Source organism: Bos indicus x Bos taurus, chromosome 22, assembly GCF_003369695.1.
Source record: "Bos indicus x Bos taurus breed Angus x Brahman F1 hybrid chromosome 22, Bos_hybrid_MaternalHap_v2.0, whole genome shotgun sequence".
Taxonomy (NCBI): Eukaryota; Metazoa; Chordata; class Mammalia; order Artiodactyla; family Bovidae; genus Bos; species Bos indicus x Bos taurus.
Genome location: NC_040097.1, coordinates 58611380 through 58899737, shown reverse-complemented (window position 1 = coordinate 58899737; position 288358 = coordinate 58611380). Strand labels below are relative to the sequence as shown.

At 44.1% G+C, this 288358-nt stretch overlaps 1 protein-coding gene across 2 annotated transcripts; it reads right to left on the bottom strand.

Annotated features, from left to right (window-relative positions):
• Positions 1-221627: 221627 nt before the first annotated feature.
• Positions 221628-228132, bottom strand: EOMES (eomesodermin). 2 transcript variants are annotated; one of them, XM_027523340.1, is made up of 6 exons: positions 226874-228132; positions 225734-225888; positions 224968-225089; positions 224385-224543; positions 224235-224296; positions 221628-223476 (listed from the first exon to the last, which is right to left on the bottom strand). In XM_027523340.1, exons 1-6 carry the CDS (start codon positions 227740-227742, stop codon positions 222738-222740), a joined length of 2106 nt encoding a protein of 701 aa, XP_027379141.1. In that variant the 5' UTR covers positions 227743-228132; the 3' UTR covers positions 221628-222737. The 2 variants fall into 2 exon arrangements, with proteins under 2 accessions (XP_027379141.1, XP_027379142.1); XM_027523341.1 differs by having other exon boundaries at positions 221628-223419.
• Positions 228133-288358: the final 60226 nt, after the last annotated feature.

Genomic DNA, 288358 nt, shown 5'->3' with positions numbered 1-288358 from the left:
TCTCCAGCTCTAGTTTGTCTCTCTGCCACCTCCCCCCCAGACCCCGATGTGGTGTCCGCAGAGATGACCCCTCTGCCTCCACTCTGGGCCACTGTACCAAGAGCATCCTGTCATCACTGTGACCTGGATTTCAGAGGACTGAGGTCACTGTTGCTCCTCATGCCTGACTCCTGACTAAACCTTCACTGCTGCTGCTGCTGCTAAGTCGATTCAGTCCTGTCCGACTCTGTGCAACCCCAGAGAGGGCCTCCTACCAGGCTCCTCTGTCCCTGGGATTCTCCAGGCAAGAACACTAGAGTGGGTTGCCATTTCCTTCTTCAATGCATGAAAGTGAAGTCACTCAGTCGTGTCCGACTCTTAGAGACCTCATGGACTGCAGCCTACCAGGCTCCTCTGTCCATGGGATTTTCCAGGCAAGAGTACAGGAGTGGGGTGCCATTGCCTTCTCCTCTAAACCTTCACACTTACCTTCAAAAAGATGTGTCTGTGGGTGTGGGAAGCAAATGAATTGCCCATAGACCCAATTTGATCTGTCATCTGTGTTTTTGTAAATAAAGTTTTATCAAAACTTAGTCATGGTCATTCATCTATGTATATATGTATTCATCTAAGTATGGTTAGGGCTTCCCTGGTAGCTCAGCTGGTAAAGAATCCGCCTGCAATGTGGGAGACCTGGGTTTGACCCCTGGGTTGAAAAGATCCCCTGGAGGAGGGTATAGCAACCCACTCCAGTATTCTTGCCTGGAGAATCCCATGGACAGAGGAGCCTGGCTACAGTCCATGGGATCACAAAGAGTCAGACATGACTGAGCGGCCAACAGCACAGCACATGTATGGTTAATTAAAAGATGCTTGCTCCTTGGAAGGAAAGCTATGAAAAACCTAGATAGCATATCAAAAAGCAGAGATATCACTTTGCTGACAAAAGGCCATATAGTCAAAGCTTTTTCCAGGTTTTTCCAGTAGTCACGTATGGATGTAAGTGTTGGACCTTGGATAAAGAAGGCTGAGTGCCAAAGAATGGATGCTTTTGAATTGTGGTGCTGGAGAAGATTCTTAAGAGTCCCTTGAACTGCAAGGAGATAAACCGGTCAATTGTAAAAGAAATCAACCCTGAATATTCCTTGGAAGGACTGATGCTGAAACTAAAGCTTCAATACTTTGACCACCTGATGCAAAGAGCCAATTTGTTTGAAGATACCCTGAGGCTGGAAAAGATTGAAGGCAGGAGAAGGGGGTGACAGAGGATGAGATGGTTGGATGGCATCACCAGCTCAATGGACATGAGTTTGAGCAAACTCCAGGAGAAAGCAAAGGACAGGGCAGCCTGGCGCGCTGCTGTCGATAGGATTGCAAAGAGTCGGACATTACTTAATGACTGCTGCTACTGCTAAGTCGCTTCAGTCATGTCCGACTCCGTGCGACCCCATAGACGGCAGCCCACCAGGCTCCCCCGTCCCTGGGATTCTCCAGGCAAGAACACTGGAGTGGGTTGCCATTTCCTTCTCCAGTGCATGAAAGTGAAAAGTGAAAGTGAAGTCGCTTAGTTGTGTCTGACTCTTAGCGACCCCATGGACTGCAGCCCACCAGGCTCCTCCGTCCATGGGATTTTCCAGGCAAGAGTACTGGAGTGGGGTGCCATTGCCTTCTCCGGACTTAATGACTAAGCAGCAACAAATGGTCTGCGGTGATTTTAGCATTACAACCATAGACCTGAGTGGCTGTGACAGAAATCATCTGACTCACAAAACCTTAAATATCTACTGTCTATCCCATTAGAAAGAAAGTTTGCCTACACCCTGCCTGGATGCATGGGGCCAGATCATAGTAATTATTGTAATAAAATTCACATGTGGTTTTTACTGCTCACCAAGTAGTCTTCTAAGATCTTTGCATGTGTTAATTCATTTAGTCCTCACAATCCTATGAGGAAAATAAAACACAAAGAGGTTAAGATAACACAGCTAATGAGAGTGAGTCTAGATAAGACACATATTATAAAATACGTAGATTATCAGTGGGCTCCAAAAATGATGAACAACATCATAATTTGGAAGCTCTAATAGAACACCAAACAAAACAATCGAAGAAGCAGGTTATTTCTTATAACCTGCTTCATTTTGATCCACTGCAGATTTCTTTTGTGTGTGGAATTAGATGAAAAAGTAATGTTTAAGAAAAATTTTTTACGTTATCCAAAAAAGCTTTCTTAAAAAATTATTTATTCCAGACTTTCTATATTAAAGTATAATTTATACTTCAAGATAGTCATCTTGAGATACTCTTCATTTACTAAAAGTAATTCAAAATATTTTTGAAACTTACTTTGGAAATTATCTTTGGAACTAATTTACTCCCATAAGAAACCCAGTGTTTTTCATTTATGTTACATTTATGTTTCATTTATGTTACATTTAATTTTAGTCCCAAGTGGTATTATTGATATTATTGAGTTTTATGGCCCACTTTCTTCAGCAGATAGGACCCCAGGGACTTGTGACTTCTTTAGAGAAGTAAATCCACCCCAAAGCAATTCTAAGGATGAAAATTTTCCATGGCCTTATCTGAAGAGCTCATTGCTGTCCTCCAGAAGCTGGCTTAGTAAGTGCTCAAAAAATATTTGTTCACCAAATGGTGACTTTCTCAAAAAGAAAGTTCCAAAAATGTTACAGTAAATTACAACTATTGGAAAATCCATCAAGGTGATTGCTTTGAAGAAACATGCATTTGGCTAACCAAGTTCCTTGATTCAGCTATTCCATGAGTAATCACTGAGAGCCAGAGATAGCTACATACTCTGTGGGGCCCAGTGCAAAATGAAACTGCAGGGTCCCTTGTTCAAAAAGCAGGTAAGAAAATGTGTGCTTTTTCTCTTCTGGGTCTCCTTCTCAGCCTGTCACTTGCTTTTTCTTGCTGCTCAGCCTTGTGCTCCTTTGGGCACATGGGTACTTGGACACGTGGGTACTTCCAGGGAGAGTGCAGATCCTCACGGACACTGCAGACTCCCTTCCGGGCTCCACCTGTGGACACAAGAACCTGCGCAATCCCTCCCTGCTCCTGCACCAAAGCGGGGCCCTGGAGGGGAGTGGGTGAGAGAGGGAGGCAGTGGGCACAGGCTGGAGGCGGAGGAGGCTCCCAGGGACAAGGTGGGAGCCTTGGCTCCACACCCCTGGTGCACACTCCATCATGCCATTGGACTTCACTCACAAAACGTAAAGCCAAAGACAAATGATTAAGAATTTCAAGATAGCACTGACCATTGGACTTCACTCACAAAACGCAAAGACAAAGACAAATGATTAAGAATTTCAAGAGAGCACTGACCAGCATTAAACCCCCAGTGCTCAGCTCTTTCAAGTGCTCATCAAGCTGGCCCTGGAGAGAACCCCCTGTTTGCTTGGCTACTAGAATACCATGTGAGCAAGACAAAGACAACGCTTGTCTGCAAGCCTGTGAGTCTAACGGGAGGGCAGATACCAAAAGAGGAAGTTATCCTGCAGCACTGAATAGCATTCGTGTGAACATAGGCACAGCCTGGCAGCCTGGCTTCCTCGTTCCGGTGTCGAGGAAGGCGTTCCCAGCACAGAGTCTGCCAAGCAAGACCAAACCTAGAGGACGAATAAAACCAGAGGAAGAGTGTGGTCAGAGGAAACAGCCCTAGAAGAACTGGGGCTGAGAGCATGTGACATCCCAGGACCCACAGAGGCCAGCTGGAGCCGGAACACACATTTCAGAGAGGGCAGTGGGGAGTGGCAGCCTTCTCCAGTATGCTGGTGGTGGTGGTTTAGTCGCTAAGTTGTATCCAACTCTTGCAAACCCATGGACAGTAGCCTGGAATTTCCAGGCAAGAATACTGGAGTGGGTTGCCATTTCCTTCTTCACTCCATTACAATAGGGAATTCCAACATTTTCTGAGGGCAGTGGAAGCCATTTAGAGGAATTTGAGAGACAGAGAATGACTTGATCTGACCTGTGTGTATAAAGTCATTCCAGTTGCAGTGCGAAGGAAAAAAGAAGTTCCAAAGGGTGGGAAGTTTGTCAGAGAGAGCAGTCAGGGTCAAAGGAGAGAGAGTGGAGGGTGATTTGGGGAGGCATGGGGGCCCTGCATGGGATAAGGAAGAACTTGGGCACCGAAGATTGAAGCCAGTAGAATTCACTTCAGCTTTCATCCGGTAGGTGTGGAGCAGAAGTATCAAAACCGAGCAGGCTGAAGCTCCCATGGGGGTGCTTCCTTGAGAGGCCTGGACCACATTAGCTGTAGGCTCCGGCCCCGAGTTGATCTGAAATTGTGACACATCTCTGAGACCTGAGAACTCTTCCGGAGCCTGTTAACAGCACCCGGTTCAACACCCTTGCTTACAAAAGAACTGATTCGGTGAAGCAAATCTAAAACCCCAGGGGAATGTTATCTCAGCAGTTTCATAAGTGGAGCACAGGTGAGAATGAAGACACATTTCATTCCATGTAAAAAGCCTGGGGTGTGTGCTGACGTTTAATCTTTAGGCTTGTGCCCATAGAAGAGTATCAGGGGGTAAATGTTAGGGAGAGAGCACCCTAGCACTTCAGTTTGCCCAACAACTTTCTGAGCACACTGTCTATTGTGTTTTAGGAATCCCTACTTGCTAGTCAGGAGTCCCCAGCAGCTTGTCATAAATGTGATGGATAAATTCGAAAGTAATTTGCCATCTGAATCTGACCTGCCCAGTGTTGTGGAGGGTGCTGTAAGGGAGCAGAGCTGGTTCAAGGAGCTTGCTGAATGTGCAGAATTGTGGATACTTGTATGCAGTTAAAGACCAGGAAGCACATGGACTTCTCTGCTGGTCCAGTGGGTAAGAATCTGCCTGCCAATGCAGGGGACATGGGTTCGATCCCTGGTCCAGGAAGATTCCGCATGCTACAGGACAACTAAACCCATACACCACAACCACCAAGCCCGCATGCTCTGGAGCTTGTGCTGTGCCATGAGAAAAGCCACCACACTGAGAAGCCCGCGCGCCGCAACAGAAGAGTAGCCCCCCGCTTGCTGCAACTAGAGAGAGCTTGTGCAGCAATAAAGACCTGTGCAGCCAAGATAAATAAATAAGGTCAGTAAGCCAAGTTCGTAATGCTCCCCTGCTCTTAATGCTCTCCTGCTCTTAATGATCTCCATTCTGATCGTAAGAAGGTTATCATTTGAGTTGGGAAAGCTATTGGAAACCACTGAGGGCAGAAATTTTAAAAATTGCCAAGTAACATGGCATGAAATATAAGGGGAATAAGATTTATTGAGAGCAGGGCTGTCACCACTAATGTTCTCACAGGATATCAGACCACCGTTTCACTCATAATCAATTGCTTTCACCCATTCTGTGTTGAATATCAGTAAGTTCCATGAAGACTAGGAACATGGCCCACCCATTTCTGCCTCCCTCTCAGCACTCTACACATTGTCCATAAAGTCCATAAAGATGGGTTAAAGAAGTGAACGAATGAAACAACTTCCCCTTTGGTACTGTGCCTCAGGCTGGTTTTTAACAGATCAAATCTTTAGGCAGATTTTCTTAGTGAAGATGTAAGAAACCATGGCAGGCCAGGATGCTGTTCACTCTTTACTCTCGTCCTGGAAGCCGGGCACTGCCCTTCAACTGTGCGTGGGAGGAGAGGGAAAGCTGGCCCTGACCGCACAGCAGCATTCTGAGTCAAGGACATCAGACCCGCCCTTCGGGAAGTGAGCCAATTAAATGTGATTTCCTCCGTTATGAGGCTAATCAACAAAATTCAGTTAAAGAATCAAAGCACTTTAGAGTCTTATTTTCCCTAAAGTGGTACAGATAACCAATATCCTGTCATAAAAATAAATGAGGACCAGGGGAAACTTTTTCTCATTCTTCCCCAGTGCATTGTCTCATCTTTCATGCCTTCTGTGAAGGGCATGGACGTCAGCAGAACTGCTTTTCTTTACCCTTTTGTTGGGTGGTAATGCCAGCTGGGGCTTTGTGAGTGGCAAGTAATACATCTGGCACAGGGCCAAGCTAACTGCCACCTGAGAACTTTCCACTCTGACACTATTCTCCTGCTCAGGAGTCTTATGGTCCACATGGACAACTGGAGGAAACTGCCCGTGTGAGCTCGTGTTTAAAAAAAAACAAAAAACAACTTTATTTTATATAGGACTATCATTGATTTGGGGGCTTCCCTGATAGCTCAGCTGGTAAGGAATCTGCCTGCAATGCAGGAGACCTGGGTTCAATCTCTGGGTTGGGAAGATCCCCTAGAGAAGGGAAAGATTACCCACTCCAGTATTCTGGGCTGGAGAATTCCATGGACCGTATAGTTCAGGGGGTCACGAAGAGTCAGACACGACTGAGCGACTTTCACTTATCGTTGATTTAGGGGTTTCCCAGGTGGCACGGCTGTAAAGAATACTCCTGCCAAAAGAGATGTGGGTTCGATCCCTGAACTAGGAAGATGCCCTGGAGAAGGAAATAGCTACCCACTCCTGTATTCTTACCTGGAGAATCCCATGGACGGAGGAGCCTGACAGGTTATAGTCCATAGGGTCACAAAGAGTCAGACACGACCGAGCAACCAAGCACTCTCAATAGCTGATTTAAAGTGTTGTGTTTGTTTCAGGTGTACAGTAAACTGATTCAGGTAAACATACACATGTATCTATACTTTTTCAAGTTCTTTTCTCATATAGGTTATTACAGAGGGTTGAGAAGAGTTCCTTGTGCTATACAGTAGGTTCTTATTGGTTATCTATTTTAAACATAGCAGTGTGTAATCCCCACCTGACCTGCCTCTTGAGAAACCTATATGCAGGTCAGGAAGCAACAGTTAGAACTGGACATGGAACAGACTGGTTCCAAATAGGAAAAGGAGTTCGTCAAGGCTGTATATTGTCACCCTGCATATTTAACTTATATACAGAGTACATCATGAGAAATGCTGGGCTGGAAGAAGCACAAGCTGGAATCAAGATTGCCGGGAGAAATATCAATAACCTCAGATATGCAGATGACACCACCTTTATGGCAGAAAGTAAAGAGGAACTAAAAAGCCTCTTGATGAAAGCGAAAGTGGAGAGTGAAAAAGTTAGCTTAAAGCTCAACATTCAGAAAATGAAGATTGTGGCATCTGGTCCCATCACTTCATGGGAAATACATGGGGAAACAGTGGAAACAGTGTCAGACTTTGTGTTTTTGAGCTCCAAAATCACTGCAGATGGTGATTGCAGCCATGAAATTAAAAGATGCTTATTCCTTGGAAGGAAAGTTATGACCAACCTAGACAGCATATTCAAAAGCAGAGCTATTATTTTGCCAACAAAGGTCCATCTAGTCAAGGCTATGGTTTTTCCAGTGGTCATGTATGGATGTGAGAGTTGGACTGTGAAGAAAGCTGAGCGCCGAAGAATTGATGCTTTTGAACTGTGGTGTTGGAGAAGACTCTTGAGAGTCCCTGGGACTGCAAGGAGATCCAACCAGTCCATTCTAAAGGAGATCAGTCCTAGGTATTCAATGGAAGGACTGATGCTAAAGCTGAAACTCCAGTACTTTGGCCACCTCATGAGAAGAGTTGACTCATTGGAAAAGACCCTGATGCTGGGAGGGATTGGGGGCAGAAGGAGAAGGGGACGACAGAGGATGAGATGGCTGGGTGGCATCACTGATTCAACATGAGTTTGAGTGAACTTTGGGAGTTGGTGATGGACAGGGAGGGCTGGCATGCTGCGATTCATGGGGTCAGAAAGAGTCAGACACGACTAAGCGACTGAACTGAACTGAATCACAGAGATGCTGCCATTTCAGAACCCAAGTTTACACAGGTGTCAATTCCAGGTCCCCACCACTTGTGGTTGAAGGCCATGTGTCCTGTCCGACTGTGGCCAATGAGCTGTTTCAGTCAGTGTCAAGGTCCACTGTCCCTGGGCCATCGTGGCACTGACTTTCATGAGCAGCAATCTAGTGTGAACTCCTCTTCATTGCTGGCACCCACGGAAATCTGTTTCTTTTGTGCTTGCCCTTGAATTTGAACTTTTCAAAAAATATTTTACTGTACGATTTAAAGTGGGCTTCCCTTGTGGCTCAGCTGGGAAAGAATTTGCCTGCAATGCAGGAGACCTGGGTTCGATCCCTGGGTTGGGAAGATGCCCTGGAGAAGGGAAATCCACTATTCTGGCCCAGAGAATTCCATGAACTGTATAGTCCATGGGGTCACAAAGAGTTAGATACAAGTTAAAGCAAGAGGGGACAGTCCACATTAATTCATCATACTATATACTGAAATTCAAACTAGAATTAATATGTTAAAGGTAATATAGTTCAACAAACAATTACAGAGGGCCAGACAGCTTCACTGACGAACTCTACCAAACACTGAAAGAAAAACTAAAGCCAATCCTCCTTCATTTTTTCCAAAAAATAGAAGAGGAAGCAATACTTCCAAACTCATTTCTCAAGGCCAGCATTACTCTGATCTCAAAACCACTATATTACAAGAAAAAAATTAAAACCAATATCCTGCATGGACATAGATCCACAAATCCTTAGCAAAATATTATCAAACTGAATTCAACAATACATTAAAAGGATCATATGACAGAAGCAGAAGATATTAAGAAGAGGTGGGAAGAATACACAGAAGAACTGTACAAAAAAGATCTTCACGACCCAGATGATCATGATGGTGTGATGACTCACACTCACCTAGAGCCTGACATCCTGGAATGTGAAGTCAAGTGGGCCTTAGAAAGCATCACTACAAACAACGCTAGTGGAGGTGATGGAATTCCAGCTGAGCTATTTCAAATCCTAAAAGATGATGCTGGGAAAGTGCTGCACTCAATATGCCAGCAAATTTGGAAAACTCAGCAGTGGCCACAGGACTGGAAAAGGTCAGTTTTCATTCCAGTCCCAAAGAAAGGCAATGCCAAAGAATGCTCAAACTACCACACAATTGCACTCATCTCACACGCTAGTAAAGTAATGCTCAAAATTCTCCAAGCCAGGCTTCAGCAATACATGAACCGTGAACTTCCAGATGTTCAAGCTGCAGAGGAACCAGAGATCAAATTGCCAACATCCACTGGATCATCGTAAAACCAAGAGAGTTCCAGAAAAAACATCTATTTCTGCTTTATTGACCTTGCCAAAGCCTTTGACTGTGTGGATCACAATAAACTGTGGAAAATTCTGAAGGAGATGGGAATACCAGACCACCTGACCTGCCTCTTGAGAAACCTGTATGCAGGTCAGGAAGCAACAGTTCGAACTGGACATGGAACAACAGACTGGTTCTAAACAGGAAAAGGAGTACATCAAGGCTATATATTGTCACCCTGCTTATTTACCTTATATGCAGAGTACATCATGAGAAATGCTGGGCTGACTATGGAGAACAGTGTGGAGATTCCTTAAAAAACTGGAAATAGAACTTCCTTATGATCCAGAAATCCCACTGCTGGGCATACACACCAAGGAAACTAGAATTGAAAGAGACACGTGTACCCCAATGTTCATCGCAGCACTGTTTATAATAGCCAGGACATGGAAGCAACCTAGATGTCCATCAGCAGACGAATGGATAAGAAAGCTGTGGTACATATACACAATGGAGTATTACTCAGCCATTAAAAAGAATTCATTTGAATCAGTTCTAATGAGGTGGATGAAACTGGAGCCTATTATACAGAGTGAAGTAAGCCAGAAAGAAAAACACCAATACCGTATACTAGCGTATATATATGGAATTTAGAAAGATGGTAATGATAACCCTGTATGTGAGACAGCAAAAGAGACATAGATGTATAGAGCAGTCTTTTGGACTCTGTGGGAGAGGGAGAGGGTGGGATGATTTGGGAGAATGGCATTGAAACATGTATAATATTATATAAGCAACGAATCGCCAGTCCAGGTTCGATGAAGGATATAGGATGCTTGGGGCTGGTGCACTGGGATGACCCAGAGGGATGGTACGGGGAGGAGGGTGGGAGGGGGGTTCAGGATGGGGAACACATGTACACCCGTGGTGGATTCATGTTGATGTATGGCAAAACCAATACAATATTGTAAATTAATTAGCCTCCAATTAAAATAAATAAATTTAAATTAAAAAAAAAAATAAATGCTGGGCTGGAGGAAACACAAGCTGGAATCAAGATTGCTGGGAGAAATATCAATAACCTCAGATATGCATATGACACCACCCTTATGGCAGAAAGGGAAGAAGAACTAAAGAGCCTCTTGATGAAAGTGAAAGAGGAGAGTGAAAAAGTTGGCTTAAAGCTCAACATTCAGAAAACTAAGATCATGGCATCTAGCCGCATCACTTCATGGGAAATAGATGGGGAAACAGTCGCTGACTTTACTTTGAGGGGCTCTAAAATCATTGCAGATGGTGATTGCAGCCGTGAAATTAAAAGATGCTTACTCCTTGGAAGGAAAGTTATGACCAATCTAGACAGCATATTCAAAAGCAGACATTTTTCCAGTAGTCATGTATGGATATGAGAGTTGGACTATAAAGGAAGCTGAGCACTGAAGAATTGATGCTTTTGCACTGTGGTGTTGGAGAAGACTCTTGAGAGTCCCTTGAACTGCAAGGAGATCCAACCAGTCCATCCTAAAGCAGATCAGTCCTGGGTGTTCATTGAAAGGACTGATGTTGAAGTTGAAACTCCAATACTTTGGCCACCTGATGTGAAGAGCTGACTCATTTGAAAAGACCCTGATGCTGGGAAAGACTGACGGCAGGAGAAGGGGACGACAGAGGATGAGATGGTTGGATGGCATCACTGACTCAATGGACATTGGTTTGTGTGGACTCTGGGAATTGGTGATGGACACGGAGGCCTGGCATGCTGCGGTTCATGGTGTCACAAAGAGTCCGACACGACTGAGCGACTGAACTGAACTGAACTGAGTGTGTAATCCCGATATCCCAATTTATTCCTCCCCACCACTTTTTCCCTTTAGTGGCCATAATGAACTCCCCTGTATACCAGTGGTCCCCAACCTTTTTGGTACCAGGGATCGATTTTGTGAAAGACAATTTTTCCACAGAAAGGAGCAGGATGGTTTGGGGATGATTTAAGTGGATTACATTTATCGTACACTTTATTTCTATTGTTATTATATCAGCTCCACCTCAGCTCATCTGGCATTAAATCCCAGAGGCTGGGGACCCCTGAGCTACGGGATGTTTCCTATGGCAGAAGTGCCTTCTCTGTCTGCTGTCAGCTCTCTGCACAACTTGTGCCCAGCCCATGCCTGAATGTTTAATTTCAGAAGGGTTTCCTCCTGTGTTTTGGCACACAGCCAGCTCTCTCCCCCCTGGCCATGACTTGGCATGTTATCAAGAATGGAAACCGACTTTGATATCATAGCAAGAAAAGTACGTTCAGACCATCCATGTAGCAGAGGCCGCCTTGACAGGTCCTTGCAGGCACCCCTCAGGCTTGATTGTCAGGCTTCAAACTGTCAATTTCTGCCTCTCTGTCCCCCGAGGCCATTTCCGTAAGCCCCGGGAGACAGCTCCCCAGGCACAAAGCAGGCCTGAAGTTGAGAGAACAATAGCCCTGGTGACTGGTACCCCAGCTTCCTCGCCTCTCTGTCAAGATAATGCTCAAATGTATGCTGTGTTTCACAGTGGGGTTAAGCCCCTGCCCACTCTGATGGATTGCATTCTCCACTCCTATATTGTCCCCTGTTACCATCCAACGTTTCTGGGCACTGCAGGAAACCACTAGCCCTTGAGTCTTTGTCTCGGGTCCATTTCTGCGGAAACCTTAACCAGGATGATCAGCAGGCTCCTCCCCAAATTCTTACAACAAGTTTCAAAGCCAAAGGGACATCACTTAAAAATCACCCATAGGGGGACTTCCCTGTGGTCCAGGGGTTGAGAATCCACCTTCCAATGCAGGGGACAGGGGTTCAATTCCGGTCAGGAAACTAAGATCCCACATGCCTCGGGGCAACTAAGCCCGAGCACCATAACAAAGAGCTGCTGCTGCTAAGTCGCTTCAGTCGTGTCCGACTCTGTGTGCCCCCATGGACTGCAGCCCACCAGGCTCCTCCGTCCATGGGATTTTCCAGGCAAGAATACTGGAGTGGGGTGCCATTGCCTTATCCTAACAAAGAGTAGACCCAACGAAACAAATAAATGAACATTTTAAAAAATCATTCAGAGGATGATTAAAAGTTGACAATTCATAGATAAGCCAAGACTCAATTTGCTAAATTTCCTTTACCTAGAGTGTCAATATTCATCAAATGTGCTTCTTCACACTCTGAAAGTATTCTTATGACTGAATGACCTCTGCTAGGGAATAGTTTAACAGAATGTATTTCCAATCATTTTAATGAGCTTTGAAGGTTGACACAAGCCTCTGCACCATGATTCACAGGTGTTTTCCGAGACTCTCATTCCGGTGTACCCAGTAACCTTGGCCGTTTTAGCATCTGTCTTCCACGGGAACGTGCTGTGTTCTGAAATCATGGTCAGTGGCTGGTACGTGTAAATTTTATTTGGAGGTTTATTTACTTTCCACTATTCTTTGTTTTTCTCCCAAATACTGATTTATTATTTTCCTTCTCTTCCCTGTTCTCCCACATTTCTCCCTCTGCTTATTTCTATCTTGTCATTGCTCTTTTTATGACAAGATGATACAGTCCTGCATAACATTCTGACAGAGGATGCTGTGTACCCAACACATCCCTCTGGGGTCAAGGAACTCAGTCCTCTAGCTGAGGGGAGTTGGCTGCTCATGGTTCACAACTCAGTTGCTCTTCTGAAATTGTCCCCGGCTGAAGGAAGCTACCTTGCCCAAGAGTATGATTCTCTCTGGGGACAGCATGATCCAAAAAGACCCAGACCCTCTGTCTCAGCCTGGAACAACTCCAAAGGACCATCCAAGTTCCCAAGGCCTGAGTGGGATCTACTGAGGCTTCTTTTGCGATTGCATCATGATTTACCTTCTCCCTTTGTTATCCTGCTTTCCTTGAAAGTGAAAGTCACTCAGTCGTGTCTGACTCTTTGCAACCCCATGAACTGTAGCCCGCCAGGCTCCTCTGTCCATGGAATTCTCCAGGCAACAATGCTGGAGGGATGGGGTGGGGAGTGCAGTGAGAAGGTGCTACAGAATGGAGGGGACTAATGTACTCCTGTGGCCGATTCATATTGATGTATTGCAAACACCATCACTATCCTGTAGAGCAATTATCCTCCAAGTAAAATAAATAAATTTAAAAATAATAATAAATACTTTTTTGGTAGAAAAAAGGGAATACTAGACTGGGTAGCCAGTATTCTCTTCTCCAATGGATCTTCCCAACCCAGGGATCACACCCAGGTCTCCCACGATGTAGGCAGATTCTTTACCATCTGGGCCACCAGGATTCTATAGTAGGTATAGATTAGTATATAGTTTATTACTATATACTATTAATATATCATTATACTGTTTCCTTGGGCTTCCCAAGTGGTTCAATGGGTCAAGAAGCTGCCTGCCAATGCTGGAGATATAAGAGATGCGAGTTTGATCCCTGGGTTGGGAAGATCCCCTGGAGGAGGGCATGGCAACCCACTGCAGTATTCTTGCCTGGAGAATCCCGTGGGCAGAGGAGCCTGGTGGGTCCTCACAGGGTCGAAAAAAGTAGGACACGACTGAAGCAACTTAGCACACACACACATACATTTCTTTACTATTTCCAGTACTATTCCTGACAGCACCCTCAAATTTATTAAACTTAATGACGATCTCAGAATTTGTCATGGGGCTCCTTGGTGAGGATTCCCATCAGGCTCCTCTGTCCATGGGGATTCTCCAGGCAAGTATACTGGAGTGAGTTGCCATGCTTATCTCATAACTCAGTGCTATAAAGATTGTGTATTTTTAATTGAAGATAGTGTTTTAATAAAAGTTTTCACCTTTTAATGAACATCCAGGTAAATAAAACAATTTAAAATAATTTATTTCTTTAAGTTCAAAAATTATCAGGTCAATTTAATCAAGCAGGCACCCTAGATCAGTTTCTTTACCTGAACCCTCCCTAACACTGCCCATTACCATATTTCATAAAATCGAAATCCTCAAGCATCGAGGCTAAAAGGCTTTAAGAATTAGATGGCTCACAGTATCTAACTGGCTGTTCATGCTACACTTACATCTATGTTTTTGACAGTTGAACAGGTGGACGGAATGTAAACTATGTGCGTTTTGTTGAATGAGAATTTAAAACCATGTGTGTGTGTGCTCAGTCGCGAGGTCACGTGTCCACCTCTTTGTGACCCCGTGGACTGCAGCCTGCCAGGCTCCTCTGTCCATGGGATTCTCGGGCAGGAATACTGGAGTGGGTTGCCATTTCCTCCCCTAGGGGATTTCTCTGACCCAGGGATCTAAACCACATCTCTTGCATTGGCAGGTGGATTCTTTACCACTGGGCCACGTGGGAACATACTTGAAAATATTTCCCCGTCCTCTCTAACGACTGGCTGTGTCTTCTCACCGTCACTGCAGGAAATGAGGCGCCTGCAGGCTCCCAGGGCCTCCCCTAAATCACTGCACAGCCTCTCCGCACTACCCCCCAGCACTCTCATTTTCATCCTTGGAGAACTGATTAAAGTCTTTCCTGGTGATGTTTTCCAAACTCAGGCTTATTTGGTGTATGTTTAGGGGGTGGAAGTGGAGGTGACGGGGTTTATAGAGGTTTTTCCAGTGGTCATGTATGGATGTGAGAGTTGGACTGTGAAGAAAGCTGAGCACCAAAGAATTGATGCTTTTGAACTGCAGTGTTGGAGAAGACTCTTGAGAGTCCCTTGGACTGCAAGGAGATCCAACCAGTCCATTCTGAAGGAGATCAGCCCTGGGATTTCTTTGGAAGGAATGATGCTAAAGCTGAAACTCCAGTACTTTGGCCACCTCATGCGAAGAGTTGACTCATTGGAAAAGACTCTGATGCTGGAAGGGATTGGGGGCAGGAGGAGAAGGGGACGACAGAGGATGAGATGGCTGGATGGCATCACTGAGTCGATGGACATGAGTCTGAGTGAACTCCGGGAGTTGGTGATGGACAGGGAGGCCTGGCGTGCTGCGATTCATGGGGTCGCAAAGAGTCGGACACGACTGAGCGACTGAACTGAACTGATCACTACCAACAAACTAATCAATTAAGCCATGAAAATAGAAAGTGAGCTAACGATAGACTAAAGATGAGAAACAGGAAGAAAGGTGAAAGGGTTCTGTTACTGAAGTGTTTCCTGTGAGTTTCATGAAGGCACACCTGTTGGTACTGCTTGCTTTAATTCGCAGCTACTGAAATGTCTTATTAGCCTGGGTCAGGCCATGGTGTCGCAAAGAGTCAGAAATGACAGTGACTGAGCATGCATGCCAGCAGCTGTAATAAATTGACCTGAAAATATAAAATATTCAAGCCTAATACGAGTTTATATCTTGCTCAGGTAAGTTGTTTGTGGGTGATGGGCAGCTCTCCTGCCCTTCAGGCCCCTTTTGTTGTGTCCTGAAAGTCATGTACTCCCATGTAGCTCATTTGCATCAGCTCCAAGTCAGTAAAGGGAGTAACAGAGTGAGGAGGAGATTGAGCTATTAATATTTTTTAAAGGCTTGGCTCAAGACTTCGCTGGTGGTTTACTGGTTAAGAATCTACCTGTTAGTGTAGGGGACATGGGTTCGATCACTGCTCAGGGAAGACCCCACATGCCACAGGGCAGCTAAGCAGCTACTGAAGCCCATGCTCTAGAACCTGTGCTCTGCAGCAAGAGACGCCACCATAATAAGAAGCCTGTGTGTGTGTGTGTGTGTGTGTGTGTGTGTGTGTGTGTGTGTGCTCAGTCCTGTCCGACTCTTTGTGACCTCTTGGACTGTAGCCCACCAGCCTCCTCTGTCCATGGAATTTCCCAGGCAAGAATACTGGAGTGGCTTGCCATTTCCTCCTCCAGGGGATCTTCGTGAACTAAGGATCCAACCCAAGACTCCTTCGTCCCCTGCATTGGCAGGCAGATTCTTTATCTTTGCGTCACCTGAGACTCCAAGAAGCCTGTGCGCTGCAACCAAGAATAGCCCCCACTTGCTGCAACTAGAAAAAAACCCTGAGCACAGCAAGGATGACCCAGCACAGTAATGAACAAATAAATAGAAAAAATTTTAAAGGCTCAGCTCAGAAACCGCACAGGTCACTTCTGCACATGCTCTTTTGGTTGGAATTCAGTCTCACAGCCTCAGCTGATCACAAGGGCGCCTGGGAAAAGTGGTCCAACTTCCAACGTGAGCAGGAAGAAGGGGGAACTTCTTCCTGCTTCTTTCTGCAGTAAGAACAGACAACAGACCCAGGACTAGACACAGAGCCTTTGTGAGGCTGAAGGAAGACAAGCGAATATGTACCTTTTCAAACCATGCTGAGGAAGCTTAAAGGGGCCAGTCAACAAACATCCACATTCTTCAGCCCTCCTTAGAGTTCCTGAAACTTAGTATTTTAAAATAATTCTAATTTTTCACTAATAGTTGCACCAAAACACCAAAATGATCCCCACAGTAGAGCACTCTGTCTCTCCCAGACAAGACAGATGGCCTCTTAGGAACCCACCGGAGAGTTAAGTCTGGCTTTTCCCTCTCCCTCCCTCTAATGCAATGATCACATTGTTTGGGATGGCTTCTGAGATCACTATCTGCATGCCTCACCACCCTCACCACTACTCTGGGCACTCGAATTTCAATCTCCAAGTCCTGTGAAACTTAACCAGTCCGTTTTCTGAATGTTTTGTCAACCAATGGATAAACTCTTTTCATAAAACAATAAGTTAAGGGGAAAAAAAATCATTTCTCTTGACCTATTGGCACAAGAAAACAGTGACTCTTTTATTGCAACTTTGGAGTCAGAGATGAGAATTTTATTTGAAGATGACAACTTGGCAGTTAATGGTTTTCTTTTTGTACTTACTCGCTCTTCCAGATGAACAACACAGAATAATTGGCCATTCTGAAGATGGGTTCACACCAGGAGAGCTTGCCACCCATACTGTGTTGTTTTTAGTTCAAAAAGGACGTTGCTGAGGGTAGATGTGATCAGGTTTATGAGTCAAACAAAACTATCTGTGTGGGAGGCTTCTGCTTTGTAGCCTAAATAGTTAACTCAGGCGTGTCAACACATAAAACAACTGAATAATAATTAAGAACTGTCGGTGAGCACCACCACACTAGATATTCTCAGTGTTTACCAGTAGCATCTGCTCGTATTTACAAATCACTTTACAATGCTCATAAAAGTATCTTACCTCAATGATTTATTTGTAACAAGTCTTACAGCAAGTGTAGATAATGGGTTTTTTTTTTTTAATTGCTGGTTACATCCCCTAAGGCAAAACCAGCCTCGTAATTAATTTAGGCTTGTTTTTCCTTAACGAAACATCAAGCATCAAAATCACTTCCTTTTTTCACCTAAGCAAAGATGGCCAAAAAGCACACGTCTTACAACAATACTTTAAAATATGCTTTGTTTCCACATGTGGCCAGTTAGGAGAAAAGGAAACAGATATGAAGAGAATAAAGAAGAGGTGGGAGCAATAGAGACAGACAGATGAGCAGATACAAAAAGAGAAAGAAAAGCATGAATGACAAGGGAGGGGTTTTGAGAAGTAAAAAGCAGGGGGAGAACGAGGAAGGAAAACGGAGGAAAAGGAATAGCAGAATTCTTTCTTGAGCAGAATGGGGGACATTTGAACACAGTGAAGAACAGAACCCAGCTTCAGAGAAGGGAACTGGGGGAGAGGTTTTTCTCCTACTACAGCCATTATGATCAGAGCAATGCTAAGATCGAATGATCAAGTCCAAGGTTGGTCCAGCGAGGAGTGGAGGTTTCTTTCGCTTTCTGTGAGTTCTACAAAATCCATGTCTCTCCAGTCACTGAAACGATTCTTTCTTTATGCATTTCATAGATACTTAGATTCTTTTTTTAAAATTGAGATGAAATTTGCACACTATCAAATTCACTTTTTTAAAACTTTTATTTTATATTGGAGAAAAGCCAATTAAAAATGTTGTGATCGTTTCAGGTGGACAGCAAAGGAACTCAGCCATATACATACGTATCCATTCTCCCCCAAACTCCCCTCCAATTCAGGCTGCCACATAACAATCAAATTCATTTTTTAAAAGTGCATTTTTGAGGACTTCCTGGCAGTCCAGTGGTTAAGACTCTGTGCTCCCAATGCAGGGGGCTGTGGGTTCAATACCTGGTCTGGGAACTAATATCCCACATACCGCACAGGACAGCCAAAAACAAACAAAAAAGCATATATTGCAAGGTTTTTGGTAAATTCACAAGCCTGTACATTCATGACCACTACTTAATTCAAGAATATTTTCATCATCCCTAAAAGAAACTGCATGAAAATTAACAGTAAGTCCTTCTTCCCTCCTTGTACCAACCTCTGGCAACCAACAATCTCCTTTATGTCTATATTTATTGGCATATTCTGGAAATTTCATATCATGGGAATCACACAACATGTGGCCTTTTGTGTGTGCCTTCTTTTATCAATACTTAGCATGTTTTTAAGGTTCATCCAGGTTGTAACATGTAAAGTACTTCCTTCCTTTTAATAGTTGAATAATATTTCATTGTATGGATATATTGCCTTTTCTTATCAGTTGATGGATATTTGAACTGTTTTTACCTCTTAGCTATTGTGAATAACGTTGCTTTGAACATTCCTGTATATGTTTCCAATTTTCTTGACTATATGCCTACAATGAAATTGACAAGTGCTTTGATAACACTATGTTTAACCTTTTGAAGAATTGCCAGCGTTTTTACCAGAACAAAAATCACCATTTTAGAGATGCCATACAACCCAGCAATCCCACTGCTGGGCATACACAACGAGGAAACCAGAATTGAAAGAGACACGTGTACCCCAATGTTCATCACAGCACTGTTTACAATAGCCAGGACATGGAAGCAACCTAGATGTCCATCAGCAGACGAATGGATAAGAAAGCTGTGGTACATATACACAATGGAATAGTACTCAGCTATTAAAAAGAATGCATTTGAATCAATTGTAATGAGGTGGATGAAACTGGAGCCTATTATACAGAGTGAAGTAAGTCAGAAAGAAAAACACCAATACAGTATATTAATGCATATATATGGAATTTAGAAAGATGGTAATGATGACCCAATATGTGAGACAGCAAAAGAGACACAGATGTAAAGAACAGACTTTCGGACTCTGTGGGAGAAGGCGAGGGTGGGATTATTTGAGAGAATAGCACTGAAACATGTATATTACCATATGTGAAACAGATCACCAGTCCAGGTTCGATGTGTGAGACAGGGTGCTCAGGGCTGGTGCACTGGGATGACCCTGAGGGATGGGATGGGGAGGGAGGTGGGAGGGGGGTTCAGGATAGGGAACACATGTACACCCATGGCTGATTCATGTCAATGTATGGCAAAACCACCACAATATTGTAAAATAATCAGCCTCCAATTAAAAAAAAATCACCATTTTATTCACACCAGAAATCTGAGTGCTCCAAAATCTCTACAACCCTAACAACACTTGTTATTGTCTAACTTTTTGATCAAAGCCATCCTAGTGGGTGAGAAATTGTTCTCATAGTGATTTTGCAAATTTGGAAAACTCAGCAGGGGCCACAGGACTGGAAAAGATCAGCTTTCATTCCAATCCCAAAGAAAGGCAATGCCAAAGAATGCTCAAACTACCGCACAATTGCACTTATCTCAAACGCTAGTAAAGTAGTGCTCAAAATTCTCCAAGCCAGGCTTCAGCAATATGTGAACCGTGAACTTCCTGATGTTCAAGCTGGTTTTAGAAAAGGCAGAGGAACCAGAGATCAAATTGCCAACATCCGCTGGATCATGGAAAAAGCAAGAGAGTTCAGAAAAATATCTATTTCTGCTTTATTGACTATGCCAAAGCCTTTGACTCTGTGGGTCACAATAAACTGTGGAAAATTCTGAAAGAGATGGGAATACCAGACCACCTGATCTGCCTCTTGAGAAATTTGTATGCAGGTCAGGAAGCAACAGTTAGAACTGGACTTGGAACAACAGACTGGTTCCAAATAGGAAAAGGAGTACGTCAAGGCTGTATATTGTCACCCTGTTTATTTAACTTATATGCAGAGTACATGATGAGAAACGCTGGACTGGAAGAAACACAACCTGGAATCAAGATTGCCAGGAGAAATATCAATAACCTCAGATATGCAGATGACACCACCCTTGTGGCAGAAAGTGAAGAGGAACTCAAAAGCCTCTTGATGAAAGTGAAAGTGGAGAGTGAAAAAGTTGGCTTAAAGCTCAACATTCAGAAAATGAAGATCATGGCATCCGGTCCCACCACTTCATGGGAAATAGATGGGGAAACAGTGGAAACAGTGTCAGACTTTATTTTTCTGGGCTCCAAAATCACTACAGATGATGACTGCAGCCATGAAATTAAAAGACGCTTACTCTTAGAAAGGAAAGTTATGACCAACCTAGATAGCATATTCAAAAGCAGAGACATTACTTTGCCAACAAGGGTTCGTGTAGTCAAGGCTATGGTTTTTCCTGTGGTCATGTATGGAGGTGAGAGTTGGACTGTGAAGAAGGCTGAGCGCCGAAGAATTGATGTTTTTGAACTGTGGTGTTGGAGAAGACTCTTGAGAATCCCTTGGACTGCAAGGAGATCCAACCAGTCCATTGTGAAGAAGATCAGCCCTGGGATTTCTTTGGAAGGAATGATGCTAAAGCTGAAACTCCAGTACTTTGGCCACTTCATGCGAAGAGTTGACTCACTGAAAAAGACTCTGATGCTGGGAGGGATTGGGGGCAGGAGGAGAAGGGGATGACAGAGGATGAGATTGCTGGATGGCATCACTGAGTCGATGGACGTGAGTCTGGGTGAACTCCGGGAGTTGGTGATGGACAGGGAGGCCTGGCTTGCTGCGATTCATGAGGTCGCAAAGAGTCGGACACGACTGAGCGACTGATCTGATCTGATCTGATCTGAATGACTAATGATGGGGAGCGTCCTTTCATGTACCTAACGGTCACTTGTTTGGAGAATTATCTAATCAGAACCATTGCCTATGTTTTAAGCAATCTAAATATCCATCAACAGAGTAATGGATAAAGAAGATGGGATACATATATACAAAGGAATATTACTCAGCCATTAAAAACAAGGAAATAATGCCATTTGCAGCAACATGGATGGGCCTAGAGATTGTCATACTGAGTGCAATAAGTCAGACAGAGCAGAATTATGGTGTGACATCCCTTAAATGTGGAATCTAAAAATAGATGATATAAGTGACCTTATTTACAAAGTAGAAACAGATTCACAGACTTAGAGAATGAACTATGGTTGCCAGGGGGAAGGATGGGGGGATGGGATAGGTAGGGAGTTTGGGATGGACATGTATAGACCTGTTTTTAAAGTGGATAATCAACAAGGACCTACTGTGTAGCACATGGAACTCTGCTCAACATTATGTGGCAGCCTGGATGGAGGGGACTTTGGGGCAGAATGGATTCATGTGTACGTATGGCTGAGTCCATAGGATGTTTACCTGAAACTACCACAACATTGTTAATTGGCTATATGCCAATACAAAATAAAAGTTTTTTGAAAAAAACAAACCTTTGCCCATGTTTTAACTGGGTTGCATTTTATTACGGAGTTATAAACATGCTTCACGTATTCTGGATACAGACCCTTATCAGATACAGGATTTGTGAATATTTTCTCCCATTCTCTGGGGTTAATTTTTCTGCTGTCTTGATGTATAAGCATTTAAAATTTTTATAATCTCCAATTTTTGTTTTCTTTGACAGATTTATGCTTTAGATGTCATATCTAAGAAACCATTGCCTAGGGACTTCCTTGGTGGTCCAGTGGTTAAGAATCTGCCTCTGAATACAGGGGACACAAGTTTGATCCCTGGTCAGGGAACTAAGATCCCATACGCTGTGGGGCTACTGAGCCCACGGGCTGCAATTACTGAGCCCACGGGCCACAGCGAGCGAGCCCACACGCTCTGGACTGTGCGTGCTGCAGCAGGAGAGGCCTGTGTGCTGCTACTAGAGAGAAGCCTCGGCACACCGCAGCTAAGGCCCAGCACAGCCAGACGAGTGATACGGAAAGAAAGGAACCGTGGTCAGTGCAGGGTCATGAGGGTTCATACCTCTGCTGACTCTAAGAGTTTCATAGATTCAACGATTACATGTTTAGGTCTTTGACCCACTTTTTTGAGTTAAATTCTGTATCTGTTATGAGGTGAGTGATCAACTTCATTGTTTTGCATGTGAATACCAGTTGACCCGGCTCCATTTCTTGGACTACTCTTTCCCCACTGATTTTTCTTGGCGCCCTAGAGATGTGTCCATTTCATTTAGTTATCTTACTTGTTGGCAATACAGTTTACAATAACGCTTGAGAGTCCTTTTTATTTCTGTTAGGTTGTTAATAGTATCACCTCTTTCACTGAGTCTTCTTCCTTTATCAACCTAGGAAAATGTTGTCCATTTTGTTGCTGCTTTCGAAGGACCAAAGTTTGGGTGTTTTTATTTTCTTTATTCTTCTATTCCCTATTTCATTTATTTCTGCTATAATCTTTATTATATAAATTAATATATTACATTAATAATATAAATTAATTGATATAAATTAATAATTAACATAAATTAATACAATACATTAATATTTATTATATAAATTAATATAATCTTTATTATATAATATATAATAATTAATATGTTGTAAAATATATTTTAATTTAATTATATATATTATATATATTATGCTATAATATTAATATGATATATTATATATAATATAATATAACATATATATTATAATATATATTATAATATCATATTAATATGATATATTATGTTAATATATTACATTATAATATACTATATACTATATATATATATAATATATATAATTATACATAAAAATATATAATTATATATAATATTATTTATATACAATATAATATATATTATATTGTATATAAATATCATATTTAATATAAACATATATCAAATATTGTATAATTTTATATATTATATATATTATATATCATATATATTATAATCATATATTATATATATGATTAATATAATCATATATTATATTATATATATGATATTATATTTACATACATAAATATATATTATATTCATATATTATGTATATAATTTTAAATGTATATAATTTATATAATTATATATATAAAATATTATTTATATGTATTATATATATATTATATGATACATGAATATAATATAATTTATATATTAAATATAATATATATTATATATTATATATTATAATCATATATTATATTATATAAGATATATATAATCATATTAGAAATAAATATATCATATTATAATAATAAATTATTATATATAATATTATATATTATAATATAGTTTCATATATATAATAATATATAATACATATATATGTGTGTATGTGTGTGTGTGTATGTGTATATATATAAGGCAATGGCAACCCACTCCAGTACTCTTGCCTGGAAAATCCCATGGACGGAGGGGCCTGGTGGGCTGCAGTCCATGGGGTCGCTAGGAGTCCGACACGACTGAGTGACTTCACTTTCACTTTCATGCGTTGGAGAAGGAAATGGCAACCCACTCCAGTGTTCTTGCCTGGAGAATCCCAGGGACGGGGGAGCCTGGTGGGCTGCCGTCTATGGGGTTGCACAGAGTCGCACACGACTGAAGCGACTTAGCAGCATATAATACATATTATATATATAATATATATAATTATATATAATTTATGTATATAATATATTTATATAATTTATGTATGTAATATATATAACATATTATATAATATAATAATATAATATAATATATAATGTATATATAACATATATTACACAATTATATATTATATAAGTATATAATATAATTATATTATAATAATATAATATGATTGATATATAATTATATATATCATATTATATACTTATATAATATATAATATTATATGTATTATATATTATATATAAATAATAAAATCTTTAATATATAATCTTCCTTCTGCTTGCTTTGGGTAAAGTTTGTTCTTTTTTCCCCTGGTTTCTTGATTTGAGAGCTTTTAATTTTCTATACAGACATTTAGAACTGTAGACTAAGCATCGCTTTTGTTGCATCCCATACCTTATGCTGCATGTTGTGCTTTAGTTTTCACTCATCTAAAAGTATTCCTAAGGTCATGTGACTTCTTTTTTGACCCATTATTTGTTTATGAGTATGTCATATAATTTCCAGTATTTGTTAATTTCCCCGTTTCCTCTGTTATTGATTTCTAATTTTAATTTATTACGATCAGAAAACATACTTTGTATGACTTCAATCATTCCAAATTTTTTAAGACTTCTTTTACACCTTAATATATAGTCCATTCTGAAGAATACTCCATGTTTACTTGAGAAGAATTTGTCTTTAGCATTTCCTGGGTGCTATAGATGTTGGTTATGTCAAGTTGGTTTGTAGTGTTATTCAAATCTTTTTTCCTTGATAATCTTCTGTCCAGTTGTTCTATTCATTGTTTGAGTAGTGATGTGTCCAATTATTACTCTCAAAGTTTCTATTTCTCCCTTAAATTCTGAATTTGGGGTTTTTTTGGTTCATGAACTTGGGGCACTGGTGTCAGGTACCTAAGTATATAGTTGTTGTATCTCCCAGAACAATCTGCCTGCCAATGCAAGAGATGCACGAGATGCAGGCTTGATTCCTGGGTCAGGAAGATCTTCTGGAGGAGGAAAGGGCAACCCACTCCAGTACTCTTGCCTGGAAAATCCCATGGACAGAGGAGCCTGGCAGGCTACAGGCCATGGTGTTGCACAGAATCAGACAGGACTGAAATGACTTAGCATGCACAACCTTCACATCACGTGAGGTATGGGTGCACTGACCACTTCATCACTACAAAATGACCTTTTTTCTTTGTCTAGTGAAAATTTTATGTTAAAGTCCATTTGTCTGATATTAATATAGTCACTCCAACTCTCTTTTGGTTGTTTGAATAGTATATCTTCTTCTATCATTTTACTTTTAACCTATTTGTCTTGAATCTAAAGTGTGTTGCTTATAGACAGCATATATTTGAACCATTAAAAAAAATCCTATAAATCTTTGCCTATTAATTGGAGTGTTTAATCACTGACATTTAATGTAATTACTGATAAAGTAGAATTTATATTTACTATTTACATTTTCTGGAGAAGGAAATGGCAACACACTCCAGTATTCTTGCCTGGAGAATCCCATGAACAGAGGAGCCTGGCGGGTACAGTCCATGGGGTTGCAAGAGTCGGACATGACTTAACTAAAACAGAAACACATTTACATTTTACTATTTGTTTTCTGTATGTCTTGTGTCTTTTTAAAATCTGTCATCTTTTTCCATTACTGCCTTTTTTGTGTGTTAAAGTCCAGTTCTCCACTATTAGTAATGCTAATTTTGAACATTTGACAACTAAGAAGTATCAGTCACTCTGAGGTTAAATCTCCCCTGAGATACAGACTGTTCTTCATTATTTCAATAAAACCAAATCATGAGAAAGATTTCAAGACATGGTTGAGGATTTAGTCACCCCTTGCTAGAAAAAGTCAGTATATTATCAAAGACAATATAAAATATTTTGAAAAGTTTTATTTTGTGTCTTAACTCCTTTCATTATTCATTTACACACCAGATGTGAAGTGCCAGCTTTATGCTAGGCAGTAGTGGAAGCACTGGGAAAAAACAGCAAATAAAATAGGCAAAGTCTTTATGAATCTTGAGTTCTAGTGGGAGAGACAGTCAATGACTAGATAAACAAGTACGTTCTAAAATACACAGTGAGATAAGAACTAGGAAGAAAATAGGGTGGGGGTTTCCCAGTCAGTCCAATTGTTGAGACCTCACCCTCTAATGCAGGAGGTGCAGGTTCGATCCCTAGTCAGGGAACTAAGATCCCCCATGCTTCGTGGACAAAAAAACAAAGCATAAAACAAAAGTATTATTGTAATGAGTTCAATAAAGATTTTAAAAATGGCCCACATAAAAAAAATGTTTAAAAAGCAAATAAAATACACAGCAACATAAGATCTAGGAAGAAAATAGGGTAGGGGAAAGATGCCGAGAGGTATGGTGCAGGGGATATTTTAGTTTGGAGGATTCTGAGAAGTGCTCCCTGAGAAAGTGACTTTTGGGCAAGCACCTCAAGGAAGAGACGGTTCAAGTTGCCGTGGTCTGTTGGGATAGTGTTTGAGGTACAGAAAACAGCTGCCAATAACCTCAGCCAGAAGTGAGCTTGGCATGGTTGAGGATCAGCAAAGGTTCCCATGTGGCTAAAGAGAAACAATGAGGGCAAACCTGGTGAAAAATGCGGCAAGTTAGGCGGTCAGTGTTCACGTGTCATGAGCTCATAGGCCTTCTGGTAAGCCAGCAGAGGGTCACGAGCAAAAGAATGGTGTTAGTTTTCATTTTTTAAAGGATCATTCTGGCTACTGTATGCAGAATAAACTGTCGGAGGGTATGAGTGAAGTCAGAAGAACAACAAGGTGGACCCTCCTTAAGGTGATTTCTAATAAACCATGCTCCAGTAAGCCACAGATTCAGGCAGAACCTATGACTTACTTCTAATGGACAGAACATGGCACAGGTGGTAGGATTCACTGTCACAGTTATATGACATTACATGAGACTTCATCTTGGAAGACTGAGATATGAGATCCTGTCATGGTTCTGTTGGAGTGGGCCATGTGTCAGAGACCTCTAGGACCCATGGGCAGTCCCCAGACTCAGAGCTGGGCCCTCTATTCTATAACAAAAAACATTGAATTTTGCCAGTAATTTGAGTTAAGTAGGAGGTGGATTCTTCCTTAGTCGAACCTCCAGATGAGAATGCAGCCTGCCAACATCTTGATTACAGAATGTCAGATGCTGAGCAGAGTTTGTTAAGATATTTCCAGGCTCCTTCTAGACCTGGGAGACTGTGGGATAAGACATGTGCAGGGTTTGTGATAATTGGTCACCCAGCAACAGAAAAACAACACAACCAATTCAGATGCTTTAGTCATAGTCCAGGCAAGAGATGAGAGCTAGTAGTCATGGAGATGGGGAGAAGTGGTCTGACGTGGGATGTTTTGAACACAGAGATTCTGCCAATAACATTTGCCAGTCGCTTGGATGTGGCATATGGAGAAGAGAGGAGTCCAAGATGACTCCAAGAACGGCTCCATAAATGCAAATATCCAGCTTACAAGGATCAGTTGATTTCTATGTTGCCCATCTTGTAAGTAAATCCTGCTCAAACCCTGTTGGGGTGCTGTAGCACCTCTTCCAGGAACGTATTTGACCCTTTTCTAAGGCAGGCTAGTTCTGCTCACACTTCACGTTTCAACTGAAATGTGTCCCTTCCGTGAAAGTGCCATCATGTATGATAGTGGCTTAAGTTTTTGCTCCCGTCTTAGCCAGTTTCTGCTGCTATAACAGAATCCCATGGAACAGGTGGCTTACCAACAACAGAAATCTATTTCTCACTGTCTAGAGCTGGGAACTCCAAGGTCAAGACATTGACAGATTCAATGTCTGGTCTACAGATAGCTGTTTTCTTGCGGTGTCCTCTCATAGCAGGAGGGGCAAAAGAACTCCATGAGGTCTCTTTTATGAGGGCGCTAGTCCCGTTCACGAGGACACCATTCTCATGACCTAATCACCTCCCAAACACTTCACCCCCAAAACATACCAGACTGGAGATTCGATCTCTACATATGAATTCTGGGGACACAAACATTCAGTCTGCAGCAGTCCCCTGGTGCATTTCTCAAAAACCTCTTACAGCATTTGTCTCATGAACTGTGACTCACGTCTGTGCCTCTGTCTCCTACGCAAGGCAGATGGTTTTCATCTTTATATTCCAAAAGCCTAGAACAGAGTCTGGGACATCTAGAAGATATTCAAAAGTTTGATGAATGAATAACTACAACTATTCAACTCTGTTTTACCTGATTCTGTCCTCCCATATCAACATCGTTCATCTCACTATATGATCAACTAAAACAGGAAAAATGTGTACTCATATATTATCTGTATATATGAGTGTGTGTAATAAATAGACCGTACAGTAATCATTTGACAGTGTTAACTCCATAAATAATGTTATTACTCATATTATAAGTGCTGTGTATGTAGGCATGTGCTTGTTTACATGTGTTTTGTGTGTGTAAGAGAGACAGTCAGACAAAGGATTTTATAAGCTTAAAAAACACGTTTAATCCAATTTGGATTGAAGAGCCAGCATTTACCTTCTCAATCTATTGTTTCCTAGACTTGTAAAAGGATAAAAGTGACATTTTTGAAAGGACTTTTGAGGCTGATTATTGGACCACTCAAGAATGTGCAAAAAGAATAAGATAGATTGGGTCTCTTTTTAAAAGGAAAGGAATGTTCCAATATAAAAATATGGTATTTGTGGGCTATGGTTTGTTCAAACACACCGGGCTAACTTTCCAGGCTTCAGTCCAGTTCTGTGATGCATTCAAAAGCCCTGTGCCTACTCATAAAAATGTCTCAGATCAAAGACTTTGACTATTGTTTAAGGTCTTTAACTGTTCTGAGCACAGCAATGTTGCCCATTTTACTTGGGGATCAGAGGTTCAATACTGAACCTGATAGACCAATGCCCATAGTTTCTCTAATTCCAGAAAACAGATACACAAACACACACGCACACACACACCGTTACACCTAAGAGGGCAAGTAACCCGAGAGGATCACAGGAGCGCCTCCGAGTCAGCTCACCATGGGCCTTAAAGTGTTCATTTTCCTACTCTTACCATTCTGAGACACCCAAACTCTCCAATAAGTCACAAATGTGTGATTGCTGTAGTGTGAGAAACTTCTTGGCAACAAGACTTATGGTCTGGAGCATGATGGAGTTTCTGACTCTCCAGACAAAATAGTGTTTAACACTGAAGCATATTCAGAAGTTGAAATACAGTGTTGTAGAGGTGAAACTGATACAGTGTTATAAACCAGAGTTATCTCAACTTTTAAAAACTGATGCCCAACGCAGCACATTACTTTAGTTAGAGTAATTTGCAGATTGCGACCAAAGTGGAAATACCAGACTCAGAAGAAAGCCAGGCCTGAACACAGCGGGAGGGACTTTCTAGAGACAAAATCCAGAAACAGAACAAAGCTAGGCTGCTCAAAACGTTACTTAATCTTAACTTAGTTCTCAGATAAGGATGGAATATCGATTGATACTGACATACATTTACCAGTTTGAGTTGAAGCTGTACGAGAGACGCCATCAGACGGTCAGTCTCAAAACTTGGTCTACGTCATCTTTGCCGTTGTTTACTCACCAAGTCGTGTCTGACTCTTTGTGACCCCACGGACTGTAGTCTGCCGGGCTCCTCTTGTCTCCGGGACTTCCCAGGCAAGAATGCTGGGGTGGGTTGCCGTTTTCTTCTCCAGGGCATCTTTCCAGCCTAGGGATCAAACGTGTATCTTCTGCAGTGCAGGCAGATTCTTTACCACTGAGACACCAGGGAAGCACCTATATTACCTTATAAACATTCAAACAACTGTTATTGCTAAAAATGGATAAAAACTGGAATCTATTTTTGGAAAGCACATTTAGAATATTCACGAAGCCCCTCTTAGCTCTATCAGTGACTACTAGGAGAGTACACCTTTCAGAGGCATGCAGAATGCCATTTAAAATAAACAAGCTTCTGAGGACTTCCCTCGTGGTCCCATGACTAAGGTTTTGTGCTCTCAATGCAGAGGGCCTGGGTTTCATCCCTGGTCAGGGAACTAGATCCCATGTGCCACAACTAAGAGTTTGCATGCCGCAACTAAATATTCGGCATGCGACTTTAAGAAAAAGAAAACAATGATCTCGTATGCCACAATGAAGCTCCCATGTGCCGCAACTGAGACCCAGCACAGCCAAATAAATAAATAAAATAGATGTTTAAAAAACAGTGCTAGACCTTTCTATATTTTTTACTCACTTCGTTCCCATCGGTTAGCGCAATACCTGGCACATAGTCCTTGCTAAATAAACAATTGCTGAATAAATAAATGAAAATGTAATCATAAAATGAAGTAAAATGTGCATTCTTATGAAATAGGGGGAAAAAATCAATACATAAAGAACTATTTGTCAGTGGTTACAAAACCATATTTCAGAGCCAGAAAATATGCATGACTTTTCTTTTGGAGAAATTCATATAATTTCCAGATGAAGATTCGTAAAAAATCCAGCTATGTAAATTAGCAACCCAGCATGATTCAAACAAGTGAATTATGCTAAAATCTGCACAGGTATTTCTGTGATTTTCCTACACAGGAAGAGGATATTTAGAAAATTGTTTTTATGTTGATCTTCTAGACAGGAAATGAAACATAATGACCCTAATACTTTGTTTGCATTTAATAACTATCAAATTTAAAATTTTTATGATTTTTAAATTCCCCAGCAAACCAATTTTCTGATTTCACCTTTTTAAAATGATGCTACACTTTGACAGGAATTTACTCATATATTCTTTTGGCTAGTTAACCTAGCTTCCATTTTACTTAGGGAAACTCTTTAGAGATACAGAGTTTTATATTTTCAGAGTAAAATGAAGTCTTATTGGGTTGGTCAAAAAGTTCATTCGAGTTTTCCATAAGAAGTTATGGGAAATCCCAAATGAACTTATTGAAGTTTAGAAGTAATTATTATAGAAGTACTGGGTGGCAATACTTCTATATTACTTCATTAATTCTGCTTTGTTTTATTCTCATCTTGCTACTCCATATTTTGTTCCACTGTCACTGAAATATGACCAACTTTATTTTCTCTCACATGTTAAGTTTAATATAGACGGAATGGGGTGATGGAAAGAGCAATGGTTTTGAACTTAGAAGATCTAGGTTTGATTCTTGCACAATCTTATTGCACAATGATATTCTTGATATCATGCCTTTGTTTTCTCATCTGTAAAACGGGGATTGGATTATCTTCTTATCAAGACATGGTGAAAAATCTAATATGTACAGTATACATATATAATATATATTCTCACTAATATGTAGTGAGAATCTAATGACTTCCATATAAAACTAGTGGATTGGACACATTCCTCTTAAAATCTGACTATAGCATCAATAAAAGTAAAATCATAAGGCATAAGTCCACAATGATAAAGCAGAAAAGGACATTTAAAAACAGAATTTGGAGACAAGAGGCAATCAGATTTGCAGATTCGAGGTAGCTGAATCTTAAGCCCACAGTGGAGAAAGCTTGGTTAAGACTCATCAGAACGTCCTGGAATTGACAAAAGCTTCTGAAAGTGGAGGGTGAAGAGAACCCTGGCACAGGAGAGTGGTCGGAAGGTGTGTGAAAGCAGTCCTGTCCCTGTACCCGCTCCCGTGCCATGCACGTGGGCAGGCTGCCCATCCCCCGCCCTCACAGAGGGCTGCAAGTTTATTTTCTGGAGAGGGTAAAATGCAGGGTCTCTTTATCTGAATATTAGGCACAGTTCAGCAGATAGGGTCCATGATTAAAAAAAAAAAAGATTAAGTGAAGGCATTAACAGTATTCTAAGAGGTTCTTCACTCACCTGTTCAACTCTCTACCCCAGGAATGTTGACAATCCACCTCTGGACACTCTGGACAGGAGACTGAAAGGGCCTGTTTCAGAGAAATCTGATCAACTTGACAGAAAATACCCAAATATATCTGACCCCAGGGATCCTCTAACCCAGAGCCCAGGCTGGTTATCACACACATTCAGGGGTTCCATCAGCTTTAGAGTCTCCCATTATTATACATAAATAGAAAAATTAATACCAATATTATCAACATTCAAGGATCCTTAATATGAAGAGTACATAAAACACCACCACATGGTGGGAAAAGCCTCTCAGAGGAGGCATAGCTGCACAGGAAGGAGTAAACTTCAAATTAATACTATTAATATCCTTAGACATACAGGAACATACTGTATCCATGAAACATAAGTGAAATGCTATTTAGGGGATAAAGCAAACAGAATAAAAAGAGGCTTTGAAAAAATAATAACATTATAGCGGAAACTAAAACCTCAGTAGAAGAACTGAAAGATAAAATTAAGGAAAACTGCCAGAAATTAGAACTAAAATACAGAGAAGGAAGATAGAAAATAAAAAACATATTAAAGACAGGATACCTCATGAACACCCAACAATTAATTAATTAGAGTATCATAAAGTGAGAACATGGAAAAAAGAGCAGAAGAAATTGTCAAAGAATAATTCAAAAATATATCCTAGAGCTAAAGGACACTAACTTCCAGACTGAGAGATCCTGATAAAAGCCAAGACAATAAAAGAGAACAAACTTCATGCCAAGGCATACTGTTATGAAAATTCATAATAATGAGAAGAAAAAGAAGACACTAAAATCCACCAGAATGTAAAAATAAGTAGTATACAAAGGGATTCATTTTCAGAATGTCTGTGGATTTTTCAATAGAACCCTGCTGCTGCTAAGTCACTTCAGTCATGTCCAACTCTGTGCGACCCCACAGACGGCAGCCCACCAGGCTCCCCTGTCCCTGGGATTCTCCAGGCAAGAACACTGGAGTGGGTTGCCACTTTCTTCTCCAATGCAGGAAAGTGAAAAGTGAAAGTGAAGTCGCTCAGTCATGTCTGACTCTTAGAAACCCCATGGATTGCAGCCCACCAGGTTCCTCCGTCCATGGGATTTTCCAGGCAAGAGTACTGGAGTGGGTTGCCATTGCCTTCTCCATAAATAGAACCCTAGAACTTAGAAAATAATGAACAAATGTCTTCAAAATTCTGAAAGATAATTATTTCCAATCAAGAATTCTATATCTAGGCAAACTATGAATCAACTGTAAAGCTAGAATGTGCAAATCCTCAAATGATTTTCCTCCTATATTACTTTCCTAGGGAAACTAGTGGAGGCCATACTGCAGTAAAATAAGACAGTAGACCAAGAAATAGGAGTAGATGAGTTTTAAGAAACCAGAGCCCCCACCCAGGAGAGAGAAAGGTAATCCCCAAGAGGCTGATGAAGGAAGTCCTCAGTCACCACCTCTCAAGTCTAGTGCTCAGCAAGTCCAGATGGAAGCAACATCAAGAGGGCACCACCAGGAATCATCCTAAAAAGAAGGGTGACGTTGGGGAGTTCCTTGGTGGTCCAGCAGTTAAGAATCCATTGTCCAATGCAGGGGATGAGGGTTCAACCCCTAGTCAGGGAACTAAGATCCCACATGCTGCAGCACAACTACGCTTTCTCACTGCAACCAGAGAGAAGCCCTCAGGCTGCAATGAAAGACCCAGACCCCACGTGCCACAACTAAGACCCAAGACTGCCAAAAATAAACAATTTTTTAAATTGTTTTTAAAAAAAGGTGACATTGAATTTGATGGATTAACTGATACAATTGAACATAGTCATAAATGTATTCTTCTGGAAGAGAGTTTGAAGATAAATTAATGTGTTACACAGAAAACTAAGACAATAAAAAAAAGTGAGATAATGATTAAATCCAGAGAAAGCAAGAAGTTATTCAACCACGAAAATCTCGTCAGTATATGACATGGCTCAGCTGTGGGTAATATTGCATACTTAACTGAGTGTTGATCAAATTTACCAAAGTCTACGTCAAAATTCTCCAAGCCAGGCTTCAGCAATATGTGAACCGTGAACTTCCTGACGTTCAAGCTGGTTTTAGAAAAGGCAGAGGAACCAGAGATCAAGTTGCCAACATCTGCTGGATCATGGAAAAAGCAAGAGGGTTGCAGAAAAACATCTATTTCTGCTTTATTGACTATGCCAAAGCCTTTGACTATGTGGATCACAATAAACTGGAAAATTCTGAAAGAGATGGGAATAGCAGACCACCTTATCTGCCTCTTGAGAAATTTGTATGCAGGTCAGGAAGCAACAGTTAGAACTGGACATGGAACAACAGACTGGTTCCAAATAGGAAAAGGAGTACGTCAAGGCTGTATATTGTCACCCTGCTTATTTAACTTATATGCAGAGCACATCATGAGAAACGCTGGACTGGAAGAAACACAAGCTGGAATCAAGATTGCCAGGAGAAATATCAATAACCTCAGATATGCAGATGACACCACCCTTATGGCAGAAAGTGAAGAGGAACTCAAAAGCCTCTTGATGAAAGTGAAAGTGGAGAGTGAAAAAGTTGGCTTAAAGCTCAACATTCAGAAAATGAAGATCATGGCATCTGGTCCCATCACTTCATGGGAAATAGATGGGGAAACAGTGGAAACAGTGTCAGACTTTATATTTCTGGGCTCCAAAATCACTACAGATGGTGACTGCAGCCATGAAATTAAAAGACGCTTACTCCTTGGAAGGAAAGTTATGACCAACCTAGATAGCATATTCAAAAGCAGAGACATTACTTTGCCAACAAAGGTTCATCTAGTCAAGGCTATGGTTTTTCCTGTGGTCATGTATGGATGTGAGAGTTGGACTGTGAAGAAGGCTGAGTGCTGAAGAATTGATGCTTTTGAACTGTGGTGTTGGAGAAGACTCTTGAGAGTCCCTTGGACTGCAAGGAGATCCAACCAGTCCATTCTGAAGATCAGCCCTGGGATTTCTTTGGAAGGAATGATGCTAAAGCTGAAACTCCAGTACTTTGGCCACCTCATGCGAAGAGTTGACTCATTGGAAAAGACTCTGATGCTGGGAGGGATTGGGGGCAGGAGGAGAAGGGGACGACAGAGGATGAGATGGCTGGATGGCATCACTGAGTCGATGGACGTGAGTCTGGGTGAACTCCGGGAGTTGGTGATGGACAGGGAGGCCTGGCGTGCTTCGATTCATGGGGTCGCAAAGAGTCGGACACGACTGAGCGACTGATCTGATCTGATCTGATCTGATGTCTTAATTTGGAGGCTAGAGAGGAAGTATTTGTGATTGTTGTAGAGGCAGAGTGAGAGAATTAACTCCTCATCTTTCGTATTAAAAAATAAACAGATTAGAACTGGAAGCGGAAAATCAAATAACAGCAGGGTAAGCCTGTTACCTGAACATATAGTGGAAAATATTAGAACAGCTGAAACATAATTGCCTTTGAGGGGGTGAGGACTGGAGAAGGGATAAAAAAGAAGGATTGCTGTTTTCATAGGAAAGTTTACTTAACTTTTAAAACAATGTTCACATACAACTTGCCTAAAAATTAAAACACAAAGAGACTTCCTTAGTGGTCCAGTGGTTAAGAATCCGTCTTGCAATGCAGGGGTTGTGAGTTCAATCTCTGGTCAGGGAACTAAGACCCCTCATGCTGAGGGGCAGCTAAGCCCTCATGCCACGACTACTGAGCTTACAAGCCACAGTGAAGATTCTACGTGCTGCAACTAAGACCTGATGCGATGAAGTTAATTAATTAATATAAATGAATAAATAAAAACCAAAAAATTAAAACATCAAAAAAAGATGATTGAAAAACATACTGTGCTCAAAATCACTTATCAGAGTACCTGGTTTGTAGTAAACAGCTGATAGATATGTTAGCTTTTAAATAAGATAGAAAAGTTAGGTGTTTGCTGTAGTCCTTTCACACAGGAAGAAGGAAGTGATCCAGAAAATAGAATCTAGGAGCACATTGTCCAAGAATGTATGACAAAATCACATCTTTTGAAGTTATGTGGACTTTACTGGGTAGTAACTTAGGCACAGGAAGGGAACAATTTGTTATTTGTCCAGCAAGTCTGTTGAACACAAGTCAATAAAGCAATTTGAGCAAAGACCTTACTTACATGCCATTCACTTGGCCCAGAGGCAGATATGAAACAGGTTAGAATCCTGAAACAAGTTACTGAGATAGACCTGTGAAATGGATCAGGGGCTCACTTAGAGTTCATCTGGAGCTGCTCCCAACCTTGACTGTATACTAGATTCATCTGGGAAGCTTTGAAAAATCCTGATGCCCACCACATCCTAGACCAATTAAATCAGAATCTTCTCCCAAGTCCCTCAAGCGATTCCAGTGTGCCGTGAGGTAAAGAACCACAGCCCTAAGGGGTGAGTTCATGAGACTGGGCTTGCAGTTGCCATTCCCAAATTTCATCAGAGCCCAGGAGAGGTGGAGACATGCACACCCAATGAGGAGAGAAGGTGGGTATCCCCACCCCCCATGTCAAATGCAAATGGCACTTCTAGGCCAACCCACCTCCTTTGGTACAGCTGTATGAACATGTCTCCTGGGTAATCCTAGGGCATCTTCCATTCTTCTCATTCTCACTCATGAGGATAGGAGTTCTGCTTAATCAAAACCTGAGACAATGATGGGCAGTGTGCTTGAAGGCAGAGACCAGGTTCCACCCCTTCCCCTTTTAGTCCTAGTATCTGGGGAAGTAGATCATTTTTCTGTTTCTAGGCCACTAGCCTTCACGGGATGAACCCGCCCCAGTATTCTTGCCTGGAGAATCCCATGGACAGAGGAGCCTGGTGGGCTGCAGTCCAAAGAGTCGCACGACTGAAGCAACTTGGTGCACACATAGGCAGCTTTCACGAAGGAGGCTCAGGCGCTCTGCCTCCCTCCTTTCAACGTCTGTGCATATGGGGCTGGGGTCTCTCATGAAAATCCAGTGCGTGGGGGATAGACCAGTGTCAAGGTCAGTTCCAGCTGTCATAACAAACATACCACAGCCTGGTGGCACAAACAGCAGAAATGCACTTGTTCATAGATCTAGAAGCTGGAAGTCTCAGGTGAAGGTGCCAATACACTTGGGTTCTGGTGAGCGCGCTTTTCTTAGCTTCAAAAGGCCACCTTCCTGCTGTGTCCTCACAAGACGTTTTGTGTGCAAGTAGGGAATGAGGAAGGGGGACAAGAGGCAGGGACAGAGGTACAGAGAGGCACAGAGCAGGGAAGGGGAGAGAGGTCTGCTTGGTGTCCTCCTATAAGCGCTCTAATCTCATCATGAAGGCCACTCTCTTATAACCTCACATACACCTAATTTCTTCCAAAGACCTCACCATCACATTGCGAATTAGGGCTTTATTTTGTCTATTTTTCAGTTTTATTTATTTGTTCAGTTTTTACTTTTGGCTGCTTTGGGTCTTCACTGCTGTGCCTGAGCTTTCTCTAGTTGTGGGGAGTTGGGGCTCCTCCTTGCTGCAGCGGGCAGGCTCAGTCGGTGTGGCTTACGGCCCCTAGAGCACAGGCTCAGTGGGCACCCGGGCTCAGTTGCCCCAAGGCATGTGGAGACTTCCTAGACCAGAGATCAAGCCCATGTGCCCACCAACAGGCAGATTCTTACCCACTGGACCACCAGACAAGTCCTAAGTTAGGGCTTTAACACAGGAATTAGGGGGTGGGGGATTCCAGCATTAACTCTTGCCTCCAGCAGGGTCTTCCAGAGGACGGCAGGCTTTGGGTCATCTCTCCATGACTGGAGGACGTCTGTTTCCTATCCAGTCACTGCTATTTGGCCTGCCCTCCCTCAGCTCAGTGCCCCAGAGAGAATGAACGGGAGAATGTGAGTTCTAAATCTTCTTCTAGAAACACTCAAATACAGTTTGTAGGGAAACTCCATACTGGCCCTCCACTACCCTGATGGCCTGAAAAAGCAACTGAAATTTTCCATTCTCCTCCCAATCAATCAGTGTGTCTGCATTTCACGTAGAAAGCAAGATGCTAGGCTAAGCACTGTATGGAGCTAAGAAGGAAGACACTCTCCTAGCTCACAAAGCAGGAGTGAAATTCAAAATATTTCACAATGGGAGCGGTGGACAATGACGACAGCTGACCTTGAACAACGTGGGGGGAGGGGCCCTAACCTTCACAACAGTCAAAAATCCATTTATAAACTTACAATCGCCTTCCAATTGTATCCTCAGATTGATGTCCTCTGATTGAACCAATGACAGACCAGGTAGTCCCATGGTATTTAATGGTGAAAAAAATTCGAGTGTAAGTGGACCAGTGCAGTGTTGTTCAAAGACCAACTGTATTTTCAAACCAACATAGGACTACTGCCCTGTTTTAGCAACATGAACAGTAATACCAGTGCACTTCAGCTAATATTAGCCTTGCCCCAAAGAGCTGAAGAGCGCTCTGCCAGGTGTGCCCTTGGATTCGGGAATCCAACGGAGAACACAAACGGTATGTCAGGAAACCACTGGCTGAGTGGTCTTGCAGTAAGAGGTCCTGATAAGGAATATGGTGCTGCTGCCAAAAACTAACCAGCAGAATGTGGGAGGGGTCAAAAGAGGGAGGAGATGCTAGCCCATAATATGTCCTACCAATCTCCCAGAATCCTTCATGCTGGAATCCATCTTGGCTCAGAGATGCCGGCACCACCAAGAAGGATGCTGAGTCAGAGTAAATATGGGCCAAGCAAAATGACTGACCAGAGACAACCTCGAAACTAACCCCATCACCACGAAACCTGAGACCGTGAGCAGTTCTCCCTTTACTCTGTTGCTTGCTGCCCAATAAAGCCTCTTGCTTTGCCAGCACGTGTGTCTCCTTCGACAGTTCATTTCTGAGTGTTAGACAAGAGCCCGTTCTCTGGCCCTGGAAAGGGTCCCCCTTCCTACAACAGATACAGAAGCAAATCGAAGCTGGGGCCCCCACCACACACCCCTTCCTGTACTGTATGTGGATTCCTCCTCCTGGGGAGGCCTAGCCACAGAGGAGTTAGGGTCCAGAGTTAATTGTAAGCCTGAACTATCCTTCCCTCAGACAGGCCTTGGCTTTGGAAACAGAAGTGAGAAGAAAAAGAGGTTCTTTGGTTCAGCTGGAGTCAGGGAGGGTAACAGAGTGAAGAAGAGGCTGTTAATTCAAGTTGCCTCAAATTACATTTGTCCACACATGCATGGAAAATTCTGCTGAAAAATAAATGAGGGTAATTTTTCTTTAGGGGTCCTCTTTCATCTCAGGGTTTCAAAGCACTTTGCCACAAAAACTCCCCGTCTTTGCTCATTTTTACATCTAAATATGTAAAAGCCCCAAGAGCTAAAGTTGAGTAAAACCCTTTGAACTTCTGAAAAGTACTAAAGAGAAACGACTATTTTGTTATTATAAGATCCAAGTGGCCAACCAAGGACCACACAGCCAGAAAACTCTCCTTCTGATGAAAGGCCACACCTCTGATCAGAGGATGAGCCTGCTAATTAAAACCACAATTAAAACCAGCAGGGAGGGTGTGACTCAACACCCTTACCCAGAAGCAGAAACACTCATGACTGACTCACACAGGACACATCAGGTTTTCTCCAACAGGCATTTGGAAAAAAGGAAAGAAATACGAGTCCCAGTCGCCCTCCATCTCCTGACCCAGTAAACTCCGTGTCAGTCAGTGACACATTCCTGACTCCCTCCCACCTCAGCAGGAAGAGCCAGTTTGGCCTTCAGGAGATGGGAATGGGAAGCGCTGTTTGCATATGCATTTTTAGGCAAAGGAAAATCTCAGAATCTCCCCATTTCCAGCCTGTGAGTCAGGAGTGGGTGTTTGTATTCTGGGTTCTGGGTTTGAGTCACTACCTTCCTGCTGTTGGTCTTCTCAGTCCAGAGGTAATGACTAAAAAGAGATGAATACAAATGTCTGTGAATGCTTAAAAAGCACGTGGTTGGGGAGAGAGAAAATAGGAGCTTGGGATGAACACACACAGTACTATGTATAAGACAGATAACCAACAAGGATCTAGTGTATAGCACGAGGAACTCTACTCGTTATTCTGTGATAGCCTATCTGAGAAAAGAATCTGAAAAAGATTACATATACATGCATAACTGAATCACTTTGCTGTATACCTGAAACCAACACTCACTGTAAATCAAATACAGTCCAATACAATCAAACGAAACGTAAGAGCGCCTGACAGTTCAGTTGGCAGTTGCAGCAGCAGTTGTTTTCTCTGGAAACAAGTATACAGCATTTATAAATAACAGTGAGAAAGAGGAAGCAGGAGGAAGGAGGGGAAATAAGTCTATAGAGGATGTGATTGCGGAAGTAGAGTCTAGTCCAGGTATAAAAATAGACAACCGCCTGTTTGTCAGTGTGGCCAGTGTGGCCGGGCGCCCTGCGTGCTGCTCCTCGCTGGCCTGGCAATGTGGTGTGGGTGAGGGGGCTGCCAAGGCCACCCGACAGTTCTGGCACCTGAAAGACCACCTTGGCTTTGAAAGCACATCTTCCGGACGCCCCTCCAGCTGTGCTGTGCTTGGCACCATTGATTCCTGTAAAGCACTTCAAGACCACCCAGCATTCTACCAGGTCCCAATGTTACACAGAGACCAGTACCAAACCATACCAGCTTGAAAAACAGTGACCTGACCGTTTGGGCTCCTCCAACAGCTACTTTCTATTTTGGGGATGTGCTGTGTGTGTGTGTGTGTGTGTGTGTGTGCGCGCGCACACACGTGCTCAGTTGTGTCCAACTCTTTGCATCCCCACCAGGCTCCTGTCCGTGGGATTTCCCAGGCAAGAATACTGGAGCAGGTTGCCATTTCCTACTCCAAAGGATCTTCCCTACCCAGGGATTGAAACCCCAGTCTTCTGCATCTCCTGCACTGCGACAGGATTTTTTACCACTGAGCCACTCCCTAAACATGGCATCGACTAACAAATCAAGCCACTTAAAACGGCTGAAAAAAAGAAGGTGATCACCAAACAAACAGGTTTTGATCTGTGGACAGCTGAACTGCGTTTGACCCAGGAAGAAAGCAGAGAGTGCAAGGAAAAAGAGCTTCAACTTTTCAATTGCTTTGAATGTGGAAGTCAAAGCTGGACCTTTTGTATGCAGCAGGAGGCTGGATACTATGTTTCGTTTCTTGTATATATAACTAAAAGATTTCTCGAGGCCCACACACTGTCACTATGTTAAGGACTTTTACAAAGCTCAGAAAAACAGAGCCCCTGCCCTAACATTTCAAATGTTAGTCAAGCTACACAAATCCTTGGCTGGAAAGATAATAAAAGCTAACTCTGATGTCACTCCATGATGAGTCATAAAAGAAGGAAGAAGTATTATGATTCAAAACATTTTCATTTGGGGAAGAAAAATTATAATGCATATCACCACCAAATGGAAAACAAAAATTAAAAACTTGGAGCCGTTTTCCTGGGACCTTGACATTTTTAAATAAGAAGTTTCATTGCTTGCAGAATACTTTTTACATTAAGGTTTTATGTTTTAAAGATAACTGAGGATATTGCAGAGCTTCCTGAACACTCATTTGCTATAGGCTCATATACACCAGAAAGATGTATACACTGAGGCTTATTCCAAAATAAAACAAACCCAAATCAACTAACACATACTTCTGATTGTGAGTTTTTGCTTAACTAACATGCCATTCTCTCAAAACAGCGAAGAGCTGGAATCTGACTGTGGCAGATGGAACTGTTTTACTTTTTCAAAATAATTCTGCTCTTCATCTGCTCAGTCTTGGGGTCCATTTCTTGGAAAAGTGACTGATAAGATACTCTCATATCTTATGACAATCCATCAATTGGCTTCTATGCTAAAACTGAGTTGGCATAACCAGGGAGTGGATCATGTATTTTCTTTTCTATTTCACATTTATTTTTTCCAGTTTTACTGAGATATGACTGACATATGTTGTTTTCGTTTAGTCACTCAGTCATGCCTGACTCTTCTGCGGACCCATGGATTGTAGCCCACCAGGCTTCTCTGTCCATGGGATTTCCCAGGCAAGAATAGTGGAGTGGGTTGCCATTTCTTTCTCCAGGGGGCCTTCCTGACCCAGGGAATCGAACCCAAGTCTCCTGCATTGGTAGGCAGGTTCTTTACCATTGAGCCACCAGGGAAGCCCCTAATGGACACATGGCATTGAATAAGTTTAAAGTGTTTAGCATAATGATTTGGTTTACATACATCATGAAATGATAACCACAGTAAATTTAGTGAAGATCCATCATCTCAAACAGATACAAAATCCTGTGATGAGAACTCTTGGGATTTACTTCCTTGACAACTTTTATATTTAACATCCAGCAGTAATAATTATATTAATCATGTTGTACATCACATCCCTAGAACTTATCTATCCTACAAGTGGAAGTTTGTACCTTGTGACCACCTTCATCCGATCCCCTTCCCTCATCCTCATCCATGGTAACCACAGATCTGATCCATTTTCCAGGATCACGTCTTTTCTGTTACCCTGACTCTTTAGCCATGGATTAGTGATATAGGGTTAGACACTGGGCCCAAGACAGGCCAGCTGGAGTGCTGCTTCGGAGTGTTCACACTGGAGTGTGGCAAAGAACCCCATGTTCTCTTGTCTGAGAGCATGGGGTTTCAAATTTGGAGGTGTAAAATCCCATGGACGGAGGAGCCTGGTAGGCTGCAGGCCATGGGGTCGCTAGAGTCGGACACGACTGAAGTGATGCAGCAGCAGCAGCAGCATTCCTTACCCCACAGAGAAAAAAATGAGCTCACAGCAAGAGAGGTACAACAGAGAAAGTACTGGTTACATTTGAATTTTTAGTTCCGTTTGTCTCTAAGATCATTCAGTTGCCTTTAATGCATAAGATATCCCAGAATCCTTTTTAAAAAGTATCGCTGCTGCTAAGTCACTTCAGTCATGTCCGACTCCGTGCAACCCCATAGACGGCAGCCCACTAGGCTCCTCTGTCCCTGGGATTTTCCAGGCAAGAATACTGGAATGGGTTGCCATTTCCTTCTCCAGTGCATGAAAGTGAAAAGTGAAAGTGAAGTCGCTTAGTCGTGCCTGACTCTTAGCGACCCCACGGACTGCAGTCTACCAGGCTCCTCCGTCCATGGGATTCTCCAGGCAAGAGTACTGGAGGGGGGTGCCATTGTCTTCTCCAAAAAGTATCACTGCCACCCCCTATTTTTGCCTAACCTACTTAAATTTCTAATACACCAAAAAAAAAAAAAAAAAAAAAGAGTCCTACAGTAAACATGGATCCAGTTGATTGTGAAAAGAAATCAATGAAGCTTGCCAATTTTTTTCTCAAAGAAAATTTGATCCAAGGGACTACAGAGAGATGTTTATTTACACTGTTAAGAATCTTTCTACAAATGTCTAATAGCAGACATGAAGCATGTACCATCTTTACAAGGCTATAGACCAGGGGATGTATATCCGAGCTTCTAGGAGTTTATAGTCTTGTCTGAGATACAAGTAGCTTTGTTTCCATGGAAACTAAAGTTTCTTCTTTTCTTTATATTCCCTGCCCCCTATCAGAACAGGAGCCACACAAGGCAGGACATCGGTTTTGTTCATTAATGTGTCGAAGCACCTGCAACCATGCTTCATATACAGTGGGCACTGAACAAAAATGTACTAAATGAATGAACTAACCTTTGTCTGTGTCCCAATCCTGTTTGGTGTGTTAGTTCCTCAAGGGAGCCAGAATTAGGGATGGAGGGAACAATGAAATCAAAAGAACAGAAGATGGACAGGAAGGTACTTGGGACACAAAGAAGCTTAAAGAGAAGCACTTTTTAAATGTAACAATTTGGAAGTACTTCTGTTGTAGCAAGTGATCAACAGATGAAGCAAATACATTTCTCTCCATTCCACTTCAATTCAATTTTACTTACTGCTGGTTATGCTATTAAACATTCTTTCCTTCCTTCAGTCATAGGATCCTTTCAGTTTTAGCTAAGCAAACAGCAGCCCAACCAAAAACCACGTTTTCCAGCCTCCCTTGCATCTAAGTAAGACCATGTGCTTGTTTTGACCCATAGAATGTTAGTGGAAATGACGTGTTTCACTTCTAAATCATGCCTTCAAATGGTATGTGTGTACTCACTTTTAGCCCCTGTTTTCTTCCCATTTACTGTGATGAACTCTTCTTCCCATTTACTGTGTAGACTCTTGCCTGGCAAATTCCATGGATGGAGGAGCCTGGTAGGCTGTGGTGGGCTGCCGTCTATGGGGTCGTACAGAGTTGGACAGGACCGAAGTGACTTAGCAGCAGCAGCAGCCGTAGCAGCCTGCTGCTGCTGCTGCTGCTAAGTCGTGTCAGTCGTGTCCGACTCTGTGCGACCCCGTAGACGGCAGCCCAACAGGCTCCCCCGTCCCTGGGAGTCTCCAGGCAAGAACACTGGAGTGGGTTGCCATTTCCTTCTCCAATGCATGAAAGTGAAAGTGAAGTCGCTCAGTCGTGTCCGACTCTTATCGATCCCATGGACTACAGCCCACCAGGCTCCTCCATCCATGGGGTTTTCCAGGCGAGAGTATTGGAGTGGGGTGTCATCGCCTTCTCCATGCCGTAGCAGCACTGTGATGCAAAATTGATGGCAGAACCTGGACTAGCCATCTTAGACTGTCATATGGAAGCTGCAGGCTGAGGATGACAGAACAGGAACACAGAAGGAGTTAAGGTTTGTGATACCAAGCAGCTGCCATACTAACTCTGGGCAGCTCACATTTGGACAGTTAACATGAAGGAAAAATAATTGTCTACTTTATTTCAGACACAGTTACATTTGGGTCTTTGTTATCATCTGTGTTAGTCACTCAGTTGTGTCCAACTCTTTGTAACCCCATAGACTATAGTCCACCAGGCTCCTCTGTCCATAGGATTCTCCAGGCAAGAATACTGGAATGGGTTGCCATGCCCTCCTCTAGGGGATCTTCCCAACCTAGGGATCAAACCCAGATCTCCCGCATTGCAGGCAGATTCTTTACCAACTGAGCCACTAAGGAAGACCTTTGTTATTATAGCAGAAGCTATGTAGTAACTAATACATTGACACAATCAAAAGTAATCTGCCCTGGAACTTTTCCTATCTTCCATAGGCTTTCATCACACCTAGGTCCTTCAGGTTCTTGACAAATTTCTCCTATGCACTGGATCCTTATTTTCATTCATGCATGCAGCCTATGTGAGGAATCCCTGGTTCTCATTCCTGTTGTAGATTCCTGAGGATTGCTAGGCTTCAAAATATAGTTGGAGTGACCAGAACAGGTTGCTTGAGTCCCGTAAACCTGTTGCCCAGTCATTCTCAGGATCAACAGCGTGGAGTGTGGCATGAACTTGTCCTCTTTAGTCTCTGCAGCAGGATGACACAGACTTGTGGAAAGAGGCCTTGTCTTCCAGATTTCCAAATGGCACCCAGTCAGTGCTTAGTACAGGGTGGAACAATTACTAAGTGCTTCACAAATACCCTAAAACTTCTATAACTATCTTCACAGTTTATCTGGGACTTCCTACTACAGATCCTAGTTATTATTATTATTACCATTTATTTATTTATCTGTTTGACCCCCACTCCAGTACTCTTGCCTGGAAAATCCCATGGACGGAGGAGCCTGGTAGGTTGCAGTCCATGGGGTCGCTAGGAGTCGGACATGACTGAGTGACTTCACTTTCACTTTTCACTTTCATGCACGGGAGAAGGAAATGGCAACCCACTCCAGTGTTCTTGCCTGGAGAATCCCAGGGACGGGGGAGCCGTCCTGGGGTCGGCTCTGGGGTCGCACAGAGTCGGACACGACTGAAGCGACTTCGAATAGCGTAGCATTTGACTGTACCAGGTCTTAGTTGTGGCATGCAGGGTATTTAGGCGCAGCGTGTGGGATCTAGTTCCCTGACAAGGGATAGAACCCGAGCCCCCTGCGTTGGGAGAGCGGAGGTTTAGTCATTGGACCACCAGGGAGTATCGCTAGTTATTATTTTGGTGATATCCCTGGTGGCTCAGACAGTAAGGAATCTGTCTGCAATGCAGAAGACCTGGGTTTGATCCCTGGGTCAAGAAGATCCTCTGGAGGAGGAAATGGCCACCCACTCCAGTATTCTTGCCTGGAGAATTCCATGGACAGAGCACCTAGAGGGCTACAGTGCACAGGGTTGCAAAGAGTCAGACATGACTGAGCGACTAACACATAGTCCATCATAATCATAATCATCATAATCATAGGTCAATATTAATATGCCGAGACACCCAATAGGACAAGGTGGTCCATGCTAAGTGACAGATGAGTGTCAGAAGGCAGGGCATCAAGGAAAGTCGTGGGAGGGAGAGGATCTAGCTCAGCAGGATCTGGCCCCTAGTCTAGAGGTCTTCATGCCAGACAGCAAATTCTCACAGAAAGGAAAGAGGCATGAGAGAATATTCTGTGGGGCTAAAAACCCTATCCCAAATTCCTAAACTGAAACTTGCCACCAAGGGAATGCAAGACAAGTTGAAGGACAAGACATTATACTCAGTGTTTGGGGCAGCAGGCAAGCTTGTTACTGGCACAACACGGTAGATTGAACTGGCCCTAGAACTTAAACCTCATCAGAGAGGGAGGCTGAAGCTGCACTGATCTTTTGACTGGTTCATGCCCAGAACTCTGAAGCATGGGGAGCACCTATAAGCAGATAAATCCAGGTAGTAAGCAAGTTAAGATCCCTTTGGGATGGAAAGCTGGATATGGCTTCATAGAAGAGGAGACTTAATTCAGATCCTAAGTTAAGGATAAACATTAGAAACGGAGAGCGTTCTGGAGCCTTAAGGTGTGCAGGGAAGATGGGCAGCATGAACTGTAGTGTAGAGCAGGGGTCTGCAATCCCCCGGCCATGGGCTGGTACTGGTCTGTGGTCTGTTAGAAAGCAGGCTGCACAGCGGGAGGTGAGCAGTGGGTGAGTGAGTGAGGGAGGCTCCATCTGTTTTCACAGCCACTCCCCATTACCTCCTGAGCTCCGCCTCCTGTCAGATGAGCCGCAGCATTAGATTCTCATAGGAACTGGAAACTCTATGGTGAACTGCGCATGCGAAGGATTAGGTTGCTCACTCCTTATGGGAATCATCCTGAAACCACACCTGCTCCCTGTTGGTGTAAAAATTGTCTTCCACCAAACTGTTCCCTGGTGCCAAAAAGATTGGGAACTGCTGCTCTAGGGTCAGGAAAAATGTGCTGTGCTCAGTCAGAACTGCCAGTTCAAGCAGGAAGTCTAATGGACATATTTAGTTAGCTGTTGGACTGCCTTTGATTTCAGGAACTGCTTGTTCACCGCTCTTGTCAATCTCAGGGTCCTACCTTCCCCCAAGGGAATAGATGTGGGACTCAGTCTCTCGAATCAGGACATGTGGAACATCTCTGGAGCAGAGTCCTTTGGGGGAGATTAATAAGGACACAAGAAGAGAAGGGATTATTTTTTCTGTGATTACTAGTTATGAAGACGGTGTAAATTGAGCTCTGCCATGGGCATCTCTGCCATTAAAGAGAAGAAGGTTACCTAAGAATTAAGCCACCTGGGAAGGATGACGAGCCAGGAGGGAAGAAAGGAGATCCTAAGGACAGAGTCTAGTCTGACTCTCAGAGCCAACTGAGCCTGGAGCAAACCCGCTGTGCCACCTTGGACTCTCCAGTTACAGGAATCAATCAATTGCTCTTGGGTTCCTGCTATGTTGGGCTTCTGTCCCTTGCAATTGAAAGAGATCTGACTAATGTGGGAATAAGAGAGGATAAGCTTAGAATGCCGATACAGCTGTGTTATAGAGGCCCTAACTGCTAGACTGGAGAAGGCAATGGCACCCCACTCCAGTACTCTTGCCTGGAAAATCCCATGGACAGAGGAGCCTGGTGGGCTGCAGTCCATGGGATCGCTAAGAGTCGGACACGACTGAAGCGACCTAGCAGCAAAAGCAGCAGCAACTGCTAGACTTCTTTTGGAAGATGACAGGATGAGTCATTAACATTGGGAAGTTGTTACACGGTTGCTCCGTACAAACAGCCGGCCCAGGGGTGGCTTCCAGCCTCATCACCTCCTGGCCACAGATCCCATGCAAATCCCAAGCCACCGTGTGTCCCCCATCTGCAGAGTGGGGGTGACTCCGCGTATCCTGCTGGGTGGCTGCAAGGAAGAGGTTCAATAACAGTCAGTGTGCCTGATACAAGGTCTGGCACATGACCAGCATGACAGCTCCTCAGAATGACAGGGGCGGCAGTCATGGTGACAAAAGAGGATGGAGGAGGAGGAGGCAGAGGAAAAGGAGGAGGGGGGAGGGCGCTTCCTGGACCAGGTGGGTGGGGCCGGAAGTGAGTCAGAAGGACGGGCGTGGAGCCGCTGGCCATCATCAGCGGGACCCGTTGCCTTGCAAAGGGAAGAGAGGAAAGGCGAGCCGGTTATGATCCAAGGTACAAATATCCGGCGAATTAACTGATTCTGGAACTTTTCCTTCTTTTGCACCCACACCACCAAAAATGGAAAACCCAGCAACAGTGGAAAACACCAGGTCCAGGGCCTCGAGGATGCTCCTGACCAAGCACCAGCTTCAGGCTTCATAGCATCTTGTGCCATAGGGAAATTTAGGCCCTCTGTCCAGAAAGTCAGGAAAACAGTGTGCCTTTGCTTTTGCTGTTGGTTTCTGCTATTTAATGTCACGTGACCTCCGGCACTGGGACACTCATAGGACCCTCCAGGTGCCCGGTGCTGGTCCTTCCCACACTCAGGTCTCATGCAGGAGCTGAGGCTGCAGCTGCCACTGGGCAGGGATGAGGGAACCAGCAGATGAGAAGGTCCCTGGAGGCTTCTGTCAGGTCCCTGGAGGCTGGGAGGTGGTGGTGTGGAACTTTGAGTGTCCATTTAGCCTCCGAGACCCTGGCACAACTTTTAAATTTTTCATTTATTTATTATATTTATTTTTGGCTGTGCTGGGTCTTTGTAGGTAGTTCTAGTGGTAAAGAACCCGCCTGCCAATGCAGGAGACATGATATGGATGGGGGTCTGGGTGGGAAAGATCCCCTGGAGGTGAGCATGGCAACCTACTCCAGTATTCTCACCTGGAGAATCCCATGGATGGAGGAGCTTGGGAGGCTGCAGTCTATAAGGTCGCAAAGAGTTGGCCACAACTGAAGGGACTTAGCATGCACGCATGCACGAGTCTTCATTGCTGCATGAGCTTATCTCTAGTTGTGGCGAGTGGGGACTACTCTCTACTTGCAGTGCGTAGGCTTCTCATTGCCATGGCTTCTCTTGTTGTGGAACATGGACTCTAGGGCCTGAGGGCGTCAGCAGGTGGGGCTCCCGAGCTCAAGAGCACAAGCTCAGTAGTTGTAGCACACAGGCTTAGTTGCTCTGTGGCGTGTGGGGTCTTCTGAGATCAGGGAGGGAACCTGCATCTCCTGCACTGGCAGGTGGCTTACCACTGAGCCACCAGGGAAGCCCCTGGCACATTTTTTAATGTCTGTTGAACTTCAGTTAGATACTGTAAATACAAAATAAAGTGTTGAAAATTTCCAAATGGGGACCACAGAGTATTAAACTCCAAGCATGCGGTCCCCTTCTGTGATGCTTAATTTTATGCATCAAGTTGACCAGGTGATGTCAAATAAAAGTTGTCCATTTATTTAATCAAACAGTATTCTGTGAATTTCTGTAAGGGTGTTTTTGAAGGAAGCTGACAATTAAAACAACAGAACGAGTAGAGCAGATTTCTTTCCTTAATATGGACGGGCCTCACTCAGTGAGATGAGTGAAATGGAAAGGCTGATCCTCTTCTGAGTAAGAGAGTTTTTCCTGCCTTCAGACTCAAACCGAAACCGTAGCTCTGTGTGGGTCTTGCTCCTGCTGGTTCCTGGCCTGGAACTACATGATGGGCTCTTACAATTCTCAGGCCTTTGGACTCAGACAGAATCAGCCCACTGGGTCTCCAGCTTTCTGGTTCACCCAAAAGATCTTCAGATTTGCCAGCCTCCATTATCACATGAACTGATTTCTTATAATAAATTCTCTCTCTCTCTCTCTGTGCATTCTGTGGAGTCTTTCTCTGGTAAACCCTGCTTAATACACTTTGTGAGTGCACGCCTTGTACTACACTGGGAGTATCCATGGAGATATTTTTTTCCACTTCCCACCTCCCTCTCTCTCTCTCTCTCTCTCACACACACACACACACAGGAGAAAGTGGGGGGTGGGGAGAGAGAGAAGCTAGTAGGAAGAAGAAATTAACTTTTTTATTGGAATATAATTGCTTTACAATGTACTGTTAGTTTCTGGTGTGCATTGAAGTGATCAGGTATACATATACATGTATCCCCTCCTTCCTGAACCTCCCTCAACACCCTTCCCATCCCTCCTCTCTAGGTCACCACAGAACACTGAGCTGAGCTCCCTGGGCTATATGGCAGCTTCCCACTTGCTGTCTGTTTTCCACATAGTAGTGTTTACATGTCAGTCCAACCTCCCAATTTGTCCCACCCTCCTCTTCCCCCTCTGCGTCCACAAGTTGATTGTCTGCATCTGTGTCAGTATTCCTGCCCTGCAAATAGGTACATAATGAGCTATCAGTAATGTCTTTCCTGTCATTATAAAGCAAAAATATATTTTTTGCTGTATAGCAATGAAAGTATAGACCCCATAAGACAGCTTACAAATTTCCAGGGTCCCAAGATCACTTATTAAAATCTATCGATCTAGAAAAATATCACTTTCATTTGCCAAAGGGTGAGACTTTAGAAATAATAAGTGAACCCTGGTCCATCCTTAGTATAGTTAGTTCATCTCTTTACCCTGTTCATGATCAGTGGTTCATTTTGTCCTGTGGGGCCACCAGGACTTACCCAAAATCTGGGGGCCTGATGTCAGAATTCAGAAATATCTTGGATTTTAAAAAATAATACAGTGCAAGTATTGTAATTATTTACATTCCTGGCAGACTGCAGGATAGCACTCTGTATAAAATGCACTGACATTTCTTCTGTAAAGCATGTGGCCAAAGATGCTAAATAGCCTCATGTCAGTCCAGGTGAGGTTCTGTTTTCAAGTGAGTTCAGGTGAGGTCAGATTTTACTGCCAGATGAGCTATAAAAACTCAGTTTGTGGAGCTTTCTGGGGTGAGCAGCCTTGCAGTTGCTGTTTCCATGGTTGGTCTCCCAGCCACTCACGCTCACACTCCTGAGTGAACACAGGAGAACCAGCGAGCGGGGAGAGCTTGCCTGGAGGAGCATCTGGTGCCTGGAGGAGAAGCCACGGAAGGCTCAGGGTTGGACCCTGCCATTGCCTTCCACACCCTTTGGCCCAGGGAGCTGAGAGTTACGTGATCCTAGAAAATGAATCAGACCCTGAAGTCCCCAGAAGCTCTCCCGGACTTGTCTCTTCACACACCACAGCACGCCCACGGAAAGTCCCTCTAAGGCGTCCTGATGGGGCTGCAAGCCCTCGGGGCCCTGAACTGGGAAAGGCAACCGCCTCTTTCAGGCACATTGGTGTCTGTCGACTGAGAGGCTAGTTGTACTCACATGTAGGAAGACAGCTTCAGGAGACCTGTGGCCACCGCACGATCCTTATTCCTGGTCTTCTTTAGAGGATGTCGTTTTTAAGCACTTCAAAGTGGTGGGCGCTTCTCTGGAGGTCCAGCGGTTAAGACTTCGCCTTCCAATGCAGGGGATGTGGGTTCACACTCTGGCCAGGGAGCTGAGATTCCACATGCCTTGGGGCTGAAAAACCAAAACATAAAACAGAAGCAGTACTGTGACAAATTCAATAACGACTTTAAAAATAGTCCAGATCACACACACACAAAAAGTCTAACAACAAAAAAAGTTGTAGAGAAGGGTTTTGCCCCTAGGGACCCTTCTGCGAGGCAGGGCCTTCTCAGCCATCTTAAAATCTTACCTACCCTGGAAGGTCCGGGACTGATGTCACTGAATCTATAAAAACCAGGAACAAAGACTTTCTTACCAGGGTTCTCCAGCTGGAAAGGAACTCCCTCACATCCTTTCAGTTCTTCCTGAATTTTTTCTGTACCTCTTACATATGTTGGTTTCTTTTTATCTTGTCAAATTATACCATAACCCTAAATAAGGCTGTTCTTTCTGGAAGGCACTCATTTTTATATCTGCAATTCTCCTAGGTTAAAATCTTAAATGGAAATAAGTAATTATATTCTTAATAAATAAATAATTTTAGAATTAACAAGAGATCCTGGTGGCTCAGACAGTAAAGAATCTGCCTGCAATGCAGGAGATCCGGGTTCGATGCCTGGGCTGGGACAGGCTCCTGGAGAAGGGCATGGCAACCCATTCCAGAATTCTCGCCTGGAGAATTCCATGGACAGAGGAGCCTGATGGGCTACAGTCTATGGGGTCACGAAGAATAGGACACAACTGAGCAACTAACACTTTCACTTTCACTTTCTTTCTTTATGGCATTTTAGGTTAAAATGCCTAGTGATCTGGTAATTTTTGTATTTTCTAGTAGATGCTTAACAAATATATTAAATTGTGTAACCAATTGTGTATTAAAGGTTTTCCCCTTCTTTATTACCTAAATCTTGTTATGACATAGTTTGTGTTATAAATATTTGTGCCCTTAACTTGATTTGTTTCCTTATTAATTCACTGAGAAAATAAATTCTATTTTAAAAAGGATCACTGATAAGTTATTGATGAAACTGAATGAGAAAAGCGTATTGTGCTTATTAAAAAAAGGAAATCAGATTACTCATTACTTACTCAACAGCAGGAGCTACTGATTGTGCAATACTGAAAGTAAAATTTAAAATTGGGAGACTCCAAATCAAGTCAGCAATTTAGACTGTCAGCAGAATGTGTAAAGAATTAGAATTTAGCAGTTTTAAAGGGTCACAGCTGTTCCTAGGAATTTAATCAACCATGGTGTTCAGAATAATAAAGTATGTAAGGGAATGCATGTTATATTGGTCCACATTAAGCCAGAACATTGAAATGAGAAATGCCCATGGTTTAAAGAAAGAGAAGCAATTTATTCATCACCAGCAACATGATTATTCACTATATAACAGTCAGGTAGTCAGTAGTCTAAGACTTCTCTTTGTTGAAATTAGTGCATTTACTTCTTAAACATACAGAAAGAGGCATTTCATTAGCAAGTAAGATGCCAAGTTAAATTTTAATTTCAGATAGCAACTTCTTAGTGTAAATGTGTTGCAAACATTTCACATTGTTACGATTGGCATGTTAGCTCCGATTCCTGTCACCTTTTAAGGTCACCCTTCATTTATTCATTCACTGGTTTAAAGGCTGAGTTTCTGAGGGCTAGTCAGGACTGTGCTGTGTGTGGCCCCGACAACACAGTGATGGGCAAATCTTTCCCTGTAGTCCCTACAGTTTAATAGACTGATCTAGACAAAGCAAGCCCACTCCAGTGTTCTTGCCTGGAGAATCCCAGGGACAGGGGAGCCTGGTGGGCTTCTGTCTATGGGGTCACACAGAGTCGGACGTGACTGAAGCAACTTAGCAGCAGCAGCAGCAGCAACAGCAGACAAAGCAATCCCCGTACAGTGCGATAAATGCCACTATTCACAGTGTGTTTATTCACAGAGGGACCCAGCCTTGGTTCAGAAAAAGACTCCCAGAAGAAGTGATGTCTAGATTAGGCCAAAAGCAGAAATGTTGGGGAAGTGGAAGGAGGTTCTCATCGGGGGCACCGCTTTGAGGGAGAGGTGTCAGTGGTGCTTGAGAACCTGGAAGCTCCACTTTCTGGTGTGGTGAGACTGCAAACCAGAGGAGCGCTGTGCATGGTGAGAAACACGACCCGGGAGGCATGCCACGTCCAGGTCACCAGGAGCCCGCGCAAGCCTCCTGAACAGCCCACGCACCAAAGCAGCATAGTCACATTCATAAGTTAGGGAGCTCTCTCTGGCAGTGAGGACAGTGTTCTTGTGGGAATGGAGGGGTGCAGGGGAAGGAGATGGATTCGAGGACTGTTCAGGAGGTCACTCCACAGAGGCTTGTGGTTGGTGGATGCACAATCCCTGCCATGCTTTGATGGTGCACATCACCCGGCAAGGCCTTGAGGCCTGAGTTTTGCGGGGTAGTTCTGTTTCAGCCCATGCTATCATGCCAGCTCCACTAGAAAGAAATGAACACCTCGTTAGGCAAGAGGAGACGAGAACGGTGTAATTTCTTACATGAACACATTTGGCACAGTGCACATGATTTACATAGTGTGACTTTAATTGTTCTGGACTTACTGGAGAATCAGCCCAGAAATGAACACTTTGCCAGATGTGTGGACAGAAATGACCATGGACTTCTTTTTACTAGCTGCTTAAGAAGGTTGCCAATTATGGAAACCATCTATATGAACAACACTTATCAGTAGAGGAGTGGGTTTCGCTTTCAAGGAGATGAACTAGTGCCAATCAAAATGAAAGAAGTAATTCAAATAGGAAGCCGGAAAGAAAGGATATGCAAAGGAATTGAGACCACTGATATGCATGAGTAAATGGGAAGGGGAAGAAGCGAATGTTATCAGATAAAAAAAACAAACACAGTCACACCTACCTTTTACAGAAAGCCAGCTGTGTGCTAGGAACTATTTTAGTACAGTATGCACCTTATCTGGAGAAGGCGATGGCACTCCACTCCAGTACTCTTGCCTGGAAAATCCCATGGACGGAGGAGCCTGGTAGGCTGCAGTCCATGGGGTCGCTAAGAGTCGGACACGACTGAGCGACTTCACTTTCACTTTTCACTTTCATGCATTGGAGAAGGAAATGGCAACCCACTCCAGTGTTTTTACCTGGAGAATCCCAAGGACGGGGAAGCCTGGTGGGCTGCCGTCTATGGGGTTGCACAGAGTCGGACACGACTGAAGCAACTTAGCAGCAGCAGCAGCAGCAGCAGCATGCACCTTATCTCATTTAATTCTCACACATGTACTAAGGAATTAATCACTATTTGCACTGTTTGGGCAAAAGTGATTGTGGTTTTGAACCATGTATTTTAAATCATTATAACCAGGCTTAAATACATCTTTATTAATCAAAATAGGAACCATTACAATCGGCACACTTCTGCCAACAAGAAATATCTCTGTTCCCGTAGTATAAAAATCTGTGCTTTCAAATTCACTGAACTCTTGGAAAGAATTTTCTGCATCCTGCTGGTTGTGGAGGCATTTTCCTTGCAAAAGTTGTCAAGATGCTAGAAGAAGCTGGTAGTCGGATGCTTGGAGTAGAAAGGTCAGGTGAATATGGTGGATGAGGCAAAACTTCATAGTCCGTATTCATTCAACTTTTGAAGCATGACATGTGATCGGGTGTTGTCATGGAGAAGAGTTGGGCCCTTCTGTTGACCAATGCCAGCTGCAGGCGTTGAAGTTTTTGGTGTATCTCAACAATTTGCAGAGCATACTTAGATGTAACAGTTTCATGAGGATTCAGAAAGCTATAGTGTATCAGATGCGAAGCAGACCACCAAACAGTGACCATGACCTTTTCTGGGGACAAGTCTGGCTTTGGGAAGTGCCTTGGAGCTTCTCAGTCCAGTCACTGAGCTGATCATTGTTGGTTGTCATATAAAATCCACTTTTTTGTTGCACATCACAATCCAACCAATAAATGGTTCATTGTTATTGCATAGAATAAGAGAAAATGACATTTCAAGGTGACAATTCTTTTGATTTGTGGTCAGCTCATGAGGCACCCACTTACTGAACTTTCTAACCTTTTCAATTTGCTTCAAAGGCTGAAGGACCACAGAATGGTCGACATTGATTTCTTTGGCAACTTCATGTGTAGTTTTAATAGGATCAGCTTCAATGAAGCTCTCAATTGGCCATTGTCAACTTCTGATGGCTTGCCACTGAGCTCCTCATCTTCAAGGCTCTCCTCTCCTTTGAAAAACTTCTTGAACCACCACTGCACTGTACATCTGTTAGCAGTTCCTGAGCCAGATGTGTTGCTGATGTTGTGAGTTGTCTCCCTGGCTTTCCAACTCATTTTGAACTCAAATAAGAAAATCACTTGAATTTGCTTTTTGTCTAACATCATTTCCCTAGTCTAAAATATATATAAAATACACAGCAAGTAATAAGTCATTAGCAAAAAAACACAAAGTGAGAAATGAGCATTTATATGATGTATAACAACCACATTTATTTAAGAATGTATTCCAATAGCAAATAGCAAATTTCAACAATGCCAAAACAGCAATTACTTTTCACCAACCTAAATACTTTCCAGATGAGGAAAATTGTGGCTCAGTATGTTTAAGCAAGGGCTTCCCAGGTGGCTCAGTGGATGAAGAACCTGCCTGCAATGCGGGAGATGCCAAAAGATATGGGTTCGATCCCTGCATGGGGAAGATATCCTGGAGGAGGAAATGGCAGCCTACTCCACTATTCCTGCCTGAAGAATCCCATGGACAGAGGTGCCTAGACGGCTACAGTTCATAGGGTCATAAAAGTAGGACAAAACTGAAGTGAGGTAGCACACATACCCATCTACTGGGGCTTCCCTAGTGGCTCAGATGGTAAAGAATCTTCCTGTAATGCAGGAGACCTGGGGTTCAATCCTTGGGTCAGGAAGATTCCCCTGAAGAAAGGAATGGCTACCCACTCCAGTATTCTTGCCTGGAGAATTCTATGGACAGAGGAGCCTGCAGTGCTACATTCCATTGGGTCACAAAGAGTCGGACATGACTGAGGACTAATACTTTTACACTTCATATCCACCTACTACTTCCTAGTTCTACTGATTTAGAAGACAGCTGATTTAGCCAAAAAATTAATTATTGATGATTGATTTATGAATATTTAGACAACAGCAACATTGATTTGGAGCCAGTGTTGGGAGCTATGTTCACCAAGATGGGGTCATGTCAGGCTAATGCTATGTTCAGCTTATTTCAATGTGATCCTCCTGAACTAGGATATTAGGGGGATGCCAGAGAGATAATCCTGATTTCATAAAGCTTCTTAGGAAAACAACTTATGATATCACTGTGAACCAGTGTGAGAATGGTAAACTGAATGCTAGTTCAATTGAACAGAAGTGTAGCTACTTAATGTCATTCTAAAAGGATCATTGTTGATTTGGGTATATATAGTGATTATAGGACATCAGACTTAGACTTGTATTTTTCAATATATTTTTGATGACTTGGAGAATGTGATCTATCTTCTCTTTTAAATATTTAATTAATTAATTAGGCTGTAGTGGGTCTTAGTTGTGGCATGTGGGATCTAGTTTCCTGACCAGGGATCCAACCCTGTACTGGGAGCATGAAGGGTTAGCCACCGGACCATGAGGGAAGTCCCTATAATCTATCTTCTAATCTTCAGCTTTATCATAAAATAACCACTGGAAATCTTCATGTGGATGTCCAAAGCAACTCAACCTAAAAATGTCCAAGACCTCATTCTCCTCTCTCTCAGATTGCCTCTCTCTACTTCTCCCCAGCTCAGTCACAGACTGCAGCATTAAATTCTTATCTGCAAGTGCCTGACCTCAATTTGAACTAGCTTAGGCAACAAAGAGGAAGTATCATTTCAGGGAATCTAAGGAAGGTTTTATAATCAAATTGTAGGAGAAGCAGAGATGCAAATGGGCCCCAGGAAAAACTGGAACCAGAGTCTCAAACATTATCAGGACTTTCTTCTCTGCTTTTCCTTGCTGTTGGTTTCATTTTCTCTTGCTTCAGACAGACTATGGTACTATTGTATGGTTTCCCTGGTAGCTCAGCTGGTGAAGAATCTGCCTGCAATGCAGGAGACCATGGTTCACTTCCTGGGTCTAGAAGATGCCCTGGAGAAGGGATAGGCTGCCCACTCCAGTATTCTTGGGCTTCTCTGGTGGCTCAGATGGTAAAGAATCTGCCTGCAATGCAGGAGACCTGGGTTTGATCCCTGGGTTGGGAAGATCCCCTGGAGAAGGGCATGGCAACCCACTCCAGTATTCTTATCTGGAGAATCCCATGGACAGAGGAGCCTAGCAGGGTACCATCCACGAGGCTGGAGTCAGACATGACCGAGTGACTAAGTACAGCACAGACTATTGTACACGGTGGAAAACACGGCTGCCATCTCTTATCTTGAAACTTTGTCTCAGTTTAAACTGCTATAATAAAAGTACCACAGACTGGGTGGCTTAAATAACAAACAAGGAAAAGTATCTCACAGATCTGGAAGCTGGGATGTCTACAATCAAGACTCTGTCAGACCTGGTAGCTGGTAGACAGCCAGCTTCTCACTATGTCTTCACATGGAGGGGAGAGGTCATCTCGTGTTACTACTTGTGAGGGCATGAATCTCATTTGTGATGGCTCCATCCTCACCCCAAAAAACCATGGAATTGAGGATTAGGCTTCAGCATATGAATTTGGGGGATCACAAACATTCAGCTCATAGCAACTTTCTATCTATAAAAAGGGACCAAGTGAAGCTTGCTTTGGTTCCAAATTCAACATCTGGACAAGGAAGTTCTGATTGGCTTGGGTCAGCTATACTCCTCTGGATCCATTACCTGCTGCTAAGGGTTATAGGGGTTCTATGATGGTACAGGTGAGGTCTTTCTGGGCCAATCAGTTAAGTCTATGGGAGCAAAATTGTGGGAAAAACAATGGCATCTGCCTCAAAGTAAATTGTTAAGCAGTTTGGGGGGAAAAGAAAGTGTTATTTATTGTTTTCAGTAAAAACACAGAATGCTAGGTAAACAAAGTCATAGGTGTCCACTGTGATCATCCACCCACTCATGTCAGTGGGGCTCATCCTGGCTCAGAGCTCCCTCAGTCACAAAATCCCCAAATGTATCAAATTGGCCTCCTCCCTTTTTTTCCAAATATATTATACTTTTATAATACAGATTCTCCCCATTTTTTTGCCTAAAAAATTAGTGGTAGTTTTAGCTGGTGGCACTGACTTCTGTCTTCATCCTCCATCACGAATGAACTTTCTAAAACACAAATCCGGTCATCCTTGCAAGGTTCTCCATTACCCATAGAATAAATTTCCAAATCTAACATATACGTAAAGGGTACCCCCTAACAAAGCTTGAGGCCATGTCTCCAGGCTCGTCTCCACTGACTCCTAATTTACTCACATTCCAGGGTTTCAACCTGCTTCTTTTGGAAATACATCAAGCTGCCTAACCCAGCAAATAGAAGGAGCATTTGCATCACTGCAGAGCTTTAGAAGTTAGCAAGAAAATTCTGAAGACCTCCTTCTTCAGCTGTCGATGCGAACCTGATTTTGTGCAAAACCTAAGGTTAATAGATGGAGAGAGGCTCGTTTACCCTTCTTTTCTTTTTACAGCTGAGATACTGAGTCCAGACAGAGTAGTCGCTTTGTTCATGTGCTGATGAGCAGGAGCTCAGTCTTTGGATTCCCATTCCAATGCCCCGAATCCAGGAAGAAGTGGTCAGCAAGGGAGGAAGGGAATATACCCACAGGGGGAAAAGATCCAGAAAAGGAGCAGGATGTGCCTTCATTTTCCAGAATCATCCCTCACCCCCAAATTTGAGTGAACAAGAAAAGCTTAAGAAGGCTGGGGAGGAGATGGGCTTGGGATTCACATGGGAGGGGGAGGCAGAAGGAAATAAAAAACGAGCAGAGGCTGGTTTAAGCAATCACCTCCTCTGAGTGGGTGGGTCCACAGGAATAAAGAGCCCACATGGTTTTCATAACCAGACTTTGCCTCCTGCCTTTCCTCTGGCGGTAGCAGGGACTGTCAATAGGCAAGAGCTGTGTTCCATCAGGGATCTGCCTCCCAGGCCTCTACGGGGCCTCAAATGTTCTTCACTGAGCTTGGAACCAAACCTCATACCCCAAACTTCACACCAAGAAGCCTGCTCACCACTTGCAGGTCTAGCCAGTACTCAGAAAGGTGGTAGAATTTATAAGATAAATAATTCTCAACCTTGGAAGTCTCTTTTGGTCTTTTCCATCTTTTTATTTTTTTGTAACATCTTTGTTGAATTTGTTACAGTGTTGCTTCTTTGGTTTATGTTCTGGTTTTTTGTCCTCCAATCATGTGGGTTCTTAGCATCCCCAACCAGGGACCGAACCCACACCCCCTGTATTGGAAGGTGATATCTTAACCACTAGACCTCCAAGGAAGTCTCCATCATTTACTTTAAAATGCAAACCACATTGGAATATGATTTCTAGATTGTATAGATACAGAAAAGAATTGTTAACATTTGTGAGAAATAAAAAAAGTACCAAACGACGTGTTGGTCAAGAAGAACACTTAGAATACATTGACTCTGATGAAATTGATATAGTCACTCAGTCATGTCCAACTCTTTGTGACTGCGTGAACTGTAGCCCACCAGGCTCCTCTCTTCCTGGAATTCTCCAGATAAGAATACTGGAGTGGGTATGCCATTCCCTTCTCCAAGGGATCTTCCCAACCCAGGGATCAAATCAAGGTCTCCTCATTGCAAGCATATTATTTACCATCTGAGCCACCAGGGGAGCCCCTTGTCTAGAATTAATTCTCCTCTCTTTCTTTCTGGTTGCCTTCCCCAACCAAAAGTTGAATTATTAAGAGATCCAAATGTTGTGGTTACTTATAAATACTGAAATACTCACAAAAATTTTACCCCATAATAGCAAAGCAGAAGAGTAACTCCAGGAGTCCTGAAGTGAATCACTGGCCTTCCACAGATCCCCCAAACTCCTTTTCCAACACTTGAGTTAATACCAGTATCATGAGATCCCAGACTGTGCTCTTCTTTTTCTTAGTTCGGAAAGAATGACTAATCCCTGTATACTATTCTTAGACTATGTTATTTGGCCAATTTAGAAAGAACGGACTAATACTAATAATATCCAGTGTTTACAACAGGTTCACAGTTTACAGAGTCTTTTTCCATTTAATTCTCACAGCAGTTCCCAGATGAAGTGACTTGTCCTGGCTCATCTGTAATGAAATGGCAGAGCTGGGATATAAACACAGGTCTTCTGAATCCAGGCTTCAGTTTTAACTGGGCACCAGAGGGGCCAGGTTGTGGCAGCCGCTGAAACCAAGAGCCTTCAGGTTTTAGTAAAGTTTTTTCTTGTGCTTGTTACAGCAGTATAGCTGGTGGGGCTGGGGATTCTGCTCCATATAGTCATGCAGGGATTCATGTTCATTTCACCTGTGCATCATCATCCTCTGCATGTGGCTTGAAAAGTCCCCAGAGGATGGGAAAGATGGTAGATCACCCAGGAGGGGGTTTTATGGTCCAGGCCTGCTGGCGTGGCACAGCCCTTCCACCCGGGTTCTGTCCCCCAGACTCTCATCTCAGCAAGGGAGGCCAAGATATAATTCAGCTGTTTTCCCAGAGTCACAAGCTTTGGGAAAGAGAGCTTTGTCTTTTATATCAATATTTCAGATTATCAAGGCTCCATGAAGTCCCTTCCCTTGGGGAGATATTTATTTCTCTTCACTTCCAGTATATTTTCCCCTCTTTAAAACTCTCAGAATTTCTGTCTATCTCTCTTTCCAGTCCTTTCCTGAAGGCTGTTTTGAGATCTATTCTATTCTTTTCTTTCACTTTGCACCCATATATTTGTCTTTGACCTCATGAATCATAACTCTTTAAAGACAAATATGTGATGAAATTGAAATGTGACAGAGGATGCCGGACCTGGATGCCTGTTTTAGAGTTTAGGCATCGTTCTGCAGGCACAAATGTGAGCCATGAGAACTTTCTGAGGTTGGATGAATAAAATAATAATGATGATGATGATGATGAGAGTTCGTGCATGTTAAGTTGCTTCAGTCGTGTCCAACTCTTTGTGACCCTATGGACTGTAGTCTGCTAGACTCCTCTGTCCATGGGAGTGGGTTGCCAGTCACTTCTCCAGAGGATATTCCTGACCCAGGGATCGAACCCCTGTCTCTTATGTCTGCTGCATTGGCAGGCAGGTTCTTTACTACTAGTGCCTCCTGGTACTGGTAATAATTGCTGTCATTGTTGTTCAGCCACTCGGTTTTGTCTGACTCTGCTACCCCATGGACTGCAGCACACCAGGATTCCCTGTTCTTCACTATCTCTTGTAGTTTGTTCAAGTTCATGTCCATTGAGTCGATGATGCCATCCAACCATCTCCTCCTCTGTCGCCCACTTCTCCTGCCCTCAATCTTTCTCAGCATCAGGGTCTTTTCCAATGAGTCATCTCTTCCCATCAGATGGCCAAAGTGTTGGAGCTTCAGCTTCAGCATCAGTCCTTCCAATGAATATTCAAGATTGATTTCCTTTAGGATTGACTGGTTGGATCTCCTTGCAGTCTAAGGGACTCTCAAGAATCTTCTCCAACACCACAGTTTAAAAGCATCAATTCTTCAGTGCTCAGCCTTCCTTATGGTCCAACTCTCATATCCATACATGATTACTAGAAAAACCATGGCTTTGACTAGACAGAACTTTGTCGGCAAAGTAATGTCTCTGGTTTTTAATACGCAGTCTAGGTTTATCATAGCTTTTCTTCCAAGGAGCAAATGTCTTTTAATTTCATGGCTTTTAATTTCACTGTCCACAGTGATTTTGGAATCCAAGAAAATAAAGCCTGTCACTGTTTCCATTGTTTCTGCATCTGTTTGCCATGATGTGATGGGACCACATGCCATGATCTTAGTTTTGTGAATGTTGAGTTTTAAGCCAGCTTTTTCACTCACCTTTTTTACCTTAATCAAAAGACTCTTTAGTTCCTCTTTGCTTTCTGCCATTAGGGTTGTCATCTGCATATCTGAGGTTATTGATACTAATAATAACTGATGTTTTTAGTGGTGATAATAACTGATGCTTATTAAGCACTTTTTATGTGCTAAACTTTGCACAAAGCATCTTTCATAAATCATTTTATTTAATCCTAATCATAACCTATGAAAAGGATACCGTTACTACTCCCCAAGGCTTGTGTGTATATGTGTGTGAAGTAGCTCCAGTCCTGTTCAGCTCTTTGTGACCCCATGTACTGTAGCTCGCCAGGCCCTTCTATGCATGGGATTTTCTAGGCAATAATACTGGAATGGGTTGCCATGCCCTTCTCCAGGGGATCTTTCTGACCTGCTTCTCCCTGTGGCTCCTGCATTGCAGACAGATTCTTTACCACTGAGCCACTAGGAAACCCCCCCAAGACATAGAAATGTTAATAAACTTGCTCAAGTTACACAGATTTTGAATCCCCAAGTTCCACACTTTTTGCCACCCGAGCAGGGTTTGGACAATAACTCTGGAGGAAGTGTGGAGACTGACTAATGGCTAAAGATGTGAGAAGTAGAGCTGCTCTTAGTTGATTTTGTTAGCTTTTACCAAAAAAAAAAAAAAAAAAAAAATGGGAAAGAGTTTTCCATCTCTGCAAAAATTTGTTTCAGTTTATTCATTCAGGATAACTGAGTACAGCAGAAACTGATCTGAAAGTTGGGGACCAGACAGTGAAACAGGCTTCCCTGTCCTCGTGGAAACTGCAAGTTTGTTTGGGAGACAGAAATTAACAAAAGAGTCATGTATATATCATTGTAAACTGCCACGTGCTCTGAAAGAAAAGCACAGGATGTGAAGAAGTCATATTCCATGAAAATGATCTAGTTTGGCAGACACGGATCCTACTCCAGAAAATAGCCCCTCACAGACTTAGAAAATAAACTTATGGTTACCATAGGGGAAAGGTGGGGAAGGGACAAATTTAGAATTTGAGACTGATACACGCTACTGTAAATATAAAATAGATTAAAAACAAGAACCTACTGTATAGCATGGGAACCATATTCAGTATCAAATCTTCCCTGGTGGCTCGGACAGTAAACAATCTGCCTGCAATTTGCAAAACCTGGCGTTAGTCCCTGGGCGGGGAAGATTCCTCCCCTGGAGAAGGGAATGGCAACCTTACTCCAGCATCCTTGCTGGAGATCCCATGGACAGAGGAGCCTGTTGGGCAACAGCCCTTGGAGTCGCAAAGAGTCGGACACATCTGAGTGACGAATAATAACCTATAATGGAAAAGGATCTGAAAAAGAATATGTATGAATATGTGTAACTGAATCACTTTGCTTTACACCTGAAACATTGTAAATCAACTATAATTCAATTTAAAAAACTGAAATTAAATGAGAAAGTAGTCCCTCTACAGAAAAGCTGAGTAGCTAATGAAAACTGGGCAACGAGTGGAAGCCTTTTGAAACTTAGCAAGTCTGTGACTCAGCTCCAGTTCCTGCCCTGCCCTTGAATCTCCCGACTTGGTTAATGGGAACAGCACCTCCTGAGTTGTCGCCGGACAAACACTGCAGTCATCCTGACACATCCCTGTTTCTCATTACTCAGGTGGATTTCTCGGAAAGCACTGTGGCCCTCACCCTTACACCGTTCAGTGTCCCATCACTGCTCACCAGCGCCCCTGCTCCCAGCCACCATCCCCTTGGGGGCTACTGAGTGGCCTCCCTCCATCTAATCCTCCTCCCACAGTTTTTCCTCAACAGGGCCCTTGTCAGTCACATCGTGTCACCTCTCCATGCTCAGAACCTTCCCCTAGCTCCTTATCTCATTCAGAGGAAGAGCTAAGACCTCCCAATGATCCACAAGACTCTTTAAGACCCAAGGCCCTCCCCCAACATCTCTGGTCACCTTCTGCACCTCTCCTGCAGGTATTCTCTGCCTCTTTTATTTTCCTCCAGCCCCACTGGCCTTAAACCTCCCAGACTCACCACAGGGCCTTTGCACTTCCAGTTTCATCTGCTTAGAAATCCTCACCCCACTCACACCCCAGCTGGACCCCTGTTCTCCTTTCCTGCACCACAGTGACCCTTGCCTTCTCACACACTGTGCCCTCTTGTCAGTTCTCGTGTCTCATCCATACCCGTATCCATCACCTCTAGAAGGTAATAACTATTGTGCTTACTCATTGTTGCGATGCTTTAGCATCGAAAACAGTGTCTGCCACATGTTAGAAATGCACGAAAAGTGAAGTGAAAAAGAAAAGTCGTGTCCGACTCTTTGCGACCCCATGGACTGTCCACCAAGCTCCTCCATCCATGGAATTTTCTAGGCAAGAGTACTGGAGTGGGTTGCCATTTCCTTCTCGAAGCAGGTGTTAAATTAATTAAAGATGCCGAGGGCTTGTTCTGCAAGCTTGCCACTGCTCTATGTTCATATATGCTTTTAACTGAGATCTCCTGAAGGTAGTTCCTGCCCCTTTATGAGGATTCTGGGAAGGCTGTGGTCTTCTCTGAACCTTGACATCCAAAACAATGTGGGTCAGTGGAGTCTAACTGGGGCAAGGAGGGGTGAAGGGGGTGGTTGTTGTCACAGGCTTTTATGCATACCTCTGGATTGTTTCAGTACAATGGGAGAAAATGTTTAGGTTTATTTTTCCAATACAAATGAACACAACATTTAGAGACTAAAACCTAGGATGCATGCCTTCTTAAGAAGTGGATGGAGGAGTCGCCCCATGAAGGCGGGTGATGGGGCCCCTTCTGTCCTTGCCTCTGTTACCATTTCCCTGCAAGACAAACCCAAACACATCTCGAACCAGAGGAGAAATTGATTCTGAGGGCTTTTGCTGCTAATATAAAGACCAAATTCCTCACCACAGTGTCGAATGCCCTTCACAATTCAACCACAACCAAGTGGTCCAAGTTCAAGTCTCTTTCCTTCCTGGCCCCGTCTTTCAGAATCACTTTCTTCTCCTTAAAGAAGCTCAAGCCTTCCCAGTGTTTTGTTTTTGCATTTGCTGATTCCCTTTTCCCTCTTCTAATGCTGCCCTAGCTTTGCCTCTCCCCCACCACAGATGTAATTCATTGTTTTTACTTTTGTTCTCATGTAGAATCTTATTTTATCACATCCAGCTTTTTTCTTTACTTTTAAAAAATTGTAATATGTATACATAAGCATGTATTCATGTCATAAGATGTCACAGTACATAGAGTGGCAGATATGAATCCCTTCACTCATATTTTGATCCAGAAGTTGGTTGATGGTGGATACAACTGGAGATGATCATACTAAGTGAAGTCAGAAAGACAGACAAACACTATGTGCTATCACTTACATGGGGAATCTAAGATGTAACACAGATGAACTTATCGATGAAACAGAAACAGGATCACAGGCATGGAGAACAGGTTTGTGATTGTTGGAGCAGAGGGGAGGGGTGGAGTGGGAGTCTGTGGATAGTAGATGCAGACTATTACATAGAGAATGGATGGACAACAAGGCCCCACTGTGTACACAAGAAACTATAAGCAATATAAACCATGCTGCTGCTGCTTCTAAGTCGCTTCAGTCGTGTCGGACTCTGTGCGACCCCATAGACGGCAGCCCACCAGGCTCCCCCGTCTCTGGGATTCCCCAGGCAAGAACACTGGAGTGGGTTGCCATTTCCTTCTCCAATGCATGAAAGTGAAAAGTGAAAGTGAAGTCGCTCAGTCGTGTCCAACCCTCAGCGACCCCATGGACTGCAGCCTACCAGGCTCCTCCGTCCATGGGATTTTCCAGGCAAGAGTACTGGAGTGGGGTGCCATTACCTTCTCCAATATAAACCATAGTGGAAGATAATTTGAAAAAGAATGTATGTGTATATAACCTGAGCCACTTTGATGTTCAGCAAAAATTAGCATAATATTGTAAATCAACCATACTTCAAAATAATAAGAATAATAAAACAAAAAATACAAAAAAAGAAGTTGGTTGAGCAGGAGAAGTAGATAGCCAGCTGTTCATTATATCGCTCTGTACCTTCTTGTATCAAAACTATTTCATGAAGGTGACACTCTGCTATTGATCCTCTTTGCCAGAAAAAAACCTGTTAACAGCTTATTATATATTTACTTTTCTAGACCTTCCTGGAGAAGGAAATGGCAACCCACTCCAATGTTCTTGCCTGGAGAATCCCAGGGACAGAGCAGCCTGGTGGGCTGCTGTCTGTGGGGTCGCACAGTCGGACACGACTGAAGCAACGCAGCAGCAGACCTTCCTTGTACTGCTTCCAATCATGTAAATACACACATACACACATGCAATTATTTTTGTTCAAATGGACTCATACTATACTTATTTTTCCATAATTACAACAAAACAAATGTAGACTTTGTTTCTCAGGACAGTTTTAGGTTTAGAGTAAACTGGGCAGATGGTGGAGAGGGTTCCCACCAACTCCCCTCCACACAATTTCCCCTTGCTATGCACATCTGGGTTCCTTTCTCTGTGTGCTACATTTGTTATACTAGTGAGTCAATATGGATGCACAATTATTAACTAAAGTCCACAGTTAACCTTAGGTTCACTCTGCCGTATGGTTCTGGCTCTGTGCATCTGCCAGATACACAATGTCATGTGTCCACCATGACAGTGTCACAGAGGACACAGCCACCTCCCTGAACCTCCTGTGCTCCACCCTTTCACCCACCCCACCTCAACTCCTGGCAACCACTGGTCTTTTTTTTTTTTTTTTAGTATATATATATTGTATTGAAGTATAGTTGATTGACAATGCTTCAGGTGCACGGCAGAGTGATTCAGTTATACATATACACATATATTATTTTTGAAATTATTTTCCATTATAGATTATTACAAGATAAGGACTATAGTTCCCGGTGCTATATATTAAACCTCTGTTGCTTATTGCATATATGATTTTAATTAGAAATCTAGCATTCTATGTATACTAAATCAAGCAAGTGGAATCAAAATGTCATTAATTTTTTAGTTAGGCAAAAACTCATACGTTTTTTTAAAATATGTATATTATACATGTTATTTAAGTATACATCTATATAAAAGCTTTTCTACTATGCTTGATAAAGTCTTGAGAAAGAACATAAAAAAAAAAGGAGATGGAGAAATTGGAAAACATAAACTAAATGAAATGGGAGCACTGAATATGAAATAGAGAAAGTGAAAGAAACTTGATAAAAGTAAAAGATCATCATTTAGTCTCGTTGTTTTTAAACATGGAGGCTCATTAGAAAAATATCTGGAGCTCTGGCGGGGAAAAAAGCAATACTGGAGCATTTGTATTTTTCAAAAAATTTGAAGATAATTCTGATATGCATCTGGATTTTTAAAAGTGATCACAGGTTTTTCTATTAAATCATAGTTTTGATGATACAGACTTCTATTATTTTTCTGTTGACTAACCATGATACAATGATATTAAGTAATAGTTACATAATCACAGTAGTAAAATGTTTATCAGTTTTCACAATCAACATACAGACCAAAAAGAAAAAAAAAAAGAAGACAGTTGCAAGCCATAATGGGAACATGATTAACTTGACAGAATAAAATAATTATATACGATTTGGGGAATCAAGCAGAGTGATGTGGTCAGTGGAAGTGCACACACGCTTGTGTTTTCATCTGCCCAGCTAGTCTCTCTGTCTTTTGATTGGTGCATTTGATCCTGTTACCATTTTCTTAATTGTTTTTGGTTTATTTTTTTGTAGGTATTTTTCTTCTCTTGTGTTTCCTGCCTAGAGAAGTTCCTTTAGCATTTGTTGTAAAGGTGGTTTGGTGGTACTGAATTCTCTTAACTTTTGCTTGTCAGGAAAATTTTTGATTTCTCCATCAAATCTGAATGAGAGTCTTGCTGGGTAGAGTATGCTGGGTTGTAGTTTCTTCTCGTTCATCACCTAAACTGTATCATGCCATTCCCTTCTGACTTGGGGAGTTTCTGTTGAGAAATCAGTTGATAGCCTGATGGGAGTTCCCTTGTGTGTCATTTGTCTTTTTCACTTTGTTGTTTTTAATATTTTATTTTTGTCTTTAATTTTTGTCAGTTTGATTACTATGTGTCTCAGTGTGGGCGTCCTTGGGTTTATCCTAACTGGGCCTCTCTGTGCTTCCTGAACTTGGTTGACTATTTCCTTTCCCATGTTAAGGAAGTTTTCAGCTATAATCTCTTCAAATACTTTCTCAGGTCCTTGCTCTCTCTCTTTCTCCTGCAGCACCTATAATGGGGACATGGATGTGCTTAATGTCGTCCCAGAACTCTCTTAGGCTGTCTTCACTTCTTTTCATTCTTTTTTCTATATTCTGTTCCATGGCAGTGGTTTCCATCATTCTATCTTCCAGGTCGTTTATCCATTCTTCTGCCTTAGTTATTCTGCTATGGATTCCTTCTAGTGTATTATTCATCTCTGTTTGTTTGTTCTTAGTTCTTCTAGGTCTTTGGTAAACATTTCTTGCATCTTCTCCATTGTCTTCCTGAGATCCTGAATCATCTTTACTATCATTATTCTAATTCTTTTTCTGGAAGGTTGCCAATCTCCACTTCATTTAGCTGTTTTTCTGGGGTTTTATTTTGTCCCTCCCTCTGGCACATAGCTTTCTGCCTTTTCATCCTGATTAGCTTTCTGTGATGTGGTTTCTGTTTTAGCTACTGTGGAACTGTGGTTCTTCTGGCTTCTTCAGTCTGCCCTCTGATGGAGGAAGATAAGAGACTTGTGTAAGCTTCCAGATGGGAGGGGCTGGGGATGGGAGAAATTAGGTCTTGCTCTGGGGGCAGGACATTGCTCAGTAAAGCTTTAATCCAATTATCTGCTGATGGATGGGACTGCACTCCCTCCCAGGTAGTTGTTTGGCCTGAGGGGACCCCGCCCTGCGGTCTATAGGCTCTATGGTGGGGTTAATGGTGACCTCCAAGAAGGCTTACCCCAAGGGGTACCTTCCAGGACTGCTGCCGCCAGTGTGCGCATCCCTGTGGGGGCCCCTGTGGACCCCGTCTCTATAGGACACCCTCCAACACTAGCAGGTAGCTTTGCTTCAGTCTCCTGTGGAGTCACTGCCCCTTTCCTCTGGCTCTTGGTGTGCACAAGATTTTGACTGTGCCCTCCAAGGCTGGAGTCCCTGTTTTCCCCAGTCCTGTGGAAGTCCTGTAATGCAATCCTGGTGACCTTCAGGGCTGGATTCCCCAGGGATTCCCAGTCCCTTTTCAGATCCCCAGGCTGGGAAGCCTGACGTGGGATTCAGAACCTTCACAACAGTGGGAGAACTTCTTCAGTATTATTTTTCTCCAGATTTTGAGTCATCTTCTGCACCGGTATGGGATTTGATTTTATCCTAATTGCACCCCTCCTACTGTCTCACTGCGGCTTCTTCTTTTTCTTTGGACGTGGAGTATCTTTTAGCTGTCAGTGGTTGTTCAACAGCTGGTTGCAATTTTGGTGCTCTCAAAGGAGGAAATGAGCACATGTCATTCTACTCAGACATCTTGGACGGGAAGCCTACTGGTCTTTTTACTGTCTTTGTACTTCTACCTTTTTCAGAATGTCATATTGTTGGAACCACACAGTCCGTATCCTTTTCAGCCTGACATCTTTCACTTAGCAGCACAAAAGCTTAAGCCTCCTCTGTGTCTTTTCATGGCTATAATTAATTAAAAAAAAAAAAACTGACAGCAAAGTTTTCCCATGTCTTGACGTATAGATCTACCTTTAACTCTTTTAACAGCTACACGAGTCCTTTATAGAATGACTGTACACATCTCTTTATCCATTTTCTTCCTGGATGGACACTTAAGTTTTTTCCAGGTTTCTAATTGTCTATGTACATCTCTTTGTCACACACTAAACTTTGTACTCCTTACCCATAAAACATGGTGTCAATAAACAGCCTTGCTTCTGTCCACAAAGAACAATACACAAGACAAGGGTGGTGGTAACTTAAAGCAAGAAGAGGGAAGGATCCCACATCCCAGGTTTATTGGCAGATACAGATGTGCCCTCAGAATACACAGGTGACAAAAATATGACGTGACAAAGGGTAATGGCAGACTCATTCACATTGCTCACACTTCTGTGGCCAGACCTTAAAGAAGGGTCAGTTTTTAAAAACCAAGTAGCGTGTGCCTCCAAATACATGTCAAAAAAGAAGCATGTCTGTGTTTCAGGTTTGCTTTTGCTCAGTAATACTATCAAGCAAGAGTTTGTTTCTAAGTGAACCGTTGAACTGTGTGAGCATTTTTGTTTGTTTCAAATAAAATATATTTGTATTATTTGTCATTCATGCAATCCATCCATGCCACACTAGCCTCTGTATCAAGAAGTCCAATAGAAATATACCTGTTCTGTTCTTTAAAAAAGGAGAAGGGTCTGGAAGTGATGGCAGAGGAGTGGGAGTAGAGGCTGGGCGGCCAACACAGACTTAAATCCCTCACAGGAGATGGACTTGAAATTGATGGTGGGGGTGGGGGTCACAAGGATGGGGAGATGTGCTCCTTCTGTATCTGAAATAAAGAAGAAGCCTTGGCCTGCTAGTCCTAAGCAGTCCAGGGCCTGGACACCTCCCCACCTGCCTGGCTTCAGTGTGTGAAGACTGAGTTACTGGTAAACAGAGCTTCCTAAGAACTCTGATGGCCATGCATGGGATGACTCCCACGCAGGCCCTGGCCAAAAAAGGCAAGGAGGCCCGGCCTCTAGGAGCTCTTGTTCCAAAAATATTCTTTGCTTGAGGAAACCAAGGAGATGCCAAGGACTCCCAGGCTGATTGCCTGGCTGCTGCTGGGGCTGCATCTCGGAGAGTGTCTTAGCCCCTCGGGTGCAGAACGTGTCCCGGTGCAGCCACCTTCCCATCCCCACCGGCTGTCCTCATCCTCAGGAGCTGCATCACAGCCACCTTAGTTCCTCCTGGAGCCCCTCCTAGCCAGAGACACCCCAAGAGTAGTCACTAAACATGAACCAGCAGTGTTGGAAGCTCCCTCTCTTAATCTGGGCTCCTGCAGTGCAGAACCTGAAAGAAAGCTTCCAGATAAAGTTTGGGAAGTGACCCCAGTGACCCCCAGAGGGGAAGGGGCATTGAGATAGGGAAGATAAGGTGTGCGATTATCAAGTCATCTCTGTGGGTAACTGCAGCCCAGGCTCCCAGGAAAGCTCTGGGAAAAAGTGCAGACTGGTCTTGGGAATCGTCCTGCCCCAGGGCAGAGATATTTATTCCCTAGCTCCTGAGAGCCACTGGTTGAGGGCTGCTCCTAGGGTCTAATAATAATTCCCAGCCCTTCAAGCCAGCCATACACGGGATGACAGCGTGACCTTCATCGGTTCCAGAAAATTCCCTCAGGCTCTGAGAGGTGGAGGCTGGAAGGTGGGAGTCAGTCAGAGTTTAAGACTTTTTTTCTTCTTCAGCTAAGGCAGCAAAAGAGATGATTTATTGTACACATTACATTCAGCCACAACTGAGAACAGAGCTAGTCCATAGTATCACAGGTCCAGGGCAAAAGACCAAAAGGGACAGCTTTGAGGCGAGCAAGGTGGGTCTCTCAAAGGTGGTCAAGGCGGTCAGAGTGGCCATAGATGTTCCAGCTCCACTGAGAAGTTCTAGATAATAGGCATGCAGTCCACGATTTGTCCCAGCCTCTGGCTCCCCTTGTTTCCGCTTCTGTGACTTCCACGGGTGTACAAGTTTACTGGGACATCTGCCTCATCTTTCTTCTTTTGTGCTTCAGCACAAAGAAGCTTCAGCTTTTTCCTCCACTTCACTCTCAAGGTGCAGAGGTTTCTCAAAAGATAGTGCTAAGGCCGAGAGCAAGGCTTTTTTTTAAGCTTTTTTTCCTAATGTGAACCATTTAAAAAGTCTTTATTGAATTTGCTATAGCATTGTTTCTGTTTTGTTACAGTGTTTTTAGCCACAAGGCCATGTGGGATCTCAGCTCCCTCATCAGGAATCAAATCTGTACCCCTGCATCAGAAGGCAAAGTCTTAACCATGGGACTGCCAGGGAAGTCCCTGAGCATAAGACTTAACCTAGCAAAGTCTGAGGGCTGAGGCTGAGGGGAACATTTGCTAGGATGCCCTCCAGGGAAAATATTCACGAGAGACCTGGATTCTCTCTGTGGGCTGTGACAATCCGTGTCCCCATGCTGCCCGCACACTGAAGTGATGGGAAAATTAGTACATTCCAGCACAAGCGACTTCACTGTTGGCAAACCTAGGAGTTAGAAGTGCTTCCCCAGGATGCATCCCCCTAAATCTCATCTCTAAATTCTGCTGGGCTACTGGTGAAGCCCCACGAGTGACTTGGAACACCTACTGCCCGTTCCCTGTATCAGCCCCTCAATTATCCAGAAAGAGTTACAATAACCCCTGTGCACAGCCAGGATTCCCTCTCTTTTGTTCTCGTTCAGTTGCCCATGCCATGTAGGACCACCCAAGACAGATGGGTCATAGCAGACAGATTTGACAAAACATGATCCACTGGAGAAGGGAATGGAAAACCACTCCAGTATACTTGCCGTGACAACATCATGAGCAGTGTAAAAGGACAAAAAGGTATGACCCCAAAAGATGCATTCCCTGGGTCTGAAGGTGTCCAGTATGCTACTGAGGAAGCATGGAGGAGAATTACCAATAGCCCCAGAAAGAATGAAGCGGCTGGGTGAAAGCGGAAACGACACAGTTATAGAAGTATCTGAGGCTGAAAGTAACATCTGATGCTGCAAAGAACAGTATTGCATAAGAACCTGGGATGGTGGGCCATGAATCAAGGTAATTGGACGTGGTCAAGCAGGAGATGGTAAGAATAAACATCAACATCTTAGGAATCAGTGAGCTAAATGGATGCGAATGGGTGAATTTAATTTAGATGACGATTATATCTACTACTGTGGACAAGAATCCTGGAGAAGAAATGCAGTAGACCTCATGATCAACAAAAGAGTACGAAATACAGTATTTGGGTGCAATCTCAAAAATGACAGAATGCAGTTAGTTTCCAAGGCAAGCACGGCTCATAGCTTCATTGAGTTATGCAAGCCCCTTTGCCATGACAAGGGAATGATCTGTGAAGGGGTCCCTCTCTTTTAATCATCTCCAATTCTTTCATCCTCTTCCTTTCATGATGTGGCTTTGAGTCCCCAGCCATCCCTCACACTGTCACTTAAGTAAAATTAAAGAAAAAAAGGAACACAAATTATCTACTAAGGACTGCGTGCAAAGTTACTTTTACCTGTGGCACCCTGTCCACAACTACCGAAGCATCCTAGAGTCCACACTCCACAGGAGGAGAAGCAGCTACAGTGAGAAGCCAGAGTCCTACAGGTAGAGAAAAGACTGAGCTGCAGCAAATTCCAGCACAGCCCCAAATAAAGACATCAGTTCAGTTCAGTTCAGTCGCCCAGTCGTGTCCAACTCTGCGACCCCATGGACTACAGCATGCCTGGCCTCCCTGTCCATCACCAGGGAGTCCATCACATGAGTTTACTCAAACTCATGTCCATTGAGCCAGTCAAATTAATGAAATTAGAAAAAAAAATGTTGTAACCACATTTAAGAGATAAGTGAGGGTTCCCAAAGGGAGGTGGGTGAGAAGGGGTGCAGTGACCAGCCTCCTGCTCGGTCTGGCACAGTTCAGCTAGAAAGCCACACTCAGAAGTCCCCACAACATAATGCAAGCTGTGTAGGTAATTGTACTTTCTCCAAGAGGCAGATGAGGGGCTTGGGCTGCCATCGCCTCCACCCCAGACTGTTTATGAGCCTCTTACTTCCAATCACTTGTAGTACTTTCCTGAGAGTAAACTACTGGGGAGAAGATGGGTTTTTCCCTCTGGCATCATCTCACTGATGCCTTCAGAGCTGATGCTCCTTTCCTGCAGTTGCTCAGCTTTCCTGCCCGTGTTCAGGGTACCCTATGTACCTCTCTCTGCTCCCTGTGGGGACAGTGACATCCTCTTTATGCCACAGAAGGAGAACTGAGATTCTGGGAAGTGAAGGAGTGTGCTCAAGTCTCCACAAGTGTGGACGGAGCCTGAGACCACCTGGCTCTCAGCTATTCCCATTCTGTTTCCTCTGCCTGGTATCTGTTCCCCTTCTTCTGTTAATGGTTGTTGTTCTTCAGTCACTCAGTAGTGCCTGACTCTCTGCCACCCCAGACTGGAGCATGCCAGGCTTCCTTGTCCTTCACTATCTCCTGGAGTTTGCTCAAACTCATGCCCATGGAGTCAGTGATGCCATCCAACCATCTCATCCTGTCATCTGCTTCTCCTCCTACGCTCAATGTTTCCCAGCATTAAGTTCTTTTTCAATGGATCAGCTTTTCATATCAGATGGCCAAAGTATTGGAGATTTAGCTTCAGCACCAATCCTTCCAATGAATATGAGTGTTGATTTCATTTAGGATGGACTGGTTGGATCTCCTTGCAGTCCAAGGGACTCTCAAAAGTCTTCTTCAACACCACAGTTCAAAAGCATCATTCTTCGGTGCTCAGCCTTCTTTATGGTTCAACTCTCACATCTGTACATGACCACTGGAAAAACCATGGCTTTGACTAGATGGTCCTTTGTCAGCAAAGTGATGTCTCTGCTTTTTAATATGCTGTCTAGGTTTGTCACAGCTTTTCTTTCAAGGAGCAAGTGTCTTTTAATTTCATGGCTGCAGTCCCTGTCCGCAGTGATTTTGGAGCCCAAGAAAATAAAGTCTGGCACTGTTTCCATTGTTTCCCCATCTATTTGCCATGATGTTATGGGATCAGATGCCATGATCTTCATTTTTTGAATGTTGAGTTTTAAGTCAGTTTCTCCACTCTCCTCTTTCACTTTCATCAAGAAGCTCTTTAGTTCCTCTTTGCTTTCTGCCATTAGGGTGGTATCATCTGCATATCTGAGGTTATTGATATTTCTGGTAATGGTATCACATTTTTTGGAAGCCATTCCTCTGCCTTCAATCTTTGTTATTCTGGGGAAGATATCTCTACCCCCTTTTCTAAGGAGCTCACTTGACTCGGGCTCAACTAGCCACTATATGTTCTGCCCCTTGGCCGTTGTTGGTTCGAAGATGGACACAAGTCAGGCCCCCATTTCAATGAGATGAAAAAAAAGCAAGAAGCCCCTCTTTTCACTGGGACTAGTAGTTGTAAGTGTGGTGTGAGCTTGAGACCACCAGGAGCCACTGTGAAGATCCTGCCAAAGAGGACAACAGGCATAGAGGAGAGAAGAGGAGCCACAAGATACCACCCAAGCCCCTGGATCCAGCTGAGCCTGATGTCTATTCTCTCTGCACTTTTCAGTTACAGGAACAATATGTTAATCTCAGTGCCTCCACCACCTTCATTCTCTCTCTCTGTCCTTCCCACTCTTCTTGCCTTCTTCCTTTCTAGTGAGTTTATGTTGGAATTTATTATTTGCCATAGAATGAGCAAAAGAATCCTAACCAATGTGGACTCTTCTCCCAAGTTCTTCCCATGATACTATATAGGCTACATTTTGCCATACACACACACACGCACAATCATTTTTGTAGAGCACTTTGTAAAGAGCCTTCACACTCATTTGCTCTGACAACCTTCTGAGAGAAGACAGATAAGTATCACATCTCTACAGACATTTTTATAAATAAGGAAACTGAAACTCAGAGAGGCCAGGTGACTTATCTGAGATCACACAGCCAGCCAGTGAGTGGCGGACCTGACGGGTCATAGGCCCGTGTGCTTTCCACTGTGTCTTGCTGTAGTCCTGGGTTCTTGACCTGTCTTGGCTATCAGCAAGCAGAGTGATCTTCCAAATAAGTTCACCTCTCTGGGCCTCAAATTCCCATCTGTTGTAATATGAGGGGTCTGACAACTGTGACTTCTAAGGGCCTCCCCAAACTCGCGTCCTCGTGGCCTGTGATTTTGCTTTGTAAATATGCCTGAAACTGGTGCACCGTTCAGTCACTCAGTGGCGTCCGACTCTTTGCGACCCCATAGACTGTAACCCACAGGCTCCTCTGTCCATGGGATTTCCCAGGCAAGAATACTGAAGTGGGTTGCCATTTCCTTCTCCAAGAGATCTTCCCAGACCAAGGATCAAACTGTGTTGGCTCTAAATAAACAACCCTACTGGGAGAACGTCCCATCGATCAGAGACTCAGCACACAGCTGTCTAATAACACTGAGGTTTCCCATGGTTCTGTTCTGAGATGGAGCAAACACTAGTAATCACTTGAGTAATAAAATAATTGTGTACAAGCCCTGTATCCCATCTGCTCTTTTCCTGCTTAGAAAAAGTGCTATGTGCTAGAATCTTTTTGCCTTTCAGCCCTCAAATGAAATTAAATAAAACAGGCTTTGCACGGCCCTGAGTCACAGTAGCTTTGTCCTGGGAAGTGGAGGTGGGGGAGCTAAGAAGCCTGCCCACCCCTGCCAAGGCTCCTTTTTTTTTTTCTTTTAGTTGAATTTTTATTGGAGTCTAACAGCTTTACAAGGCTGTGTTGGTTTCTACTGTACAACGAAGTGAATCAGCTATATGTATACATATATGCCCCGCTCTTGTGCCTCCCTCATGACCCCCCTGCCCGTCCCACCCCTCTAGGTCATCACAAAGCACAGAGCAGAGCTCCCGGTGCTGTACAGCAGCTTCCCAGCAGAGAGCTGTTGTGCACATGGTGTGTGTTGATGTCAACGCTACTCTCGCAGTTTGTCCGGCCCTCCCCTCCACCCCCACCCCCATCCACATGTCTCTTCTCTATGTCTGCATCTCTATTCCTGCCTTGGAAATAAGTTCATCTGTACCATTTTTCTAGATTCCACACATATGTGATAATATATGATATTTGTTTTTCTCCTGCCAGATCTTAAGTGTGAATTAAGGCTCTGATAGAGCTCCCAGGCCATCCATGTGCACTCCCTGATGGGCCTGGGGGCTCGCAAGACCTCAGATTTGAGAAGCAGTGTGGCCACACACTGATGGATTGATGAAAATCTTAAATCCACTCAGAGTGCCCATCTGATGTGGGCCCCTCCAAGGCCTTCATTTGCTTTGCAGATTCTCTGAATCACTCTTGGACTTTTCTTCTTCCTGGAGGCAGTTTTTTTTAAAAAGATTTCTACAAGGAATGGAGTCCCAATGGCTGTTTGCTTTGCTCTGCCTTGCTGAACCTCAACACAGTCCTTCCCAATGACCCTCAAGGACGATCAAAGGGCCCTGCCTGCTCCCATGCGGGTCTTTCCTCTCAACCCTGTTCACAGGCTCTTTATCAGAAAGAGACATTTTGTCCTGACAAGTCAGCCCTGCTCTCTGGAAAGTTAATATTACACAGCCACGTGATTACCCTTTCGCGTCCCAGATGTCGTTCCTGAATTCAGAATTAGTTTTCACCAGTTGGGACCTTGAACCTTTTTTGGGGTGGGAGGGTGGGTTGAGTTCAGAGGGGTAAAGAGGCAGAAAAGCAGCAACAAAACCTCAATTCATTGTTGATAATAAGCTGGGCCATGGTCCTTTGTGTGAAGGAAGAAAGACCCTTGGTGTAATTCGTACTTTCTGAGGAGTCAGGGGTTTTCAGATTGACCTACTATTGATGCTTCAGAATCTTGATGACAGCTCTAAATCTGGAGCGAGATGCACATTTTAATACATCTAGAACAAAGAGCTTTTTAAGATAGATCCCCTGCTGCACAAGCTAAGAAAAGTCACCAAGAGTTCATAAGCTGTAGCTATAAAACCCTGGGGGTATAAGAAGGATGCCTGGGTCCCGGTGTCCATCTGCAGAAGCCATGCCCTACATCTTAAGCTCAGATCCTCTGATTAGAAGCAGGGCCATCTAACATGGGTATGGGATGCTTCATTCTTGGACCCATGAAGTGGTAAAGACCAAGAGTACTCATGGACCAGCTGGGTCCAAAGCAACTGTCCAATTTAACTCATTCCATTTCAGGTAATCACAATACCGGCTTGCTAGTCCCACATCTGATGAGGCATAGACCCACATTGTTTAGGTTTCACCAGATAACTCCTTGGCCTAATCCAACCCTATCAATCCCCTAAGGACCAGATCAGACCCCTTTGTCACCACTTCTATGACAACATTCACAGCGATTTCTGTCTGGCCACAGCATGTGGTTTTAAGCTGTACTCCTACTTCCTTTGCAAGCAGAATCCAATCCAAAGTCCCGAATCTCCAGCCTTGCTCTTGGTCTACACCAGGGTCCCTAACCCCTGGGCTGCACAGCAGGATGTGAGCAGTGGGCAAGTGCACAAAGCTTCATCTGTATTTACAGCCGCTCCCCGTTGCTCGCATTACCACCTGAGCTCTGCCTCCTCTCAGATCAGCAGGGGCATTAGATTCTCATAGGAGCTCAAATTCTACTGTGAACTGTGCATGCATGGACTCTGGGTTGCAAGCTCCTTATGAGAGTCATCCCAACACTATTCCCCACCTCAGCCCCCCACCCTATGTGTGGAAAAATTGTCTTCCAGGAAACTGGTCGCTGGTGCCAAAAAGGTTCAGGCCTGGTCTACACTTTGATGCTTTCTGCCTCTCCTGTCTCTTCTTCTTCCTCCTGACTTGCTTCTGATCTCAGGGACTCTGGTTCTTGTGTCTTGCCTCTGTATCCAGCCCCTGGGACCCACGATCAATTTGTCTTCCCTGGAAACGAACATGGCCCTGGGTTGCCTTATTTGGCCTGAGAATCACTTGGCTGATGTGAGATCTGGGGGTGTTCATGACTCATTTCACGGTCCAGGGCCTACCTCTGTGCTGACTTCTATGGTCAGCTAGCTTTCTATAAGGAATGGTCTTTTGCCTTATGATGAAACGTCTTCTCTAGGAATCTGCTGGTGTTGAGCACAGTAATGGACCTGCCCAGGCCTACACTCAGTTGGCTGTGGGTCGGGTCATCTGAGTTCTAATTCCAGCTTGCTCCTCAGTTACCTACTACATGAACTCAGGCAAGTAGTGAGCCTTTTTGAGACTCGGGCTCCTCATCCTCAGTTAAACGGGAATAATAACAACAGTGCTGACTTCACAGGATTACATGCGTGGTAGGGTGGAACTTCGAGACATTAGCTAGATTTTTTGCATGAGTACAAACTCTTTTATCTGGTCCTAGGATGGTGTGTGTGTGTGTGTAAATGGTGAAGAATCCTCAGAGAGCCGTGGGGACTTGTGCTTCATCACATCACCAGACACTCAGCAGAGTACTCAACAAATATAAGCATAAAAAGAATAGAGGGGAACTTCCCTGAGGGCCCAGTGGATTTTCCAGTCTAGGTTCATTGGTCAGTCTTCTGGCCTTTGCCAGAAGGGAGAGGACTTCACTCCTGGTGAAGCTCTTTACTAAAATGGTGCTGACTTTCCTCTTAGGCCCCCAGTCCTTCCTTCACAACTGTCTTTCCTGATGTCAGAAGGCGTCTCTCCCTCCCTGAACCCTGCCCGGGGCCTGGCTCGTGTTTCCTAAAGGGCCCAGAGATGGCTCCACCGTGCAGCCATCTCCCCTGATGGGTCATCTGAGCTGAAGGGAGGTGCCGTGTCTCACGCTGTCTGTCACACCAGCTCCATTATCTGAGTCCTTAGTAGAGGAAGTTGTGGAGGTGGATGGGTCCTGGCTGACTCCAACACAAACACAGCCTGATGTACCCATGGAAGAGCTGTACCTACAAGGATCCAGTTGCAGGTTGCTGCTCTGCATGAAGTGGGAGGGATGTTCCAAGAGGAAGTTTAGTGCATGAAGCTGGAGAGGGGAGCCTAGGGTAGCTACTTAAGCTGGGCCAGGGGATTCATCTGGGCTCTGGGTAGGGAAGGAGCTGTTGCGGTGGCAGGAGTGGGTTCTTCAGGGGGTTTGTGGCTCACGGGGTGTTAGCAGTACTGCTTAGGGGCTGGGAGATGATGTGGCTTGGGGTCGGGCTCCTCTCCATCTCTGCATGACTGCTGCATGCTTCTTAGTAAGCAGGACCACCGCTGTTTCGCCCTCTGCAGGGTTTTGGCTGTGGCAGAACTGGTGGACAGCACTTTCACCCAGGGCTGGGCTTTTCACCAAAAGCCTCGTTCTAAAATGTAAACTGCAGTCTATTTGAATATGATCAGGCCGACAGATCAGGAGACAGTGTCCACTGGAAAGACAGCTTGTTCATCACAGGCCCCAGGAGCAGGGCCACTGTGCGTCACTGAGGCCACAGCAGGAAGCAAGGGGGGAGGTGGCAGGGGGCGGAGGTGGGGAAGGGAACGTGAGGACACTAGGCTTCCCGGGGAAGGAACGGCAGAGGCAGGTGAGCAGACAGTTGAAATAGTTGTAGGTAGTCCTGGGGCCCCGGGCTGTCTCCAGTTGTCTGGCACCTGCCTGGGCACTTAGCGCAGAGGGACCATGGGGCTGAGTGTGATAGTCCCCTACGGGGGGTGGGCATGGCCTCTGGAGAGGCTTGTTTGCACACTTGTCCTGGTGGGTAAAGCCTGTACTGTCTCTAGGAACTGGCTGGGTGGGGCTGTCCCCTCGGGTGTCAGGGCGTCAGAGCCACAGGTTAACACAAGTCTCAACAATCGTGGTCCCACTGAGGGGCCATGTTAGCTGGCCAGGGTGGCTATAACAGAACAGCACAGACTGGGCAGCTTAAACAACAGAAACTTACTGTCTCCTAATTCTGGAGGCCACAAGTCCACGAGCAAGGGTAGTCAGCAGGGTTGAAGTCAACTCTGAGGCCTCCCTCCTCGGCTTGCAGACAGCCGCCTTCTCACCACGTCCGCAGAGGTCTCTTCTCTGTGCACGTGTGTCCCTGGTGTCCCTTCATGTATTGAAACTTCCTCTTCTTCTAAGGACAGCAGTCAGGTTGGATTGGGGCTCTCATTTTAAATGAATCATCTCTTTAAAGGCCCTGGGACTTCCCTGGTGGTCCAGTGGCTAAGACTCCACATTCCCAGTGCAGGGCCCTGGGGTTGATCCCTAGTCAGGGATCTAGATCCCGAATGCCTCAACTAAGACCCAGTTCAGTCCAATAAATAAATAAGTAAAATTTTAAAAGCCTTATCTCCAAATACAGTCATATTCTGATGTACCGGGTTTAGGGGTTCAATAGATGAATTTGAAGGTTTCAGTATTTCAGCCCATGAGACATTGCTGGAGTAGCTGTGGAACTCCTGGAGCTGAGAGCATCAGAAGACCACCATGAGCACACACCAGAGGATCTGATCCTCAGGTGATGCGGGGTGAGGGGGCAAGGACCCGGGTGATTCAGGTAAGATGTTAGTAGGACTGTACTTATAAGCTTTATTCTCTGTGTGTGTGCTCAGTAGCTCAGTTGTGTCTGACTCTTTGTGACCCCATGGACTGTAGTCCACCAGGCTCCTCTGTCCATGGAAGTCTTCCAGCAAGAACACTGGACTGGGTTGCCGTGCCCTCCTCCAGGGGATCTTCCCAACCCAGGGATCAAACTCATGTCTCCTGTGTCTCCTGCATTGCAGGCAGATGCTTTACCGCTGACTCACCAGGGAAGCCCGTATTATGAGCTCTGGGGCCTCGACAAATTCAAAGTACAGAGTTAGCAGTTCCTGGGAAAGATTGGAAATAAATATTGAATATTCTTTTTAGTATGGAATCTGGATTCCATCAATATAAAAAACCAAGGCCCACAACACTAGGGGGTCAAGTTCCCTTTAAAAGCACAGAGATCATATTTATTTGTGTTAAGAGTTGTAGTTGTTGTTGTTCAGCTGCTCAGTCATGTCCAGCTCTTTATGATCCCAGGGAATGCAACAGGCCAGGCTTCCCTGTCCTTCACTATGTCCCTGAGTTTGCTCAAACTCATGTCTATCGAGTCAGGGATGCCATCCAACCATCTTGTCCTCTGTTAATGGCCTGAAAATACTAAGCCTGGGTCCTTTCTCTGACCCCAAAGTTCACTCTTATCTTACAGTGAAAACTGTGTCAAAGATGTGAGTGCCTGGAAAAAACCACAAGGTGTTCGGTTTTGAAAAGTCCACTGGACAACAAACTGCTTGTTTGTTTCGTTCTCCCACTCCCTTCTCAGGAGTGTCTGGCACAGCGTCCTGACTCCCTCCTCTGATACACGTGCATGCACACTCACTTTCTGACTCACACACACACACACACAAGCTTTCTGTCACACTCTCAGTATCCACTCTTCCAGCCAGATACCTTGCCTCACAGAGGACCATGGAGGATTCTTCAGAAATCATTCTTTGTGCCATTCTGCTTGGAGTAGTGGCTGCAAACAGCAGGCAGAAGCTGGACCACCAGCCTCTTTTCTTCTCTCCATGCACCCTTCTTCCCACAGCAAGTATGAGTGTTTTATCACTAGTAGACTCTCCCCATCTTCACAAAAAGAAAGAAAGAAAAGAGCACAGCTCATGCCAGAAGTTCTTAAGGAGGCAGGAATCCAGATTTGTCAATAACCATGGTGTTTCCAGTGGTTACCAGGCGAGTCAGAACTAAACAAGCTGCGGACTCTGCGGAGGCAGATTTAGACAACATGCTCTGAAAAAGCTCTGTATCAATCGGGGCTGTTGGTCCAGGTGACAGAAACCAGTCCTAGATAACTTGAGCAAAAAGAAAACTTCCTTGAAAGGTATCAGGAGGTGGCATCACAGGAGCCCCTACTGGCAGCAGGGGTTTGGGCGGCAGGCGGGGAAATCTTGGAAAATGAGTGGGAACTGAAGGGCTTCAGAAGTTGTCACAGGAGGGGTTGATGGCTTCTCATTCTCTGGCTGAATGCCAGCCCATGGTTGGACACAACCACAAAAAGTGGACACCCACAATCTCTGTTGAAACTCTGCCAGTGAAGCCTGGCATCACCAGCCTTCTGCACAATACTCAGTGGATCCAAAGGGACCAGTTGATCCACTGCTGAAATCTTGCTTGAGTCCTCACTGCTAGAAACAAGGGAAGTTGTTTTGGGAGGTTGAGGGAAGCTGTGTCCCATAATGGGGCTTCCCAGGCAGTGTTAGTCAACCACGGTTGACTGGTGGTGAACCCATCAGTCTTTGGCAGGTGAATCAGTCTTCGGCAGGCAAAGAACCTGCCTGCCAGTGCAGGAGACACAAGAGATGGGGATACAATCCCTGGGTCGGGAAGATCCCCTGGAGGAGGAGATAGTAACCCATTCCATTATTCTTGCCTGGAGAATCCCATGGACAGAGGAGCCTGACAAAGAGTCCGACACGACTGATGTGACTTAGCACCCATGCACGCAAGTGAAAGTGAAGTCACTCAGTCTCTCAGTCGTGTCCAACTCTTTGCGACCCCATGGACGGTAGCCTACCAGGCTCCTCTATCCATGGGATTTTCCAGGCAGTATACTGGAGTGGGCTGCCATTTCCTTCTCCAGGGGATCTTCCCAAACCAGGAATTGAACCTGGGTCTCCTGCACTGCAGACAGACGCTTTACCGTCTGAGCCACCAGGGTGTCCCATAATAACCAGTATATGGGTAGATTCTTCCAAAAGAAGGAAGACTGAATGTAGGAAGGTTTTACAAAAATCAGTAAATGTCCACCAGAGTTCCTTTTTAAACAATTCTGTCTATGTATCTCTCTGTTTCTAGCTGCACTGGGTCTACACCGCTGCACCCGGGCTTTCTCTAGTTAGCTGCCGCGAGCGGGGGCTATTCTCTAGTTGCAGCGCACGGGCTTCTCATCGCGGCGGTTTCTCTTGCAGAGCACAGGCTCTAGAGTGTGGGCTCCGTAATTGCGGCACACCAGCTTAGTGATTCCAAGGCCTGTGGGATCTTCCAGGACCAGGGATTGAACCCCACGTTCCCTGCATTGGTGGGCAGATTCTTAACCACTGGTCCCCCAGGAAAGTCCCTCACGACAGCTGTGATCGTAACCATGGACACTTGAAAGTTGTGTCATTCATAAGAACAACGGACCTGGAATTTTGCATGTGCCCCAGCCTGTGGTTGCTAAGCTTAGATGCCCCCTCAAATCTGTACCCTTCCTTTCTTAGTATGAACTTCTCAAAGAGCAGTACCTTCTGGTCTGGGAACTGCTGCCAGTCATTCCCAGCTCTCTGCACTGAGGTGCCCCACGTGGCCAGGGTCTAGTCGGTGCCATGTGCGAGGAAATGTGCCACTTCCACACTGAGCTTATAACATTTTTCCCTTTAGTGACTGTGCATACCATGTCCCTCTCTGGCTGTCTGGAATGAAAATGATATCCAAAGTGACTTTGGAAGCTATCTTATTACACATAGCAGAGCCTCTGACATTTGACCCCTAAACCTGCACAATGATTTTACAAGATCAAGAAATGATATTTGTTAGGGCATTTGGGTCATTATACATGGATAGATCCATTTGTTACCAAGGCATTTATTTAGCTTGTTTCTCTGTTTATTCTGAGACATAGAGTAAACACAGCCTTTAGAATGAGACCGCTGCTGCTGCCGCCGCTGATGCTAAGTCGCTTCAGTTGTGTCCGACTCTGTGCGACCCCGTAGACAGCAGCCCACCAGGTGCCCCTGTCCCTGGGATTCTCCAGGCAAGAACACTGGAGTGGGTTGCCATTTCCTTCTCCATAGAATGAGACAGGCTTGAGTTCAAACACACACTCCACTATATTTTTCCTGGGAGCCATTTCTTAGTCTCTGTTTTATAAAAATGAGATTAATAATATCTATCACTAAATGTAAACAGAAGGATTAAATGAAATGATAAAAGCAAAACACTTAGTAAGTAGCATATCAGTTCAGTTCAGTTCAGTCGCTCTGTCATGCCCAACTCTTTGCAACCCCATGAATCACTGCACGCCAGGCCTCCCTGTCCATCACCAACTCCCGGAGTTCACTCAAACCCATGTCCATCAAGTTGATGATGCCATCCAACCATCTCATCCTCTGTCGTACCCTTCTCCTCCTGCCCCCAATCCCTCCCAGAATCAGAATCTTTTCCAATGAGTCAACTCTTCTCATGAGGTGGCCAAAGTATTGGAGTTTCAGCTTTAGCATCAGTCCTTCCAATGAACACCCAGGACTGATCTCCTTTAGGATAGACTGGTTGGATCTCCTTGCAGTCCAAGGGACTCTCAAGAGTCTTCTCCAACACCACAGTTCAAAAGCATCAATTCTTTGGCGTTCAGCTTTCTTCACAGTCCAACTCTTACATCCATACATGACCACTGGAAAAACCATAGCCTTGACTAGATGGACCTTTGTTGGCAAAGTAATATCTCTGCTTTTGAATATGCTATCTGGGTTGGTCATAACTTTCCTTCCAAGGAATAAGCATCTTTTAATTTCATGGCTGCAATCTCCATCTGCAGTGACTTTGGAGCCCAAAAACACAAAGTCTGACACTGTTTCCACTGTTTCCCCATCTATTTCCCATGAAGTGATGGGACCGGATGCCATGATCTTCGTTTTCTGAATGTTGAGCTTTAAGCCAACTTTTTCACTCTCCTCTTTCACTTTCATCAAGAGGCTTTTTAATTCCTCTTCACTTTCTGCCATAAGGGTGGTGTCATCTGCATATCTGAGGTTATTGATATTTCTCCCAGCAATCTTGATTCCAGCTTGTGCTTCTTCCAGCCCAGCGTTTCTCATGATGTACTCTGCATATAAGTAGGTACTTAATCAGTGGAAGACTGTGGGCAGAGTATGGTGTATAGGTGGGAAGTGGTGTAAACCGGAAATTAGGAGGCTGCTCCCCGTGCAGTCTTGGGGAAATCCCTCCACTCCTCTGAACCTTTGTGTGTATGCATGCTAAGTTGATTAGTCACGTCCGACTCTTTGTGACCCTAAGGACTGGACTGTAGCCCGCCAGGCTCCTCTGTCCATGGGATTCTCCAGGCAAGAATACTGGAGTGGGTAGATCCTCCTCCAGGAACTTCGTGACACATGGATGGAACCTGCATCTCTTATGACTCCTCATCAGCAAGCAGATTCATAACCACTTACATCACCTGGCAAGCCCTCTGAACCCTTGTTTATTTATTTTAAAAAAAAATGGCATAGGATGGTACCTGGGGTTTCCACACTCATTCCTGTGGAAACTCTCTGCTCTGCAGAATTCCTCAGGACCCCATCTGGGAGGGGCTGGATAGAGTCCAGAAGACTCTGATCCCTGCCTTAGGTCCAGTTTGGTTTGTCTGACATACTAGACTTCCAGAGGAGAGTTTGCTTGAAGAAAGAGCATCATTGGTCTTGTAAACACACTAAATATCACTGTATCCAAGGACTTAAATACTTTCCTACTCAAATGTTTTTGTTGTTGTTGAGTTGCTAAGTTATGTCTGACTCTTTGTGACCCCAAGGACTACAGCCTGCCAGGCTCCTCTGTCCTCCACTATCTTCCTGAATTTGCTCAAATTCATGTCCATTGAATCAGTAATGATATCTATCCATCTCACCCATCTCGTCTCCCCCTTCTCCTTTTGCCTTCCATCTTTCTCAGCATCATAGTCTTTTCCAGTGAAATGGGTCTTTGAATCAGGTAGCCAAAGTATTGAAGCTTCAGCAACAGTCCTTTCAATGAATACTTTCACCAGAAGACACACCCACAACTGAGTGCCATTTCTGCTTCAGCTCTTCGTTCTTTCTGAAAGCTAATCGCTTTTGTGAGGGTCTGGGGGGTTGTGGCTTAGTCTGCAAGTCATCTTGGGAGGGGAATTGACTTTCCTCTCCTCCCTGACTATTTTGTGAAAATCCAAGGGTGACCTGCTATATCCAAGACTGCCCAGGCGTGAAGACACTCAGGTGGGGCAGACTCATGGCTACAAATAAGAACTAAAAATGCAGCTCACAGGTACTGTCCCTGGGGCTGGGACTTTGGGAAGGGCAGGTACACACTGTTCTAGTTAGAAAATGTTTAAATCAAATGCAACACTGGGCATGCCCTTTCTGACCATGAGCTGGGTGGGGATGAGGAAGCAGGCAGGTTCCTGGGCTCTCAGAGCAGCTACGAGAAGAAACCAGCTGGCTTCTCAGGGTCTCAGCCTGCCAGCATCACTGTCTATCACAGACATGTCTGGCCCTAGAACACTCAGGTGTCACAGAAAGGGAGCATGGCCAAAGGCTGTGTGATGAGTTTTTATTTATTCAGTGCACAGACGTTTATGCCAAATGTGCTGGACATTCTGTTAGAGATAGAGACTTGTTCCGGTGTTATTTATTCTAGTCTAAGGAAACAGCAGGAATTAATAAGCAAATAATTATCAAGTCAGGTGGTATGTGTGTTAGTCACTCAGTCATGTCTAACCCTTTGCAACTCCATGGACTGTAGCCCCCCAGGCTCCTCTGTCCACAGAGGAGTTTCTCCAGGCAGGAACACTGGAGTGGGTTGCCATGCCCTTCTGCAGGCAGATTCTTTACCATCTGAGTCACCAGAGAAGCCCAGCTTGGATGGTAAGAATTGCTAAATAAATGGGACAGAGATACAAAGGGTACTATTTTATAGATTCTTCTGGAAAGCTTTGATGAGAGGCTGGCATTAGAGCAGAAACATGAAGAAAGTTGGGGAGGAGGAGCCTCTCACTCTCGGGGCAGAGTGGTCCAAGCAGAGGGGAGAGTGATTGCGGATTCCTGAAGGTTGAGCAGTGAGGGGCACAGAGCAGCTGTAAGCCAGATCCGGCCTCTGTACCCCAGCGCTGAATCAGATCTTGGAGGCAGAGTTTTGGGTGAAGTAGAGAAGAATAACGTTCTTCCTCTGCCAGCTGAAGGGGATGCAGCAGGTGGTGTGTCGTCACCTCAGGTTAATGCCCTCAAAACTGCCTGTTCCCACCTGGAGGGGTGGTGAGGAGACTTATAGGAATGGTTCAAAGAGGGTGTGGTCAGATGGTGGACATTCTTCTGATTGGCTGGGAGTGAGGTGAGTCAGCTTCATTCACCTTCTGGTTCCATCAGGTCTGGGGTCTACTTGTTTGTGGGCGGCATGTAATTACCTTCTCCCACCTGGAAGGGGTTTCCATATCTGCAAAACAGCTCAGGTATTGCTGTGTGTATCCCCTGAGGGGAAGCCAGGCCCCGCCCCAAGGCTGCACCACTTTTCCTCATTTGTCTCCTCGTCCCTTCCCTTCCCTGATTAGCAACTGCTTGAATCTGCTCCTCGGAGCTCAAGGAAGGTCTTGGAGGCTGAATGATGCCTATTTCCTGTACTCCAGAAATGGGGAACATGGAAAGGCTTTTGTGACCGGGAAGCCTACAGGGTCCTGCTCGGGATCAGTTGGGGTGCAGTGAACAAGGATGAGGGTGGAGGGGAAGCAGCAGGGATTGCATTGTCTAGAGGTTAATGGACTACTCTAAGTAATCCAAAATTTATTCTGAAGCCATTAAAAATTATGGGCCAGTGTGATTGTACTCTTAGCTGGGTTCCTGTGTTGATATGTTAAGTGTCAAGGGGCAAAGAGAGGTTGAGAGTGATGGGCTGGAAAGCTGACATAATCATGTCGGCAGGATACGGTGGTGGATTAGACTGAGGCAGCGGTGCGGGCAGGCTGGCTGATGTTGGGTGTCTGCTGAAGGCAGAGCCAACCTGCTCACCAGAGGATCAGCACGTCACGGACACCTCTGCGTTTACTCCTCACTCTTCCCCTAGCCTACCCCTCCCCTCTACCCAGGAGAGAAGATTTCCTCTTAAGTGAAGAGGGGGAAGAAAGCACCGAGACGGAAAACACAAGCAGATGTCGGACAACAAAAAGAAGATAAAAAGGCAGCAGAAGAATTAAAACAGTAGAGGAAAGAAATGAACACCAACAAGAGAAAAAGAGCAAGAAAGAGAAAGAAATGCTCTCCATCCTTCCAGCGTTCTCATCTCTTTCCATCTCTGTTTTGTTTGTTTGTTTGTTTGTTTTCCAGTTTATTTTCGGCCACGCTGTGCAGCATTCAGGATCTTGGTTCCACAACCAGGGATCAAACCCTTGCCCCCTGCATTAATCTTAGAATCTTAGAATCTTGGCCCCTGGGCCACTAAGGAAGTTTCTTTCCTTCTCTGTTGATAACATAAAGGCAAGATATGTTGATTCCTTCTGTAGCAAAAGCCCTCTTGGGAAATCCTGATAAGTGTTCTGCTAGCAATGACCATGTGTACAATGCCAGGTTGAAGCAGGAGAAATAAATCTTATGTCAAGAAAAATAAAAGCCAGTGCTAAGGGTGAACTGCCTGCTCAGAGATCTAAATTCAAGCAATCATCACTTCTGATAAAGCCCAGGTCTCCCTGGACGGTAACACATGCGGGCCTAGAATCTTATTTTTTCTGCCATCTCCCAGAAGAGAAATTCACCTTGTCTCCTAGGTCTCCTTCAACAACTGCAGAGCTGGTTTTATGAAGTGGTATTTCCTAAAGCCACAGGACACTTAGGGGTAGCCAGAAGCCATTGTTTTCACAAGAGGGAAAAAAAAAAAAAAAAGCTACAGGAAGTCTCAACTTCCACCAGAGGATATAATCATAGGCTCTGCCGAGAGTCTGAGAACCCCTGGCTGCTGCAGCTCTTTGATAGGTCACTGTCGGAAACTCTGGTCATAAATCGTGTTGAAAGATCACAGGAGCCACATCCACCTTGGAGAACTGCAAGTGTTCAAGTGTTTAATGTAGTCTTAAAATGCCGTAAGAACCTTCCTCTAATTTAATCTTCAGTCTTCAGCTGTTAACACAGATGCATTAGGTTGGTAAATGGCAAGAGGAAGAAATAAAGAAATGCTTTTACACAGAGACCAGGGACACTTTCATTTCCCTGAAAGACGGGTTTAATCAGCAGTTTCCAGGAGGAAGGCAGCAGTCTGTGTGTATGAAATTTTGCCAAAAGGAATTAAGTTGAAAAAGATGACTCTTCTTTCAGAACTGGCAAAGTTCTCACCGGGATTTTTTTGTATAATGAATCCAGTTTTCTATTGTGAACATGCAACTATATATAAAAATTTATTTAAGAAATGGAAAAAAAACCCCAAAAAACAGGGCAAATCCAACACTGCCAAGCTTCAGTTGCTCTCAGAATACTTTTTGCACTCTTTGTTCTTTATTCCTTCCGTGCCCTTCCTCTTTTCTACTCCACCAAACCCCATACTAACAGAGAATGCCTCTGATGAGGCTTTAAGTTTATATTATAGCTTAAGCTTGAGCCGTAAAAGATAATCATTGCAATGCATATGGTTCCTGTGCAGGCCTGTACTCACCTTCCACCGAAACTCAATCTTAACTACAGTTCTTTACAGCCTGGAATGTTGCATTAAGCTGTCCTGTTTTCACTCTTGAGAAGGACAGGATATTAATGGCTCATGGTCTAAGAAAAGATTTTACCTGAGCAGAGGTGGGCTTTTGAAGGAAGACTAAGTCAAGTCAGCCGTTTCTGACTCTTTGGACTCTATGGACTTTAGCCTGCCCGGCTTCTCTGTCCAAGGGACTCTCCAGGCAAGAACACTGGAGTGGGTTGCCACTTCCTTCTCTAGGAGATCTTCCCGACCCAGGGGCTGAATCCACATCTCTCACGTCTCCTGAACTGACAGGTGGGCTCTTTACCACCAGTGCCACCTGGCATGCATGAGGCCTCCTTCACGATTCCAATCAAGGTTCTGTCTCTTTCTCTCTCTCTGTCTCACATGCACACACACAAACACAGACACACACACAGTGTCTAGAGAAAGCCTTTGGGCTCTATCAGTAACTTTGACTCTGGAGACTGAGCAACTATCATTTGAGCAAGGATCCCCCTTAGGAGATGAAGAACAATGTGTGACTGACTGCCTCTTACAGAGTGTTCCAGTAACTTCTTATTTTATCTCCTCCTGGAGTAGAATCTGGCCAAGTCCCTTAGACATAAGGACAAAGCCCTGCAGCTGTGAACTTTGAATCATGACTTTCCAGACAGCCCACTCAGATCTCAGAACCTCACTGTGACTGCCTGGTGAAGTAAGGAAACCCATAAATCATTGCCCAGTGATGTCAGAAGAAAGGGCTTCTGGGTGGAATGTCAGCCCTGGAAGAAAAGAGCCATTTACACCCTCTTTAATTACACTACAAATTACATTGCATTTAATTACATTAATTCATGTAATGAGTGACACTGGGCTCTCTGAGGTTTTGCAATTTTTAAAAATCACATTCTTCCTCATTCTTGTCCAAACGCCTGAGCTGTTTTTCTTCTCTGAGGCATCCCTCAGAGATAAGAACACGTAAGGAACCCCCAGGAGAAGCATAAATCTCAAATAATAAAAAGATGGCACAAATGAAAATGAATATACCACCTCTGTGAGATTATTTTGATAGGATAATCATTTAAATGTGGTTCTTTCACAGTTTAGAAACAATAGTGTGAGGGAAACTCTTGTTTATTCTTGCTCCCCCTGCTACAGCAGGGGCCCCAGTAAATCTTGCCTGAATAAATAAATAAATCAAAATAATAGTGAGGACAAGTCTCTTCACTGGAAAGCTAGGCCATTTCCCCCTCCAGGGGATCTTCCTGACCTAGGGATCAAACCCATGTCTCCTGCATCTCCTGCAGTGGCAGGCAAATTCTTTACCACTGAGCCACCTGGGAAGCCTAGCTTACTTGGGAAGCAGTTACTAAGTATTATCTGATTCTCTTGCTAATAATTGTAACAATGCTGAAAAAATGTGGTTTCCATTTTTCTTTAGCAGAAATATTTGCTATTCACTCAGATTTCAAAGATGTATTGATCACGTGCTTAGTGAAATGTTAGACAAAAGCTAATATGTCTAATTAATAATCTAAAGTTCTCCAGCAAAAAGTATAGCTATATGTTACTGATGTATAATACATAATATGGGGGCTTCTCTGGTGACTCAGTGGTAAAGAATCCACCTGCAATGCAGGAGATGTGGATTCGACCTCTGGGTTGGGAAGATGCCCTGGAGAAGGAAATGAAAACCCTCTCCAGTATTCTTGCCTGGAGAATCCCATGGACACAGGAGCCTGACGGGCTATAGTCCATGGGGTTGCAGACAGTCAGACATGACTTAGCAACTAAACAAAAACAGTAATAGTAATACATAACATACTATATATTTTATTATATATTTAAATATAAATATGAAATATATATACATAAGTCTCTTACGTATGAATGAGTTCCATTCTGAGAGCATGTTCATCAGTTCAGTTCAGTTCAGTTCAGTCGCTCAGTTGTGTCTGACTCTTTGTGACCCCATGAATTGCAGCACGCCAGGCCTCCCTGTCCATCACCAACTCCCAAAGTTCACTCAGACTCACGTCCATCGAGTCGGTGATGCCATCCAGCCATCTCATTCTCTGTCATCCCCTTTTCCCCCTGCCCCCAATCCCTCCCAGCATCAGAGTCTTTTCCAGTGAGTCAACTCTTCGCATGAGGTGGCCAAAGTACTGGAGTTTCAGCTTTAGCATCATTCCTTTCAAAGAAATCCCAGGGCTGATCTCCTTCAGAATGGACTGGTTGCATCTCCCTGCAGTCCAAGGGACTCTCAAGAGTCTTCTCCAACACCACAGTTCAAAAGCACGTTCATAAGTACAGTTTATTCAGAAGTCCAACAAATTTAGTCTGGGTATCCAACTAACACAATTGGCCATATAGTACTGTACTGTAATAAGTTTATAATCCTTTTCACACAAATAATACATGAAAAAGAAACAAACACAAAATAAAGAAAATGTTTTTAATCTTACAGTGCAGTGCCTAGAACAGGATGGCGGTACCACCTACATCACTGCTGTCCTAGTATACTCTCTACAGTACCGTACAGTGAAGCCCTCGAAAGCACAACCACTCGTAGAGGACACACACATGTGACAGTGCACGCCAGACACATGCACGAATTGGATGTGATTGGACATGTGAACGAACATTCTCATCTTTGAAAGTTTGAAACTTGAAGCTTCCTATATTTATATGTGTATACACATACTGTCGATGTAGGACACGTAAGAGATGCAGGCTCAATCCCTGGGTCAGGAAGATCCCCTGAAATAGGAAATGGCACCCCACTCCGGTATCCTTGCCAGGAGAACCCCATGGGCAGAGGAGCCTGGCAGACTACAGTCTGCGGGGGTCACAAAGAATCTGACACGACTGAGCATCTGAGCGCATAGTATGTATAAACGGTTTGGCCTGACCAAATGAAAAGCCTAGAACAGCCACTTCTTTTAAGCCACAAAAGCTACTTGGGGAAAATATAGACATTTCTACCGATTCAAGAGTTTCCACAGTACTCTGGTCGCTATGGCTCACTGGCTAACCCAGCGCTCTTTCTCACTCCTCCTCGTCTGAGGTATAACATGTGCTTTCTCATAACCCAGCGCTCTTTCTCACTCCTCCTCGTCTGAGGTATAACATGTGCTTTCTCATAACCCAGCGCTCTTTCTCACTCCTCCTCGTCTGAGGTATAACATTTGCTTTCTCCGCTTGCCTTTGCTGTTGGAGAGGCAGCTGGTCATGTTCTGGCCAAAAACCTATGATAAAACATAGGAAAGCTTTTGTTTTTCCAATAGAAAGGGGCAGAGAAGATAAGCATGATCCCTGTGTTTTCTTCTTTGAATGTGGATTTGATGCTTTGAAATACAGCCACCACCCTGCCCCTGTACGATTAACACAGCATGAAAGGCAACACACTGAAGATGATGGAGCATGAAAAGAACAAAGAAAGATGCAGGTCCTAGATGTTATCCAACCACTTTATCATGCTTCCTTTCAAAAGTCCCTGCAAAACAAGTGAACCTTATTTTTTTAAGCCTCCATGATCTTCCTGGTTGTTTTGCGGTTGCTGTTATTGTGTTACCTGCCATAGAAACATTCCTAATTGATATGAAGGCTACACACCCTAGACATACACTAAAACATACTATAATTCAAGATCCTCAAGGTGGATACACAGTCAGGGCGGCATAGAAAGGGAGGGATTTAGAGGAAAGGAAAAAGTCAACCATTGTCAGACTTGTCTGGTATGAGAGGAACTCAAAAGTGCCTGAGGGAACCTCACAGAACTTTGATCTGAAGTTCTTTTAAGAGTAAAATAAAATTGGAAAAAAAAACAGTATTGCACTGGGCCAGTGGGAACGATATGAGAAAGTAGCCAAGGGATTTAAAAGCAGAGCTAAAACCCAGCCAGATTAGCTCACTGTTAAGAAGGAGGAAGTTAAAGAAAGCAGAAACGAGGGAAGAGGAGAGAGAAAGAGGTTGGGTTTGTCCCTCCACAGGCCCCAAAAGAGAAGCCTGTAACTAGACAGACAGCTGGACCCAGGTCTCTGCCTGAGCACTGACCTCAGTACCAGACCTCCCTTTGTTTCACATGCAGAAAGCTCTGGAGACAGCCTTTAAGCACGGGTGATGGACACACCCGTAAACACCCCAACTTGCTCACCTGTCTGGGCTCATGCCCTCCTGCAGGTGCCCCGTGTCCTGAGCACGCCTCGCTGATCCTGTGCTTGGAGCTGCCCTCTTGATCAGCCTCCTGTTCTTTATCAAATCTCCCCCTCTCACCACACACTCCCTTATTTTTTCTTCCCAGGAATTCTTCCCAATAAAGTGCTTTAACATAAATCTTGGTCTCTGGGTCTGCTTCTAAAACTCTTTTTCTCTGGGTTATAAATAAAACTGCTCACCCAAAGCCAGCAGAGCAGAAAGGCAAAAGAAGTTAAGCAGACAATGAATCAAAAAGAAAATGAGGTCTGCCAAAAGCCAAAACTATGAACCATGATTCTCTGGGCTGCCCATTTCTGGGCTGATTATTGTTCAAGTAAAGCAGCAGTACTTTCCACAAAATAAATTTGATATCCTGCTAAACGTCAAGCCATCTGTCACCTTGACTACCAAATCTAATATTGCATATAGTTAGTTAAGGATCAGCACAGAAGGGAGAGCAAAGTTATTCCTACAGCACAACTGAAAAGTGTTTTCAAGAAGGGACTGGCCTCTTCCTTTTATGGGGACAAAGAGAGAAAACAACAGCTCTCCATCCATGAATTTTCCTATCTCAGGTCGGTGACTAGCCTCAAGGTTGCATTAAAAAGAAGTTTGTTATCTTTCATGTCAAGGATCTAGTCTCTGATGACCTCAGGCTCCATAGTGGTAGCAACAAGAAAACCAGGCCAGGGCTCAGATGACCTATGGTGCCTGCATCATAATGACTGATCCTTGCTTGCTGCATGTGGGTAATTTCAGCAAATACCAGATCCGTCACCATGGAGCCAACTTGCTTACATCCAACAACCAAAGGATCAGTCTCTGAGGCTCTGAGAAGACTGGATTTAGAGTAAAGACTGAAGCTGCTTCTTTTTTTTTTTTTTCATTTTCATTTTTAATTAAAGAATTGGAGAACCACCAGGGCAAGAGAGAAAGGACGCATTATGTACAACATGGATATTGATGTGCCTACTGGGGTCATTCTTAAATCAACTACTCCAGAAAGAAAATATTCCGCTTTCTTGACAAAAATTAACAACTTGCAGAAAAATTTAACCCCAAAGTGAACAATAACACTTTTAGTAACTCAAAGTGCTAGCTGATCAAATAAGTATCACTTGACATCAACATTCAACAGACCTCCCCCAAATTCAATGCTATTCCCATTACTAAAATAAGAACAAAATTTATGATTACAATTTTAAAAAGACAAGTGGCATGGTTTAATAGAAGAGAAATGAACTGTGGACCTTTCTGTAAGGTTTTATCAAATGTACTTTTAGCCCAAATGATGACAGCTTGCAATTAGTCCACAAGATGAATTAATTTAAGAAATAGACCACATTAGCTGAGATAAGGCAATGAGAGCAAGGTCAAATGTTAACTTTCTATGGCTATAATAGGTCACTTAACTTTTAACTTTTTAAATTGAATTCTAAATTACATTCAGTAAAATGCATAGATCTTAAGCTTGCAGTTTGACAAGTTTTGACAAATGCATGTATCCACATGCCATCATCAGCATCATGATAAGAACGTTCTCTGCCCAGCGATTTCCTCAAGCTCCTTTTCAGTCAAGCTCTTGCCTCTCAGGGTCAATTCCTCTCTATCACAAATTCTAGTCTTCTTATAAATGGTCTCAACCAACATATACTCCTGTGTTTGTCTTCTTTTTCTCAGTGTAATGTTGTTGAGATTCATCTGCATTGCTGGGTGTAACATTAATCCGCTCATATTTATGGCTCAATAGTAATAATCAATTGTACAGTTCATCTGTTCACTTGTAAAAGGACACTGGGTTGTTCCTAGTACTTAGTTATTATGAATAAGGCTCCTATGAACATGCTTATATTGATTTTTTGTGGAAATGCTTTTATTTCTTTGGGGTAATATCTAGAAGAAGAATTTTGCACCATAGGATACGTGTAGTCTTAACTTTATAAGAAACTTCTAGCATATTTCTCAAATTTTTATACCATCTTTCCACTGCCCCATGCAGTACAGGATAATTCCCATTATCCCACATCCTTGCCAACACTTAGTAACGTCAATCTTTTTAAATTTAGCTATAGAATGGATCACTATACATAGAAATAGTTTTGAAAGGACAAAATGGACTCAGATCTTAACTGTTGTTCATTCTTTGTGGTGCAGAGTGTTCCTACCACCTTTGTGGTTTACTCTGATATCACCTCATTTGCACTGATAATTTCACCTCTTATTGCTGCAAGTGCCATGGAATGGACTGTTCCAAAGTAGACGAAATAAATTATTTTTTGAAACTTCCTATTGTTTTGTGTTATTTCCACCTCTTTATTCCCTTTTCTCACTGAAATACAAGCAGCATCAGATTGCTTTAATGAACATGGATTCTCATGTTCTCCCTTTTCAGTGGGAGAAATGTTTTAATGGGAGAAGTTAATTTTCTAGTGGTATAGTTAGATCATCATAAATGTCTATCCCATTCATTCCTCAAGAATTATAGTGAGAGAGGTTTTCAAGAACCTATTTTTATTGAGATAGAAATTGCTGTTGCTCAGTCAGTCATGTCTGACTCTTTGCCACCCCATGGACTGCAGCACACCAGGCTTCCCTGTCCTTCACTATCTCCTGGAGCCAGCTCAAACTCATGTCCATTGAGTCTGTGATGCCATCCAACCATCTCATCCTCTGTCGTCCCCTTCTCCTCCTGTCTTCAATCTTTCCCAGCGTCAGGGCCTTTTCATAGCGGCATGTGGGATCTTTCGTTGCAGCCTATGGGATCTAGTTCCTTCTACAGGGAGCGAACCCAGGCCCCCTGCATTGAGAGCACAGAGTCCTAGCCACTGGGCCACCTGGGAAGTCCCTCCCAGCATAGTACTTACGCAATCATAATTTTCTCAAACTCAGGCCACATTGATGGGGTCACATTAGATAGACGTTGTCTCAACATAGATCCTTGAAGCTTAGTGTTCTGTGATAACCTAGATGAGAAAAGAATCTGAAAAAGAATGAATACGTGTATGTGTATGGCTGAATCACTGCGCTGTACACCTAAAACTAACACAACATTGTAAACCAACTATGCATCAATAAAAAATTTTAGAAAATGAAAACAAAAAATAAATCCCAGGATTTTAGCTTTTTATCAGCTAGCCGTTTGGATACGGTCAAAGCGTAGGGTCACCAGGAGCTTGGTGTTGTGAAGGATCCACTCTTTTATTAAAGTGTGGGGAGAGTCAGTGTATCACACACCCAGATGGACACCCAAGTGTGAATTCTAGTTCCATCCCTACAAATTGGGTGGTCTTGAAACGTTGTTTAACCTCTTTATTTCTTAATCTACTCACATACAAAATAGTATTAATAGTCTCATCTACATTCTAGAGATTATGAGGGATAAAAGAGTTAATATGTAGTGATATGTTCAGAAGGGTGTTGGGCACATTTTAGAAGCTACATAAATGCACTATAATTATTCATTTGACAGGTATTTGTTAGGTGATTTGATGTTCTTGGACAATTTTAAATGCTGAAAGTATAGAAGTGAATAAAAGATGATTTTAGGGTCGCATTCGGCTACAGAGACTAAAAGCGCAGCAGTTGGTAAGTGAGATCTGCCATGGGTGGGTAAGTGCATGTGTTACCAGTGTCCAGTGGGGGTGTCAAATGGCAGGACACGTGCCAGAGACTGGCTACCTTCACGGAGGCAGCTCTTTTTGGTAAAATCACATCGCTGATGTAAGCCATGCCTAACCTCATATTAAGCCCGAGGTGGTACACTTGAGGCCCAGACATGTGTTGCGTGGGTTCTGGACGGCTTTGCACGGAGCTTGCACTCCCAGGTTACACAGCCAGCAGCTCCCCATCACACATGTTGCTGCCTGCCTAGAGACATTTTGGTTTGTGGTCCCTGTATGAAGCAAATAGGGCCTTGCCTGACAATTGGCACAGAGCAGAGGATCAATAAAGATTTCCTAAATGAAACGAATGCATACATGAACAAACATTCCTATACCTCTTTACGTTTAACTACCTAATCATTCTCCCTTTCAGTAGCCTGGAAACTTGTGTTAGTTTCTAGAATGAACTTGATCCAGGGAAAAGAAAGGCTAGCAGAGAGCTGCATAGGCAGAGAGTAAGTCTTAAATAAATGTTTGTTGAAATAAATTGAGTCCTTCTTATAACCAAGGAAACATTTTTCAGAAAATAGGTTCATAATGATCTATTAGACAATACTTAGCAAGAATAATTAGCTATGGGCAGACTTAGGTTTTTGCTTTAACTCTATCACTACCAGCTGTGTAAATATGTGATGTGATGATGATGTGATAGTCGCTCAGTTGTGTCTGACTCTTTGCGACCCATGGGCTGTAGTCTGCTAGGTTCCTCTGTCCATGGGATTTCCCAGGCAGGAACACTGGAGTGGGTTGCCATTTTCTACTCCTGGGGATCTTCCTGACCCAAGGATTGAACCCAAGTCTCCCTCGTTGCAGGCATATTCTCTGCTGTCTGAGCCATTAGGGAAGCCCCTGATGTAAATATAGTTCAGTTAACTGATGTCTCAGTTTTCTTTTTAGTAAGATGAACATCATAATGCTTGCCACAGAGGATGTTATATAGCAGCAGTCCCCAACCTTTTTGGTACCAGGAACCAGTATTGTGGAAGACAATTTTTCCATGGGATGCAGGGTTGGGATGGTTTTCAGATGATTCAAGCACATTTCATTTAGGGTTCATACTGTGAGACTCCAATGCTGCCGCTGATCTGACAGGAGGCGGACTTCAGGCAGAAATGTGAGCGATGGGGAGCAGCTGTAAATGCAGATGAAGCTTTGCTCACTCCATCATCTGCCTCTTCCTCCTGCTGTGTGGCCCCGTTCCTAACAGACCATAGATCCGTACCAGTCTGTGGCCCAGGGGTTGGGGACCCCTGATGTAGGGCATGAGCGAGCAAGTGTATGTAAAGAACAAGGGGCGCTCGATCCACATGAGCTCCTTTTTTCTGCATTCACTGTATCTGTCACACACCAGAACAGTGAAAGAGCGTCAGAGCGGACATTCTTTGTTGTCTCTCTCCCATCAGGCGGCAGCTGTGTCCTCTGGTGCAGAAGTCGTGACACCACCTCTAGGTCCAGGTTTTGTTGGTTTAACCCCATTACGTCTTTCTTGCTACAGTGACCGGTTCTTGGTCCAGATGGCCATCAAAACGTGGCATTGCCTCACTGCATGAGATGATTCAGGAATGGACATGTGCCAACACTACGGATGATACACAAGAAAAAAATTTCTGGGAACTCGTATCAGGGAAATACATTTCCTGGTTTTCATGGAAGAGTTACCAAAAACTGCTTCTATCCCTGAAAATGAAAGAGGAAGCACAAAATGCAACCAACACACCAGGGCAGAATGGAAATAAACTGAGACCCTGAAGCCACTGCTATGCCGGAGAAAAACCAGCCCCAGAGCCTGTATTACCTCCGGACTCTTTGCTTAAGTGAACCTTGAAATCACATGCATTGTTTAAGGCACTTTGATCTCAAACCTAATAATGTCGGTGATCTAATGGAGGAACAAATATGGAAACCAAGGTCGCATTTCGTTCCGGGAGCAGGTCCTGGGCCAGTCTATAAGGCCAGTCAAATGCCTCTGGCATCATCCAAGCATCCCTCGCCTTTTTGCTGGTTTCTATGGAAACCCCTCTTCCTTTCCCAACTCGATCACCTCCAGTTCTGCTCTCATCTTCTAACCCTGTTTCTTCCTCTCCTCGCTCTTATTTAAAGCAAAGAACAAAATGCACCTTCTCAACATATTCTCAGTTGGTACATAAAGGGCCTCCTGATCCACACTAAGGCATTGGTGATGCTTGTGTCTCCATGGAACAGAGCTACACATTCCAATGATCCTGATGATGGTGGGGCTGCTGACGCTGCCCACAGGAAATTAACGGGCCATGCTGTTCTTGAAGCCCCTCAAATCACACTGTGGGGGCAGCTACCGTTCTCACCTCTGTTGTTTATCTAACAGCTCAGCTCCCTGTTCTTAGCCCAGGCCTGCTTTCAGGCAGCATTTGAAGCGAGGCCATGGCATCTCCACCCTATTGAGACCCTGGGGACTATAAACACAGGAAGTCCCCTGCGCAGTACGATCCTCCAAGCTGCAAACTTTCAAAGATGCAGATGTGTGTTTCATCAGCATGAGTGAAATTGCAGCCTGTCTTCCTTCTCCTGTTGCTGACGACCCTTCAGCTCTGGCGTCTCCTGCCTCCTCTCCCTCCTTCGGTCACTAACTCTGCTTGCCGGCTCTCTCTAGGCCAGCCCGTGTGCCAGCTGCTGCACTGTCCCACTGTACTTTTCAAGGCACTGGACTGTAAGATGTGTAATGTTTTTTATTTGTTTTTTTTTTTTTTTTTATGTATTAGTTGTATGAAAGGTTTTATAAACCTATTACAGCACAGAACTATATAGCTGCTTGTGTTAGCTGGGTACCTAAGCTAACTCTGTTGAACTTACAAAGAAATTGGACTTAACAACTAATCTCAAAAATATACAAGCAACTCCTACAGCTCAACTCCAGAAAAATAAATGACCCAATCAAAAAATGGGCCAAAGAACTAAATAGACATTTCTTCAAAGAAGACATACAGATGGCTAACAAACACATGAAAAGATGCTCAACATCACTCATTATCAGAGAAATGCAAATCAAAACCACTATGAGGTACCATTTCACGCCAGTCAGAATTGCTGTGATCCAAAAGTCTACAAGTAATAAATGCTGGAGAGGGTGTGGAGAAAAGAGAACCCTCTTACACTGTTGGTGGGAATGCAAACTAGTACAGCCACTATGGAGAACAGTGTGGAGATTCCTTAAAAAACTGGAAATAGAACTGCCTTATGATCCAGCAATCCCACTGCTGGACATACACACTGAGGAAACCAGAAGGGAAAGAGACACGTGTACCCCAATGTTCATCACAGCACTGTTTATAATAGCCAGGACATGGAAGCAACCTAGATGTCCATCAGCAGATGAATGGGTAAGAAAGCTGTGGTACATATACACAATGGAGTATTACTCAGCCATTAAAAAGAATACATTTGAATCAGTTCTAATGAGGTGGATGAAACTGGAGCCTATTATACAGAGTGAAGTAAGCCAGAAAGAAAAACACCAACACAGTATACTAATGCATATATATGGAATGTAGAAAGATGGTAACGATAACCCTGTATATGAGACAGCAAAAGAGACACAGATGTATAGAACAGTCTTATGGACTCTGTTGGAGAGGGAGAGGGTGGGAAGATTTGGGAGAATGGCATTGAAACATGTATAATATCATGTATGAAACGAGTTGCCAGTCCAGGTTCGATGCACGATACTGGATGCTTGGGGCTGGTGCACTGGGACGACCCAGAGGGATGGTATGGGGAGGGAGGAGGGAGGAGGGTTCAGGATGGGGAACACATGTATACCCGTGGCAGATCCATTTCGATATTTGGCAAAACTAACACAATATTGTAAAGTTTAAAAATTAAATTAAATTAAAAAAAAAAAAGAAATTGGACTTACAAATGCGCTCTCCAAATGGAATTCATTACTTTGTAGGGGACTTACTGTAGCAGAATAGATGCAGCTAGAGATAACCATACTAAGTGAAGTTAGACAGAGAAAGACAAATACCATGTGATATCACCTATCAGATCAGATCAGTCACTCAGTCGTGTCCGACTCTTTGTGACCCCATGAATCGCAGCACGCCAGGCCTCCCTCTCCATCACCAACTCCCGGAGTTCACTCAGACTCATGTCCATCGAGTCAGTGATGCCATCCAGCCATCTCATCCTCTGTCATCCCCTTCTCCTCTTGCCCCCAATCCCTCCCAGCATCAGAGTCTTTTCCAATGAGTCAACTCTTCACATGAGGTGGCCAAAGTACTGGAGTTTCAGCTTTAGCATCATTCCTTCCAAAGAAATCCCAGGGCTGATCTCCTTCAGAATGGACTGGTTGGATCTCCTTGCAGTCCAAGGGACTCTCAAGAGTCTTCTCCAACACCACAGTTCAAAAGCCTCAATTCTTCGGTGCTCAGCCTTCTTGACAGTCCAGCTCTCACACCCATACATGACCACAGGAAAAACCATAGCCTTAACTAGACGGACCTTTGTTGGCAAAGTAACATCTCTGCTTTTGAACATGCTCTCTAGGTTGGACATAACCTTCCTTCCAAGGAGTAAGCACCTTTGGAATCTAAAACATGGCACAAATGGACTTGTCTACCAGACAGAAACAGACCCACAGACAGAACAGACTTGCGTCATCTGATCTCGGAAGCTAAGCAGGGTTGGGCCTGGTTAGTACTTGGATCAGAGAACAGACTTGTGGGTGCCAAGGGTGGGGGTTAGGTGAGGAGTGGACTGGGAGTTTGAAGTTAGTAGATGTAAGCTTTTGGTGGTGCTAGTGGTAAAAAAAAAACCCACCTGCCAAAGCAGGAGACATAAGAGATGTGGGTTCAGTCCCTGGGTTGGGATGATCCCCTGGAGGAGGAAATGGCAACCCACTCCAGTATTCTTGCCTGGAGAATCCCATGGACAGAGGAGCCTGGCGGGCTAAGGTCCATAAGGTCACAAAGAATCGGATACAACTGAAGCAACTTATCACACACACACACATATAGAATAGATAAACAGCAAGATCCTACTATGCAGCACAGGGCACTATATTCAATATGCTAAGATAAAGCATAATGGAAAAGAATATTTAGAAAAGGATGTACAGAGCTGGCGTCCTGGGTATGCTGAGATGAACACTGGCAACTGTGCCCCTCACTCCTTCCTTGTGAGGTGAAGGGCTCAATCCATTAGATGAGACAGCTGTTAGTTTTAACTCCCTGACCCTCTGAAATGTCCCTCATCCTCACATCTTGAGCTCCATGGGACTTACCCCAAGTTTCCTTCTCCTTTGTTTGCTTGGAAAGTCCAATTCCTTGGACGTCAATTATTAAAATTTTACTTTACAGGATTGGGTTTCCTTGGTGGCTTAGACGGTAGAGCCTACAATGTCTGGCTACAATGCGGGAGACCCAGGTTCAATCCCTGGGTCAGGAAGGTCTCCTGGAGAAGGAAATGGCACTCCACTCCAGTACTCTTGCCTGGAAAATCTCATGGACAGAGAAGCCTGGTAGGTTACAGTCCATGGGGTCTCAAAGAGTCAGACACAACTGAGCAATTTCACTTTACAGGATTAGATTCTTGTCCTATTAGAAATGTGCAAAATTTGACACATAATTCAAGTCCCTGGAGCCTACTACCATCTAGGAATATGGAGCACCTTGTGAAAAGCCCAGATCTTGGGATATTTAGGACCTGGTCATATCCATTCCTGCAGACTAGGCACTCTGCATCCTAGACTGCATCCTTCTCAGATCTACCCACTCATTTTGGTTAGATTTCCAAACCCCACAGAACAAACCCCGAAGGTCCTAACTTCCCACATCAGTTAGGTACCCACAGACAGGGTGCATCGTGCCTTCTTCAGCATCTCACAGAACCATCTTAGAGCAGCAATCCTGTCTCGCCTTTTGTGTTGTGTGCCTTACAGAGGCCATGGGACTGAGACCACATGGCTTCAAGTCTATGTGATGGCTCTATCTGCTTGGTCAAGAAACCTTCCTCAGAGTTAGCGCAGCTGCTCTTCCTACACTTCCAGCCTGACTTGTACCTTGATTATCCTCCCCAGGCCTTTATAACTGCAGAGGATGAGCAGCCAGCAAGGACTGTGGTATATCTCCACCCCACAGTGGCGGCCATGGAACCAGCTGCCGGAGGCTGTACCATCGAGTCGATCATGGAAAACCCAGACCTGGGCAGATGGAAGGAAGTGCCATCACATGACTAAGCTCCTGGTCTGAGGAGAGAACATACAGATGAAGTCATGGTGTATCCAAACGAGGAAGCAGTGCTTTTTTTTTATTTCCCATGCTTCATAATTCTAAAGCCACACAAAAACTTAGGTCATCCAAGGGGAACGAGGCTCACAGGCAAGGAAACCAGCTTTATCTGTGTGCCCTAAGCAGTCAGATTGCTTTCTCTGTACACTTTACTGCTTCAGGCAGGAGAAGAAGAGTGTCTACTTAGCTCTCATTAACAATGACCTGTACCTTCAGATGAGTCAAGCATGGCTCCACGTCACTACAGGCTTCTGTGATGTCAACAGAGCATCTCACACCTCCTAAAGTGTTCTGGTATGTAACATAGTCAAGCAAACAAGCAAACAAACAACAGAACTCCCCCCTTCCTTCCTTCCTACTTCCCACACTTCCTCCCATCCTTAGCCAAGACACATGAGGCAGCACTGCAAGACCTAGGGCAAGTCTACCAAAATTACGTTCAAGTATGCAAGGGGTTTGGAGTTCCTACTCTACAGAGACAGGTCCTGTACACACATGAGGATGAACTAAATAGACATCTGCCTGTAAGAAGCTTGAAGTTTAAGGAGGACACAAACAGAGAGATCGCATGTGACTGCGTATGAAGGAGAACAGTAAGAGCATGCGCATGAAGATGCTGGCACTCAAGAGGGCGGGTCCTTGCTCTTCATCTTTATGTATTCGGCTGTGTCCGGTCTTAGTTGCCTCACATGGGATCTTTTGCTGCAATGCACAGACTCTAGTCGTGGTGCCCATGGGCTCAATAGGTGCAGTGTGCAAGGTTAGTTGCCATGAGGCAGGTGGGATCTTACTTCCCCAAGCAGGGATTGACTCCACATCTACTGCATTGCAAGGTGGATTCTTAAACCCTGGATGACCAGGGAAGTCCTTCCAAGAAGGCAGATATTCATGCAGGCATTAGAGCCTGAAGGAAAAGGGACCTTTGACCAAAGAGGTACAAAGCAGAATCAGATCCCAGAGTTTTGAATATCATGGATAATTTCAGGTAGTCATGTCCAACTCTTTGTGACCCCATGGACTATAGCCCACCAGGCTCCTCGTCCATGGAATTCTCCAGGTAAGAATACTGGAGTGGTTTGCTATGTTCCCCTCCAGGGGATCTTCCTGACCCAGGGATCGAACCTGTATCTCCTGCATTGCAGGCAGTTTCTTTACCATCTAAGCCACCAGAGAAGCCCAATAGACTTATGGGGTCAATTCAAACCATCCTTTGAACAGTCAGTCATTGAATTTGACCATTTGTGGGTGGTGGCGAGTACTGAGTGGGCATTAGCTTCAAACCTGAGAGGATAATTTTCCTCATATTTCATAAGCAAGAAGCTGCATAGTTTTAAAGGGAATCCTGAAGTTCTTCAGATGCCTTCAGAAGCCTTGCTTGGCTTCTTGGAAGCATGGTCATTTTGTCAGCCTATTTTGTAAAGCCCAACTCTCTAGACTTTACGGGAAAAGACGATGTCAAAAAGACAAGATTATGGTAGCGTTGACGGAGGAAATTTGTTTGCTGTACTTGGTCTAAACTTCAGAAAAACACAACATCAGATATCTGTAGCTGTGGATACAAATATTTCAATCAGGTTGTTAAAACTTCTTGACTAGAATGATCGTGTTTTTAAAAAATGAAGAAGTCTTGGGACTACCCTAGCGGTCCAGTTGTTAAGAATCTGTGTGCCACTGCAGAAGACATGGGCTTGATCCCTGGTCTGAGAAGATTACACGTGCTGAGGAGCAACTGAGTCCAGGGGCCACAGCTGCTGAAGCCTGTGAGCTCTGGAGCCCGTGCCCCACCACAGGAGAAACCACCGCAGTGAGGAGCCGGTGGACTAGAATTAGAGCATAGGCCCTAGTTGCTGAAACTAGAGTAAGCCCAGGCAGAAACAAAGACCCAGCACAGCCAAAAATAAATACATCAACGAACTAAAAAGAGAAAACACTCTCTTCATTAGGTCCTAGGAAACCTGGATGCTTTCTCCATTACCAGTTCTCTCTGATATATCAATTACATGTGTGCATGCTCAATCGCTCAGTCATCTGCCACTCTTCACAACACCGTGGACTATAGTCCACCAGGCTCCTCTGCCGGGATTCTCCAGGCAAGAATACTGGAGTGGGTTGCCATTTCCTTCTCCAGAGGATATTCCTGACCCAGGGATCAGTCAAGATCAAACTCATGTCTCCTGTGTCTCTTGCATTGGCAGGCGGATTCTTTACTACTGAGTGGACTGGGAAGCCCAGGACATCAAAATGGGTCACTCTAAATCTCCTTACTTCTCTTTACCCATTATTTTATGCATCATGAGGTTGAAACAAAGTCACTAAAGGGAAGCCCTGACAGTGGGCAGGCACATCACAGACAGCCTCCCTTCTGCTTCCCTCTGGTGTCTTCTCAGAGCTAATATCTGCAAGAAAGTAAGGCTCAAGCTACAGCTTTGAAGGCAGTGGGGACCACCCAGGCATAAAAACGCAGCCCTTGGACCAAAACTTAAGAACTGGAATTGATGTGGACATCTCAGAGATGATAGTAGGTGAGAGTTTTGGAAGATACGCAAAATATAAGGAACCAAAAGCTGTCAATCCCAGACGTATCAGCAAAGCAGAAACCAAGGAGGGAGTTGGTCAGAGCGGCTGGTGGGGTGAGCCCCTCCCTGGTTACTGTCCTTAGAGCCGTGGTCCTCTACTAGGAGCAGTTTCGCCTCCCAGAGGACAAGGGGCGTAGAAAGAAATGTTTTTGTTTGTCCCAACTTGTCAGCACTGGGCGCTGCTACTAGCATCTGCTGAGTGGGCCCTACAACTCACAGGATCTCTTCCTAAGGAAGCGGCATCTGACCTGAGATGTCACTAACGGCAGAGGTAAGAAACTGCTCCAGAGCATCACTGCTTGTTCACGTTTGTGGCTGTCACTCTATAAAAAGCGATCAGTCACATGTAAAAAGTAATACACATTTAATAAGGAATGCTTCATCAATATATTAAATACTGTTTTATCATCATCCCATCAATTCACAGTCTATTTTTTCAGCCCTGGCACCAGAGGCTGAGAAGTCACATGCCAAATGAAGCTGGGTGGCTGTGTAAGTCCAAGTACTGTGTGAAGTCAGTACTTCCTCTAATCGCTTAAACCAACAGGAAATACTTTGCTATTATTTTTATAGAAAAAATACAATTGGGGCTAAACTCTTTTCAGAATACTGGAGTGGGTAGCCTTTCCTGTCTCCAGGGGATCTTCCCAACCTGGGGATCGAACCCAGGTCTCCTGCATTGCAGGAGGATTCTTTACCAGCTGAGCCACAGGGGAAACCCAAGAATACTGGAGTGGGGAGCCTATCCCTTCTCCAGCGGATCTTCCTGACCCAGGAATGGAACCAGGGTTTCCTGCATTGCAGGCAGATTCTCTACCCACTGAGCTGTCAAGAAAGCCCAAACTCTTTCCAGGGAAGAATAATTTAACATATTGAAGAGAAAGCAACATATTTTGAAATGTTGAAATAAAATGAAACTTGTTTCAGATGAATAAGCAGGGTCTTGAGAGCCTGCATCCTGTGCCCGCTGCGGGGCCGAGAGGGCCACGTCACCAGCAGTGAGACCCCGAGTGCCACTGAGAGCAGACTGCAGGTTCTGTTCTGTGCACCAATGAATTCAATATACACAAAACAGGAATGAGCCATGTTTTTCTCTGCTGTACTAGGCTCACATGAAAGACCTAAGACAGCTAGTATCTACATACTCTTAAACAATATAGTTTTAACCTTATTACTATAAAAATAATAAAAAGCTTCCCAGTATTATACAACAGAATGTAGTTGTAACATACACATATTTTAACCACTAACATGGATCGATAAAGCATCTGCCTACAATGCGGGAGACCCGGGTTCGATCCCTGGGTCAGGAATATCCCCTGGAGAAGGAAATGGCACCCCACTCCAGTACTCTTGTCTGGAAAATCCCATGGACTGAGGAGCCTGGTAGGCTGCAGTCCATGGTGTTGCAAAGAGTCAGACACAACTGAGCGACTTCACTCACTTCATTTCAACATGGATTTGAAGTCACAAAATAAAAACTAGAAGTTGTGATTTCATGTCCAAATTGTTTTGCCTGTTTATTCTGTAGTAGGAAGCTACAATTTCCAGTTTGTTTATTTTTGTTTTGTTTTAGAAAATGATAACCTATTTTAAAGACTCTACACATATGCAGGCCCCCACACACACACAAAGTTAAAAAGAGCAGTTATAATCCTTCATGAAATGTAATTTTGATTGAAGAAGTTTATTTTCTTGTAATACAAACTAAACTGTCAGTGTATACTGATAATAGTAAAGTAATAAATGAAAACTTTTTGCTTCCGAGGTTATGCTGTGGTAAAGAACTCGCCTGTCAGTACAGGAAATGCAGGAGATGTGAGTTCAATCCCAGGCTTAGGAAGGTCCCCTGGAGTAGGAAATGACAACCCACTCTAGTATTCCTACTTGGAGAATTCCATGGACAGAGGAGCCTGGTGGGCTATAGCCTGTGGGGTCTCAAAGAGTCAGACACGACTCATCACACATAGACACATACACACAAAAAAATAAAAACTTGTAGAAAAAAGAGCAGATGACAGGTCTTCGTAGCTGACAGTGATGACAAGAGGCCTGTTTCCATTGTGATGAGGCATGATTGGGAGAATCAGGATGACAAGGGACCTCCTCCACAGATGGATATTTAGTTCACCCTCAGGTGTCTGCAGCACAAACTACCCGCAGACATCATGTCTGGAAAGGGTAGCTGGTGCAGTTAGGAGAGTTGGCTGGACAACTCAAATAAAGATTTGAATCTTTATTTTCCACTTACTAGCTTACTTACTAGTTATGAGACTAGAGCAAAGTATTTAACCTTCTGTGCTTCATCTATCAAATGGATTTTCTGTTGTAAGACTTTTCTGTAAAGACAGAAATGGTATGAACCTACCAGAAGTAGAAGATGTTAAGAAGAGGTAGTAAGAATAAACAGGAGAACTATACAAAAAAGACCTCAATGACCCAGATAATCATGATGGTGTGATTACTCACCTAGAAACAGACATCGTGGAGTGCTAAGTCAAGTTGGCCTTAGAAAGCATCACTATGAACAAAGTTAGTGGCAGTGATGGAATTCCAGCTGAACTATTTCAAATCCTAAAAGATGATGCTGGGAAAGTGCTGCACTCAATATGCCAGCAAATTTGGAAAACTCAGCAGTGGCCACAGGACTGGAAAAGTCAGTTTTCATTCCAATCCCAAAGAAAGGCAATGCCAAAGAATGTTCAAACTACCACACAACTGCACTCATCTTACATGCTAGCAAAGTAATGCTCAAAATTCTCCAAGCCAGGCTTCAACAACAGTATGTGAACTGATAATTTCCAGATGTTCAAGCTAGATTTAGAAAAAGCAGAGGAACCAGCGATCAAATTGGCAACATCTGTTGGATCATAGAAAAAGCAAGAGAGTTTCAGAAAAACATCTACTTCTGCTTTATTGACTATGCCAAAGCCTTTGACTGTGTGGATCATAGCAAACTGTGAAAAATTCTTCAAGAGATGGGAATATCAGACCACCTGACCTGTCTGCTGAGAAATCTGTGTGCAGGTCAAGAAGCAACAGTTAGAACCAGACATGGAACAACAGACTGGTTCCAAATTGGGAAAGGAGCACATGAAGGCTGTATATTGTCACCCTGCTTATTTAACTTCTATGCAGAGTATATCATGAGAAACGCTGGGCTGGAAGAAGCACAAGGAAGAAGCACAAGCTGGAATCAAGATTGCCGGGAGAAATATCAATAAGCTAAAATATATGCAGATGACACCACCCTTTCACAAAAAGCAAAGAGGCACCAAAGAGCCTCTTGATGAAAGTGAAAGAGGAGAGTGAAAAAGCTGGCTTACAACTCAGCATTCAAAAATATAAGATCATGGCATCCAGTCCCATCACTTCATGGCAAAGAGATGAGGAAACAAAGGAAACAGTGACAGACTTCATTTTCTTGGGCTTCAAAATCACTGCAAACAGTGACTGCAACCATGAAATGAAAAGAGCTTATTCCTTGGAAGAAAAGCTATGACCAACCTAGACAGCATATTAAAAAGCAGAGACATTACTTTGCTGACAAAGGTTCACTAGTCAAAGCTATGGTTTTTCCAGTAGTCACGTACGGATGTGAGAGCCGGACCATAAGGAAAACTGAGTGCTGAAGAATTGATGCTTTTGAACTGTGGTGTTGGAAAAGATTCTTGAGAGTCCCTTGGGCTGCAAGGAGATCAAACCAGTCAATCCTAAAGGAAATCAGTCCTGAACATTCATTGGAAGGACTGATGCTGAAGCTGAAGTTCCAATACTTTGGCTACCCAATGCAAAGAATTGACTCATTAGGAAAGACTGTAATGCTAGGAAAGATTGAAGGCAGGAGAGGGGATGACAGAGGATGAGATGGTTGGATGGCATCACTGCTCAATGGACATGAGTTTGAGCAAGGTCCGGGAGTTGGTGATGGACAGGGAACCCTGGAGTGCTGCAGTTCATGGGGTCACAAAGAGTCGGATGTGACTGAGCAACTGAACTGAAGACTTTGCAGGAAACACTGTTAGTGTCCAGCCCAACCTCTCAGCATCTGTTTCACATCATCTATGCACCCTTCTTTGGCTTCTCAGTACTTTTATTTCCCTGCTCATCAGCACCTACAAATCCCCACAGGGCTCCTCCATCTGCGGAGGCTGCTCACCTGTGGGGATGGAGGGCCAGAAGCACAGGGGTGTTACTTTGTCCTGGTCCTCAGCCAATGACTGTCAGGGCTTTGGACAGGAAAGAAAGTTTAGCCAGCAAGTCCTGAGGCATGATTTAGGCTCTAGAACTGCCCTGTGGGAAGCTACCCTCTGGGGCAGTTTTCCTGAAATTGCATAGATTTTACTTTTTTGTCCTGCTTCCCCTACTCCTTCAAGTGTTAAGGAGCCCTGCCTTTAATAAACTATTTGCACTGGATTCTCGCCTCAGGGAACTGAAATGAGTTCAGATCAGATCAGATCAGTCATTCAGTTGTGTCCGACTCTTTGCGACCCCATGAATCACAGCACGCCAGGCCTCCCTGTCCATCACCAACTCCCGGAGTTCACTCAGACTCACGTCCATCGAGTCAGTGATGCCATCCAGCCATCTCATCCTCTGTCGTCCCCTTCTCCTCCTGCACCCAATCCCTCCCAGCATCAGAGTCTTTTCCAGTGAGTCAGCTCTTCGCATGAGGTGGCCAAAGTACTGGAGTTTCAGCTTTAGCATCATTCCTGCACATAAATTGCTTAGAACAAGGCTGGTGAAAAATAGGAACCTAATAAATGTTTACAGCTATTCCACTTAAAGATTATTTTTATTAAATGCTTACTTCATGTCAAATAAATTGTCACTAATACTCATCTTGCTGTGGTTGTTGTTCAGTCATGTTCACCTCTTTTGCGACCCCATAGCCTTTAGCCCGCCAGGCTCCTCTGTCCATGAAATTTCCCAAGCAAGAACACTGGAGTGGGTTACCAGGCCCTCCTCCAGGGGATCTTCCCAACCCAGGGATTGAACCTGTGCCTCCTGCATTGGCAGGCAGATTCTTTACCACTGAAGGTGAAAGAGGAGAATGAACAAGCTGGTTTCAAACTCAACATTCAAAAAACTAATATCATGGATCTGGTCCCATCACTTCCATGGCAAATAGATGGGGAAAAAAATGCAAACAGTGGCAGACTTTATTTTCTTGGGCTCCAAAATCACTGCGGACTGTGACTGCAGCCATGCAATTAAGAGACGGTCGCTCCTCGGAGGAAAAACTGCGGCAACCTAATTCAGTTCAGTTCATTTCAGTCGCTCAGTCATGTCTGACTCTTTGCAACCCCATGGACTGCAGCACACCAGGCTTCCCTGTCCTTCACCAACTCCTGGAGCTTGCTCAAACTCAGGTGCATAGAGTCAGTGATGCTATCCAACCATCTCATCCTCTGTTTTTCCCTTCTCCTCCTGCCTTCAGTCTTTCACAGCATCAGGGTCTTTTCAAATGAGTCAGTTCTTCACATCAGGTGGCCAAAGTATTGGAGCTTCAGCTTCAGCATCAGTCCTTCCAATGAATATTCAGGACTGATTTCCTTTAGGATTGACCAGTTTGATCTCCTTAGAGCCCAAGGGACTCTCAAGAGTCTTCTCCAACACCACAGTTCAAAAGCATCAGTCCTTCAGTGCTCAGCTTTCTTTATGGTCCAGCTCTCACATTCGTACATGACTACTGGAAAAACCATAGCTTTGACTAGATGGACCTTGGTTGGCAAAGTAATGCCTCTGCTTAATATGCCTCTGCTTAAAATATCTGTTCAATATGCTGTCTAGTTCATCATAGCTTTTCTTCCAAGGAGAGAGTATTAAAAAGAGTCGGACACAACTTAATAATGGAACAATGACAACAAAGACTTGGGTGATGCTTAGCATTTTTTAGTAATTTTAGTGGCAAGGTATTTTAAAAAAATGTTTAAGTCTTTATTGAATTTGTTACAATATTTCTTCTGTTTATTGGGGTTTTTTTTTGGGGGGGGGTGCGGGAGGCATGCAGGGTCTTAGTTCCCAAATTAGGGATGGAACTAACACCCTCTGTCTGCATGGGAAGGCAAAGTCTTAACTACTGGACCACCAGAAAAGTCCTAATAATGTACTTTTTTAAGGGATGTGCATTGTTTTATTAGGCACTGTGCTATTTAACAGTTAACAGACTATAATGTGGTGTGAACTGTGCACCATGAATCCAAAAAAAAAAAAATGTGTGACTTGCTTTATCGCAGTATTCACTTTAGTGTAGTGGTCTGGAAACAAGCCTGCAGTGTCTCTGAAACTTGTCTGTACTAATGCTTCCACACTCTTTATTTTACTGTTATGGTATTATTTACTAATAATAGCAATCACTACTATTTATAACGTCCCAGGGCTGTGCTCAATAGCATGTATCTCATCTTCCATCCCTCCAAACAACACTAATATGGGTGTGCTGTATCACTGCTCTGGCTGCAGGGAGGGGGCACAGGCCCATCAGAAGGGCTCCATGCCTCTTCTGGTGTGATCAGGGGAGCTTACGAGTGCTATGGTTCGTGTGGAAAACATCGCAGGAGCACCATATGTATTGAAGCCAGATAGACGTCACTTCTGCCAGATAGTTTTAGGCAGTAACAACCTTTCTGCCTGCTGTGGATGGGCTGTCTCCCCTGGGTACCCAGAGACAGGATGATTAGTGTATCCGCTCAGCATGGGCAATGCTTCTCACTGGGATGGAAGCTGGAGGCTCCGAGGAAGTAAGCACTCACACAGTTTCCAGGGGGCAGCAGTAGACAATGCTTGTGTTGGCTGGTGGGCACTGGAGGACTCTGGGTCTCTGTGTGGACCACCTGGATCTGGTTCCTGCACCCCAGGACCCACTGGTCTAGCATCTAAACCTGAGCAATGGTGAAATCTACCCACATGAAGTCTACTTTCAGAGCGTGGTTTTGAGGAAGGAATGAGATATGAGACATATCTCATTTTGTACTCTGCTCAGCATAGAATAAATATTTGATATGTATACATAGCTTCACCGTTGTTGTTGATGATAGTGATAATAGTAGTAGTAATGACAATGATCACGCAGGTACTGGTATTTTATTGTGAGTAACTCATTCTTCACAACTAGAGTCCGATCTAGTCTGTGGACATGAGTATGATGAAGAAGTTGGGGTTAAGACTTGCTCTGACAAATCATATCTTTCTTCCTCCATGCCCTGACCCCTCCCCAACACAGGATACATATACTTCAATTACATTTTACAAATGTGGAAACTGAGGCTCAGAGAGGTTAAGGAACTTGTCCAGGTGGATACCTCTAGTAACATCATCTCCATCCTTTTTATTCTCATACATGTTCTTGAGAGGGAAGGAAAGATGAGAGGATGACAGCTGGGAATGGCAGCGAGTGGGCACATGGGTACCATTGGTCCTGAGCATCACGGCTGGAATATAAGATTTCTGGGAACGTGAGGTGTCATCACTCAAGTGACTCACCGACAGTGATGACGTCATGTCACTGCTGGCTGAGAAACAAAAAATCCAATAAACCAGGAAAGACAGTGAGGTTAAGATTAGTGTGACTGATCAGTCTCTGGAACCAAGTTGTTTGCTTAGCTCTAAATAAACCCAGCTTGAAAAAGCTACAACCAGATACAATTCTCTTGACAGCTATAGGAATGTGGAGTTAGGATCTAGGGCAACTATGTGAAAAATGCCCCCTGGGGCTGGAAGCTCAGTCTGGATGTTAAACTTCTGTCATCCTCCAAGGATCTGGCTCAATTCCAGCATGATCTCTGGAGCAGAGGAGCAGAGCCTGGCCCCAAGGCTTATTCCTAATTCTGTCATTTCACTAAGCTGTTTGCATTGCTTTCCTCCGTGGACTAGCCAAAGACTACTTTTCTTGTCCCTAAGACCAGGTTGATGAGGGTCAGTCTTCACATCCCTACCGTGTACAGGAGGAGAGGCAGGAGGAGCTGTGGAGCACAGCTTCCTCAAGAGTTATCAGGATGCAGAAGTTCACAGCCTGGACTCCTGGACTCCTGGTATGAACCCAGTCCCACTGCCTCTCAGCTGTGTGACACGAGACATGTCAGTCTCTTTAAGCCCCAGCCTTCCCTGATGTCACGTTGGAATAATAAGAGCATCCATCTCTCAGGGTGGCTGGCAGGATTCAGTGAGCAAAGGTCAGTGCCCGGCAGGTCTTAAGGTAGGGTTGACATTGGCAGTCCTCATATGTCCACATAGCTTCTTGATAAGATATTTAACTGGAATGGGGAGGGCATGGACTCATCAGAATGCTTGCTGTTTCAATCAGAAATATTCTGATTGGTTGACACTGATGCTGTTTCTGTGGTTAAAGATTTTGTATTTCACTCCTGGTACTAATCATTCAATAAAAGTTAACTCTGACTGTTACTCTTGCTGTTCTCACAAGAAAGGGAATTAGGTTCCAGCAGGGCAGGGTGTCCTGCATGATGTGTACCCATATATTGTATGTCCTGTCCTGAGTTCCCCATCCCTACCTCCTCCTTGTTGCCAGGAACAAAGAGCTTCACCATAGCAAACAGCATCTGGGGTCATCCCTCAATGGAGGAACTGTTCAGTGTCTCCCCTACAGTGAAGCAGATGAGAAGAGCCCTCGCTCTCACAGCTGAATGCTTCCAAGCTACAGAACATCATTACTAAAAGATAATTGTGTATCTTTCTCAGGGAGAAAGACTTTTTCCTACCCTGTTCATGCTCAGTGGAAAATGAAGAGATCAAGAAGAGAGAAGACAGAACAAGCATGTGAGGAGGAAAAGATGAAAGTGATGGATGCTCTTGCTTATTCAAACTAGAGGAGAAATAATAAACAGTGCACCTTGTATCGGAGAGAAGGCAATGGCACCCCACTCCAGTGCTCTTGCCTGGAAAATCCCACGGATGGGGGAGCCTGGCAGGCTGCAGTCCATGAGGTCGCTAAGAGTCGGACACGACTGAGCGACTTCACTTTCATGGAGAAGGAAATGGCAACCCACTCCAGTGTTCTTGCCTGGAGAATCCCAGGGACGGGGGAGCCTGGTGGGCTGCCGTCTATGGGGTCGCACAGAGTCGGACACGACTGAAGCGATGCAGCAGCAGCAGCCACCTTGTATTCAAACAATGAATTCATTCATTAAAGTCTTACAATTGACTGGCATAAGGGATAAAACTATTCCCTTCATTATTTGTACCAAAAAATGTTCTTTCCGAATTACATATATCTTTTGATTCTCCTTCAAATGGTTACACGGGTAATCTGCTTTATTGGAGTATTGATACAGTTGCTTTTGGTACTATATCATACTTGAACATGAGTTCTCTAAAGAACTCCAAAAGTACACACGAGCATGGATGACACAAAATGGGTTTAAAGTGCATTTGATGTATATGAAATCATCTTTTCCTTAAAGATACCAAAAACGTCACTTTTGGGTACTTTCTCCATGTTGTTGGCAGTGGCAGAGATACAGATACTCATTTCACATAGAAGGGCAGAGAATCAGAGAATTAAAATAAGCTAGTTGTAGTGGGATTTTTGAATTCCCAAAGTCAGATATTTATATTCAGGCTGGATAGTTTATCCTCATATTTGAATTTCTTTTTCATTTGCCCTGGAATTGAGCTACAAATCATGATTAATAGTGTATGAATATAAAGCTATTTATCGTAACAAATAAAGAGGGTAAACCAAGTTCCAAGGCAGACTTAAACTGTGGTAGACAGATCCCAGTGTCATGTCCTGCATAATTTTCTCCCCTTTTGAGAGAAAAATGAAATGAATGAAATGAAACAATGCAAGATCAGAAAGAGAATTCAAGGAAACAATTCAATTTACCACTTCTTCAAAAAGAACAAAATATCTAGGAATAAATCTATGTAAGGAAGTAAAAGACCTGTATTCAGAAAGCTATCAGACACTGATGAAAGAAATTAAAGATGATTCAAACAGATGGAAAAACACATCAAATTGTTGATTGGAAGAATTAATGTAAAATGACCATACTACCAAAGGCAACCTACAGATTCGATGTAATCCCTATAAAAATACCAGTGACATTTTTCAGAGAACTGGAACAAATAATGTTGAAATTTGTATGGAAACACAGAAGACCCTGAAGAGCCAAAACAGTCTTGAGAAAGAAAAACAGAACTGGAAGAGTCATGCTCCTTGACTTCAAACTATACTAAAAAGCTACAATCATCAAAACAGTATGATACTGGCACAAAAGAAGATGTGTAGATCAATGGAACCGGAGAAGGCAATGGCACCCCACTCCAGTACTCTTGCCTGGAAAACCCCATGGATGGAGGAGCCTGGGAGGCTGCAGTCCATGGGATCACTGAGGGTTGGACATGACTGAGCGACTTCACTTTCACTTTTCACTTTCATGCATTGGAGAAGGAAATGGCAACCCAGTCCAGTCTTCTTGCCTGGAGAATCCCAGGGACAGAGGAGCCTGGTGGGCTGCCATATATGGGGTCGCACAGAGTCAGACATGACTGAAGTGACTTAGCAGCAGATCAATGGAACAGAATAAGGAGCCCACAAATAAAGTCATGCCCTTATGGTCAGTTAATCTTTGACAAAGGAGGCAAGAATATGCAGTGGAGAAAAGTCTCTTCAATATGTGATACCAGGGAAATTGGAGCACTACATGTAAAAGAATGAAATTAGAACATTTTCTCATAACAAAAATAAACAAATGGGACCTAGTTAGAGTTAAAAGCCTTTGAATAGCAAAGGAAATCATGAACAAAACAAAAAGACAACCTACTGAGTGACAGAAAATATTTGCAAATAATATAATCATTAAGGGGTTAATATCCAAAATATATAAACAGCTCACAAAAATCAATAGCAAAACCCCAAATAACCTAAATGAAAAATGGTCAGAAGATCTGAATAGGTATTTTTCTTAAGAAGACATACAGATGGCCAACAGGCACATAAAAAGATGCTCAATAGTGTTAATCATCATAGAAAGGCAAATTAAAACCACAATAGATATCACTTAATACCTGCCAGAATTCCTATCATCAGAAAGACTATAAAAAAAAAATGCTGGTGAGGATGTGGGAAAGAGGGAATCCCAGTACACTGGTGGTGGGAATGTAAATTGGTGCAGTCACTGAAGAAAACAGTATGGAGTTCCCTCAAAAACTAAAAACAGAACTACCTTGTGACCCAGCATTTCCACTCCTGGATATACATCCAAAAGAGATAAAAACATTAATTCAAAAAGATACACCCACCCGTCTTCATCAGATCAGATCAGATCAGTCACTCAGTCGTGTCCGACTCTTTGCGACCCCATGAATCGAAGCACGCCAGGCCTCCCTGTCCATCACCAACTCCCGGAGTTCACTCAGACTCACGTCCATCGAGTCAGTGATGCCATCCAGCCATCTCATCCTCTGTCGTCCCCTTCTCTTCTTGCCCCCAATCCCTCCCAGCATCAGAGTCTTTTCCAATGAGTCAACTCTTTGCAGGAGGTGGCCAAAGTACTGGAGTTTCAGCTTTAGCATCATTCCTTCCAAAGAAATCCCAGGGCTGATCTTCTTCACAATGGACTGGATGGATCTCCTTGCAGTCCAAGGGACGACTCTCAAGAGTCTTCTCCAACACCACAGTTCAAAAGCATCAATTCTTTGGTGCTCAGCCTTCTTCACAATCCAACTCTCACATCCATACATGACCACAGGAAAAACCATAGCCTTGACTAGACGGACCTTTGTTGGCAAAGTAATGTCTCTGCTTTTCAATATGCTACCTAGGTTGGTCATAACTTTCCTTCCAAGGAGTAAGCGTCTTTTAATTTCATGGCTGCAGTCACCATCTGTAGTGATTTTGGAGCCCAGAAAAATAAAGTCTGACACTGTTTCCACTGTTTCCCCATCTATTTCCCATGAAGTGGTGGGACCGGATGCCGTGATCTTCGTTTTCTGAATGTTGAGCTTTAAGCCAACTTTTTCACCAGTCTTCATAGCAGCTTTATTTACAATAGCCAAGATATGGAAGCAACCTAAGTGTCCATCAACTGATGAATAGATAAAGAAGATGTGGTACATACATACAATGGAATGAAATTTTCCAACTGGAGCGACATGGACAGACTTGGAGGGCATTATGCTTAGTGAAATAAGTATGGAGAAAGACAAATATTGTGTAAAGTCACTTATTTGTGGAAAATAAAAACTAAAGCAAACCAGTGAATATTTTTAAAAAGAAACAGACTCACAGACATAGAGAACAAATAAGTGCTTACCACTGGGGATAGGAAAAGGGGAAGGGGGAAGACAGTGCAGGGCATTAAGAGGTCCAACTACTATGCATAAAATAAATAAGTTATAAGGATATATTGTACAGCACAGGAAATATGGCCAATATGTAATAATACCTATAAATGGAGTATAACCTTATTGTGAATCACTGTTATACATCTGAAACTTATATAATATTATGCATCAACTATACATAATTGTATAAATGTAAATAAAAGCCTCAACCTCCCCCAAAAGAAGATGATGCAGCATGGGATATGGTAGTGGTGGAGCCACCAGAACCCTCAAAACCCTTGAAACTACAGACGGAAGCTCCTTCGAAGGCAAAGCCCTACAGTGAGAAGAAAGTGCCAGATGAGAATCCAAATCGAGCAGGACAACGATGAGGGGACGAAGGCAAAACAAGGACCAGATGCTACGGGGAAAGGAAGCAGTTCAGACACGAGCGGCCTCGGAAGGCTTGAGGACACAGAGGGATACACAGACATGCAGACACATGCTTCTTATCACTTTGCGAAAACAACAGACGAGCACTAGAGCCCTGTAACTAGAACAGCTATCCTGGCCATCTTCCTTTTTTAAACAGAAAGAAAACTTTATTCTACTTAAAAGGTCACAAAAGAAAATCATGGTAGAATCTTTTACAGAGTTATTAAAGATAAAAAAGAATAAGGAGCAGACTAATGTCCTTAAGGACAAAGAAATCATGCCAGAAAAACATGCCTACAAAACAAATGAAAACTCATATTTACAAGTGAGCTAAAATAAAAGAAGAAAACAACAGAACTATGAAAGAAGAGCATAAATTGGAATTGAAAAAACTCATAAAGTGAAAGTCGCTCAGTCGTGTCCGACTCTTTGTGACCCCATGGACTATACAGTCCGTGGAATTCTCCAGGCCAGAATACTGGAGTGGGTAGCTTTTCCGTTCTCCAGGGGATCTTCCCAACCCAGGGATCGAACCCAGGTCTCCCGCATTGTGGGCAGATTCTTTATCAGCTGAGCCACCAGGGAACTCATATGAGTAATTAGAGAAAAAGGCTATTTAAAAATAAAGGAGACGTGACAGGAATTAAAAATAAAGGTGACATGACAGGAACTTCCCTGGCAGACCAGTGATTAAGACTCCATACTTCCAACTACAGGGGGCATGGGTTTGACCTCTGTCAGGGAACCAAGATTCCATAAGCCATGCAGTCTGGTCAAAAAGTAAATAAATAAAAAACAAACAAATAAAGGTGGCATGACATAGGAAAGAATTAGAAATTTTAAAAGTATTCAATAAATAAAGACTAAACTAAAAGTAGCACAGAATAGACAGAATGAATAATATCTTGAGTGAAGTCACTCAGTTGTGTCTGACTCTGCAACCCCAGGGACTGCAGCCTACCCAGGCTTCTCCGTCCTTGGGATTTTCCAGGCAAGAACACTGGAGTGGGTTGCCATTTCTTCCCGACCCAGGGATTGAACCTGGGTCTCCCGCATTGTAGGCAGACGCTTTACCGTCTGAGCCACCAGGGAAGTCCGAACATCTTAAGAGAAAGAAATGAAAAGGAGATGAAAACAAAGTAAACAAAAATGAAGGAAGAGACTTCCGCCTCTGGCTTTGATGGAGCATCTTGAACTGCGCTGACCCTTCCACGAGGAATACTCGTAAAACTGGGTTGAGCACATGAGGGGATGTCTCCAGGCGTCAGACAACAAGCCGTGCGTGACTGAGAGTCTTGAGGATGAGAAAGGCTCGGGAAGTAGCCCTGTCTTTGCCCAGCTCAGCTCCAGAAACATCTTGACCCGGGGAACAGCCACACAGAGCTGGAGAAGGATGGGCTGACCCCACTGCACTGAGGTGGCAGAGGTCATACTAGGGGTCATCTAAAGAGGTGAGATTATATGCTGGATATCAACAAACAAGTGTACTAGATTTCAAAAGACTGAAATTTTATAGAGTGTATCTTCTGTCAACAACAGAATTAAACTAGGTATCAGTAACAAGAGTTCTAGAAAATGAGATTTCTAAATAATTTTGTATCCAAAAAATTGACAAAGGAATATTAGAAAATATTTTCAATAGAATGATAATTGAAAAACATTAAGTCAAAATCTGTAGGGTGCAGTTAAAGCAATGTTTAGAGGAATAATGTAAACCTTTAAATGCCAATATTAAAAAGAAAATTTTAAAGCAATTATCTGAATTTTCATCTTAAAAAGTTAAGAAAAATATATAGAAAAATAAATTATATATTCACTAAATATATAGAAAGACAAAAAAATGAAGTTACTCTGTATCAATTTACTACACTGGATTTTTCTTATTTTTTCTCACCAATGTTTAGTAGTTTTCAGTACAAAGGTTTTGTACAAAGAACAGAAATCAATGAGATAGAAATAAAGAAAAGTCATAAAATCTAAAAGTTGGTTATTTGAACAGATTAATACAACTGATAAACCCCTAGTGAGAAAAAGAAACCAAAAATTATCAATATTAAGAATGAAGGGGGGAATTATCTTTATATATCCTACAAACATCAACAAGATGAGAAAATATTAATAAAAACCTTATGCCAAGAAATTTAATAACAATGAAAATAGACAAGATTCTTGAAAAGTTTAACTTATCAAAACTGAACAAGAAGAAAAAAGAAAATTTAAATAGCACTATATGTTAAGTCAATTGAATATAAAATTTTAAAGTCTTTACACAAAGAATCTCTGAGACCAAATGACTCCATGAGTAAATTCTATCAAACACTGAAGGAAGAATTAATATCAACATACACAAACTCTTTTAGAAGGTAGAGGAGAAGTATCCCATCTTTAGACAAGTATCAGTTCAGTTGCTCAGTCGTGTCTAACTCTTTGTGACCCCATGGACTGCAGCACGCCAGGCTCCCCTGTCCGTCACCAACTCTCGGAACTTGCTCAAACTCATGTCCATTGAGTTGGTGATGCCATCCAACCATCTCATCCTCTGTCATCCCCTTCTCCTCCTGCCCTCAATCTTTCCCAGTATCAGGGTCTTTGCTAATGAGTCAGTTCTTTGCATCAGGTGGCCAAGTAGACGACTATAACTCGTATCAAAATCTGACAAAGATATTATTAAAAATTCTTGACACACTAATGAATACATATGTAAAAATCATCAAAAAATAGCAAGTCAAATCCAGCAATATTTAAAAATGACAATATATCCCATCACCAAGTAGGATTTATTCCAAGAATTCAAGGTTGAGTTGGCACAAAAATATCTGAAAAATCATATCTATTTATGATAAAATTGGAAATTAGAGACAACTTCCTAAATCCAATAAACAGTACATTTAAAAGTCTAAAATATTCCTGCAATGCAGGAGACCCAGGTTTGATCCCTAGGCTGAGAAGATCCCCTGGAGAAGGAAATGGCAATCCACTCCAGTATTCTTGCCTGGAGAATTCTGTTGACAGAGGACCCTAGCAGTCTATAGCCCATGGGGTTGCAAAGAGTTGGACACAACTGAGCAACTAACACACACACACACACACACAAGTCTATAGCTAAAAGTCTATAGCCATGTATTTAATGATGAAACAGTAAACGTTTTTCCTTTAAGACTGGAAATGAGGCAAGGTTGTTCATTCTTACCATTTCCAGCTGACATAGAATAGGAAGTTCTAGCCAGAAAAATAAGGCAAGAAATTTTAAAAATTAGAGATATGGGCTTGAAACAGAAAAGGTAAAAAGGTCTATTCATAAGCAACATAACTACATAGAAAATCCTAAGCAAGTTATTAAAGAAAAACTAGAAGTATTAAGTGACTTTATCAAGGCTTTAGGGTAAAAGGTCAATTGAATATCCTTTCAGGATAAAAGGTCAATATGCAAGAAACCAAAAGTTGGAAAATAAATTTTTAAATATATTATTTACAATATGTGTAATAGCATCAAATCATAAATTACTTAGGGATAAATTTCTTTAAAGACATGCAAAATATTTACATTGAAAACTACTAAACATTGTTGAAAATAATAAGAAAGATTTAAATAAATTGAGATGGGTACCCTATTTGTGAATTGGAAGGCTCAGCATTGCTAGGAAGACCAGTGTCCCCAAACTGTTTTACAGAATCAGTGCAATCTCAATTGGAAACCAGCAGTTTTTGTTTGTAAAGGTAATAGCAAGCTTATTCTAAAGTTTATATGAAAATACAAAGGATGTAAAATAGCCAAAACAATTTTGGGAGAAAACAAAGTTGGATGGTGGGGATTTCGTGATGTATCAGCTGGGCTAGGCTGAACGACATTTCCCAGAATCCCTGTCTTTGTGTGTCTCAGGGTCTGGAGACCCTTTTTTTGGTCTGTGAGATGGGGGCGGGGTGAAAATAAATGGGCAGGCTTGTGGGAAGGTGGGCTTAACTGACACACCCAGTCCTTCTGCTACTGATGTGTGTGGTTGGCATGGCAACAGCCAGGCCTGCGCCTTCTCCTGGGTTCTCAAGCAGTGTCTCTGTGTCCTGGGCCAGGTGTTGGTTTCAGTCTATGACACAGGACACACATTTCACATATTGCCTGAGACTGTAGGCAATAAGGACTGGCCCAGGGCTTTGCCTCACACTCATGGGTTCTAGATTTTCTGGCTCTCCACTTCTTTACCTCTGCCTTGCCTCCCTGAGTATCTGCTGCACAGACTCCAAGCCCCAGTACTTGACACCAAGACAGCAGTCTTGCAGGGACTGTTCAGCCAAGTCCACAATCACACACTATCAAATCCTGATGATAAATCTCCTATGAGCTACGTATAACCTTCAAGTGATTCTATCTCTATGGTTGAACCCTAATTCAGAGAATTTAGACCAAATGATTTCAACACTTACTGTAAGGGACTCTCCTGGTGGTCCAGTGTTTAAGACTGCGCTCCCAATGCAGAGGGCCCAGGTTTCACCCCTGCTCAGGGAACTAGTGCCCATGTGCTGCAAGTGAAGATCCTGCAATGCCGCAACTAAGGCCCAGCTAAGCCAAGTGAACAAATATTTAAAAACAAGATTTACTGTAAAAGCTCAGTTATCAAGACAGTGTAAGGATATGTAAAGACAGATAGATCAATGAAACAAAACAGAGTCCAGATATAGACCCCAAAATCTATGGTCAGTTGATTTTTGATAAAGGGATCAATACAATTCAATAGTAGGAAAGATAGTCTAACAAATGCTTCTGGAACATGAGCATCTAAAAGGAAAAATAAAGACCTTTCACTCTACATAACATCATACACACAAATTTCTTCAAAATGCATCATACATCAAAACATGAGTAATATTATACAGCTTCTAGAAAAAAACATAGCATAAAAGTCTTTTGACTGTGGGAGAGGAAAACTTTTTTTGATAGGACATATGCACTATGCATAAAGAAAAGTAATGAAATTAAATTCATTGAAATTAAAACTTTCTGTTCTTTGAAAGTATCACTAAGAAAACTAAAAATAGTATCACTAAAAAAAAAAATAAAAAAGTAAAGCCATAGGCTGAGAGAAAACATTCACAGTACATATATCTAACAAAGAATTTGAATCTAGAATGTACAAAGAACTTTTCCAAATCAATGAGACAAATAATCCAATTAAAAAATGGTCCAGTCAAAAAAAATGTAATTGAAGAAAAAGATTGCTTTTTTCCCAAGTGTTTGTTGTCAGTCTTTGATTTTAACATCATCAGCTTTAGCTAGGGAATCATGTGATCTGATGATTCACACAAAATAACTTTTTTTCTACTCCTTGTCATGCCCAATGCAGTGCTGGCACATTATTGAATAAATTAACAAATTATTTAATCAATCAAAAAGAAAAGGTTCAAAACCTTAAAAAGACAGTTTACACAGACACAAAAACATATTTTTTATATAAAACAAAGATATAAAACATAAAACATATATAAAACACAAAAAGAGACATAAAAACATGTTTTTATATAAAACAAACATACGAAACATAAAACATATATAAAACAAAAACAAATAGCACATGCTAAGTGTTCATAAAATAAATGCAAATTAAAACCACTGTGAAGTTTCACTTCATGCTGCGTATAATAGGTAAAATGAAAAGCTCTGATAGTATCAACTGTGGGCAGGGATAGGGAGCAGCTGGAATGTTCCTACACTTTTGTTGAGAATGTTAAGCAGCTATTTTGGAAACATTTTGACAGTTTCTTATAAACTTTATACACTTACCAAATGATCCAGAAATTCTATTTGTAGGCGTGTATTTATTGATTTGTTTTTTATTAAATATAGTTGATTTACAGAGTTGTGTTAGATTCTGATATACAGCCAAGCGATTCAGTTACACGTTTGTATTCTTTTTCATATTTTTTCCGTTACAGTTTATTACAGGATATTGAATATAGTTCCCTGTGCTATACAGTAGTGCCTTGTTGTTCATCGATTCTATATGTAATAGTTTGCATCTGCTAATCCCAAACTCCCAGACCATCTCTCCCTCCAACCTTGCCAAACACAAGTCTGTTCTCTATGTCTGTGAGTCTGTTTCTGTTTCATGGATATGTTCATCTGTGTTATATACATTTTAGATTCCACATACACATGATAATACATGGTATTTGTCTTTCTCTGTCTGGCTTCCTTCACGTTGTATGACAGTCCTCTAGGTCCATTCATGAGGTTGCAAATGGCATTTATTAAAGATATATGAAAGTGTATGCTCAATAAAAGATTTGTATGTAGACATTTATAGCTTTATTCATAATAGCTCCAAATTGGAAGCAAATCAAACATATCTATAAGAAGATGAATAAGTAATTACAATATACCTATACACTGGAGCAGGGGATTCAGGTGGCTCAGTGGTAAAAAATCCACCTGGTGATGCAGGAGATGCAGGAGACATGGGTTTGATTCCTACGTCAGGAAGACCCCCTCGAGAAGGAAATGGCAACCTACTCCAGTATTCTTGCTGGGAAACCCCATGGACAGAAGGGCCTGGTGGGCTATAGTCCATGGGGTCCCCAAGAGTCAGATCGAATCAGCGACAGAGCATGCATACAATGGGGCAGTACTCAGCCATAAAAATGAATGACTTGCTGACATACACAGCATCATGGATGAATCCCAAAAGTATCCTGAACAAAAGAAGTCAGACTCAAAAGAGTACATATTGTATGACTGCATTTATATGAGCTTATGTAGGAGTCAAAACCAACATAGAGTGGAGAAAGGGGGATGGGTGATGGCCTGAGGGAAGCGGGGGAGGGGATTCACCAGCTGCCTAAGGTCATTTCCCAGAGTGATGGAAATTTTCTATATCTGGATTGAAATGCTGCTTGCATAGGTGTAAACTTTGTCAAAAGTCTTCACCTCTATACTTAAAACGTGTGAATTTTATTATATATAAATTATATCTCATAAAGTTGATTTAAAATAAATTTATATTTCTTACATCTGTTTCACTGAAAAGACCAAAACACCAATCCATTGCCAATGGGGAGCCCTAGCACCCAGATCATGGCACCTCAGAGAAATGGCTCATCTAGTCAGAAACATTGTATATTTTCACATAGGAAATGATCCTACTGCATTTTGTCATGCCATAATGCAAGATAGCTCTGAAGACTACCAGGGTTATGTTAAAAAGACAGATGTCATACTAAAGAGGCTCCCTGTGGTCAAAGATGGAGCAAATTAAGCACCAATAAGGAATTAAAACCCTGATTATCTTTAAATACACAAGTTCATAATACTTAAAAATACTTAAAAATCATTGAATCAACTCACTGAATTCCTTTGAAGATGCTGGAGAACTACTTCATTATTTTTTAAACTGGCAAATAAAGAACCAAACGTTTATCTTGACTTAACTGGGCAACAAAACAAAAACAAAAAAAAAATCCCCAACCCCCCAAAAATAGTTGACATGGGAAGTTTCTCTTTACAGAAAAAACTGCAGCTAATAAATACAGAATGAGTGATAGAGGGGCTTCCATGCTGATCCAGTGTTTAAGAATCCATCTTGCAATGCAGGGCACCTGGTCTGATCCCTAATCAGGAAATTAAGATCCCACGTGCGGTGGAGCGACTAAACCCGAGCTACCGCCAACTACTGACCTGTGCGCTCTGGAGCCCACCGGCCACAGCTAGAAAGCCCGGGCGTGGCAACAAAGATCCCTCGTGATGCAAGGGAGATCCTATGTACTGCAACTAGGACCTGACACGGCCAAAAACAAACAGATCAAAAAAATAATAAATATATATTTTTTAAAGAGTGATGAAATACTACCACTTGATTTACTGGATCTAGGCGATGATCATTCAGGGTTGATTATATCACAAGAAGGGAGAGGGCACACATTGCTTACCTCCTAGGAGAAATACACAGCACCACCAATGGTGTGATTTTGCCTCCCAAAATAATAATTGACCAATTGTGGGTAAATCTGATCAAGCCTCCTGAACTGACTACACCTTTATGGGAATACAAGTCATAGAGAAATGCACTAACGATACCAAAGGGATGCAGTCAGCAAAATTCAGACAATGGGAATCTTCAAATCGGACAACTCAAGTGACTGCAACAAAAAAATTGCAAGAAGAAAAAATAAAAGAGAAATGATAAACGAAATCTATAGGCTAAAAGAAGACAAATACAAATCAAGCAGTCACAGTATATGAACATTATTTTGATCCAAAATGAAGTAAATAAAATGTAAAAGCTATGTAAAACAAAATTTGAAGCACTTGGTATTTGATTATATTAAGAAATTAGTGTGACTCTTTTGTCTCTGGAAATGGTGTTGTGTTAGAGTTTTTTTTAAGATATTAACAGATGAAGTCTGGAATTTGCCTCCAGTAATCATGGTAGGGGGGACTGGGTGTGAAATAAGACTTCATGTGGTATATTTATCATTGTTGAGTTGAAGTTGAGTTAATTGAAGTTGGGTTAATTATATACATTTGGTTCATTATACCAGCATCTCTACTTTTTTGTATATATTAATATTTAAGAATGTCCACCATAAAAAGTAGAAAATAATCATCTATTTGGGAATGAAAGACAGACACATCTGAAACAATGAACGTGTGTGTGCGTTCTCAGTTGCTTCAGTCGTGTCCAACTCTTTGAGACCCTATGGACTGTGGCCCACCAGGCTCCTCTGTCCATGGGACTTTCCAGGCAAAAATACTGAAGTGGGTTCCCATGCCCTTCTCCAGGGGGATCTTCCCAGTCCAGGGATTGAACCTGCATCTCCTGCGTCTCCACATTAGCTGACAGAGTCTTCACCACTGAGCCACCTGGGAAGCCTTAAAATACATCTGAACAAATGAACAACTCATGCCAAATAGTTGGTTGTCAGGACATGCATTTAGACTTTAATAGAGAGCAAAATTTCATCCCTTAAATTATATTTCAGAAAAGGAGTGAGTGGCCTTTTCTGAAATGTAATTCAGAATTATAGCCCTTATAAGTCTCTCTCATGGGACTCTGGCTCAGTGATTTTGAGCAACAAAGCATTAAAGGGAAACAATATGTTTACCTGAAACCACTTCAATCATTACTAGCTTGAGATTTATAGATATCAAATGATAACCTGTTTTTAAAAGGATGCAGAGATACAACAAAATACAGTAATTATTTCTGAAGGCTAAGACCTCTCAGTTGCAAATATTGCCTATCACTATAAAGAAGCTAGTTTAAAACAAGATCATTTTTAAAAAGCAACTCAGTGATTACACTGGGGAATTCACAAATGTAAGCAAGCAGTCTCCTGTCATGTGAATAGCTGCTTGTAGCTTGGAATCAATTTTCTAGCAAGAGCCCCATAAAGAATTTCAAGAAGAACTTATTTGGAAGTGAAGAGTTCAACTGGAGGGAAGGATGATGTCATCTGGACACTGCAATTGGTGACTCAAAATGTACCCTAATGATGACTAAGAACTTAGGTTGTGATGAGAATCTAAATAAAACTGTCTCATGAAATGTGAGATAAAACCAAAAAGTATTTCTAAATCAATATGTGATTTTATATAAAAAAACTATTTAAAAAATCTATGTGTGCTTAAATGAATAGATTAAACATGTTAAGCAGGTGTTTGACTGTTTCATCTACATCACTCTCTTTCTTCCAGTGGGGGCAGTTTCTCATGGGAAAAGTGAGTAATTGCTTCCCATCTGGGGTTTTCTGTGTTCCTGCATGCATAGTACTGATAAGTGATATGTGCTGTAGGTTAGAATATAGATCCTCAGGGGCAGTTGCAGTCGGGGAAGGCCTCCTGATAGAAGGTGGGGCTACAATGAGTAGGTTCTGTATTAACAGGGTGGAGAGCTTTCCACATCTCGGGGCGCGGGACGGGGTCGGGGGAGAGATGAATAAAGACGCATTAATAAAACTTGACCTGGAGCCTCTTGCCCACATAATAGTGGTAGAGGGCCACCATGGCTAGTATTGAGGACCCAAGCAGAGGAAACTCAGGAATGGGCTGTCCTTGCAGACAGAGGCCAGGCTGTGGAAGACCTTGGCAGTAAGCCAGAAGGCTTGGGATAAACTCCAAGGCCCACTCTTTTCTTCTTTTTTAACTGGAGTAAAATTTCTTTACAATGTTGTACTACTTTCCGCTGTATAACAACATGAATCAGCTATATGTATACACATGTCCCCTCCCTCTTGAGCCTCCCTCCCGCACCCTGGTCCCACCCCTCTGGGTCATCACAGAGCACCGAGCTGAGCTCCCAGTGCTGTACAGCAGCTTCCCACTAGCTATCTGTTTTACACATGGTGACGTATATATTAATATGTCAACGCTACTCTGTCAAGCCATCCCACCCTCTCCTTCCCCTGCTATGTAAGGCCCACTCTTCTTATCACAGTCAGGGTGGCATCGTGACTTACATGGGTCCTCAGGCTTTGGCCTTCATGGGTCCCTTTCTTCATAAAAATATTAAACATTGTATTTTATGACTACATCAGCATAAAGAAGAATATAACCCAGGTTGCAATTATTATTATACTCAAATTATTATAGTCATTTTTTTCTTACTATTTTAAAATAAAGTGAAACTACAAAATTTTCCTGGGCCCCTAAAATGTGTCATGGGCCTTAGGCACTGTGTCTGCTGTGCCTTGTGGATAAACTGGCCCTGATTACTGTTGGATAATTTGTGTTTCATGTAAGTACTGGAGATTTTAGTGTTAAGGAGCTGTTACAGCCATCATATGTATGTAGACAAAACCATTTTCCGTATACAGGGAGATAGGTCTCATCTGGATCACAGAATCCTTCCACATGGACAAAACCGTCTGAAAAAGGATGAAATGCTTTGTGTCTGCCATTTGATGGGGCCATGAAATACAAACCCAGCTGGAAGGCAGAATTTAGTGGAAGAGTAGAGTATCTCTGAAACGCTAATATCTGGGTCTAGTTGTTGGGGAAACTGTTTCCAGAACACTAGAAATGAGATGTGTGCATGTTTGCTAAGTCGCTTCAGTAGTGTCCAACTCTTTGAGAACTTATGGATTGTAGCCCAATCAGGCTCCTCTCTCCATGGGATTCTCCAGGCAAGAATACTGAAGTGGGTTCCCATGCCCTCCTCCGGAGAATCTTCCTGACGCAGGGGGCGTACCTGCATCTCCTGTGGCTCCTGCATTGCAGGCAGATTCTCTACTGCTGAGCCACTGGGGAAGCTCACAGAAATGAGATGGGGTTCATCATAATTGAAGTCAGAATTGGAAAATTAGATCATATTCTGGGAAGATTTTACAGGCTTTGGGGTTGGTGTGTATGTCTTACTCTGATAGAGTCCTTGACTCTGATGACCATAATATTCTTTAGAATCTTTACCACTACTTCCTTCTTGTGCTGAGTAGAACTAAGAAAAAAGGACTTTGGGCCAGTCTTAGAGGAAGGTTTTAAAGTGGCAGGAGAGACTTCCCAGGTGGCTCAATGGTAAAGAATCCACCTACCAATGCAAGAGACACAGGAGATGCAAGTTCGATCCCCACGTGGGGAACATCCCGGGGAGTAGGAAATGGCATCCCACTCCAGTATTCTTGCCTGGAAAATCCCATGGCTACAGTCCATGGGGTGGCAAAGGGTCGGGCACCACTGAGCACACCCACACACATGGCATTGACAGCAGAGATCACAGCAAGACCAAGACTGTACAGAGAATGGGGTTTAGGTGACAATTGCCAGATTTACTTCCAGGGTTTTTTTCAGAAGGGTCAACTAATCAAGACTCAGCTGTTCAAGGGCCCTGAGTGTCTTTCCCTCAAAGGAAAATTGACTGATCCCTTACTGAAACAACTGAGTTATCTGCTGGTGGATGCTGGAAGGGCTGGAAGGGGGAAAGACTGACTTGTGGGGCCAATGCTGAGGTTACTATTGAGACGGGGGAGGAAGGAGGCAGGAAATCAGAGGCTAACATCTCCTTATTCAAACTGCAGTCCCTGAACCAAAAGATTGGCACCATAGTGTATATTTTAATGAAATCTCCCAGAGATTAGTCAATATTGTGTAAACCACTCGGCGCTAGTGGTTAGAGACTGAGGAAGACAGGGTAGGTATGAAGATGACAACTAGTAGGCCTTGGTATCTTGATATTTTTGGAGAAACAGGTGACTCAAATATAACTCTGAGATTACAGATCTGGGAAGTTAAAGAAGACAAGTATTGTTCCAAACTCATTTACCTACAGACAACTGATAGTCCAAGAATCATCATGTCTATTAATTAAAGCAGTAAGTCCACTGACATATCACAAGTTTTGTTCTGTTTCCAACCTTGATAAAGTATTATTTTTTATGCATTTGAGGATGATCAGATTGCCTTCTTCTGCCCAATAAATCAAATAGGCTGTACTTACTCATATTCACGTTCCTTTTCATTATTCAATCAAGGTTTTCTTCCTATGCATTTTTTTCTTTTTTTCTATGCATTTTTATGTAGCCGTGGACATTGCTAATTATTAAGCTAGCAAGCAAGGAGCCAGCTTTCTCAGTGTGCAACCTATCCAGTTATAATTAGATAGCAGGAGGGTTGTACCTGTGCTCCGACACAGCCCCTAGGATGGTACTTAGTTTCAGTTCAGTTCAGTTCAGTTCAGTCGCTCAGTCGTGTCCGACTCTTTTTGACCCCATGAATTGCAGCATGCCAGGCCTCCCTATCCATCACCAACTCCCGGAGTTCACTCAAACTCACGTCCATCAAGTCGGTGATGCCATCCAACCATCTCATCCTCTGTCGTCCCCTTCTCCTCCTGCACCCAATCCCTCCCAGCATCAGGGTCTTTTCCAATGAGTCAGCTCTTCACATGAGGTGGCCAAAGTATTGGAGTTTCAGCTTCAGCGTCAGTCCTTCCAATGAACACTCAGGACTGATCTCCTTTAGAATGGACTGGTTGGATCTCCTTGCAGTCCAAGGGACTCTCAAGAGTCTTCTCCAACACCACAGTTCAAAAGCATCAATTCTTCGGCCCTCAGCTTTCTTCACAGTCCAACTCTCACATCCATACATGACCACTGGAAAAACCGTAGCCTTGACCAGATGGACCTTTGTTGGCAAAGTAATGTCTCTGCTTTTTAATATGCTATCTAGGTTGGTCATAACTTTCCTTCCAAGGAGTAAGCGCCTTTTAATTTCCTGGCTGCAATCATCATCTGCAGTGATTTGCAGCCCCAAAAAATAAAGTCTGACACTGTTTCCACTGTTTCCCCATCTATTTCCCATGAAGTGATAGGACCAGAGGCCATGATCTTAGTTTTCTGAATGTTGAGCTTTAAGCCAACTTTTTCACTCTCCGCTTTCACTTTCATCAAGAGGCTTTTTAGTTGCTCTTCACTTTCTGCCATAAGGGTCGTGTCATCTTGTTTAGGAGACCAGTAAGAATGGTCTGGAATCCAGAGCTATAAAAGGAATAGAACAGCCTCTGTGGGTGCCTCATATATCACCCAGGAACACTGCACTGAGTGACTCCGGGTCCTTTGTTAAATGAAAGAGTTGAGAATGAGAAAGACTGCTGCCTTTCCATTAGTAAGTGGAAACAGCACCCTTTCGGGGCTCATGTGTCAGGCCTGTGTCCAATGGCTGACAGTTTCAATGACTCATCCATGTTCTGGCTACTCGATACTGAGGTAGGAGATAGATGGGGGCCTGCCCTGAGCAGCTGGGATTTGTCAAGTGGAGTATATCGAAGCTTTGTTTTCTCCGACCCACCAAAGACCAAGTGAGTGGCAGGAGCTGAGCTCTGAGAAGGAGCAAACAGATAAAACAACCACATCTATCACTTCTGAGGTCAAGGAAACCTCCCCAACTCCACGTGTGCAAGAAGGCTCCTTGGGGGTCAAAAAGGGAGGGAGTGTTACCCCGTACTAGGGAGTAATGTCACACTCCCATTAGTCTTGGCACTGGAATCTGTCTTGGCAAAAAGATGTGCACGCATATCAGGAGGGCGCTAAGACAGGTCACGTGTGGGAAAGAAGCAAGAGGAAAACAAAGACCTGGAAGAACTGCCCTATGTGCGTGGTTTAAATCACGTCTTGTTGAGAATGCCTGCACTCCTTCCTGGGTGTGTATTTCTGTCTTGCTTCAGTCTTAAATAAATAAATAAGCTGTTTCTCTGTGTGCTTTCCCACATGTTGCGCTGAATCTGGAATAATAAACTTGGCACCTGTTTTTGCCTCCTTAAAACATTCTTGTTACAACAGGGGCAACAGCCAGGGCCCCTTTGCCCACTCTGCCTCTGGTGCAGTAGCTGCTAGGATTCCTGGTTCAGTTCTTGGGCAGGTCATCAAGACCACTCACTGTTGTCTCGCCCAAAACAATACTAGCTGGGAGGATATTTTCAAACATCCCTAGAACTGAGCACCTCTTTCCATTCCCACCCCACTGTGTTCCCTCATTGTGCAGAAACTAGCGTGCTCGCACTTTCTCTCCCGTGTGCCGGTGAAAACGGCACCACTGACCCGTCTCAACCTCTCCTCATCACCTGCTGATGCTAAGTCGCTTCAGTCGTGTCCGACTCTGTGCGACCCCAGAGACGGCAGCCCGCCAGGCTCCCCCGTCCCTGGGATTCTTCAGGCAAGAACACTGGAGTGGGTTGCCATTTCCTTCTCCAATGCATGAAAGTGAAAAGTGAAAGGGAAGTCGCTCAGTCGTGTCCGACTCTGGCGACCCCATGGAGTGCAGCCCGCCAGGCTCCTCCGTCCATGGGATTTTCCAGGCAAGAGTACTGGAGTGGGGTGCCATTGCCTTCTCATCACCTTGCTACTTCCAAATCAGAATTTCTCATTCATACCAAGAAGAACAATGTTCTCTGAATCTTTTTCTCTCTGGACCAATGGAGAGAATGCAGTTCTTTTCTGTCTGCTAAAGCTAGAGGATGATGAAAGGTGGACATGTTGTTCTTCATAATGTGTGGCTTATTCTCAAGGAAAAACAGTAACTCAAGTGAATATCAGTGCTTGAGATGCTGAGTGGCTCCAGCCAGTCTCTCCTGTAGCTATTTCGGAGTGAGCTCAGGGGCCCGCTGCTTCCTTTATAACACCAGGAACCTCTCTGCTTCTCAGATGCTATCATTTCCCATCACAGGCTCCAAACTGGTAGCCCAAAGACTAGATCTGACCCATAAACATGTTTAGCTTGGACTACAGTGTTTCTACAAAAACTGAGCCAAAGTTTAAAAATAGGGACACTTCACATTTCTTGAATGATAAAAATCAGCTGAAACTGGCCAGTGACCACCCCACACCCAGGGTGCCACAGTTTCCATCATTGCCTGCCATATCCCTGAGGACAAGGCTGAACATTTGTGAGATAGTAGAAAAAAATAGAGATTATTCTCTGCCCCCAATTCCTGGCACAGAGCCCCTAAAACTCTTGCAATTTCCTAACTGATAAGAACATTAGAAGTATTTTTTCCAATATTTGGTCTTTGACCTTGTCTCTGACACAGGGCTCCTAAACCCCCTGGGTTTTCCTGGGTGACAGCAATATCTCTTGTTCCAGTGAGGTGACTCTGGGTGGGCTCCTGGATGGGGGCAAGTCACCAGGAAAGACCTTATTCAATGCCTGGTTTCATTTACTGATACTTGTACTTGCTATGTTATTTTTCTTGAAGTAGATAAATATTTATCTGGGCCCATGCCTTTATTAAGAGTGAGATAGCAGAGACTTCTCTGGTGGTCCAGTGGCTAAGACTCCTTGCTCCCAATGCAGGGGCCCAGGGTTCTAGATCACTGGTCAGGGAACTAGATCCCACATGCCATGGCTAAAAGATCCCACATGTTTCAACTAAGACTGCACACAGTCAAATAAACTTTTTTTAAAAAAGAGTGGGAAAGCAAAAGATAAACTGAGAATTATATTTCAAGGAAAACAGGAATGCACAAACTTCTTTTCAAACTTGAGGAATATTCTTGTATCTTCAGTACGCAAACACTATGCATGTGTTGAAACATAACCAAAAACCCTGGTGACTGTCTGGGCTCTTGGGTCAATTGAATGAGTGACCTTCTTCATCTCCCAGATTTAGACTAGCAACCAAGTTGCCAGTGACAAAAACTAAAATGAGTTTGCAAAACCACCTTGACATAGTGCATAAGATATGTCAACAAAAATGTGTCTTGAACTGGAGGAGCCAGCTGTGTTCAGTGGTGGTGGGCAGGGAAAGCGTCATGATATCACTGTGTCTGCCTTTCTGGGGGAAAACCTGACTTCAGCTCAGACTTCAATCAGGAAATAATTCTTCATGTCAAAAGCAGCAGAATAAAGGTATCTCCCACCCTCCCCCACACCCATAGCATATATGGTGACTGAAAGAGATTGCTGACTTCGATAGTCTGTTTGCTCTGGTATAACAATGTACCACAGGCTTTGTTTATTTATGTCTCATGTTACTGGAGCTGGAAGTCTGAGGTCAGGTTGCCAGCAAGGCCTGGTCCTGGCAAGAGCGCTCTCAGGGTTGCAGATGACAACTTCTCATTGTATCTTCACTTGGTGGAGAGCAGAGAGGAGAAGCAAGCTCCTCAGGACTCCTATAAGGACACTAATCCCATTAGTGAGGGCTCCAGCCTCATGACCTCAGCTGCATGCATGCTGAGTCGCTTCAATCATGTCCGACTCTGGGCAACCCTATGGACTGAAGACCCCCCAGTCTCCTCTGTCCATGGGATTCTTCAGCCAAGAATACTGGAGTGGGTTGCCATGCCCTCTTCCAGGGGATCTTCTGGACCCAGGAATTGAACTCGCGTCTCCTGTGTCTCCTGCATTGGCAGGCAGATTCTTTACCACTAACACCACCTGGGAATCCTCTTGACCTCAGCTAGTTCTAATCATGTTTCAAATGCCCCACCTCTTAATATATTATATGGGGAGGGTTTTAGCATATGAAGTTGGGAGGAGCTCAGACCTGCAGTCCATAACGTTGACCCTTGCCTGCCCAGGGTAGAGAGAAAAGTAGTTGCACCTTGAAAATGGAGGACAAATCTACCTGAAATGTGTTTAACAGCAGCTCAAAGTTTTAAAGCACATCTGTAGGTTCCCACCTGTGAAGAAAGCAAGTGACAAAGAATAACATGTGGACTTCAAGTGTATCAGCAGCTCTGGAAGTTGCAATATTGCAGGGGGAGACAATCAGCAGGACCTCACAGAGGAAAATTCCAGACCATAGCAGAACAGGGCAATTCCCTTGTCTGAGATACCTTGTCCATTCCCACCCTTCAACAACAGTTCTTGAGCAGAAGGAATCAGAAATTGCTAGACTGTCCATGATGGGGTGCCAAGTGCAGCAGAGACTGTTTCTATATGTATTAGTCCAGAAGGGAGTGGGTGCAGGGCGGTGCGGATGGCCAGCATTTTTACTTTCCAGGAAGAGCCCCCAAGGGCAAAGGAAAGTGGGAGGTGTCTGCTGTTCTGCATCCCCACACCTTCCAGAGCTGTTTTCAGAGGGAGAGGCAGGAAAGGTTCACAGCAACAGAGGAAACTGCTGTTGTGACAGCCCTGATGCCCCTTTGAGGTTCCACACTTTGAGCATCTTTCTTAGACTGAGATGGATCTACTGCCAGATGCTGTAGGAAAGAACCTTTAAGAAGAGGCCAATGAGCAGAGAGGGAGAGGCTGGGGAGCTGCGTTCACAGTGGGGAGAGGAAGGGAGGGCTGCCATCGCCTGGAACAGAGCTAAGGCCGACCTCACCCCCACATCCTCCCCCCACACACACACACGCGCGGGGCAGAGAAACACCAGTGGGACATGAGGGATGTACACACAGGTTAATTAAAAGTGTTTATGGGGAAAGGTAGATACATGTACAACTGAATCACCTTGCGGGACACCCGAAACTAAAACAGCACTGTTCATCAACTGTATGTGCACGTGTGCTGAGTGGTTTCAGTCGTGTCCGACTCCTTTCAACCCTCTGGACTGTAGCCCGCCAGGCTCCTCTGTCCATGGGACTCTCCAGGCAAGAACACTGGAGTGGGTTGCCTTTCCCTCCTCCAGAGTATCTTCCCAACCCAGGGAATGAACCTGCGTCTCTTATGCCTCCTGCATTGGCAGGTGGGTTCTTTACCACTAGCGCCACCTGAGAAGCCCCAAGTATGCTCCAATATCAAATAAAAATTGAAAAAATAATAATTAATTTTAAGAAAAGAAACTATAGCCAAAAAAAGGAAAGAGCTGTAACCTCCGATCCATCCAGAGTTGGGGCACTGCCAACCCAGGCATCATTTCACCAGTAAGGGTCACAGTGAAATAATGGGCAAGTGTCCCCAGCCTGTGGGGGGTCAGATTTGAGAGCACACCACACTTAAAGTGACCATGGTTTGAGACAGAGGTGGTTATTTTCAGCTCTCTCTCCCCTTTTGGCTTAAGGAGGCCCCTGATGCTCCTAGTCAGTGCACCAAGTGATGAGTTTTGAGTTGGTCTTGGGCAGAGATACTGTGTTTTTTGCTAATAAGAGTAAGTAACTGGGCCCGCAGAGCTGCATGGTCCAAGTAAACCATGATGGCTAAATGCGTATGGTTTTCACTCCATCACACAGATTCAGTCTTTCTTTACAAAGCCCCTGGCTGTTTTCCGTGACTTTGAGTTGAAGGAAAAGCAAGACCTGGACAGTTGCAGACAAGACTCTGGCACTCGGCGGGGGTGAATCAGGTAATTGGCCCTGTCTCACAGTTTCTGCCTTGGTGAGTCTGTTTCTGTCAGGATTACAGTGTGGTCCGCTTGCTCGTGTGTATGAGATGGGGCTAAGAGGGCTGAGGGTGAATGGCACTGGAAGGAAATCTGTTGGTTGTCCATAAGGGAAGTGGTCACTTGGCTGGGAGAGGGTGTCTTGCAGCGGGCACATCTCTTTGTCCTTGAGGCTAGGCTTGGGCAGGGAGCATGTGCCCATCTCCTGGGTGGCAGTAGCCCTGGAGATGGACCACAGGGCACAGAAGCAAGTGCAGGAGAGGGGGTGACTCCTTACTACCCCCTGCTTCACACTGTGGGGAGCCTTGGGCTTGGGAAGCATGCCCAGTGCTCAGGTGAACCTCAGAAGATTCCAGAGTGTTCCAAGTATGACTTTCAAGTGAGTACACACTGGCACAGCTTGAAATAGCAGATAATAAGCATTAATCTCCCTAATAAATTCATTAGTCAGCCACCTGGTCTTTAAAGGGGTTTGTACACTCAGATCATAAATTAAACCCTGGTTAGACATTAACCTTTTCCAGCGTGGCTCAACAAATCTCCTAGGAGCTCTAATGGGATCAAAAGTTTCTTCAGTCTTCCATAAGGTCCTGCTTTCCTTTGCCTAATTAACCAGATATGAAACTTCATAGTATACTTTATGATAAAGTTTTTTTTTTTAAATAAAGGTAAGTGAAAGTGGAGAGTGAAAAAGTTGGCTTAAAGCTCAACATTCAGAAAACGAAGATCATGGCATCTGGTCCCATCACTTCATGGCAAATAGATGGGGAAACAGTGGAAACAGTGTCAGACTTTATTTTTTGGGCTCCAAAATCACTGCAGATGGTGATTGCAGCCATGAAATTAAAAGATGCTTACTCCTTGGAAGGAAAGTTATGACCAACCTAGATAGCATATTCAAAAGCAGAGACATTACTTTGCCAACAAAGGTCCATCTAGTCAAGGCTATGGTTTTTCCTGTGGTCATGTATGGATGTGAGAGTTGGACTGTGAAGAAGGCTGAGGGCCGAAGAATTGATGCTTTTGAACTGTGGTGTTGGAGAAGACTCTTGAGAGTCCCTTGGACTGCAAGGAGATCCATCCAGTCCATTCTGAAGGAGATCAGCCCTGGGATTTCTTTGAAAGGAATGATGCTAAAGCTGAAACTCCAGTACTTTGGCCACCTCATGCAAAAAGTTGACTCATTGGAAAAGACTCTGATCCTGGGAGGGATTGAGGGCAGGAGGAGAAGGGGATGACAGAGGATGAGATGGCTGGATGGCATCACTGACTTGATGGACGTGAGTCTGAGTGAACTCCGGGAGTTGGTGATGGACAGAGGGGCCTGGCGTGCTGCGATTCATGGGGTCGCAAAGAGTCAGACATGACTGAGCGACTGAACTGAACTGAACTGAATGTCTACATCTAACTTCTAGGGTTTGGGGACTCCTTGATGGCTCAGATGGTAAACAATCTGCCTGCAACACAAGAAGGAGACCCAGGTTTGACCCATGGGTTGGGAAGAGCCCCCAGAGAAGGGAATGGCTACCCACTCTAGTAATCTTGCCAAGAATCCCATGGACAGAGGAGTCTGGCAGGCTACAGACCATGGGGTCGTAAAGAGTCAGACACGACTGAGCGACTAAGCACGCGTGCTCTAGGGGCATATTTACTGCAAAGAGTGAAATGCACACAGTCACCCGGGATCCTGTGTGCCTGGGCACAGTCTTCCACAGTGCATCTTTGTAGGGAGATGGGAAGAACTCCATCACACGGTGCTGAAGGTTGGGGTGAGCTCCCCTCCTGCCCAGGGCAGTGGCCCCTTGGTCCCAAAGGCCAACCCTCTGTACAGATGTCTGTCTCTCTGGTTGATTTGGGGTGTAGTGCTGTGTCTCCCTATTGGGCTTTTTAAAGTGTAATTGTGCATTACCCAGCTGAGGCTCTGCATTCTCCGTGCACAGAGCACCGTGGATGAGCAAAGTGCAGAAGTACAGTGGACTGCTGGCGAAGGGCTTTCTAGACCCTTCCAGTGACTCCTCTCCTCAGCTCTTAGTCTCGTCCTCCCCTGCCTGTGCCGCCCTCCATCTGAGAAAACCCCCACCCTGTCCTGCTCCCGCACGCTCTCTGCTTTCATCCGAATCACCGCCTATCTCTGCTGTTCTGCCTCATCTCAACCCCTAATCTCTGCCCCTCCCAATACTACCTTCAATCTCTGCTCTTTACGAAGACCTCTCCAGACACTCCCCTGTGCTTTCTCGTTTTCTGTCTACTTCTCTTGTCACTCAGCCGTCAGAGGTACAGGGTCTCCAGATAATAGATGTGGACTTTGAAATATTTCAGAATTTATGTCTTCTGGGGTGCTGACATCCACCACCGATTATCAAATGAGAGCCGTGGTGGCATGCTGAGTCCTGTGACTGGTATGACTCTAGATTCTGGGGATACAGAGGTGAACGAACCAGAAAGCATCCTCGCCTCCTCTAGCTGACTTCTGGGTCATATTGGTTTGTTTAAACCAATTAACCAGCCTGTTTAGGTTTAGGTTAAACCTAATAGGTTAAAACCTATTAAATAACAATCAGATCAGATCAGATCAATCACTCAGTCCTGTCCGACTCTTTGCGACCCCATGAATCGCAGCACGCCAGGCCTCCCTGTCCATCACCAACTCCCGGAGTTCACTCAGACTCACGTCCATCGAGTTGGTGATGCCATCCATCCAAATAGGTTAAATTAAATAACCAGACTAATAGGTTTAAACAGTCTATTGGTTTGTTTAATCATTGATCATTGCCAAATCTTGGGCATTTTTTATTACAGCTCCTTGAGAGGAACACAGTGAGACTTTCATTTACAAACATACATGAAAAAAATGACGGTAGGGAGATTTTTTCAATGTGTTTTCACGTATGCATGAAGAGGACACATGTCCTGGTATTCTACTGAAAATGGCTTCCCAGGTAGCTCAGTGGTAAGGAATCCGCCTGCCAATGCTGGAGATGCAGGTTTGGTTCCTGGGTGGGAAAGTTCCCATGGGGAAGGAAATGGCAACCCACTCCAGTATTCTTGACTGAAGAATCCCATGAACAAAGTAGCCTGGCAGGCTACAGTCCATGGGGTCGCAAAGAGTTGGACACGACTTAGCAACTAAACAACAACACAACAACTGAGAATGTAATTGTCAACAAAAGAAAGATGGGCAGTTTGCTGGCTGTCCAATGGTTGAGGCTTCGCCTTCCAATGCAGGGGTTGCAGGTTAGATCTCTGCACAGGGAGCTAAGAGTCCACATGCCTCCGGGCCAAAAAACCAAAAAATATAAAACAGAAGCAATATTGTATCAAATGCAATAAAGACTTTTTAAAAAATGGTCCACGTTTTTTTTAATCTTAAAAAATTAGAGAAATTTTTTTTAAAAAGGAAGGTGAACAAGTGTTTAGATAGTTCATAGATATCCTGCTGATGGATTTTCCCTTCCAAAGAATCTGTAATACAAGTGAAAATCCCTTTCATCTGGAAAACTATCTTCTTTTACACAGATAAATACATTTATCTATATTCATAACCTAGAGACTAAGCACAGCACAGCACATACCCTTCTTATCATTTTTCAAAAATTTCATATGCATCTATTTTTCCATATTTTGCATACAAAAACATAAGTGTTTAAAGGCAGAGGACACAAGAGGGTACGGAGGTATTTTCAGTTCTTTGGTCTGCTAGTTGTGTGAACTCAGAGGTGTAGTCAAACATTTAAGGATTTGTGTCGCCAGGCCCCGACCAGTCGGAACAAGCATAGTCTTATCAGCATGTATCAGCTGAATACAAGCCTCCCAGTGACCTCAGGATACTGTCTTCTCTCAACTAAAGGGGAACAGATTCGTTTGTATGTTCACATTAGTATGTTCACACAAATATGCCTGTGTGCATGCTAAGACATTTCAGTTGTGTCTGACTCTTTGCGACCCCCTGGACTGTAGTCTGCCAGGCTCCTCTGTCCATGGGATTCTTCAGGCAAGAATAGTGGAGTGGGTTGCCATACCCTCCTCCAGGGGGTCTTCCCCACCCAGGGATCGAACCCGCAGGAGGGTTCTTTACCACTAGCGCCACCTGGGAAGCCCAGACAAATATGACCTCAAGGTATTTTGTTCTGCTTTTGGCCAGCCCACTATTTTTGAAGATCATAAAGAGTGTGGGTTTCCCAGTTTGCCACAGGCCCCAGCGCTCTCTACTGTGTTTTCACAACTGCGTTGAACACATTTGTATAACCAGCCATCGTTATACTGTGTGGCTGTTATTCTGTGTGGTTATACTGTGTGGCTGCCCGGCCTACAGCGGCCTCTGAGTTTGCAGTCGCTGAACTGGAGGCTTTGCTGGGTCCCTTTTCAGTGCTTGTTCTTCCTCACCGCCCTCTGAGTGTTTGCTGTTTCTCCAGGACTCAGTCACCACCATAGGCGGTAGGGCTGAGTGCCTGTCTGCCTTGAAGATGTCTCTGAGGCACCTCTCCCTCTCCTCTCCATGATCTGGGTCATAGGTTCTGTTTAACTTTATTAGAGGGGAGATGAGCGTGTCAGAGACAGATACTTTAACTGATTGAAGTGCAAAACGTAGACCAAAAGGGAATAGTGCTAGTGTTCATCACTCGGTCGTGTCTGACTCTTTGCAACCCCAGGGGCTGTACCTCATCATGGGATTCGCCAGGCAAGAGTACAGGAGTGGGTAGCCATTGTCTTCTCCAGGGGATCTTCCCAACCCAGGGATCAAACCTGGACTGCTGGCAGATTCTTTACTGTCCGAGCCAGCTGGGAAGCCCAAACGAAAAAGGAATATGGACACAAAACCCTTACCCTCTCCTTATGTATCCAGAGCAGCGTAACCTGCCTGTGGACAGTGAGACCCAGCTGTCCCTCACTGTCTGTACAGTGCCACTCAGAGACAGGCTGGCACCCCAGACCTTTGCTGCAGTGCTTGCACCTGGACAAACGTCTCCTCAGGCCACAAAATGCAAAGACACGAGAAAGGACTGAAAATAACTGCACGCGTGTACAGTTGGGTCAAACTATGGACAAGATACAGAAAGACCCAAACCACCAAATGCCACTTCTGAAGACCAGGGAGAAAAACCAGGGGGCCATGAGCAAACGCAGGTACTCTGCATGTCGCCTGCACTCAACGGCACTAAAGCGGTGGGCAGACCAATAAGCCACCCCTCCATCCCCACCCCTGGATCCACCGTTCCCCTCACCCCATGCCCCATGTAAGGAATCAGCCCACCTCCCCTTGGGGAGTGAGCAAGGGAACCTGTCTCTTGTTACCACTCCCCTTTGCTGCGGCAGGGGCCCCTATAAAGCCTTGCCTGAATTTCTTGTCTATCCTCTAATCAATTTCTATTTAAATATACATATTTATTTACTTTATTTCTGGCTGTACTGGGTCTTTGTTGCTGTACCTGGGCTTTCTCTAGGTGGAGAGTGGGGGCCACTCCTCACTGTGGGGACGGGCTTCTCACTATGGTGGCCTCTCACATTGCGAGCATGGGCTCTAGAACACAAGCTTAATAGGTTCATGGGCTTAGTTGGTATATGGTATATGGAATCTTTTCCGGCACCAGGGATCGAACCCATGTCCCCTGCATTGGCAGGCAGATTCTCAGCCACTGGACCATGAGGGAAGTCCTCTAATCTATTTCTATTGATCAAGAATGCTGGTCAGTAAACTTTAGGACAGAGAGCAGAACTCAACTGCAAGGTCATAATGAATTACTGGTCTGGTTTGGCCCACTTCTCAGGGTACAGTTTCCAAGGCTGAAGATGAAAAGAAAAGAAGGAAACGGTCCAGATTCCTATCACTTAGGACCATATTATCATGGTCTGAGGCACCGCCTTGGGGCAGCACAAGGTCACTCTCAAATCTTAAAAAAATTGTTTCTCAAAAAGTATTCCATGGACTACCTGTAATGGCAGAATGAAACACTGGTTCCTACCCTAGCTCTGTGGGCTTCTCAGGTGGCGCTGTGGTAAAGAATCCACCTGCCAATGCAGGAGACACAGGAGACGCAGCTTCTATCCCTGGGTCGGGAAGATCCCCTGGAGGAGGAAATGGCAATTCATTCCTACTTTCTTGCCTGGAAAGTTTCATGGACAGAAGAGCCTGGCAGGCTACAGTCCGTGGGGTTGCAAAGTGTCAGACACACCTGAGAGCCTGAGCACACACCTCCTAGCTCTGCACCAGGTCCCCGTGACCCACTTCAGAGTCTGCCTGCAGCTACGATCCACGGTTCTCTGTGTTTATCTCTCCACTAGTCTGCCTTGGGGCTTTCCTGGCTTCAAAGGAACAGCTAAATGGCAGCAAATTCATACCCAGCAAGTCCACTCTTTAACAATAAAGAAGAGGCGTAGGAGTAAACACCCAGTCTCACCTGTCTTCCATAGGGCAATTCTAAGACATGTTCTTCAAGGTTCCTTAGAGGGTCCCCAGTGGAACTGAGCCCTGGTTGCCTTGCGTGAAGGCATACTTCCCCACTTCATGTGCTTTCTCTCTTGTTTGTGCTCCTCCATCACTCTAATGAAGTCGTTTACATGTTCATTTTTAGTGTCTACTTTTGGGGAACTCAGATTAGGAGCCTCACCTCAGAGGAGCACCAGTAGTCATGGTGGGTAAGACACTCTGGGGTCACCTGCCTGGGTGCATGCACATTCAGGCCCCACCAGTAACTAGTGAAGTAGTTATTAACCGTTCTGAGCATCAGTTTCCTCGCTGGCAGAAGGGGATTAATGATCGTGGCTACCTCACATTAACTCAGATTAACTGAGTCCACACAAGGAAAGTGCTCATAATAGTGTCTGGCCCATAGTGAACGGATAATAAATACTTGCTATTATTATTATCTAATAAATTAGTTTCCTGGGTGGGGCTCAGAAATGTGCTTTGTAAATAAGCTTACCTAGTGATTCTCATGCACAGTGAAATTTGAAAACCATTGAACTAGAGACACACCCCAGGCATTTCTGTTCACAGAGAAAAGATTTGGAGAAACCTAGTCTACCCCACACAGTAAGCAGCCAAAGGACATCCTTTACATGGAAATCCTTCAAGTAAAATAAAAAGCTGTGCCACCATTCAGAACACTAGAGAAGACAGTGGCAGGAGGGTCCACCATTCAGGACACTAGAGACGACAGTGGCAGGAGGGTCCACCTTGGGGTTCATCCGTGGGGCTGAATTCATCTGCTTTTCATCCCTTGGTTTTAGTTGCATTCGCATTCCCACATTAGGCAAAATGAGTTCTAAAACACATTAGTTCTTTTAACCCAGTGGTTCCCAAAGTCTGGTCAGACCAGTAGCATCAGCATCACCTGGGAGTTTATTAGAAATGCAACTCTCACACTGCAGTACTGTCCACAATAGCCAAGACATGAAAACAACATACATTTCCAACAGGGAATGGATGAAGCTGTGGTACATATATATTGGGTGGGCCAAAAAGTAAATTTGGGGGTTTCTGTAAGATGGTATAGAAAACTCCAAATAAATTTTTTGGCCAACTCAGCACACTGAACTATTACTCAGCCATATAAATATGCAGTAACGCCATTTGCAGCAACACAGATGAACCTAGAGGTGATCCTATTAAGTGAAGTAAGTCAGACAAAGACAAAAATATGATATTGCTTATATGTGGCATCTTAAAAAAATGATAGAAAACAGAAACAGACTCAGATCTCAAAATCAAGATTATGTCTACCAAAGAGGAAATGTGGGAGGAATGATAAATTAGGAGACTGGGATTAACATATACACCTGCTGTATATGAAATAGGTAACTAACAGGACCTACTATATAACACAGAGAAGTCTACTCAATATTCTGTAATAATCTATAAGGGAAAAGAACCTGAAAAAGAATGGATGTATGTATATGTATGGCCAGTTGACTTTGCTGTACACCTGAAATTAAAACAACATTGTAAATATACTATACTCCAATAAAAACGTGAAAGAAAGAAAGGCAATTCTCTGGTCCCTCCCAGACCTCCTAAAGTTTAGCTCTGGGGTGGACCTGGTATTCTGTGCTATGTCAGCCCTCCAGGTGATGGTGATGTAGGCTAAAACTGGAGGACCACTATTCTATATTAAGGAAATTAAACCTCTCTTCTTTCATTGCCAATGAGATACATGAGTCAGGATTTCTCCAGATGTGTTTATTTCAATCAGATACCAGCAAATATGGTTTTTAAAAAAATTAAATCTCAACCCTGCTTAGTAATGATCATGACTAATGGAGCCCAAAGGTAAGGCATCTAAGGGTAATACTTGTACTTGCAGGAACACTCCAGAGTTTTGCAACAGTAGGGATCTTAGAAAAATATAATTGCTTATTCATAATAAGTCCTATTTCTTAGATCCAGCTGGGCAAGGCATCTTACACGTAGATGATTTTCTGGTATTTAGGCCCTTCTGGTCCAGAAAAAAATACAGAACAACAAAGAAATAGAAGAAATGGACAACATCGGAGACTCTGTGTTAACATTCAAGAGAAAAATTAGCTTAAATTATGAAGCAGAAGAAAGAATGAAATGGATGCTTGCTTTAAAAAAAATTCCCCTTCCTAAATGCTCCCTGGGAGTAACAGTTATAGTCAATTTCACCAATTTTTTATCTATCTTTGACTTTTTGGCCCATTTTCTGACTCATGACTAAAAGAATTTGAGAAAGAGGAGAACTGAGTTTTTCAGTTATTTCTGGGACATTTTAGAAGATCCCTACTACTACTGTTACATAACATTTATCAAATACAAAAATGGTTTCTGTGTATTTTCTTACTTTTCTTCCTCACATCATCTTTGTCATATATTATTCCCATTCTACAGATGAAGAAACGGAGGCACTGGAAAGTTAAATGACTCGTCTGAGGTTACAGATGATAAGGGAGATTCAAACCCAGGCAATCTGATTATATTGCTGCTAAATGTTAAACCACAAGACAGCTATGATTAACAGACTATTTTTTGAATAAGTAGAAATAATTAGAACACTAGTTTTATAAAATACTAGGATAAATTTTTAATTTTTTAAAAATTTTGAGTCCTGGTGTATCCTTTACCCATCTTCTGGAGACATCTTGCATAACCATCATCAGATCAGATCAGATCAGTCGCTCAGTCATGTCCGACTCTTCGCAACCCCATGAATTGCAGCACGCCAGGCCTCCCTGTCCATCACCAACTCCCGGAGTTCACTCAGACTCACATCCATCGAGTCAGTGATGCCATCCAGCCATCTCATCCTCTGTCGTCCCCTTCTCCTGCCCCCAATCCCTCCCAGCATCAGAGGCTTTTCCAATGAGTCAACTCTTCACATGAGGTGGCCAAAGTACTGGAGTTTCAGCTTTAGCATCATTCCTTCCAAAGAAATCCCAGGGCTGATCTTCTTCAGAATGGACTGGTTGGATCTCCTTCCAGTCCAAGGGACTCTCAAGAGTCTTCTCCAACACCACAGTTCAAAAGCATCAATTCTTCGACACTCAGCCTTCTTCACAGTCCAACTCTCACGTCCATACATGACCACAGGAAAAACCATAGCCTTGACTAGACAATCCTTTGTTGGCAAAGTAATGTCTCTGCTCTTCAATATGCTATCTAGGTTGGTCATAACTTTCCTTCCAAGGAGTAAGCGTCTTTTAATTTCATGGCTGCAGTCACCATCTGTAGTGATTTTGGAGCCCAGAAAAATAAAGTCTGACACTGTTTCCACTGTTTCCCCATCTATTTCCCATGAAGTGATGGGACCAGATGCCATGATCTTAGTTTTCTGAATGTTGAGCTTTAAGCCAACTTTTTCACTCTCCACTTTCACTTTCATCAAGAGGCTTTTGAGTTCCTCTTCACTTTCTGTCATAAGGGTGGTGTCATCCTCATATCTGAGGTTAGTGATATTTCTCCCAGCAATCTTGATTTCAGCTTGTGTTTCTTCCAGTCCAGCATTTCTCATGATGTACTCTGCATATAAGTTAAATAAACAGGGTGACAATATACAGCCTTGACGAACTCCTTTTCCTATTTGGAACCAGTCTGTTGTTCCATGTCCAGTTCTAACTGTTGCTTCCTGACCTGCATACAAATTTCTCAAGAGGCAGATCAGGTGGTCTGGTATTCCCATCTCTTTCAGAATTTTCCACAGTTTATTGTGATCCACACAGTCAAAGGCTTTGGCATAGTCAATAAAGCAGAAATAGATGCTTTTCTGGAACTCTCTTGTTTTTTCCATGATCCAGTGGATGTTGGCAATTTGATCTCTGGTTCCTCTGCCTTTTCTAAAACCAGCTTGAACATCAGGAAGTTCACAGTTCACATATTGCTGAAGCCTGGCTTGGAGAATTTTGAGCATTACTTTACTAGCGTGTGAGATGAGTGCAATGGTGCGGTAGTTTGAGCATTCTTTGGCATTGCCTTTCTTTGGGATTGGAATAAAAACTGACCTTTTCCAGTCCTGTGGCCCATGCTGAGTTTTCCAAATTTGCTGGCATATTGAGTGCAGCACTTTCACAGCATCATCTTTCAGGATTTGGAATAGCTCAACTGGAATTCCATCACCTCCACTAGCTTTGTTCGTAGTGATGCTTTCTAAGGCCCACTTGACTTCACATTCCAGGATGTCTGGCTCTAGGTCAGTGATCACACCATCGTGATTATCTGGGTCGTGAAGATCTTTTTTATACAGTTCTTCTGTGTATTCTTGCCATCTCTTCTTAATATCTTCTGCTTCTGTTAGGTCCATACCATTTCTGTCCTTTATCGAGCTCATCTTTACATGAAATGTTCCTTTGGTATCGCTGATTTTCTTGAAGAGATCTCTAGTCTTTGCCATTCTGTTGTTTTCCTCTATTTCTTTGCATTGATCGCTGAAGAAGGCTTTCTTATTTCTTCTTGCTATTCTTTGGAACTCTGCATTCAGATGTTTATATCTTTCCTTTTCTCCTTTGCTTTTCGCTTCTCTTCTTTTCACAGCTATTTGTAAGGCCTCCCCAGACAGCCATTTTGCTTTTTTGCATTTCTTTTCCATGGGGATGGTCTTGATAACCACCATATGTTTATTAAAAAAAAATGAAATTGTTACAATACTAACTCAGCTACAAACTTTATTCCAATTTTACCAGTTTTTACACTATTTCTGGTCCAAAATTCAATTCAGGATTCCCTGTTGGATTTAGTCATCCTGTCTCCTTAAGTCTCCTCAATTTGTGAGAGTTTTTTGACCTTTCCTTGATTTTCATAACTTTGACAGTCTTGTAGAGGACTTTTCAGTGTTTTGTAGAGTATTCCTCAGTTTGGGCTTGTCTGTCAGTCATAATGAGACAGGGGGACTGAGTGCAGACGTGAAGCGCAGCCCCGGCAGCCCTCCCACGGGCGGCCTCCTTGCAGGCTCCCTGCTGCGGCTTGCGGGCGGGGCCACAGCTCAGCTTGGACAAAGCGGGCAAGGAGCAGCTGGCGATCTGGCCCCAGCCTTGTCCAAGATGGAGGTTGGGATCTGCTGGTTCCAGAAAGGGTTCCCCTTCATCCTCATCCTCCTTGCCAAACTGTGCTTCCAGCATAAGCTTGGAAGCTTCCATAAGCCTCTTATCCCAATTCATCAGAGGGCAGACAGAATGAAAACCACAGTTGCAGAAAACTAACCAAACTGATCACATGGACCACAGCCTTGTCTAACTCAATGAAACTACGAGCCATGTCGTGTAGGGCCACCCAAGACAGACAGGTCATGGTGGAGAGTTCTGACAAAATGTGGTCCACTGGAGAAGAGAATGGCAAACCACTTCAGTGTTCTTGCCTTGAGAACCCCATGAACAGTATGAAAAGGCAAAAAGATAAGACACTGTAAGATGAAGTCCCCAGGTCGGTAGGTGCCCGATATGCTACTGGAGATCAGTGGATAAATAACTCCAGAAACAATGAGGAGACGGAGTCCAAGCAAAAACAATGCCCAGTTGTAGATGTGACTACTGATGGAAGTAAAGAAAAATATTGCCTAGAACCTGGAATGTTAGGTCCACGAATCAAAGTAAATTAGAAGTGATCAAACAGGAGATGCCAAGAGTGAGCATCATCATTTTAGGAATCAGTGAACTAAAATGGAATCAAATGGGCAAACTTAATTCAGATGACCATTATATCTACTACTGTGGGCAAGAGATGATGCAGCACTGCTACACGTGAGCACCGAAGAATTGAAGCTTTTGAACTGTGGTGCTGGAGAAGACGCTTGAGAGTCTCTTGGACTGCAAGGAGATCCAACCAGTCAATTCTAAAGAAAATCAGTCCTGAATATTCATTTGAAGAAGTGATGCTGAAGCTCTAATACTTTGGCCACCTGATGTGAAGAACTGACTCGCTGGAAAAGACCCTGATGCTGGGAAAGATTGAAGGCAAGAGGAAAAGGGGATGACAGAGGATGAGATGTTTGGATGGCATCATGGACTCAATGGACACGAGTTTGAGTAAACTCTGGGAGTTGGTGATGGACATGGAGGCCTGGTATGCTGCAGTCCATGGGGTCGCAAAGAGTCAGATATAACTGAGTGACTGAACTGAACTGACAGTGCCCTTTGTATTAGGGAAGGTTTGATATATACAACACTTGACACTGGTGAGCTTAACCCTGATCACGTGGTTAAGGTGCTATGTGCTGAATTTTCTCTCCTTGTGTTACTATTGGTGCTGAATCTGGCCTCTGTACCCTGACACCAAATTAAATCTAGAAGACAGAAATAAGTTTTAGGTGACAGAGTTTTGGGTGAAGTGGTCCCTGATAGCTCAGTTGGTAAAAAATCTGTTGGCAATGCAAGAGAACCCAGTTCAATTCCTGGGTGGGAAAAATCTGCTGGAGAAGGGATAGGCTACCCACTGCAGGATTCTCAGACTTCCCTGGAGGCTCAGCTGGTAAAGAATCCACCTGCAATGCAGCAGACCTACAGGCGGTTTGATCCCTAGGTTGGGAAGATCCCCTGGAGAAGGGAAAGGCTACCCACCCCAGTATTCTGGCCTGGACTGTATAGTACATGGAGTCACAGAGATTCAGACAGGACTGGGAGACATTCCCTTTCAGAAACAAATAGCTTTATTGATTTGCCAGACAAAGGGAGCCGGAGTGGTCTCATGCCTTCAAAACAATGTGCTCTGACCTGGGGCAGGTGGTGAGGAGTCTGATAGGAATGGTTCAAAGAGGGTCTGATCAGCTCACAGACACTCTTCTGAATCAAGCTTCAGCATCATCAACCTTCTGGTTCCGACTGGTCTGGGATCTACATGTTTGTGGGCAGTAAACAGTTAACTTCTCCCACCTGGTTGGGGTTTCAGTATCTGCAAAATGGCTTAAAGATATTGTCATATGTCTATCTTTAGGGGAAGCCAGGACCCTGTCCCAAGGCGGCACTGTTTGTCTTGACTGTTCCTCCCTTGTCTCCTCATCCCTTCTCTTCCCCACTAGCAAGTATTTGAACCTGCCCTTTGGAACTCAGGTAAAGTCATGAAGGCTAAATGAAGTCTATTTCCTGTAATCAAGAAATGGAGGACATAGATAGGCTTTTGTGTCCAGGAGCCCCAGAGGGTCTTGCTCCCTTTCCATGCTCAATTCACAGGACACATATCTCTACAAGTCCAGCCTGCATTCGAGAGAAGAGGAATTAAATTCCATATTTATTAACTGGAATTCTGCATAGAAAATCTGTCCCTTCTCTCCCATTTCTTTACTTATTCAATCATTCACTTATATTGGTATGTACAGGGATATTTTGTTTATGCCTTGGGTTATCATGCAATGTTATTATTTACTTTTTTGTTCAAATTGTTCAGCATGACCATTGGGAACTCTTGCAGGTTGGCACCTATGTCTGAAACAGGAGGGTAAGGGGCAGGGCACACACTTTAAAAGAATGATATGACCATAGGACATGACAAAAACTGGTCAGAACCAACAAGGTCCAAGGTGGTGGAAGGTTTGACTTCCGGTACACCTTGAGCCTCATTATACACTCATTGTAATACATTAGCTAAATGACACACCCGTCAGTGCCTTGACAGTTCTGAGGTCAACTATAAAAGGTCAAAAAGTGAGTGGTGGCCCAATTCCTGGACATCTCTACCCCTACCCCAAAGTAGTTGGAATAATTCTCCCACTCATAAGACTGAACCACCCAGCCCATAAAAACTAACCACACCATGTTTTGAGGCTCTCTCTCTCGCCTTCTGAGATAGCCCACACTGTGTCTGTGGGGTGTGTTTCTCTCTAAATAAATCCACTTCTTACCCACCACTTCATCTCCAAATTCTTTCCTGACAAAGCAAGAACCTTAAATTCACCAACAACATGTCCTTTTAACATGCTCAATACCTTTTTGGGAGAGAACTTCTTAATTTCTGGAACAATACAATGCTCCAAACTCATTTTCCATGTCCCAACCCTTTCTCTGAGCAGTGCTGGTTCTTTCTACTGGAGAAGAGTCTTTAGGAACCAAGGACTAGACGCTGGTGGTGGTCACTGCTGCTGGACATCATTTCCCCTAGGCCCTGTCAACAGTCAGCAAGGAGACACATGTGTATCTAATAGCCCAGGTATGCGCACATAGTGTATTTCTTTCTGTATCTAGCCATCTGCATTATATGTGGAAATGAACATAATTTCATGCCTATACCTCCTGCTCTGACCCAATACCACAGAGGACATTCTAACTTTCCCTCCTGTACATCTGTAACATTTTTCTCTGATTTGTATTTACTTATGTGTTCAACCCACAGCCATTTAAGAAACAGATTTAGCAGCTAGAATAAGGAATTTATGTAGCATTCGGTCTTCAGTCTTACAGTGCACAAAGAACCATTTTTAGAAGTTACTTAGGTCAGCTTCTCCCTCCTCCCCTTCAGTGAGGTTACATTATACATCTGTAATACAGCTAAATTCATTTCTCATAGTTAGCATTCTATTCTGTGACAGGATAGATTTTTATAATCCATTTATGTAAGACTTTACTGAATATCAGAACTCCTAGACACTTTATAATACTTTAAAGTTTACAGTATATTTTATTAGATAGATGCTATATGTCATTATAAAATGATATGTGTTCCCTAGAGGAAAGATCCATAAAAATGAAAGCAAATGAAATAAAATGTCACTAGGAAGCCTATAGTCTGGAAATTTCCACAGTAAAAATTTTAGGATATTTTCTTCTAGAATGTTCTAGATGATTCACATAATTTTGAATGTGCTTTTTTTTAACCTTTACTATATCTTTAATGTAAGAGAGTATTTTGATATTTAAAAACACAAATTAGAAGAAGAAAAAACCCACTTTTCTTTCTTTTTTCCTAGAAATTCCAGATTAGTAATGCAGGAAAATGCTAATTCATCCCTATCAATGAACAACTGGGACTTCTCCCAGCAAACCAAAATAATTAATACACTGTGTGCAAACATTAACTGTTGGTGTGAATTAAGAATAGAATCCTTTATTTAAAGATGTATACATGCAGTGCAATCTAGAAAAGCATTTAACCAGATTTGTTCATAAATTCCATTGTGTGCTGTTGAATAGCTAATTTATAATTGCATTAGTCTACAAAATAATCTATTAATACAATTGGGACTAGAATTGGAAAGAGATTCATTATCTTTGTCAACCTGTGGATGCTCAGTAAAGAGTATTTTGCCTGCAGAAGGGGAGACCCCTGTCCCCATCACTGTGCACAGCAGACTGGGGAGCACAGACCTGCCCTTTCTTCTTCCAACGCTGGGCAGTGCCAGCAACCCAATGACTTCATTAAGGTTAGTGGAAAATGTGAATGCAAGCTTAAATTTCTTTGGTGTTAATTAGTGTTGTCTTTGGTTTAAAACATGTTTTTTAATTTATCGAATTGAAAAAATTACGTATTAAAGGCAGTCATTTTTACTTTGTAAAAGTAGCTGCACTTTCTGCTAGAAGCTCTTGGCCATCGTGGAGACAAACCTGGGCCCCTGAGCCATCACCGCTTTTCACAACCTCTGCTTTCCCACTGCTGTTTGGACTCAGGAAAGGTCGAGGTAGAAATACCCAAGGAATCCATCCAGGGACTACTGTCAAGGTTAGATTCAGAGAAATCTAGAAAATCCACAACTAATTGGAAGGGAAGTAAAGACCCTGAAGTGAAGTATTCATTCCTTCATTCAGTCTTTGAGTCAACCAACCAAGCCTTCACTTATTCAGCGCTGACCACACCCCAGTCACCAGGCAAGCATGGAAGTTCGAGATTTGGGGTGTCTGGCAGCATAGCACCACTTCCCACTGCAGAGAGGACTGGGAAGAGTTGTAGGAGGTGGGGAGAAGAAGAAAGAGGGGAAGGGGGAGAGGGAAAAGGAGGGGCAGGGGGTGGAAAAGAAGAGGAGAACAAGGAAGGGTGGGGAGGAGAAGAGGAAGGGAGAGAAAGGGGAAGGACAGGGGCAGGGGGCAGGGAAGGAGAAGGACAAGGAGGAGAAGGAAGGCCTCCTGCACCGACGGCACTCCCCTGAGAGGTCGGAGGAGCAGTTGCCAGGAGCCCAGCGCAGGCGGATGCAGCTGGGAGGAGGGCGAGGTGGCTCTGCTGACCAAGTGGCTTCCATCCCTCTGGGAGCCAGCCCCAAGCCCTGGCTGGTGCCCTCTCAACCCCGCAAGCCTCTGAGCTCCAGGTGCAAAGGCCAAGGGCCAGCTGTCCAGAAGAGGGTCGTCTTCTTGGACCTGTTGGAGCAATGTCACTGCTTAAGCAGGAGCTATTCAACAGCTCAAAATTGGTGCCCTCAGCATCTCCCAGGAGAGGATTGGGGACCAAACACAAGATGGAGGAGAGCAAGAGTTCACCCTCGCGGTGGTGGTAGAGGCCCACATCCTGGCTCTCTGGCCAGGCTTCCGGACCTGTGGAGGGGGTTCCTGCTCCCCTTTCAAGCCAGAGGGTCCTCAGCCTCACCCAGCAGAGACTTGAGAGCCAGTCCAGGAGAACCGTTCCTCCCACATGGTCTGAAGCAGCCCCGTGGACAGCCTCTGCCCTGCTGGCTTCTTCTCCGTGACAGCACCCTGAAGAATGTGCTTCTTCTTGGAGTTTGCACAGAAGGAGGAGAGCTGGAGGGCATTTTTGCCTTCATGGACAGCCCGGATAGTGAAGGTCCCAGCTGCAAGTGTGAAGCAGCGCCACCTGGCCAGTACTCTCACTGCATAACTCTGTATCCAAGTTGTCTCCTCCACTGCGGGAGCCCTGCTGGAGGAGGACTAGGCATCCACTCAGGCTAAGGTCATCACAGGAAGCAGTCTTGTACATTGCAACCTTCTTGTACAGGGGATCCCTTGGCCTAGAGTGCTGGTTTTCAAACTGAACCCTATGGTACTCCTGGAAGGGGTCCAGGAGGCACCCAGGCATGGAGGACCCTGGAAGGAAACCCAAGATTCCAGGAAGCTTCTAGGAGACTTTGGACACTTGTTCCCCTTGTTTTCCAGCCCTCACCTCCTTCCTAGTTTGTCAATTGTAATTTTTGTGTTCCCCTGTGTGATTTTGGCCATTAAAAAAAAAAAAAATTTAATCCATATCCACAACAACAACGATTTCATCTAGGGTTGATAAGCATGTTCACATACCAGTGAAGGAAAAGTAAATTAATGTATCTTTCCATGAAGGGCAGTGGAAATTTGACAGTACCAAGGGCGGCGGCCAGGAGGAGCAACCCCATGTCCAAGGAGCCCTGGCTGCACGGGCGCAGGAGGGCCTAGAGGAGCTATCCCACGTTGAAGGTCAGGAAGGGCAGTGGTGAGGAAATACCCCTCATCCAAGGTAAGGAGCAATGGCTGTGCTTTGCTGGAGCAGCCGTGAAGCAATACCCCACGCCCAAGGTAAGAGAAACCCAAGTAAGACAGTAGGTGTTGCAAGAGGGCATCAGAGGGCAAACACACTGAAACCATACTCACAGAAAACTAGTCAATCTAATCACAATAGGACCACAGCCTTGTCTAACTCAATGAAACTAAGCCATTCCCGCGGGGCAACCCAAGATGGGCAGGTCATGGTGGAGAGATCTGACAGAATGTGGTCCACTGGAGAAAAGAATGGCAAACCACTTCAGTATTCTTGCCTTGAGAACCCCATGAACAGTATGAAAAGGCAAAATGATAGGATACTGAAAGAGAAACTCCCCAGGTCAGTAGGTTCCCAATATGCTACTGGAGATCAGTGGAGAAATAACCCCAGAAAGAATGAAGGGATGGAGCCAAAGCAAAAACAATACCCAGTTGTGGATGTGACTGATGATAGAAGCAAGGTCCGATGCTGTAAAGAGCAATATTACATAGGAACCTGGAATGTCAGGTCCATGAATCAAGGCAAATTGGAAGTGGTCAAACAAGAGATGGCAAGAGTGAATATCGACATTCTAGGAATCAGCGAACTGAAATGGACTGGAATGGGTGAATTTAACTCAGATGACCATTATATCTACTACTGGGGGCAGGAATCCCTCAGAAGAAATGGAGTAGCCATCATGGTCAGCAAAAGAGTCTGAAATGCAGTACTTGGATGCAATCTCAAAAACGACAGAATGATCTCTGTTCATTTCCAAGGCAAACCATTCAATATCACAGTAATCCAAGTCTATGCCCTAACCAGTAACACTGAAGAAGCTGAAGTTGAATGGTTCTGTGAAGACCTACAAGACCTTTGAGAACTAACACCCAAAAAAGATGTCCTTTTCATTATAGGGGACTGGAATGCAAAAGTAGGAAGTCAAGAAACACCCAGAGTAACAGGCAAATTTGGCCTTGGAATATGGAATAAAGCAGGGCAAAGACTAATAGAGTTTTGCCAAGAAAATGCACTGGTCATAGCAAACACCCTCTTCCAACAACACAAGAGAAGACTCTATACATGGACATCACAAGATGGTCAACACCGAAATCAGATTGATTATATTCTTTGCAGCGAAAGATGGAGAAGCTCTACACAGTCAACAAAAACAAGACCAGGAGCTGACTGTGGTTCAGACCATGAACTCCTTATTGCCAAATTCAGACTTAAATTGAGGAGGGAAATTAAATTAAAGTAGGGAAATTCAGACTTAAATTAAAATAGGGAAAACCACTAGACCATTCAGGTATGACCTAAATCGAATCCCTTATGGTACAGTGGAAGTGAGAAATAGATTTAAGGGCCTATATCTGGTAGATAGAGTGCTGATGAACTATGGAATGAGGTTCGTGACATCGTACAGGAGACAGGGATCAAGACCATCCCCATGGAAAAGAAATGCAAAAAAACAAAATGGTTGTCTGGGGAGGCCTTACAAATAGGTGTGAAAAGAAGAGAAGTGAAAGGCAAAGGAGAAAAGGAAAGATGTAAACATCTGAATGCAGAGTTCCAAAGAATAGGAAGAAGAGATAAGAAAGCCTTCTTCAGTGATCAGTGCAAAGAAATAGAGGAAAACAACAAAATGGGAAAGACTAGAGATCCCTTCAAGAAAATCAGAGATACGAAAGGAATATTTGATGCAAAGATGGACTCGATAAAGAACAGATATGAGATCAGATCAGATCAGTTGCTCAGTCATGTCCGACTCTTTGCGACGCCATGAATCGCAGCATGCCAGGCCTCCCTGTCTATCACCAACTCCCGGAGTTCACTGAGACTCACACCCAACGAGTCAGTGATGCCATCCAGCCATCTCATCCTCTGTCATCCCCTTCTCCTCCTGCCCCCAATCCCTCCCAGCATCAGAGGCTTTTCCAATGAGTCAACTCTTCACATGAGATGGCCAAAGTACTGGAGTTTCAGCTTTAGCATCATTCCTTCCAAAGAAATCCCAGGGCTGATCTCCTTCAGAATGGACTGGTTGGATCTCCTTGCAGTCCAAGGGACTCTCAAGAGTCTTCTCCAACACCACAGTTCAAAAGCATCAATTCTTCAGCGCTCAGCTTTCTTCACAGTCCAACTCTCACATCCATACATGACCACAGGAAAAACCATAGCCTTGACTAGACAGACCTTTGTTAGCAAAGCAATGTCTCTGCTTTTGAATATGCTATCTAGGTTGATCATAACTTTCCTTCCAAGGAGTAAGCGTCTTTTAATTTCATGGCTGCAGTCACCATCTGTAGTGATTTTGGAGCCCAGAAAAATAAAGTCTGACACTGTTTCCACTGTTTCCCCATCTATTTCCCATGAAGTGATGGGACCAGATGCCATGATCTTCGTTTTCTGAATGTTGAACTTTAAGCCAACTTTTTCACTCTCCACTTTCACCTTCATCAAGAGGCTTTTTAGTTCCTCTTCACTTTCTGCCATAAGGACAGAAATGGTATGGACCTAACAGAAGCAGAAGATATTAAGAAGAGATGGCAAGATACACAGAAGAACTGTACAAAAAAGATCTTCACGACCCAGATAATCACGATGGTGTGGTCACTCACCTAGAGCCAGACACCCTGGAATGTGAAGTCAAGTAGGCCTTAGAAAGCATCACTACGAACAAAGCTAGTGGAGGTGATAGAATCCCAGTTGAGCTATTCCAAATCCTGAAAGATGATGCTGTGAAAGTGCTGCACTCAATATGCCAGCAAATTTGGAAAACTCAGCAGTGGCCACAGGACTGGAAAAGGTCAGCTTTCATTCCAATCCCAAAGAAAGGCAATGCCAAAGAATGCTCAAACTACCGCACAATTGCACTCATCTCACACGCTAGTAAAGTAATGTTCAAAATTCTCCAAGCCAGGCTTCAGCAATATGTGAACCGTGAACTTCCTGATGTTCAAGCTGGTTTTAGAAAAGGCAGAGGAACCAGAGATCAAATTGCCAACATCCGCTGGATCATGGAAAAAACAAGAGAGGTCCAGAAAAACATCTATTTCGGCTTTATTGACGATGCCAAAGCCTTTGACTGTGTGGATCACAATAAACTGTGGAAAATTCTGAAAGAGATGGGAATACCAGACCACCTGACCTGCCTCTTGAGAAATTTGTATGCAGGTCAGGAAGCAACAGTTAGAACTGGACATGGAACAACAGACTGGTTCCAAATAGGAAAAGGAGTTTGTCAAGGCTGTATATTGTCACCCTGTTTATTTAACTTATATGCAGAGTACATCATGAGAAATGCTGGACTGGAAGAAACACAAGCTGGAATCAAGATTGCCAGGAGAAATATCAATAACCTCAGATATGCAGATGATACCACCCTTATGGCAGAAAGTGAAGAGGGACACAAAAGCCTCTTGATGAAAGTGAAAGTGGACAGTGAAAAAGTTGGCTTCAAGCTCAACATTCAGAAAACGAAGATTATGGCATCCGGTCCCATCACTTCATGGGAAATAGATGGGGAAACAGTGGAAACAGTGTCAGACTTTATTTTTCTGGGCTCCAAAATCACTACAGATGGTGCCTGCAGCCATGAAATTAAAAGACACTTACTCCTTGGAAGGAAAGTGATGACCAACCTAGATAGCATATTCAAAAGCAGAGACATTACTTTGCCAACAAAGGTCTGTCTAGTCAAGGCTATGGTTTTTCCTGTGATCATGTATGGATGTGAGAGTTGGACTGTGAAGAAGGCTGAGCGCTGAAGAATTGATGCTTTTGAACTGTGGTGTTGGAGAAGACTCTTGAGAGTCCCTTGGACTGCAAGGAGATCCAACCAGTCCATTCTGAAGGAGATCAGCCCTGGGATTTCTTTAGAAGGAATGATGGTAAAGCTGAAATCCAGTACTTTGGCCATCTCATGGGAAGAAATGACTCATTGGAAAAGACTCTGATGCTGGGAGGGATTGGGGGCAGGAGGAGAAGGGGACGACAGAGGATGAGATGGCTGGATGGCATCACTGACTCGTTGGGTGTGAGTCTCAGTGAACTCCGGGAGTTGGTGATGGACAGGGAGGCCTGGCGTGCTGCGATTCATGGGGTCACAAAGAGTCGGACATGACTGAGTGACTGATCTGATCTGATCAGTACTTACTAGAGAAGGCGATGGCACCCCACTCTAGTACTCTTGCCTGGAGAATCCCATGGACGGAGGAGCCTGGTGGGCTGTAGTCCATGGGGTCGCTAAGAGTTGGGCACGACTGAGCGACTTCATTTTCACTTTTCACTGTCATGCATTGGAGAAGAAAATGGCAACCCACTCCAGTGTTCTTGCCTGGAGAATCCAGGGACGGGGGAGCCTGGTGGGCTGCCATCTAAGGGGTCGCACAGAGTCGGACACGACTGAAGCGATTTAGCAGCAGCAGCAGCAGCAGTACTTACAATGTACATGTTCTTTTATCCAACAAGTCTGATTCTAGGAATATATCTTACAAAATACACTGGAGACTTGTGAATTCTGTTTTGCAAATTTTTCAAATTTGTTTTTGTACTTTGGTGTTGGAGAAGACTCTTGAGAACCTTGGACTGCAAGGAGATCCAACCAGTCCATACTAAAGGAGATCAGTCCTGGGTGTTCATTGGAAGGACTGATGCCAAAGCTGAAACTCCAATACTTTGGCCACCTCATGCGAAGAGTTGACTCATTGGAAAAGACTCTGATGCTGGGAGGGATTGGGGGCAGGAGGAGAAAGGGACGACAGAGGATGAGATGGCTGGATGGCATCACAGACTCGATGGACATGAGTCTGAGTGAACTCTGGGAGTTGGTGATGGACAGGGAGGCCTGGCGTGATGCATTTCATGGGGTTGCGAGTCGGACATGACTGAGTGACTGAACTGAACTGAACTGACTTGATGCTACAGTCAGCAAGACAGTATGGTATTTGTACAAAAACAGAAATATAGACCATTGGAAGAAGATACAAAGCCCAGAAATAAATCCACACACTTATGGGCACCTTATATTTGACAAAGGAAGCAAAAATATACAATGGAGAAAAGACAGTCTCTTCAATAAGTGGTGTTAGGAAAACTGGACAGCTAAATGTAAAAGAATGAAATTAGAACACTTCGTAACACCACACATCAAAATAAACTCCAAATAGATTAAAGACCTAAATGTAAGACCAGAAACTATAAAACCCTTAGAGGAAAACACAGGCAGAACACTCTATGACATAAATCACAACAAGATCCTCTATGACCCACCTCCTAGAGTAATGAAAATAAAAATAGGTCCTGCCAACCTCCCAGAATCCTTGCTGTAATTCATATTGGCTGAGTGATGGCTGCACCACCAGGAAGGCCCCTGAGTAAGAATAATCAGCCAGAGACAAACCAGAAACAAATCCCATCACCATAAAGCCGAAGACAGCAGGCCGCGTGGCAGAACAGCTCCCCTGGGCTCCCTTACCCTCCTGCTCTCCACCTAGCGCCCCTTCCCAGTAAAGTCTCTTGTTTATCAGTACACGTGTCCCCTTGGACAATTTATTTCTGAGTGCTAGACAAGAGCCCATTCTCGGGCCTGGAAGGTGTCCCCCTTCCCGCAACAAAGAGAATTTGATTCAACTGGGAGTTACAGAAACTCCCCAGGTACCTACATGTTGCAGCAAAGTTTGAGAATCACTGTCTTAGAGGGCACACTGTGGGACCAAATTGTACATGTGGGGGTCACAGTGACTTTTAAGAGGTGTCTCTGACCCAACCTAATTGGAAACTTCTATGAAAACCCCTTGTCCAGAAAGACTCAGGCATGAGAGTTCACAGCACGGAAGTAGGGTAGCTGGGCACGGGGAACAGTAACTATGTTGCCTGCCACCTGCCTGATCCAAAGGACACACCTAAATAGCAAATGTGGCCTCATGACATGTTCAGAATGGCCAGAACCTGGCCAGAACCAGTTGCCCTGGAGCCAACTGACCACTTGAACAAAAAGGCAGTTTGTTGCAATTATGGTATAAAAATAGTCAGTAAGCATGCCTTCCAAGAGGTGCTGTCTATGCCTTGTGCATTGTTGTAGACATCATTGTTATTTCTCTTAGCAGATACATCTTTTTGCAGTGGAGTTGTGTTAGGGGAAGCACTCTGACTGAAACCGCCCACGCTGGCCAGGCACCATAGTAAGCATTTGCAGGAGTTGTTTTACAACAGGAGGTCCTGGGAAGGAACATGGAACTAATTAGCCACCACTAACTGGAAGAGTTCGGGAAAGGTCAAAAGGAAACACCACATGTCCGACCATGTCCCAGAATCCTTCTCACTGGCATCCATGTTGGCTGAGCAATGCATGTGCCACCAAGAGGGATTCTGAGTCAGAATGATTGGCCAAAAACAACCAGGATGCTAATCCCATCACCATAAAACCGTAGACCATGAGCCATGTGGCAGAGCAGTTCTCCAGGGTTCCCCTACCCTGCTGCTCTCCGCCAGGGCACGTCTTCCCAATACAATCTCTTGTTTTGTCAGCTTGTGTGTCTCCTCCAACAATTCATTTCCAAATGTTGGACAAGAGACCATTCTCGGGCTCTGTAAAGGGGTCCCTCTTCCTATAATACTTGCATTTAGCACCAAGATACAGGGTGGGCTGCAGGTCAGGGCATTCCCAGGTGGAAAAGGAAGACTTAGCTCTCATCGCATCAGAAAACAGATCTTCCAGCAACAAAAGGCCCCTTGTGACAGTAGCTGTGTGATCTCATGAGAAGATACCGCTTTACATCTGAAGCTTCCAAACTCAGTCTCCAAGTTCAGGCAGGGAGCCATGGTGTTTACTTTTCCAAAGCAGTTCCTGAGGGCAAGGAAGGCAGGACTTTCCCTCCCGCTTTCCCCACCCGAAGTCGGCCCATCCCTCGTCCATTCAAGCTGAAGCAACAATTAGCTTTGCTATACCTTAATCTCATTTCAAACACTCCACCCAACACGCAGTAATCCTCAGAGTTGCCTAAATCAGCAACAAGGTACAAAGGTTTCCCCAAACTGGCAGTCTTAGACCAAATATCATCAGGAACACAGCAGCTTCATGTGGGCTTCAATGTAGTTCAAGGGTTATGAAAGAAAGGAAAGCAGATCTCAGAGGAGTTTTTGTGTGTGTGTGCTTGCCACACCTCACACATTCCCCAAACAGGGAGGGAGCCCGCGCCCCGTGCAGTGGAAGAGCGATGTCCTAACCACTGGACCGCCAGCCAAGTCCCTCAAAGGAAACTTCTGAATTCAGAAGTTACAGAACAGAGAAAGGTGATATTTAATGGAGCTTCGGCTCCATTGAAGGAGGAACCATTGAAGATAGCCCCTTATTCTGGTTACTGTCTTCTGTCTCCTTTACTGTCTCCTCCCACATTTCCTTGGTAAGGAAACCAAGAGTGACCCTGTGGGAATCCTGGGCACGGAAGAGTTTCTGTGTTCCCCTTGTTTCTTCTTTATAGGGAACAGACTCCAGCCGCCATGGACTTGCCTGAGCTCCAAAGAGCAGATTCTAACAGTTGCTAACCTGGGAAGGGAGGGGATGCAGGCTCAAGGGAGGAGCAGCCTAGGAACAGTAGTGCAGCCTTAGGGCAGGGTCCTGGCTCCACCTCAAGGGTACAGTTCAGTTCAGTTCAGTCACTCAGTCATGTCCGACTCTCTGCGACCCCATGAATCGCAGCACACCAGGCCTCCCTGTCCATCACCAACTCCCGGAGTTCACTCAGACTCACGTCCATCGAGTCAGTGATGCCATCCAGCCATCTCATCCTCTGTCGTCCCCTTCTCCTCCTGCCCCCAATCCCTCCCAGCATCAGAGTCTTTTCCAATGAGTCAACTCTTCACATGAGGTGGCCAAAGTACTGGAGTTTCAGCTTTAGCATCATTCCTTCCAAAGAAATCCCAGGGCTGATCTCCTTCAGAATGGACTGGTTGGATCTCCTTGCAGTCCAAGGGACTCTCAAGAGTCCTCTCCAACACCACAATTCAAAAGCATCAATTCTTCGACACTCAGCCTTCTTCACAGTCCAACTCGCATATCCATACATGATCACAGGAAAAACCATAGCCTTGACTAGACGGACCTTTGTTGGCAAAGTAATGTCTCTGCTTTTGAATATGCTATCTAGGTTGGTCATAACTTTCCTTCCAAGGAGTAAGTGTCTTTTAATTTCATGGCTGCAGTCACCATCTGCAGTGATTTTGGAGCCCAGAAAAATAAAGTCTGACACTGTTTCCACTGTTTCCCCATCTATTTCCCGTGAAGTGATGGGACCGGATGTCATGATCTTTGTTTTCTGAATGTTGAGCTTTAAGCCAACTTTTTCACTCTCCACTTTCACTTTCATCAAGAGGCTTTTGTGTTCCTCTTCACTTTCTGCCATAAGGGTGGTGTCATCTGCATATCTGAGGTTATTGATATTTCTCCTGGCAATCTTGATTCCAGCTTGTGTTTCTTCCAGCCCAGCGTTTCTCATGATGTGCTCTGCATAGAAGTTAAATAAGCAGGGTGACAGGGGTACACAGAACACATTTAAGATCTCTATAGAACTAAAGCTCCCAACAGATGAAAGATGTCAGCATTCTTCATTCCAGAAAAGACTACCTGATGCCAGATTAAAGGAACCAAAAGGCTTCCTTGGTGGCTTAGATGGTAAAGAGTCTGCCTGCAATGCAGGAGACCAGGGGTTCGATCCTTGGGTCAGGAAGTTCCCCTGGAGAAGGAAATGACAACCCACTCCAGTATTCCTGAAGTCAGGTCATGACTGAGCAACACTTTCACAAGCTCATCAGAAGACCACTTGAGGCTAGGAGTATAGGCCCTATACACACCCTGATCCTTACCTGCAACCTAAACCTTGCACTATTGCTATGAAAATTCTCACCAAATCCTCCTGGATGGGGACTCAGTTTTCAAGGGCAGAAACCCACTGTGTCTCCTTTGCCTGACAAAGCAATAAAGCTATTTTCTTCTACTCCACCTAAAACTCTCTCTCTGAGATTTAATTCAACACCAGTGCACAGAGGCTGGGTTTTCAGCATCAATAAAAAGTGAGGACTTGAAGTTCATGAGTTTTATTCATAACATTCCCTCAGGTATGGCTCACTTTGGCCATAAGGCTCTCTGGAGTGCACTGATTATAATTAGAACTTTTCCTCAAAATTCATGAAAACTCCATTGGCCCCTACAAGGTCACAGGGGACATGAATCAGAAGAACAGTACATAATGTAAACACTCCAAGCAAAATCTCCATTCTCAAAACCTCCTCCCTCATGCTTTTAAAACTTCTTTTTCTACATTCTGTTAAACAGCTTCTGAGAATAAAAAATATGGTCTTATGTCATCATTTGGCCAAAGAACAAGAATCAACATTTCTGGCTCAATTCCATTTTTTTTGTGAATTCTCTGTTGATTTCTGGCAGGAATGGGGAAAAGGCTTTCTTGAAGGGAAGACACTAAGGCTGGTCACTGGCCACTGGATCTAAGGAGTAAGTAGCACCAATCCACAGGGGGCAGGGAGCTATTTCTCAGAAGGTTAAGCAGGAGGGAAAGCGGGGCTGAGGGTGCAAGATCTCATAGCCCTCTTTGTTCTGATCAGTTAAGGAAACACTGGGTTGCTGAGGTTGAGACTCAGAGGAGGACTAATCCTGCCTAAGCACCCTGCTCCCTGCCCCACTCCCCCGGCTTAGGAATTTAGTTTTTTTCTCAGGCCAACACAAACCCTATCACTTCTGAACAAGCCAGAAGAAACTGGATTCTGCGACCTTTCAAAAAGTCATGTTCAGGATTGAAGTCTTAATCCTCCAGAAGCTAAGCAAGTGTTGGAGATCCTAAGCCATCAAAACTTTTGGGGCCTCACAGGGGTCAGGTTAGTTTTCCAACTTTTCCCACAAAACAACTTCAGGGCAAAAATCCCAAATCCTCTACCCATTGCCCAGCACCTCTGCTTGGTCCTCCGTGATTATCTCTGCTTCCATCCCACGCCCCCAGAGGAGAAGAATGTTCGTTTTTCACATAAACGTTGATGGACGCTGTGTGCTCAACACCTTCATGACCAGTGTGTCCAGCAAGATGTGTCCATGGCCTTAACACCACCAGCAAAAGCCATGTCCCTGGAGGCCTTCTGGGAGTGAACCCCAAATACAGAGCCATATATATATATATATATATATATATATATATATATAACGAATTTTTTATGTTTTGGTGTCCACAAACTAGTGACTAGGATTCCTATTTTTTATCCAGGCTGCCCAGGTTCATTTCCTGGGCAGAGGACTAGGATCTTGGGATCTGGCTGTGGTGCTAGTAGTAAAGAATCCACTTGGCAATGCAGGAAACATAAGAGACATGGGTTCAACCCCTGGGTGAGGAAGACCCCCCAGAGAAGAGCATGGCAACCCATTCCAGTATTCTTGCCTGGAGAATCCCATGGACAGAGGAGCCTGGAGGGCTACAGTCCACAGGGTTGCAAAGAGTTGAATACGACTGAAGTAAATATAAATAACCTCAGATCTGCAGATGACACCACCCTTATGGCAGAAAGTGAAGAGGAATTAAAAAGCCTCTTGATGAAAGTGAAAGAGGAGAGTGAAAAAGTTGGCTTAAAGCTCAACATTCAGAAAACGAAGATCATGGTATCTGGTCCCATCACTTCATGGGAAATAGATGGGGAAACAGTGGAAACAGTGTCAGACTTTATTTTTCTGGGCTCCAAAATCACTGCAGATGGTGACTGCAGCCATGAAATTAAAAGACACTTACTCCTTGGAAGGAAAGTTATGACCAACCTAGATAGCATATTCAAAAGCAGAAATATTACTTTGCCAACAAAGGTCTGTCTAGTCAAGGCTATGGTTTTTCCAGTGGTCATGTATGGATGTGAGAGTTGGACTGTGAAGAAGGCTGAGCGCCAAAGAATTGATGCTTTTGAACTGTGGTGTTGGAGAAGACTCTTGAGAGTCCCTTGGACTGCAAGGAGATCCAACCAGTCTTTTCTGAAGGAGATCAGCCCTGGGATTTGTTTGGAAGAAATGATGGTAAAGCTGAAACTCCAGTACTTTGGCCACCTCATGAGAAGAGCTGACTTATTGGAAAAGACTTTGATATTGGGAGGGATTGGGAGTGGGAGGAGAAGGGGACGACAGAGGATGAGATGGCTGGATGGCATCACAGACTTGATGGATGTGAGTTTGAGTGAACTCCGGGAGTTGGTGATGGACAGGGAGGCCTGGCGTGCTGCGATTCATGGGGTCACAAAGAGTTGGACATGACTGAGCGACTGAACTGAACTGAACTGAACTGAAGTGACTTAGCACAGCACAGCACATTTTCTTAAAGTCTTTGTTGAATTTGTTACAACACTGCTTCTGTTTCATGTTTTGTTTTTTTGGATCTGAGGTGTGTGGGAACTTAGCGCCCCCCACTCCAAAGGAGCGAGCCTGCACCCCCTGCATTTGGAAGGTGAAGCTTTAACCACTGGAGCACCAGGGAAGTCCTTGACCATGCTGTTCTTACCTCCAAATACCCCCTGACTTTTCTCCATCTGGCCGTCTCCTATTCACCCTTCAAGAGTTGTCTCCTTAAATGTTGGTCCCAGTAGGGATCAGGGATGTTCTGGGTGGCCCCTGTGCCCCCCATTTTCACAGCACTTAGAAAATTGCACTGGAAACCAACAGCCCCACCCCCACCCCGCAACTGTAACCCTCAACGGCAAAGATCCTGACAACTTGCTTTTACAGAAACGATGCCAACACCACTTCGGACACGCGTTGGCGGCTCATTCCAGTCCGGTGAGTGATGAGGTGAACACCAGCATCAGCGCAATGCACTCCTGCAGGCATGTGGTGACGAGCAGCTGAGCCCGGTGGGCCTGCTGGAGCCTGATGGTCTATGCAGAGGGTAATACAGTAAGCTATTTAAAAAACAAATGAAAACATGCAAGTCTGTGAAGCAAGATCTCCTTGAGTAAGCCTGTTCCCCAGCACAGGACAGGGGAGGGGGAGCTGAGGTGATGTCACTGCTCATTTCAAGTATCTTATCATGAACCCATGCGCTTGTCACTACATCTGCTGCCTCCTGATGACTAATACAAGAAAAGCTTTATCTGTGGAGTCTTTTTTTCCTCTGTCCCTTCCTAAGATGAGTGTGGGTTTCCCTGGTCTGGTACCCAATGTCCTACGGCTCAGCAGTCCGGGTTGAAGTACAAACACACAGTAAAACTTATCGCTGGAGCCATCAGCATTGGAGCAGAAATGTGCCCAAGGGCTTGCTGGACGTGAGACCTGTGAGTCAGGCTGTGCCCATTAGAGCCACGCCAAGTGGGGCTGGTCCTTCCCCCTCCCACGGCCATCCCAGGTCCAATCAGGGAAATTGTTGGTCTTGACCTCTTCATTGAGGTGAACTCAGGCAACGGGTAAAGGAGTGTCTAGATTAGGACTAAAGTGTGATAAGAAAATAGGTTATTGCTAATAACAACTATTTATTACAGCCCGTGAATACTGATAGTACTTATTGTTCATTACTAGTATCTATTTCTATATCAGATATAGGGTGGAGAAGGAGAGTAAGGGTTGGAAAGCATCTTGGTGAGCTGCTCTGAGCGTGGCCTCGTGCCTCTGTGGTTCTCATCGATTCTGCCGCCCCCTGCAGGCTCCGGGCCGCATAGCACCTGTGAGAGTCTACGTTGCCCAGGCTGACTCTGGGCTCTGTAGGTAGAGCCTCGGAGCCCCAGGCCTGGGGGAGGGCAGGGAGGGGAAGGCCTTGTTAAAGCTCAGGCAGCCTCTTTAAATAAATAAACAAAGCTCAGACAGTCTCTTCCAGTAGAGCCTGCAACGCGCAAGCCACGTGCTCCCAGAGCCTGGAAACGCAAAGTGCCTGGTGCTCCTTGGAGAATCAGAAGGGCTGTGAGAAGCAGCTTCAGCTCCGTTCAGTCGCTCAGTCGTGTCCGACCCTTTGCGACCCCCATGGGCTGCAGCACTCCAGGCATCCCTGTGCATCACCAGCTCCCCGGGGTTTACTCAGATTCATGTCCACTGAGTCTGTGATGCCATCCAACCATCTCATCCTCTGCCATCCCCTTCTTCTCTCACCTTCAATCTTTCCCATCATTAGGGTCTTTGCAAATGAGTCAGTTCATCCCATCAGGTGGCCAAAGTATTGGAGTTTCAGTTCAGTATCAGTCCTTCCAATGAACACCCAGGACTGATCTCCTTTAAGATGGACTAGTTGGCTCTCACTGCAGTCCAAGGGACTCTCAAGAGTCTTCTCCAACACCACAGTTCAAAAGCATCAATTCTTCCGTGCTCAGCTTTCTTTATGGTCCAACTCGCACATCCATACATGACTACTGGAAAAAAACAGAACTTTGTTTTACTAGAGGGACCTTTGTTGGTAAAGTAATGTCTCTGCTTTTGAATATGCTGTCTAGGTTGGCCATAACTTTTCTTCCAAGGACCAAGCATGTTTTAATTTCATGGCTGCAGTCACCATTTGCAGTGATTTTGGAGGCCCCCAAAATAAAGTCTGTCACTGTTTCCATTGTTTCCCCATCTATTTCCCATGAAGTGATGGGACCAGATGCCATGAACTTAGTTTTCTGAATGTTGAATTTTAAGCTGACTTTTTCACTCTCTTCTTTCACTTTCATCAAGAGGCTCTTTAATTCTTCTTCGCTTTCTGATATAAAGGTGGTGTCATCGGCATACCTGAGGTTATTGATATTTCTCCTGGCAATCTTGATTCCAGCTTGTGCTTCATCCAGCCCAGCATTTCTCATGATGTACTCTGCATAGAAGTTAAATAAGCAGGGTGGCGATATATAGCCTTGACATACTCCTTTCCCAATTTGGAACCAGTCTGTTGTTCCATGTCCAGTTCTAACTGTTGCTTCCTGACCTGCATACAGATTTCTCAGGAGGCAGGTAATTACCATCGAGAGATGGTATTACCATCTCTTGAAGAATTTTCCACAGTTTGTCATGATCCACACAGTCAAAGGCTTTGGCATAGTCAATAAAACAGAAGTAGATGTTTTTCTGGAACTCTCTTGCTTTTTCGATGATCCAACGGATGCTGGCAATTTGATCTCTGGTTCCTCTACCTTTTCTAAATCCAGCTTGAACATCTGGAAGCTTATGATTCAAATACTGTTGAAGCCTGGCTTAGAGAATTTTGAGCATTACTTTACTAGCATGTGAAATGGTACAATTGTGCGGTAGTTTGAACATTTTTGGCATTGCTTTTCTTTGGGATTGCAATGAAAACTGACCTTTTCCAGTACTATGGCCACAGCTAAGTTTTCCAAATTTGCTGGCATATTGAATGCAGCACTTTCACAGCATCATCTTTTAGGGTTTGAAATAGCTCAACTGGAATTCCATCACCTCCACTATCTTTGTTTGTAGTGATGCTTCCTAAGGATCATTTGACTTTGCATTCCAGGATATCGGGCCATTGTGATTATCTGGTCGTGAAGATCATTTTTGTATAGTTCTTCTGTGTATTCTTGCCACCTCTTCTTAATATCTTCTGCTTCTGTTAGGTCCATTCCATTTCTGTCCTTCATTGTGCCCATCTTTACATGAAATGTTCCCTTGGTGTCTCTAATTTTCTTGAAGAGATCTCTAGTCTTTCCCATTCTGTTGTTTTCCTCTATTTCTTTGCATTGATCACTGAGGAAGGTTTTCTTATTTCTCCTTGCTATTCTTTGGAACTCTGCATTCAAATGGGTGTATCTTTCCTTTTCTTCTTTGCCTTTCACTTCTCTTCTTTTCTCAGCTATTTTGTAAGGCTTCTTCACATAAACATTTGGCTTTTTTACATTTCTTTTTCTTGGGGATGATCTTGATCCTGGCCTCCTGTACAATGTCACGAATTTCCATCCATAGTTCTTCAGGCACTCTGTCTATCAGAACTAATCCCTTGAACCTATTTCTCACTTCCACTGTATAATCGTAAGGGATTTGATTTAGGTCATACCTGAATGGTCCAGTGGTTTTCCTTACTTTATTCAAATTAAGTCTGAATCTGGCAATAAGGAATTCATGATTGAGCCACAGTCAGCTCCCGGTCTTGTTTTTGCTGACTGTATAGAGCTTCTCCATCTTTGGAGATACCCCACATCCAAGGGCAAAGGAGAAGCCCCAGCAAGACTGTAGAAGGGGCAAAATCCCATTTAGAATCAAACCTCATACCCACCAGAGATGCTCAGAGGGCTCAAACCTTATACTCACCAGGACCCAGAGACCCCACAGAGACTGAGATGGAACTGTGTTTGAGTGTCTCCTGAGGAGGTATGGTCAGCAGTGGACTGCCGCAGGGGCAGGGGCTCTGGGTGCAACAGACCTGGGTATGGCATGAGCCCTCTTGGAGGAGGTTGCCATTAACCACACCATAGAGCTGCCAGAACTTACACAAGACTGGAGAAAAACTCTTGGAGGGCAAAATAAAACCTTGTGCACACCAGGACCCAGGAGAATGGAGCTGTGACCCCACAAGAGATTGACCCAGACTTGCCGTGAGTATCCAGGAGTCTCTGGTGGAGGCGTGGGTCAGCAGTGGCCTGCTGCAGCGTCGGGGGCACTGAGTTCAGCAGTGCCTGAACTTCAAAAGGAACCTTTTGAAGGAGGTGCCATTATCTTCATCACTTCCACCATAGTTTGGCCTCAGGTCAAATAACAGGGAGGGAACACAACCCTGCCCTTCAACAGAAAATTGGATTAAAGGTTTACTGAGTATGGCCCGCCCATCAGAACAAGACCCAGTTTCCCCCTCAGTCAATCTCTCCTGTCAGGAAGCTTCCATAAGCCTCTTATCCTTCTCCATCAGAGGGCAGACAGAATGAAAACCACAATCACAGAAAACCAACCAAACTGATCACATGATCCATAGCCTTGTCTAACTCAATGAAACTATGAGCCATGCCGGGTAGGGCCACCCAAGACTGACGGGTCATGGTGGAGAGTTCTGACAAAACGTGGTCCATTGGAGAAGGGAATGGCAAACCACTTCAATATTCTTGCCTTGAGAACCCCATGAACAGTATGAATCAGTATGAGAAACAGCTTACAGGCTTAGAATCCATCTTAACATTTATCAACTCCTAACACCCTACTTCCTCTTATAAAAATGTCTCCTTTTGTTAACAAGGAGAATATAAGAATCCACTTTGTGTGGTAGTAACTTCTGTAGGAACATCAACCCCCTGAGCTGGGAAGTGAGCAGAAACAAATTCTAGAGGTTGTGTTCAAGCACAGGGAAATTTGTTGATCTTACTCAGAGTTTTCTTTTTTTTTTTTTTTTTACGATGTATCCTTTTTTAATTGAGGTATAATTGACATACAGTATATATGAGTTCCAGGTGTACGGCATAGTGTTTGACATTTATGTACACTGCAGATTGATCACTGTAGAAAGTCTAGTAACCATCTGTCACTGTACAAAGTTATTACGGTATTATTGACTGTATTCCCTGTGCTGTACATTACATCCCTGTGACTTATTTATTTTATAACTGGAAGTTTGTATTTCTTAATCCACTTCAAATGTTTCACCCAACCCCCAGCTCACCCCTCTAGTAACCCCAGCTGGTTCTCTGTATCTGAGCCTGATTCTGTCTTGTTTTCTTTGTTCTGGCTTTAGACTTCACATATAAGTGAACTCATATATTTGTCTTTCTCTGCCAATGGCAAAATTCCATCTTTTTATGAGTAGTTCAGATATATATATATTTGAGTTTTAATGTAATTCTAAAATGTTTTAGTATGTGATTTTTAGCCCTAAACAAATAAGAACGGAATTAAGAAATAAATGTTTGTATCAATACTATTAAAATCAGGCATACTGCCACAGGACAATAGAGGATAATGATAAAACTCCTCTAGAAAAGTCAGCCAGTGATTAGAAGACATCACTACCGGGTTGCTGAAATCCAGGACACCTCTGCAGCCCTGGGCATCAGAAAAACCCTGGGTTCTGTAGGATCTGAAGCTTCTATAATTTCTGGGACTTTTCTTTAAAAAAAGAATACAAATATAAAATACACTAGTTATAAAAATAAATATTTATGTACACTGAGGAGTCAGACCCCCCCCCACACACACATATATGTGTGTATATATATATATATATATATATATATATGGGCTTCCCAGGTGGTGAGAGTGGTAAAGAACCTGCTGGCCAGTGCAAGAGACATAAGAGATGCAGGTTCAATCCCTGGGTCTGGAAGATCCCCTAGAGAAAGCAATGGCAACCTGCTTCAGTATTCTTTCCTGGAGAATCCCATGGAATGCCCTGGTGGGCAACACATTCCCTCAATTACCAAAGTTCTGCTGAGGTGGTGGTGGTGGTTGTGGTTTATTCACTAAGTCTTGCCTGACTCTTGCGACCCATGGACTGTAGCCCACCAAGGTCCTCTGTCCTTGGGATTCTCCAGGCAAGAATACTGGAGTGGGTTGCCATTTCCTTCTCCAGGGGATCTTCCCAACCCAGGAATTGAACCTGGGTCTCCTGCACTGCAGGATTCTTTACTGACTGAGCTACAAGGGCTTTCTTCTGGAAGTTTTTAGCAATTTTTTTTCTCGCTTTAAAGTTGATTTTTAAAAATTTTATATCAGAGTAAAGTTGACTTACAATGTATTAGTTTCACAGTGATTCAGTTATTCATCGACATGTGTGTATTCTTTTTCAAATTATTTTTCATATAGGTTATTGCAGAACATTGAGTAGAGTTCTCTTGCACTATACAGTAAGTTCTTTTTGGTCGTCTAGTTTATAAATAGTAGTGTATATATTTGTGTTCTCCAACAAATTCAAATTAGGAACTTCAACTTTGGCCACGGAGAGTAATGTCCAGATGAAGACAGCATGACAGACCTGCCTTGCCATCATCATGGCGGTCACAGGCACCCTGATCCCCTGTGTCAGTCTGATCCAAGTGCAAAAACCCCATTCTGATGAATTCCCTAATTAAACTGAAAAGGGTGTACAATTACGACCACAAACAGGAAAAAAAAATGCGTATGTCAAAAAAGGCGTGGATCTTACAATGAACCTCTTTCTGCTCCTCTTGCTGGTGAGTTTTATTCTAATTCCCCAGGTTATACTGCTGCACCCCCAACTTCAAAGAATCCTGCCTACACCGCGGTGGCAATGAATAGGGCAGAGGCTCAGAACTGGGGCTCTGAAGGGAAATCACTCACGTTCAAAGGCACACACTCCTGCATCCTGGCCATGTGACCTTGGACAAGCTACTTCTCTGTGCCCCAGCTTGCCTGCGTGTATTCGTGGTGTTGTGGAGACTATGTGAGATTGTATTTGATAACCATTTAAGATAGAGCCTGGCATAGACAAATGTTCAACAAATGGTAGCTATTACTTTTACCTGGGGACATTGATCTCAATTCAGGTTCTGAGGATGTATGTACCCCTCAGGTGACTGACAATACAGATGATCAAACTTTTTAAGTACAACCCTCCTCTGGCCCCTACTCCATCCCCCTATCTATGGGAGGCAGGCTTCTCCCTAGCACAGGTCTGCTCTCATACTCTAATACTGCAGCCACAGGGACTTTCCCAGCAGTCCAATGGTTAAGACTCTGCCCTTCCAACGTAGTGGGCGTGGGTGTGATCTCCAGTGAAGGAAATAAATTCCCACATGCCATGCCCCCTAAAAGTTAAAAAAAAAAAAAATTAAAGGCTGTTTAGCCACCGAACAAGCGCGAATCCAAACGAGACTCATAGACTGATCTCAGGAGGCCTGTTCTCCCGTAGCCTTCTATGCCTCTTGTCCTTTTTTGATAGGAATTTACCCCACTGCTCATGATCGGTGTCTTGCATTCACTGCTGGAACACAGTTTCCTCCCGGGCTTCACCCCGCAGCATACTTCCCACCTGGTGGCTGGAAAAGAACGTGGATGTTTTCCCTGGCCCCAGTCCTACAGCCTGAGTGGCCCGGCCCGCGCACCCCGAGAACTGAGCATGAGGAAGCGAGCACCCAGCGCCCCTCTCCAGCCCCGTGGAACAGGGTCGCGGGGTCTGGAGCAGCAGGAGACGCCCGGTCCCTGCAGGCAACGGGAAGCCGGGAGGACGAGCTGGGATCCGTCCTTTCCTCACACACAGAAAAGAGCTCCACGTGTCTTCCCTGGTGCCTCGAACTCAGGAAACCATTCGCAGCGTTAACTTATGTCACAGGACGAGATTATGGGTCATGTGCGACGTTTCCCCCCATCTTCCCAGAAATGTGACTCAGAGGCATCCCTGGAAACAAATCCTCGGAGTCTGGCCTCCGAGAAGAAGCAGGAGCGCCGCCTGCCACTCCCGGACTAGCCTGGGGGTGGGGACAGGGGGGTGGAGAGCCGATGTGGGCAGCGGGGAGCACAGCAGGGACACCCCCTAGCCCACGTAGGCCAGTCCATTCAGGAGGAACACCCCCCCTCGGGGGGGGGGGGCGGGGCTCGCCTTCCGGGGATAGGGGAGGAAGTGTGCAGCGATCTTGCCTCTGCTTCTCCTGCTTCAAGACCCCAAAGGCGAGTAAGGGAGGACCCAAGAGGGTCCCCTATGAGGATTAGGGTCCCTGATATTTACTCTCTGCGGGGCCACCAGACCTGCGGGCCTGCGCATGCGCCACCGGGGCAGAACCGTGGGAGCTGGGTAGTGCGTGGGGCTATCGAGGCTCTGCACCCAGCATCCCCACCACACCTCACACTCCTGCTCTAGAGAGGTGAGACAGAAACGTTTATATACCCACAGACCAAGAGACGGCAGGGAGGGCAGCGGAGATGGATGGCCACAGCCTTGCTCGAGACAACCACAAACCGGCCAGGGGTGCTCGCCGTATGATCAGTGATGGGGGTCTGCCAGGAAGAGTGGCTGAACTTCCAGAGCGACCTCTCATGCCCTGGAGAAGTTAACCTGGAAGCGCCCCCCGTCAGCAGGGCCCATAAGAGCTCAGAGATAAGAGCCAGGGCAAAGGGTTAGGACTTCTCCCCAAACAGACCCTTATTGCCACAGCTGACCCCACATTTTATTACTTGCTGATCGACCCCTACATCCACTCCGCTGAAGGTGGTGCGGTGTTAGAATGGTTGAGAAGGAGAAGGAATCATTCGAGTTAGAAATAAGACTGAATTTTAAAACCAAAATGGGTCATTGTACAAATGAAAGTGAAAGCGTGAAACTGTTAGTCTGCTCAGTCCTGTCCGACTCTTTGGAACCCCATGAACTGTAGACCACCAGGCTCCACTGTCCATGGGATTTTCCCAGGCAAGAGTACTGGAGTGGGTAGGCTTCTCTTCTTCAGGGATCTTCCCCACTCAAGGATGGAACCCAACCTGGGTCTACTACATTGCAAGCAGATTCTTAACTGTCTGAGCCACCAGGGAAGAAAAGGTTCTTCCTTCTCTTCAACAAGTCTTGAACTATATTGTGGGTCTGTGACATTGAGAATTAGAAATTGAAGTTCCCTTTCTCTGCTTTATTTCAGTTCCCTATCTTAAAAGAATATTACTAACTTATGTAACTTTCTAGATCAGTGGATGCCTTTTGACTCTTTTCATTTGGGCTTTGACCAAAGATAATAGTATCTACTAGTTAGTGAGGGACAGGAAGGCCTGGTGTACTGCAGTCCATGGGGGTCACAAAGAGTCGGGCTGCACAACAATAGTAGCTACAGGCTTTTTTTCACCGCCCCACCCCAGCAACTTGCTCTTCTCCTCGCTTCATTGCCTTCAAGCCTGGAAATTTTGACATGATGATTTGTTTGACGAACATACAAAGTGTTTCTTGAAGGCTATACTCCTGTTTTTATTTATTTAAAAAATATTTATTTGGCTGCACCAGATCTTTAGTTGCAGCATGCAAACAGTTGCGGTATGTGGGACCTAGTTCCCCAGTCAGGGATCAAACCCGGGCCCTCTGCACTGGGAGATTGCAATCTTAGCCACTGAACCACCAGAAAAGTCCCTATAAACCTGTTTTTAAAATTTGGCAGCTTGATTCTGATTCCTATGAGGGTGAGTCCTTCCACATTCATTGGAAAGATGCTTTGCTTCTCTCCAGAAAAACCTCTAAATTCTAGGTAACCAAGGCAATGGCACCCCACTCTAGTACTCTCGCCTGGAAAATCCCATGGATGGAGGAGCCTGGTGGGCTACAGTCCATGGGGTTACTAAGAGTTGGACACACTGAGCGACTTCACTTTCACTTTTCACTTTCATGCACTGGAGGAGGATATGGCAACCCACTCCAGTGTTCTTGCCTGGAAAATCCCAGGGACGGGGGAGCCTGGTGAGTTGCTGTCTGTGGGATCGCACAGAGTCGGACACGACTGAAGCGACTTAGCAGCAGCAATCATACAGGGTAGAGCTAATCTTTTCCTAAATGCAGTTGCCATATGGGTGGAGAGCTTTTCAGCCCTGTAGCCATCAGTGAGTGTAAGTAGGAACGTCTGCAGTGGAGGTGGCGCTTATGCAAATGTGAGTAAAGTGAGTGATGTTGCTCAGTCATGTCCAGCTCTTTGTGACCCCATGGACTATAGCCTACCAGGCTTCTCCGTCCATGGGATTTTCCAGGCAGTCTGCAGTGGAGACGGTGCTTATGCAAATGTGGGTAAAGGGCGCTATAAAAGAAGTACGCATTTGGTGTTTTAAATCTGATATCAGAATGTAAGGGTCAAATGGAAGAGATGGAATAAAAACAAGAAGCCTCAGCCACATATGTAGGTACTGTGGGCATTCAGAGTTGAAGCAGTGATTGGACCCTGGGTAGGGTTAGGGACCATGGGTAGGTTCTCCAGAAGAGACAGGAAAGGGACATGTAATGCCACCAAGGGGAAAACTATTTTAAGCAACGGCATCAGTGAGAAAGGGACAAAGTCTGTGGGGGTTGGGTGGAGAGGACAAGGGGGAGATAAGTTGACATTTTAAAGTTGTCCTGAGACTGGAGAGAGGAGCTGGAGGGGCCAAAGTTGGCTGAAGGGTTGTGGAGCCTTAGTGGGCATAAAGATTTGGGGTGACACAATGTTTCTGAACTGGGGGAGTTGCTGTAATTTTACTCTCACTGAAGGGTCATCCTTGAATTTTTCAAACAGCAAATCTGAAAGAGTTGGTCTGCTCCTCGGAACACTTCTTGCTGGATGCAGGGTCCTTTCCCGGGAGAATCTGCAGCTGTAATTCATATCACTGGTTTATTTGATCCTTATGATTTGGGGAGTACCTGTTATGATCTGGCACCCTGCTGGATGCTGTGGAGTGAAGGAGGGACACGCTGGTGAGCAAAAGCCCAGGTTTTTCCTGTCCTCAGGCTAGCTGTCCAGTGTAGAGATTACCAGTTCAAGTTACGGAGTCACGGTGCTCACTCAGGTTCGAGTAAGGACAACACTGGCTATCTTTCCCAAAGCAGTGTCTCCCCAACAGCAAAACTGGGGAAATTTTAAGCTAAGGGTACAGGCATATTCATGAAGGAGCTTGAGCGAAAGGAGAATCCAGCGTAGAATTGGGGCTAAGGTCCACAGAGTCCAAACTTTAGTTGACTCAAGTCAGGAGTGTCAACATCATTATTGCATCCTTCACCTGGGTGGGCGCCTTCGTTCCTGCAGAACTCAGACACGTATTATTATGTATATCCCTTGAGGAGGAGCCAGGACCTTGCTTTATCACTTCGTTGTTTGATTGCCTTTTGTTTGTTCATGGACTCCTGTGTTCCCTTAAGTCGGGTAATTACTGTGTTCAAGGGCAGGGCTTCCCTGGTGGCTCAGATGGTAAAGCATCTGCCTGCGATGTGGGAGACCCAGATTCGATTCTTGGGTTGGGAAGATCCCCTGGAGAAGGAAATGGCAATCCACTCCAGCACTCTTGCCTGGAAAATCCCACGGACGGAGGAGCAGCATTGCAGCTCTGCTTAGATCACAACAGGGCTTGGGCCAAAATGGCTCCTCTTATGTCAAGAAAGCCACTCCTGGTTCTTTTTCTCAAGGGTCCTCCTAACCTGTCTGCTTACAGAATTGTCACTTGTCTGCCTAGAACTCTTCTGATCTCCCCATTACCCTTGAGCAAGAGTTCCTGTTTCTTTATATGGCTTACGTGAGAACTTTCTCCAATCTCATCTCCTGCCATAGCTTCCTTAAGCGGTCTCCACAGGGTTCTGCTTCATTACAACTGCCTGGAGCCCATCTTTGGAGATGATTATTTAGTACAAGTGGAGTAAGGCCCAGCCTCCAGCATCTCAGAGCCCCTCAGGCTGTGATGTGCTTGCTGGGTAAGCCCTGATCTCTGCCCTTGTTCTGAGGTTCTCAATCTGGCCATGCCTTAGCACTGTCTGAGGTGTTTTTAAATATGGAAACCTGGCTCCCACCTTCAGCAATTCGTATTTGGCATCTAGCTTTATTTTTTATTTTTACAGAAATATCTGCCCTTGTAATTCTACTCTGCAGCTGGGGTGGGGAACCTCTGCATACAGAGGGCAGAATCCTGTATAAAGGACAGTGAAAGGCTATATTGATTGTGAAGTCGGGCACTCCATCCCACAAGGTCAGGTGAAATTATGGGGAAAATATATCATGGCTGGGGACTTCCCTGGTGGTCCAGTACTTAAGACTTTGCCTTTCAATTCAGGAGGTGTGGGTTCCATTCCTGGTGGGGAAACTAAGATCCCACATGCCTCACAGCCAAAAAAACAAAACATAAAGCAGAAGCAATATTGTAACAAATTCCATAAAGACTTTAAACATGAAAGTGAAGAAAATTTAAAAAATTTAATTTCACATCAAAAATTAATGCCATCTCCACTGCCCTCCCTGCCATCTCTTGGTCTGTGGGTATGTAAATGTTTCTTTCTCACCTCTCTGGAGCAGGAATGTGAGCTGTGGTGGGGATGCTGGGTGCAGAACCTCATCAAAAAATTTAAAAATATGTATCATGGTTGAAACTCTTCAACATACCAGGTACATGTATCATTCTTGCCCATCCCCAATCACCACAAAGAGGATAATTTCTGATAAAATCACAACTTCAAAATAGGGAATATATATAAACATATTGTAACAAGACCTGCTGACTAAAGAAAATACTATTTGGACCATAGCATGTAGCACAGAGTTCCCATCAGCCTACGGAATCCACTGTCTGTTAGGTGAAAAATAAACTATGGTTCACAAAGAGAAATGAAGTCTTCCCAGGCCCTGAGTTCTGAGAATTTACCAGCAAACTGTTGCTTATTGTAAAGAAGCTTCTCCACAGCCGTTCTTATAGGAAATGCGAAGATCCTTGCACGTGACTTCGGTAGAAGGCCCATTCAACAGCCGCAGCCCCGAAAGAACAGCCTGGCACTTCGCTGAGGCCCATTCAGCAGGGCTACACACACCCGGGTGTCCCGGCTGGACCACAGCTGGGTTCCCTCAGTGGAGCCCTCTGGCACCGGGAGCCAAGCCAGCTCCCTTCCCGCGGATGCGCTCCGCCTACTCCTCCCTTCTCCCAGCACCACACGCGCTAAAGAGACAAAAGCCCCGCAGGAAGGCAAGCTTTACAGACTCACAGCAGGAGCACCAAATGGGGCTGCTGCTAACTGTATGGATGTGAAGGGGCTCAGAGCTAACTGTATGGATGTGGGTGCGGCCATGGGCCTCTCAGCTGCCCCTCCCCCAGCCCCCCAACCCCGCCCCCCCCCGCCCCGCCGCCAGGGCAGGGAGCCCGGGCCTGTGGTGTACGGTCACCACGGGACCCTGCCTCTGCTCTCAGCAGTCGTGTGCTGTTCTGGCCTGGAGCAGAAGAGGAAAGAGACACACTTGGACTGCTGGAGGATCATGAGTTTTCATCTACTCTGCTGAAGGCTCCAGAAAAAGTCCGAAGATGGTGAAGGGGCATTCAGATGTTGCAAATCCTGCAGCAGATGCATTCATTCATGCATACACTTATTCTTTTTTTCTCTTTTAGTTGCAGCATGTGGGATCTAGTTCCCTGACCAGGGATAGAACCTTGGCCCCCTGAATTGGGAGCATGGAGTCTTAGCCACTGAACCACCAGGGAGGTCCATCATGTACTTATTCTTACATTAAACTAATTTAAGACAAATAAGGGCTTCCCTGGTGGCTCAGACGGTAAAGAACCTGCCTGCAATGCAGGAGACTCAAGTTTCATCCCTGGATTAGAAAGACCCCCTGGAGAAGGGCATGGCAGCCCACTCCAATATTCTTGCCTGGGAAATCCCATGGACAGAGGAGCCTGGCAGACTACAGTCCATGGAGTCGCAAAGAGTCGGACACGACTGAAGACAAATAAGATACAGACTCCACTCTAATGGAATTTATAGTTTGCATGGGAGATACTCACACACACACACACACACATACATGCAAGCACATGCTCAATTAGCATAATACAGTGTTAGTGCAACAAGTACAAGAATACCATGGAATGTAAAAATTGAGGGCAGTTATTTCTTGGGTTGGGTGTGAGATGCTGGTAAGGGAACACTGCACTGAGAGGTTAGGACTTGAGAGGGGTCGTGAAGGGGTTTGTTAAGTGGGCAAGTGGAGGATATGGTCCAGGTAGCGCAGGACACGGGCGCTTGCTGTGTGTTCTCCAAGATGACCAATAGTTCCGGCCCTGGTGCTTCACTGGCTACTGTTCTCTGTGCTTTATATGCGTTTGTCTCGTGTCACCGTCCCGTGCTCTGTAGAGGGAGCACTCCTGTGAGGTTCACAGATGCACAGACGGCTCGTGCGTCCACTCTGTCACTTCAGTTGTGTCTGACTTTCTGCGACCCCAAGGACTACAGCCCGCCAGGCTCCTCTGTTCATGGGATTCTCCAGACAAGAACACTGGAGCGGGTTGCCATGTCCTCCTCCAGGGGATCTCCCCCATCCAGGGATCTAACCTGTGTTTCTTCCATCTCCTGCATTGGCAGGCGGATTCTTTACCACTAGCGCCACCTAGGAGGCTCAGGAGGCAACAGAACCTGTCCAAGGCCACACTGGTACCGACTATCTAACAGAGCCAGGCTTCTGGCTCCCAAGCCCATGCTCTTCACCTTCGTGGTGTGCTCATCCCTGTGCACTGGGAAGGCTGGGTCCTAACATCCAGAAGGAGGAGGAGTGACCACAGCTGAGTCTGCTGCGGTGTCACTCAGGCTCGGTCATGACCTCTGCAAGGGCCATTTAGGGAGCTTGCAGCTTGCTTTTTGGTCATGAGAAACCACTGTGAGTTTTTAAGCTGGAAAAGGCCATGATGAGACTTGTGTTCTGACGGTAACTATGGAATTCATGGGTAGGATAGAATGGAGGATAAAGGGGCTGAAAGTTTCCATGGTGAGGAGAAGGAAAAAGAGAGAGGAGGAGATCCATGTCATCATCCACAATGCCTAGTGTACAAAAGGAGTTCAATAATGTTTGCTTAAATACACGTCTCGTAGTTGTCCTAGTTGGCTTCTGGCTTCCCATGGAAGCCAAGTCTGAAATAAGGGTTCCACTGTGTGTGTGCCTGTTCAGTCACTTCAGTTAATCTGAAGTGAATCTTCAGGGGATCTTCCTGGCCCAGGGATTGAACCTGTGTCTCCTGCATTGCAGGTGGATTCTTTACTGACTAAACCACACAGGGAAGCCCAGGGGTTCCACTATGAGAAGTTTATTTAGGAGGCTACATCTTTGGGCACTTGGAGCTCAGTCCTGTGGGGCAGCTGGGGGCCAGTGCAAAAACACACCCTCAGATTCACCCCAGGAAGAGAGCAAGGGGGTCAGTATCTAGAGGCCAACTTAGTTAGAAGTGGAGGGTTTGCCACTGGGGGTGGTAACTTCTTGGTACCAGGGCTGCAGGAGCTTCATTTGGGGAAGGAGAGGCAGGCACAGGGGTGTGGCTGGAAACCCCTGGGGCACATGGCCATTAGGTATGTAGGGATAGACAAGAGATTTCTGCCAAAATGGGAAGAGCAGAAACTGAATGGTCAGATGCCATTTCTCCAAGAGAACTCTCCCAGTGAATTTCTTCTGAATTCCTCTCACCAGAACATAGATACGTTATCCTTTCTCCCTCAGGAACTGTGTTCCCAGTAGTGGGAACTGGTGTTTCAGACCCTTCCATTTTATTGCTTGGGTGAACTCCAGGAAATTTCACCACACACCTTGGGGTAGCTTCTGGAGAAGAGTATGTCATTCAGAGTCGAAAGCTAGAAACTCTATCAGCAGTCACAGCTTGAGTAGGAAAAAGAGAAGGGGGGAAACAAGGGAAAAAAAGACTTTTGCTAAAATTAGCATAAGCCCCAAACCCAGCCCTTGTAACTGAATGTTTTCACTTATAGTTTCTGAACCCAGGGAACCAGAAACTACCGCGAGATTTTCTTTTTTCTGGCGAACTGTGAAGCATTCATCTGAGAAGAAACATTCTCTCCATCCCCACCTGCCCCCACCTGTTCTCTCACCTTGGGATCCTTCTCAGCTTCCCAATTTACCAAGATCTTGTATGCTCACGTTTTCTGTTTTCCATCACAACTGTGCTGTATGGAGGCATCTATTCTCTAATTTGAACAGATAAAAAGAAATGATTTCCTAATGTGTAACACTTCCACGTCTGCTCCTGGGGGTATCAAGGGAAAGCACCCCTCTGTTTTGTTGTGCAAAACCATGGGTTTTTGTTTCAAAGCATGTTCCTGGGGTTGCCCAGAGACTGAGGCTGTAGCCATATGACCAAAGTGGAACACTGTTGTTAAATTAAAATAGTTGATCGCGAGACTGCCCTGGTGGTCCAGTGGCTAAGACTCCATGCTTCCAGTGGACAGGGCCCAGGTTCTATCCCTGGTCAGGGAACTAGATTTCACATGCCTCAGCTAAGAGCTCACACTCCACAACTAGAAACTCTGCATGTCACAACTAAAAAGATCCTGCCTGCCACAATGAAGATGGAAGATCCCGTGTGCCACAGTTAAGACCCAGGGCAGCCAAAAATAAGTAAATAAATATTTCAGTTTATTGAGTACCTTAGATGGTACGATACTGTCAATGCACTTTCAGACTTTAAGACAACCTTGCATACAGAGCTTTTGTATCCAGCCTGCTTCTCCCCGGCAGCAAGCAGGCGGCCAAACTGCTCAGTGAGTCAGGTAGGGCCTCATGGACACAGGGAAGGAGGACCGTCTTCTGGGTCCTGCTCCTTTGCTCATCACAGGCCTCTTGTGGCAAACGAAGTTTTCTCTAATAGTCTTGTGCATTCAGTTACTCAGCCATGTCCGACTCTTTTCGACCCCATGGACTGTAGCCCACCAGGCTCCTGTGTCCATAGGATTTCCCAGGCAAGACTACTGGAGCAGGTTGCCATTTCCTTCTCCAGGGACCTCCCCAACCCAGGGATCGAATCTGCATCTCTTGTGTCTCCTGCATTGGCAGGTGGATTCTTTACCACTAGCGCCACCTGAGAAGCCTAATAGTCTTGTAAGAATCAAAAAACAATATCCAACACCTAAACAAATGCAGCATGTCTATTTAAAAAGTTAATATCAACTTTAAGCCTGACAGAATGGAGACCAGTTAAAATCACGTGAAGACAGCTGTGCAGCCGCACAAGGACCAAGGTGGCACAGGCATCTTGGGCGCGGACAGTTCCTTTAACGGAGCAGAGCATCCATCGAGGGGCACTGGACCTGGCTCGTTAAAGGTCCTCAGACAGGGTGTTAACCCACCGAGGCAGCCAAGAGTGGCCCAGGCTGCTGTGGCGACGGCCCACGGGACGGTGACAGAAGGTGGGTGAGCGATCCGTCAGTGTCTTCCAACATGATTGGTGCAAAGCCATGGTGTTCTAGCCAGGCGTGCACACATGGTGCCCTTCTGGTTCACAGCCAGACACGTGCAGGCCTCAGAGATAAGCGTGGCCCCGCCAGCCAGCCTACGGGCAGGAGTGAGTGTCTAAGAGCTCTGCCACCGACATTTAGAGCTTAATTCCACCAATTAGCAAAAGATAAACAGAGGAGATAATATGGAAGAGTGGTTAAAAATCAGACTGCCTGAGTCTAAATTTTAGGCGAGGGACTTCCCTGGGGGTCCGGTGGTTAAGAATCTGCCTTCCGGTGCAGGGGACACAGGTTTGGCCCTTGGTCAGGGAACTAAGATCACGCTTGCCATGGAGCAGGTGAGCCCATTCACTGCAACCACTGAGCCCTTGTGCTCTAGAGCCCACACTCTACAACTGGAGAAGCCCTCATGCCCATAACAAAGACCCTGCACAGCCAAAAGTGATTTTTTTAAATAGTCTTGGGTAAGTAAGCTTTCTAGGCCTCAGTTTCCTCATCTGTCAAATCAGGACTTTACAGGATTCTTATGAGACTTCAATAAAATAATAGATGCAAGGAATTTAGTAGAAAACCTCTTAATAAATGGGAAGTATTGTCATTTTAGCAGAGCAAAACTGATGCGGGAAAATTTAAATCTGTACAAGATAAGTGTTGGTGGGGAAGGGTAGGAATGGTAGATAGTTTTATATTAGCCCTGATTAGACAAATATGTTCACTTTGGCCATTCTACCAAGCTCTGAACTTCCTAGAATCTAAGGAAAAAGGAATTCATTAAGGCCTAGCTCCCTCACACTGCAACTAAGACCTGAAACAATCAAATAAATAAATAAACTTTTCTTTTTAAAGATAAAACTGGGAATCACTTTCAGGGGAAAACAATTATATAACAGGGCCAGAGATCCTGTCACTACACTGAGACCTAAGGAAGTCATTGGCCTTTTGAAGGAAATTGATCTTTTAGTATTTGAATAATTAATTGAGGAGCTTTCTGTCCACTAAATGATTCCCAGAGAAAAACTGCATGGTCCCAAAATGAATATATGACTCTATATCTCTGTATACACCACTTCATTATTCTTGAAAGCTTTTACTGAAGGTTCTCATCCATTGCCAACAGGAATAGAAATTGGTAGAATCTTATGAAGAATAATTTGGAAAATTATATCCAAATTATACAATTTGATATGCATATTGATACCAGAAATTCCAATTCCAAGAGTGTATTCTAGAGGTAACTTGCCATGGGCACATGGGTCTTCTATGCAAACCTGATAGGAAAAGATAGGAAATGACCCAAATGTTTATCAGTGATAAACTGGTTAAATATATCTATAAAAGAAATATAATGCAGTTATAAATAAAAGTGTAAAAAATTAGCTCTCAATGACTGATCTGAAAGATTTTAAAAATAATGCTGAGTTTCAAAAAAAAAAAAGGTACAGAGCAGTATGTACAACCAACTACCATTGTTTACATAGGAAAAACTAAACTGTATATTTGCATATATACATCAAAAATCACTGGAAATAAAAAATAAATATCAGTCACTTCCTACTTCAGAGTAGGGAGGAAAGTAGGAAGATGGGCACAGTGGTGGAAGAGAGGCTTTTTTCTGCAATACTTTTTATACATTTGTTTTTTGATCCATGCTTAATGTATTTGCATTTAAAGACTTAAAAAATAAATGTAATTTAAGGTAACCTTTAAAAATGCTTATTATATGTACAGGCTTTGGTCAACACGTAGCTCTGCTTTCTAAGAGTTTCTAACCCACTTGATGGAATGAAAGGAAGTCCGTAACCGTGACATAGTGGTGAAGATGCCATCACACTGACATGCCACATTGCACCAAATCGGAAACACTCTGAATTCTGAGTCATAGCATTATGTCATGCCAGTAGGAAAAGGAAGAATGTGGCCAGTTAAATTAGGACACAAATCTTCCTTTTCATTTAACATTTTCATTTTATGTTCAATGAGAGGTCTATTTTAGATACTCACAGATTTTATCATATATCTTATATATGATATATATATATATCTTAATATATGTTGCTTAATATATGTTATTAAGAAAAAATGAAATAAAGAATTCTTAAAACTTTTTCATTTTACGTTCTCACTCTTCTGAATCTTTTTCACACAGTATTGTCCTCTTCACGTTCAAATGCACTGAAGATCCAGCATTTTTTGAAAGCATTCCATTAATATTTCCAGAACTTTCTTCCAAGCTGCTGAAACCTTATCTGCCAATTTTGATACATATCCCCAGGCAAACACAACTGTATCATGGCTACTATACAGCCAATAAGGATTGTAACCTGAATCCAAATTCCAGGGGCACTGAAATGTTAAAAAAAAAAATCTAATTTTTTTTCTTTCTTTAAAATTTATTTTATTGAAGTATAATTGATTTACAGTGTTGCATTAATTTCTGCTGTACAGTGAAGTGATTCAACTATGCATATGTATCCATTCTTTTTCATTTTCCATTATGGTTTGTCACAGAATATTGAATGTATTTCCCTGTGCTATGCAGTAGGACCTTGTTTATCTGTTCTCTCTGTAATAGTTTGCCTTTGTTAATCCCAAACTCCCAGCCCTTCCCTCCCTTCCCTTCCTCTCCCCCTCCCCCTTGGCAACCAAAAGTCTGATCTCTATGTCTGTGAGTCTGTTTCTTTTTCATAGATATGTTCATTTGTGTCATATTTTAGATTCCACATATAAGTGATATCATATGGTGTTTGTCTTTGTCTGACTTACTTCAGTTAGTTTGATAATCCCCAGATCCATCCATGTTGTTGCAAATAGCATTATTTCATTCTTTGTTTATGACTATGTAGTATTCCATTGTATATATGTGCCACATCTTTATCCATTCCTCTGTTGATGGACAAAAACCTGCTTCTTATAATTGCTTAAACGTGGGAGATGAGCAATTTCAAGACAGGAGAGGCCCCTAGGGTGCCATACAAAATTCCTTGAAGAGGCGAATGGAGGCTGAACTTTAAAGAATTGAGAAGGATTTTGGAGACATGCATGAACAGAATTAATGAGTCATGTAAGACAAATAGCCTGAAATGTAAGTAGAAATTGCATTTGAGGGAAGGAAGGAAGACCATATTACCTGGAGAGAAGGGCTTTTGAAAGAAGTGAGTGCGGATGCGGAGCTGGGATGCAACTGCAGGTGTGTTGCTGGCCTTTGGAAGAGCTATCCAAACTGGAGATTTAGTGGCACTCATTTGGTGGCTCAGCCAGTAAAGAATCCACTTGCAATGCAAGAGACCACCTGCAGTGCAGGAGATCCAAGTTCAATGCCTGGATCAGGAAGATCCCCTGGAGAAGGAAATGGTAACCCACTCCAGTTTATTGCCTAGAGAATCCCATGGACAGGGGAGCCTGGTGGGCTGTATACAGTCTGCGGGGTTGCAAAAGAGTGGGACATGACTTAGCAACTAAAAGACCACCACCACCATTTGGAATAGAGGATGTTAGCCGGGGACAAGCCCAGAACTTTGGCTTCCCTGGTAGCTCAGCTGGTAAAGAATCCGCCTGCAATGTAGGAGACCCCGGTTCAATGCCTGGGATGGGAAGATTCACTAGAGGAAGGCATGGCAGCCCACTCCAGTATTCTTGCCTGGACAATCCCATGGACAGAGGAGCCTGGCGGGAGGCAGTCCATGGGGTCACAAGGAGTTGGACATGACTGAGAGACTAAGCACAAACCCAGAACTTACCCGTACTGAAGAGTGGAGGGAAGAAAGAAACAGCATCAAAAGAAAACAGAAAGCAGTGAAGGAGAGAGAGACAGTCTTAGGCCATAGACAGTTTCATGCCAGGAGGACAGTTACATATCATCTGGTTCATGTTTTCCATTTTACAGGTAAAGAAAGAGAACTTCAGAGAGGGTAAACGACAGCTTGCCAGCGGCACAGTGAGCACTGCACCCTGGGTGTGGATTTCCTGGGCAGGCTTCTTCCGAACAGACTGCCACAGCTTCCCTGGTGGCTCAGATGGTGAAGAATCTGCCTGCAATGTAGGAGACCCAGGTTTGATCCGTGGGTTGGGAAGATCCCCTGCAGAAGGGAATGGCAATCCACTCCAGTATTCTTGCCTGGAGAATCCCATGGACAGAGAAGCCTGGTGGGCTACAGTCCAGGGGTTGCAGAGTCAGACTCAACTGAGCGACTAACACTTTCAGTTTCACGTAGTCAGCCGAGAGGAAGGAGTTTCAGGGAGGCAGGTGTCAGTGAAGAAGAGGAAGCCAGAGAAGGCATTGATGGGACCAGGGTGGATTATTGATAACCTGCAAGTGTTTACTTTGGGGAGTGGTCTGAGTAGGAAAGGGACTGTGGAAGGTTTAAGAATGGGGGATGGTTTGCAATCAGAGGAACCACCAGGGAAGATCTCACTAATTTTCAATGTTTCCTTTGAAAGGGCTCAGTGTTTGAGGCAATATTTTCAATAAATGCCTCCAGGGCTGTGCTTTTACTGGTGGGTGCCAGGCAAAAAATTAAAAAATCCTTCACAAAGGATTCAATAGTATGATTTCCTGGAAATCCTTCAAAATAATGGGACATACAGTCCCTTGGGCAAGAGAAAATTATCAACAGGTGGCAGTCACTCCAGTTTCAAATCCAGCCTTTCAAGGCTTTAATAGAGAAACCATTGTTTTCTTACACATGGAAATTGACTAAAAGGGACAGTAGCCAATAATGGTCTTTTTTGCCTGTGGGTTTCCAGGTCGCATCTCCATGGAACTGCAATTTATTATTCTCAGTAATAACAAAATACTGCTTTCTTGCACATCTCCTACCCTAAATAGTGTGTTTAGGTGCCTGCAATGAGTTTCTCTTTAGGGTAACAAGAGCTCATATCTACCACAAGAAAATTCTCTTGTTGACTTGGTTACTATAGCACCATGGTAAGTAGCTGCCTAATAGCTCAGGGACACCCTCACTAACAACCGAGGACATACAAATTAAAGCAGCGAGAAGGCGTTTAATATTGATAAATATGTATTCGATTGACAAAAATGTACGATAGTCAAAATATCCAGAGAATTGGGACTCCAGGGGTGTGAATCATTATAGTTACACTTTTTAAAGATTTTTTTTTTAGTTGGACCATTTTTAAAGTCTTTATTGAATTTATTACAATGTTGCCTTTGTTTTATGTTTTGATTTTATGGCCAAGAGACATGTGGGATCTTAGCTCTCTGACCTGGGATCAAACCCACACCCTTATATTGGAAGGTGAAGTCTTAACCACTAGACTGCCAGTGAAGCCCCTATAGCTATTTTTTATGGCTTTTTTTTTTTAAACTAGTTTCTATTAACACTGAACTCCCCAGGACTCAGAAGTTCTGCTTTCTGGTGTCCACCTGTAGGGACAGCTCACACACACACATACACACACAGAGGGGCCTGTTCAAGAGTTTTGGCCAAGGCTTTGTGTTTAATGGTAAAAAAATATAAACTGGGAACAAGCCAAATGTATATGTAAAAATATCGCGGACCTAGCAGACACACGGTTGACTTTTAAGAGCTGTACAAAAACGTATTTAGCACAGTGTCATTTATCTGACTATACACTGAAAATTATTCTAAATACACTGGAGTGGGACTTCGGTGTGGGGAGAGGGAGAAAATTTTCACTTTAACTATACTGGTTGATATTTTATAAGGAGAATGTATTGTATACCTTATGAAATTTACATAATTATTTAAAGAAAAAAATAATTAGATGCTGTCAGAATCTCTGATTTATTTGGGTAGTTATAAAGTTGGTGCCTTTATGTCGGTATGGCCTTGAATTAAAATGAGCGTTAGTCCGGGGACTTCCCTGGTGGTCCAGTGGCTAAGACTCTGTGCTCCCAATGTGGGGGGCCTGGGGTCGACCCCTGGTCAGGGAACTCGATCCCACACACCACAACTAAGAGGCCTGCATGCCACACTAGGATCAGGCACAGCCAAGCAAATAATTTTTTTGAAAAAGAACATTAGTCCTTTTTTCTCCTATATGTTTCTATAGTTGCATTGTATCTATCACAGAAAAGTGATTAAAACTTTGACATAACTTTATATTTAAAATAAAGATTAAAAACAAAAATAAAAATGAATGCAAAATAAACATAAGACCCCTTTCCACCCTAACATGTTTTTAAGTCTATAAGATGTATGTTACTTAAAGGCTTGAGTATTATTGTCTAGAGAAACAAATTGACTTATAGTGTAGAACAACAGACTGGTGCATTTGCCTGGTTTTCCAAGACCCTAATGATGTACAGAGGCTGGGTGTAGCTTGTGGGGTCTTTCATCAATGCCAATCCTTCAGAATAAAAAAGAACACAGCTCATTGCCAGATACATCTGCCAAGTCCCAATTTGTGAGCACAATTCAGCTCATTTGCACGTTTATCTTGATCCTGAGGGTTGCTGTATTAAGAAATAAAAGAACAATGACATTGTCCCTTGTTTGGAAAGAGCTATGCCTTTGGTTGCCATCATCCTTAGCAATAAAAATATCCAGAAATATATTTAAATTGGATTGAATGCTCTCCTCCTTCTTAGGAGGTTCATTCTGAAAGACAGGTTTTCCCCACTGAAATAAGCCACGAATGCCAAAGTTCTGTTCTATCTTAATAATTTCGTCAAATAAGCATTCATCATTCAAGAGAAATAGTTCAGTCCTGATTTCATGCATGAGGATTTTCTAGTGCTCATTTCCCTGAGGGTTTATATTAATCACCCAAAGGATCTCCTATCAATAAAAAGTAGAATAGAGGACTTCCCTGGTGGTCCAGTGGCTAAGACTCCATGCTCCCAATGTAGGGGGCCTGGTTCGACCCCTGATCAGGGAACTAGATCCCACATGCTACAACAAAGATCAAAGATCCCACATGTCACAACCAAGATGTGGCCCAGCCAAATGAATAAATCAATTAATATTTTTTAAAAATAGAATAGACTCCTGTCTGGGATTTGGAGTTGAATATTGAGGACATGGCATGTTCAGGAAGCTCTGATATTTGTACAAAGAAATGATGGAACTCAGGAAAGAATTGACGGGAGTCATCGTCAACAGACTGCTGTTGGATGGGATGCCTAAGGCGGCTGCGGTTCTGCCTGCCCGGGCTCCATTCTTTCTCCTGGCCCAGCTTCCTGATTTCTGAAGCTAAATCCAGCTTCTGTACCCAAAACTGAATTAACTCTCAGGGACAAAGTTTTGGGTGAAGTAGTAAAGAATAGCTTTATTGCTTTGCCAGGCAAAGGGGACCACAGCAGGCTAAAGCCCCCGAAACTGTGTCCTGACCTGGAGAGGGTAGTGAGGAGTTTTATAGGAATGGTTCAAAGAGGGTGTGGTCAGTTCACGGACATTCTTCTGATTGGCTGGGGGTGAGGTGAGTGGGAGTCAGCTTCACCACCTTCTGGTTCCATCAGGTCTGGGGTCTCCCTGTTTGTGTGTGCTATCTTCTCCCACATGAAAGGGGTTTCCGTATCTGCAAAACAGCTCAAAGATACTGTTCTGTGTATCCACTGAGGGGAAGCCAGGCCCCTGCCCCAAGGCTGCACTACTGTTTCTCCTTTGTCTCCTCGTCCCTTCCCTTCCCTGATTAACAACTGCTTGAATCTGATCCTTGGAGCTCAAGGAAGGTCATGGAGGCTGAATGAAGCCTGTTTCCTGTAATCAGGAAATAGGGTACACAGAAAGGCTTTTGCTTCCAGGATCCCCACAGGGTCCTGCTTGGTTTCATTTCCTTTGTGGAAACACCCCACTCCCACTCTTAGTGCATAAAGTTCAGGTGGGACTCTGTCCATCACCTGGCTTAGGGAGTGGGCACATGACCAGATCTGGCCATCAGAGAATTGTATGCTGCTGGTCATGGAAACTGATTCAGAGATGAGCATTTGACCCAAGCCAAGCTAACAAGAGACCAGGACGCTTTGCTGGCACTTCTGGGGACACAGTGCATGCATTGTTCTGGTAGAGTTAAGTTCTGAAGCTCCAGGTCACCTTCTGCAGGAAGTGCCTGCCTGCAAATAAAGCCAGCACTGAGAGGAACAGAGCCAAGACATGAGGAGACAGCATCCTGATGGCATCTTTGAGACCTGAGGTTGACCAACCTGAGGTTGGTCATGTTGGTTTTGTTTGCAATTTGAGTGACTGATAACTGGCAAACAGATTTTGACTGATGAAACCAGGAGTTCGGTGTGTTTTCTGTATTGATGAGCAAGCCTGTCCAGAGGTTGCCTTCCTCAGATCACCCTGCTTACCTGGGCCCTAATTCTTTGTCTCAAAGTTCAGTGACAATATTATCTTGTCCTTACAGTCTTCTAGACCTCACCAAGCCTCAGAGAAACTTTCTCATTTGAATTTCTGAGCACTTTTTTTAAAAGAAGTTTTTTGTTTGTCTAAAAATAGGCAGAGATCATAATCAATAACAACCCCTTTTTGTTTTTCATAATATATTTATACATCCTCTCTCCATATAGATTGTAGTGGATCTCAAGCTCAGGAACCACATTAAACCCTCTCTAGCTCAGTGCTCTACGCTCTATGCAGATGCTCTGTAAATGTTTGAGGCTGACACATATAAAGGGTCACAGCATCTGTGATCCAGTTCTGTTGTCCCGCCTCAACTATCTTCAGCATGCCTACCATGTGCACATACCCTCAGCCAAACATACATGTACACATGTATACAGACCCCCCAACCAAAGGTGCATATATCATGTACACAGATTCCCCCCCAAACAAAAATGCATGAACCATATCCACATATTCCCAGCCAAACATGCTACCATGTACAGAGACCCCAGCCACACATGCATATGTATGTACTGCCGCTGCTAAGTCGCTTCAGTCGTGTCCGACTCTGTGCGACCCCATAGACGGCAGCCCACCAGGCTCGCCTGTCCTTGGGATTCTCCAGGCAAGAACACTGAAGTGGGTTGTCATTTCCTTCTCCAGTGCATGAAAGTGAAAAGTGAAAGGCAAGTCGCTCAGTCGTGTCCAACTCTAGCAACCCCATGGACTGCAGCCTACCAGGCTCCTCCGTCCATGGGATTTTCCAGGCAAAAGTACTGGAGTGGGGTGCCATCGCATTCTCCATATATATGTACACATACCTGCAAATACATTCACACGTGTACATGTGCCCCAAACATACACATATGCACCATATCTATGAACTTTCAACCAAACCCATATACCATGCTCACAGACGCTGCACACACACGTATACTGAATTCACTGATGTAGAGTGATGTGCTTCTCGTGTGTTGCCTTGAAGCCCCTATTGGGGGGAGGACCATTCTAGAATTCAGTAATGGCTGGGCCTGTCCGGTTCCTCCTCCCCATCTGAGATGGAGCAAAAGGCAGAAGGAGAGGGAGCCCCCGTTAAAGAGAAAGAAGAGTCTGAGTATCAACAGCCAGTCCGCGTGAGGGCCTGCGTTGCTCACCAGCTCCAGAGTGGAAAGGGTGAAATGAGTTCCTCCTGCACCCTAAATACTTGTCAGAGCAAACACAGACTCACCCTGCCTGGGCCCTGCTCTAAATTACACGGGACTGTAAGGAGCTGGATCTGGTCTGGGCGGGTGAGAATTTTTAATAGCAACGCACAGAGTGACTCAGGCCGACTCCCCTCCGGCGCTGGCAACTCTCTGACCTGGGTTTCATCATCTACTCCAGGAGCCAGGCTTCATTTCCTTCTCTGTCTTCTCTGGTTGAGTGAGCTGAGAAGCTATTTAAGACCGTTTCTACCCGAGGAAAAGATGGGTTGAAACAAAGTTTTAAAGAAAACAGTGGACAAGTGGGAACACCCAGGGCCTGGGAGTCACTGACAGGAAGGGTTTCAGCAGCTCCTGCCCCGCGGGGACTTGGCTGGTGATGGGCTTTTGCCACAGGGGTTCAAACCCTGGTCCGGGACTAAAATCCCATATGCTCATGGACGAGCCAAAAATAAAAGGAAACAATAAAATCAATTAATAAAAAATAAAATTAATGAAATAAAAAAGGCATGAGAGCACCAGGCTTGCAGAATGTTCAGGAAGGTCACTCCAGTAGCCAGGCCATCCCTTTGCCTCCCCTCCGCCACCAAATCCCTGATGCTGACACTGGGAATCGTGGCAGAGACGGATTCCGTCTGGGTGGGGACACGTGGGCGAGCCCTCCCCGTGGAACTCGGCTGCCGGCAGGACGCGGGCAGCGACACGGTGACGGTTTCATCATCCTTGGCACCAAGCTGGAGAATGCCAGGCCACCTGAGCTGCGTGTCCCGTTTCCGAGCCTTTGTTACGGCCCCTGACTCCTCCCGCGTCTTCTGCTCCTTCTACGTGGCTGGAGGTTTCAGAAAGAGCAAAGGAAAAGGGGACACGGGTTTCCGAATCGCCATTTCCTTTATTTCCCGCAGATATGAGAAAGTGATCATAGCGAATGAGGGTTTTATCTGTCCGTCCATCTAATCCCTTGACTACCAGGGAGGGGAGACCGTCCACATTCTCATTTTCAAGGACGTCTTTGCCCCTGGCCTGTGGTGTTCCCTGTTTGCTTGTGTATCCTTTTCTCGCAGGAAAGAAAATGGTGGCACAAATCTGCCCTCTGCTGGCCGTGAGAAGAATTTAAGGCGTGGGAAAAAAAAAAAAAAAAAAGAACCGTGCCCCAGAGAAATGGGACGATGGAGATGACCGCATTTTCCAAAGCAGGACGGGGATTTACATTTTGGCAATAGTGCTCAGACTGAATATTGGAAGGTGTGTCTGCCAAAAGTTGGCTACCTTATCAATAAATATAATGGCTTGTGAGACAGTAAAAAAGCGGCTTGAGAAGTGGAAAATCACTAGGTGTGAAGCCAGCCATACGTGGCCCTGATGTCATGTGGCCTTCGGTTGCTCAGTCCTCAGCTCTGTCAAATTGGGACAGTACGACCTAAAGAATGAGAGTGTGGTGAGAAGTGAGGACACTTGGGGACACGTTATTTGTGTTACGGTTGCACATCACAGACTCACCAACGTGGCACAGGACTCAGACATCTTGATTCAGCAGCTGAATTGCTTAGATGGAAATTCAGTTGTGCCGCTTACCAGATGTCTGTCCTGGGGTGTGTTTGTCACCGCTCGCAGCCAGTGTCTGCGGAGGCAGAACTGGATTTCTGCTGTGGGAGCCTGAGGGCCGATGTGGTGGTGTAGGGGGCTGGTAGGGATCTTGTGCTCCCCAATTCCAGGCAAGGAGTGCGTGTCCTGGAGGGCACCTCCCTTCCCAGCAGGTTCTGCCTGGCCGAAGGCTGGTTCCAGTGTGAAAGATCACACCTGCCTCTCTTTAGGTGTTTTTTGTTTGTTTGTCTGTTTTCAAAACAAAAACAAACAACAGAAGAGAGCTGAAAACAAGAACTTGACCAGTGGGCAGGCCAGAATTCTGTTTTGGCAAAGGGACGTTTGTTTCTTTTTCCCAACTTCTCAACTTTCTCCAGGGGGTCTCCCGACCCAGGGATCGAACCTGGGTTTCTTATGTCTCCTGCATTGGCAAGCAGGTTCCAAGATCCCCTGGAGAAGGGCATGGCAACCCACTCCAGTATTCTTGCCTGGAGAATCCCATAGACAGAGGAGCCTGGTGGGCACCAGCCCGTGGGGTTGGCCAGAGTCGGACATGACTGAAGTGACTTAGCAGCAGGCTGTGAGGTGAATGAGTGTCTGCGTTTGGAGTCCACAAAACCAAAATCCATGTTGAGCAAAGTGCAATCCATATACAATGACTTTTTCAATAACCTGTACGTGTTTGTCGATTGTGAGTGAGCCCCCACCTGTTTTCCTATGAATATACTTTGAACAGCAGCCATTCTGGTCACATTGCCCAATGTTTAGAGGAGGTGTGACCCTCTCAAGGTAATTTATTTCACATATTTGCTGCTTACTGAGCAGATGTCTGACTGTGCACTGGGGGGTACTCAGCAGTGCTGCCAGTGGCAGAGATGCTGTGCTCCAGGGGCTTCCCTGGTGGCTCAAACAGTAAAGAATCTGCCTGCAGTGCAGGAGAGCCAGGTTCAATTCCTGGGTTGGGAAGATCCCCTGGGGGAGGGCATGGCTACCTACCCACTCCAGTATTACTGCTTGGAGAATTCCATGGACAGAAGAGCCTGGTGGGCTACAGTCTATGGGGTCACAAAGAGTCAGACATGACTGAGCAGCAAAACAGCAACTGTGCTCCAAGTAGAGGTTTTATTCTACCCATTACTGCAATTTGCACATTGCTCCATGGACGTGCGGAGGCCTGTGTCCTGTTCCCCAGAAATCAAAACATGCTTTGAGCCTGTCTGCCTCCCTTGGCTGCTCCTGGCCCTTGGCACTGGCCCCCAGGAGTGTTCAAAGTCACTTAGGACAGAAGGCCAAGATGGAACCTCAGACCGAAGCTGGACTGGATGCTCAGGGTCAAGCTCAGACTGGCCGTGGCCCAGACGTTGGCCCTGTCCAGAACTGCCAGGAGGATTTTGCACCATCGGTGGCTCAGGGGTAAAGAATCCACCTGCAGTGTAGGAGCCACAGGACGCGTGGGTTCAATCCCTGGGTAGGGAAGATCCCCTGGGGGAGGGCATGGCAACCCACTCCAGTATTCTTGCCTGGAGAATCCCATGGACAGAGGAACCTGATGGGCTACAGTTCATAGGGTCGCAAAGAGTCGGACAGGCCTGAAGTGACTTAGCACACACACGGTGCTGTAGGGCCTCCCTCCCTCTGCCGAGGTCCTGCATGTGGCCAGTGTGTCGTGAGAGTGGGCAGGTGTGTGCCTGCGGCCCTCGGATACCTTTCCTGCCACTTTTTTTTTTTAATCCCAAACAACTCATTGAAATGTCTCAAAGCTGATCGAGTTTTGCCCAAATGAACCCTACCTGAGTTAACTGGTCAAAGCGATGGATTCTGGCCCTCTCAAGACTTTTTCTCCAGTCAGAGTGGGAACCTTCACCCCGGTCCACATGTTTACTCTAGGTTCACTGTAGCATCTGACCCTAAAGGTGTGAGAGGAATAAAACACGGGGTGGAGCTGGCCTGGACTCCAGTGTCGCAGCCTGGCCCCTGCTACTCGGGCTGCCCTGCGCGAGGGGCCGGGAGACCTGAGGGAGCCTGGTGTTCCAGGCGAATGGGGAGAAAGGGGCTGGGGAGGGTTTTGTGCTTCAGTCAGAAGATTTGCAGTTGCTGACACATTCCTGTGTGAGGCATAGCACTGACCGTCAGTTACTGTGAATATGTGTATGTTAAGCAGTAAGATTCAGCTGGTCAGACTTTTCTGGGCAGTCTTGGTGGCACATTTCCTGTGATGTGATTGTTCTAGAGACAGAGTGGCTGTAACCACTGGGAGAAGCTCAAATAAAATTGATCCCCCTCCCAAGAAACTACTAAAAGAATAATATAAACCCCAACTAGGAGAATTAAGTCGGAGAAGGCAATGGCACCCCACTCCAGTACTTTGCCTGGAAAATCCCATGGGCAGAGGAGCCTGGTAGGCTGCAGTCCATGGGGTCGCTAGAATTGGACACAACTGAGCAACTTCACTTTCACTTTTCACTTTCACACATTGGAGAAGGAAATGGCAACCCACTCCGGTGTTCTTGCCTGGAGAATCCCAGGGACGGGGGAGCCTGGTGGGCTGCCATCTATGGGGTCGCACAGAGTCAGACACGACTGAAGTGACTTAGCAGCAGCAGCAGGAACAGCAGGAGAATTAAGTAAAAATAAAATTAGAACTTAATTAAACAGGGAAAAACCAAAAGCTGACAAACAAAAAAAGGGGATAACAAGTATGTAAAACCTTGGGAAAGCAGAGAAAAATTATAAATACACAACATTGGAAATTATTTTTAGAACTGTAAAGCCATGTATATCTGAATATAAAATGGCTATGATAAAAGAATGCTGAAAGAAATGGTAATTTCTAGTAAAACATCACTAGCATTAACCAAGGAGAAGGCGATGGCACCCCACTCCAGTACTTTTGCCTGGAAAATCCCATGGACCGAGGAGCCTGGTAGGCTGCAGTCTATGGGGTCGCTGAGAGCCAGACACGACTGAGCGTCTTCACTTTCACTTTTCACTTTCATGCATTGGAGAAGGAAATGGCAATCCACTCCAGTGTTCTTGCCTGGAGAATCCCAGGGATGGGGAGCCTGGTGGGCTGCCATCTATGGGGTCGCACAGAGTCGGACACGACTGAAGCGATTAGCAGCAGCAGCAGCATTAACCCAAAGAGAGGTAGACATTTTGAAGCAATTGCTAAAAGAATAATATACTACCATGCTTTTACTACCATGCTGGTTGATAAACAACCAGTACCTCCCAGAGGGCTCCAACTGCCATACCAGGGACCCTGGCAACCCCCTCCCCTCAACAGTCCAGCTGTCTAAGGGTTAATGCCCAGTACCGAGGCAGGCCACCAGGTCTAAAGTTAGAGTCCGTTTTGTGGGTCAGATCTACCTTACCATATAACAGCAGCTTTACGAGACTACCCTCTTTTCAAGTCTGAGCCTAGAAGCTAATTCCATTTTACATATAAACACAAAAGTTCAGTTCAATTCAGTTCAGTCACTCAGTCGTGTCTGACTCTCTGTGACCCCATGAATCGCAGCACACCAGGCCTCCCTGTTCATCACCAGCTCCTGGAGTTCACCCAAACTCATGTCCATCGGGTCGGTGATGCCATCCAGCCATCTCATCCTCTGTCATCCCCTTCTCCTCCTGCCCCCAATCCCTCCCAGCTTCAGAGTCTTTTCCAATGAGTCAACTCTTCGCATGAGGTGGCCAAAATACTGGAGTTTCAGTAGCATGACTTAAATAATAACTGACTTTTAGAAATACAACTACCATTTAAATAAAGGGAAGATCATATTTCATTTGGATCAAAATGTTACTGAGAGTTGTTTTACATTTCAACCTGGTGGTATTTGAATCACCAGCCTAGGTGTATCAGTGAACATCTGTTACAGTCACATTCATAATATTTCTACGTACAAATATTTGACTATTCGTGTTTTCTAGTACAGTTGTGCCCAAGTATTGGGTTGCCCAAAGGTTTTTTTTTCCCCTTAAGATGGCTCTTGTAGCACTTAGTTATCTTTAGCTTCATTTGAAACAATTCTGTTAGAGTGTATGTGACAACATTTAAAAAAAGACATCAAAATTGGTGAATTTTTGTGTAGCCATTTTAATATTGAAGATGGAAGAAAAAGCAACATTTTGTCATATTATACTTTATTATTTTAAGAAATGTAAAAACACAAGTGAAATACAAAAGGACCCATGCAGTGTATGGCAAGGTGCTGTAAGAGATCAAACATATCAAGGGTGCTTTGTGACGTTTCATGCTGCAGGTTTCTCTCTGGACAGGTAGACCAGTAGAAGTTGATAGGAATCAAATTGAAACAGTCATTGAGAACAAACAACATTATACCACGTGGGAGACAGCCAACATAGTTGTTCAGTCGCTGAGTCATGTCTGACTCATTGCAGCCCCATGGACTGAAGCATGCCAGGCTTCCTTCACTATTTCCCGGACTTTGCTCAAATTCATGTCCAATGAGTTAGTGATGCTATCCAACCATCTCATCCTCTGTCGCCCACTTCTCTTCTTGCCCTCAGTCTTTCCCAGCATCAGAGTCTTTTCCAATGAATCAGCTCTTCACATCAGGTGGCCAAAGTATTGGAGCTTCAGCTTCAGCGTCAGTACTGCCAACAAAGAGTTGATTTCCTTTAGAACTGACTTATTTGATCTCCTTTCTGTCTGAGGTACTCTCAAAAGTCTTCTCCAGCACCACAGTTTCAAAGCATCAACTCTTCAGTACTCAGCCTTCTTTGTGGCCCAACTCTCACATCTGTGCATAACTACTGGAAAAACCAGAGCTTTGACTAGATGGACCTTTGTCGGCAAAGTAATGTCTGTGCTTTTTAATATGCTGTCTAGATTGGTCATAGCTTTTCTTCCAAGGAGCAAGCGTCTTGTAATTTCATGGCTGCTGTCACCATCTGCAGTGATTTTGGAGCCCAAGAAAATAGTCTTTCACTGTTTCCGTTGTTTCCCCATCTATTTGCAATGAAGTGATGGGACCAGATGCCATGATCTTCGTTTTTTGAATGTTGATTTGTAAGCCAGCTGTCTCACTCTCTTCTTTCACTTTCATCAAGAGGCTCTTTAGTTCCTCTTAATAGTTTCTGCCATTAGGGTGATGTCATCTGCATATCTGAGGTTATTGATATTTCTCCCGGCAATCTTGATTCCAGCTTGAGCTTCAGCCAGCCTGGAATTTCACATGATGTACTCTGCATCTAAGTTAAATAAGCAGGGTAACAATATATATAGCCTTGAAATACTCCTTTTCCAATTTTGAATCCGTTTGTTTCCATGTCCAGTTCTAACTGTTGCTTCTTCACCTGCATACAGGTCAAGATTATATCCTTTGCAGCCCAGGATGGAGAAGGCTGTATGTCTTCTGTATGTCTGTATGTCTCTATACAGACAGCAAAAACAAGACCAGGAGCTGACTGTGGCTCAGATCATGAACTCATGATTGCAAAATTCAGACTTAAGTTGAGGAAAGTAGGGAAAACCACCAGGCCATTCAGGTATGGCCTAAATCAAATCCCTTATAATCATACAGTGGAAGTGACAAATAGATTCAAGGGATTAGATATGATAAACAGAGTGCCTGAAGAACATGGATGGAGGTTTGTAAGATTGTATAGGAGGCAGTGATCAAAACTATCCCCAATAAAAAAAACACAAAAATGGAAAATGTTTATCTGAGGAGGCCTTACAAATAGCTGAGAAAAGAAGAGAAATGAAAGGCAAAGGAGGAAAGGAAAGGTATACCCATCTGAATGGAGAGTTCCAAAGAATAGCAAGTGGGCTTTAGGAAACATTACTATGAACAAAGCTAGTGGAGGTAATGGAATTCCAGCTGAATTATTTCAAATCCTAAACGATGATGCTATTAAAGTGCTGTACTTAGTATGCCAGCAAATTTGGAAAATTCAGCAGTGGCCACAGGACTGGAAAAAGTCAGTTTTCATTCCAATCCCAAAGAAAGGCAATGCCAAAGAATGCTCAAACTACTGCACAATTGTACTCATCTCACATGCTAGCAAAGTAATTCTCAAAACTCTCCAAGCCAGGCTTCAACAGCACTTGAACTGTGAAATTCCAGATGTTCAAGCTGGATTTAGAAAAGGCAGAGGAACCAGATATCAGATTGCCAACATCTGTTGGATCATAGAAAGAGCAAGGAAAATCCAGGAAAACATCTACTCCTGCTTCATTGACTAGGCTAAAGCCTTTGACTGTGTGGATCACAACAAACTGTGGACAATTCTTAAACTGACATACTGAAAATATCCAAATCAATAGTTGAAAAATCAATTGCACCAGCTTGGTGGCTCAGACGGTTAAGCGTCTGTCTACAATATGGGAGACCCGGGTTCGATCCCTGGGTCAGAAAGTTCCCTGGAGAAGGAAATGGCAATCCACTCCAGTACTATTGCCTGGAAAATCCCATGGACAGAGGAGCCTGGTAGGCTATAGTCCATGGGGTTGCAAAGAGTCAGACACGACTGAGCGATCTTCACCATAATCACGGTAAGTTAAGTGCTAAAAACCTTGACCACATTTCCACATGCAATTCTGTGCTGAAATGTAAGATAAATGTTCCATTTTTTAAAACAAATTGTGATGAGTGATGAAACAGAAGAGACTGTGGGGCAAGCAAAATGAACAACTGCCAACCACACTAAAGGCTGAAGTTTATCCAAAGAAGATGATATTGTGTATATGGTAGGATTGGAAGGGAATCCTTTATTATGAACTCCTTCTGAAAAACCAAACAATTAATTCCAACAAGTACTGTTCCCAATTAAACCAACTGAAAGTAGCTCTTGATGAAAAGCATTTAGAATTAGTTAGCAGAAAATGTATAATATCTCATCCAGATACCATAAGACTGTATGTTTGTTTCCTTGGTGACCAGGCAAAAGCTGTTACAGCTTGGCTGGGAAGTTCTGATTCATTGGCTATATTCACCATACATTGTATCTTTGGATGTCCATTTATTTCAGTCTTTACAAATGTCTTAATGGAAAATATTTCAATTCCCTGGGAGACTTTAAAAGGTACCTGGAATGTTCTTTGCTCAAAAAGATAAAAAGTTTTGGAAGATAGAATTATGAAGTTGCCTGAAAAATGGCAGAAGGTAGTGGAACAAAAGGGTGACTACATTGTTCAATAAAGTTCTTGGTGAAATGAAAAATGTTTCTTCACTTCAGAACCAAAGGAAAATTTTGGCTCACTCAATACTTTCTATGGGGAGGGAGGAGGGAGGAGGGAGGAGGGTTCAGAATGGGGAACACATGTATACCTGTGGCAGATTCATTTCGATATTTGGCAAAACCAATACAATATTGTAAAGTTTAAAAATAAAATAAAATTAAAAAAAAAAAGAAATTCACAGCATCTTATTATTAATTGCTTTTCCAATATCCCCTTTGTATCTCAGTTGATCACATTCACTTTACAAAATTGTGAATATAGGCAATTTTTAAATCTATGAATCTCAATTTAGAATAATAAAAGAGGTACTAGTGAACTGAGTTGTGTCCCCCAAAATTAATATGTTAAATGCCTAACCCCCAATGTGATAGTATTTGTAGATGGAGTGTTTGGGAGGCGATTAGGATTCAACAAGTTCATGAGGATGGGGTCCTCCTGGGGGGAATTAGTGCCCTTGGAAGAAGATGCCCCCGAGGCATCAGCCTGCTCTCTCCCTGCTCACAGGCTCTGAGGTAAGGCGGTGTGTGCTCACAGCTCCCTACCAACCAAGGGAAGAGGCCTTGTGGTGTCCACCCTGCCAGTACCTCGGTCGCAGACATCTCAGCCTCCAGAGGTCTGAGGAAATAAAGCTCTGCTGATTAAGCTGAAAGTTTCTGGTGTTTCATTATGGTAGCATGACCAGACTAGTAGAACGGATGTTATAAACATTTTTTATAAAAGGAGAGAGAGCAATAGGATCAATAGCATTAGGGCACTGATTTTGCTCCCGTAAGACGCCCATTTGAGGATCAATTTTGCACTACTGAAACCTGGTATTTGTTCTCCCTTTGTAACAGCATCCAGACTTTCCCAGGTGTATTATCTCTCTCCTATCGTGTCTTATCTGGGTTACTTGACCTTCCCATCAGGAAGGTGAAGTTGAGCTACAGCCTCTCATTGTCCTAACATTACCAAGTGTGGGTGAGAGACTGAAGTTTAGCAAGTTGGAGTTGCCTTTCCGCAACTTTGAATCTTGAAAAGATGGATATATTAATGGAAGAAAACACCCCGTAGTGCCCTAGTGTCGTGCCTGGCTCTTCAGCCTTTGTCAGCATCCTTCCAATAAATTCTCCCTGTGGTTTAAGGAAGCATTGTATTAGAGAGCCTAACTGAAGCAGTGAGGAGAGGGAACACAATAAATGTTACTATATAATAGAAATAAAGACACAAGATATGCTTTATTTGTTGGTGGCAGGCATGGCTGACTATCTACAAACCCTAAGGAGCTCTCCAGTGCAAACTAGAGAGTTTGGTCAGAGAGCTACTTTTAAAATATCAGCAATAAATTTTACAATGAAAAATCTCCTTATACATAATTGTCGAGGCAGTCTGAGTGGGTTGGAAAAGAATTTCCAGACACAAAGAATTTCAGAAGGGGGAGAATTTATTAACAGCAAAAGGCAGAGACGATGGGGGTACTGTGAGCACAGTGAGCCAAACCCCTAACAGGCCAGGGAAGGTCGACAGGATGTTGTTAGAACAGTGGGCTGGCTCAAGGCACAGCTGTTGCTTTTAATGGGTGAGTAGTCAATTTTTATAGTCTCAAGACCAAAACAAACAAAAAAATTCCTGCTGGAAGGTTGGCATTAGGTGATTGGTTAGGGCTCAATAGTGTGACTATTTGGGTGGACATTTTTGCCAAATTTGGGGTCAGAAAGCCTGTTGGTGATGAGCAGGTGGGCTTTTGACAATGGTTTCAAAGGGGCTCAGTCAGATTAGGTGACCTTGTTTCTGGGCTCTGCTTCTGTGGCCTTGGGACAAGACTCCCACAATAATAAACCTTTATAATACGGAAATAAATTTAGCAACAACAGATTAGAATCTACATAAGAAAAACATAAAATATTATTAAAAGATATAAAATAAGACCTGTTCATCCTAGAAAGGATTAATAATCACAAAAAAGCAATTTAATCCAAATTAATAAAATTAAAAAATCACGACCTGTTTTTTTTTTTTCCTTCTGAAGTAGAATAAGGAGAAAAGTACAAAAGTATTTAAAGATCAACATCTTCCTCCAAATCTGGAAAAATATTATTTGGGAGTAGAATGGGGAAGGAAGATATTAAAATATCAGAAAGTTACAGAGATCAAAACATTTACTCCAGGGAGAGATTTTAAACACAAATATACAAACAATACAAATGTTGGAAAGGAATTTAACAGACTATTTGAGTGATAACACCTTTTAAAACAATGCAGGAAACACAAAAGTCCAGAGAGAAAATGATGGACATTTGTTACTAAACAAAAGTTAAGTATTTCTGTACAAATATCCTAAAAAATATATCACAAAATAAAAATAATAGACTATTCCCATTCATGATAAAATTGGACTGAGGAATTAATCTGCAAAAGAATATCTCCAGAGACTTACAGAAACACTGAGATACCACCGCACACACACCAGGATGGCAAAAATTAAATATCAAGTGTAAGTGGATCAAGTAGAATATCCGTACACTGCTGGTGGGATTAAAAGTGGCTTCAGCCAGACTGAAACACGGCTTGGTAATACCTGCTAAAGATGAATATCTGATATAGGACTTCTACTCTGGTGTATTCTCAGGAGAAATACATACACATGTTTCTCAAAAGGCATGTACTAATTGAACATAGCAGCTCTATTTGTAACAGCTCCAAACTGGAAGCTACCAATATAGATGGCAGCTGTTAGATTCAGCAACCCCCCTTCTGGCCGCATATCCAAGGGAAATGAAAACAAATTATCGAAGAGATGTCTCAACTGCTATGTTTATGCACCATTCACAATAGCCAAGCTATGCAAACAACCTAAGTGCCCATCAACGGATGAATGTTTTATATACACATACAGTGGAACACTATTCAACCATGAGAAAAAAGAAAATTCTGCCATTTGCAACAACATGGATAGAACTTGAAGATACTATACTAAGTGAAATAACTCAGAGAAAGGCAAATGCTGTATGATCGATCTCTTCGAGGTGATAGCTAAGAAAAAAAATCCCTGAATTCATAAAAGCAGAGCATAAGAAGGTGATTAAGAGGAGCTGGTGTCTAGGGGAATGGTAAAGATGTTATTTAAAGTTACGTACTTGCAACTAGGAGACAAATAAGAGCTCTAATACTCAGTGCAGTGATTATAGACAACAACTGCTGCTGCTAAGTCACTTCAGTCGTGTCCGACTCCGTGCGACCCCAGAGACGGCAGCCCACCAGGCTCCCCCGTCCCTGGGATTCTCCAGGCAAGAACACTGGAGTGGGTTGCCATTTCCTTCTCCAATGTGTGAAAGTGAAAAGAGAAAGTGAAGTCGCTCAGTCGTGTCCGACTCTTAGCGACCCCATGGACTGCAGCCCACCAGGCTCCCCTGTCCCCGGGATTCTCCAGGCAAGAACACTGGAGTGGGGTGCCATTTCCTTCTCCAATGTGTGAAAGTGAAAAGAGAAAGTGAAGTCGCTCAGTCGTGTCCGAATCTTAGCGACCCCATGGACTGCAGCCTACCAGGCTCCTCCATCCATGGGATTTTCCAGGCAAGAACACTGTGTTATAAACTTTAAGCTTGCTGAGACTAGATCTCATATGTTCCCAACACTAAAAGAAATGATTATGTGAGGTGACAAAGTTGTTACCAAATGCTATGATGGTAATCAGACTGCAATACAAATGGATCCAATCAATATGGAGTATAACTTATACAATTTGTATGTCAAATACATCTCAATTTTAAAAATTTGATCATATGACTGGGGGAAAATTTATCTATCTAAACTTCAGTTTCTTCTTTTACAAAATGGAGCTAATGGTGGAACTTACCTTGTAAGGTTATGAAGTTAATTGATAAAAGACAAAGTTTGCAGAACTATTTCTATTACACAGTATGTGCTCAGTAAACAATAGTAACATTAGGAGGAGTTAGGAAGAGGAGGGGACATAGCAGTAGTAGTCGTAATACCAGTATTAAAGAGGAAAAAGAAATTTACATGTAGCACCAATTTTTATCTATTAGATTGACATAAATGTAAAAGTCTGATGACACCAGCGTGTGCAGAAACGGGTGTTCATATGTGTCTGGTGGAGGTGAGAATTGCTACCTCTCTTGAGAAAAATAAATACATGCATTACAATAGCAATTAAAAATATTAAAGCTTTTGACCTAATAATCCCATGTTGGAAATACATGTTTTAAGAATAATCAATGTTTTTTTGCTAATTTGGGGAGGGAAATTAATATAAAAAGAAAAGATTAAAGCACACCAATGTTGAAATACTCTTAAAAAGAAACTTAGCAAGTGTGGTTAGGAATGTTAAGGTACGGCCTGCCTCCTGCTTCTGGATTCGGTCTAAGCCCTAACACACAGAAGGCCGGCTCCGCCTCCGGTTGAATTTCTCATCTTCCTATACTGTGTTCCTTTCACTTCCTCCGCTGGGCCCTGTGATCCGACATCCTCAGGCTCTGGGAGCACGCTCTTTCTGCTCACGGAAAGATCAGGAACATACACTCCTACGGCTCCTCACCTGATTTCTCTGGGCTTAACTCATCTCACATCATTTTACACATCTATTTTGGCTGTGGGTCTTCACTGATGCGCGCGGGCCTTCTGTAGCTGTAGCACGTGGTCTTAGCTGCCATGCAGCGTGTGGGACCTTCGTGATGGAACTCGTGTCCCCTGATTTTCTTTTTTCTCTTCTATTTCAAGATGGCTAACATTTTTTGCCAAGAATAAATGTTAAATTTTGTCAACTGATTTTTCTGCATGTATTGAGACAAACGGTTTTTCATTTTTAGTCTGTAAGCATGGTGAATTATATTGATTGATTTTTAATGTTATATTAACCCCAGATAAATCTTTTTTATTAGATACATAAACACAGGATTATTATGACCTATTGATTAATTTATCCTGATATTATTATTAAATGACCTGTTCTCCTTTACTTTAAAATTTGCTTTGATATTCATATATCCACTCTAGCTTTCTTTTCATTAGTGTTAGCATGCTGTATCTTTAAAAATCTTTTAAATTTTAACTATGTATGTCTTTATATTTAAAATGGGTTTCTTATAGGCACCATATAATAATGCCCTACTTTTTAATCCAATTTGACAATCCTTGAATTTTAATTGGAGTGGTTAACAACTTAATGTTACTATTGATGTTGTTGGGTTAAAATCTACCAGTTTGTTATTTACTTCCTGTTTGTTCAATCTGTTCTTTGTTTCATTTTCCTTCTTTCTGTGCCTTCTTTGGGTTAATTTCTGATTTTTAAAAAATCGATTTATCTCCTTTGTAGACTTATTGGTTGCACTTCTCTATTGTGTTATTTTGATAGTTGTTTTAGGATTTCTAGAAACATCTTTAACTTACCACAGTTTATCTTGAGTGATACTACATCACTTGACGTACACTATACTGCTGCTGCTGCTAAGTTGCTTCAGTCATGTCTGACTCTGTGACCCCATGGACTGCAGCCTCCCAGGCTCCTCTGTCCATGGGGTTTTCCAGGCAAGAGTACTGGAGGGGGGTGCCATTGCCTTCTCCAGATGTACACTATAAGGACCCATAATAGAGAAGGACCCTATGGTCCTTGCCCCCCATGTCCTCAGCCTGCCTTTTGTTGGTAGAAAAACTTTAGCCCAAGAATAAGTTTAATCATAGAAGTGAGAAAATGCAGAAACAAAAGGAAGCAGTCAAAGAAGACCAAATAATAATAGTTTGGGCAGTAAGCAAAAGGTCTGTTGATAATATTTTCAGCCCTCTCCTGTGAGATGTCTTGTAGATACTGAAACACCCACCAGGTGGAAGAAGTTAGCTACCTGATGAACAGACTAGCCAGGCTGTGAGTTGCCAACTCTGCAAGAACTGGCCTCAAAGAAATGAGAACAAACCAATCCTGGAACTGAAGATTAACTGTACTTTAAACAACCAAGATGGTGCTGGTCAGACCACAGATGACCAATTTCAAGACGACTGTCAGAGCTGACTGTGCTGTTTCTGCATGTAGCCCCTCCCTCTGTCTATAAAAGCTCTTGCCCATTGATAGTCAGTGGGGGGAGTTGGCCTCTGGATAAGCATCTGTGCTCCTCGCACCCATTGCCAGCGTCCAAAATCAAGCAAACTTTCATTTCCAACAACCTGGTTTCTTTATTGGCTTTTGAGTTGCAAGCATCCAGATCCCACTTTCAGTTACAATAATATTATATTTCCATTTCTCTACTCCCAGCCTTTGTGTTATCATCATATATTTCAATTCCGTGTATGTTATAAACATCATGTACCTTGCTGTTTTCACTTTAAACAGTTAATTTTCTTTTAAGGAGATTTTGAAAATGAGAAAACAAGTATTTTATATTAACTCATGTGGTTACCATTTCCAGGGCTCTTCATTCCTTATGTGGATCCCAAATTTCCATCTGGTATCATTTTACTTATCCTGAAGCATTTCTTTTAACATTTCTTACAATGCAAGTCTGATGATTATAAATTCTGTCCATTTTCATATGTCTGAAAGAGTCTTTATGTCCCCTTCATTGTTTAAAGAGGTTTTCCTTGGGTACAGACATCTAGATGGATGGTTTTATTCTTTCAGTACTTTAAAGACGTTCCACTGTCATCTAGCCTACTTATGTTCAGCTGGCATTCTGATCTTTTTTCTTCGTATGCAATATACCTTTTCTTCCCCTGGGTGCTTTTACATTTTCCTCTTTATCACTGGTTTTAAGCAATTTGATTAATATAAGCTTTGGTAAACAACAGACTGGTTCCAAATAGGAAAAGGAGTACGTCAAGGCTTGTATATTGTCACCCTGCTTATGTAACTTATATGCAGAGTACATCATGAGAAACGCTGGACTGGAAGAAACACAAGCTGGAATCAAGATTGCAGGGAGAAATATCAATAACCTCAGATATGCAGATGACACCACCCTTTTGGCAGAAAGTAAAGAGGAACTAAAAACCCTCTTGATGAAAGTGAAAGTGGAGAGTGAAAAAGTTGGCTTAAAGCTCAACATTCAGAAAATGAAGATCATGGCATCCGGTCCCATCACTCCATGGGAAATAGATGGGGAAACAGTGTCAGATTTTATTTTGGGGGGGCTCCAAAATCACTGCAGATGGTGACTGCAGCAATGAAATTAAAAGATGCTTACTCCTTGGAAGGAAAGTGATGACCAACCTAGATAGCATATTCAAAAGCAGAGATATTACTTTGTCAACAAAGGTCCATCTAGTCAAGGCTATGGTTTTTCCTGTGGTCACGTATGGATGTGAGAGTTGGACTGTGAAGAAAGCTGAGCGCCGAAGAATTGATGCTTTTGAACTGTGGTGTTGGAGAAGACTCTTGAGAGTCCCTTGGACTGCAAGGAGATCCAACCAGTCCATTCTGAAGGAGATCAGCCCTGGGATTTCTTTGGAAGGAATGATGCTAAAGCTGAAACTCCAGTACTTTGGCCACCTCATGCAAAGAGTTGACTCATTGGAAAAGACTCTGATGCTGGGAGGGATTGGGGGCAGGAGGAGAAGGGGACGACAGAGGATGAGATGGCTGGATGGCATCACTGACTTGATGGACGTGAGTGTGAGTGAACTCTGGGAGTTGGTGATGGACAGGGAGACCTGGCGTGCTGCGATTCATGGGGTCACAAAGAGTCGGACACGACTGAGCGACTGAACTGAACTGAACTGAACTGAAGCTTTGGTATAGTTTCCTTCATATTTCTTGTGATTGTCTTCACTGAGCTCTTTGTGTGTGTGTGTGTTTAGTTGCTCAGTCGTGTCTGACTCTGTGCGACCCCATGGACCATAGCCCACCAGGCTCCCCTGTCCTTGGGATTCTCCAGGCAAGAATACTGGAGTGGGTTGCTATTTCCTTCTCCAGGGGTCTTCTGGATCCAGGGATCGAACCTGAATCTCTTGTGTTTCCTGCGTTGGCAGGCAGATTCTTTACCACTGTGCCTCCTAGGAAGCTACTTATTGTTTTCTATTAACTCTGCCACCTGTGTCATCTTTGGTTTGGTTTTGATTGTGTTTTTCTCCTTTTTGTGGGTCATATTTTCCTGCTTTTTGTATTTGTTGGGTGTTTTTTATTGGATGCCATGAATTTTCAATATTTTCTTCGTATGAGCTTGCAGATATTTTATAACTATAAACATAGTTAAGCTTTCTTCTAGGCATAGAAGACATCCAATTGTTAGAAGCCAGGGTGGTGCCAGTATCCTACAATGCAGCTCTCCACCCTCAGAAAAAGAGCTATCTGTCCCCAAATGGCATTAGTGTTGAGATTGACAAAACCAACTTTGGTCTTTTTGGGTGTTATCCTTCTGGACTTTGGAGAGCTTCTTCATATACATGTTCTGCTCGGCGCTCAGAGCATCAGGGGACCTTGCTTGATTCTCTGGCGTCTCTGCACACACCCTACTCTCGGAACTCTGCCCTGAGAACGCTGGCTATCTTGGCTATTCCTCCTCACAAATCTGCGTCCTCAATTCAAGACTGCTGGGTTTAGTCTGGATGCCCAGCCTCATTCTGACCGCAGACTGGACACTCTCTAGGCAGCAGCTAGAGCAACCTTAGGGTTCTTATTTCTTTCTCTTCTCTAATGGATTGCTATTCTACAGATATTCAGTGTCCTGGAAGACAATTTTTCTTATATACTTTTCTGATTTTTATTTTAAAATAAAACCTTTTCCAGGCAGAAAGATAAGCCTCATCCTTGCTACTCCAACTTGTCTTGGAGCAGAAGTCCTGCTTTTGACATTTTTGAGATCCAGTTAGAATTAAATCATTGATCAAAGTGAAGTGAAAGTTGCTCAGTCGTGTCTGACTCTGTGAGTCCATGGACTATACAGTCCATGGAATTCTCCAGGCCAGAATACTGGAGTGGGTAGCCTATCCCTTCTCCAGGGGATCTTCCTGACCCAGGAATTGAACTGGGGTCTCCTGCATTGTAGGCGGATTCTTTACCAACTGAGCTATCAGAAAAGCCCAAGCTAGCAGTCCACAGCTGAATCTTTCTCAGAAGTGTTTTTGTTGTTTGTTTCTTTCAAATAAGTTATCCATGTTGAAAATGATGAAGTTTCCATATAGTAATCCATATTTCCTCTTGACCTGCCTCTTGAGAAACCTGTATGCAGGTCAGGAAGCAACAGTTAGAACTGGACATGGAACAACAGACTGGTTCCAAATAGGAAAAGGAGTACGTCAAGGCTGTATATTGTCACCCTGCTTATTTAACTTCTATGCAGAGTACATCATGAGAAATGCTGGGCTGGAAGAAGCACAAGCTGGAATCAAGATTGCCAGGAGAAATATCAATAACCTCAGATATGAAGATGGCACCACCCTTATGGCAGAAAGTGAAGAAGAACTAAAGAGCCTCTTGATGAAAGTGAAACAGGAGAGTGAAAAAGTTGGCTTAAAGCTCAACATTCAGAAAACGAAGATCATGGCATCTGGTCCCATCACTTCATGGAAAATAGATGGGGAAATAATGGAAACAGTGGCTGACATTATTTTTCTGGGCTCCACAATCACTGCAGATGGTGATTGCAGCCATGAAATTAAAAGATGCTTACTCCTGGGAAGGAAAGTTATGACCAGCCTAGACAGCATATTAAAAAGCAGAGACATTACTTTGCCAACAAAGTTCCATCTTGTCAAGGCTATGGTTTTTCCAGTAGTCACATATGGATGTGAGAGTTGGACTATAAAGAAAGCTGAGCACCAAAGAATTGATGCTTTTGAACTGTGGTGCTGGAGAAGACTCTTGAGAGTCCCTTGAGAGATCCAACCAGTCCATCCTAAAGGAGATCAGTCCTGGGTGTTCATCGGAAGGACTGATGTTGAAGCTGAAACTCCAATATTTTGGCCACCTGATGCGAAGAGCTGACTCATTTGGAAAGACCCTGATGCTGCGAAAGATTGAGGGCAGGAGGAGAAGGGGTCGCCAGGGGACGAGATGGTTGAATGGCATCACCGACTCGATGGACATGAGTTTGGGTGGACTCTGGGAGTTGGTGATGGACAGGGACGCCTGGCGTGCTGTGGTTCATGGGGTCGCAAAGAGTTGGACACGACTGAGCGACTGAACTGAATCCATATTTCCAGCTATTCTTGATGCAGCAATCCTGGGGATATGTCAAAACAACTGTAGAGTATTTAGAGCCTTTAGCATAAAGGCTTTGCATGGGGTGGGGGTTAGAGTAGGGCTGGATATCTTCTTCATTGCCCTGTGTTTCATGCTCCATTTTGCTCCATCCCGCCTTGTGCCCAGGATACTGGCTTCAATGACTACGTCCTGAGACTTCTTGGTCCTCTGGCTTTGCATTGCGTTTGGCCAATCAGAGGCCTGGCAGGGAAGTTGAAAGTGGGAGGAGAGTTTGGCTGCCTATTTGCTGGTTGACTACAGGGTGGCCAAATCCTTTTTTGAAAAGTTGCAGCTTTTGGCAAATGCTGGGGGCTCAGACAGTGAGGAATCTGCCTGCAATGCAGGAGACTTGGGTTCAGTCCCTGGGTCAGGGAGATCCCTTTGAGAAGGGAATGGCAACCCACTCCAGTGTTCTTGCCTGGAGAATCCCATGGACAGAGGAGCCTGGCGGTCTACAGTCCAGAGGGTCACAAAAGAGTCAGACACAACTGAGTGACTAACACACACACACCCATTCTTATCCGTCCTTGCCCACGTTGTGTCTCTCTGGGTCCCAGTGACCATGCCTAAGTGCAGGAGGCTGCGAAGCAGAGCAACCATGGAACACTTGATGGACATGACTGCCCCAGCTACCGAGACTCCAGAAGGAGCCCTGATTCCTCAGGACCAGGTTAAGAATGAGACTCACAAGTTGTTTTCTAAAACTCCAGTGGGAAAGCAGGCATGACAGAACACTGGAATACTTGCTTTCCCTTTCCCAGCAAGTTTGTGCTTGTTTTGTTTTTCTTAAAGGGAAAGAGGCATAGGGGGAAATCATTTGAGGCACCACCCCCAGATTAAGGTGTAATTGCATTGTTAGAGGTTCTCTTCTGTTTGCATGCTTTCAGAAGACTGTTTCATCAGGATGGCTAGGATTACCTCCTTCAGACTGGTCTATTTATAACACAATATGTTTTGACAACTCTGAGCAGAAGAGTCCCTAAAGGAAATATTGATACCACCATACATTTTATTCTAATCCTATTTTCACTCATTCTGATCTCAGTTTAATGGTATTCAGCCTTAGAGTACAAATACACTCCAAGTACAGGCGTACGAGTGCATTTTTGTGTACTAACTCAATCCCAGCTCCTCTGTGATTTTCTGTAGCAGATATGTGGTCTCTACCTGCAGCTTCTACATATTTAGTGATGAGCGCAGTGTAGTTGGTTAATTAACTCAACACTCACTTGGTTGAAAAGGTGGTGCAGAAGAAAAACTGGAATCCTGGAAGAAGTAAAATGTCAAAGAACGTTCTTGGATTTTACATGTATAAAATAAAAGATAACACCTGCCTGTCAAGATTAAGAAAAGCAGCAAATATGTAGGGTAAATTTACTACCCTAGTTGAGTTGAGTATAGGTCAAACAGCGAGAAGAAACAGACACCACTCCACGACAGGTCTAGATTTTAGGAAAAAAATCAGAGAAAGATGAATCATTGATCCATTGAGATCTCAAATACTTTTCATTTCAAATATTCTGAAAAACAACAGAAAAATAATTAAAAACTATGCTTTAGAATTTAACGTTTTCATGACTAGATATTTCACACACTTCTGAAACGGTTTATGTTTATAGAGTAGGTTCCAGGGACTCCCCTGGTGGGCAGTGGCTAAGAATTGTGCTCCCAGTGCAGGGGGCCTGGGTTCAAACTCCGGTCGGGGAACTAGATCCCACACGCCACAACAAAGACTGAGGATCCCATGTGCCACAGCTAAGACCCAGTGCAGCCAAATAAATAATTATTAAAAAAAAAAAGTCTAGGGTCCACACTCTGGTTTCTCTTCAGATCATATACATCTTTCACCTTTTAAAGTATAGGCCCACCCCACGGTGTGGTGCAGAGCCAGCGGACTCCCCGGGGCACGTCAGCCCTGGGGGCTCTCCTTTCTGTCACGTGTGCTCACGGCCATAGCCACCACAGTGTCCCTCAGATCTCCAATCCAGGGGGGAGGAGTCCAGTTGCCCAGGCTGTTAAAACTGGGACACTGCATGAAGAAACAGTGACCACCAAAGACAGACTATTGTAGCCAACCTTCTGAATGCCTGGTGGCCGGTGGAATAGGTGATGATTTGGTGCCTGCAACGGGGATATAGTAACACATGTAGGGGTTACATCCACCCTTGTTATTCACAGAATTACCATGGTATTCTCAGTCACGAATTGCATCCCAATTCTAGAAGTCCTAAGCTGTGCACTGTGGATAGTAACCTGGCAATCCCTAGGATGCTCCCCAACCTCTTCCCTTCCCCAGGTCCCCTGCTCAGGTCTCCCTTCCACTCTAAACTCACTGATAAGAAACCATTTCTCCTTACTTATCACAGATGAAATCACCACCTCCCTATAGCAACCACCGAGCTATTTGACAGCCCTTTTTATCACTTATGATTTCCAAATGATGTTTGTCAATTCTGGAAACATATTTTTAAGGCAATTAGGAGATTGATAATTTGCCCTGGGAATAGAAAAGCAAATAATCACACACTTTTATCACTTTGTTACGCATTGGTTTACTATGATTTCTTAGCAATCTGTGTGTAGCAAACTGCTTCAATAAATATGGATCAATCTTATCCACTGAGGTACTTTGTCCATCTTCTCACTTGATTTCAATGACCCAGGTTCCCCAGAGGGCAACAGTTACTTTCCTGTGATGATACATAAAGAGCAGAGACGTTAGATTTTTGGTTCACTCTGCTTAATGTCACAATCAAAATGTCATGATGACGCACTATCTTTAAGAGATATCTGCAATCCCATCTTCACTGTGGCGCTCTTCACACTAGCCAAAAGATGCAAACCACTAACCTAACTGTCCGTCCACGGGGGAATGGGAACATGAAAATTGGCAGGTATATTATTTAGCCATAAAAAAAGAAGGAAACCCTGCCTTTTGCAACAACATGAATGGACTTTGTGGGCATGATCTATATTTTGAATTTTTATTTTATATTGGCGTACAGATGATCAACAATGCTGTATTAGTTTCGAGTGTCCAGCAAAGTGATTCATTTATACATGTACATGTATCTATTCTTTTTCAAATTCTTTTCCCATTTAAGTTATTACAGAATATTAAGTAGCATTCCCTGTGCTATACAGCAGGTCCTTACTAGTTATCTGCTCTGAACACAGCAATGTGTACATGTCAAGGCCAAACTCTCAATCTATCCCTCCCCTACCCCAACCTCTCCGCTTGGTAACTCTAAGTTCATTTTCTAAGTCTATGCTGTTGCTGCTGCTGCTCAGTCGCTTCAGTTGTATCTGACTCTGTGCTACCCCATGGACTGTAGCCCACCAGGCTTCTCTGTCCATGGGGATTCTCCATGCAAGAATACTGGAGTGGGTTGCCATGCCCTCATCTAGGGGATCTTCCCAACCCAGGGATCGAACCCAGGTCTCCTGCATTGCAGGTATATTCTCTACCATCTGAGCCACGGTGGAAGCCCAAGAATATTGGAGTTGGTAGCCTGTCCCTTTTTCGGGGGATCTTCCTGACCCAGGAATCAAACCAGGGTCTCCTTCATTGCAGGCGGATTCTTGGGGTCCACCTCTCCCTACTTTCTTATATGTTTGTAATTGTCCATAATCATTTTTGAGTAAATTTAAAAATCTTTCAAACAACAAGGTCCTACTGTATAGCAGAATGAACTATACCCAATCTCCTGGGATAAATGATATGAAAAAGAGTATTTAAAAATAATGTATATAGGTGTATAATGGAATCACTTTGCAGTACAGCAGAAATTAGCACATTGTAAATCAACTATTCTTCAGTAAAAATGTAAAAAATTAAAAATCCTACGGAAAAAAATCTTTCATTTGCCAATGAATGCACTTGAGTTGACCACTATGTATTGTGTTGTAAAAGTAGTAATTGATAATGCCTCCTGGACTTCTCTGGTGGTACAGTGGGTAAGAATCCACCTGCCAAAGCAGGGGCCACGCTTCTATCCGTGGTCCAGGGAGATTCCACATGCTGCAGAGCAATTAAGACCATGTGCTGCAAGTCCTGAGCCCCAGGGTCACAGCCACTGAAGCCCCTGGGCTTAAATCCAGTGTTCCAAAACTAAAAGGAGCCCTTGCTCTGGCAACTAGAGAAAACCCACGCGCAGCCAAGAAGAACAGCACAACCAAAAATTAAATAATCAGTATCTACTAATACTACTCACAGCTGCTCAACAGCTTACAAAGCAGTGAAGTTCATCCTGCCCTCTTTGGTCCTGGGTAATACATCAGACGAGCCAGCTGTGACAGCAGCTACTGAGCGGTGACCCAGGACTAGAATTTAAAGTCTTCCAACTTCAGCTTCCCGGCTCCTGCCCCCCACACCAAGGAGCTTTGAGAAGAAGGAGGGGAGGTGGCATGAAGAAGACCTCCTTGCAGAAGCTGCATGGCCTGGGGCGCCTTACTCGCGGTGGCCGCCAGATGGCGAAGCCTGCCCGCCACCCGGAACCCGCAGCATCAACGGAACTGCGGCTGGACCCACCGCCAAGGGCGCGGCGCCCAGTGAGTGGAAAGCTGGGTCCAGCCTGGGGTTACAGAAGTTACTGTGCGCGCCCTGCTGCCTCCACGAAAGCTTCTAGAAGGATGCTAAGGACTTTTTAGGGAGGCGGGGACATTTTAAGTGGAGGTGGGGGTGTTCACACCATGATGCCCAAGATAAGAAGAGACCCGGCGCTTCTGGGATGGCCAACGGTCCATCAGAAGTTGGCCACTTTGGAGACTACCTCCAAGGGTCTGCCGTGTCTGGAGCAGCCACGTCCTTCCCCCAGTGACTTGATGCGTCCTCGGCGACACGCAAAGGGCTCCTAGGGCCGAAGAAGAAAGGGGGAGAGGGTGGAGCAGTCGCCAGAAGTTAACTTCTTTTAAGCTGTAATAAGGAGAAATTCAGTGGCCACCAAGGTCAGAGTCACCATCATGTTTTAAAAAAAAAAAATTATCTTAGTTTAAGCCTGTCCACGAACGGTTCAGCTCACGGACGGGGGAAGAAATGCAACTCCTGCGAGTTCGGGCAAACGGAATCCCAGTGAACCCCAAGTGCAGGCGCTGCTCCCAAGTGTCCGCGGGGCGCAGGAGGGGTTCGATTCCAACGAAAACGCGCGCAGGTGGACGGATTCCGCAGGTTCCAGCCTCCCGGACTGGATTGGTGGAGTTCGCACCTTCGAAAGCTTAGACTCATTTACAGATGGGGACTGGATCAAGCCCACCAACGGAGTTTTGCAAATTGCCTTTAAAAGTGCGTCCCGAGGCTGCCGAAATCCTCGCGAGGTGAAAAGCCAAACTCTTGGATACTCTCAGCGCGGTGGGAGACATCGCCAGGAGAGCAGCGCGGGACAGGGGAAGCGTCCAGACGAGTGAAGAATGAGTGCTTTCACTTTTTATCCCCACTGGAGGTTCAATTTCGATTAAAAGCAAGGGGCAAGCTGAAATGTGTTTATTTCGGAGCGTTTCCACGACTCCTGCAGAATTAAAAAACAAACAAACAAACACGGCATCGTACCCCCGGCCTGTTTGGTTCCGAGATAAGGAAGAGCCTGAAGAGGAAATGGAAGAGCGCGAGTCTGCCTTTACCCCTAGGCTGAAATCTAATCAGAGGCGGCTGAAAAGGAAGGAGGTTGGACCACAAGCTGATCTGGAGCCTTTAAACCCCCGTTGAAGAGTGGGGAGGTGATTCCTTGCAGATGCCGAGTAGGCTCCAAGCCCCAGCCCTGGTTTACAGGGTTAAGAGTTTAGCTGCTCCTTCCACTCTTGCCCTATTTCTTTCCAGATTCCTCTCGCCTTTTCCAATGGGTGGTTCCCCACTCCACCACCAGGATAGCTACCCTGCGCCCCAGCACTTCTGGGCTTCAGTTGCCTGAAGAAGGAACCCCGAGTCAGCGAGGAGAGAACTCGTGCCGGGGCGGGGTGGGGGGCAGAGGAAGTCCTGATCCGAGTTCTCCCCAAAGCAGCAAAGAATTCCCGAGACTACGAGTGGAATATGGATTTTGCTGTTGTTGGCCTTCTTTTTAAAGACTCAGACAACCAAAAAGTGTTCGGCGATGCAAATTAGGACACGCGAAGAAAATGACAATAATATTTCCAAGTCAGAGTCGGGTCGTTTTTGCGCTTCTCTTGCATTGCAGTTTGTCTACTTGGAGATTTCTGTTTGGGGTTACAACGGAAGGGAGCCAGCAGAACCCTCCCAAGCCTGTGTCCTCCCCACCCCCCGCTCCCCCAGCTCAGGCAGTCTGCGCGGGCGCAAACGCTGGGACCCCCGGGGGTGAATGTAAACAAACGGGGCGCCGAGTCCTTGATCTTTATTTAAATAGAAGCTTGTTTATCGGTGTCATTCTAGGAGGATTAATTAGATACATCTCTTCACAATTTGGTGTCTGACACTCCATCTTAGGAATGCCTTATCACAAGGTGTTAATTGGGGCCACTCAGCCACTTACGTTTCTATTAAACACTGTGAGGGACTTTTCACAAGTACCAGGTTCTTTTTACTGTACGGTGCAAAAATATACAGCCCTGGAAATAGACTGGGGCCGGTGTCTGCTCCATCCCGGAGGTGATTAGCATTTGCAGTCTTTCCAGAAGGCAGAAGAGGAGAACGTCGTTTCGAAATTCCATCGTATCTCCCAATACGGTCGGGTTCCTTGGGGTTGGGGGAGGGGAGAGCGCAGACGGCTTGGGGCAGGGGGTGTGCTCCTTGACGTCCTCCTCCGTCTGAATTTATCATCCCCAACAAACACACATAAGCCAAATTTCAAGGCTTTAGCTTCCAGCTCCGGTAAAGTTCGGGGCGTTTTGAACAGGCATCGCTGGAGGAGCGGGTATAGAGACCCAGACCTCAAGGTCACGGACGGCGCAGGAAGGATGACTCGGAGCCGGGAAGGGCGGTGGGAATGCGAACCCCGGCCGAGGCGAGGCGCGAGCTCGCGGCGGCCTTAATTGGGCGCGGAAGGGGAGGAGGGCCCGGCCGATCGCTCGCCGCCCAGCACTAATCCTCTTAGCAGCTGCATTTCCGCGCCACGCAGTTAGCAGAATGACCCTCCCGTTCAGACCTTTACCCCGAGAGGGTCGGGAGGGGGCTGGAAAGGATTGCAAACCGGGCCAGAAGCCGTCTGCCGATAAGCGCGGCAGGGCGTCTGGCAGGGGGACAAAGGGCCCTCCGCCACACTCCTGGATTTAACTCTTCAGCGGGCCCAGGACTCAGTCGGGAGATGGAGTGGCCCTTGCCCTCCCTGGGACTGAGAGCCTAGGAAGCGGCGCTAAACGCTAGGTGACCGACTCCGCAGCCGCCCCGCACAGAGCGCTCCCGCCGCAGAGCTCGCGCCCCGGCCCGGAGCTGCCCCCGCATCCCCAGAGCCTGGGGCTCAGGGAAGGAGGAAGCCGCGTAGCGGGGGTGGAGGCGGCCCGCACCCGCCTGACCTCGGGGGATCCGGAACTCGTGGGTGCTCAGAGGGCCGCGAGGGTGCCCGGGGAGCCCACGTGGGGCCGAGGATGGGAGGCCCGGGAGCGGCCCGGAAGCCGAGGACTTGGGGGTGGAGGCTCGCTCGGTTCCATCAAGCCTGCTGCGGGCAGTCTCGCACCGCCCCTCCTCGGCCCCAGCTCCCATTGTCCAGACTTCCCAGAGCGGCGAGGAAACAACCCCATTCACCTTCAAGAAAAAAAGATAAAGAAGAACATCCCCACCCCCTCGAGAGGACAGTGTCCACTTAGAGATTCTAGGGCCTTCCGTGGGGGGAGCGGGTTGGTGGAACTGTGTTCCTGCTGGAGGAAAGTGGAGAAAGCAGACTAAGATATTTGAAACAAAGATGAAAACCCATCGTACAGATGACAGAGTTAGGCCTGTTCCCTTAACGAACCACATTTATTAAAAATGACTACGACTGTACATAAAAATCCAAGGTCTCTAGAAAGCCTATAAGAGCTGGGGCGTTAAGGTTTCTGCTTCCTCAGGTTACCAAGTTGGGTAGTGGGGGTGGTGGAGGAAGAGGATGATGCAGGGAGTTTTCCTTAACACCGTTTCAAGTTAGTACAGTAGCTGAATACATTCTTAACTAGCTAAGAAGTAAACAGAATATTCCCATATGTTGCCCCCTGCTCCAGTAGCTGTGGTCCAATGATTTGCAAATTCTTTACAAAACCAAAGCACCAATTTTACATAATCTCATATACCTATGTAACTATTTATACAATATTTTCCACATTATTCTACAGTGTATCTAAGCACACACAGCTGTACAGTTTAAAATTCTCCTTTTTTTCTTTTTGGCGACCCCCTTGCTGTCTCCTGAGTCCTATGAGGCCCCCGGCTAGCCCCCAGGGGCACACAGCAGAGGCCTAGCACATGAGGTGACTGAACCTGGGCAAACATGGCTTGTTTCAAAGCCTGGGAAGATCAGTCAGGCCAAACCAGCACCTTCACAAAGCTCTTCTTGCCTCCCAGGCTTCACGTCTTCTTTCCCTAGCAGAAAGTTAACAGCAAAAATTTCCTTGTTGAAGCTTAAGGCCCACCCTTCTCTCCCAGAAGCAAAACCATCTTACCACTCTGGGTTTCTATTTGCTTACAGATTTACAGATTAAAAAAAAAAAAAAAACACCAAAGCTTTCAACATCTTTGATAGCGCTAGGCCCTCCATCTCCACAGCCCCAGTTCACTGAATGTCTAGTGTCTCCAATAAATAAATCCGTAACTTTGAATCACCTTCAAATTTAAAAACACTTGAAAGTCCTCTGTTAATTTCATTAAAAAAGAAAAAAAAAGTCTAGGCTTGTTTCAGTTACCTGCAGCAGTCAAAAAGCTTTGGCACCTTCTTTTAGAGAATTGCACAAAACAGGACACATCGGGGTGGAAGGCAAATGTCTTTTTGGCAACAACCTAGGCGAAGAAGACAACAGAAACACCACCCAGTCCACGGGCAAACGGTGAGCTCATTTTGACAAGGTTAAAATAACTCTTTAGGGAGTTGTGTAAAAAGCATAATAACCCCCCATGCCTTTTGAGGAGTCTTTACTGTATTCTTCAGCGTTAATGTCCTCACACTTTATGGAGGGAGAATTTTCATTGCTAGAGGTGCTAGGAGACAGCCGCCTTCGCTTACAAGCACTGGTGTATACCCCCGAATCGTTGGAGTCGAGAGATTTGATGGATGGGGGTGTCTCTATCCAAGAAGAGCCAATTTCTTCTTTGACTTTCTCCTTGGAGAGCTGATCTTCAGAGAACCCTGGGGGGCTTGTTCGGGAGGTCCATGGGAGTCCAGCTGCCATCTTTCTCTGATAAGAGCCTCTGCCTCCCCACCCTGCCATCGCTGGGAAGGCAGGGTCGGGGTAGTACCCCAGGGCATGGGACGTCTGGAGGGGCAAGGATTTAATGCCATACGGGAGCAAGGTGCTGGAAGAATACTCAGACTCATAGGAACCGATGTCTATTTTGTTTGTCCCAGGTTGCTGGACAGGCGTGACAAGCCACCGCTGGGGAGGGTTGGCCACCTCTTCGCTCTGTTGGGGTGAAAGGAGGCCGTTGGTCTGTGGCACGGTTCTCTCACCATTGTAATATCGGGCTTGAGGTAAAGTGTTGACAAAGGGCTCCGGGAAGAAGGACTGAACGCCGTACCGACCTCCGGGGACAATCTGATGGGATCTAGGAGAATCCGTGGGAGATGGAGTTAACCTGTCATTTTCGGAAGCGGTGTACATGCTACAATACAAAGAGAAACACTTAAAAAAAAAAAACCCTAATGTTCTCCCCAGACAGTCTACATCCCAGAAATGAAGAAGGCTCTAGAGCCTGAGCGCTGGTCTGCTGAGTGAAGGGCCAGAGGTGGGGAGGCACCAGTCCATTTTAGCTGAACTCTTGGCTCACTGGGACAAAATTTCCCATCATGAAAGAGAAAGTTTCCTCCCAGGCATTAAGCATTTAAACTATAGAAATTCCATCTTTGCAAGTCCTAGAACTTGAAGAACTGGGAGCAACTCTCCCTTCCGTGGTAGGGAAGGAATGCTGGCTGAGGTGGGTAGAAATGCCAAATTTAAAAGGCACTTGTGGGCCTTGCTGTTTGATGTTATGAAAATGACATCCTCTTGGTTTAAGGTTTTTCTTATGTAAAAAAAATGAGAGGGAATAATCCCTGCTCCTGAGAGAATAAAAAAAAAAACTGGGATCAAATGGGAAGGAGGCATATAAATGCAGATTATGAAAATTTCAAATCTCCACTCAAATGTTAAAAAAATAAAAGCTGCTCATGTTTAAGCCCTTAACATTTCTTTAGAAATGAACAAAATCCTTCTGTGAAAATTCCAAAGCAAGATTAGTCAAAGCCTAATATATGCAAAAATAAAAATGGGTAAAAATCCCAACTGTGAAAGCTCTTCCTAGAATACGGTCTCAAGAAAGTATCTGATTCAACATGTCTCACTCAAAGATGACCAGGCAAGGAAAAATAAAGGTGTACTTACGAATCATAGTTGTCCCTGAAGCCTTTTGCAAAGGGATTGTGATCAATCTTTAGTTGAGTTATCTAGATAAGGAAAAAAGACAGTCACTGAGTGCTTTCTCTCTCACCCTGGATAGGGCTTTGGGGATGCTGGGGACTCTGGGGCACTCACATCGGTGTTTTGATAGGCGGTCACAGCAATGAACTGCGTTTCTGAGAAAGTGAAGGTCTGTGTCTTAGAGGGCTCATTCAAGTCCTCCACGCCATCCTCTGTGACTTCAACAATGTGCAGTCTCGGCTGGTACTTGTGTAAAGACTGTAAGACTATCATCTGCAAATGGTACAGAAAAAAGAGCTGCCAATTCTCAAAAGTGAAGTCGATTTTGACCAATTCTATATTTTGGAATGGAACTTGCTTGCTCCTCAGCCCACAGCTAACTTTTTCTGTTGCCATTTTTGAAACTTAAAACATAGCCAAGTATGTGTGTTTCATAAACACTCTTGTGTCTTGGTTTCCTAAGTCGCCAAACGATTTCAGTCTTTCTGTTCCTAATCGTTCACTCACTGTTATTGATATCCGATAGGAAAATGACCAAAAAAAAAAAAAAAAAAAGTAGAACTGAGAAAGGTCAAAGGAAAAAAAAATACTAGAAAGTGGCAACAGGTAGCTGCAAATATAAACACAGTAAAGAATACAGAAACTGATTAGAAAACAGATTCACAGCCAGAAGACACCACCTCCTCTGTCACCCTACCTGGGTGTTGTTGTTGTTTGCGCCTTTGTTATTGGTGAGTTTTAACTTCCCAAAAGAAATCTCCTGTCTCATCCAGTGGGAACCAGTGTTAGGAGACTCGGGGTGAACATACATTTTGTTGCCTAAGAGAAAATGAAACAAAACACAAAACTCAAGCATATATGGCTGTTTGCAAATGGAGGTAGGGGGAGAGAGAATTTACTACTCATGGGCAAGATTTAAGAGCTAGACTTACAATGCCTGTCTCTCCTTAGAGGCTTAAGAAGACCAGTGGAGACCAAGTAGTCTCTACTGATTCCCCTCCCAGGGGCCCTGTGCTTCCGGCCTTCCTTGGACAAAGCAAAAATGGAGCCAACGGGCAGTGCCTCTTGAAGGTCAATTTGCCGATGTCTGAAGCTAGAAAGTCAAGATCTGATGATGGAAGGTGCTTGGATTTTTATGATAAACTCAACCTTGGGGAGATCTCTTCTCAAGTTAAGATTAAAATGTCAGGAGCCTTGCCTCCCGGAGAGTTTATGGCAATGACGTCCTCAGAGGTAGGGATGTGGCGGGGCAGGCTAGCTAGGGTCGTGGTTAACATGCTATACGCTAGCCAGCAAGAGGTCTGACTTAGCGATTATCTCCCTCAATCAAACATTCAACACGAAGAAACTCCTGCTAACACCTCCAGGCCCCGGATGCGGAGGAAGCGATGCGAGATTTGGTTGTGCGTGGTCTGAGCGGGGCTCCCGGCGCGCCACCCTGCCCAGGCCTCCTCTCTCCTCACCCTGCATGTTATTGTCCGCTTTTCCGCAGGTCACCCATTTGCCCCCCTGGAAGCGCCAGTGGTTGGGGTCCGCCAGCACCACTTCTACGAACACGTTGTAGTGGGCGGTGGGATTGAGTCCGTTTATGTTGAAGCTCAAAAAAGGAAACATGCGTCTGTGCAAGGGAATAGAACCAGGAGATGTAAATCGCGACGCCGGGGCACAGACCCACGTTCGAGTACGCCACTGGGAAGTCTACAAACAGAATACCTGTGGGTCCAGTGGCCCTCACTACGTACAACATTCTTGAGTTGGCAACTCGCGGGGAAACCTCTTTCCCGAAGTAATTTGCCCCAATTTATTATTTCCCCCAATGCCCGCGCTTCTGCATCCCTCACTCAATTTCTCAACCCATTCAGATGCTCATTCATTTTCTTCCAGGATGTTTCTATTTAAAAATCTATTTTTTTTTTTACAAGTACGAGTGCCAGGGAATATTAAGTTGCTCTCGTTTAAAAAAACAGAAACAAAAACTCTACTGGTAAGGCTAAAAGTGTCCCTCGGACGCCCCTCTCGCAGCAACCACCCCTCACTTTCCCCAGAATGAACCAGTGCCCGCAGTGGGATTTGTAGCCGAACTTTCCCGGGCCGGGCATCCCAGCCCAGTCGGACTCCAGGGCCGGCCTAACCCACTCCCCGGCTCAGCCCTCGCTGCTGGCGCTCACGTCCTCGCGCTCGTCCCCCGGATGCGCCCCGTGGAGACCTTGGCGCCTAAAACTGCGGGAGCCCATCTCCAGCGCTCGGGGGGAGCCACCCCTCGAGCCTTCTGGCCGGCCTGCAGGGACCCGTGTACAGCTGGGCAGGGAGATCTAGGAAATCCAGCTTTGTGGACAAGCCTCAATTTCTATTTCCGCCTCCTCCTCGTCAGTCTGGGTGAAGATGAGGAGAGCGAAGAGGGGAAGCAGCTTTAGCCTTAGCGCCCTGCACGAAGCGCTGGTGCGCGGACGGACTGGAGACACGGCGTCTCCACTGGTTGAGCGAGGAAACTCTTCCAGCCACGAGCGGAGTGGGCGGGCCGCGGGACCCCATTCCCGGCCACCCCAGGACCACACAGGCCTTCTTTGCCCCCGCGCCTCCGGGCCCCTCCGCGCTGCGCTCACCTGCCCTGTTTCGTAATGATCATCTCGGTTTGGTGGCGGTGGAATTTGAGCCACAGAGGCCGGTTGCACAGGTAGACGTGGGCGCGGAAGCCGGAGCCGGGAACCCCCAGACCCCCTAGTCCTCCGCAGGTACCTGCGGCTGCCGCCGCTGGGTACGGCCCGTAGAGCGGAGCCCCCTGGCCGTACTGATACGCGCCCGGGCCGCCTCCACCGCCGCCGCCGCCCGCGCCGCCGCTCGCACCGGCTCCCGTGCCGAACTGCGCCCTCCCGGGTGGGCACACGGCCGCGGGGAAGCCGCCGGGGGGCAGCATGGAGCCGTAGGGGTAGCGCGCCCCGTTGGGAGCCGGGTACACAGACCCGTGGGGCGCCCCGGCCGCCGCCTGGTACGGGAAGAGCGAGCAGGGAGCCGCCAGCTCCGAGCCCTGAGGCCCGGGGGACTGGAGGTAGTAGCGCTCCGAGCTCAGGCTGTCCATGGAGTAGCGCGCGCTAGCCGCGGCGGCGGCCGCAGCGGCTGCGGCGGCCGAGGGCAGCTCCTCCTCCCCGCAGGGGGAGCCCTTGCGGCCGTCCGGGGGCCCCGGCTTGGCCACGGCAGCGGCGCTGGCAAAGGCGTCCCCGGCGTCGGCGTCACTGAGCATGGTTGCGGGGGCCCCCGCGCCGGCGGCCGCAGGTTCCCCGCTCGCCGCCTCGCACGAGAGACTGCCCGAGAACTTCTTGGGCGCTTTGTCTAAGTCCAGCCTCTGAGGCGAGGGGGCCGCTCCCGGGAGGTGGCCGGCGCTCCCGCCGCCGCCTCCTCGCGCCCCCTCCAGCGGGTAGAAGTGCGCGCCGGGCAGGTTCACAGAGCTCACCAAGAGCTGCTCCCCTAACTGCATGCTTTGCAGAGCGCAGACGGCAGCTGGCTGCTTCCTCTCCGGCCGCGACCTGATTATAAAGGCAGGATGGGGGAGCCAGCGCCCTCTTCCGAGGGGAAGGTAACTTCCCCTTCCTCCCGTGCCGGGTTACCCACCTGGCGACACGCGGGCCGCTAAGGCGCGCGCAATTGCGCGCTGCGAACCCAGAACCCTTTCCGAATGGAAAGCGCACGGAGTTTGAAGGCAAGAGGCTAAAGCTGACCGGGAAGCGATCCGCTTTTCCTTCCCGGTCCTTTCTGCCTCTCTGGACCTGTACTCTCCTGGCCCGCACACACAGGAAGAAGTCTTAGATCTCTCTCCCCATCCACCACCAGAGCTAGCCTTTCTGCCCTTCTCCACTGACAAACTATCGGTCAGGTTGACCACTTGGAAACTTGCAGGCTGTCATTGGCTGCTTTATATATGTGAGGCCAGGGAGTGGCTTCGCGGCCCTACAGCCTCGGGACCCTCTGATTGGTTGTTGGAGGTGACACTAATTCAATTAGGCATTTACTAATTGGATCAAGTTGCCTGAGACTTTATTTTCCTATCCTTTAGCCTGATTTTTTTTTTTTTTTTTGAGATGCTGTCATGCTATGAGAATCAGTCCTGGTGTCCGTATTTCGCTGGAGTTTAGGGTCTCCGTAGCGGGGTCCACTCTTGGCACAGAAATCGAGACAGCTCTCCGAGTGGGGGTGAGGGGGCGGGCGCAGGTTGTGGAGGCAGGAGGTAGAAATGCTCTGCAAGTTGATGGCCTGCAGAAAGGCACCGGTCCCTGAGGGTGAGGATCTGGGGCGAGTTGGAGGGAGGCCCGAGAGAGGTCTCTTTCCTCGTCGGGGGCTGTAACTTCAGGCACACTTTCCTCCCCTGGAGGACTCTCTGGCTTTCAACACGCAGGAACCACTTTTTGTTCGGTCCTACCCTTTTACCCAATGGGAAGGGTTTACTGAGAGGAACTTTGGGCTTTGGGGATTCCAGGGACCGCACTGCTATCCTTTAGGACCGAAGCCCTGGTGGGGTGGGCTATTGGGAACTACCCGGTGGGGTGGGCTATTGGGAACTACCCTCATCCCCAGGCTCACTCCTGCTTCAGCAGACAGTCACTTTTACGCCCCACAATTGAAAATCCACTCTCAGTTTCCCTGAATCCCGGATCCCACCCCCTCCCATCTTCAGTTGGACCTGACGCCGAGAAACAAAGGTCCTCAAGCAGCCCCGCGGTTAAGATTCCCTGTGCCTCTCCTCTGCAGCGCAACACAGAAGGTGGAATAATTAGTGAAATAATCAGTTTGATATTGAATTAAACCCTTTTCCCCCAGCTGCCTGTTTCTCCCCCTGCGTTTCTGCAGACAGCAGAGCAAGATGATGCTGTCCTATTGCATTGTTTATTAATACAGAAGGTGTGGGGCACGTTTCGTTGCAGATAAGAAGCCTGAATATTTGCTGTTAATAGATAATTATAGACGCCGCTTTTAGTCGCTCCGGGAGCGCGTTTTCCGGCTAAGAGCTCGGGACTCTGCTTCCCCAACAGAACGCGATCACACGGGAAACTCTTCTCCCGCAACTCTAGGCGGTGGCAGGATTCGTTGAGCCCGCATACGCCGGTGCAGAGCGGCTCGAAGCGTTCCAACTTAGATTCCAACCACAGCAGCGTAGATACTGGCACCTCTGGGTTAGAGTGAGGCGGTCCTTCACGCACTCCGACGCTCCAGGGCGGTTACCAATTCTCCGCGGCAGTGGAAACGGTCAAGGCCCAGCCAGAGCGGGGGAGGGAGCAAGTTAAGCGAGCGGGCCGGGGCTGGGGCCTCGCAGGTCCCGGCACCGAAGCCCCCCAGGTCCTTGGAACGTGGTCTGGAGTGCGCTCAGCCCAGCGCTTCTCTCACGTCGTCCCGCTGGTTTAATGCGGGCTCTCGGTGGCTCTCTGCTTTGATCACCACCCCGTCCACTCCCACCTCACCGGCTTTTGTTTTCTTTTGATCCACAGAAGTCCTGACGTATTGCAGTTTTCAAGTATTTTTTGTGCTTTTTAGACTCCAAGATACTCAACGTGGAGGTTCCGTGAGGCGGCCTTGACAGCAAGAAGAGAAAGGGCAGTTTGGCAGGGGAGCCCGGGCTGGGGGATCTTGTTACCGCTCGAGGCTCTTCCACATCAGCCTTGACCTGAGCTGCAAGATGTTTGAGGGAAAAGGCAGCGGTGAGATCAAATCTCACGTGTTGCTTTTATTTATTTATTTATTTATTTATTTTGGAGACAGAGTGGCTCGAGTCAGGTCTCAGCTTTGCGCCCGACCGCAACGAGACAGCGGGCCTCGGGGTCCCTTCGAATCGTTTTCGAGGCGGCCAGGGAAGCTCTGCGCGTGGCAAAGCGCCACTGCAGGCAACAGGCATCGCTCCGACCCACTCTGGCGCAAGTAACGCGAGCCAGCTGTCCCCCGCGCCACATCAGAAAGGCTTGATTTTATTCCAGCCCCAGAGCATGCTCTTGAAAGCGCGTGGGTTCATTCGAGTGCTACTTAATTATGAAATATACACACGGTACGTGTAATCAGGATTAGTGTTGATTCTTGGGGCAGGAAATTGCAGTTTATATCTCCCCACCTTCCCAATAGAGCTGTTCTTTTGCCCAAACCTGAACACATTTAACAGGCGGAGAAACAAAGAGAAGTTCAAAGACAACCAAAATTCCGACTCCAGGAAACGGCTCTGGGGCCCAGAGTTTTGGAACATGGAAAATACACCCATAATTTATATTACCTTTATAAAAATATATATTACAAATTCCTTTTGAACATAATGAAAAGCACTGTTTCAACTAAAGATGATTTTTTTCCTGACTGCATAGAGATAAAGAAATCTCATTTACTGTTTTTTTCTGTATTAATTAATGACTATTATTATTATTACATATGGAATATATTAGTCTACATGCCTGGAAAGTTATAGATGAGCAAATCTGTGGTTGATTTCCTACATGAAATAGACTTTCCTTCTGCTGGCTCAGTTTTACTGATAACCAGGGAAAGAGGCATAAAAGTTATTTTCACGCGTCCCAGTCGCACCTTAAAATGTAAAGCTCCCTTTGCCAGAAACAGGAACAGAAAAGAAAGCTAAAGCAGCGGCTTCAGTGAACAAGTCAGGCAGCACTCTCCTTAGACTGAGTGGGCAAATCAGACAGCCTTCCAGCCTGTTTGCTGTTTGATTTCAGTGACACCCCAAGCTTCATGAAATCCAAATGAGACATTTATTGAAAGGTGCCTGGTTTTATGTGACTCAACTGACAGTGTAGAGAATGCATTGAACAAAAACATCAACACTAGGGAGGAAACGTGGAGACCCCATGGAACCCGGGACCCAAGTGCTGGCTGGATTAACTCAAAGCTTGCACCTTTCAGCCTGAGCTGCAAGGAGCAGGACCCTCTGAAAGCTGCAAGGAAGCCAAGGTTAAGCCAGTGAGTGAGCCTATTAAGGATCATATGCTGCGTTGTCTTGAGCAATAATACCAACTTCATGCTACCATCTCAAATTGATAACACAAGTTATTGCCAACCTGACCAGGGCACCTCTTCTTCCCTTTCTCCCCCTTAAAGGTAACCAGTCTCAGTGCATTCATCTTTTAAAGACAAAACTGAGAAGTATTTGGCTGTAACATGACTATTACATGTCACCAGATACATACTCAGATACATACACACGTATGAATAAATTACAAGGGTGAGTTATAGGTAAGTGCAGTGAGATATAGTTTACCGCCCCCCCCCCCACAACCAAGGGGGCCCATATAAATGTCCCAATAAATTCTATTATTTTCACCCCCACTAAAAATGTGTTATCAAAACACTGTCCGTGTTATTCAAACACTTTGTAAATTCTGAGCAGACTTGCTGCCGGTTCTCCTTTTAACCCTAGGAAAACATTCCAACATTAACCGGTCACCGGTGCTTCGCCTTCACTCTGGGCAAACGTCAATGGGTTTTTTGTGGTGAGTTGGTCCTTTTATTATTTATCTATGGCCTTTTCTTTGTTGATGTTGCATTTTATTTCGCCATCTCAGGTTCACTCTTTGGCCCTTTGTTCTCTGATGGCCAGATCCCCACCTCCACTGGGCTTTCCCAGGGGGGGAGGGGGCTTCCATCACGGGAAGGCTGTTCATGTTTAGATTTTTTTTTTTTTTTTAAAGAGAAGTCCCGTAAGATAACACATTTTGGCAAGGACAAGTAGTGCTGATTTTGCTGAGAACAGCAAGATACTCCCACCAACACAGTTTCACTTACTGTAAGAATTTGATTCGCTGTCCCTCTGCAATAGACTGATTGCTTTCTTTAAAAGAAATCCACAAAGGTGTCCACAAATGTGTGAGGCAGAGGATTACATTAAACCCACTGTACTTTTCAAACAAAACTGACCAAAATTTAAATTATTTTCTTTAAACTATTTTCTTTAGCTATTAATCCATGTATTTTGATTGCTAAGGGCAAGTGTAGTTCACTGTTAACATACAAGGAGATGGGGAAACAGGGGATGAAAGTTAAGAAACATACCAAAAGGTGCTTATTTCAAAAAATAAATGATCTTAAACACTGGATCAAGAATCTTCTTTATGAAACTTTTTTTTTTTAACTGCAAGTGAACTCTGGACTTAACTGCTGTTCAATCATCACCATCATCATATTTATGGAAGTGCACAGATTCACAGAAGTAACAAGAAAGGCAAGGCAACATGAGGCAGAATAAAGCGGAATGCTCTCAAAAATAAAGTATGGGGATGTTTGGCTAATCACTGCTACATTAAAATATGAGTTATTCAGGGCTCCCCCTTCTTGCTTACTTCTGCACCTTGAAAGGCCTGACTCTTAGTAGGTGCTCATCTCTTGATCGAAAGGAAGGGGTTACTGAATCTGTAAGACTAAAAAAGACAAAATAGCCCAAGGACAGTGTCAGGTCTCAGACTTTATAGCCAAGAAGACGACAATGAAAGGTTTTTTCCTAAAAGGAAAAACACAGATCTTCCTAAATTAATGGCATTTTCATGTTTTTAGGGCTGTTCCTAGATTTTTAAGGATGTTTTATATCTTTTTTTAGACCTTTCCTAACCCAGAGTTCTCCCATTATTGCAAAGCTTCCCCTGTGCATGTTAATGTGGACATTCTTCCACAGAAAAACAGAAAAGTGAATGTCAGAATTGCAGGACAGCTGTTGATGGGAACAACCACCATGTAGTCACTGAGAAATATTATCCTGAACAGAAATCACTCACACATCACTAACAGGGACAGCAGAACCAATGGAATTTAATGTTTCAACAGAAGGCACCTAGGAGGCAGGTGTGGCAGGATGTCTCCACAACAGGTGGGCAGAGTGGAATCCTGTTGACCAGGGCTTCCAGGTGATGGGCAGCTAGAATGTTCCCTCCAGCCCGGACTTGAGAAAGGGGAAGAGGGGAAGTCTGGATTGGAGAGTTCCCGCCAGAAGTGTAAAGCCCTTAAGATAACCGAGGAAGGAGAGTGAGAGGGAAGGAGAAAGGAAAGTGGACAGGAAGGAGAGAAACAGAAGAGCCGTCCTTAAACCTGTCTTTTCAGATCCCTAAGCGAAAAGCGGAACGTTGTATGCAGAATCTTTCGGGTTTGTGACTCCACCTTTCACCAGCTTGTTGGTTCTGGGCAAACTCTTTAACTTCTCCCCTCAATTCCCACGTGTGATGACCACAAACAGAAAGAAAAGCAGTTAGCACAGCACCCAGCACACAGGAAAACCTCCCATCATACGTAGGCTAAGCTCACTTTTTGCCCTGGACACTGAGGATTCAGGACCACTAATCTTTCTCCTCCAGAGATCCCCAGTCTGATGGGGAAGCAGGCCGGCATCAAACCCTTCCAGGACAATGTGAACCAGAAGGAGGAAGCATGAGTGACTCAGAGCCTGCGAGGAGAGTCCCCAGTCTTTCCATCCGTTCCTCCCCGGTTCCCCAGAAGCCGGGGTAGCCCAGCGCTGTCCGGGAGCCCGGCCTGGAAGGTGCACTTCAAAGGGAGGCAGCGGGCGCCTGGCCCCCGTGCGCCTTCCGCCCCCCCTCCCCCTGGGGCCCCCATTAGCATCTGTTTTTCCCAGGCCTCCCGCCCGCCTGCCCCCCGCCGGGATTTTGCCGTTCCGGCGGATTAGAAAATATTTAGCTCAGGTTTTGTACTCCACCTACTCGGTTAAACGCCCGACGAGGAAGGAGTTAATAATAGTCGGAAACCTCCCAGCGGGGCACTCTGAACTGGAAGTCTTGAAAAAGACGCCATATACGGCCTCAAGTTGAGAGGACAAGATCAACCCAGGAGGGCGGCCTGGAGGAGGTTCTCAAGCCGGGGCAGACCAGGGCTGCTTAACCGCCCCGCAGGTCCAGGGGGCCTGCGGGGCAGTTAAGCACCTCCCGCTACAGATTCTGGTGGTCCACAGGAAAGGAGTCTCTAGGGGGAGCAAAGGGTAGCTGGGATCTTTTCTTAACCCAGTTGAGGTTCGACTTTTCCAGAATAAAGTTGATCCTCGAACCCATAGCCAAAGGAGGGAAACAATGAAAGAAGCAGCGGCTGACTAGAGGTCAGACTCTGCTTTTAAACTCAGCACCCTAAAATATTATCACCCCATTGTACAGAAGAGTAAAGTGATGCTTGGAGAGGTGAAGGCTGTTGTCTAAAGGCACAGGGCTAAAAACAGTAGCCTGGGAACTGGGATCCAGAAGATCTGAGCTGCAGGGCTCAGGTGGAGGGGTTAAGTGCGTGCGAATGGGGGTGGGGTGCCACTTGTTTTCTTTGAGGGGGGAGACTGAGGTGCCCACTAGGATGGAGACCCCGTGTGGCTTCGGAGGAAGCGACTGGCCGGCGTTCGATGCCCATCTGTGGCCGCTGGACCTTGCCAATAAATCTCTTTTTAACTCCAGCCTAAGTCCTAATCCTGGGTTCCAGTTGACCCTTGTTGCTTGGGGTAACCATCGCAAGGGTGCGTTGCTTTCTGCAAGCAAGGGCTGGGCCAAACCCTGGGCACACAGTACCCCATGTAAACCCTCACTACCATTGCACAGACTTAGGTACTTCATCATCCCCATTTTACAGATAAGAAAATCGAGGCCGGGAGAGACAAAGTAAACTTGCCCCCGGGCGTGCAACTTGTGAGTAGCAGGTCCGGGCAACCCCGGGAGCTGGGGAGACGGCCTCTTTCCCTGAAACTCTGAAACTTTGACTATAAAACTGGGCTCTCCCGGCTTCGAGTGGCAATGGGCACGGGGAAGCGGGGCGCGGAAGCAACGGTCAATTCTTGACCCCCTGCCCTCCCAGTTTCCTCTTCGCATCCCTAGCTGCGCCGGCCGCGGGTTCCACGCGGGTCAGGGCTGGGATCCGGGGGACGTTGGGGCCCTTCTCGCCTCCCCCGCAGATGCTCAAAGACTCTGAATAGCGCGCGAGTTGGGGAAGCTAGACTACCGGGTGGGTCAGGCCCTTCGCTGCGAGCGGCGCTTCTGCAGCCGCCGGAACCCCGCCATCCACGGCTTGGGGACACGCGGCGCCCTCGGAGCGGCCACCTCCGCCGGCGGGGAGTCTCCCAGGGCTCCGCGCGCAGCGAACGACCGCATCACCGAGCACCGGCGCCTCAACCCGGGCCCCCGCAGGCGGCCTGAGCAAGAAATGCCGATTCCAGGAAGGAGTTGGAACCCAGGCCCGGGCTAGGAAGGACCTCCCCGAGCGTGGATTCCCAGTTTTCGCCCCGCGGCCGGCTTCTAACTCCAAAGGCACTCCGGTTGCCCTCGGGCAGTGGAGCGCCTCAGTTCTCCTTGGCACCTTTGTCTAGAATGAAAAGATATTGGGGGGGGGTCCCACGTACTCGCACCTGTCCTCCTTCTTTGCCTTTTCACTCCACGAAGCTTTCTCCCTTTGAGTTAGGGCAGCCTCGAAGGCAGAGGCTGAATTGAATTTCTTTGACTCCACCAACCCGAGGTAAATGCGTTTGTGTATAATATAATGTAGTGTGTTGTGTATAATAAAACATAGTATCTTTCACAATAGAATGTTATGCACAACACCCTATAAGATATAATATAAAATCAATGTAAATTTTAAAATAGACCTGCAGAAGTTTTAAAGAAACTCAAAAAGCCGCCTTATTGCAACGTCTGGCGCCTCGGCCTGTTGGCAACTGCGATTAATTTCTTGTGTGTTTTTCCGGGACTTAGTGTATGTTTGCATCAGCCAATAAGGATGTGTACCTGATTTTCCTTTTGTCTGCCCCCTACCCATCCTCACGCTTTTATAAATACTATTCAACACTGCTTTTTTTCTCTTAAAATACATTTTTAACTTAGTAAAGATGTAGGCACACCCGTGGAGGCACAATTGGCCGGAAACGCTCAGGTAAATGCCACCGGCCCTGGGGACGGAGAGGGTCCCCGGGCAGCCGCGGTCCCCGGGGCGGCTGCCTGGTCTGCGCCCCCGGAAGCGCACGGCGGGAGGAAAGGCTTGCGCAGCGGGAGGAGCGGCGCCCCCTCGCTCCACGTGCGCTGAACTCCGCCCCGGCCTCCTCGCTGTGGGTGTTTTCCTTTCTTTGAGATCCTCCCATTGTTTGTCACCTGAGACCCCAGAAGCAGGTAAACAATCTCCGGACTCTGTGTTCCGGGGGCTCCTGGGAGGGTGAGCGATCTGTGAGACGGCGCGGGTGCTGATCAAAGCGGGGGACCTAGAGGGGGCAGTCAGCTGCGTTAACATCCCGCTTGGCTTGGCTGCCGGGGGGAGGATGAAATTGGGCAGATGCAGGCCTGAAATACGTTTTACTTAAGGTTCAAGGAGTGACCTGAGCCGAATTACGCCCTAAATTCCCTTTAGGCTCAATGGCGACTCTTGAGGAGGCGGAAGCCCCCTGCGCTTCTCCTTAGAGGTCGTCTGTGAGGCGATCCTCATAGCAGGGGCGGGAGGCTGGGTGTGGCACTGGTCCAGGTTGACAAGAATAAATTTCCATGTCCCTGGGGCTGGTGGAAGATACAGACAGCATCGGGTCAGCAGTTAAGAGAGTAGCACAGAGGTTCCCAACCTTGGCAGAACAACCTGGGGACTTCTTAAAAACTCCACTACCCAGGTGGCACCTCAGAACAAGGAAATCAGAATTTCTGAGAGTGAGACCCAGGCATCAGTATTAACCAAAAGATCTCTAGCTGATTCCTGTAGGCAGCAAAGATGGAGAATTTACTGGGCTTAGGGATTTGGGGGTTGGTGGGGGACTTTCTGGAGACCTGGTGTTTGAGCTCAGTGCTTGTCAGTAGGCAGGGGGCGGGGCGCGCAGTAGGGAAGGGAGGAAGGGCGTTTAAGAACCAAGGAAGGAAGTGATGCCTGAGCCTCTGGTCACAGTGCTCTGCACGTGGAGGTCTTTCAATTTCCCAGTTCCTTGGGAAGGTTTAAGGATGACTGGAGAACACCTAGTTTAAATGATTATTTTTAAAACTCAAACAATACATGGGAATATTTTAAAGGTGGAATGATGCTGGAAAGCTTAGCTTTGACCACAACTTCATGAGGTTCTTAGGGAAGACATGTCATCAAATCTAAGATGGTATCCATTAACAGACACCATTATTTTGCCGCTCGTTAAGAGCAACAACAACAAAAAAGACTGATCCTCAAACTTTTATTTCGTGCTAACGGAAAGAATGGCTTATTTTGACAGTGTTACTTGTCTGTTTCACTCATACACACAATAAAAGCTGTAAGCAGAGGCAGTAACAGCTATGTCACAACTGCCATCTGACAAGAGTGATTGTAAAGCCCCACTGATTGTGGTATCTGCATTTCCAGAAATTAAAAGGTGTTTTAATTGCCCCATGAAGTGAGGCAACTGAAGGCCATCCAACCAGCTCTCCTTTAAGCTCACTGAATCCTCACAACTACCATGTGTGTGGGACCTGTTATTTATTAGCAACATGTTACAGATGAGGAAACTGAGGCACGGTGAGGCAAGCCACTTCAAGTCAGACCACCACCAAGTTGCAGAGACTGGATGTAAACCCCCCCTGCACAAAGCTGAGAAAATGTCCAGCTGAGTTGATTCTCAGAAGGGTTAAAGGGAGGGGGCCAGGGGGTAAGAGAGGAGAGGAAAGATTGGAGAGCTTGGTTTATGTGGTAGGCTGAGATCTCCATTTCAGTTAGAGTTCAGTTTTGTTACTGTTTGGGAGGTAAAAATATCACGTGGTAATCCAAAATCACAGAAGATGGTGATTGCAGCCATGAAATTAAAAGACACTTACTCCTTGGAAGGAAAGTTATGACCAACCTAGACAGCATATTAAAAAGCAGAGACATTACTTTGCCAACAAAGTTCCGTCTAGTTAAGGCTATGGATTTTCCAGTGGTCATGTATGGATGTGAGAGTTGGACTATAAAGAAAGCTGTGTACCGAAGAATTGATGCTTTGAAACTGTGGTGTTGGAGAAGACTCTTGAGAGTCCCTTGGACTGCAAGGAGATCCAACCAGTCCATCCTAAAGGAGATCAGTCCTGGATGCTCATTGGAAGGTCTGATGTTGAAGCTGAAACTCCAATACTTTGATCACCCAATGCGAAGAGCTGACTCATTTGAAAAGTCCCTGATGCTGGGCAAGATTGAGGGCAGGAGGAGAAGGGGACGACAGAGGATGAGATGGTTGGATAGCATCACCGACTCAATGGACATGGGTTTGGGTAGGCTCCAGGAGTTGGTGATGGACAGGGAGGACATGCTGCGACTCATGGGGTCACAAAGAGTCGGACATGACTGAACTGAACTGAACTGAAAAGAATATTATACAGCCAAGACCATTCATATCATCCATTAAAATGACCAATGCTACAGCTCATTTGCTTCAGTTGTCTGACTCTGTGTGACCCCATGGACTGTAGCCAGGCTCCTCTGTTAATGGGATTCTCTAGACAAGAATACTGGAGTGAGTTGCCACCTCCTCCTCCAGGGGATTTTCCCAACCCAGGGATCAAACCCGCATCTCTTAGGTCTCCTGCAATTGGCAGACAAGTTCTTTACAACTTATACCACCTGGGAAGTCCAAAAGGACCTCTAAAGAAATGATATATGCATTTTTCAGGCCCAGTAAGTGTTTCCAGATTAAACATCCTTATATAATTAGCATCTGATGACTCAGTGGCAAAAATCCACCTGTAATGCAGGAGACAAGGGTTTGACCCTCAGGATGGGAAGATCCCCTGGAGGAAGAAATGGTTACCTACTACAGAGGTTATGAAATAATCCCATGGACAGAAAAGCCTGGCAGGCTACAGTCCAAAGGGTTGCAAAGAGTAGTTGCCTATGCATGCTAAGAAATCTAGTGTTGCTTGAATTCCAAAAGTCTCCAGTGTCCAAGAGCTGACCACCGTTGTGACTTCTTTCACCATCAATTACCTGTCTCGAGTTTTTTGTAAATGGAGTCTTACAGTGTGTTCTTGCCATCTGGGGTCTTTCATTCAACTTCTTTGGGATATTTGTTCATGCCAATACATGTGAATGCATTTGTGCATTATCCTAGCTGTGTAATATTCCACTCTGTGAATATGTAATTTCTTCATTCTATTGCTGGAGACATTTGGGTTGTTTCCACTGGCTTGGATTATTATGGATATTGCTGGTATGAACATTCTTGAACCTGCCCTGTGGCAAACACCTGTACTGCATCTGTCAGGCCTGTACACATGGGAGTGGGAATACTGGATCATAGAGATCAGACTATATACTTTTCAACAAAGTTAGTAACATTTTAAAATCTTGGGCCATTTAAGCACACGACTTATGATCTTAGGACTTACTTGTGTCAATGGTTAGGACCCTTGAGGGAAGGGATATCAAGTTAAAGAAGGGAGGAAAAGATGAAAAGGAGACAATAGATGTTATGTCTTCGCATACATTTTTTTGTTCTGTATTCTCCAGTACTTTGGCCACCTCATGCAAAGAGTTGACTCATTGGAAAAGACTCTGATGCTGGGAGGGATTGGGGGCAGGAGGAGAAGGGGACGACAGAGGATGAGATGGCTGGATGGCATCATTGACTCGATGGACATGAGTCTGGGTGAACTCCAGGAGTTGGTGATGGACAGGGAGGCCTGGTGTGCTGCGATTCATGGGGTCACAAAGAGTCAGACATGACCGAGCGACTGAACTAACTAACTAACTAACTAGTATTCAGGCACTCAATGTTTACGAATGCTTTCATTTCCTCTACAAGTTGTTGAGCACCCAAAGATAAGAGGGTTGGCAAAGTAGACAGGCATTTGGAAATATTCAGAAGGCTAGAAGGAACCCCTTGCTTTCATCTTATTTATTTATTTTAATTTTTATTTATTAATTTAATTTATTTTTGGCCTCGCTGGCTACACGTGGTTTTCTTTAATTGCAGCACTTGAGCTTCTCTTTGCAAAGGGGCTTCGGTAGTTGCCGTGCATGGGTTGAATATTTGCAGCTCCCAGGCTCTAGAGCACAGGCCCTGTAGTTGTGGTGCGGGAGCTTAGTTGCTCTGTCACACGTGGGATCTTCCTGGACCAGGGATGGAACCACGTCCTCTGCATTGGCAGGCAGGTTCTTAACCACCAGATCACTAGGGAAGGCCTCACCTGATATGTTTATGACTTTGTAACAATAAGGAGATCCAACCAGTCCATTCTGAAGGAGATCAGCCCTGGGATTTCTTTGGAAGGAATGATGCTAAGGCTGAAACTCCAGTACTTTGGCCACCTCATGCGAAGAGTTGACTCACTGGAAAAAGACTCTGATGCTGGGAGGGATTGGGGGCAGGAGGAGAAGGGGACGACAGAGGATGAGATGGCTGGATGGCATCACTGACTCGATAGACGTGAGTCTGAGTGAACTTGGGGTCACAAAGAGTCGGACACGACTGAGCGACTGAACTGAACTGAACAATTGCCTAGGTTGACATTTTCCATCTGATACTAGTAAATGCTCAAGTCTAAATTTTCCACTGACAAATATATTTTTTCAAGGAAAAATTTTCCCCCTTGATATGATTTTTTAAATTATAGTTAATTTACTATACTTTAATTTAAGTTGAAGTAAGGAAATGGCAACCCACTTCAGTATTCTCGCCTGCAGAATCCCATAGACAGAGGAGCCTGGCAGGCTACAGTCCGTGGGGTCCCAAGAGTCGGACACGACTTAGTGCACTGTCTCATAGTTAATTTACACTATTGTGTTATTTTCAGGTGTACAGCATAGTGGTTCAGTGTTTTTGGAAATTATACTCCAGTATAGTTTATTACAAGATTCTGGATGTAATTCCCTGTGCTGTACAGTATATCCTTGTCATTTATCTATTTTATATATGGTAGCTTGTATCTATTAATCTCATACACCTATGGAGAAGGCAATGGCACCCCACTCCAGTACTCTTGCCTGGAAAATCCCATGGACGGAGGAGCCTGGTGGGCTGCAGTCCATGGGGTCGCTAGGAGTCGGACACGACTGAGCGACTTCACTTTCACTTTTCACTTTCATGCCTTGGAGAAGGAAATGGCAACCCACTCCAGTGTTCTTGCCTGGAGAATCCCAGGGACAGAGGAGCCTGATGGGCTGCTGTCTACGGCGTCGCACAGAGTCGGACACGACTAAAGCGACTTAGTAGCAGCAGCATACACCTAATTTGTCCTTCTCCCTTTATCTCTCCCCTTTAATAACCATGTTTGTTTTCCATATCTGTGAGTTTGTTTCTGTTTTGCATATACATTCATTTGTATTATTTTTTAGATTCCACACATAAGTGATGTCATACAATATTTGCCTTTTGTGTCTTGACATTTCACTGAGCATAATATTTTCTAGGTCCATCCGTGTAATGGACAAACAAAATATTGTTATGACAATTCTTTTGTCATGACTGAGTATTATCAATAATATTCCATTATAAATTTATCATATCTTATTTTTTAATTTATTTTTAATTGAAGGATAATGTGTTGATTTCTGCCATACATCAACATGAATCAGCCATAGTTATACATATGTCCCTTCTCATATGTCTTTTTAATTTATTTGTTTGTTGATGGATACTTGAGTTGCTTCCATGTCTTAGCTATTGTAAATAATGCTTCTGTGACCATTGGGGTGGATTTATCTTTTTGAATTAGTATTTTTGTTTTTTCTGAATATATATTCAGGAGTAGGAATGCTGGATCATATGGTAGCTCTATTTTCAGTGCTTTAAGGAACTTCCATACTCTTCGACAGTGGCTGCTCCAATTTCTATTTCCACCAACGGTTTACTAGGGTTCTCTTTTGTCCACATCCTCACCCACATTTGTTATTAGTAGACTTTTTGATGAGAGGCATTCTGAAAGGTGTGAGGTGAATATCTCACTGTGGTTTTGAGTTGCCTTCTCTAATATTTAGTGATATTGAGCGTCTTTTCATGTGCCTCCTACCCATCTGTATGTATTCTTTGGAAAAATGCCTGCTGCTGCTGCTAAGTCGCTTCAGTCGTGTCCGACTCTGTGCGACCCAATAGACGGCAGCCCACCAGGTTCCCCATCCCTGGGATTCTCCAGGCAAGAAGACTGGAGTGGGTTGCCATTTCCTTCTCCAATGCATGAAAGTGAAAAGTGAAAGTGAAGTCACTCAGTCGTGTCTGACTCTTAGCGACTCCAGGGACTGCAGCCTACCAGGCTCCTCCGTCCATGGGATTTTCCAGGCAAGAGTACTGGAGTGGGGTGCCATTGCCTTCTCCTAGTCAGGTCTTAATGCCCATTTTTAAATCCAGATGCTTGTTTTTTTGACACTGGTTATATAAGTTGTTTGTGCATTTTGCAGGTTAACCCCTTGTTGGTTGCATCATTTGCAAGTGTTCTCTCCCATTCTGTAGATTGTGTTTTCCTTTGATTGATGGTTTCCTTTTCTGTGAAAAAGCTCTTAGGTTGAATTAGGTCCCATTTGCTTATTTTTCCTTTCTTTGACCTTGGGAGATGGATCCAAGAAGACAGTGCTACAGCTTAGGCCAAAGAGTGTTCTGCTTATGTTCTCTTGTAGGATTCTTATAGTTTACACTTTTCTTTTAAAGCATTTCTTAACTATTCTCTTACTTTATTTTTCTAGATGAAATTGAGAACTGGGGTTTTGATCAGAATTGTATTGAATTTAGACTTTTTTAAAAGGAAAAATGACATCTTTATAACATAAACTTTCTATCTTTTTTTTAAAAGTTTATTTATTTTTTGGCTGTGCTGGTTCTTCACTGATGCTCAGGTTTTCTTTAGTTGCTGTGAGAGGCTACTCTTTATGATGACTTCTCTTATTTCAGAGTGTGGGCTCTAGGTGCACAGGCTTCAGGAGTTGAAGCACACGGGCTCAATAGTTGTGGCTTGCAGGCTTAGTTGCTCCATGGCATGAGGAATTTTCCCTGACCAGGGTTGAACCCATGTATCCTGCATTAGCAGGTGGATTCTTAACCACTAGACCACCAGAGAAGTCCTAAACTTTCTTTCCAAAATTAATATACATGTTTCTAACATTCATTCAACCCGTCTCTCAGTCTAGCTGTGTGTTTTGTAGGCTGAACATGGAACAACAGACTGGTTCCAAATCGGGAAAAGAGTATATCAAGGCTTTATTTTGTCACCCTGCTTATTTAACTTATATGCAGGGTACATCATGAGAAATGCTGGACTGGATGAAGCACAAGCTGGAATCAAGATTGCCAAGAGAAATATCAATACCTCAGATATGCAGATGACACCATCCTTATGGCAGAAAGCGTAGAAGAACTGAAGATCCTCTTGATGAAAGTAAAAGAGGAGAATTAAAAAGTTGGCTTAAAACTCAACATTTAGAAAACTAAGACCATGGCATCTGGTCCTATCACTTCATGGCAAATAGATGGGGAAACAGTGGAAACAGTGAGAGACTTTAGTTTTTTGGGCTTCAAAATCACTGCAGATGGTGACTGCACCCATGAAATTAAAAGACGCTTGCTCCTTGGAAGAAAAGTTATGATCAACCTAGACAGCTTATGAAAAAGCAGAGACATTACTTTGCCAACAAAGGTCCATCTAGTCAAAGCTATGGTTTTTCCAGTAGTCATGTATGGATGTGAGTTGGACTATAATGAAAGCTGAGCACAGAAGAATTGATGCTTTTGAACTGTGGTGTTGGAGAAGGCTCTTGAGAGTCCCTTGGACTGCAAGGAGATCCAATCAGTCCATTCTAAAGGAAATCAGTCCTGAATATTCATTGGCAGGACTGATGTTGAAGCTGAAACTCCAATACTTTGGCTACCTGATGTGAAGAACTGACTCATTGGAAAAGACTTAGATGCTGGGAAAGATTGAAGGCAGGAGGAGAAGGGGGCAATACAGGATGAGATGGTTGGATGGCATCACGGACTCAATGGACGTAAGTTTGAGTAAACTCCAGGAGTTGGTGATGGACAGGGAGGCCTGGTGTGCTGCAGTCCATGAGGCTGCAAAGAGTTGGACATGAGTGAGCGACTGAACTGAACTGAACTGATCTTGATAAATTTATACTTACGTATTTATATTCACATTTCTGTTGTAAAAGGAATTTTTCATTATATTTTCTAACTGGATCTTATTTGTTATAGTAAAACTATTGATTTTTAAAATAAACCATGTTATTAACTATTTTCTGAATTCTCTTATGCCTTTGAGTAGCTTTGTATTTATTATCTTTTGGTTTTCTATATTATCCCTCAGACATGATTACTTTCTTCCTTTTTTCCAATAGTTTAAATTTTGGATATTGAGCTGTCACTCAGAATGAATGGTAAATAATAGTTAAAGTAGTAAATCATAGTTATCTAATAAATACATGTTTATATAATAAATTAATAGTTAAAAATTTATTGAATACTCATGTCTTATACCTGAGTTTATTGGGAATATTTCTTATGCTAAATCACCCAGCCTGATGCTAAATTTTGAATAGATATAAGAATTTAGAATACTTTTGCATATGTGTTTCTAAATCCCATATTTGTGCATATGTTTTGTGGCTACATACAAATTAAAGTTTGCCATTGATTTTTATTTTATCTGAGATATTGTCCCATTTTTTTCCAAATCTGAAATACCATGTTGATTCAAATGAATTATTTTGAAAGTTACACTTGTTAAGGTTTCCTTTACATATAGTCAAAACTCCCCCATTTTAGAAGTGTGCAGTTGGTATATTATGACAAGTATATGTATTTGAGTAACTGATATCACAATCGGATATAGAACATTTTTACCACCCAAAGTTCCCAAGTCCTCCTCAGTAGTCAGTTCCCTTTCTCAACTGTCAACCCCTGGCAACCCTGATTTCTATGGAGATTAGTATGTTACTCCATGAAATCTATCATTATAGTGAATTTACTAAAAGATTTTCCAATAGCAAACACCCTTCCGTTCCTGGAGTAACTGGCAGTGGTCATATTTTACATTTACAATGCATTGCTAGGCTCTCCATGCTAATCTATTATCTGAGACCTTTGCATCAGTACTTAAAAGGAAATTTGGTCTGTGTCGTCTGTTAGGTCTTGATTGCAATGGTCTGCTAAATTTGTGAAAATTGGGGGACTAATTTTATTCTCTGTGAAACAACCTAAGTACAAGTGTCAGTTGAATGAGAATTTATCCCTGAAATGAATACTTTGGAAATACTCTTTTCAAGCTTTTCAAGTTTTATTCTATTTTCTAAATTTAATTTAAAAATTATTTCTTTATTTTATTATTGGCTGTACAGGGTCTTTGTTGCTTTGCACGGGCTTTCTCTGGCTCCAGTGAGCAGGAGCTGCTCTTGGCTGCAGAGGTCTCATTGCAGGGGCGTCTGTTTGGCGGAGCCCAGGCTCTCGGTGCACAGCCTTCAGTCGCTACAATGCTCGGGCTTGGTTGCGGCGTGCAGGCTCTAGAGCACGGGCTCAGGAGTTGTGCCCCACGAATTCAGCTGCTCCAAGGCACATGAAACCTTCCTGAACTGGGGACTGAACGCATGTTCAGTGTTCTTACCCACTGTGCCACCAGGGAAGTTTGTCTCCTATTTTTATAGGGCTATTTAATTCTTAAATTTTCAAATGTTTAGCTGAGAATTATACCAAAAATAGTATCATTATATAATATAGCAATCTATTTTACATAGTAATATAGTCACGTTTTGCATTTGGTCTTGATTTTGCCATCTTATTTTAGGATTTTGCTTCTTCCTTGATGCCTTTTTTATTTTCTTCTCTTTCAGTGTGTGATATACTGCTAAGTCACGTCAGTCATGTCCGACTCTGTGTGACCCCATAGACGGCAGCCCACCAGGCCCCCGTCCCTGGAATTCTCCAGGCAACAATACTGGAGTGGGCTTGCCATTTTCTTCTCCAGTGCATGAAAGTGAAAAGTGAAAGTGATGTCACTCAGTCGAATCCGACTCTTCTCGACCCCATGGATTGTAGCCTACCAGGCTCCTCCGTCCATGGGATTTCCCAGGCAAGTGTACTGGAGTGGGTTGCCGTTGCCTTCTCCAGTGTGTGATATAAGCTATGTATATATTTTTTGTCTCCTTTTCTCCCTCCCCATATTTTACTAGGATTTCAGAAATGCCTGTCTTTTATGATTATTTGTATGGCTTTAAATAATATACCTATGTTTTCCCCACCCAGCCTAAGAAATAAAACAGCATCTATAAACTATTGTGAAACAGGAGAACCAGTTGAAATGGAAGTGTGAGGACACTGTGGGTATTTGTTTGTTTGTTAACCCTACACCCCCAGTTCCAAGCACATGGCCTCCCAGGTAACAAGAAGATGATGCACAGAGGTGATTGGGTGAACGAATGAGAGCAGTCACTGGCTCTCACCTTTGAATTTTTGAGGTTTAAGGACCAGTCCATTATATCCATATTATACTCATTCTATATTTTTGTAAATTTGATGCTATGTTGCTTTCTATTAAAAATATGAAGATATAAATTTATCTTATAAATGCAGTTGCTATAATGACTTGCCATTATTTATATTGAATGGATCTTAAGCCTCCTGCTAGTACCTTGCATACTGCCCTCTACATCTTCAGTCTCTTTTGCATGATTGGATTGTGTTATACAGATTTTTTTTTTAGGAAAACTTTGCAGGTGCTATTTTCCTATAATCTGATCTTCCCTCCTCTTTCCCTCCCTACTTCCCTCCTTCCTTTCTTCCTTTCTTTTGTTATGTTTCTCAGGCATTTATTTATTTTTAGAATAAGTAATACATTCACAGGGACTTCCCTGGTGGCTCAGCAGATGCATTGAATCTGCCTGCAATGCAGGAGACCTGGGTTCAATCCCTGGGTTGGGAAAATCTCCTGGAGAAGAGCATGGCAACCCACTCCAGTATTTTTGCCTGGAGAATTACATGGACAGAGGAGCCTGACACCTTACAGTCCATAGGGTCACACAGAGTCAGACATGACTGAAGCGACTGAGCAGCAGCAACAATATATTCACATGATTTAAAATTTAAGAGTAAAAAAGGGAAATCTTCTTTCCCCCTTTTTTTCCCAGCCACTCAGTTGCTCTTCCCAGATACAACCAATATTATTTTTTTAATAAATATTTCTAGAGATATTTTATTCAAATAGAGACACATTTATAATTTAATTTTTCCCCAATGGTAGCAAGAACTGACTTATTCGAAAAGGCCCTGATGCTGGGAAAGACTGAAGGCAGGAGGAGAAGGGAACGACAGACGATGAAATGGTTGGATGGCATCACTGACTCAATGGACATGAGTTTGAGCAAACTCCGGGATATGGTGAAAGACAAGGAAGCCTGGTGCACCGCAGTCCATGGGGTCACAAAGAGTCAAACACAGCTGAGCAACTGAAAAACAATGACAGCAAAGCATATTACAGCACTCTTCTGCATCATGCTTCTCTTTTTCTCTTAACAGTGTATGTTGGAAATTATTTCATATCAGTGCATAAAGAGCTTCCTCATTTGGGGGGCTGGTTGCAAGAGTATTCCATGGGTGCACTATGGTTATCCGTTTCCCCACTGACGATCATTTAATCTGTTTACAGATGTTTGCTATATAGGTAATGCTGTAATAGGTAACATTTTGCATTGCTGTATCCTTTCCTGCTCAGTGCTGACTGAATCAGAATTTCTGGGGTTATGCCTTTTTATGAAAACTGCCTGGTTGAATATGATACAGTGGCCCATACCTCCTTCGGCCCTCTGAAGCCTTCATTTTGTGCACCTTAGCTCTTCCTCCCAGTGATGGGAGGAGGGAGCACTCTGAGATGCTCTGATCTTCCCTGGGGCCAGCTGTTTTCCCCAGCCTGGAGAGAGTTTGCAGAGTTGTAACCAACGCCTTCAGTTGGACTTTACTGCTCTTGTTTTGTATTGATTCCCAGAGTCTGCCTTCAACACGCTACAGATTTCTCTGTCTCTGGATGGTTCTTACCACAGTTGATAGATTGGATTCTTTTCCCTTTTGTTTTGGCATAGCGGACTTATTCCTTGAGTTTATGTCTTTTGTTCATTTTGTTCCATTTTGTGCAAGGATGTTCTATACTCCTGGGCCACGTTTCACAGAAGTCTATTTTACGTTTATTATATTATTAAATTGATTGTTTAGAAATGTGGTTGTTTATTTCACAGTTTTTAATGATGTGCTATTACAATAATGTAAAAAAATTTAATTAAAATTTTATTGGAGCAGAGTTGATTCACAATGATGTGTTAGTTTCAGGTGTACAGCAAAGTGATTCCTTCATACATATACGTATCTTTATTCTTTTTTAGATTCTTTTCGCATATAGGTTATCACAGAATATTGAGCAGAGTTCCCTGTGCTATACAGTAGGTCCGTGTTGGTTATTATAGTACTGTAAAAAAAAAAATGCTTGGGTTTTCTAATGTCTGGGGTTTTAAGTTCAGTTTACCTCATCCAGACAACTGTCTTTTTTGGTGGGGGAATAGTTCATAGACTTATTTTAAAATTAAAACTTAAATTCAGAATGACTAAACTGAATGCGCCTGAGTAAGAGCCAGGTAGATAAAGTGAATGAGAGAAGCAGGGTTAATTCCATTTTCTTTTCTTTTAATTTATTGCTGTGCTTTGCATCAAGACATCAATCCATCAATATTGTTTAAATTAAAAAAAAAAAAAAACTTGTGTTAAGCCTCAATGCCTTCTTTAGATAATCTTTTCCCACCATTATCCTCCATTTCTGGTTGCAGCTCTTGCTGTGAATTGTTTCATGGTGGGATCATCATTTGCCTTGGCACAGACATAGAAAGAGTTTTATTTTCCAAGTCAGTTGTATATTTCCCACTTTTGATTGCGACAGAAGGGTAGGTACTATTTCACTTTTTTCTTAACCTTACTGTAAGAAAACACAGTTCAGGCAAGGTGATGGTAATAATTGATATTTACTGGCTACCTGTGACATGTGAGGTTTTGTTCTAAGTTCTTTCATGTATAAAATCATTTAATCCTCATCACAAGTGAAAAGTGAAAATGTTATTTGCTCAGCTGTGTCTGACTCTTTGTGACTCCATGGACTGTAACCTGCCATGCTCCTCTGTCCATGGAGTTCTCCAGGTAAGAATACAGGAGTGGGCTGCCATGCCCTCCTCCAGGGGATCTTCCTGACCCAGGGATCAAACCCAGGTCTCCTGCATTGCAGGCGGATTCTTTACCATCTGAGCCACGAGGGAAGCCCACCATCACAAGGTGGATATTAATTATTATCTTACTTTACACATCAGGAACTGAGGTACAGAAAGATTCAGTAACTTCCCCAAGAGAAGCACTGATCATACATTACAGGCTCTGGATTCCAGTCGAGGTGGTTGGGTTCAGAGCCCATGCTCCCAGCCATGGCACGTGTGGACGGTCTGCAGTCCACAATCACAAAGGCAGCTGCAGACAGAATTGGAGGTGGGGTGTCTATGGCACAGGGGATAACATGCCCTCCTCTAAAGGGGAATCATTATTCAGTTGCAGCCCACTGTCACTGGTGAATATTTGGGCACTGGTTTTTATTAATTCTCCTAATTTTTCAAGCAAGGCAGAATTTAGGTATTTATGCAAACTTCCTCAACTTACAAATATTGGATACCATCCAAATATCTTAAAATCTGGGAAAATTTTGCCCAGGGCCCAAAGCACATCTGTGGATTGAATGTGAATGATGAGATTCTTATTTAAACACCTGTGTTGACCATCCCTCTTAGACCAAAATCCACCTTTTAGATGGCTTACCATGAGCAAACAGCAGTAAGAGGAATAGGTGGAGAAGTTTCATGGGCTATATATCTTCCTTTTCTTATTCCCTCTCTTCCTACCCTTCCTTTAGTAGATTGAAAAGCAAATGTTAATGTTGGAGAACTAGAGTTGGATTAAAAGGGCTTCCAGAATGGAAGAGAAAAAGCTTTGGTAGCATACCAAATAGGTCAAGGAATCTTAACAGTGCCGAAAGAATGTGATTTATCTCTGACAGCACCAGAGTGCTTTTTCTGGGATGGCACCATTTAGACAGTGCTGGGTAAGCTCATTCAACACAAGTTTGTGAAGGACTTCCAGCTGCCAGACTCTGTGCTAGCCCTGAGGGCACCAGGATTCATAAGGTTAGATTATCTCTGACCGTATTGTTAAATCTATTAATTCCCTAACATTATTACTCTTTTTTGTTGCTCTTATATTTTTTAATCAAAATATTTTAGAGAATTTTTTTTATTAATTCTCTTTGTATAATTTAAAAAACAAGTTTTGATGTAATAATTCAGTGTGGTGTAAATGTTTATAGTCATTACAGTTGGAAAATTGTTACTCTTATTTTTAAGAGAAGTTACAAAAGTTACTGGTAATCCAAAACCAACCAAACACTGGCAACAACAAAAACAAAACAATTTAATATCAAAGAAAAAATTCTATGTGGAAGATGTGTTCTATTTTTCTAGAAAGAGTGAATGCTTTTGTTAAGTGAAAGAATGGTTATTTCTGAATTTATGTTACTTGTTGGTTTTTGCTAGTTCTTTAAAGATCTGGTACGACCGATGCTGAAATGGTGATTCAGCCTCTGATTCCCAAGAAAAGGAATGGGTGTCACTTTCATCTTCACTGACTTGTAGATACAGGAAGTGACTGTCATCAGCACATCATCTTTGTCTAGGAGATAACAGTGTACTTTGAATTCACCTCTTGTGTTAGTAGTTTGTAATATACATAATAATACGAAGTGAATTGCAGCAACTGCTTGTAGGGGAAAGGATTATAAGTGTCTCTGATTTATGAAAATGGTGAAATTTCCCTCAGGTTTCCCTCTTCTGAACATGAGCAAAGCAGCCAATTATTTTCCTGCTGAAAGTTCTCAGATGTTCTATTACAGCGAGGGGAGTGAGGCTATTTCTGTATTAAGAATGCTGCTGCTAAGTCGCTTCAGTCATGTCCGACTCTGTGCGACCACATAGAGGGCAGCCCACCAGGCTCCCCCATCCCTGGGATTCTCCAGGCAAGAAGACTGGAGTGGGTTGCCATTTCCTTCTCCAAGGCATGAAAGTGAAAAGTGAAAGTGAAGTCGCCCAGTCGTGTCCGACTCTTCTCGACCCCATGGACTGCAGCCTACCAGGCTCCTCCGGCAATGGGATTTTCCAGGCAAGAGTACTGGAGTGGGTTGCCACTGCCTTCTCTGGATTATTAAGACTAGCTATTACAAAAAAGAATAGCTATTAAAATTCTATTTATTTTCTCTCTAAACAGATTTGATGACACAAGGCTTTCTGTAGAGAAAGAACTACAGACTAAATCCTTGGTTTTCATTCCTAGCTTCACAGTACACAAGGGGTATGATATAGCAATTAGACGGTAGAAACTTAAGTTAATACTTACTTTCAAAGTTATGGGTCAGGACATTTCAATAATTTTAAGATATTTTATAAAAATTGTTCATAAAGAAAAACTCAAATTTCTTTTTAGCTTCCAAAATAGTTGAAATTTCAAAGTCGTGTTTTGCGACCATTGTGAAAAAAGTTTTAAATCAACAATACAAATTCGAATATTTAAAATCATTCTTTTATTAGGACTAAAAAGTTCCAGTGGTGAAGAATCTGCCTGCCCATGCAGGAGACGCAAGAATTGTGTATTTGATTCCTGGGTCAGGAAGATTCCCAGGAGAGGGAAATGGCAACTCACTCCAGTATTTTTGTCTGGAATACATGGACAGAAGAGCCTGGTGGGCTACAGTCCATAGGATTGCAAAGAGTTGGACATGACTGAGCATACACACACATAAGTAGGACTAAAGGAGAAATCATGAATGGAATTAAAGTTACATTTAAAACTTATGAACATTGTATGTACAAAGTAATGGGATGCAGTCAAAAACTGCAACTATTTCAGTCCTTTGCATTTCCATTTGAATTTTAGAATTAGCTCGTCAATATAAAGCCAGAGCTTTAAAAGAGTTTATCATACAAAATGTAAGAGGAAATACACATTTAAATTAATATTTTAGAAAAAGAAGCATCATGTAGTCATATACATCGTCATTGCTTTCTGATCATTTCTTCGTTTTACTGCGTTTTTACTTTTTAAAAACTCTGTTGGGATTTTCACTGGGATTGTATCTACATCAAGACTAATTCATATTTAAACAATATTGAGGAAAAAGAGTCTTTTCCAGAAGCTTCCAGGTTCTCCTCTGTTCTCAGAGGCGTAGAAGGTACCCTGCTCATCACTGAATCAATCTCCATGCCCAGAGTGATGGGGTCATTTCAGAGTCTGGGGAAAGCATACAAACAGCCTCCCAAATTTAGGGCTACAAGGAAAGGGAGAGGAAAATGAATATTTGGGTGTTAACAAATATTAATGGCAATATCCTAGGATAAACTGCAATGCAAAAGTATATTAAAAAACAACATGCGTTTGTATAACAGATTCGCTTTGCTGTACAGCAGTAGTTAGTACAGCAGTGTAAATGAACTGTGTGTGCATGCCGCGTTACTTCAGTCGTGTCTGATTCTTTGTGACCCCATGGACTGTGGCCCCCAGGCTCCTCTGTCCATGGGATTCTTCAGGCAAGAATACTGGAGTGAGTTGCCGTGTCCTCCTCCGGGTTCTCCCCATCCAGGGATTGAACCTGCATCTCTTACCTGCATTGGCAGGTGGGTTCCTTACCACTAGAGCCACCTGGTAAATGAACTATACTTCAATTTAAAAAATTGATAGGGACTTCCTTGGTAGTTCAGTGGTTAAGAATCTGCATTCCAACACAAGGGACAAACAAGAGTTTGATCCCTGGTTGGGGTACTAAGATCCCGCATGCCTTGGGGCCACCAAGCCCACGCACTGCAACTACTGAAGCCCATGTGCTCTAGGATCTGAAATGAAGACCCAGCTCATCCAAAACTTAAAAAAATAAAGTGTTGAAGACAATGATGAGAGATAAAGAAAGCCTGTTTATTGGAGGAAATTAAAAGGAAGAAGGGGGCTTCCCTGATGGCTCAGATGGTAAAATATCTGCCTGAAATGCAGGAGACCTGGGTTCAATCCCTGGATCAGGAAGATCTCCTGGAGAAGGGAATGGCAGCCCACTCCAGTATTCTTGCCTGGAGAATCCCACGGACAGAGGAGCCTGGGGGCTACAGTCCATGGGGTCACAAAGAGTTGGATGTGACCAAGTGACTAATACAACAACAACAAAGGGAAGAAGGAGTTAAGACAATGGGACGATGACTACATTTTAAAAAATTGATAAAAAACAAACAATGATATACTGCACAAGACATCAGTCTAAGGATAGAGGTGCTAGGGAAGAAAGTCTGCCTCAATGCATGCATGCTCAATCACTGAGTCGTGTCCAGCTCTTTGCAATCCCGTGGACTATAGCCTGTCAGACTCCTCTGTCCATGAAATTTTTCAGGCAAGAATATTGGCATGGGTTGCCATTTCCTCTTCCAGGGGATCTTTCCAACCCAGAAACTGAACCTGAGTCTCTGGCACTTTCTGCATTGGCAGTCAGCTTCTGGGAAGCCCCTCTGCCTACAAACTTGGGGATGATTGTATATTCATCCATCTATCCACCCATCCATCCATTCAATGGGTAGTTACTAAGCACTCACTACCTGACTCACTATGCTAGGTGCTGGGTTTAGTGGTGAAAGGAGACAGACATAAAACGAAAAAGAAAGCAAGTTTATAAGGCAATTTCAGATCATGATAAGAGTGATGCAGAAAATAGAGCAGGTTGGTGTGGAAAGCTGCTCTGGATGGGGAGTTCGGAGAGCAGCTCTGAGGTGTCAGAGCTGGTGAGTCCCAGCACAAGGCAGGTGGGCAGAGCAGCCTGGAGCCGGGAGCCAGGTCTCTGTGCTAGAACCTGAGAGGAGACTGGTTGAGGTGACTGACTGAAGATGAGGTAAGAGAGGCAGTCTGCAGCCAAATCATCCACCGCCTTAAATGAGCACTCACCTGAGCTTTTTACATGCTAAAGGGTGTAAGAAGGCACTGGAAGTGCACAAGCAGTGGAGAAATAGGATTTGATTTATGTTTTAAATTATTCCTCTGGCTGTCGTGCAGAAAAGAAATAAAGGGCTCCTGCACTGGACCAAGCAAGACATGCTGGTGGCTTGAGCTTGGGGTGTTGAGTGAATGTGGAGACGCTGGTTTCAAGAGAGTCTGAGGAGAGACGGCTGGTCTCGTTGATTAATTGATGACGTATGTTGATATTTATTTGGGACTGAGGTTGGCCAGTGACCACAGAGGGAACTTGAGCTTGATTCTGTGCAGAATTCTGATGAAGTCTGCAGAAACCTTAGGATATCAGAGTAGGTGATGATCCCACTCCTGGGCATATATCCAGACAAACTGTAATTCAAAAGATGCACATACCCTTGTGTTCATAGCAGCACTATTCACAATAACCAAGACAGGCAAACAACCTCAATGTCCATTGACAGATGAGTGGATAAAGAAGATATGGAACAGGTATGCAATGGAATATTGCTCAGCCACAAAGTGAATGAAATGATGCCATTTGCAGCAATGTGGATGGATGTAGAGATTATCAGACGAAGTTAGATAAGTCAGAAGGAGGAAGACAACATCGTATGATACCTCTTATAAATGGAATCTAAAACATAACACAGATTACCCTTTCTGTGAAACAGAAACAGAATCATGGACGTAGAGAGCAGACTGGTTGTTGCCAAGGGGAGGGGAGTGGGTAGGGATGGAGTGGGAGGCTGGGGTCAGCAGGTGTAAACTTCTACATGTGGATGGAAGCACTACAAGGCCCTCCTGTAGAGCACAGAGAGCTATATTCAACATCTTACGATAAACCACAATGGAAAAGAATATATAAAAAAGAATGCACATAGGTGTATAATTGATTTACTTTTCTGTATAGCAAAATTCTGTGGAAAATTTTTAAAGAGATGGGGATACCAGACCACCTTACCTGCCTCCTGCAAAACCTGTGTGCAGATCAAGAAACAAGTGTTAGATCCAGACATGGAACAATAGAATGGTTTCAAATTGGGAAAGGAGTATGTCAAGGCTGTATATTGTCACCCTGCTTATTTAACTTAGATGCAGAGTACATCATGCAAAATGCTGGGCTGGATGAAGCACAAACTGGAATCAAGATTACCAGGAGAAATATCAACAACCTCAGATATTAAGATGACACCACCCTTATGGCAGAAAGCAAAAAGGAGCTAAAGAGCCTCTTGATGAAGGTGAAAGAAGAGAGTGAAAAAGGTGGCTCAAAGCTCAACATTCAAAAAACTAAGATCATGGTATCTGGTCCCATCACTTCATGGCAAATAGATGGGGAAAAACTGGAAACTATGACAGACTTTATTTTCTTGAGCTCCAAAATCACTGCAGACAGTGACTGCAGCCATGAAATTAAAAGACTTGGAAGAAAAGCTATGACTCCTTGGAAGAAAAGCTATGACAAACCTTGAAATCTGGGAAGAAAATCTATGCTCCTTGGAAGGAAAGCTATGACAAACCTAGACAGCATATTAAAAAGCAGAGACATTACTTTGCCAACAAAGACCTGTATAGTCAAAATTAACTCCAGAAACTGAAAAAATAGGAAGTATTTTGGATATTTATCATGTTTTTGGAGACTCCATAATTTTCTAGTTTTAGGAAGGATGTTTTAGTATTATCAAGGAAAAGAGAGACAAACTTGACCATAAGAAGCGGAAAATTTCTATAATTGAAAAACTCCAAACCAAAATGAAGTAGGACAGTAGAGTAAGGAATACTCATAGTAAACAGAGTGTGTCAAATAAAGGAATAATAATGTTTAACACATTTTAAAAATTGAGATATGACTGACATAACATTGTGTAGGTTTCAGGCGCTGGTGTGATGCACTTACTGGTGTGACGTGAGTGGTGACCGCTGTAGCTTTAGCTGACACCTCTGCATTGTCACATAATGCTCATTTCTTTTTTGTGCTGAGAACATTTAAAACCTAGCCTCTTTTGCTTTTTTGACTTCTACTACATGTGATTTCTGAGACTGATTGGTGTTGGTGATTTAGTTGCTGAGTTATGTCTGACTCCCGCAATCTTAGATACTTTCGAGAAATCAAATACTGGATGCAGAGGAAGTCCAGGATTAAGGAGTGATTAAATTCTGATTGGTTGAATTTGCTTGTGATTTGACTGAGCCTCAATTCTATCAAGGATTCACAGAAGGACAGACTAAAGGTGTTTTTTTTTTTTTTTTTTTTAACATTGAACATAATTGCTTTTATTTGTTCTCAGTACACAGCTGATGATCTCCAATTTAGCAGATTTTTCCATAGCAAATGCTCTAATGTTCCACATATGGGCCAAAAATGCCCATATTAATTTGTACAGTTGGCAAAATCCTCACGGATGTGAATAAAGTGGAAAGTGGTTATTTTCCAAGGTTTGCTATTCGACATTCTCTAGTTGGTCTGAGGGGCTAAGGGCTAAGGTCTTGTAGCACCTAACTCATGTCTGTTAACCAAGATGTGTCGGACCAAGACAAGGACCAAAGATCCAGCAGCAAGAGCCAAGCCCAGGCACCTTCAAAGACCAAGGTCAACAAAGAAAAGAGAAGCAGGCAAAGTTCGATATGAGAATGAGGAAGGAGCGTCTGAGTGTTTCCTGGGCCCTTGAGTTGCCTGTGCCTTCCTTCCTGGGTGTCGGTCCGATGCCTAGAAAGTGATTGGCTCAGCTCTGGTTGCAGTGAGGCATGGGGTAGACACTCTTTCACTTGCTTTCATGTGGATATCAAAGATGTGTCTTTTTAAGGTGCTAGAGATGCTATTTTGAGAGATGCTCTCTTGGGACAATGACACAGGGTGTGTGCTTATGTACCTGAGCAGGGAAAAATGAATGAGAATAGAATGTGTTCGCTCAGTCGTGTCCGACTCTTTGGGACCCCATGGACTGTAGCCCACCAGGCTTCTCAGTACATGGAATTTTCCAGGCAAGAGTACTGGAGTGGGGTGCCATTGCCTTCTCCAGGGGATCTTCCCAACCCAGGGATCAAACCTGGGTCTCCCGCACTGCAGGCAGACGCTTTACCGTCTGAGCCACCAGGGAAGCCCTAGAGCAGGGAAGAGGGGATGGCAAACAGTCACCAGAAGATCTAATTAAGAGGCCAGAATGCAAGGAAAAGAGGACCCATCCATGCTCCATCGCCCGCCAGGTGGGAGACATGGCAAGTTTCTTATTTTTTCTGTGCCTCATTTTCCTGGAGAAAGTGAATACTTTCTCATAGGTTTGCTCTGAAGATTAAATGATCTAAATCATGAAAAGTACCTGGAATTAGTAAGTGGTCAGTTAGCATAATCAGAATAATTAATTTTTAATTTTTATTGGAGTATAGTTGATTTACACTCTTGTATTATTTTGAGGTGTAGAGCACAGAGCATCAGTTCTACATATACATATATTCACTCTTTTTTAGTTTCTTTTTCCATATTTCTTATTACAGAATACTGAGTAGAGATCCCTGTGCTATATAGTAGTTCTTATTAGTTATCTATTTTATATATAGTACTGTGTATATGTCAATCCCAGACTCCCTCTTACTCCCTGGTAACCGTAAGTTTGTTTTCTACATCTGTAACTCTATTTCTATTTTGTAGATACCCTTTTTTTAGAGTCCACATGTGAGCAATATCGTATGATATTTGTCTTTCTGTATCTGACTACTTCACTTCGTGTGACATATTCTAAGTCCATGTTGCTGCAAATGACATGATTTCATTCTTTTTTATGGCTGAGTAATATTCCATTGTATAGATGTACCATATCTTCTTTATCTGTTCCTCTCCTGATGAATATTTAGGCCACTTCCTTGTCCTGACTATTGTAAACAGTGGCCCAGTGAACACTGGGGTGCATGGATCTTTTCAAAGTATAGTTTTCTCTGGGTATATGCCAGGAGTGGAGTTGCTGGGTAGGATCATCACCTTTGAGAGGTTTTCTGAGGTCTTTCTGGGACAACTCTGTTTTTTACTAGTTGAAATCTCTGAAGATGGATGATAGAGATTTTTCTGCTAAAAGAAGGGTGAGATTTCCCAAGAATTAGATGTGGGAAGATAAGAGAAGAGGAGGAAAGTGTTGGGGGAGAGGAGAGAGAGAGAATGATTTTGAATCTTGTTCAAGAGGAGAACCCTTGGGGGCAGCAAGGCCACAACAGAAAGAGCGTCTGTGGAGACTTCTGGAGAATTCCAAGGAGCAGAATGGAGACTGGCAGAGAGAGAGAGAGCAAATGCTTTGCCCATGTCACAGGATATGCACGTTCTTACGGATGGTCTCTGAACAAACTCTGAAGGTCCCCAAGAAGAACAATCAGTTTTCATCATTGGCTGGGTTACCTATGCCACTCACAGGGCCAGTCAAGAAACAAATTCTGGGCTCCTTTCACCCCCTCACCTCTTCTGCTTTGACTCTTAAGTGAGTCAGTGGGAGGGGGAGGATAAGGGGCAGGTTCATGCTGCTTTCCCTGGCTTCCTGCCTTCAGAAGCCCCAAGAATTAGGGAGAGATGACGTTTTAACTCAAAATCATGCTCAAATTTATGATTATTACCTGGGACCACAGACAGTTATTACACTTAGAAAGTTTTCCAACTTAAAAAGACTGCAAATTATTTATTTACTTGCATTATTAGAATTTTCCTTCAGGGGCAGAGGGAAAAGTTTCCACATGAAATACATTTTTAAAAGGACAGTAGGGGACTAAATTATACGATTACACACCATAAGGTCTGTTTAAGATACTGATTCTTTTTACGCCATCTTTAGTTGGGGTTCTACGGCTTGTAGCTGAAACCATCCTGACTGATATATTAGTTTCCCCAGGGCTTATGTTGTAAAGAAAGTCATCGTATTGCAGGGACTTGCCTAGTGGTCCAGTGGCTAAGACTCTGTGCTCCCACTGCAGGGGCCCTGGGTTCCATCCCTGGTCAGGGAACCAGATCCCACATGTCGCAACTAAGAGTTCAGATGCTGCAACTAAAGATTCGATGAGCTGCGACTAAGACCTGGAGCACCCAAATGAGTAAATATTTTAAAAAAGAAACTACATTGCAATCCGAATTATTGTGTTTTAGTCACCAATATTTAACTATTATTTAATAAGACCTTAGTCATGTGTCCAGGAAACAGAGTTATAAAGTTATCAAAGCTTTTTAATTTTAATTAAATTTTAATAGTCTTGCAATCTGAATTATTGTGTTTTAGTCACCAATATTTAATTATTATTTAATAAGACCTTAGTCATGTGTCCAGGAAACAGAGTTATCAAGCTTTTTAATTTTAATTGAATTTTAATAGTCTACCCCCAAAGTAGGAGGGTATAAAATTATTTAATCTCATTAAGAAAGAAAGATCATAAATTATGTGAAGATGCCTCCTCTTAACAGAATTATGCATATCAAATATATCGTCTACATTTATGTTACATACTTTATTCTGGGGTCATCACTAGTTTTTAAGGATTTATATTTGACAGATGGTACCTAATGCAGCCTTTTCCCCTCACCTATTGTGAATAGGAAACCTTTGCCAGGATTTCAGAATATAAAAATCACTCCTGTCACCTAAAGGGCAAAAATGAATCACTTTCTTTTTGGATTAAAAATCAGTTAGGATGGCTCAGCAATACATCGACACGGTTTTTTTGCCAGCATGCTGACAAGGATACTGTGTTTATTTTTGGAAGAAGAGTTCTTGTTAGTCTCCCTACAGTAGCCACTTCCTCATATTAACCTTAAAGGTGGAGTCAAGGCATTTGACACCATGTAGATCTTTTGAATGTTACAGACATTCAAGTCAGTTTATAAAATAAACTTTAGAAATGGGTGCTTACAATGACCCTTCCATCCCTAACCTTATAATCCTTAGGAGTTCTTAATTTATCCCCTGAAAGGCAAAGGAAGTAATAACTTGCTTTCAAATGAGAAGTCAAAACATAAGCTCAAGACTTCCCTGGTGGTCCAGTGGGTAGGACTCCGCACTCCCAATGCAGGGGGATTGATCCCTAGTGGGAGAAGATCCCACATGCCACATGGCATGGCCAAAACCCAAAACAAACAAGCTAACTAACAAACAAACAAAAAAAAACATGAGCTTGCTGTATTTCTGTTTTATCTTCATTCTAGTTAACTCTTAAGACTCATCTACAGTACCACTTCCTCCAGAAAGCTTTCCTGCAATTTTCACTTTTACCAACACTTACTGTTTTGGTATTTGACTTTTATTTTCTCTCTAATGTATTTGGTTGTACATTTGTTTCACTGGGGGCTTCTCTGGTGGCTCAGATGGTAGAGAACCTGCCTGCAATGCAGGAGACCTAGGTTCAATCCCTGGATCAGGAAAATCTTCTGGAGGAGGAAATGGCTATCCACTCCAGTATTCTTGCCTGGAAAATTCCATTGACAGAGACACAGGCTACAGTCCATGGAGTTGCAGAGTCAGATAGGACTGAACACCTAACACATACTTTGTTTAATTTAGGTAACAATGCCTTCTCAACATTTATGTGCTCCATCATTAAGCCATAGGTGCCTATCACACATCATGACATGAATATCTGTTTGTAAATTATAATCTGTAGCCTCATAACCTAGTACCACCCCAGGCACAGAGTCTGTCCTCAACTTGATTATAAGAGTTACCTAGAGAATTGTAGAGAATTAGTAGAGAATTAGTCTGATGAGGAAATATGTTATTAATTTAAAAATTAGACTGATTAAACAGTTCTGAGATGGTCACAAACAATTTTTTTCCTTAACTTCTGCTGCTGTTGCTGCTGCTAAGTCACTTCAGTTGTGTCTGACTCTGTGCAACCCCATAGATGGCAGCCCACCAGGCTCCTCTATCCCTGGGATTCTTCAGGCAAGAATATTGGAGTGGGTTGCCATTTCCTTCTCCTTCAGTTCAGTTCAGTCTCTCAGTCCTGTCTCACTCTTTGCGACCTCATGAATTGCAGCATGCCAGACTTCCCTGTCCATCACCAGCTCACAGAGTCTATCCAAACCCATGTCCATCGAGTTGATGATGCCATCCAACCATCTCATCCTCTGTCATCCCCTTTCCTCCTACCCTCAATCTTTCCCAGCATCAGGGTCTTTTTCAATGAGTCAGCTCTTTGCATCAGGTGGCCAAAGTATTGGAGTTTCAGCTTCAACATCAGTTCTTCCAATTAGGATAGACTTGTTGGATCTCCTTGCAGTCCAAGGGACTCTCAAGAGTCTTCTCCAACACCACAGTTCAAAAGCATCAATTCTTCGGCACTCAGCTTTCTTTATAGTCCAACTCTCACATCCATACATGACCACTGGAAAAACCATAGCCTTGACTAGATGGACCTTTGTTGGCAAAGCAATATCTCTGCTTTTTAATATGCTGTCTAGGTTGGTCATAACTTTCCTTCCAAGGTCCCATCACTTCATGGCAGATAGATGGGGAAACAGTGGCTGACTTTATTTTTGGGGGCTCCAAAATCACTGCAGATGGTGATTGCAGCCATGAAATTAAAAGACGCTTACTCCTTGGAAGGAAAGTTATGACCAACCTAGACAGCATATTAAAAAGCAGAGACATTGCTTCCTTCTTCTAAGGGCTCCCAAATCCTCTCTACCTCTCCTCTGCCTCTTTGAATCCCTCTTCTGTTCTAAACCTGGAGCATTCTTTTTTATTTCCTTTTCAGTATGCCTTTATTTGGCTGTGCTAGGTGTTAGCTGCAGCATGTGGGATCTAGTTCCCCGACCAGAGATCGAACCCAGGCCCCCTGCATTGGAAGCCCTGAGCCTCAGCCCCCAGACCACCAGGGAAGTTCCAGGAGAACTCTTTCTAAACAGAAAAGCTGATTATGTCACTCCTCTGCTGTGAATTCTCCTGCAGCTTCTACGATCTTTGGGATGGAAGTCAAAGCATGTGTTTGGCCAGAGCCTGAGGCCTTGGTGCTCTGACTCTGCACTCAAGCTCCACCTGGAGTCCCTTGTGACCAGCGAGCCCTGCAGCCTTTCCTGGCCTCGCCACTCCCCCGTTACAGCTTGATGTGCCACCTCCCCTTCGTATGTTTAATAGGACCTTCAATAATGTGGTCTTCTTTGGAACTGGCCACTTGCAGATGTAGTTAGTTAAGATGTGACAGTACTGAAGTGTATGGGCTCCTAATCTTGCACGTCCTTAGAGAAAGAGGACATTTAGACAGGAGACACACACATGGGGAGAGTATCACGTGGAGCCATGCTGCCACAAGACAGGAACTAACAGAAGGGAGGAGAGAGACTCAGGACAAGCGCGCCCCGCCTCCCACCCCCCACCCTCAAGCCTTCAGAAGGAGCACGCCACTGCTGACACCTTGGCTTTGGACTCTGGTTTCAGAACTTGGAGACAGTATCATGGTCTAAGCACTCCAAGTGTAGTCTTTTGTCACGGCAGCCCTAGGAAACTCATGTTCCCTTTGGGGCCTTGGTGAGCTCTTATGCGTGCTTAGCTGCTCAGTCGTGTCCAACTCTTAGTGACCCCATGGACTGTTACCCGCCAGGCTGCTCTGTCCATGTGACTCTCCAGGGAAGAATACTGGAGTGGGTTGCCATGACTTCCTCCAGGGAATCCTCCCAACCCAGGGATCGAACCCGCAACTCTTACATCTCCTGCATTGGCCTGTGGGTTCTTTACCATTAGTGCTGCTGCTCTTACCCTTGTTCAATGTTTGGCTCAAATGTTTCCTCTTTTGGGAGCTTTCTCTGACATCCCTGCCCTCTCCTGTGGCTGGATTAATGGAACCCACCTTCACTTCTCTCTGTATATAATTGCATTTTTTAAAACCATTTTGACATTTTTTTAAACTGATTTTAAAATCTGGCATTTTTGGGAGCATAAATAAAAGATTGTTCAGCATCTAGATTCTTTCATGGCTTCTCATTTTTATTTAAGTAGCAGAGGACTTTTGTGTACTGACTTTGTGATCATTTTGCTAGATGTTACTTTGCAAGAGTTGAGTGCACGTCCTAGAACTTTTGGGTGGTGGTGTGAAAGACGCTGTGCTTTTAGGGAGTCACCTGGGACCTAGGTCCAGACTTGGCTGTTTCCTGGACTCTAGAAAAGGAGGGCTTAAAACTTGGTCTGTTTGCCTCTTGCATTTTCAGCAGCCGTATTCTAAACACATACATTATCCCTGGACTTGCTTGTAACAAGCATGAATGGAAAATGTTAGTGTAAATGGTATGACAGAAATGTGTCTATCCTGTTTAATGTGTCCCTAACTTTCCTGTTCCATAATTACGTTTTGACCATTGATTGATTCCCTTGCTGGTATGTTACCATGATCTGTGTCTTGTTTATCTCTTTATTATAGCTCCCTGCATCAGTGCCTTAATATGTGTATGGGACAAATAGATTTTTACCTTTTTGTGTGACTTCAGCAGCATCTCTACAGAGAGATATTTGTCTCATAGGAATGTTGGGGATATTCATTTTATAAAGAGAAATCCAGAGGTATAAAACACTGGAGTGGAAGTACATTATAAAGCTCACCTAGAAGCCCTGTGGCACAGCTGGGAGCCATCTTAAACATTTGGGGTTTAAAATCAAAGCATTCTGGAGACCTTGTAAACATCCTCCAGCAGAGGAAGATGCTGAAATCTATTCTATTAGAAGGATCCAGAAAAGAAAGATGTTCACTCCTTTGAATACTGATGAAACTATTAATAAGTTAGGAAATTCTTTCCAAAATATTTAAATGAAGATTCAGAATTTAGACTTATTCTCTAATAATTTAGATTTATTCCCGAATGTAAACTCCTTTTAACTCTCTCCTAGAAACTCAGAGAAGAATGTCTAAACTTCATTTAGAATGTATATTGTACTTTCCTCTAGCTTCTCCTAGTCAGAATTCAGTCGACAAGTTTTGCATACAACAAAAGAAAACTCACTTGAAACAGTAGATAGAATTTGGAACTTCCCGGGTGGTTCAGTGGATGGGCCTGGGTCCCATCCCTGGTCAGGGAGCTAGATCCCACATGCTGCAACTAAAGATCTTCCATGCCACAGCTAAGACCCAGTGCAGCCAAATAAATAAATAAAAATATTTTTCAAATAGTAGCTAGACTTTATAAACCCTGACTGTTTCAGTTCAATGCTCTATGGTAATAATATTGATAATAATCTGAGTCACAATTCTAGTGTCATTTCTTAATACAAAGATCATAAAGATTACATGGCTGCCACTGGGTACTGAAGAACATTCTACGTTGGTCTCTTGCCATCAGGAAATTCACTGTGGACCCAGTTGAAAAACAAAATGGAAAAGAGTGGAAGGATCACATTTGTGTCATAAGCAAATCCTTTATAAATCATCAAGAGACTGCATAGATGGCCACAAAGAGATTTTGTCCAGGGTTTTATACAACTAAAATCAATTCCTCCACTTCATCTGTTTTGAATGTACTGGGCATGCAACTGGAGATGTCACTAAGAGTTAGAGCTGCTCAGAAACCTTTAAGGTGTCAATTGACCATATTTTTAGGTGCAGAAATGTTACATAGACACAGCACAGATTCACCAGTGATTTACTTTTTAAAATCTGCAACAAATGGACCCAGAAATCTACAAGGGAATAAAAATATCATGAGAGCAAAGCTGAGTTGAAGCAGGGTAACTCAAAATCAATATTTTGCTTTTAAACTCTTAAGGGAAGACCCAGGAGGGCTGCACTCATTTTGTCCTCCTTACTTATTATCCTCAGAGGATGGGGTAAAAAGTGGCAAGCCTGTTCCTTAGTTCAGCCAGGACATTCTTCACTAACAAGCCACTTGTTAGATTTCTTAGCTTCAATATCCTGTCGAGTGGCTTTTAAATAGCTACGCTATCAGATGTTGGTTAAAAAAAGCAAACTTACTTTTCATATTATATAAGTGAGATTGCATTTAGGGAACCAGGCAAAGACCAGTCAGTAGCAAACTTGATGAAGAAAAGGGGATGCTGTTTTAGCTCTACCTGTGCAAAAATGGGGCTGAAGCATCACCAATGTCAGCTTAGCTGAGTTCTCTGATGGATTAGAATTTCTCATTATTAAGTTGAACTGTTTTTTGACCTTGTACATTGATGAGTAAATCCTGCATATTCACAACTTTGCTGTGGTGCCTTCAATGCTGCTGCTGCTGCTGCTGCTAAGTCGCTTCAGTCGAGTCTGACTCTGTGCGACCCCATAGATGGCAGCCCACCAGGCTCCCCGGTTCCTGGGACTCTTCAGGCAAGAACACTGGAGTGGGTTGCCATTTCCTTCTCCAATGCATGAAAGTGAAAAGTGAAAGTGAAGTCGCTCAGTTGTGTCCTACTCTTAGCGACCCCATGGACTGCAGCCTACCAGGCTTCAATAGGTGCCTTCAATAGGTGCAGTGAAATAGAGTGGATAGGAATTTTCTTTAAGGAGTAGCCTGGAAATAAGTTGTATTTCAAGTGGATAACATTATTTAAATGTCCTTCTTTTCCCCTCCTCTGTTGGTTGTTGATTTTTGGTTGCTCAGTTGAGTTCAAGTCTTTGCGACCCCATGGACTGCAGCATGCCAGGCTTCCCTGTCTTTCACTATTTCCCAGAGTTTCCTCAAACTCATGTCCATTGAATTGGTGATGCCATCAACCATCTCATCCTCTGTCGCCCCCTTCTCCTCCTGCCCTCAATATTTCCCAGCATCAGGGTCTTTTTCAATGAGTTGGCTCTTTGCATCAGGTAGCCAAAATATTGGAGCTTCAGCATCAGTCCTTCCAATGAGTATTAAGGGTTGATTTCCTTTAGGATTGACTGGTTCAATCTCTTTGCTGTCCAAGGGGCTGTCGAGAATCTTCTCCAGCATCACAGTTTGAAAGCATCAATCCTTTGGCACTCTGCCATCTTTATGATCCAACTCTCATATCTGTATGTGACTACTGAAAAGAACCATAGCTTTGACTGTACCATCCTTTGTTAGCAAAGCGATGTCTTTGCTTTATTAAACACTGTCTAGGGCTAAAGTCCATGGAGTTGCTAAGAGTCGGACACGACTGAAAGCAACTTAGCAGCAGCAGCTTTCTCATAGCTTTTCTTCTGAGGTGGGAATGTACATTGATGCAGCCATTGTGGAGAACGGTGTGGCGGTTCCTTTAAAAACTAAAAATAGAGCTATCATATGATTCAGCAATCCCACTCCTGGGCATATATCAGGAGAAAACCATAATTAGAAAGCATACACGCACTATAATATTCATTGCAGAACTATTCGCAGTAGCTAAGGTATGGAAACCACCTAAACGTCCACTGGCAGATGAATGGATAAAGAATATGTGGTACATGTACACAATGGAATGTATATATTCATAAAAAAGAATGAAATAATGCCATTTGCAGCAGCATGCATGGGCCTAGAGACGATCACACTAATAAAGTAATTTAGAGAAAGACAATATATGATATCATTCATATGTAGAGCCTAATCTTTAAGAATGATACAAATGAACTTATTTACAAAAAGAGAAACAGACTTACAGATATTGAAAACAAACTTATGGTTACCAAAGGGGAAATGTGTGTTGGGGGAGAGGGATGAATCAGGAGCTCGGGATGAACACACACACACTCTATGTATACCATGTATAAGACAGGAAACCAACAAGGACCTATATTATAGCACACGGAACTCTATTCAATATTCTGTGATAACCTGTGTAAGAAAGTAAAATAAATACATGTATAATGGAATCATTTTGCTGTATACCCGACACTAACACAACATTATAAATCAACTATACTCCAGTACGCCAAAGAATCCTCAAACTACCGCACAATTACACTCATCTCACACACTAGCAAAGTAATGCTCAAAATTCTCCAAGCGAGGCTTCAACAGTACATGAACCGTGAGCTTCCAGATGTTCAAGTTGGTTTTAGAAAAGGCAGAGGAACCAGAGATCAAATTGCCAACATCCACTGGATCATTGAAAAAGCAAGAGAGTTCCAGAAAAACATCTACATCTGCATTATTGACTATGATAAAGCCTTTGATTGTGTGCTGCTGCTGCTGCTAAATCACTTCAGTCGTGTCCAACTCTGTGCAACCCCATAAATGGCAGCCCACCAGGCTCCCCCATCCCTGGGATTCTCCAGGCAAGAACACTGGAGTGGGTTGCCATTTCCTTCTCCAATGCATAAAAGTGAAAAGTGAAAAGGGAGTCGCTCAGTCATGTCCAACTCTTCACGACCCCATGGACTGCAGCCTACCAGATTCCTCCGTCCATGGGATCTTCCAGGCAAGAGTACTGGAGTGGGGTGCCATTGCCTTCTCCATTTGACTATATGGATCACCACAAACTGTGGAAAATTCTCAGAGATGGGAATACCAGACCACCTTATTTGCCTCCTGAGAAATCTGTATGCAGGTCAAGAAGCAATAGTTAGAACCGAACATGGAACAACACACTGGGTCCAAATAGGGAAAGGAGTACTTCAAGGCTGTATATTGTCACCCTGCTTATTTAACTTATATGCAGAGTCCATCATGAGAAACACTGGACTGTATGAATCACAAGCTGGAATCAAGATTGCCAGGAAAAATATCAATAACCTCAGATATGCAGATTACACCACCCTTATGGCAGAAATTGAAGAACTAAAGAGCCTCTTGATGAAAGTGAAAGAGGAGAGTGAAAAAGTTGACTTAAAACTCAACATTCAGAAAACTAAGATCATAGCATCTGGTCCCATCACTTTATGGGAAATAGATGGGGAAACAGTGGTAACAGTGAAAGACTTTGTCTTTGGGGGCTCCAAAATCATTGCAGATGGTGACTGCAGCCATGAAATTAAAAGACGCTTACTCCTTGGAAGAAAAGCTATGACCAACTTAGACAGCATATTAAAAAGCAGGGACATTACTTTGCCAACAAAGGTCTGTCTAGTCAAGGCTATGGTTTTTCCAGTAGTCATGTATGGATGTGAGAGTTGGACCATATAGAAAGCTGAGCACTGAAGAATTGATGCTTTTGAACTGTGGTGTTGGAGAAGGCTCTTGAGAGTCCCTTGGACTGCAAGGAGATCCAACCAGTCCATCCTAAAGGAAATCAGTCCTGAATATTCATTGGAAGGATTGATGCTGAAGCTGAAACTCCTGATGCTTTGGCCACCTGATATGAAGAACTGACTCACTGGAAAAGCCCCTGATGCTGGGAAAGACTGAAGGCGGCAGGAGAAGGGGATGACAGAGGATGAGATGGTTGGATGGCATCACTGACTCAATGGACATGAGTTTGAGCAAGCTCCAGGAGTTGGTGATGGACAGGGAAGCCTGGCGTGCTGCAGTCCATGGGGTTATAGAGAGTCAGACATGACTGAGCGACTGAACTGAATCGAACTGATAATCCAGTAAAATCTAAAAAAGTGTTCTCCTTAAAGAGTATACTTTCTAACAAAACCTTAGTCCATGTTAATGGATTTTTGGTGTTGGGACTCTTTAGGAATCAACAAATCAGTGACTTTGGCCTTGATTTAGCCCAGAGCATTCCCCTCCCACTGACTGTTACCGCACCTTGCACTTGCTCCGTGAATGCTGCAGGCTGACAATTTCAGGAAGAGATGACCTCAGTGACTAAAATTTTTCTTTGTCAGGAAAGATGGGAGGAATATGGGATAAATGAGTAAAGGAGAGATTACGCTCAATTCACTGGTATATAAAAATATTTATTAGTGTACTATTTAGGGTCCAAACAGGAAAACAGAAAGTGGAATGGCTATGTCAGCGGAAAGAATTTAATATGGGGAATTCATCTAATGTATTTGTACGACTGAAAACCTGGAAAGGAGTAGCTGAGGCAAGTCAGGGATGGTGATTCCAGGAAGACCCCTAGGCTGGGGAGATGAGGGGATGGAGACAGGGTTACTGGAACATGGAACTTGGAAGCAAGGTTTGCGACGATGACCCCCAGTCCTTGTGAGATAGGGGTGGGGTGTGATGGTGGTGTTGTTTGGCTGGTGTGTCTTGGCGGTTCAGGAACCCAGAAGAGAAATTTCTTGGGGTTGGGACCTTTGAGGAGGGCATACACGACTGATGTGAGTGTCTCTGAGGGGCCAGGAGAGCTCTGAAAATGCTGAGACTGGAACTGCGCTCAATGCTGCCAGAGAGAATGGCTTCAGCTGAGGATGCTGGCAAAAAAGTGAGCCAACAGGAAAAAGGAAGCACCCTCAACACCACCACCGCCACCTTCCAGTCCTCCTGGAACCTCCACAGCCCTCCTCACAGGGAGCCAGCCTGAGAAGGAGAAACTAGACATGCAGCATCTCCAGGCACAGCATCCTGGGGTCTGAGTCTAGAGGGTTTGGAGCTGAGAGGTTGCCTAGTAACTGACCACTAGATTCACAGCATCCGATCCATCAGGAGAGGCTGTTATCCTTCAACATACAGTCCCCCAGTTCCGGATGGCCCCAGGCTACCACGGCTGACTTTTCAGGGATCCTGCAAGTCCCCTGCAAGTTGGCTGGGGCCCTGCTCTGTGTCATCTGAACTCCTGGATGCAGGCTGGCCACTGCTGGAAGCGTTGGTGGTTCCATGGCAAAGACGGAAGAGCTGCGGGACGTGTCCTCCGTTTCTTACACCTTCTGCACCTTCTTTGGCCAAAAGAAGCACAAGGACATTTCTGATTCCAAGATTGGTAGAAGGAGTGCAATTATACCACTTGGAAAAAGAAGCAGAAATATTTGGTTGATATCAAGGCAAATGGACTAGGCAAATTTCAACAGAAATTTTTTGCATAGTTGACATAAATCAAATCAATTAAAAAAATCGGTACATCTTCCTTTTTCATATAAGGAAAATTTAAGGTAAATGTTTAGCTATGACAGCAATGAAAACATGCTGTACAAGTGTTGTCTTGAAATGAAGGAAACTTAATATCAGACAATAACTGGGTTAAAGGGTTAAAGTAAGATTTATTTTTTAAAAAGTGTATTTAACTGTAGTGCTCTTAATATAACTTAATATCTAAAGTGCAAACACCTTTTTTTCCTTTGCCTTTTTCCCTCTCAGTTTTCAATTTTTAATAATTATTATTTTTTAAACCAGGGATTGAACCCAGGTCACAGCAGTGAAAGCGTTAAATCCTTACCACTAGACCAGCAAGGAACTCCCCCGCCCCAGTTTTAAAATAAACTTAAATCCATTAGCATGTTATTGGGATAAGGACTCAAAGGCACTTACTGGTTTGCATACAAGGTGAAAGTAATTCAGAGAGAGCAGATTTAGAGAGAAATGTATGGCTTACATGATAAAGAATCTGCCTGCAATGCAGGAGACTTGAGTTTGATCCCTGGGTCAGGAAGATCCCTTGGCGAAGGGAATGGCAACTCACTCCAGTATTCTTGCCTGGAGAATCTCATGGACAGAGGAGCCTGGCGGGCAATAGTCCATGGGCTCACAAAGAGTCAGACACAGCTGAGTGACTAACGCTTTTTCTCCCCCCATAAGCAAGCAAACAACAAAAATCCGACACTGAGAACTGCACGAGGGCAGGAAACAGATCTCTATAATTCAGCCCTTCGCTGGCAGCCCTTTCTGGACCAGAGGATGAGTGCTCAGTACCATGGGCTCTGATGGAGACTGGGCTGTGAGTGCTCTGAGCAGGAAAGTTGCAGGGTGCTATGGAGCCCATGGGGCAGGCGCCCAAAGCTGGCCTGTGTGCTTAGGGAAGAATCCTAGAGGAGTAGAGAAGGGGTGGTGATTAGGTGGCCGGTACATTGGAAGGCATGCCACCAGGAATTCTGATAAGTGCCCAGGAAAGACACCAGGTGGCATGCCACCAGGAATTCTGATAAGTGCCCAGGAAAGACACCAGGTGGCTGTGATGTGTGCCACATTCAGTGTATTAACCCCTTTCTGAGGTAACCAGCAATTTATATTTTTACCAGGAAATGATTTATTTCACTGAGGAGCTAAGAAATATTTACTACATCATACCGCTAAGATGTATGTAAATAAACATCTTTCAAGATAGGCAGTATGGAGTGACGTATATCAGGGACAGAAAAATCAAGTAGGAAATTGGAAGAAGGCATGGGGTCAAACTGCACGTATAAGGCCTAATCAAAATCCACTGATTCTGTAGGATTTTAAAGCAACTCATGTATTTATTTATTTTCAATTACATAAGTGAATTCATTTTTGTAAAAATGTAAATAGACAAAAGTTCTTTCAGTTCAGTTCAGTTCAGTTCAGTCGCTCAGTCGTGTCCGACTCTTTGTGACCCCACGAACTGCAGCACGCCAGGCCTCCCTCTCCATCACCATCTCTCGGAGTTCACACATCTCCCGGAACTCACATCCATCGAGTCAGTGATGCCATCCAGCCATCTCATCCTCTGTCGTCCCCTTCTCCTCCTGCCCCCAATCCCTCCCAGCATCAGAGTCTTTTCCAATGAGTCAACTCTTCGCTTGAGGTGGCCAAAGTACTGGAGTTTCAGCTTTAACATCATTCCTTCCAAACAAATCCCAGGGCTGATCTCCTTCAGAATGAACTGGTTGGATCTCCTTGCAGTCCAAGGGACTCTCAAGAGTCTTCTCCAACACCACAGTTCAAAAGCATCAGTTCTTCAGCGCTCAGCTTTCTTCACAGTCCAACTACCCTGAATTGAAATTCCACATTGAATTCCCCTATCTTGTTGTAAACACTGTTACAAGTTTATCTCTCTAGGTTTTTTCTATGCATTATATACATGTGTATGAACTTGTAGAGAAATATGGATTTCTAGTGTTATTTTTTAAACATAGTTGCATCACGCACTCTGTATTTTTCCCCAGCTAGCTGTTTTTCCATTTAGCCTTAATGATTGGAGAGTGTTTCATGTAAGTGAGCTCAATCTAATTTAATCTTTTAATTGTGAAACAGTTCTCTAAGTATGGGGGTGCCTTCTTTTATTTCATTTCCCTACTGATAGAACTCTACATTGTTTCCGCATTTTGGCTATTACAGGCAATGTCACAATGAACCAACTTCCGCCTTCATGGAATTTATTTTAGTTGGTAGGAGACAATAAACAAGATGAGATGCAAAATACACAGGATATGGGACAATGATTAAATTCTCAGGAAAAAAAATAAGGAGGGATACAAAATGTCAGAGTTAGAGGGGTGAATTACTTTTAGGTAAGGAAAGGCTTTATTGAGGAGATGATTTCTGATAAGGCCTGAAGGAAGCAGGGAATGCCACAGAGCCATGTTAGCGGAGACTTGTCTTTGCTGCTCAGCTGGGAATGCCATCAGCTTCACTAGACTTATTTGTAAGATATAAGAATCAGTTTGAGTATTTTTAATGCTACTCTATTATAATAAATATAACCTTAATCTTTGCTAAATTGTATTTTTTATGACTCTGTTAGTTGTCTGTCTTTTGCCTTGGTTTATCAGCTCACTTTATTTATTTGCTAAGTATACTTCCCCTATTTTGCAAAGTATAACAAGCTTTTGGATTCCCAGTTAACACTCAAGTGCTTTTATTTCATAGCTTTTTCTGCCCACATGAAGTTTACCAGAGTAGCTGCATTATTTTTACCTGCAGCACATACATTCTATCCACTCCTCTAGGAAAGTGGGTTCTGATGCATGAGAATCTGATGAACGTTATGGGTCATTTCCCTGAAATATACATACATTTTACAAGGTTTTACATCTGACAATGGTTGGTTCAGAGATATCCAGAAATCAAAGCATAGATCAGGGTCCAGAGGGCTTATGCTAAAAAACGTAAGAATCTTTATGAAGCTCTAAGATCTATCCCCAGTCGAAAAGGGATCTGTAGAGAACTTTGTAGCTGAATCACATAGCATGATGCTTTATTTGAGCTTCAGCACAGCGTTGAGTCCATGATGAAGAATGAAATTAAATCAAAACCAAAAAGGCTTCTGCAGCTCATGACCATGGAACTCATCCTGTTTTATTGTTAAGGTCCATGGGATAAATTTCTTTGTCTAGTTCAGATTCAGGAAAAATGTTCGTGCTTTTCTGGAATAATGGATTTGTTTTAATTTATCATGTCCCCTGTAAATCTTATCATTCTGGTGGCTTCTAGAAAGCTCAGATCCCGTGTGAGTGCACTGCGAGGGAAGGCTTCATTTTCCAAGTGCTGCGTGATAAATACTTTATGAGGACGTTCTCATTTATTGCTCATAATACAACTATGAAGTATGTGCGCTTTTCCATCTCCATTTCATAGAGGAGGAAACTGAGACTTACGCAGGGTAAATGACCTTATTCAAGGTCACAGAAGAATAACAGAGAAGGGACAGAGACCTAGTTTTGTCTGACAGCAAAATGCTCTTAACCACTCTGGGACACGCCTCTCATGGCTGGTATTTTGGACAGTAACCCCATTCTTTTCTCTGCCTTACCATTCTATCTTTATTCTCTCTTAGTTAAACTTTTCTTATTTGCTTAAAATTGATTTTATCTGTATTCATTTTATACTCTTATAAGACACCAGAAATTCTTTTTGGAAAAGGGAGAGTATACATAAATCAGTACAGATATTTCCAGGTATTTATTTCTGTGCTAAATAGACTTAGATAAAAATTGAGAGTCTCTTTTTCTCTTTCTCCCCTTCTCTCCTCACTTATGTTTCCCTGTCTCAACATGCTATTAATACTTAGACGCTTTCAAAATCTTATTAAGACACTGAATATTTTATTTTGCTTTAAAAATTCCAGGCCCTGGTTTTTTCTTTCTTTTCCCAAACACAATTTTTGCCACCCCCTCTTCCCTTTTAAGCTCTTATACCCATGATCTCCTTCTTTCCAATAGTCTTTAAAGCCCTCACTACTCTCAAACATCCTGTAAAAATTAGCAGAGATTTTTTTTCTGAGATAGAGTTATTTCTTATAGAAAGGTGGGCCTGTAAGAGGCAAGAAGTTGGAATTTATAATGTAGGCTACCTAGCATTTCTTGGAAAGTCACTGGTCTGCTGGGCATATTTGTATCAAATTGCATAATTTCTCAGGACTTCAGCTTTGCTTCCAGGGAGCTGGTGTCCTGGCACTCATTCTGTTTTTCTCACATGGAAGAGGAGAGATGCATTGGGATTGTCTGCATGGCAGGGAGAGGTGGTGGGTGCCTAGGGAGTGTTACCCAACCAAACGTGGGTCTGCTCACTCACTTGCAGTAAAGCCAGTCTACTGACGCCAGGTTGTGGTAAAGAAAAGTACAGCATTTATTGCAGGTGGCAAGTAAAGAGTCCAGGTAGCTAGTGCTTAAAAGACCCGAACTCCCCAGAGGCTTTTGGGGAAAGGTTTATAAAGACAAGGGGAGGGAGAGGGGTGTGTGTGTGTGTGTGTGTGTGTGTGTGTGTGTGTGTGAGATCAGTTCATGGACATTCTTCTGCTTGGTTGGTGGTGAGGTCATCACCATCCATCTGGTTCCAACTAGTCTGGGGTCTGTGTGGCTGGTGGGCAGAATACAGTTAACTTCTTCCACCCGGTGGTGGAGCAAAACAGCTCAAAGGATATGGCCCAGAATACTAACTTCAGCTCTTGAACAGGACCTTAAGGTCTTTGACTCTGTTTAATATGGCTAAACTACTATTATTTTGTCTTGCTTGACTGTTTTCCTTTCTTTCTACATTTCCCCAGTATTCTGATTACATTTGTCCTTTGACTAAAGTTTTTCTGCAGACAAAAGGCAAGCAGAGGACACGTTGGGTTGTCCTATTCTGGGAAGGCCCCCAGGGTCCTGCTTGGTTACAGGAGCAGGGCTCCTCAAGCCCCTGCTGCCTCTGTTACCACACAAACAGGCCATGGAAGGGATATGGTGGAGGTGAGGAAGGTAGGAACCTCTGGGAATGAAGTGCATGTGGATATGGTGCTCCCTGGGCCATAGTCAGAAAGGATCTGAGTGTGTCCACTTCCCCCGGAATGGGAGTGATGCCTTCTGGATGCTTTGTTCTCCATGTTTTCTGAGACTACAGAACTGGTCTTCTGCCTTCTAATTACTGTCTTTTGCCCTCCCTGCACGTGGCACACATTCCTCCACAATGAGTGATGCTTGCAAGCCTTCACTGTGGAGCCCTTGGCTTCAGCAGACCCGGCTCTCACTTGCTCTGTGTGCTTTGCCATATAAACCTCCTCAAAGGACTTCAGGGAACTCTTTGACATGCTTTACTGTCACCAAGAAGTTTCCTCTTCCTTTTTCACCACTGGTGACCTGTCCTGGAGTCAAGATTGCTGGGAGAAATATCAATAACCTCAGATACACAGATGATACCACCCTTCTGGCAGAAAGTGAAGAACTGAAGAGCCTCTTGATGAAAGTGAAAGAGGAGAGTGAAAAAGTTGGCTTAAAACTCAACATTCAGAAAACTAAGATCATGGCATCCGGTCCCATTCAGATCAGATCAGATCAGTCACTCAGTCGTGTCTGACTCTTTGCGACCCCATGAATCGCAGCACGTCAGGCCTCCCTGTCCATCACCAACTCCCGGAGTTCACTCAGACTCACATCCATCGAGTCAGTGATGCCATCCAGCCAACTCACCCTCTGTCGTCCCCTTCTCCTCCTGCCCCCAATCCCTCCCAGCATCAGAGTCTTTTCCAATGAGTCAACTCTTCGCATGAGGTGGCCAAAGTACTGGAGTTTCAGCCTTAGCATCATTCCTTCCAAAGAAATCCCAGGGCTGATCTCCTTCAGAATGGACTGGTTGGATCTCCTTGCAGTCCAAGGGACTCTCAAGCGTCTTCTCTAACACCACAGTTCAAAAGCATCAATTCTTCAGCGCTCAGCCTTCTTCACAGTCCAACTCTCACATCCATACATGACCACAGGAAAAACCATAACCTTGACTAGATGGACCTTTGTTGGCAAAGTAATGTCTCTGCTTTTGAATATGCTATCTAGGTTGGTCATCACTTTCCTTCCAAGGAGTAAGTGTCTTTTAATTTCATGGCTGCAGTCACCATCTGTAGTGATTTTGGAGCCCAGAAAAATAAAGTCTGACACTGTTTCCACTGTTTCCCCATCTATTTCCTATGAAGTGATGGGACCGGATGCCATGATCTTTGTTTTCTGAATGTTGAGCTTTAAGTCAACTTTTTCACTCTCCACTTTCACTTTCATCAAGAGGCTTTTGAGTTCCTCTTCACTTTCTGCCATAAGGGTGGTGTCATCTGCATATCTGAGGTTAGTGATATTTCTCCCCCAAATCTTGATTCCAGCTTGTGTTTCTTCCAGTCCAGCGTTTCTCATGATGTACTCTGCATATAAGTTAAATAAACAGGGTGACAATATACAGCCTTGATGAACTCCTTTTCCTATTTGGAACCAGTCTGTTGTTCCATATCCAGTTCTAACTGTTGCTTCCTGACCTGCATACAAATTTCTCAAGAGGCAGATCAGGTGGTCTGGTATTCCCATCTCTTGAAGAATTTTCCACAGTTTATTGTGATCCACACAGTCAAAGGCTTTGGCATAGTCAATAAAACAGAAATAGATGCTTTTCTGGAACTCTCTTGTTTTTTCCATGATCCAGCGGATGTTGGCAATTTGGTCTCTGGTTCCTCTGCCTTTTCTAAAACCAGCTTGATCATCAGGAAGTTCATGGTTCACATATTGCTGAAGCCTGGCTTGGAGAATTTTGAGCATTACTTTACTAGCATGTGAGATGAGTGCAACTGTGCAGTAGTTTGAACATTCTTTGGCATTGCCTTTCTTTGGGATTGGAATGAAAACTGACCTTTTCCGGTCCTGTGGCCCCTGCTGAGTTTTCCAAATTTGCTGGCATATTGAGTGCAGCACTTTCACAGCATCATCTTTCAGGATTTGGAATAGCTCAACTGGAATTCCATCACCTCCACTAGCTTTGTTTGTACTGATACTTTCTAAGGCCTATTTGACTTTACATTCCAGGATGTCTGGCTCTAGGTGAGTGATCACACCATCGTGATTATCTGGGTCGTGAAGATCTTTTTTGTACAGTTCTTCTGTGTATTCTTGCCATCTCTTCTTAATATCTTCTGCTTCTGTTAGGTCCATACCATTTCTGTCCTTTATCGAGCCCATCTTTGCATGAAATATTCCTTTGGTATCTCTGATTTTCTTGAAGAGATCCCTAGTCTTTCCCATTCTCTTGTTCTCCTCTATTTCTTTGCATTGATCGCTGAAGAAGGCTTTCTTATCTCTTCTTGCTATTCTTTGGAACTCGGGGGGAAACAATGGAAATACTGAGAGACTGTTTTTGGGGGCTCCAAAATCACTGCAGATGGTGACTGAAGCCATGAAATTAAAAGACACTTGCTCCTTGGAAGAAGAGCTATGACCAACCTAGACAATATATTAAAAAGCAGAGACATTACTTTATCAACAAGGTCTGTCTAGTCAAAGCTATGGTTTTTCCAGTAGTGATGTATGGATGTGAGAGTTGGATTATAAAGAAAGCTGAGCACCGAAGAATTGATGCTTTTGAACTGTGGGGTTGGAGAAGACTCTTGAGAGTCCCTTGGGCTGCAAGGAGATCCAACCAGTCCATTCTAAAGGAAATCATCCCTGAATATTCATTGGAAAGAGTGATGCTGAAGCTGAAACTCCAATACTTTGGCCACCTGATATGAAGAACTGACTCACTGGAAAAGACCCTGATCCTGGGAAAGATTGAAGGCAGGAGGAAAAGGGGACAACAGAGGATGAGATGGTTGGATGGCATCACCGACATGGTGGACACGAGTTTGAGTAGGCTCTGGAAGTTTGTGATGGACAGGGAAGTCTGGCATGCTGAAGTCCATGGGATCACAAAGAGTTGGACATGATTGAGAGACTGAACTGAATTGCACTGACTGCTCCAGGCACTTTTCTCCCACACAGGAGAGCTTGATCAGCCCCCACTGCTGTTCCACAGATACCCTTCTCTTGATCTCTCTCAGAAGAGATAAGCATGACTTGGCAAAACTTCAGTTTGGAAAACGAGTATAAAATGCAGCTGGTGGAAAAGTCAATTCTATAACGAAGGCAAGTGAGGATCGCCTTTTCTGTCTGATCTGGGGAGCTCTGGAAGTGACCGTGTGGCTGCCTTTTCAGGTGGCCTCACCTTCTCCTTCTGTGGTCAACCTAGGACTTTTATTTCAGGTCTCACATTAAACTGCTTCAGTCAGTAGTATGACGTGAGTTTGATCTACTTTACTCTGGTTTCTTTTTAATGACTTCAGGCCCTTTGGCTCTGGGAAGGTGGCTTGCAGAGCTGTTTGGATCAGCATCGTGGTGATCACACACCCCCATCCTGTCCCCCTTAAGTTACTTTGCCAGTTTCTCCTCCACGTGGTGAGGGGGTGGCTTCATCTTCATTTCTACATGGTGTGTCTGTCCCCAGACCTCAATCCCTCCTCTGACTGCTCAGAACTATAATAATCACTATATTTTCTTCTTTCTCCTTAAATTCCTGTTAAAATGTTTTTTTATTAAAGTATAATTGCTTTAGAATGTTGTATTAGTTTCTGCTGTACGATTAAGTGAATTAGCTATATTTATACACATAGCCTCCCCATCTGGATCTCTCATCCCCTGTCCCTCCGCTCTAGGTCATCACAGAGCACAGAGCTGAGCTCCCCGTGCTGCTCAGCAGCCTCGGAGCTGCTGCCTGTTTGCACATGGTGCTGTATGTATGCCAGTCCTGGCCTCCCCGTGCATCCCGCCCTCCCTTCCCCGCACTGTGTCCACACGTCTGCTCTCCAATCTGTGTCTCTATTCCTGCCCTGCAAAAAGGTTCATCTGCACCATTTTTCTAGATGCCACGTATTTTAATATATGATATTTTTCTCTTTCTGACTTACTTCACTATGTATGACAGACTCCAGGTCCATCCACATCACTACAAATGGCCCAATTTCACTCCTCTCCTTAAATTCTGTATAGAAGACTGTTTCAGGATTCATGGAACAAGTAGTGAATAAACTGACAGAGGGGCTTCCCAGGTGGCACTGTGGTAAAGAATCTGCCTGCCTGCCAGTGCAGGAGACACAAGAGACACGGGTTGGATTCCTGGGTCAGGAAGATCCCCTGGGGTAGGAAATTGCAATCCACGCCAGTCTTCTAGCCCAGAAAATACCGTGGTGGGCTACAGTCCATGAGGTTGCAAAGAGTCAGACACGACTTAGCAAATGAACACACACACACACACACACATACTGACTGAGAGACTATCCAGAGAGATGGGACTGGATTCTTTTTGGAGATGGGGTGGCACTAGGTTGTCAGAATGACTGAATTTGGCAGAATTTCTGTGGCCAAAAAATCAATTAGTAAACAAAAGATGCTTTCTCCTGGGGTAGACTCAAGGCCTTCTCACTTCTTGGTCTCCTTTGAGATTTGAGTTGAGGAAGTGCCTACTTTGTGAAGCCAGGTGTCCTTAGATTTCTTGGCAGGTAGGGTTTATCATTCCTGCAGCCCCTGTTGGGTGAGTGCAGATACACAGAGAGGAAAGAGCGGTCTGCTAACAGGAGTTACAGCTGGTTGCAATGTTGGGAGGTGGGGAGGGGGCAGTGAGACATCATGGGACCTGTGACTGAATCTTCCAAGGTGTAGGTAAACTGGGCACTGAGCTTGAGCAGGCAAGAGCTGAACTCAAGGCCAGTTTATTTCCGACTTAATGAACCGCCACGATGTCGGATACCTCCTTGGGGAGGACCCATAAAATTGATGATGTCATTTCTGCTTCCACACTCAAAGCTTCTCATTATGCCTCCTTTCTTTTTCTGACCACCATCCCATTCTAAGCTTAATTTTATTTATTAAAAATTTTGGCTGCATCCCATGGCATGTGGGACGTTAATTCCCTGACCAGAAATTGAACCCACACCCCCTGGAGTGGAAGCACAGTCTTAACCACTGATCCGTGAGGGGAAGTCCTTATGCTTAATTTTTAAAGGGAAGTGGACACAGAGGGCAGCATAGTCAAGATAGATAGGCTACAGTAAAGAACTGTGTTTCCGAGCCAGCTTGGATTCACCTCCTTACCCTTGACTTTCCACCCATGCAGGTGAGTCCCAGAGGACTCTTTGGGGTCCTGGCATTTGCCATGGGGTCTCTAAGGGCCTGAATGAATGTATCCCTGTCGGGTATCTAAGGGCCTGAATGGATGGATCCCTGTGGCCCACACACTTCTTGTTCCACTGGGAGATGCAGAGCGGACAAGGTCCAGGCGGGGCTCTTTAAAGCAGTGCCTCTCAAACCATCAGTGGGAAAAGCTTGTTTATTTAAAATCTCTAATGGGTATTAAGAATAATATGTAACATTCTGGAACAAAATTTTGTCGAGTTTAAAACCATGTGCCTGAATGTTGCAGCAGTGTCCAGTTGTTATTAAGTTTTCTGAATCCTCGGGCTTCCTTTCTGTGTCTTCCTTGTTGCATTGTGTTGTAACTAAGACGTCCAGGACTGACCATGGGCTGTGTCCACATTTTGGGGAAAAACCGGAACTGAAAATGTTAGCTGCTCAGTCGTGTCTGACTCTTTGCAACTCCGTGGACTGTAGCCTGCCAGGCTCCCCTGTTCATGGGGTTCTCCAGGCAAGAATACTGGAGTGGGTAGTCATTCTCTGAGATTGAACCTCAGTCTCTTGCATTGCAGGCAGATTCTTTACTGTCTGAACCACCAGGGAAGCCTGAAGTATGCCATAGCATAACTAAATATATAGTGATGTACATATGTAAGTAAATCAAAGCTTTTAATTACCTATTATCTGCACAACGTATTTTTCCTAGAAACACATTCCACCTTCTCCTTCCTCCCTCTTCCCACTCCCTCTCCCCTCCTCCCCTAACTCTCCCTTCCCACCCCACCCCAGTTTCTATATTCCTTCCATGAGTACATACCAATTATCTACTTTTGGCTTTGTACCATGCTACGTGTGAATATGGTAAAGTATTAGCAATGGTTCTTGCCATTTGCAAAGCCACTGGGGAGACCAGATCCATGCAATTCTGCAGAGTAAAAGAGCCAGAGCAGGTTTTAGGAAGAGAGAGCAGAAGGTAGGGCATATAATAGTGTCTATGATGAGAGGCCCCAGAGAAATGCCCCCATTAGGGGCTGTGCATTCACAGAAGCAGAGAAATATCATTTGAGGGCTTGAATAGTCAGGGAAAGGGTTTCTGAGAGAGCACACGTTTGACTAAGCCTGCCAGAGAGGCTAAGACTTGCATTAGCAGAGAAGTGTGCATAGGAAATTTAAGAGGCTGATACTAGCAGCCTGATGCTCTAGGGGTAGAGTGTAGGATGGCTTGGCTAGAGCAGAGAAAGAGCAGTGAGTGGAGGTGACTGATGTGCCTGAGGATTGAGACTGAGTTCATACAATGAGCTCATTAATTAGGCTATGGTTTTTCCAGTGGTCATGTATGGATGTGAAAGTTGGACTGTGAAGAAAGCTGAGTGCGAAGAATTGATGGTTTTGAACTGTGGTGTTGGAGAACACTCTTGAGAAAGGGACTGCAAGGAAATCCAACCAGTCCATTCTAAAGGAGATCAGTCCTGGGTGTTCTTTGGAAGGAATGATGCTAAAGCTGAAACTCCAGTACTTTGGCCACCTCATGCGAAGAGTTGACTCATTGGAAAAGACTCTGATGCTGGGAGGGATTGGGGGCAGGAGGAGAAGGGGATGACAGAGGATGAGATGGCTGGATGGCATCACTGACTTGATGGGCATGAGTTTGGGTGAACTCCGGGAGTTGGTGATGGACAGGGAGGCCTGGTGTGCTGCAATTCATGGGGTCGCAAAGAGTCGGACATGACTGAACGACTGAACTGAACTGAATGATCTTGTGTCAACAGGCTCTTTAGATGATGGCTCTTTGTTTGGTGTTCTCTAAGGCCAAACGTCAGTGCCCTGCTATATCTTCTTGGTGTTCATCTCTACACTTGTAAGATGTTTTTCTGCAAATACCTACAACCTACTGCCTATGAAATTTTTTTTCTGGCCATGTGAGCATACTTGGTTGGTGCAAAGAACAGGTTGGAAGCTTCAGGGAATAAGGTCTTTCAAACAATGAGAGAGAGGAACTTGGTGAACACCTGTTCCAGCCTCAGTATCCCTTATTCATCTCAGTTGGGGTAAAACCATGCCTTTTTTGGTCTCTCAGAATGGACTGGACTCTCCTGTCCTACAGTGAACACTGTGTTGATAATGCACTATTTATTGACTGCCTTCCTTTCCATTCCTCACTTCCCAGCTGTCTTACTGGAGTTTCCTAGAGTTTTCTTACTGGAGGGTCACTTCCTAGATGAACTGCTTAAACTTGAATCTGTGTCTCAGAGTTAAGCTCTGGGGAATCCAAACCAAGATACGAGGTGACCTCCTTTTCTGCACATCAATTCCATTCATTGAATATGTATCCTCTTCTACGTGCAAAACACCTCACTCATACAAGACATTTCTTTGGTTACAAAGATAGTATGACTTCGTATCAAATGGAAACAGTAAGGTGTTCCTGTTTAGCAAGTGTTATAACAAAGCCTTTGACTGTATGGATCATCACAAACTGTGGAAAATTCTGAAAGAGATGGGAATACCAGACCACCTGACCTGCCTCTTGAGAAACCTATATGCAGATCAGGAAGCAACAGTTAGAACCGGACATGGAACAACAGACTGGTTCCAAATAGGGAAAGGAGTACGTCAGGCTGTATATTGTCACCTTGCTTATTTAACTTATATGCAGAGTACATCATGAGAAACGCTGGGCTGGAAGAAGCACAAGCTGGAATCAAGATTGCCTGAAGAAATATCAATAACCTCAGATATGCAGATGACACCACCCTTATGGCAGAAAGTGAAGAGGAACTAAAAAACCTCTTGATGAAAGTGAAAGAGGAAAGTGAAAAAGTTGGCTTAAAGCTCAACATTCAGAAAACGAAGATCATGGCATCCGGTCCCATCACTTTATGGGAAATAGATGGGGAAACAGAGGAAACAGAGTCAGACTTTATTTTTTGGGCTTCAAAATCACTGCAGATGGTGATTGCAGCCATGAAATTAAAAGATGCTTACTCCTTGGAAGGAAAGTTATGACCAACCTAGATAGCATATTCAAAAGCAGAGATATTACTTTGTCAACAAAGGTCCATCTAGTCAAGGCTATGGTTTTTCCAGTGGTCATGTATGGATGTGAGAGTTGGACTGTGAAGAAAGCTGAGTGCTGAAGAATTGATGCTTTTGAACTGTGATGCTAGAGAAGACTCTTGAGAGTCCCTTGGACTGCAAGGAGATCCAACCAGTCTGCCGGAGTCCAGCTCCAGCAGCCAAGGGATCAGCCTGAAGGGATAAACAGGGTTGGCAGGAAACGATGTAGCCTCTGACTTGAGTTATGAGTTACGGGACTACATGTGTATTTCAAGCATCAGCTTCTCTTTTATACTTTTTCAAAAGTATTAGGTCAGAGGTTTGACCTTTTCAGTTCCCCCTCACCCAGATTGTTGTCTCATTGTTGCCCTTCAAACAGAGTTCCTGCTTTAGCGATTCCCTCAGAATCCTGTTTACTTGTGATTACATTGTAACTCATGCTATGTCTGGGCTGCATACCACATTCCTCACTTTATTTCTTATCTTTCTAAATCTTGCTTGCCCCTAGTTTCTTAAGCTCACTATCTCTTAAAAACGTTTCTAGCTATTCTTAATTATTCCTAAACCCTAAGCTCAGCAAACTTCCTTTGCCATAAACATTTCCCTCACAAACAGGTCTCAGATAACAATCCTTCCCATGGCCTCAAGCTGCGGCCTACATGCTCATCCTGGGACATTCTTTGCAAAAATCCTTGAACAAATGTCAATGGTTACTTTATAGATTATTTTCTGGGCACAACTGCAGAAGGCTTTGTGCTTTCTTCTCTGAAGAACAATAAGCACCTTAACATTCTTTCCAGCCAACTCAACCGAAGAAAGGAAGAAACAAGTCAGAATCACAAGAGCTAACTCCTTCATCCCGGGTCCATGCCTGCGGAATGAGAGAGGGGGCTGGGGCTGTGCCTCCATTTTGTCAGTAATGCCTAATGCAGCTCCCGACACAGTCCGTCCTAAAGGAGACCAGTCCTGGGTGTTCATTGGAAGGACTGATGCTGAGGCTGAAACTCCAATACTTTGGCTATCTCATGCGAAGAGTTAACTCATTGGAAAAGACCCTGATGCTGGGAGGGATTGGGGGCAGGCGGAGAAGGGGACGACAGAGGATGGGATGGCTGGATGGCATCACCAACTTGATGCACATGAGTTTGGGCGAACTCCGGGTGTTGGTGATAGACAGGGAGGCCTGGCGTGCTGCAGTTCATGGGTTCACAGAGTTGGACATGCCTGAGCAACTGAACTGAACTGAACTGATAACAAAGGAAACCACACTAGAAGTGTATTTCTCATTCCTCTTACACTCCAGTGAGGTTTTCAGCCAGGCAGTCAATCAAGAGACCCAATGTGTCAGCCTCTGCCATTGTAATACTGTCCAGCTTCAAAGGTTTTTCTGGGGGTCGCTTCTGCTTCAGTTAGTTGGAAGGAGGAAAGAGCATGTGACAAAGTCCTCCTGGGGAAGTTTTCTCCTTTGTTTTTCTCAAGCCTAGAAATGGTCCACATTACTTCTACTCAAATTCAGTCACATGGTCACATCCAAGTCAAGGAGGCTGGAAAATGCATGCTGAAAGAGGAGGAGGTAGATTCTGGTGCACGACAGTTTTTGTCAAAACAAATGCATTAGGGTAAAAACAAAAATAAGTATTCCCTGAGGACAGGGCATGGCATCCGTCTGGCTCATCATGGTATGCTGTGTCTTGCTTAGCACTTGACACATACAAGGCAGTCTGTGTTTGTGGAGGGGATACCATGTCTTACCAGATCCTCCCTGGGGGCTTGCTGTGGGTCTCTACAAATCTCTTATTTCCATGGTTTACTCTGACATTTATCTGAATACATATGGCACTGAATGGGGACTATATCTGGTGCTATTTCTGTACCAATGGCTTCATAGGTGAATTTTACCAAACATTTAGGGAAGAGTTAACACCTATCCTTCTGAAACTCACCCAAAAAATTGCAGAAGGAACACTTCTGAACTCACTCTGTGGCCATCATCACCCTGATACCAAACCAGACAAAGATACCACACACAAAAATTGAAAGTCAGTATCATGGATGAACTTAGATACAAACAATCCCAACAAAATATTAGCAAACTGAATCTAACAATACCTTAAAAGAATCATAATTATGGTCAAGTGGGATTATCTCAAGAATGTAAAGATGGCTCCATATCCACAAATCAATCAATGTGATACACCATATTAACAATTGAAGAATAAAATGCATTTGATCATCTCAGTAGAAACAGAAAAAGGTTTTGACAAAATCAATATCTGTTTATGATGAAAAAAATACTCTTGGGAATAGAGGAAGCCTATATAATAAAGGCCATATATAACAGGCCACATATAACAAATAATAACAGGACATATATATAACAGGCCATATATAACAAATATATATGGCCTATATAATAAAGGCCATATATAACAAGCCTATATAATAAAGGCCATATATAACAAACCCACAGCTAACATCGTACTAACATCACACTCAATGGTGAATAGCTGAAAGCATTGCTTCTAAGATACAGAACAAGACAAGGATGTCCACTCTTGCCACTTTTATTCAACATAGTTCCAGAAGTCTTAGTAATAGCAGTCAGAGAAGAAAAATAAATAAAACAAATTCAAATTGGAAAGGAAGAAGCAAAATTGTCACTGTCTGCAGATGACATACTATACATAGAAAAGTCTAAAAGTCAAAAAATTCTCTATCGATGAATTCAGTAAATTTTCAGGATACACAATCAATATACAGATATCTATTGCATTTCTATATACTAACAATAATGACCAGAAAAAGAAACTAAGGAAATAATCCCATTTACTATTGCATCAAAAAGAATAAAATACCTAAGAATTCAGTTCAGCTCAGTCGCTCAGTTGTGTCCAACTCTTTGCAACCCTGCGAATTGCAGCACACCAGGCCTCCCTGTCCATCACAAACACCCGGAGTTCACTCAGACTCACGTCCATCGAGTCAGTGATGCCATCCAGCCATCTCATCCTCTGTCGTCCCCTTCTTCTCCTGCCCCCAATCTCTCCCAGCATCAGAGTCTTTTCCAATGAGTCAACTCTTCACATCAGGTGGCCAAAGTATTGGAGTTTCAGCCTCAGCATCAGTCCTTCCAATGAATACCCAGGACTGATCTCCTTTAGAATGGACTGGTTGGATCTCCTTGCAGTCCAAGGGACTCTCAAGAGTCTTCTCCAACACCACAGTTCAAAAGCATCAATTCTTTAGTGCTCAGCTTTCTTCACAGTCCAACTTTCACGTCCATACATGACCACTGGGAAAACCATAGCCTTGACTAGATGGACCTTTGTTGGCAAAGTAATGTCTCTGCTTTTGAATATGCTATCTAGGTTGGTCATAACTTTCTTTCCAAGGAGTAAGTGTCTTTTAATTTCATGGCTGCAGTCACCATCTGAAGTGATTTTGGAGCCCCCCAAAATAAAGTCTGACACTGTTTCCACTGTTTCCCCATCTATTTGCCATGAACTGATGAGACCAGATGCCGTGATCTTAGTTTTTTGAATGTTGAGCTTTAACCGACTTTTTCATTCTCCTCTTTCACTTTCATCAAGAGGTTTTTTAGTCCCTCTTCACTTTCTGCCATAAGGGTGGAGTCATCTGCATATCTGAGGTTATTGATATTTCTCTTGGCAATCTTGATTCCAGCTTGTGCTTCTTCCAGCCCAGTGTTTCTCATGATGTACTCTGCATAGAAGTTAAATAAGCAGGGTGACAATATACAGCCTTGACGTACTCCTTTTCCTATTTGGAACCTAAGAATAAACTTACCTAAAGAGGTAAAAGACCTGTACAGGGAAAACTATAAGACACTGATGAAGGAAATTAAAGACAACACAAACAGATGGACAGATGCATTGTATTAATGGATTGAAAGAATTAATATTGTTAAAATGACCATACTACCCAAGGCAATCTATAGATTCAATGCAATCCCATAAATATCCCTATCAAGAAAGGGCATTTTTCATAGGACTGAAACAAAAAATTTTTTAGTATATATTGAACTCCAAAACAATCTTGAGAAAGAAGAACAAAGCTGGAGGAGTAATAGCTTCAGACTATACTAGAAAGCTATGGCAATCAAAACAGTGTAGTACTGGCACAAAAATAGAAACATAGGTCAGTAAAGGAGAATAGAGAGCCCCAAAGCAAACCCACACACTTACAGTCAATTAATGTGCAAAAAAAGAAAGTAAGAATACACAGTGGAGAAAAGACAGTCTCTTCAGCAAGTTACTCTGGGAAAACAGGGCATCTGCATGTAAAAGAGTGAAAGCAGAACATTTTCTAACACCAGGTACAAGAATAAACTCAAAATGAATTAAAGACATAAATGTAAGGTAGGATACCATAAAACCCCTAGAATAAAACATGGGCAGAACACTCTTTGACATATATTATAGCAATGTTTTTTGTGAGGGGACCTGTCTTCTAAGGCAATGGAAACAAAAGCAAAAATAAACAGATGGGACTAAATTAGTGCAGGCATTATGGAAAACCATGTGGAGATTTCTCCAAAAACTAAAACTAGAACTACCATATAAATCAACAATCCCCTTTCAGGGTATTCCTGAAAAAATTAAAACAGTAATTTGAAAAAACACATGCACCCCAATATTCATAGCAGCATTATTTTACAGTAGTCAGGATATGGAAGCAATCGAAGTGTCAATCAACAAATGAATGGATAAAGAAGATATGGTATATATGTACAAGAGAATACTATTCAGTGATACAAAAGAATGAAATTTTGCCATTTGCAAAAATACAAGATAGACTTGAAGAGTTTTATGCTTAGTGAAATAACTCAGATGAAGAAAGACAAACTGTATAATATCACTTACACATGTAATCTAAAAACACAGCAAACTAGTGATTATAAAAGAAAGAGAGACCCACAGATAGAGAGAACAAACTAGTGGTTACTAGTGGGTGGAAGGAGTGGGGAGGGACAAGACAGGATGTACAGTGGATAAAATAAATAAGC

Bases quoted from the DNA above. Each gene is read 5' to 3' on its own strand.
- EOMES (XM_027523340.1), bottom strand. From the start codon at position 227,742: ATGCAGTTAGGGGAGCAGCTCTTGGTGAGCTCTGTGAACCTGCCCGGC. The intron at 224,544-224,967 runs GTAGGGTGACAG...TACCATTTGCAG, and splicing joins CAAACAACAACAACACCCAG to ATGATAGTCTTACAGTCTTT. The intron at 224,297-224,384 runs GTGAGTGCCCCA...TTCCTTATCTAG, and splicing joins CCGCCTATCAAAACACCGAT to ATAACTCAACTAAAGATTGA.